This window comes from Canis aureus, chromosome 3, assembly GCF_053574225.1.
Source record: "Canis aureus isolate CA01 chromosome 3, VMU_Caureus_v.1.0, whole genome shotgun sequence".
Classification (NCBI taxonomy): domain Eukaryota; kingdom Metazoa; phylum Chordata; class Mammalia; order Carnivora; family Canidae; genus Canis; species Canis aureus.
In genome coordinates, this window is record NC_135613.1 from 25,058,548 (window position 1) to 25,329,153 (window position 270,606).

Here is a 270,606-nt window from a genome sequence, read left to right on the forward strand (position 1 = left end):
GGCGCGATCCTGGAGTCCCAGGATCGAGTCCTGTGTTGGGCTCCCAGAATGGAGCCTGCTTCTCCCTCCTCCTGTGTCTCTGCCTCTCTCTCTGTGTCTATCACAAATAGATAAATCTTTAAAATAAAATAAAAGGCTGAATAATATTCAATTTTCTGTATATCTTATTCATCTGTTGGTGGGCACTTTGGTGGCTTCCGCATCTTGGCTATTGAATATGTCACTGACTTCATTTCCTTTGATTAAATACCCAGAGATGGGGTTCTTACGGTATTTCTATAGATTTTTTGAGGACCCTCCATACTGTTCTCCATGGTGGCTGCACCGGTTTGCATTCCCACCAATAGTGCTTGAGAGTCCCGTTTCCCTAAAGCCTCAAAACTCTCATTATTTCTGGCCTTTTTTTTTTTTTTTTTTTTTAATGATGACCTATCTAACAGATGTGAAGTGGTATCTCACTGGTTTTGATTTGTATTTCCCTGTTGTCTGGTGATGCTGAGCATCTTTTCATAGGCCTGCTGGCCTTTCATAGATTCTCTTTGGAGGAATTTCTGTTCAGGTTCTTTGTCCATTTTTAAATTGCATTATTTGTTTTTGTTTGCTATTCAGTTATAGGAGTTCTTTATACATTCTGTACATTAACCCCTCACCAGATACATAGTTTGCAAATATTTTCTCCCTTCTGTATGTTGTTGTTTTCTGTTTTGTTAATTGATTCTTTCACTGTACAGAAGCTTTTTAGTTGAATGTGGGCCACTTTGTTTTTGCTTTTATTGCCTGGTCTTTTGATGTCAGATCCAAAGAATTGTTGCCAAGGCTGATACCAAGGAGCTTTTTTTTTTTCTTTAAAGATTTTCTTTATTTATTCATAAGAAACACACAGAGAGAGGCAGAGACATAGGCAGAGGGAGAAGCAGATTCCCTGTGTGGAGTCTGATGCGGAACTCGATTCCAGGACCCAGGGTTCATGACCTGAGCCAAAGGCAGAAGTTCAACCGCTGAGCTACCTGGGTGCCCCAGAGGGAGATTTTCTCCTCTGTTTTCTTCTGGGAATTCTGTGGTTTCAGGTCTTACATTTAAGTCTTTAATCTATTTTGAGTTAATTTTTGTATGCAGTGTGAGATGGGGGTCCAGTTTCATTCTTAAGCATGTGGCTGTTTGGTTTTCCCAACACTGTTTATGAAGAGACTGTCTTGTCCCCATTGTGCTCCCTCATCAAATATTAGCTGACTCCGTATACATGGGTTTATTTCTGGGCTCTTAATCCTGTTCCATTCATCTATGTGTCTGTCTTTATGCCGAATCACACAGTTGATGACTAGAGCTTTCTAGAGGAGTTTGAGATCAGGAAGTTGGATGCTGTCAGCTTAGTACTCCTTTCTTAGGGTTGCTTTGGCAATTCAGGACCTTTCCTGGTTCCATATGAATTTTAGGGTTGCTTTCTGTATGTGAAAAATATCTTTGGAATTTTGATAGGAACTGCGTTGAATCTGTAGATGGCTTGGGTAGGATGGACATTTGAACAGTATTAATTCTTCTTCTTCTTTTTTTTTAATAATAAATTTATTTTTTATTGGTGTTCAATTTGCCAACATATAGAATAACACCCAGTGCTCATCCCGTCAAGTGCCCCCCTGAGTGCCCATCACCCATTCACCCCCCCTGCCCTCCTCCCCTTCCACCACCCCTAGTTTGTTTCCCAGAGTTAGGAGTCTTTATGTTCTGTCTCCCTTTCTGATATTTCCTACCCATTTCTTTTCCCTTCCCTTCTATTCCCTTTCACTATTATTTATATTCCCCAAATGGATGAGAACATATAATGTTTGTCCTTCTCCAATTGCCTTATTTCACTCAGCATAATACCCTCCAGTTCCATCCACGTTGAAGCAAATGGTGGGTATTTGTCATTTCTAATGGCTGAGTAATATTCCATTGTATACAAAAACCACATCTGCTTTATCTATTCATCTTTCGATGGACACCGAGGCTCCTTCCACAGTTTGGCTATTGTGGACATTGCTGCTATAAACATCGGGGTGCAGGTGTCCCAGCGTTTCATTGCATCTGCATCTTTGGAGTAAATCCCCAGCAGTGTGCAATTGCTGGGTCGTAGGGCAGGTCTATTTTTAACTCTTTGAGGAACCTCCACACAGTTTTCCAGAGTGGCTGCACCAGTTCACATTCCCACCAACAGTGTAAGAGGGTTCCCTTTTCTCCGCATCCTCTCCAACATTTGTGGTTTCCTAAAGCACAAGATACCTAGGAATAAATCTAATCAAAGAGGTAAAGGATCTATACCCTAAAAACTATAGAACACTACTGAAAGAAATTGAGGAAGACACAAAGAGATGGAAAAATATTCCATGCTCATGGATTGGCAGAATTAATATTGTCAATGTTACCCAGGGCAATTTACACGTTTAATGCAATCCCTATCAAAATACCATGGACTTTCTTCAGAGAGTTAGAACAAATTATTTTAAGATTTGTGTGGAATCAGAAAAGACCCCGAATAGCCAGGGGAATTTTAAAAAAGAAAACCACAGCTGGGGGCATCACAAAGCCAGATTTCAGGTTGTACTACAAAGCTGTGGTCATCAAGACAGTGTGGTACTGGCACAAAAACAGACCCATAGATCAATGGAACAGAATAGAGAATCCAGAAGTGGACCCTCAACTTTATGGTCAACTAATATTCGATAAAGGAGGAAAGACTATCCACTGGAAGAAAGACAGTCTCTTCAATAAATGGTGCTGGGAAAATTGGACATCCACATGCAGAAGAATGAAACTAGACCACTCCCTTGCACCATACACAAAGATAAACTCAAAATGGATGAAAGATCTAAATGTGAGACAAGATTCCATCAAAATCCTAGAGGAGAACACAGGAAACACCCTTTTTGAACCCGGCCACAGTAACTCCTTGCAAGATACATCCACGAAGGCAAGAGAAACAAAAGCAAAAATGAACTATTGGGACTTCATCAAGATAAGAAGCTTTTGCACAGCAAAGGATACAGTCAACAAAACTCAAAGACAACCTACAGAATGGGAGAAGATATTTGCAAATGACGTATCAGATAAAGGGCTAGTTTCCAAGATCTATAAAGAACTTATTAAACTCAGCACCAAAGAAACAAACAATCCAATCATGAAATGGGCAAAAGACATGAACAGAAATCTCACAGAGGAAGACATAGACATGGTCAACACGCACATGAAAAAATGCTCCACATCACTTGCCATCAGGGAAATACAAATCAAAACCACAATGAGATACCACCTCACACCAGTGAGAATGGGGAAAATTAACAAGTATTAATTCTTCTAAACCATGAACATGGGATAGCTTTCCATTTCTTCATGTCTTCTATTACTTTCATCAACATCTCATAGTTTTGGGATGCCTGGGTGGCTCAGCGATTGAGCACCTACCTTCGGCCCAGGGCATGATCCTAGAGTCCCAGGATCGAGTCCCACATTGGGCTCCCTGCATGGAGCCAGCTTCTCCCTCTGCCTATGTCTCTGCCTCTCTCTCTCTCTCTCTCTCTCTGTGTCTCTCATGAATAAATAAATAAAATATTTAAAATAAAACATCTCATAGTTTTTGGTAGTAGCATGACACCCAGAGACGCCACCCCTAGTTCCCAGAACTTGTGAATAAATATATTACATTACATGCAACAAAGAGATCCAGGTGGGCCAGTCTAGTCATATAAGCCCTTACAAGAAAACTCTATCTGGAAGCACAAGGAGCTGAGTGAGATTCGAAGGATGAGAAGGAATGCATGCATGGTTCTGAACACGAAGGAGCAAGGTGACAAGGAGTACAGGTGTCTTTTGGGAGTGGGAGGCCCCTGAAATGGGAGCTCCCAAGAATCAGTCCCGCTGGCCCCACCTTGATTTCCATCTGTGAAGCCTGGAGCAGGGGGATCGGCCAGACTCCTCTCCAGAACCATGACCGAATACATTGCTATTTTCAGCTTCTATGGCTGTGGTCATTGGTGATGGCAGCTACAGAAAACTCATGCACATACCTTTAAAATCATTTTGATATATTTTTTTAAGGTAGGGTCCACGCCCAGTGCAGAATGTAACACAGGGCTTGAACTCACGACCCTGAGATCAAGCCCTGAGCTGAGATCAAGAGTTGAACATTTAACCGACTGAGCTGCCCAAGTGTCTCACAGTCATTTTGGTTTAATCCCTATGAATTTATTACTTATTCAAAACAAAAAGTGAGGGCAGCCCAGGTGGCTCAGCAGTTTAGCGCCGCCTTCAGCTCGGGGTGTGATCCTGGAGACCCAGGATTGAATCGCATGTCGGGCTCCCTGCATGGAGCCTGCTTCTCCCTCTGCCTGTGTCTCTACCTCTCTCTCTCCTCTCTGTGTTTCTCATGAATAAATGATAAATAAAATCTTTAAAAAAAAAAGTGAAACACAAACATCACAATTTAAGGAGAAATCCTTGGTGAGGGCTGCTACTCTGGGACCCAGCCTAGAGTTGAGACCTCCGCTCACCAGTTGGGACCACCCAGGCACATGGCTCAGCCCACTGCGGGGCGATGGCAACCTCTGGCAGGGGCCTTGCAGGTCATGTAGATGTTAAGGAGGCGATGGGGTTATAACGATGGTAGCAGGGCTGGGGAGGTAGTGTGCACTCTGTTGGCCACAGAAGAAAATAAAACCAGATAAGGTCTGGCCAGGAGCATTTGGAGACTAATGACAATAATGCATCACAGTATGTCTTCAGCTCTGAACTTTCTGCAGTTGGGTAATGGGAGGTTCTGGTTCCTTCCAGCGACTCTGCACCCACCGCAGCCTGGGAGGGCATCCTCCCCTCTCTGGAACCAGAAGCAGAGCCCAGCCAGCCTGGGAGAGGCTCTCTAGGGCATGAGCCAGAAGCACACTGGCTTCCCGCCTGGATGAAGGGGCAGGGCTTGGGTTTGGTGGCTTATCAGCTGTGTGACCTGGCACTGAACCTGGGCCTTAGTTATAAAGTGAAAGTAATAGTATTGTCTATCTCTGTTTGCCCCACTTTCCACAGTTTCTCTGTTTTTTTGTCCTCCTCCATTATTGTTTATTTTGTTATTTAAATGGATGGAGGTTTCCTGCTTCTTCATCTTCTTTTTTTTTTTTTTCCCTGCTTCTTTTCTTGTTCTAGTTTTACCACTCCAGGTTTGGAAATTTTATGTTTTTTTCCTTTTAATAGTTACTTCAGATATTTTATCATTAAGAATTCAATATGTATTCATATCCTAATTCCCATCCTGAACCACTAACACTTTACGATATTTTAACTCTGATCACCTCATTTTAATTTTTGTCAGGAATTCTAGTTGTCTTGTGGTCATTATTAGTATTATCTTATTCAGATAATCCATGTTTGGTTTATCACAACACTGTTTCTTTACTCACCATCCTTCCTGTACCTCAGACTTCTGGAGTCATTTTTCTAAGGGCCTTTTCCCAAAGGACATCCTCTAAAGTTTCTTTTACTAGGGCCCCTGGATGGTCAGTCCATTATACATCTGACTCATGATTTCAGCTCATGAGATCGAGCCCTGTGTTGGGCATCAGTCTCTGCCCTCAGCAGGGCACCTGCTTCAGATTCTTTCTCCCTCTCCTTCTGCACCTCCCCTCACTCTCTCTAAATAAATAATAAATATGTAAAAAAATCTTTAAAAAAATAAAACAAAATTTATTTTACTGAAGGTCTATTGATGGCAATTCTCAGTTTGTGTTTATCTGAAAAAACTTTATCATTAATATACCAATTTAATATTAATTAAAATATAACTGCCAGTAGCAGTTTCAGATCAGCATTTTCTCTGAACATTTTAGAGAGCCTTTTCCATTGTCCCTGGATTCCATGGTTGTGGCTGACAAGTCTGTCGCCAGCCCAGTGGTTCCTTCAGGGACAAACAGCCTGTGGATCTGTGGCTTTGTCTTTCATCTCCCTAGGATAGTCTCAGCGATTATCTCTTCAAAATTTTGCCTTTCTTCTATTCTATTATCTTCTTCTGGGATGCCTATTAAGTGGATGTTAGACCTCAGTCTAGCCTTTAATTTTCTTGACTTCTTCATAGCTGAGGTCTCCTTTAGATGGCTACTGCTCGTCATGACCCATATTATTTATTTCTCACATTTGAGGGCCTAGGATGGGCTCACTCATGTACATCCACCACTGGGCACTTGGTTATTATGAATAACCTGCTATGAATATAGATGTACAAATATCTCTTTGAGATCCTGCTTTAAAGCCTTTTGGATACATACTCAGAATTTCTGGGTCATAAAGTAGTTCTATGTTTAATTTTTTGAGGACCCTCTATTCAGTTTTTCATGGCAGCTGCACTATTTTACAATCCTGGTAGCAGTGCACAGGCTTCCAGTTTCTCCATATCCTCACCAACATTTGTTGTTTCCTGGAGATTTTTTTTTTTTTTTTTTTTTTTTTGGTAGTAGCCATCCTTATGGGTGTGAGATGATGTCTTATTGTGGTTATGATATATACATTTCCCTGTTGACTCCTTTTTTTTTTAAGATTTTATTTATTTATTCTCGAGAGACACAGAGAAGCAGAGACATAGGCAGAAGGAGGAGAAGCAGGCTCCATACAGGGAACCTGATGTGGAACTCGATACCGGGACTCCAGGATCATGCCCTGAACCAAAGGCAGATGCTCAACCACTGAGCCACTCAGGTGTCCCTCCCTGTTGACTCCTGATAGTATCTTTTCATGTGCTTATTGGCCATTTGTAGATTTTATTTGGAGGAATGTCTTTTCAGGTCCTTTTTCCATTTTAAAATCTGATAGGTTTTTCTTTTAAGTTTTTTTGTTGTTAAGGTTTAGGGGTTCTCTGTATGTGCTGGATATCCATTTCTTTCAGATCTGTGATTTGCAAATATTTTCTCCTCTTTGGGGGGGGGGCTGTGTTTAACCTGTTGTTAGCGTTTTCGATGCACAACTTTTTAAATTTTCATGAGTCCAGTTTTTCTTTTTTTAAAATATTTTATTTATTCATGAGAGACACAGAGAGACAAAGACATAGGCAGAGGGAGAAGCAGGCTCCCTGCAGGGAACCCAATGCAGGACTCGATCTCAGGATCATGCCCTGAGCCAAAGGCAGATGCTCAACAACTGAGCCACCCAGGTGTCCCAATCTTTGATCCATTTTGAGTTCATCTTTGTATATGGTGTTTGGAAAGGATCTAATTTCATTCTCTTTCATGTGGCTGTTTAATTTTTCCAGAACCATATATTGAAAAGACCATCCTTTTCCCTATTGAATGGTCTTGGCACATTTGACAAAAGTCATTTGACTACACGTGTGAGGGTTTACTTCTGGATTCTCAATTCTATTTCCTTGCTGTATGTGTCTGTCTTTATAAATAAGTTTTTTTTATATAAATAAGTTTTGAAGTCAAGAGGTGTGAGTTTTTTCTCCTTTCTCAAGGTTGTTTTAGCTACTTGAGATCCCTCAAGATTTCATATGAATTTTAGGATGAATTTTTCTATTCTACAAAAAAAATGTCATTGGGATCTTCGTAGGAATTGCATTGAATCTGTAGATCACTTTGGGTAGATCAGTGCTGACACTGAACAAATTAAGTCTTGCAATCCATGAATGTGGGACATATATCCATTGACCTAAGTCTCCTTAAGATTTCTTTTTTTTCAGCAATGTTTTGTAGTTTTCATTGTACAACTCTTATTGTTTTGGTTAAATGAATTCCTAAGTATTTTTATGCTATTGTAAATAAAATTATTTTTCTAACTTCCTTTTCAGATTTTTCCTTGTTAGTACATAGAAATATAACTGATTTTTGTGCATTGATGTTGTATCCCGCTACTTTGCTGAACTCATTTATTAGTTCTAAGAGCCAGAAATACATTTTCTCAACTTCCACTTGCCAGATCCAAGGGTTCAATTTTATCTAGTGTTCTCAATTACTGCAAAGTGGAGTGCAGGAGATCCATTCTCTTTGCTTGTCAAAATGCTTTCCCCACCTGTCTCTAGCTCCCTGACCTCCCCTAATCCTCCCTCAGGTTCTAGCTTTCTGCCTCCACCTCTTTGCCTCCCTCTCCCCAGCCCATTTCTCTGGCATTGGAGTCTTTGACTCTCTTTAGCTTTCTGGCACCATGTACTTGGCAACACCTGTACTATGATGACTTCCACATCTTTGTGATAATAAAAGCACCTCTCCTGGAAAAATATTTTTTTAAAAAAGCACCTCTCCTGTTGCTGCCTGGCTCTTTGCTAATTGCTACACATACTATCTCATTTAATCCATTCCTCAAACCGTGGGAAGAATATGTTCTTGGCACTACTTTCAAGAGAGGAAACTGACTCATAGGGTGAAAGTTCTGATCCAAGCTCTCACAGCTAGTAAATATTAAAGCTGAGGTTTGAACCCAGGCCTGGGTGACTCACAAGCTGTTTTTGCAATCACTCTGGTTTACTGCCTTTGAGCTGCGGCTCACAAGGCCACATTTCTATATATGCACATCCAACTGCCTAGTGGAGGCTTGTGTGTAGGCATTTCAAACTGATCTCCCAATCTGGTCTATAACAAAAATCATACAATACTTTGGATTTTGCCTTATATCCAATCTTCAAAATTGTGAATATTAATGTCTCTTGCTGCCTTTCACTCTATCCTCTCTTGATCCGGACACCACCTAGAGTATTGCCCCTTCAGGCAGATGCTGTTAGTCCCACCATTTTAGAGGTAAAGGGATGCAGGCAGAAAGCATTTATTGAAAATAATGTTACCCCAACCCTTGAGTCCACACCAGGACAACCAGGCAGCAGGCAGGGAGAGAGCCAACCAAGTAGAGAAAATAGCATGTGCCAAGGTCCTGAGGCAGGGGGTGGAAGTCTATTCAAGGACCTAAGAACAGGTCAAGAGGTGTGGTGCCTCTGGGATGAGGGCCACTCCCCTATAGTCTGTGGTGGGGCCTGAATTACAAGGGACATGGGACAGTGCCTCCAGAGGGCAAGAGGGTCTCTTCTGTCCAGGCCAAGAAAGAGAAGTGGGGCTTTAAATGTTTACACTCAGGGTGCCAGGTTGGTTCAGTCAGTAGAGCACCCGACTTTTGATCTCAGGGTCGTAAGTTCAAACCCCACATTGGGCATAGAGCCTACTTAAAAAGAAATATTTATGCTCAACATTGAACACGTCCCAAACACGAGATAATGTAATAGTGCCAATAAAAGTATTTCAGAAGCATTTATTGACATGGTCCACCAGGGGAGTGTTTGGTCAGAAGACTCTGCTGACAGGGATGAGGTGACCCATAGTCTTATGTCATGACCCCCAGAGCCAACAGCTCATCACAATCCTTCGGGGTGCTGCATGTCTAGGGTTCCTGAGTAGCCTCCACCATCAGTCCCGCCTCTGTACCCTCACACCCTCTAACCCCAGAGGGGAGGACAGGACCCCTGGACACCCTCTGAAACAGTCTAGCCCCCCTCTCAATCCTCCTCATCCTGCTTGGCTGCCCATCCCTGGAAAATTTGGCTTACTCATCAGGCTGGCATGGAAAGCCCCATCTGGAAACTTCTGGAGTTGAAGGTGGGTAGCTGGAATCAGGATGGATTTGGGGTCAAATGATAGAGAGAGTGCAGGGGAGCCTCCAAACACCCCTCCCCTTGTCCCCTGGGTATAGACTCTACTCTAGAGGACAGAAGGGACAGACCCCTGTGGATGAAACAAAAATGTTCTTTCTTGAGGATGATTCACTATGTAGTCCATCTGGATGCCCTTCTCAGCAAGGACAAGGTGTGGTCATTTCAGTAATGAATGGGTTTGATTGATTTCATAGCACACTTCCCTGTCACAAAAATACTGCCTCATGAGGTACTGGTGACGATCCAGCATGGTCATGGGAGGCGGTGGAGATAGGCTTGTGGGGCCCACTTCCCCTGGTGGTCTCAATAGAAGAGGGTGGCCATGTGCATACTATCCAAAAACCACAATTTTTTTTTTAAGAGAGAGAGCAAGTGAGAGAGCGCAGGGGTAGAGGTGGAGCAGGGGTGGAGTGACAGAGGGAGAAGGAATCTGAATTCTTTCAGCGTAGAGCCTGACATGGGGCTTCATTTCATGATCGTGAAATCATGACCTGAGCCGAAATCAAGAGTCAGATGCTTAACTGGCTGAGCCACCCAGGTGCCCCTGAAACTGTAATTTTTATATAAACCTAAAAATGTGGTTGTTGTGAATAGTGAGTATGGTAATATCCTTTCATAGTACAAAGAAATCAGTTTTAGGGGCGCCTGGTTGCCTCAGCAGGTAGAGCATGTGACTCTTGATCTTGAGGTTGTGGGTTCCAGCCCTACGTTGAGGGTAGAGTTCATTTAATAAACAAGCAAACAACCAAATGTACAGCTTTAAAAAATTAAAAACTAATCAGTTTTAGCAAGCTGCCTCCAGAGACGTTGCCCAGTGATAACCACTGTCACTGTGTGCGTGTGCTCCAGCTGGGCTGCGTTAGGCAGCCCCCGGCCCTTACCTTCCCTCCTCGTGCAATGGTGTGTGCATGAACAACGCCTGGAGGTTTTTGCACGTGAGCCTACAGAGAGCGTCCACATTTGTTTAATAGCATGAAGAATACCTGTAGGGTTTTTTTTTAATATTTATTTATTTGTTTATTCACGGAGACACACAGAGAGAGAGAGACAGAGAGAGGCAGAGACACAGGCAGAGGGAAAAGCAGGCTCCATGCTGGGAGCCTGATGCGGGACTCGATCCTCCGTCTCCAGGATCATGCCCTGGGCTGAAGGCGGCGCTAAACCGCTGAGCCACCCAGGCTGCCCTGTTGGGATTTTTTTTAACCACTCTCCTCTGGGTGGACGCTGGTTCTCTACACTCTTTTGCTGTTAAAATATGATAGGTTATTTCCAAAAGGAATTCAGAAAGTCACTACCCCCTCCCGTGTGCATGACACTCTTCCCCTATACCACAGCTGGCGTGTGACTCGGTTTGACCAACCGGATGTGACAGAAATAAGGCTGCGAGGCTCTAGCAGTTTCAGCCAGTGGCCTGCAGGAGCCTGCTGGGGGGAGGCCCAGCCAGGGCCTTGGTCGCCCAGCCACCCAGCTGAGGCTCGGGACAGAGGAGTGAAGGTGTCTGGGACATTCTAGCACCAGCCAAGCCCCAAAAGGCAGCCCCAGAAATGACCCAGCTGACACCCCAGGAGCAGGAGCGCTAGGCTGGGCCCAGTGGACACTTGGGCTCCTGAGGAACAGACTAGAGCGTCGGGGTGGTCTGTTAGATAACAAACAATGTTGCAGCGAATCTCCTCCTACAAACACCCTCTTGCATCTAGTCTTGTATGTATGTGCGGTGTAACATCTGCAGGACACGCTTCCCTATGTGGGGTGCTTGTTCAATGGGCAAACGCAACTTTGATTTCAATTAACCGTTGGGTTTTTGTCAATCATTTTGCAAGAGGAATGGTGTCCTGGCTTAATTTGCCTTTCCCTCATTCTGCATGAGGTCAAGCATTTTAATCAGCCGGCCAAGGGATTTTTTTTTCTGTCATCTTTCATTGGTATCCTTTGTCCATTTTTTAAAAATTTTATTTATTTATGATAGTCACACAGAGAGAGAGAGAGGCAGAGACATAAGCAGAGGGAGAAGCAGGCTCCATGCACCGGGAGCCCGACGTGGGATTCGATCCCGGGTCTCCAGGATCGCGCCCTGGGCCAAAGGCAGGCGCTAAACCGCATCGCCACCCAGGGATCCCCCTTTGTCCATATTTCTGTTGGACAGCTTCCTTTTTAAAAGTGATTCTAAGGGGCTCCATTGGCTGAGCCTTCAGCTCAGGTCGTGATCTCGGAGACCTGGGATCAAGTCTTGTGTCGGGCTCCCCACTCAGCGGGGAGCCTGCTTCTCCCTCTCCCCCTGCTCGTGCTCTCTCTCAAATGCATAAATAAAATCTTTAAAAAAATACTTTAAAGAAAGTGATTCTGAGAACTGCTTCTATACTAGCACTTTGTCTGCTGTGTGCGTTATTACAAATATATTTTCCAGGGGATCCCTGGATGGCTCAGCAGTTTAGCACCGCCTTCGGCCCAGGGCATGATCCTGGAGACCCGGGATCGAGTCCCCCATCGGGCTCCCGGTGCATGGAGCCTGCTTCTCCCTCTGCCTGTGTCTCTGCCTCTCTCTCTCTCTTTGTCTCTCATGAATAAATAAAATCTTTAAATATATATATATATTTTTTTTTTTTCCCCTAGTTTGTCACTGGTCTCTTATCTTCCTGAATGATGTTCTGGCCACTTAGTATTTTGTTCTACACAGGAAAATCTATTTTTCTCTAATGGCTTCTAGACAGTTATTCTGCATGTTCTTCTAGTACTTTCTGATTTTATTTCCATTATTCAAGTCATTGATCTACTCAGTGTTTGTAGAATATGAGGTACAAATTCCAACCTGGGGCAAGCCCCGGTGGCTCAGAGGTTTAGTACCGCCTTTGGCCCAGGGCGTGATCCTGGAGACCCGGGATCGAGTCCCACGTCAGGCTCCCTGCGTGGAGCCTGCTTCTCCCTCTGCCTGTGTCTCTGCCTCTCTCTCTCTCTGTGTGTCTCATGAATAAATAAAATCTTTTTTTTAAAGATTTATTTATTCATTCATTCAGAGAGAGTGAAGAGAGGTGAGGGGTGGGGGAGAGTGGGGGTGAGGTCATAGTAATGGGAGTTTGAGGGGATATGTGGTAAAGCAAGGAGGACTGCCTGGGGGTAGGGGACATCTAACTGAGGTTGAGAAGATGAGGATAAGTTGGATTCAGCCAAGTCAGGAGGCGGGAGGGAGTGCTGGGGACCCAGCAGGCTTCCACTCCACTCAGGCTGGATTGGGGGGTGCCTAATGGGGAAGAGCTGGAAATTAGCCTCTCCCACGCAAAAGAGAGAGAGAGAAAAAAAACACGAGCGGTGGGGTAGGGGCCGACAGGGAGAAGGGAGCTGAGTGCAGAGCCTGATGTGGGACTCGAACTCAGGACCCCGGGTTCCTGACCCCAGCCGAAGGCAGATGCTTTCCTGATGGAGCCACCAGGCGCCCCTGCCCCAGATTTTTTTTTTAAAGATTGTATTTATTTATTCATAGAGACACAGAGAGAGAGAGAGAGGCAGAGACACAGGCAGAGGGAGAAGCAGGCACCATGCAGAGAGCCTGACGTGGGACTCAATCAAGGATCACGCCCTGGGCAGCAGGCGGCACTAAACCGCTGGGCCACCGGGGCTGCCCTTGCCCCAGCTTTTAAATGTGGTAGCTTTTTTTTTTTTTAATTTTATTTATTTATTCATGAGAGACACAGAGAGAGAATGAGAGAGAGAGAGGCAGAGGGAGAAGCAGGCTCCATGCAGGGAGCCCGACGTGGGACTCGATCCTGGGTCTCCAGGATCACACCCTGGGCTGAAGGTGGCGCTAAACCGCTGAGCCACCCAGGCTGTCCTAAATGTGGTAGCTTTTAATAACATATTTTAGTCACACACTTCACATAAGCATGGATCATCTAACAGCTTTAGGCCAAAAAGTAGAGGGAGTGCATCTGAATTTCAATGTTTTCATTTCCATATTCTGTAGCTTCTAGCGCTGTCCTAAGGAATGGAACTGATAGAACAGCTTGTCTCTTTACCAAAGCAGACAGCAGTTGGAGCTCTTAGATCAGAGAACATTCAGACCAGAGGAAATGTCATTCTTTTTTTTCCTCTGGGCCTTTTGAGAAACTAGACCTAAATTATAAATGATCTAGGTTGCCGGCTAGCAGCTTCTCTCCGGTACCGTCTTGAGAAGCCAACAAGACCTCCGCGGCCCCTGGAGGGAGCGCGGACTCGGGGATCCTGAACAGCAGCTCAGAGTTTTCTTACACATCCTCATTGCCCTGCTTTTCGCCAACTCTTATGGCAAATTCATTGTGGGGGCCCTTCCTGCTTTTTGTTGGTTTCTACTTCCTCACTCACTGTCCCTACCTCATTCTCCCCGTGAACGCCATCCCCCTGCACAAGCCCAGTGTAGCGCCCCCCTCCCTCCCCCAGGTCTTCTCCCTGGTGCCCTAGTCATCACTGATTAAAATCCTTCCTGCACACTTTAACCAGTGTCTGGTTGTGTTTGTCTCTGAAATGTGCTTGGCTGGCAGGCTCTGCCATCTGCCTCTGTTTACTCAGGATTTCATCCAGCTGTTTTCATTTTAAGTGGGGCTGGAGGCAGGAAATGCAGCCGACATACATTCTCATTTTTCTCCAACAACCCCTCCTGCAGTGACCAAGCTGGGAAAGGCCCAGCCCCCAAGCTGGTGGTGAGGAAGCCAGGGGCTGCTCAGCACCCTCACTTAGAAGGGAGGAGGGAGGGCCCAGCCCAGTGCTGAGGTATTCTGGAGAAGCAGATATGTTCAGGAAGAATTATTGGGGACAAAAGGTCAAATTTGGCCCCAATGTCCTGGAACAGAATGAAAAGAAACAAACAAAATGTTCCCCAGATGAGCAGAGAGGGGAGGCAAGGCTTCTCTCCAGGTGGTCTGTCTGGGCAGCCTGGCTCTTTGCTCCAGGAGAGAGAGGCTCCTCCTCATCACCCCACACCCCCATCATGACCTCCTGGGCACGGGCTGGCTCACCCCTCTTCTGGGCTGCAGCCTCGGGGAGCGTGGAGAGCCCACTCTGACATGCTAGCATCCCCAACACATGTGCCCTCACTGAGCACCAGTTCCTGCACGTGGATATTCTTGAGGTCACTCCTGCCACTGGGTATCAGGTGTGGGAGTGACTCAGAGCCTCCCCTGTCAGGCCCACCCCTCGCGTTTCCCCACAGAGAGTGGGTCCCTGCCAGCACACGGGGGCGGGGGGGAGTGGACATTTGGGTGCGAGGCAGAGACTCTCATGCAGGCCTTTCTACCACTGAGGTATGTGAGACCTTCCGGTTCAGCCGCTCACCGGCCACCACTGACAGACCTGGAGCTGGGCACCCTGGCTGGAGCCCCCGCCTCCTGCCCGCAGGGCTGCTGACTCCCTCCCCCGGGCATCCTGCATCCTGGCCTCTGCTCTTCAGAGTCTACAGACTTGGTTTGATGGGAGGAGCGTGGGGTCTTGTCCCCAGATATGCCCAGGTGTTTCCTTGCCACAACTTAGTGACAGTTTTGGCCGATAGCATGGGCTCCTCCCAGGGGAACAGTCCATAGCCTGTGTGAGACCCTTCTTTGCCTCTGCCCCCCTCCCCTTCCCCACATCCAAAGAGGCAGCACGAGTACGGACCAGACCATCTTCCCCTTCCTGGGCAGAGGCCTGAGAGGACAGGAAGGTGGCTGGGGTGCGGCCTGTGCAGTAGGGAGGTCCCGAGGAGGGGCTGGCCCAGGCCACCAGAGCACCTGGCTGGAGACACGCCCACCTGAGGGGGGTCATTGAGGGTGCTGCTGCCCAGGATGGTGTTGTCCAGAGGGGAAGTGGCAAGAGCATCTCTTCTGCCCCTGGGCCCCACCCAGGCTCAGCAGGGCATGGCTGGGAGACAAGGGACCTCAGAAACAGACAGGATTCTAGAAGGTGGGAGAGCCGTGGTTGGCCCCATCATCTAGAGACAGCAAAAAACTTTGCCTGATGTAGAGTTCCTCCCTACACCCCCTCTTTGCGTCAAAGCCCCTCTGTGCTGTTCTTAGGATGAGGTCCAGGCCTGCCCAGGTTGGCAAGGCCCCTGCTGGCCTCTCCAGCCTGTGCTGCCTGACATCTCTCTGCCTCACATGTTCCGACCTACTCCTTCAGGATTCAGCTGACTGGCTTCTTCCTCCAGGAAGCCTTCCTGTCCTGGAATTCCACCTGCCGGAGAGCAGGGTCCCTGCCCTTCCCACTGTGGGAGTGTGCTTTCTTTCCATCAGGTGGAAAGGGTTTGTTGAATGAATGAATGAATAAATGAATGAATGAATGTCAAAGCAGCCCACATGTTAGGGTCCATTTTTGGCAGGATGACAAGGGTTGCTTGATTCTCCCAGAAATCTCAGAATGTTCTGCCCTCATGGGGCCAAACCAGATCTTCTTGCAAGGATAACTCACAAAATAGTCAAAATATACTCAGGGCATATTCTTTGTATCTAATGCGCAGACGTTTCCTCCACCTTATCTTGCCATTAGAGGTAAGGAAATATTCTGGAGCATCAAACCCACCCACGCTCTGAGCCCCGCCCCTGCCCGGGGCGTCTGGCTGGTCACTGGGGCCTCCTCCTCTTGGACTGAGCCCAGTCAGCAATGACCCTGAAGACCTCTGCCTTCCGCCTCCCTCTGTGTTCTGCTGGTAATGAGTGTCTCAGAGTTAATTTTATATCCAGCGAAATCATGTTTGAAAGATTATTTATTTTTCAAGGAGCTTGTATTACTTTTCCTTTTCTCATTCATTCTCCTCTTGTGCTCACTTCGGCAGCACATATACATTCTCCTCTTTCCGTGGGCATCACTGTCACAGACACTAGGAGGGACACACTTAAATTCTCTGTGTGCTCACAGCAGGAGCAGAGTCTGGACTCAGGGGACCGAGAGGGGACAGTTGGGTGGGAGCAGGGACATGCCAGGACCAGCTGGGGAGGACACTGCCTGGTGCCTGGGGAGCTTGCAAGTGTCCTCACTGATATGCAGTAGAGCTGTTTTCAGCGGGGAGAGGCGAACTTAATGCATGGGGTCTCCCCTGAGATTCAGAATTGTCATTGGCTGTGCCCAGCCCCGGGGAGGTCTGTGGTGTTTGATGTCATGGGCAGGAGGGGACATCTGCTGCCCCCTGACATGCACAGGTCTCCCAGGCATGCCTCTCTCTGGGCCTCAGCCCCCGTCTATACAAGGACTCCCCGATGAGTCCTGATGGATCCGAATGATGTGTCTAACTAGCACCCACTGGGAAGCAGGTTGCAGGCGTAGTTGCCAGAAGCTGCAGTGGGTGGCCTCTGACGGTGCAATGCAACGAGGGGCTTCCAGCTCCCGGGGGACAGGGCAGGCAGGGGAGGTCCAGATATTCTCCTCCTCTCACACTGTCCTGGGTGATGTCAAAACATGGAATAATGCACAAAGTGCAGCCCCAGAACCCTGTGGTCTGGGCGTGTGCTGTTTGTGCCTGTTTCCAGAGCTGGGAAAGAGGGCGGACAGCACCTGAACAGCCCTCCTGCAGCATTCCTGCAGCGCCCCCCACCCCCTACCCCCATCCCCCGCCCCGTGTCTGCAGGGCTCTCAGAAGTCACCTCCGGGCCACCCCTGCAGGAGCCCAGCCACCAGGGGGCAGCAGCGGAGGGGCAGTGGGGTGGTCAGTGGGGATGGCTGTCACTTGGGGCTCGCCACTCTAAGGAAAACTGGCAGCCCCTGGACTGACCCCTCACCCCTGGCCTGGACCCCGAGTGCCCCCCAGACTCAGCTCAAGCTTAGGGCTTTCGGACACAGAGGTCCCACACACGGTGCTCAAGAGTCCCCAGGCATTTCCACATGATCTTCCCCAAATCTCCAGTGTCATCATCCTGGGCACCATTGTCCTCACCCTACTGTCCAGGACACGAGGCCAGAGCTCCTGCCCAGCACAGTGACTTTTCCCGCCTCTGCACCTGCGTCCTCCTCTCTCCTCCCTGGGACTCCTGACCCTGCTGGGAGTCCAACCATGGACAAGATGGGGGTGCTCATCTACCCCCCATGGACGGAGGGCTCAGGGCGAGCTGGGGGCAGAGGCAGCGGGGACTCTAGGCCCCTCAGGTCACTGTGCAGAGTAGGAGACCTGCTTGACCCCTCGGCGGCCTCTTTTTTGTTTTAATTAATTTGATTTTTCCATTTTCATGTACATGCTAAAATTTTCAAACAGTACAAAAAGTAATAACTTAAAAGTAGAAATTTGTCTCCCTGCCCTGTACCTGGTTCTTCTCCTGAAGGTCAGTGACAGCAATAGATGGGGGCCTCCTGCCCTGTCCCTCACTGAGGGTCTTGCAAGAGGGTCGCCCTGGTGATGTCAGGGCCCCAGGGCAGGCCCAGAGGACACGCTCTGCCACCCAGTGTGGAGCTGGGGGGTGGTCCTCTAGGCAGGCACCTGCGTCTGCCCTTCCCCTGCTCCCCTCTGCCCTCCTGCTCTGCGATGCCCAGAGGACACTCAGCTCTGCCTCCGCCTTCCCTGGAGCACCCCTCCCTTGGACACCCTTGGCCTCTGTCACTGGTCCCCAGGTGGCCCTGCCAGCTCTGCCCCCAGCCTGGATCCCTAGCTCTGTCAGAACCCCTTGCCCAGCCCCCAGACCGCATCACCGAGGCATGTTCCTCTAGGTCTGGTACGAACCCTTCACTCAGGGCCTGACCAGGAGCTACTCCTGTTCAGAGACAGGTGACTGCGGCACAGCAGGGCAGAGGCGGGCAGGGGTAGGGCAGGGGGGCAGAGGGAGGGCCATCATGGGAAGGGTGGCTGTGCCCCCCATTGGGTCTCCATCCCAGGCTCTGGGCCCTGTCTAGCAGAGTTGTGTCCCTTGCCCCGTGGGGGTCAGGACAGCTTGCTACCTGCTGGGGGAGCCCCCCTGAAGGCATGTGCCCCTAACCCAGCCTCAGATTTCTGAATCCACTTGGTGAAGCCATTCCCCAGTTACCAGTTGGTCCCCAGAGAGATCTTCTTGATTTTGAAAGTCCCCGTGGCTCTGCCAGGAGACATTCTGATCCATGATTGCATGTGATCCTCTAGTAGCTGGAATGTGTGTGTGTGTGTGTGTGTGTGTGTGTGTGTGTGTGTAATCACCTGCCTCCCTGCCTCCCATTACACACATGAAACCCAGGGCCCCCAGCCTCTGGGCCAGACAAGGGCCAACCCTGTTCCTATGTCCGAGAGAGGGCATAGAAGGTCCTTCCCGACCCCAGGGCATGAGGGCAGTGGGCAGAGGTTGGGAACTGGAAGAAATGTCTGGGTGGGCATCCTTGGCCATTGGGTGACAGGCTGCCTTCTGCCTGGGGGCTGCTGAGCCTTTGGGGAGGGTCCCAGGTGAGGTCAATGAGCCTCCCGCTCCCTGCCCTCCTCCCTGGAGCTCAATGCTGCCCACCCACCTGACCTGTGAACACCCTGCATTACTGTCTGGGGGGTCCGCTCCAAGCAGATTCCCACTGCCCTGGGGCCTGGGGCCCAGCCTGTGGGACAGGAAACCCCCCACCCCTGGGACGGCCAAATGCACCAGCCCGACGGGCCTCCTGCGTGTCTGCACAAACCACAGCCAACTGACATGTGTAAGGCATTAAAGCCCCTGGGTCCCTCTCCTTGCCACGGGTACATTGTGAGGCCCCCGGGGGAATTTGTTTTTAAAGAGGTGGCTTTTTATGTGAGAGGGAAGCTGGCTGGAGAACTCAGGGGAGGGACCAACTTGGAGAAACAAACACAACCCCCCAGCCCTCAGGATCCGGGAGCCGACGCCATAGGCGCCGAGAGAGCACCCCAGCCTGTCCACGGTGAGTCCTGGGGAGACCGGGAACTGGGTCTGGGGCCAGGGCTCTAAGGCCCTAGGAGGCCTGTCTCCTTCCACCCCTGTTCGGCATCCGGATGAGGCTGAGTTCATTAGTAGGTGCCTGCTGTATGCCCAGGGAGCCTCGGAGTTTGACCTGGGGAGACAGAGGCAAGTTCAGTCATACCAAACAGATGAGTGTGTGAGGGAGAGGAGGAGGAAGGGTCCAGTGAGTGCATTGTGGAGGGGGAGGGGGAGGGGGCCCCAGTGAGTACATTGTGAGTGGGGTGAGCAAAGCCCAGCTGGCTGGGTTTTGGGATTCTTGGGGAATAGTTGGATACCAGCAGAGGAATAAAAAGGTCACTTCTGGGGGCACTGGGGTGGAGCAGTTGGTTAAACATCTGACTCTTGGGGCGCTTGGGTGGCTCAGCAGTTGAGAATCTGCCTTCGGCTCAGGGCATGATCCCGGGGTCCTGGGATCAAGTCTCGCATCAGGCTTCCCACAAGGATCTGCTTCTCCCTCTGCCTGTGTCTCTGCCTCTCTCTCTCTCTCTCTCTCTCTGTGTGTGTCTCTTATGAATAAATAAATAAAATCTTAAAGAAAAAAAAAGCATCTGACTCTTGATTTTGGCTCAGGTCGAAATCTCAGGGTCCTGGGTTCGAGTCCCACCTCATAGGTCATAGGGCTCCGTGTTCAGAGGGGAATACACTTGATGATTCTCTCTCTTCCTCTCCCTCTACCCTACCTCCTGCTCCCTCTCTCTCTCTCTCTCTCTCTCTGTCTCAAATAAAAAGGGTTCACTTCTGGAGTTGGGGAAGTGGTGAGACAAAGCGACAAGGCTGGAGCCCTCCCTTCCCAGCTGAGGCTAAGGGGCCAGCTCCTCATAGGAGCATCTTGGGGAAGTCCCTGAGGGAGGCCCACTGCCATATGGACAGTAGGTCATGAGGCTCAGAGCAGTGGAGGTGGCCAGCAGGGTTCTGTGGTCTCCCCTGGGGAGTAGGGGACAATGCAGGGCCAGGAAGGCTATGGAGAAGCCACCAGCCTGAACACAACTCCCAAAGGTTGGATGGACAAAGATGTTATCTGTGTAGACACTGGGAAGCGAGGCTTTCTGGGGGATAGAGGTCAGTGTGGTGGCCTCCTGGCTGGGCCTGGAAGGTTGAGGGGCTTGAGGACACTCCAGGGCCAGTGTAGCCTGGGAGAAAGGCTGGAGCTGCCCTTGCACCCTGAGTTCTCTCAGGAACACATCACCTGGCCCTGCTCCATCGTCTCTCCAGGCCCACTTGAGGCCATTGCATGCCAGGCTCCATCAGTGGTCACTGGGGCTAAGGGCTGTGCTGCAGGTGCTTGGGCGGGCTATGCGTGCATATGACAGGGCATATGTGCATGTGGTGTGTGATCACATGGATGTGCCTACGTCTGAGTGTGTGTGGGCTTACGAACGGTGTCTCTATGTTTGCACACATCTAGACAGCCGAGTGTGTGTTTGCTTATCACATGTGGAAAAGTATGCATGCGTGTGTCCATCAGTATGTACACATGTCTGCATGCTTGGGTTTGGGGTGTGTCCAGGCATTCTTGTCTGTGATGTTTGTGTCATGTGTGCAAGTGTGTGGGTCATGGGCCGGTGTGTCTGCATGTGTCCACTTGTGGAGATGCAAGGATATGTAGATGTGGATGTGGATGGGGTGTGCACATGCTTGTTACAGGGGCAGGGCATGTTTGCATGCATGTGATGTGTGCGTGTCACTGTGCAGGTATATATGGGATGTGTCACTCTGCTTTCACAGTGTGTGTGTGGGGTGTGAACGCACGCTCATGTGGGAGGTGTGTGGTGGGCTGTGTTGGCATGTTTCTTTTTTTTTTTTTTTATGATAGTCACAGAGAAAGAGGGAGAGACACAGGCAGAGGGAGAAACAGGCTCCATGCACCGGGAGCCCGACATGGGATTCGATCCCGGGTCTCCAGGATCGCGCCCTGGGCCAAAGGCAGGTGCTAAACCGCTGCGCCACCCAGGGATCCCCTGTTGGCATGTTTCTATGTGTGTGTATATCTCCGTATGTGCTTACTCGTGTACCACAGTGCATGTGTCCTTGAGGGATGCTGGGTCGTGGGTCTTGGGACCTCCATGCTGCTGTGAGCTGGTTGGAGGCACGAGGGCAGGAGAAACTGGTGGGAGGGGCTTCCTTGGGTCCCCTGCCATGATGCAGTTCTGGTGAGCTCCAGCTGGTAATTCATTCCCTGGTGCTGCTACGACAGGGCCTAGAGACTCTCGGCCCCCAAGGTAGCACCCCAGCTGCCTGTGCAGGGGGTTTGCAAGGAGGCTCTGCCCACCAGCTGGGCCATGACCTCTCCCAGGACAGGAAAGCTGTCGGTTTCTGTGTGCGACCTCCCTGTGGCTCAGGCTGAGATGTTCTGTTCCCACGTATTCCTTTTCACTGTGTTCCTTCTGTTTCTGATGCTGACTTCTCAACTAATAACACTCTTCCCTTTATTTAAATAAAAAGAGCTACAATTTAAAGCAAACTACTGAGTGGCTCCCCTGAAAGCAGGGCTTGAGACAAGGATTGGGTGGAGGCCACGTCCATGGGAAATGGCCAGGGGGCCAGGAGGAGAGAAGTGTATGAGAGGGGCCTGGTCAGGGTGGTCTCAGGATATCCTCCCAGGAACTGCTGGCAAGAGCACTGTCCCTGGCTTCCATCCCACGGGTTGAGGACCACCCACAGTCATTATCCAACATCATGTGAGTGAGACTGAGATGAGAAGTGGGCATGAGAGCTTTCTCTTCCCTGAAAGGAAGCAACCCTGGGGCACAGACAGAGTGGCACTCGTGAAGGGCTTCCCAGAGGTCCTATGAGGTTAGGATTCTTCATCCCCATTTCACTGACAAGAAAACAGAAGTCACTGGTCACAGGAAATGGCCAGTGTGTCAGTCCTCTATGCTGTGTAACAAATGATCCCAGGATGTAGCAGCTAGTGCATATGAGCGTGTTGGCACTCTTTTTTCCTGTGGGCTGAGATTTCATCAGCGGCCGGGGGTGGGAGGCAGCCAGTCTCTGACCTCTAGGGTCTGGGCCTCAGCTGGGATCACCTGAAGGCCTGTATCCAGGCTGTGCTAGGGGTGTTGGCAGGTTTCCAGGGGCGAACAGGACAGAGAGCACAGAAGTCATGCCTGCCACCACCTACCAGCTGGGAGAGCGAGGCAGGGAGGTCCCAGCAGAGGGGTCAGGGTTCACTGTGAGGACAGCCTACGGGCTGGGAGGCGTTGGTGCAGCTGTCTCTGAGAGATGCAATCTGCCACAGCCAGCGGTTTGAACACTGGACTGATTCTGAAGTGTGTGCTCTTCACGAAGCACTATTTCCACCTCCTTACCTGTCTCCTCATAGTGAGTCCTTAAAAATGAGGGGCCTGGACCAGGCGGGCCCCTGGCTTTCCCTGAAGCACTACGACATGAGGATGTAAAGATGTGTACTGGGTGTAGCCACCACAGCAAGTGGAGGGACTTGGAATGAGAAGAAAATGCTATGAGAAACCTTCATAAGTGCCACACTTGCATCCCCCAGAGATAATGGAAGAGAAGACAAGCATCCCTGTTCTCGTGCATTGGGTAAGAAGAGAATCCAAAAGAACTCACAACATCAGAGAGTGGAGAGCATCCAACAGCAGGCAGATTTCTATTCATTTCTGGGAATGAAAAATAGGATGGAAGAGCCCACCTAGGAAGCCGAGTGAGGAAGATCCATTGGGAATATTTACAGAGAGGGCTGCAGGGGACGGACGGGCAGCCCACCCAGCAGACACCCAAAAGGAACTCCACTCTCATGCTGCAGGGGTAGAGTGAGAAAGATGGCCCCAATCAGCATTGGCTGACTGCCCAACTCACACTCACCTAAACGCAGGATCCTAGAGCCAGGAGGGGCTTCTCTAAATGTTTGCTTATTTGTTCATTTGTTTGGAAATCAGGGAGGAGTTCTGGCATTGAGGGGTCCCCATCATCACGCTGGCCTCCCTCTGGCTCATTTTACACCAAACCTGAGTGAAGAGCCTGCCTGTTTACACAGCACACCCAGCTTTGGTGTCACTGCCTTCTTAAATGTGAGGTGAAAGAGATGGCCAGTTGGATTGAGGAAATCATGGAAAGGTCCAGATAAACTATGGGGGAAAATGAGTCAGAGGAAACAGATTATCTTCTGGTAAACAGAAGAAAACAGAACCTCTGCTATCAGGCATTGTTTCCATAACAAAAACAGGGTGCTGAGGGGAAGACATCAACAGCAAAAACCCAGGGGACCACTCTTGGGAGATTAAATATGTAATTCCTGAAAGAAAAGATTAAAAGTGCTCAAAGTCAAAACTGAGGCAATCTCTTAGCGCAGAGAATAAAAGCACAAGAAAACCTACAAGAGGAGACCTAAAGGATGGACGCAGGAGGTCCAGCGTTCCTGCGGAGAGCAGTGCCAGAAAGAGGAGAGCGAGCAGTGGTAGGGAAGGAGTGCTAGCGCGCCCCTCTACCACACGCAGACTCCTCACCAGTAGACCCCGATGCTGAGCTAGTGGGATGGAAAACAGCCTCAGAGTAAGACACCCCATGGAGAAACTGCAGAAGGCCCAGGATGAGGAGGTGACTCGGGCCCATTGTGGACAGAAAACACATCCCCTCCCCACAAAGACCCAAGGCTCAGACCTGCACAGGATACCCCATCAACAGCTCGGCACAGGCGGACCACAGCCCTCAAGTTCTGAGGGAAGGTGGTTTACCACCCATTAGTACATGTGCAGCAAAACTACTGGCTACTCTTTTCTTTTTTAAAAGGTTTTATTTATTTGAGAGAGAAAGGGAGGGAGCACAAGCAGAGGAAGAAGCAGACTCCCCTCGGAGCAGGGAGCCCGATGCTAGACTTGATCCCAGGACCCCGGGATCATGACTTGAGCCAAAGGCAGACATTTCACCAATAGGAGCCACCCAGATGCCCCTAGAATTTTTTTTTAAAGCTTTTCTTTTTTTTTTTTTTTTTTAAGATTTTATTTATTTATTTATTCATGAGAGACACACACAGGGAGAGAGAGACAGAGACACAGGCAGAGGGAGAAGCAGGCTCCTTGCAGGGAGCCTGATGTGGGACCCAATACCGGGTCTCCATCTCCAGGATTACACCCTGGGCTGCAGGCGGCACTAAACCGCTGCGCCAACCAGGCTGCCCAGAATTTATTTTTTTTGAAGATTTTATTTATTTATTCATGAGAGACACAGAGAGAGGCAGAGACACAGGCAGAGGGAGAAGCAGGCTCCATGCAGGGAGCCCAATGTGGGACTCGATGCCAGGACCTGGGATCACACCCTGAGCTGAAAGCAGACACTCAACCGCTGAGCCACCCAGGCTTCCCTAGAATTAAATTTCTTTAAAAATAATTAAAGCCAATGAATTCTGAATTTGAAAATGGAGAGAAGGTCAAAATCAAGGGTGAGGCAGGGTTCAAAGGACAAGCATAGAGTCACATGGGGAGGATAAAGGGATAGAGAATTTAACCCAGAGAGACCATGTACAGACAATGAAATCTGACCTGCGGGTGTCACGGTACTGGAAGGCAGACAAGAAAGGGTTGGGCCCATTATCCGTGTGAGTTCACAAGGATGCCACCGTTCTTGGAGAATGGTACGAGAAAGCACTGTAGACAAGTGAGAAATAAATTAGAATAAATACCTATCTAGAGAGGAGAAAATAAGGAACTTGCTATTGTGAGAGGAATTGAAATAACCTGAAAAATTTGGCAAATACAAGAAACAGGGGAGGAGCCTGGAGGTAGGACAAGAAACAGTGGACCCAGCACCACTGCCATTGCACTGGCTTGAACGATCATATTTAAAGACAAACATGTTGGGCAGCCCTGGTGGCTCAGCGGTTTAGCTCTGCCTTCAGCCCAGGACATGATCCTGGAGACCTGGGATCGAGTCCTGCGTCAGGCTCCTTGCATGGAGCCTGCTTCTCCCTCTGCCTGTGTCTCTGCCTCTCTCTCTCTGTGTGTCTCTCATGAATTAATAAATAAATAAATCTTAAAAAAAATAAAAATAAATAAAGAGAAACATGCTCAGATGAGGCTAATAAAATACAATTATGCGCTTTTAAGATCCAACTCTAGGGGCACCTGGGTGGCTCAGTGGTTGAGCATCTGCCTTTGGCTCAGGTCATGATCCTGGGGTCCTGGGATCGAGTCCTACATTGGGCTCCTCGCATGCCTTCTTCTCCCTCTGCCTAGGTCTCTGCCTCTCTGTGTCTCTCATGAATAAATAAATAAAATATATTTTTTTTAAAGATCCAACTCTGAAGCAAGAAGGAGAAGAAAATAAAGTTAGAAATAAATAGGAAAATAGGGGGTAGGCACATGTTCATAAAAACAGAGAACGGATTCCAGGAGAGGTTCCCAGAGAAGGGGAGTGGGCAGTGGAAAAGGCAGGTGTGCCGGCACGAGAGCCCGAAATGCCCACGAAGCAGCGTTCAGGTGTCGGGGAGACGGGTCATGGGGGTCGGAGGCAGGTGGCCGTAGAAGCTGTGTGCGTGTCTCCCGCGCAGGGACGTGTGGTTCCAACAGGTCATGCTTCGTCACAGCCCCCCGCCCCCGTGGTCTGCTGAGAGTGCTGGGTGGAGAAGGGCTGCCAACGCTGCACAGGGGCCTTCCTGCTGTCACTTCCACGGGGACAAATGGGCAGAAGTCCAGGCACGGACACACCACTAATGGTGGCAGAGCCAGGGCTGGGACACGACCTCCCTTCTCAGGTCTGTCCTCGGGGGTGCCGGGGACCCAGCGAGGGCTCTGCAGGGCTGGTCTGCTTGAGGGGCCAGTGCTGTCCAGAAGCTGGGGCGTCAAGAACCCAGGAGGGCACAGGGTCTGCGTGCCGCCCCATCCCTGAGAGGGCCCTGAGGACGCAGAGCAGCTGGGGTCTCCCTACAACACCCACACCCCTCACTAGCCTTCCTGGCCTGGTTCCCTCCCAGTCCTGCTGCCGCCTAGAACCCTGGATGGTGGCCCAGCCTGGGACCAGGATCCTCTGGTTCTGGCAGTGACCACGCACCAGGGGCCCTGAGTGGGCAGCAGGGCTGCAAAACGCTGACGCTCCAGATTTCTGGCCTAAACCCCCAGGTCCAGCCTGCTCTGCAGCCGGGGTCGGGGTGGCCGGGACGCTGAGGGCTGCAGGCCAGGAGCACTAGGTGAGGTGTGGTGGGAGCATCCGGGGCCACATGCCATCTTCCATGCTCACCTGAAGCTATTTTTACAGGCAAATAAAGGGGTGTGGTGACAGTAACAACACGACCACTGGTTGACCACTTACCCTGAGTGGCCTCTCCCAAGCTGCCCTTTCACCGGGGCTCTGGGTAGTCTCTTGGCATCAGCAGCCTCCTTTATGGCCCAACAGCTGCACCCAGCCCACAGGGTCCAGGGCTTTCCATCTGCACCCCCCGCCCCCTTCTCAGGGAAGTGTTGGTTACTGATTGAACACTGGGAGCCTTGAATGGGACGGCTCCTGGCAACAATCAGCCAGACTGAAGACCTCTGCTCTCTCTTCCAGCACACACAGCAGCTCCTTACGGCCTCCGCTGGACCTCGCCGTGCACAGGCCAGCCTGGTGGATTGTGTCATGTGGATCAGCTGGTGGCTCTGGCCCCTGGTGGCCATCTGTGCTGGAGACCTGTTCCGGGATGAGGCTGAGAGGATCATGCGGGGCACACCTGTCATCGACGGGTGAGTAGCCACATGTCCTGGGACTAGGGATCTGGGGCTGCAGGGGCAGGAGCTCATGTGCCCTTGACTTGACAGACCTATCTCTGCTGGGACTCAGTTTCCTTGTGGGGTCTGTTAGGGCTTTCCAAAGCTTCAGCAGGAGTGGAGCAGTTGCAAAGCCCCTGTGGCTCTCAGCAGCACCTGGGGTGTCCTACAACCTGAACCCCCTGTGCCCGTAGGTGCCAGATCCCAGCCTGGAGTGGGTGCTGGGGGTAGAAGATGGTGGCACCTGGCCCTGGGCATGCCTCCAACTAGCCACAAAATCCAAGGGGCCATACTTCCTCACTGGGCCTTTGCTGCTTCACCTGAAGCTGTGGGTAAGGGTGGTGTCTGCCACCAGCCCCCGGGAGGCCTTTCCTGGCCCTTGTGACCCTCCTCTGAGACGTATCCACCTGGGGGTGACTCACCAGGCAAGGGGCCCCTGGGTCACCTCTGTGCTGTCTGCCTAGCATGACCTCACTGGTGTGCTCCCTGACGCACCCACTCCTGCAGACCCCTTCCCATCTTGTTGTGCCTCTGGTGTCACAGCTGCCCCAGCAGAGCTTATGTCCTGCATCTGCACCCACCCTCTCTCCCTGCCCCCACTTCACCTCCACCTCCACCTCCACCGGGTCACCAGTGAGCCTCTGTCCTGGTTTCCGCCAGCCAAGGTCCAGGCTCAGAGCTGCAGCCAGGGGAGTGTGGGAGATATAAGTTCCAGGTCCTTCTGGCTCAAACCCTCCACTCGCTGCGTCTCCCACTGAGCTCAGAGTAGAGCCCAAGTCTGCTTTCAGCCCCCAAGACCCCCCCTGGCCATCCTCACACCCCCAGATGCTCCAGGCAGGTCCCACTGTCCCCGCTTGTCCTCACACCCATGCTCCCACTCTCTTCTCCTCCTGAGCTTTGCTCAGGCCACCTTTCCTGACCCCTGTGTGAAATGCCACCTGTGCACACACCACAGCCACTCCTGCTTCCCTTCTGCTGCGGTTCCCCTGCCAACCAGCAGACAGCAGGAACTGGACCCCTGTGTGTGCCGCCCAAGAGTGGCCTGTGGCATGCACTAGCACACCCTGGGTGCAGCACCGTTAGGAGGGCACCCGTGTGTGTCTCTGTCTGCTCCCAGCAACTGTTCGGTAAATGCTCCAGTTATTACTATTTGGCAGGTGTTCTGGGCTTTTTTGGACAAAAAACTAAGAAAATGGGCTATGTCATTCTATGGGAAGCCCAGGGAGCTGCGGTGGCCCAAGAGAAAGGAGGTCGTGCACCCCTCCCTCCCTGTAGCTCCTCCTTGGCCCCAGGGTCCCCTCATACATGCTCCGAGGAGGGTGAGGCCAAGTCTCCTCAGAGGCTGCTACCTGGGTACCCCTCCCGCCCTCCCAGGACGGAGCCACCGCTGTCTGGTCGGTGGCCAGCGAATGCGCAGATGCCAAAGGTGTGAGTCAGGGAAGCTGCTCTGCTCCCTGATTCTCAGGGCCAAGGGGTGGCTGGGCACAGAGTGGGGTTCCTGAGGCCCACATGACAGGTGAGTTGGATCCAAGGGCCCAGACAGCCAGGAATGCTCAGGGAACTGGAGTCTGGGGACCTGAGATAGTCCAGAGAGCTACAAAGTGAAGACGAGGCTGACAGGACCAAACCCAACGCTTGGGTATCAGCTACCTGCATTACTCTTGGGGCAAGAGACCCAAGTCGAGAGACATCCAGAAGGAGGCCCGGCGTGGTGTTTCATAATGGTCACGGGCTGCTATAAGCGGCCGTCTCCATCGGCATGCCAGCCAGCAGGAGTGAGCAGGGGACACGGAGGACACGGACTGAGCTACAGCTGTCTGTGAAGGAGAGCTTTCGGAAGCTCCCAAACGGCAGAACTTGTCACATGGCCATACCCGCCATACAGGGGCAAGAAAGTATCTCTATTTCTTTTTTTTTTTTAATTTTTATTTATTTATGATAGTTACAGAGAGAGAGAGAGGCAGAGACACAGGCAGGCAGAGGGAGAAGCAGGCTCCATGCACCGGGAACCCGACGTGGGACTCGATCCCGGGTCTCCAGGATCGCGCCCTGGTCCAAAGGCAGGCGCCAAACCGCTGCGCCACCCAGGGATCCCTATCTCTATTTCAAATGGCCAAAAATAGGGGTTTCTGTTACTAAGAAAAAGGTGGAGATAAGAAGCCACCAGTAATCTCTCCGACAATAGCTAGCTGTCATTCAAGGGCTGGGACTTGTCACCTGTCCCCTTGGAATGGGACAGGGTCCTCCTGTCACCTCTGAGGACGCTGCCCTGGCCTCACAGATAAGGAGGGTGGATCCAGCAGGGTCTAGAACAGCAGTGTTGACAGCAGGCCGAAGGTGGCCTCTGTTCCCTGCTGTGGGTTCCAGTGAAAGTGCCCCTCCCTTGGTTTCCAGGCTGACAGTTAGAGGGTGTGGCAACCTCGGAGGCGGGGACGGGGGGGGGGGGGGTAGGGCAAAGTCCTGTGCAAGGCCCTGCCCCGCCCTGCCCCCAGAGGCCCTGGTACTCTGAAGTTTACCTACCCCATCCACCACTCCACCAGCAAAGGCGTCCTGACCACCAGCCCACACCCTGTCCCATCAAAACACAGTTATGACAGGAGCCCCCCAAGAGAGCAGGGGGGGCTTCCAGGGTCTGGGCCCAACTTGCTTTGGAAAAGCTCCACCCAGGGGTGGCTGGCCTGAGGTCCTCATCTACCCTCCCATGTACTCTAAAGTACCAAAGCATCCCCATGTTCCAGGTGGAAAAACTGAGTTGAGAGGTGGGAGGAGGGGTTGGAGATGGGAACTAGATGGGGGGTGAGCCTGGGGCTGCTGGTCCTGGGAGGAGCGGTCTCAAAACCAGGAGTGGCCACCCACATAGGGCAGTGCCCCCTGGGATGGGGCTGGGAGGGCTGGCAAAGCTCCAGGACGAAGGCCCCTTGGCACTGTATTAGGGATCCAGCAGGAGCGCCTTCACAGGTGTCCTGAGTTCCAGACTTCGCTGATTCCAGCGCAGTTTCCAGCTGGCAGGTCTGAGATGGGCCCGAGACTCTGCATTTCCAACCAGCTCCCTGGCCCATGTCTCTTCCGTCTATGCAACCGAGGGAGACCAGGCATCCCAGAGGTCTCTCCTCCTTTGGGCAACTCCTGGTTCTTGGGTCCAGCCCTGTGGGTTCTGCCTTTGTAGCCCAGACCAGCTGCTGACATTCAGCCCCACTCCTTCCCCCTCCCTCCCCGCCCCAGCCTCCCTCCAAAGCACTAGCTCCTATGGCTCCTGGGAAGGCTCAGATGGGCCTCAGTGCTGTGCAAGCATAGAAGGCTGTGCTCGGAAATGGGGCGGGGCTGTCACAGAGCCCCTGATGCCCTGCTCCAGCAGTCACAGGAGGGTGGGGTGGGGTGGGGGAGCCAGGTCTCCAAAGGCAGGCCACACCCACATCCCCGCCCCCTCCCTGCGAGGGGAGGATTTCATCTTGTGCAAACTCTCAGCGTCCCACACCCAGCTACCCAGTGTCACAGACTGTTGGAATTCCTGCCCCTGCTCCTCCCTCTTCCCCAGGAAGGGTCCTCGCAGGGAAGACCTCCCAGAGGTTCTCTCAGCTCCGTTACCTGGCCTGGGTGTGGAGCACCGTGGAGCGGCTAATCTGTGCTTAGGTGTGTTCACACAAGGAGCAGTCTGTCACCCCAGTGGCTGGCTTTTGTTCGGAGGCTTGGAGGCCCCAGGTCCATGGGGCCATCCTGGCTGGCCTCTGAGCCTTTCTCTGGCCTTCCCCAGGCACAACGACCTGCCCTGGCAGCTGCTAACCAGGTTCAACAACCAGCTTCAGGTTGAGGCGGCCAACCTGACGAGTCTCACCCACACACACACCAACATCCCCAAGCTGAAGGCTGGTTTTGTGGGGGGCCAGGTATGGCTCAGCCCAGCCCTACATTTGCCTGTGCTGGGGTCCCTTCACCCCTCCTCTGTGTCCGGGCTATGGCGCAGGTCCTCCCTGGTGGCCGTGGACCTCCTAAGCCCCTTGAAGACACAGGTCTTTGGAAGGGACTTGGAGAGCCACACAGGCCATGGGAGGGCTTCCAAGATGGGAGGGGAGCCCGATGCCCACATGCCTGTGAGGGTGGGACCCAGAGCCTCCCTACTAGCACCTCTCCCCTGTGGCCCCTAGTTCTGGTCCGCATACACACCCTGTGACACCCAGAACAAAGACGCTGTGAAGAGGACACTGGAGCAGATCGATGTCATCCATCGCATGTGCCAGATGTACCCGGAGACCTTTGTGTGTGTCACCAACAGCACAGGTGGGTCCTGGTCCAGCCCCAGCCCTCAACAGAGCAGCTAGAGCTGCCCAGATATGCCTTATGTGGAGGCTCCAGGGACACTCCGCCGCAGTTGGCTCTCCCCACAGGCATCCGGCAGGCCTTCCAGGAGGGGAAGATAGCCAGTCTTGTTGGTGTGGAGGGGGGCCACTCCATAGACAGCAGCCTGGGCGTCCTGCGGACACTCTACCACCTGGGCATGCGGTACATGACTCTCACCCACAGCTGCAACACACCCTGGTAAGTGCGCACAGGAGGGCCCACGGGCCAAACGAGGGTCTGCCTCTCTCCGGCACCTTGCTGTCCTTCCGGGAGTCCTAGGTGTGGGAGGACCAGGATGACTGTTCTGCCCCTGGGATACCTGCTTTCTGCTCTCCCAGGGCTGACAACTGGCTGGTGGACACAGGAGAGGACAAGGGCGAGAGCCAAGGCCTGTCACCCTTTGGCCAGGTGAGGGAGGGCATTCAGCAAAGACCACTGTCACCCTCAGAGAAGTGACCAGGACACAGGGTCCTGTCTCTCAGGCCCTCAGTTCAGTCAGCTGGAGCTAGCAGGGGCTGTCTCAGGGTGGGTGTTCCCTGGAACCTGTGGGTCATCTCCTAGCCATTGAAGAGTTCATTAATACCTGGTCCAGCAAGGCCCTTGCCCAAATCCGCTCCTCCCCATGCCTGGCCTTGTCATGGGGGGCTTCAGTGAACCCTAGAAGGCTGGCCGCTGAGCCTTGTGTCCATGCAGCGTGTGGTGAAGGAGATGAACCGGCTGGGGGTCATCATTGACTTGGCCCACGTGTCTGTGAGCACCATGAAGGATGCCCTTAGTCTGTCCAAGGCTCCCGTCCTCTTCAGCCACTCCTCGGCCTACAGCCTGTGTCAGCACCGGCGCAACGTGCCTGATGATGTGCTTCAGCTGGTGGTGAGGGGCTAGGGGACAGGCTGGGGTTGGGGGCCGTCTGCCCTGTTCCCTGGACTGGTCCTGAGGTGCGGTGCTTGCTCTTGGCCCACTGCTCCACCCTTCTCCTAAGCAGAACCAGACAGGTAGCCTGGTGATGGTGAATTTCTACAATGACTACGTTTCCTGCAAAAAGGAGGCCACCCTGTCCCAAGTAGCAGGTAGGCAGATGTGAGTGGCCCCAGGAGCTGAGTAGGGGAGGGCTGCTCCCAGGACCCACACCTGTTGCCTTCTTTGGCAGACCATCTGGATCACATCAAGAAGGTGGCAGGAGCTGGAGCTGTGGGCTTTGGTGGGGACTTTGATGGTGTCTCCAGGTAAGGGGCAAGGCCAGTGTCCTGTGGATGAGATGGGTCATGCCTCCCATAAACATGTTATGAGAGTCTGAAGCTGGAAAGTGTGTAACTGTGACCAGGCAAAGTATGTCTCACTCTAGAAGCCACTCCATTGGGGCCCCCAAGGCCTTGGGATGGGAGCATGGGCAGCTCAGTGATTTGTGGGAAGGTGGACAGGCTTCTGAGGCCCTGACCCCTAGGATGCAGAGCTTGGTTCTCTCTGCCCTCACCTCAGGCTCCCCTTGGGGCTTGAAGACGTGTCCAAGTACCCAGACCTGGTGGCTGAGCTACTCAGGAGGCAGTGGACAGAAGCGGAGGTCAGGGGTGTCCTGGCCAACAACCTGCTCCGGGTTTTCGAGGCAGTGGAACGGGTGAGGAGGGGCAGCTGTGCTTACCCAGCTTTCTCTGCTGGGAGGGAGGGATGCAGGCAGGCAGGCAGGCAGGCAGCCCAACCTGTGTCTGTCCCCAGGTGAGTGATCACACACAAACTCCCGAGGAGGAGCCCATCTCCCTGGACAAGCTGCAGGATTCCTGCAGGACCAACTATGGCTACTCAGAGGCCCCCAGCTTCCACCACCAGCCAAGGGTCCTGCTGGCCTCCCTCACCACCGTCCTCCTCGGCCTGTGTCTCCTATGATGCTCTGGGGTCCGGACCTCCTGGGCTCCTACAGCTCTGGGGATACTGTGGCCCTCAGTGCAGAGAGATTCCAGGATGCTGCTCCCCATGCACAAAGCCTGGGCTCTCCTGAGCAGGTACCTGGGCTCACCTGAGGCAGTAGGGCGTGGGCACTTCCAGACTAACACACACTGTACTGTCAATAAAGGCCAACAACCCTTCTGAATCATGAGGATGTGTGTCCCTGGAGGGGGTTTCTGAGCATCCGAGGGCAAATCCTGTGCAAACGGTCCCAGGCTGGACCTGAAGGCACAGGAGTGCCTGCGTCCTGGAAGAGTAGGACCAGAAAGGGCTCAGCCTCTTTGAAAGTGCTCTGCATGGGCTCAAGTCTTTATAAACGCAGTCTAGGCTCCTGGTGCCCCCTTCCCAGGTACACACACACCTGCAGGAAGGCACACCTTTACATGTGTACACATGCATGTGTACAAAAGCCTATGCTTACGCATACACGTATGCAAACCCCTTCCACATCCTCATGCACACACATGTGCCCACATCCCTCCCCACATCCTCATGCACACACATGTGTTCACATCTGCCCCTTGGCCCTGCTACCCCCTTTCTAGACCAGAGCCTCTGGGAACACCCCATGTGGACAGGCACAGGCTTTAATAGTGAGGGAGGAGCTCCCCTGCCCAGATGCCCTGGGCCCAAAATGCCCGCAAAGGAAGAGCCAGCCCTGCACAGCCCCCACCTGAAACTGGACAGCCCCCCAGCCTCCGTGAGGGTCCCTGCCTCTCATTCCCAGGCTGATCTGACATGACCAGAAGGGACACTGCTGGGTATTTGCTGATCACTTTGGGTCAATTTAACATTCAAGGAAAAAATAGCAAGTAAAGGTTCCTCCCTGATTTGGCCCCATCAGCCACCAGAAAGCCTTCAGGCAGCCACAGGATTTTCTGGCGGAGACTGCTGGAAGGGGCCCTCTGGTGGGTTGCGGAGGTAGCACACCAAATTTGCTACGTGGAAGCATTTTTTCAAGGTTTGAAATAACCCTCATCACACCAGAGACAGGCCATAGCCGTGGTGCCACCCAGAAACCCATCTGGTCCCAGGCAGCTCTCTGCTATCTACTCTCCATTTGTCCTGCTACAGCTTATTTCCATTTCCGCTCAACCTTGTTCCAAGCTCGAGACCTTTCTTGAGTGAGGGAAACGGGGTGGGGGTGGGGGGATGGGCCACCCCTCCCCTGGCGGGATGCACACGCAGATGTGCGCAGGTGCAAGGGGCCTGGGTGGTGGGGCTGCCTGCCGTGGAGTCCAGGGAACCCTTCTCCAGCCAGTGGGCAAGTGGAGGCCGAGGGGTCCAAATCTAAGCCTCCATCACATTTCATACATTCAAACACCAAATCAAGGCCCAGCAAGATGGGGGCACCCACAATAGAAGAGCAGCAAATCATTGCACCAGGGGGACACAAGGATGTGGGAAGCAGTGTGGATGAGAATGGGAGGCCAAGGAAGGACCATGCATGGTGTCCTCTGCTCAGCTGGGGGCCAATAGCAGTTCCAAGAGCTTTGTGTAGAGACAAAGGGGCAGGGATTGGGGGGAGGGGGATTGAGGAGAGGCAGGTTCTGCTGCCAGTGAGGAGAGGGGTGGTGAGATTGAGCCTCTTTAGGGTAGACCTGCGTCTGGTCCACACAGAGCAGAAATACCCACAGGTCCGCTCTGACACAGATATAACACAGTAAGTGCAAAGAAGAAACTCTTCCTTCAAACAGAACCACAAATAGGAAATCACCACAAATACTGTTACCAGGAAGATTCACCAAGGAGCACAAGCATCAGGGCCGAGTACAACAGCCCTGTAGGTGACGCTGGCAGTCTTAAAATTGCTCCCCACAAGATACTCCACAGAGGAGGAAAACACAACGTCACAGGGGAGATGCCTGGCCCACACCACCCCCACCCCCACCCCCACCCGGGGAACAACCGGCAACACCATGCACCTAGCTTCGAGCATGGGGACGCTTGCCAATAGCTGTGACCTCAACGCTCTTGTGTGAAAATGTCACCACAGCCTGAGTGGAAAGGCAGGCTGCCAAATAACTGGCCAGCATGCCTCAAGGCCATCCATGTCAGGGGCCTGGGAGCCTCAAAAGTTTAGCGTCTGACTCTTCATCTCAGCTCTAGTCCTTATCTCAGGGTTGTGGATGGAGCCCCGTGTCAGTCTCTGCGCTGGATGTGGAGCCTGCTTGGGGTTCTCCCTTGCCCTCTCCTCTGCCCCACCTCTGCCTGGCTCACACACGCTCATTTTCTCTAACCCTTAAGAAAAAAGACCATCCAGGTGACAAAGACAAATGAGAAGGACTGTCCAGGCTGGAAGAACGGAGGCACTGCAAGTAAATAACGTCAGGGTGGTTTCCCGACTTAGCCAGTTACATACAATTAACTAGGAAATGCACGTGGAGGGTGCTGGTGTACACAAATACATAACTATAGAATCCACACAAGTTGCAACTTTTATGTATGTTTAAAATTATTTCAAGATAAAAACTTAAAAAGAAAACTTAAAACTTCAGATTCCAAATCTGTGGGGTGGGGCCTGAGAACATGCATACCTCATACCACCCACCCCACCTGCTCCTCTGCCAGGTACCACTCGTCGGCCTCTTGCACAGGGGTGGGAGAGCCATATGGAGGGTCCCACCTACAGCTCCCCACTCTACCCAAGGCCACTAAAGCAAAGCCAGACAAAGTTCTCAGGGATCAATGTGTTTACTCACAATAGCATTTTAGGAAAACGGGCAAACATGCCCACTGCTCTTTGATGAGCCACAGCCATGGAGCTTGGTGCCCAGTGGGCACCAGGGCAGTCGGGGTCTTCTCTGAACCCCCAGCATGTGGTGCCCTGAGCGACCACAGCCAGGGAGTAAGGCGAGGCCGGCATTGTGGAAGAAAAGCCAGACAGCACTCTGACCCTCCCTCTGGGGTCTCACATCACAGTCTAGAGTGTCAAGGCTGTTCAAACACAACTGACCACACAGGACACCCAGGGACAACCAAGTCCAGAAGAATCAAATGTAGCAAAGTCATGGTAAAGGTCTCCAACATCTCTGTTCACAAGCGTCACTGGTGTGAGGACAGACTGGGGAGTGGCAGGAAGCCTCTGAGAAGGGCTGGTCAGGCGGTCAGCTGTGCACGGAGCTGGGCCCAGCTCAGTACCAACCATGAAGTTCTCACCAGCTCACACCAATGAGGGGGCTGGGGCCCAGCGTTCCCCATCTGCTGTCTGCTCCTTCTATTTTGGCAATAAAACAAAAAACCCTGGAAGCTTCAAGAAAACAAAGTAAACTTCAAGAAATGAAAAACGGAAACGGCTGCCTGTCCCAGAAAATCACTGGGAGTTGCTGGCTGCTAGCGGCTCAGCTGTGGCTGCCACGGCTACTCCAAAGCTGGCCCTGCTGGGGGCACCTCTCCGAGATCTGGTGACCCCCTCTGGCTTCCAGATTAAACGGTGTGAGCCCACGAGGCAGGAGGGGAGACCAGTCGGGGGGAGGCACCCATTATCTACAGTATAGGGAGGATGAGACACAGACCCAGCACCCCCAGCAGGGGTGTAAGACCCCGTGCTCCTTGCTGGGAGGGACCTCAGTGCACACCCTGAGTTCCCAGAGGACACACAGCACATCCTGTGGGGCCCCAGGCCCTTCCAAGGCAGCGGTGGAACGAAGATGGGTCCCTGCGGGTGGGCCTGCCTGGATTGGAGCATGGCACCTGCTGCTGGGGATCCCTAGTAGGGCTCAGCCAGCTGGCCTCCAGGTGCTTCCTGGCTACCGGAAGCAGCGCTGACCCCACTGGCTGGCCACTAGCAGCACATCTGCCATTACACGGACTCTGAAGGCCCCCGTGGCACACATGGCATCCACTGGTCAGTCCCCGTCAATTTCTCAGAGGGTGGGGGAGAGAGGGGGGCCTGCAGAACCCCAAGCTGGTCAGCCCACAGTCCAGAAATAACCCACAGAAGTCAGAAGTGTGTGCAAACTCACCCACCAGGACACAGAGCCACCATCTACGCTAAGAGGGACAATCCCCAGGCGTGGAGGGAAGGGCCGCACGGCAGGGTGTGCGGAAAGGCAAGAGGCGTGGGGACAGAGATGGGGGCCTCCTCCCCGGCCCTTCCCACACGTCACGGCCAGGGAAGCAGGGCACTGAAGGAGGGCTCGGCTAGTTTCTCAGGGCGGCCAACCTGCAAATCAACGACACAACCCCTATGAGGGCGAGGGCAGAGGTGCCTCAGCACTGCTGTGCACTCCAGCACAAGATCTGGATTGGCATCTTGTACTGGAGACTACAACCCTGTCCTCTTTATCTCAGCTCTGCGAGGCTGTCCTGAGACAGCACAGGAGAAACCTGGGGAACAGCAGTAGAGCAAAGACTTCTTTTCCTACAGTGAACCAGCGACAAGTGTCTGAGTGCCATAGCTGACACATGACATAGACACTGGACAAGGAGCAAGGGAGAGAGGCCCTCAGACGGAGCCTGGACTGGGCCTCGGGCAGGCCCTCCTTGGAAGGAATGGCACCCCTGGGCCAGAGCCCCCCACACAAGCTCTCCTCTCGAGGCTGTATGCGCCTCCTTCCCCCACAACCACAGGGTCAGAGCCCAGGGTGAAGAGCCTAACGTCTGGGGCACTGAGCCCACCTCCGAGACAGCTGGTCCTCTTGGCTGCGCACGGAGCTCTCGCCCACAGCAGAGGCGCCCTCAGGCAGCTGGTTGAGCTGGTCCAGGACCTCCAGGCCGTTCTCCTCAGCGATCTGCATGATGAGGCTATCCACCTGTTCCTGCGGCGTGGTCAGCGTGGTGGCCGAGCTCATGGAGTCCTCCATCACCTGGGGGTCATGTTCTGGGCAGGTGGGTGCAGGCCCTGGGACACCACTGCAGCCACTGCAGTGGCCCCATTTCTGGCCACCCACTTCAACCATGCTTTGGGCTCACTCCCTCCACCCGCACCAGACCACCCCACTACTCTCTCTCAGGGCACTTTCTCCAGCGCTCAGGCCCCTGGGCCTCCCTCTTATCTGCTAGACCTCTGTGTGCTGGTCCAGACCCCACAAGCATCAGGCGCTCTGGAGGTGGCCCCCATAGGGAGACCAGTGGGGGAACGTGTGTGGGGCCAGCCACATAAGCCACCCAAGACCACAGGCCACGTACCGCTGTATGCACATCCAAGTTCTGAACCTGTTGCTCGAACCTGTCCATCACCGCAGAGACCTTCTGCAAGTCCATGGTGCTTAGCGCCCTGTCCAGGGCTTTGGTCACCTGGGCCATGTTCTTGGTCACCTGGCACAGGAGAAAGTGAAGAGATGTCCCCCACCGAAGATGGGCCCTCTGCACTCTCCAGGAAATGCTGTCTGCTAAACAACAGACAGAAGACCCATGCCTTGGCCAGTGAAGAAAAATCTGAGGATGCTTTGTTTTGTCCTTTGGTGCCGCCATTATGGTGTGGAGGGAATCTCCACTTTCACTACCACCGACAGGGTCCTGCACGGCTCCCCCTGCCTAGCCAGGCTCCTCCACTCCGCCATGTGACCCTGGGCACGAGCACTCACCCCCTTCATGGTCACGGCCGTCTGCACCTTGGAGGCCACTGCATCCACACGGGATGCCATACGGAGCCAGTTCACGCCTTCATTCTTCTTGCGGATGGCGTTCTCAGCGTACACACGGGCACATTCTACATTCTTCTGCTGGAGGGCCTGAAATTCAGAAGGAGCGCCAGTTGGGACAACATGGCTGTTTGTCCCACCTCCACCTGGCCCGTTCAGGGGCCTGGTCCTGGCTTTTCCTAGGGTGAGACCTGCTAGCTTCGTGCAAATGCAGAAATGCCAGGCCCCTGGCCTGTTCAGGAGCAAGGGTGTCCGGGCAGGGCACCAGACCAGCCATGCTGGGGGCTGCACAGAGAGCTGGCCATGGGACACCACCTCCTGCCCCCACCCCCCCAGGCCTGGCACTCCCTTCAGTCTCTTCAGCGCCTATACCACACGAGCTCACAAAAACCAGAGCAGCAAAGTGGGCAGGGCCGTGAGGACAAAGGAGCCAACTGGACACAGCTCTCTGGTTTTCCTTCTGCCCTGGGGTGAGAGGGTTACCAAACCCTAACCCCAAACCCCAGGAGCCAGTCCACCCATGCAACAGCCAGACGTTCCCACCTGCCTGAGGTATGGGCAGGGTCATTGCAGGGATGGCTGGAAGCCATGTCCCATACAGGTTCAGAACTTTGAAAGTGATTAAAGGCTCAGATGTTCAATGAAATAAGGAAAGGCAATGCATGGTCCTTTGGCTCCGGACGCCCTCAGTGGGCAAGGAGGAGCCACCATAGGCCCTAAGCAGGCTCCTGGGAGAACACCCACAGCCAGAGTCGTGGGGCATACCTCACACAAAAGGAAGATACCAGAACAATGCAAAAGAAGCAACAGAAACAAGGAACATGAGAACAGCACACGGCCTGGACATGGTGCAACCTCACCTTCTTCACCTTGGCCTGCTCTGCCTTGGAGTCCTTTTCTGCCTTCTTGGCCAGCTTCTCTAGCTGCTTTGCTGTGAACTGAGCAGAAGCAGGACACTCAAGTTAGATGCACGTGGCCTGCCCTTCAGCACCCTCCCTACCCTCCTCAGCACCCCCTGCCCCATACACAGAAGGTGCCCAGCCCGTCAGCATCCTCATGGCCTAGGGCTGCATGGAGGAGGCTCACTGGGTTTCTGAGGCTCAGGGGACAGGAGGGCTGTGAGGGTTTCCTAAAATGTCCTATCCCAGAGCACCATAATCCAAATTCTCCCCTAGAGTGGAAAGTTAAAAAGCCAACTCACACGGGGCACCTGGGTGGCTTAGATGGTTAAGCGTTGGTCTTTGGCTCAGGTTGTGATCTCAAGGTCGTGGGATCAAGCCCCTCCCTGGGCTCCCTGCTCAGTGGAGAGTCTGCTTCTCCCTCTGCCCCCTGCTCATGCTCTCTCTCTCTCTCGTGAATAAATAAAATCTTTTTTTGTAATTTTTTAATTTATTTATGATAGTCACACAGAGAGAGAGAGAGGCAGAGACACAGGCAGAGAGAGAAGCAGGTTCCATGCACCGGGAGCCCGACGTGGGATTCGATCCTGGGTCTCCAGGATTGCGCCCCGGGCCAAAGGCAAACCACTGCACCACCCAGGGAATCCCTAAATAAAATCTTTAAAAGAAAAGCTAACTCGGGACACCTGGGTGGCTCAGAGGTTGAGCATCTGCCTTACGCTCAGGGCGTGATCCTGAGGTCCCAGAATCAGGTCCTGCATTGGGCTCCCTGTGGGGAGCCTGCTTCTCCCTCTGCCTATGTCTGTCGTGAATAAATAAATAAAATCTAAAAAACAAAACAAAACAAAACAAAAAAAATTAACACAATCACTACTACTTCTGGATCTTCTTTCGTTAAAAGATTTATTTATCCATGAGAGACAGTGATGAGCACAGGAGAAGAACAGAGAGAATCTCAAGCAGACTCTCCACTGAACACAGAGTTGGATGCAAGGCTTGAACTCAGGACCATGGGATCACAATCTGTGCTGAAATCAAGAGTCAGACACTTAACTGACTGAGCCGCCCAGGTGCCTGTACTTACAGATTTTCATCTTTTGGGAAAAAACTCAACAATGTTTCAGGCTACCCCAAGCGGTAATACGGAATTCCCAATGAACATACACCTCAAAGTGTTCTCTTCACAGAACAGTGTGCCTGTGAGGAGCTGCTGGGCAGTGCATGCTCTCGGGCCTGGTCAGAGTGGCCCTGTAGCTCCCCAAAGAGGACTCATTTGATGACCAGGAAGCCCACAGGAGAGAATGCTCAGACAACCCAAGTGATGGGCTCCCTGCTCTGCTCCGCAGGGAGTCAGCCTCTCCCTCTGCTCAAATAAATGATAATAAATTAATTTAAAAAACAGAAAAAGGGGGATCCCTGGATGGCGCAGCGGTTTGGTGCCTGCCTTTGGCCCAGGGCGCGATCCTGGAGACCCGGGATCGAATCCCACGTCGGGCTCCCGGTGCATGGAGCCTGCTTCTCCCTCTGCCTGTGTCTCTGCCTCTCTCTCTCTCTGTGACTATCACAAATAAATAAATAAATACCTTAAAAAAAAAATTAAAAAAAATAAAAAATAAAAAACAGAAAAAGGGATCCCTGGGTGGCGCAGCGGTTTGGCGCCTGCCTTTGGCCCGGGGCGCGATCCTGGAGACCCGGGATCGAATCCCACATCAGGCTCCCGGTGCATGGAGCCTGCTTCTCCCTCTGCCTGTGTCTCTGCCCTCTCTCTCTCTCTCTGTGACTATCATAAATAAAAAAAAAAAAAAAAAAAAAAAAAAAACAGAAAAAAATAACTCATGGGTGTCTCAGTCGGTGAAGCATTTGCCTTCGGCTCAGGTCATGATCCCAGGGTGCCTGGACTGAGTCATGCACTCCAGCATAGAGTCTAGAATCCACCTCCCTGCTCAGCAGGGAGTCTGCTTCTCCCTCTGCCCCTCCCCCCTGCTCATGCATGTGCACATGCTCTCTCTCTCTCTCTCTGTCTCTCAAATTACAAAAAAGAAACAAACCCAAGTGAAAGAGAAACCTTCCAGAATCCCACATAGCTTTCCTGCCGAAACCTGCCTGCTTGGAGGATACCCCGCCCCCACCTAGGACTTTCTGTCACACAGAAGGTGCTTCTTGTCTGCCTACCTCACACTCCTACATTCCTTCAGGGAAAAACCCAGATTTTCCTGACCTGGGAATCTGGCCCTGAGCGCCTTCCACAAGGTGGAAGCTTGTTGAACAAAGTGCCTGGGGTGTCCTGGTGTTCCCCGCCCTTCCTCTCCACTGCAAAGCCAGGGTGATGAGCTACGGTTAGCAGCGTGGGCACATCACTCCTGCCCAGTCTTACAGAACTAACCAGGGACGGTTAACTACGGAGGCATTTGAGGGAAATGTGGCAGAAGCTTACCCTGGATTAATTATCAGAGGCATGCTCAGTTGCTCAGAATGCTCTCCTTCAACATGATTTTAACGAACTTAAAAGCACAGATTTAAATGCCTAGTGAAACGTCAAGGGATGCAGCGAACACCCAAGCTTTGTTTCCCAAAGACAGCATGCTCCCTCTCTCGTGGATGAGCCCACACGACCCGATTCTGCTTAGCCCAAGACAAGGAAAGGATTAATATGCCATCAAGCCAACTCAATGACCCCCTGTCTGTCATCAGACTGGAAGAGCACTGTGCAGAATCTTCCGATTTATAATCTGTCCCTCTGAGCACGACAGACACCATTTGTCCTCATTTGCTGACCACCAAGGCAGGATGGGGGTGAAAGGTCATTCATCACATACCTTCAACTGGAACAGGGTATCTGCAAAGAAAAGAAAGGGTTTGAGGATTTCAACTGTGACAGGTGGCATGTCTAACAAAAAGATAGGGCCACAAAGACCCTCCTAGACAGAAAGAGCTGGAACAGGACGCAGGCACGGATGGGGCCTTCAGGGAGGCAGGAGATGAACGAGGGCACCAGTTCTGCTCCCTTGTCAGCCAGACGGTTTGGGCAAATGTAGAGGCTCCCTAACATTCGACCCTATAGGTAATACCAGGGAGCACTAGCTGACCAAGGGTTAGTGTACAGACATGTGAGGTCATGGACACAGCACATGGCCCACAGTAAAAACCCGAGTGGGTGCTTTGTAATTAAGACAACTTCACAAAGGCCCTTAAGATTCTTTCCTCATGGGCAGCCCTGGTGGTGCAGCGGTTTAGCGCTGCCTGCAGCCCAGGGTGTGATCCTGGAGACCCTGGATCGAGTCCCACGTCAGGCTCTCTGTGTGGAGCCTGCTTCTCCCTCTGCTTCTCCCTCTGCCTGTATCTCTGCCTCTCTCTCTCTGTGTGTCTCTATGAATAAATAAATTAAATTAAAAAAAAAAGATTCTTTCCTCATTTAATAAAGTTCGGTAGTGGGCAATCTAAATTTTATATACTCTTTCTCCCCCAAAGTAAATGAGTTTAATTAGCAAGAAGATGACTCCTCTGATATCAAAGATGTGACCCACAGAGACCAACTTCCATGGCAGCTGGCATGTCTGAGCTTTCAAATCTGGCTTGGGTGCCTTCCTGTCCCTCATGGAAGATTCAAAGAGACTGGAGAGTATAGATAACTCTCCTGACAGCTACACTTGCTACTCACTCACCGAAACTCAAGAGGCAGGAAGATCCAGATTCACGTTTAAACCTCAATTTATTCAGATTTTTAAATGTGAAGAATATCTGAAAGGGTTTCACTAGCCCATAATGAAGAAACAAAATCCTGTATCCAGAGTCAGGGTGCAGAGCGCTCACAAATGCAAATCAAGGTCCCCAGCTGAGAGCCCACTATGGGTTTCAGGGATGGCCTGGTTGTGCCCTGGTCAAGGCCAAAGTCAGCTGTGCAATCTGCAAATCAGACCTAACCTGACACAGGTGGCAGGCAGAGTGCCTTCCACAGGGAAAACAAGGTGTGGCTCCAAGTCTCTAGCTGGCAGTGTGACATAATCACCGTCTCTCCCTGCCTCGGCTTTCTCATCTAGAGTGGCAGGAATAGACTGAATAGCAGAGAGCTGTTAAGACAAAACCTAACCCTCGAAAAAAGTGAAACCGCCAAAAGAAATTCACCCTCCCTCCCGCCCCCCAGAGAGCTGAGAAACTGTGGAGCAAAACCCAACATGTGTGGTGGGGGAGTGCAGGTGGAGTGTGGAGATGTGTGTGGAGGGGTGCAGACAGGTGTGGTGGGGGATGTGGCCTTGGGGGGAGTGCAGACATGTGTCTTCATGGGGTGCGAGGATGTGGACAGGTGTGGGGGTGCGGATATGTGCAGTGGGGGCTGTGGGCTTGGAGGGGTATGGACAGGTGTGGGGTGCAGGGGGTGTGGACAAGTGAGCTGGGGGGTGCAGGGGTGAGGATAGGTGTGCTGGGGATGTGGACATGTGCAGTGCGGGATGCAGGGGGTGCAGACGTGGGAGGGAGTACTTCATCTTGTCTGAGGCAAGGGATACAGGGTGTCTTTCCGGACAACGACGTGGTTGTACAGCTCTCTACACTTCCCAAAGGGATCTTCAGAACCTGTGCACCCCAGCAGTCCCCGATCATCCTAGCAAAGGTAGGTACCCGACCGTATGACGCCCCCTTCTGTTCCTGGTGTCCAGAGCGGGGCGGAGCGGGGCACAGGAGGTGCAGCAGGCGGTGGCGCCAACGCTGGGAGCCAGACCTCCAGCTGCGTCCCCGTGTGCAGGAGGGGACATCAAGCTCCCACCGCTAAGAGCTGCTGTCAGGGAGGCCTGGCACACGGCAGGTGCTTTCTGCCTGGGCTCTTCTTACTGTCGTGTAGTGGTATCCTGGGGACGGGGATGCCGTCTGACCTGACCCCCAGGGCCCCAAAGGCCGATGTCTGTCGTCGGTCCAGGAGCTGGGGGTGGGGCGGGGGCTGGACGCTGAGGAGCTTGGGGAAGGGGGTGAGGGTCCGGCATCGAGGGTGAGGATCGGGGTCCGGGGTCTCTGACCGAGGTCCGCGGGGCCCGCCCTCCCCCGACGGGCGGGGTCTCCTACCGTCCATGGCCGGTCCGGCAGCGGCAGGCCCCCCCGAAACGTACTAACAGACTCCCCCGGCAGCCGAATTGATCGCCCCGACCAGTTCCGCCCCGCGGGAACTTCCGGGGTCGTCCCCACTTCCGGCGCGCGCGGCTCTCGCGAGAGCACGTCGCTGGTCCCGCGGGCGGGAGGCGTTGCCGTGACGACCCGCGCCGCCCGGCTGCGGGAGCCTCTGTGAGTCACTCGGGCTGCGAGCCCGCGGAGGGGCGGAGGGGCGGAGGGGCGGAGGGGCGGAGGGGCGGGGGGCCGGGGGGCCAGGTTTGCCGGCTGGGGCAGTGGGCTCACTTATGGGACTTTCCAAAAGCAAACACAAATCTAGGAAAGGTAACGGAGCGCCGGCGCCTCCCCGCGTACTTGCCCCTGGAGACGCCCGCGCAGCCTCGGGGAGCCGGCAGGGCTGACTCCTCATCCGTGTGTTTCAGGGGAGAAGGGGCGCGGGTACTCCGTGGCGAAGGCTAGGGAGAGGTCGATGGACAGGCAATCTCAGGAACTCGAGAAACCTCCGGACAGCAGGCCTGCAGACAGCTTCCCAGGGAAGAGAGGGGCACCCAAGCGGCTGCGACCTTCCTCGTCCGAAGTGGAAGGTAGGCCGTGCGCGGCGGGGATAGGAGTGCCGGGGGTCGGGGTTAGCCCCGTGCACTGCTGTGGGCACGGCTGCTCCCTCCACGGCCCTTTCGCCGAAGCAGAAGCTCGGAAGGCCACTCGAGTCTGGAGCAGGCGTGTAAGAAGGGCTAGGAGCACCGTGCTGGGGCGCAGGGACCCTAGGGCTTCCACTAGGCGGACAGCCCCATGGCCGGACGCTCGTGGATGGGCAGGAGGGTGAGGCCACAGAAGCAGCGGAGTAGGAAGCCTTTCGTCTGTTTGGCACCTGCCTTGTGGAAATGGAACTGTTAAGTAATAGCAACAAGGGAGGTGTGATGGGGTTGGTGCCTTGGAAACGTTCTCCAGTAGAGGGGACCTGTGGTAGGCCCAATGCTGCCACCGAGGAGGAACTAATGAGGCCCTGGCAGCAGGAATCCCAAAAAGATCCAGGAGGTGGAACCAGCAGACCCTGACCGTGACAAGAATGGTCAGGAGGAATGTGGGCCTGGCGAGGAGAGGGGCAGGCTCAGAGTGAGGCACCTGTGAGCCCTCAAGGGCAGACACCCTTTCAAACGAGGCTCTTGGTCTTGGAAGCAAGGCCTGGACTTCAGATCCTGATGTGTCAACCCTTAAGAGTGGAAGGCTGCAGGAAGGGCCAGAGTCCTGGGGAGGAGATGTGGAGAATGCTAATGCTACCAGTCTGTTGGGAGCTTCTGGCTGCAAGCCACAAAACAGCTAACAAGATATGGTTTCCCTGCTGATGGGTTCAAGGTCTCCCAAATAAAGGATCAGAGAGGGACACTCAGGGTGGCTTGCTCAGCAGCAGGAAGTGATATCAAGGACTGTTTGGGTCTACGCTTTGCCACCCTCAGTATCCACAGTCCCCAGAGAGCTCTAGGTGTCCCATGCAGACATGAGATGCTGCTGTTCTTGCAAGGAAAACCTTCCCCTGCTAGGCCTCACTTGTCCAGCATTGCTAGGATGGACTCAGATGTGAAAATTCTGGTGCTGGACCTCTACCAGTGAGGGCAGGTGTGGGCAGGGAGGGTGCCTGCTGGAGAGGCACAGCATCTGTCACACCCTCATTCCAGAGGGTAGAGACAAGTTGGACTAGAGAAGAAAAATCAGAGAGCAAGAGAGAGGATGGACTTCCAAGAAAGAAGGTGAAGGGTGTGGTTCTTTCATAGAAGGGAACATCCCAGCAATAACAAAGAGCAAGCTACTGACATGCTGCATCATGAAGACGCCCCCAAATCAAGATACTCCAGTGAGAGAAGGCAGACATAAAGACCACAGCTATTAGTATTCCATTTATATGAAATGTCCAGAAAAAGCAAATTGATATAAAGGGAAGCCTAGACTAAGGGTGGCCACAGGGATTAGCCACAAATGGGCAGAAGAGGTCTTCTGAAGGTGACAGAAACGTTCTTAAAACTGGATCAATGGGTGCCCAACTCTGAAAGTTTACTAAAAATCATTGAATGCTATGCTTTAAACCAATGGTACATAAATTATAATGTAACAAAGCTGTTTAAAAAGGTAATAAACAATCTTAAAAAAAAAAGATAAAATAGTCAACAGTGTTTTTTTTTTTTAAGATTTATTTATTTATTCATGAGAAACACACACAGAGAGAGAGATAGGCAGAGACACAGGCAGAGGGAGAAGCAGAAGCAGGCTCCATGCAAGGAGCCCGACGTGGGACTCAATCCCGGGCCTCCAGGATCACACCCTGAGCTGCAGGCGGCGCTAAACCGCTGCGCCACCAGGGCTGCCCCAGTCAACAGTGTTAAATGTTGCAAAGAGATTGAGTAAACCCAATCTCTTTGCAACAATGGACGTTGAGGACTCCACTGAATAAGGCAAGCCACTGCTCTTGGTGGCCTTGCAGAGAGCACAATCCAGCAATCAGAAGTGAAGACATACACATGGTCTGCCAAGTAGAACATCTGAATTGGGCAAAAGCATCCCCTCTCACATTTGGGTTTTAAAGCTAAAGAATTTCCCTATTAGATTTGGAAGTTAAAGTTTCCTTCAATTAACCTAATACCATAAAAGTCTTAGAGAAATGGAGAGTCCTGATGAGTCAAACATTCCGTGCATTACATAATTAATAAAAGTAGGTCTTACTACTGTGGGATAGAAATCAGAAAGTTCTTGCTGAGGCTGGGGAGGGGGAGGCTAGCTGACTGGAGGACTCTGTAAGGTGATAGAAAGTTCTGCTGCTTGTTTGGGTGATTAAAAAGGTTCATACAATTGTGAACTCATCGAGCTGAACATTTTAAGAATTGTGCATTTTATCTTGTGTGAATTGTGCATCAAAAAGCATGGAATATACACAAGCTCTTGTCTCTTAGAACTGCACCCAAAATATTAAAGTACAAATCAATGTGATTAATGGAGGTGGTATCTGAGATTTGCTGTAAAGTGAACATGTATAGTGTGGATGAGGATATTTTCCAAAGACAGCCACAGCTCCTATCCCTCCTGTTCTACCGTGTGGCCTTGATGCTCCTCCCAGCTGGAGTCTCTACCCTCTCTCCTTAAATGGCTGCAAGTTTGACATTTTCTTGTAACCAATAGAATGTGGTGAAAGTGGTTTGAGGCAGGGCCATGGAAGGTGATGCCGTCCTGCCTTGCTCACTGGAACACAGGTTGGTGCTTGGAACCCTGAGCGGCATGCCACATCACGTCACGCTGTGAAGAAGCTCAGCCACCTGGGGAGGCCATGTGGAGGTGCTGCAGTCAGCAGTCCTGGTCTCTAAGCTCTTCCAGCCCGTGTCAGACTTGTGAGTGAACAAACCTTTAGGTGATTCTAGCCCCAGGCCTTTGAGTCTTCCCAGCTGAGCCACAAGACACCATGTAGCAGCAGCATTAGTGACAAGCCCTATGAGTGGCCGTCTCGCATGTCCAGCCTGGTGGAGCCTTCAGAGGACTGCAGCTCCAGACAACATCCAACGTAGCCACCTAGGGACCATAAGTGATAGCTGCCTAGTTAAGCCTATCCTGAATTCCTGACCCTTAAAATTGTGAGAAAATAAAAGCGTGGTTTTAAGCTCCTAGAGTTTGGGGTAAGTTGTTATACAGCAGTAATAACCAGAACAGAGGGTAAGTGCTAGGGCACAGATAAAATTTGATTATGGGTTTTAACTGTGGCCGCTGTGTGATGGGGTATATATATCATCTTGTCTCGATACTTATGTATAACTTAAATTTTTCATTACAAAATCCACATACACATTATAGAGATTAATACACCACAAATTTGCAATAAGCCAGTTCCAAAATGCTGGAAATCCTATTGAGAAAAATACTCCAACTTTTCTACAAATAAATGACAGGAGGGCACCTGGGTGGCTTAGTTAAGTGTCTGACTCTTGATTTAGGCTCAGGTCATGATCTCAGGGTTGTGAGATCAAACTCAGCATCAACAACAGACATTTAGGGAACCCTGGGTGGTGCAGCGGGTTTAGCGCCTGCCTTTGGCCCAGGGCGCGATCCTGGAGATCCAGGATCGAATCCCACGTCGGGCTCCCGGTGCATGGAGCCTGCTTCTTCCTCTGCCTATGTCTCTGCCTCTCTCTCTCTCTCTCTCTCTGTGACTATCATAAATAAATTAAAAAATAGAGTTTAAAAAAATATATATACTCTTAGCTCTAAAAAAAAATAAATTTAAAAAAAAAAAACAGACATTTATTTGTCATAATCCTAGAGGCTGAGGAGTCCTACAACCTGGGTGCCATGATTTGGTTCCTGTGAGGACCCATTCTTGGCTTGCAAAAAGCCATCTAATTGCTGTCTTCACATGGCTGAAGAAAGAGGTTTGTGGTCTCTTCTTCCTCCTGTAAGGGCACTGATCCCATCATGGGGGCTCTACTCTGATGATGTCAACCCAACCTGATCTCCCAAAGGCCTCACTTCCAAATACCATTTCATTGGGGATGAGGCCTTCAACACAAGACTTTTGGGTGGATTCAGCCTAGAGCAGAGAGGACTGTACAAAGTTTGAGGGACTAAATACACTGGGAGCCTGGGCTAAGTCATTCTTGAGATAACCAAATTGGATATTAGATAATAAGGAATCAATGGTAGCTTTCTTAGATGTGACAAGGCTATTGTGGTGATGCTAAAACAATCCTTGGTAGAGATTTGTATTGCATTATTTATGGGTAAAATTATATCTGAGATTTGCTTGAAAATACTCAGAAAAAAAACTGAGAAAGAACAAGGTGACAAAATATTGAAATATTGATTGAAGCTCAGTGATGCATATAGGGTACTCATTACACTATTCTATTTTCATGTGTGTCTGAATATTTCCATATTTTTTTGAAGGTAGAGTGTGTTTACTTGCAATAAGTTTTTGGGGAAAAAAAAGAAACTTAAGGAACATTTGTTTATCAGCTACTAAAAATATACTGAATGAAAAAAGCCAAGTTCAAAAGGTCCCATGCTGCATGATTCCATTTTTATAATGTTCTCCAAGTGACAAAATGATAGAGATGGGAGAACACAGCAGTCATTGCCAGGGGTCAGAGATGGCAGGGGAGTGGGGAGGTTGCAGGGGGAGAAAGGGGTGGCTATTGAGGTCTCTAGTGAGAAGGAGGTCTGTGGGGTGATGGGATAGTTCTGTATCTTGATCTTAGTGGTGTTTACATGGTACAAAATGACATAGAACACACATTGTGCCAAATCTAGGTCTTGGTGTTGTTATATTGTCCTGTACGTACAGAAAATGTTACCATTGGAACCATTGGGTGAAAATGGGTGAGGGTATATGGGACTTCTCTGTACTTTTGCAACTTTCTGTGAATTTATAACTTTAAAATTAAAAGTTCAAAAATGCATCAAATTGGGGTGCCTGGCTCAGTTGGTAGAGCATGTGACTCTTGATCTTGGGGTTGTTTTAACCTCACATTGGGTGTAGTGATTATTTAAAAATAAAATCTTTTTAAAAATGTATCAAAATGTATAATAATTAAAATAACATAGTTAACAGTACAATAGTAGATCAATGAGGGGCTTCTGGGTGGCTCAGTCAGTGAAGCATCTCCCTGAAGCATCTCCCTTCCGCTCAGGTCATGATCCCAGGGTCCTTGGATCAAGCCCCGCATCAGGCTCCCTGCTCAGCAGGAAGTCTGCTTCTCCATCTCCCTCTCCTCTTCTTCTACTCCTCACCCCTGCTTGTGCTCACTCTCAAAATAAAATCTTAAAGAAAATAGATCAATGAAATAGAAAATATGGACAAAAATAAATGCTTACTATGAGTGTATATATGCAATTAGTGTGTAAAAACCCTGCAGCAAATGTTAGTGGCAAAAGGAAGGATTATACAATAAATTATGCTAGGAAAATTGCTTAACATTTTGAGAGAAAGTTCAAGTTGAATTTTAACCTCCTGCCATATGCTCAAATTCCAGATGGGTAAGAATATAAGAAGTGACTACAGGGGCTCCTTGGTGGCTCAGTTGGGTAAGCGTCTGCCTTCACCTCAGGTCATGATCCCAGGGTCCTAGGATTGAGCCCTTTGTCCAGCTCCCTGCTCAGGAGGAGTCTGCTTCTTCTTCTCCCCCTACGCCTCCTGCATCTCATACTCTCTCTCTCTAAATAAAATCTTTAAAAAAAATGTTGGGGATCCCTGGGTGGCTCAGTGGTTTAGTGCCTGCCTCTGGTCCAAGGCGTGATCCTGGAGTCCCGGGATCGAGTCCCACATCAGGCTCCCTGCATGGAGCCTGCTTCTTCCTCTGCCTGTGTCTCTGCCCCCCCACCTCTCTCTGTGTCTCTCATGAATAAATAAATAAAATCTTAAAATAAAAAATTGTTTAAGAAGTTGTCGTGCTGTGAGAAGAGCTGGGAACAACCAACCCCCTGCTAATAGCCAGCAAGAAAATAGGGACTTCAGCCCTTCACCCATAAAGAAATGACTTCAGCCTAGCATCTGGAATGAGTTTGGAAGGCCACGGGTCCAGGTGAGGGTGCAGCCTGGCTGACAGCTGGAACATTGTCTGGACTCTGGACAGAAACTGAGATGATACATGTATATGCTATTCTAAGTTAGCCACTAAATTTGTGGTGGCTTTTTTTTTTTAAGATTTTATTTATTTATTCATGAGATACAGAAGAGAGAGAGATAGAGACAGAGACACAGGCAGAGGGAGAAGCAGACTCTATGCAGGGAGCCCAATGTGGGACTTGATCCCGGGTCCCCAGGATCACGCCCTGGGCTGAAGGCGGCGCTAAACCACTGGGCCACCGGGGTTGCACTGTGGTGACTTTTAAAGCAGTAACTGAAAAACTAGTACAGGTAGTAGATATCAAGAACCCTAAAAATGAAGTTTTAAAACTCTAAAGAAGTCTTTTTTTGAACTAGAAAACCTCAAAACTGTAAAGATGCTAATTCTCCCTTAATCTATGAAATCAGTGACCACAATCAAAACACCAGAGGTCTTTTTGGGAACTGAGCAAGTTATTCTAAAGTTCACCTAGGAAAATAAAAATGTAAACACAGTAGGTAACTGGAAAATCGAGGTGCAAGAGGGATTGAGCACTGACGTGAAAACATGCTGCTACAGTGTGAGCTGCGGAGGACACGCAGTGTCACACATTCGTGTGGGAGTTCATGATAAAGGCACCACGTGGAAGATGTGGAGCAACAAAGGGACATTCGTTCACTCAGTGGTGCTGGGACAACTGAATTGACAACTGAGAAAACAGTATTTTTGTCTCAATCCTTACTTGAATTCTTTATGAATCAAAAAATTAAACATAGAAAGTAAAACAGTTTTTATTGGTTTGGTGTGGAGAACACCCTTTTTCACTCTGACAGACTCTAAGAGCCATAAGGAAAAGACTGATGTGCCTATCTGTCCAAAAAGCAACAAAGAGAAACTGAAAAGCAAGGGGAACCATTTGCAATAAGATCACAAAGGTAAAATCTCCTAACTATACAAAAAGCTCTCACATACAAAAAAGGTCAAAGTACAAAATGAGGAAACAATATGACATGCATTCAAGGAAAATAAATACCACTGGATCATGAACAAGCAAAAGGAGGCTCAACCTCCCCAGGGAAGCTGATGTGACCAGTGGAGACAGGAGCCAATAGTTCCATTTTCATATAACATAGGGCAAGATTTAGCAAATTGACAAGAATTAGGGGAAGGTACAGAGAAGTGTCCTATTTACGGATTCTTAGTGGACATATATATTGATATAATCTTTATGATAAAGTGGCCACATTTACCAAAACCCTTCTAGTAACTTACCCAATAGATAAACCCTCATAAATGTGTAAATATATAAATGCAAGAATGTTAATTATGGCACCACTCGAAAAAGATTAAAATTGGAAGTAACCTACATTTATATTCATTAAAGGGAGCTGGTTATGTACTGGATGGGACCCCAGATAATGGACTACAGGCTGCCACCCCTGTTATGTGCAGATATGGATCTCAGCCATGACTAGTGTGATCCTAAATGCATCAAACTCCACATGCACATATGAAATGTCTGAAAGGAAAAGAATCCTTCCATAGGCAATTTTTAATTATGTATTATTTTTTAAATCAAATATTCATAGATTTTTAGTCAATATATAAAAAGTGTATTAAATTAATACCAAAAATGAACCCTCCAGGGGCACCTGGGTGGCTCAGTCAGTGAAGTGTCTGCCTCTGACTCAGGCCATGATCTTGGGGTCCTGGGATCAAGCCCTACGTCAGGCTCCCTGCTCAGCAGAAAGTCTGCCTCTCCTTTTCCCTCTGCCTCCTCCCCTCCCTGCTCTTTCTCTTTCAAATAAATAAATAAATAAATAAATAAATAATAACTAAATAAAAGTAAATTAAAAAAATTTTTAAAAAGAACCCCCAATTTAAATTAAATGCAAAATATGAAATGCAGTTTTTTACTTCATGACAAAAATACAAAGGACGCTTCCAGTCCTAGTGCAGGCCATGGGTCATTCATTGGTAGTTCAAACAATCAAAGCTGCAGATGCAGCAATGAAGATGGACAGAGCTCTGGGCCCCAGCATCTCCCTCTACTACTCGCCTTGAGCAAATGACCACTCTGTGCCTCAGTTCCTTCATCTGTAAACAGAGGTGATAAGAGGACCTACTTCAGAAAGTTCTGTGGCTTGGTATTCACCATCATTATTATTATAGGCTCAGAATGATGTCTGACACAGAAAGAGCAACTATTCACATGTCGCCAGGTAGCTGGGTTCATGAGGTATTTAAAGTAGGGAACAAAGAACACTGCAAAGCAATAGGACCACCTGCTAGCATTTTGTAACCAATATGTGACACTGATTATTCTAACTCTACCTGCATGCAAATGTGCACAGAGAGAGAAAGACCCCTCTCTGTAGTGCTTGAACAGAAGCCTGAAAGGATGTGCCTCCAACCTGGAACCCTGGGGAGCAGGCTGGGAGAGGCAGCAGTGAAAGCCATAAAGGCATTCTGCTTTTGTATTTTGTAACATTTGACAAACTTGGCATTTCACAAGTCCTATGCAATCCTTGCAACCTTAACAAGTTTAAGAAAATGCTGTGGCCAACATCAGAAATGTTCATTCTTGGGTGCCTGGCTGATTCAGTCTGTTGAGTGTCTGACTCTTGGTTTCACCTCAGGTCATGATCTCAGGGTCCTGGGATCCAGCCTCGTGTTGAGCTCCGTGCTCAGCGGGGAGTGTGCTTGAGGATTCTCTCTCCTTTGCCCTCTGCCCATCCCCCAGTTCGTATTCACTCTCTATAATAAATAAATCTTTTTTATTTTATTTTATTTTATTTTTTTCTAAATGTACAGATTCTTTTTTTTTTTTTTTAATTTTTTATTTATTTACTTATGATAGTCACAGAGAGAGAGAGAGAGGCAGAGACACAGGCAGAGGGAGAAGCAGGCTCCATGCACCGGGAGCCCGACGTGGGATTCGATCCCGGGTCTCCAGGATCGCGCCCTGGGCCAAAGGCAGGCGCCAAACCGCTGCGCCACCCAGGGATCCCTCTTTTTTTTTTTAAAAGAAGAAATGTTAATTCTTCAGCATTCTGATTGATAAAATTCTGTACAGAGAGGTTGTCTTTGTTTTGTTTTAGTAGATTTAGAATCCTTTGCAAATTGTGTATCTGAACCTTCAACCCTGAGGCAGACCATGTCTCCTCTTTTCTTTCTGTTCCCTTTTCTTCTATGTCTGTCATACAAGCTGGCTGGCAGCTCAGTCTCTCCACAGTGGATGGTGGAAGTGTGTCTCCCTTTTTCTTCCCTGAAAGAGGGTGTCGAGGATTCACCCCCCTCGTGGCTGAGCTGTCAATCAGTTAAAGCTCTAGAACATTCATGGACTGTTCTGACTGCTTTCAACCTTGCCCACTTCTGTTCCTGAACCACATCTAATTCTTTTGCTCTGGCCCTAACACAGGCATCGTCTGCCTTATAGAAGAGCTTTTCCACAGACATGTTAAATACCTGGATGTTTTCTTCCTTCTAGAGAAACCTGATGTAAAGGTAACGTCGAGCAAGAAGAAATTTGCCATTCCACAGATCATCATCACTAGAGCCTCTAAAGAGACTCTAGCCAGCTACAGTTCCATCGGAAGCGAAGAGCAGAGAACCATTCAGGAGCAGGTTGAATGGGGCCCCTACTACCGACATAGAAACCCCAGTACAGTAGATGCCTATGATTTACAAGAATAAACAAGCACCCCAAATAGTTGGTAATAGTTATTCACTGTGCTCTGAGTCTCAGCAATGATGGCGGAAGGGCCACCCTGCCCTGTGGGAAGCTGCATTTGCCCCTTTGGTAAATGAGGTCCCCGCAGTGGCCACCTTGGTCTTACCTTCCCCAGAGCTGCTGGCAGCTTGCAGAGGGCAAGAGTGACCCTGGCTCAGAGGGTGAACTTGGTGCATCTACCTCTGTTGTAACTGGCCATGCAAGTTGATGAGCCAGAGGCAGGCAGCATCTCTCTCTTGGTGGGCACTTCTGAAGGATTGTGGTGTCAGGACTTGGCAATTATACTGAATGAGATAGATGTCACTCACACTTGGGAAAAAGGCTGGACTCAGGACTTACCTTGAAGGTGTCATGCCCCAGAACAGGAAAGTGCACAAGTCACCCTGTGGGGATCACGGGCTCCTACCTTGATGTTACCTGACCCAGAGTCTTAGAGGATCCAGAAGAATGTAGAATTGGGGTAGGGGCCAGACATGGCACTTAGCACTGTGTCAGTGTCCATATCAGAGCTGCCATGGGAGGATGCCTTTCTGGCTATGGACGGCTCTTCCCTGCTGGCATCCAGTCTCACTGGCAGGCCCAGATCTGATTCTACTCGCTTACAGAATCACTGCAGGAAGGCTCTGTCCTGTCTGCTCTGAGGCCTTCAGTCTGGTAACAGTAAGTTGGTTTCTTTCATTCCCAGAACGGTCGGCAGGCTTTACATCTCTATTGATGAGAATCGTATTCTTTTAGTATTAAAGAGTAAAATTGACTTCCAGTTGTGGTATAACCCCAAAAGAATAATGGGTGTTTAATAACACACTATTAACATCATTACTTATATTTCTTTGTATTTATTCCATACATTTACACATCCTGACTCACAACTAAGTATTTACAAAGAAGTCAAGCCCGTACAAACGTGGATCTGAGCCCACTGGTTGAGCGCGACTACCGCCCCGAAAAATTTCCAGGAGCCATTCCATTTCTCTTATTGGACCTAGAGATGATGGCCCTCCTAGCCTTGCCCGGAGTCTTTCCAACGAATAACGTCAACACTACACGAACTCTCATTTCATTATTAGCTAGAAGCTTAGCTCATGAACGAACTGAAAAAGGGCTGGGATGAAGTGAGGAGGAGCCTGTGAACTCCACGTGGTTCATAAGGTGGGACTGACTTGACTTCACATCTCCGGCTGCCCCGGGCCTCCCGGCCTCCTGAGCGCGGCATCACTCACCTGGTCCGCCAGCCCGGGGCCCCCAGCACCTTGGGCTTGGGTCTCCTCCTGGTCCTCATCCGACCCCCAGCACCCCAGCCAGCTCAGGTGCCGGAGCTTAGAACGAAAACGAAGCCCGAAGCGCGGGAGTGCGGTGGGGGGGGGGGGGGAGGCCGCAGGAACGCAGGACCCCCCCGGCGTTTTGGACGGTTGCCCGGGGAACCGTTGCTAAGGTGGAGATGCCCAGGAAGTGAGCGAGGCGCCTGCGCGGAAGAACGTCGTCTGCGCCTGCGCACACAGGCAGCGAGGGGCTGTGAGGGGGTGCTCTGCGCTCGGCATGGGGGACACGGAGTCAGAGTCGGAGCAGATCCGTCTGAAATGTATCCGTAAGGACGGCTTCTTCACGGTGCCTCCGGAACACAGGGTGCGACGGGAGACCGCTCGGGGTAGTTCTGCCGTTGGCAGGGCGGAGCCGGAACGCCCGGGAGTCGCTTAGTGTCGCGCTAAATCATTGAGGTTTCCGACGCGGGTGGGAACGACAGTCCCAGAGTTCCTCACGGCCGGCGCGGAATCCGGCGGCGGGCGTCCCAGGGGGAGACTGCCCTGGGGGGCGGGCTGTCCTCCGAGGGGCTGCAGTTCTCCGCCGCTGTCCCGCAGCGCCCTCCGGAGGAGCAGGCTCCGGGGCGGGTGACCCGGGGGCCCCGCCTCTCGGGAGGGGATTTCCCTGGGGGAAGACTGGCTGGCGGGGTGCCCCCGGGTTGGGGTGGATCGGGCGGCGCCCCACCCGACAGCTTCCGTTGGCGTTGCTGGCGCGAGACCTTGCTTGTGTTACTGTCGTGGAGTCGTTCAGGGGCCCGTCAGAAAGATGGGGAAAGTGCAGCGGAGAGTGTGGGGACGGCAGCTAGGCATACGGTCCGGGCGCCCTGGGAGACCAGGAGGGATCAGGAAGGGACGGCGGCGGAGGGGGTGCCAAGGGCCCCCAAGCAGTCCCCTGGCCACCCTGATACCCAGCCGGTGCTCACCGTGCTCGGTGCGCTGCAGCCCCGGAGCCCAGGGCCCAGATGAGCGCAACCCAGGGGCATCTTCAGGCCAGCAACCTATCAGGATTTCAGAGGAAGAATTGTGTTCAGCTGAGGGAAATGTTTGTAAAGGATATTTGTAGAAAGGGTGGCATTTTTGCTGGGCTAGTAAGTGGGACTGGGATTTTGACACGCAGAGACAAGGAGGGGTGGCATGCCATAAATATGCAATGGCAGGAGTGTGAATAGGAAGCACCCAGAGGTTCCCCTGGAGAGAGAATGTGAGGAAGAACCGGTGGGAAGAGAAAGCTGAGGCCAGATCGTGGAAAGGCTCAGTGCAGAGGATTCTGACCTGCTTCCATGGGTGGTAGGAAGAGACCAGAGGCAGCAGGGCTGGAGAGCAGCTGTTAGACTTTGAATCAAGGAGACATGCTCATTCAGTGTACCCACAAATGTATTGCATTATTAAGATTTATTAGGGCATAGACTTTCAGCTAGAACTGAACCCCAAAATACAGTGGCTCAAGTACAGGATTTAGGGGCTCCTGGGTGGCTCAGTCAGTTAAGTGTCCAGCTCTTGATTGCAGCTCAGGTCATGACCTCAGGGTCCTGGGATGGAGCTCAGCACTGGGCTCTGGGCTGGACACGGAGCCTGATCAAAATTCTCTATCCCTCTCCCACTGCCTCTCCCTCTGGCCCTGTGCGTGCACATTTTCTCTCTCTCCAAAAAAAAAAAAAAAAAAAGGACTTTATTTCTCTCTTCCCTGACATTTCCAAGAGAGGCTGGGAATTTCCACAAGGTGAGGCCAGGCACTCAGGTTATCTGTCTTGTAGATCCACTTGTAGCTCGTTCAAATCCCACCCCGCTTCAGGAGCAAAAAGGAGCGGGCAGCAACATCTTCATTTGATCAGGAAGTCCTCTTTCTTGAAGCCCTTGTCCTTTCTGCTCACATCCTATTGGCCGAAATTTATTCAAATGGACATACCTAGCTGCAGGGAGTCTGGGAAATGCGGCCACCAGCTGAGTGGCCATGTGCCATTGGGTGGTGGTGTCTAATTCTAAGAAATACCATGTGGATGTTGGGACAGTCTCTGCCACAGAAGCGTTTCCACTGTGTTCGATGGAAGTTTTGTCTATTTTCAGGGCATAGTTTAGACTGGTGCTCCTCAGTAGTTTTCCTGTGATGGTGAAAATGTTTTCTTTCTCTGGACTCTTGATCTTGGAATTATGAGTTAAAGCTCTACGTTGGGTGTGGAATTTACTTAGAAGAAACAAAAAAGAAATGTTGCTTTTTGAGTCATCCAGTATGGTTACCATGAGCCCTGTGGACTTGTGGAGGGCTACACACGTGGCAGTTGAGGAAATGAAATTTTAATTTAATTTTAACCATATGTGGCCTGTGGTTATTGTTTTTAGACAGCATCCCTCTGGACCATGGGTTTGGAAGGGAAAAGGGTGTCTGTGAAATAGCATTGAGAGGGTCTGATGGCCCAGTAACATCGTCTCTCTTTTCTCCTCTGAAAAGCCCAAGTGTGTGGTTCTCTTTGGCGAGCAAAACATGAGTGAGCAACTTGGTACAAATTAAGTGTGAAATACTTATCTTTAGTTGTCCCTTTAGTTGCCCAATCCTTGCACTGCCAGCACTTCTGTCTTTCAGCTGGGACGGTGCCGGAGTGTGAAGGAGTTTGAGAAGCTGAACCGCATCGGGGAAGGCACCTATGGCATCGTGTGTGAGTGACTGAGATGGGAGCCCTGGGGCTCAGGGGACTGTCCCAGCAGTGGCTATGTCAGGACTGGAAGGGAGTTAACAGCTATTGCTTTAGGGCCAGGGCAAATGTTGTACAAGTGAACTCTCATCCATGGTGTACTTAAAAAATTTCACGCTGTGTTGTGTCAGATTGCCAGAGTAGTTGCAAGTGGAGATAATTGTTATAGCAAAACCTAGGACTTCCAAAAGCAGTCAGGGCTGCAGCTTGTAGTGGCTGTGACCTTGGTGTGCACTCATACCCATGAAGATTTGGAAGCTCTGTGCATTAGCACAGTGCTTCGAGGAGCCTCGTTTGCACAAAACAGGGTTTTTTCCTAACTAACGTATCTTACTTGGTATTAGAACATGGTAAACAGAGGGCAAAGCAGTGGCCTGTGTACTGACGCTAAGGAGGAGAACTTAGGGGGAGCTTGTTCTAACCAGCATCCTGTGCTCCCCAGAGAGCATGTGTCTGGTAGGGCTGGGAGTGCTGCTTGCCCTTATGTCCCTGGGCATCCAGTTATCAAAGAAGAAGAGAAAGGGGCCCTACAGAGTTCAGAATGAGGCCCCTACAAGGCACAGTGGTGTGTGATGCGGGCTTAAGTAAGATTCCATCATGGATGAGTTTTCCTTTCAGATCGGGCCCGGGACACCCTGACAGATGAGATTGTTGCCCTGAAGAAGGTACGGATGGACAAGGAGAAGGATGGTGAGCTCACAGTGGGAGGGGTGGAACGGTGCCAGTTTTCTAAGGCTTCCTCTAGCCTGAACCCCCAGTGCTGAGAGCATCTGTGTGAGGGTTAAGGGGGACCTGTTTCTGGGAGGCTCTAGCCTGGCCCTGCCTGTCGTGTCCTCCTGCCCCACGCTCTGGGTCTTAGCTCCTTTGTACCTTGTGCACTTGATCTTCTTTCTCCGGTGAGTGACCTGTTTTCTGTCTCAGCCCAGCCATCACCCCTCCACCCAGCCCTCCTTGCCTAATTGCACAGGGTGTGCCTCCACACACCCCTGATTTCTAGCCCTAGCACCTCCCTGGCTGTCCATGCAGGCAGGGCCTCACAGTGGACCCCCTGTCATACACAGTAGTCAGTACAGGGAGTCACTGCTTTGTATCATTGAACAAAGGAAGGGTTCAGGTGGGCAGGGCCCTGACAGTAGTAGGGGTCGGGCTCACTGAGCAGGCCAGCTGGCTGCAGGGTCCCTGTGTGCAGGGATGGAGGTTGCTGAGGCCATGTCTGCTTGCAGGGGTCCCCATCAGCAGCCTTCGAGAGATCACACTGCTCCTTCGCCTTCGCCATCCCAATATCGTGGAGCTGAAGGAAGTGGTTGTGGGAACCCACCTGGAGAGGTAGGCTGTCTGCTGGTCCTCTGCACAGGGCCCTACTGAGCCTGCCTTGCCTATCCAGCTCATCCTTCCTGCAACCCCAGGAGGTGCCTTTGGCCTACCTAGGGTGATGTGGAAGGTAGCATGTGTCTTCCCCTTCTCCTTCTAGCATCTTTCTGGTGATGGGTTACTGTGAGCAAGATCTGGCCAGCCTTCTGGAGAATATGCCGACACCCTTCTCTGAGGCCCAGGTACAAGGCTGGGGGCCCTGGAGCAAAGGCACCATCCCAGGTTCTTGTGTAGCTTGTTTGTGCTGTGCACATCTCACCCTAACTGACACTTCCTGCCTGGCATAGGTCAAATGTATTGTGCTACAAGTGCTCCGAGGCCTTCAGTACCTGCACCAGAACTTCATTATCCACAGGTAGGAGGCACCTCGAGACGCATGGGAAGAGTGACTGCCAGTACTGACTGCTGGAGAGGACCAGGCGTTAGTGCAAAACTGTCCCTTGGGGCAGGATCCAGGCCCACACAGCACCCACGTCCCCCCACCTTGCTGTTGAGGGGCTGGGAATGTGTGTGTAGTCAAGGCTATGAGAAGTCCTACAGTGGACAGTCCCTCCCGGAGGCAGACAGAGTGGGGGACCTTCCCGGCTCAGGGCAGGAGTGTGCAAGCCACGGCTTCTTGTGTCGTGGGGCAGCTGATGTAGCCCTGGGTGGCGAACAGGCATGGGACTGGAAGTTAGGCCTGGGCTTGAGGCCAGGCTCTGCCACTTCCTGAGAAAGGTACTGAGAGCTCTGGCACTGCCAACTGCGGCTTGGCCTTCTGATGCCTGTGATGGAGACAGCCTGGCTGCCCCATAGGGCTCGCGTCTTGGGAACTACTGATGTTCCCTTCCTGTCACAGGGACCTGAAGGTGTCCAACCTGCTCATGACTGATAAGGGCTGTGTGAAGACAGGTGGGTGTGGGGTGCCGCTCTGTGGGACGTGTCTCTGGGAGTGCCCCCTTGGGTGGGGGGTGGCTCAGGCCTTGCCAGCACCCTGGTGCCCACACAGCAGGCAAGGTGGCCGCCATTTGGTGACAGGCTGCCTCTCCTGCCCCTCTGCCTTTGTCACAGCGGATTTCGGCCTGGCCCGGGCCTACAGCATCCCCATGAAGCCAATGACCCCCAAGGTGGTCACACTCTGGTGAGTCCCTCGTGGGGGAGGAAGTTTGGGGGGTCGATTGTGTGGAAGCAGTGGAAGGACCCTGAGGCTCCTCATAGAGCCTGGATCTGAGACAGCTGCCTGAAACTTCAGGGCGCAAGAATGACAGCACGCATGGCCTGGGGGACCACCCTGCCTAAGGCAGCCAGATGCCCAGCCTACTTCCAAGCCCATCCCGGGAAGGGGAGGTCATGCCTCAGACTTTGGCAGGAGTGGGGTGGGGTATGCAGCTTTGTGTAATTATTTCTCACTTAGTTTTTTAAGGAGCAGAACAGGATTGTGGTTAAGAATAGGACATTGAGATCATTCATCTTCTGCTGTCCATCTACCAACCCCATCTGTAGGATGGGCTGACAGGAGACCCCCAGGAGCCACTCAGCAATGCTGAGAGGAAGAGGCGATCTGAGCTGGGCTTGGTGGTCCTGGAGCCCGGGCTATCTCAGGTGCTCAGGAAGGCTGATGGAGGCTCAGCTTACTGCAGGGTGCAAGAGGAAGTACTTCTCCTTGCAGGTACCGAGCCCCTGAACTGCTTTTGGGAACCAGCACGCAGACCACCAGCATCGACATGTGGTAAGAAGCGAACACAGTTCCCAGGGCCCAGGGGAAGGGCTGGGGTAGGTCCCATGGGGGCTGGCTGGAGCAGCAGCAGGGCTGGAGTCTTTGCCAGCCTCCCAGCCCCTGGGGGATGGGGAGTGGATGGGGGTTGGGCTGAAGCCTGGAATCCCAAGAGGAAGCATGAGAACATGGCTTCCACAGAAGAAAGGTCCTCTGGGACCGGGTCATGTCCCATCATGAGCTCCCAAGCTCCACCTTATCCTGACCCCAGCTCACGAGATGTGTGTTGGGCAGCACTTGCCCTCAGCTGAGGTGGCCATGGCGAGCAGGTGTGTGAGGTAAGGCCCGCTCTCCTCTGCAGGGCCATGGGCTGCATCCTGGCAGAGCTGCTGGCCCACAAGCCCCTTCTCCCCGGCACTTCCGAGATCCACCAGGTGGACCTGATAGTACAGCTGCTGGGGACGCCCAGTGAGAACATCTGGCCAGTGAGTGCTCGGTCTCTGCCCTCGTCCTGCCCCCTGCCTGGGCCAGCTCCTGCAGCTTCAAGTCTTGCTTCCTGCAGGGTTTCTCCAGGCTGCCGCTGGTGGGCCAGTACAGCCTGAGGAAGCAGCCCTACAACAACCTCAAACACAAATTCCCGTGGCTCTCAGAGGCCGGCCTGCGCCTGCTCAACTTCCTCTTCATGTATGACCCTAAGAAAAGGTGCTGTGACCTGGCCTGCAGGCAGGAGTGGGGACCCCTCTGACCTGAGCCCTTGAAAGAGATTTTCAGAACCCTGGCCACGCTGCTACAGACATGGGCACAGAGGACCAGGCACCCAGTCTGGGCGGTTCCTGCCTACCTGGCTCATGGAGCCCATTCTGAGTTTCCTGTCTGTTTCTGGGCCCCAGCCCCCTTCTTGCCACTCAGCATTTTTTGTCTGGAACCTTGAATCAGAGGCCACGGAGCTGGGTGGGTGTGAGGGTGACCAGCCTGGGTGGCACCTGCTGTCCTGCTCACGCTGAGGCCTCCTCTTCAGGGCCACAGCCAGAGATGGCTTGGACAGCTCATACTTCAAGGAGAAGCCACTGCGTGAGTCTCCCAGACAGCCCCCAACCCCACTCAGCTCTGCAGGGTGTTTGTCATGTCTTGCCTAGGGTGGGGGGTGGGGGCACAGTCTCACAGGACACCTCCAGCCCCTGTGGGGTGGTTTGGGGGGGCCCTAGGGAGGCAGGTGCTCATGGGCCACACACTGTTCTCTGAGGGGAGCGGAGGGAGATGCAACCTAAGGGCCCCTCATACATGCAGAGTGGGGTTCTCAGACCCAAAACACACTCCTCCCCCATCCCCCTGCCTGCCTAGTGCTGAATAGCTCCCTCCCTGCAGCTTGTGAGCCAGAGCTCATGCCCACCTTCCCCCACCACCGCAACAAGCGGGCCATCCTGGCCACATCTGAGGGCCAGAGCAAGCGCTGTAAGCCGTGACAAGTTGGCAGGAGGTCTGCGATGGACAGCCATGGACTGGGGACGCCTTTGTAATCCAGGCTTGCAGGGCTGCTGACATCTGCTCCTCCCTTGGTTGAGAGCCACCTGCTGCTCCTGCTGATTACACCCCTTCCCCAGAAGAGTGGGGAGGGGGACACCCTGAAGGGCTGGCACTCTCATACTGGGCACCTGCTGTCATGCCCTCAGCTGGTAACTCTAACCCTCACTTTCCAGGGGGAAATGCCCACTGGGCCCAGTTCAGTGAGCATTGCTAGCTTGGGATGGACAGACCCCCATGATCGCCTGTGCCCCTCCCACCCCCACCTCCGAGCACCAGGGTCTGTCCGGGTCAGCAAGAGGCTGTGGTGAACAGCCCCCTCAGACCCCAGGTAGGGCTGGCGGCACTCAGGATGGGAAGGAGAGATTGAGCGTGGGTCACATCCCACCTGATGGACTGGGGTCCAAGCCCTGCTGCCCCTGCACTCACACTGAGGCCCAGAGGGGAGAGGATGGGAGTCAGATAAAAAAGATTTTCTAACAGGCATAAGCAGGGTCTGCGTCCTTTAATGAACTTTAACGTCCTGATTTATGTGATATGATGGTGGTTCTCTAAGTCCTGGGGAGAACAGGAAGTGGACTAGATGGTCTAGGGCAGTGTGCCCAGTGAAGAGGGGCCAGCATAGAACATAGGCACCTGTCCCCTGTGGTCCAGGGGGTGAACAGTTCCAGGACCCCTTCCCCCCCAGAGAAAGGGGCTCCACCTGCCTTGGTCTTGAGAGTCTGCCTTAGGTGGCTGCCTACGAGCCTGGCTACTCTGCCTACGAGCCTGGCTACTTCTTTACTACTGGATCTGGGGGAGTCCTCTGGTGAAAAGCACGGCCTCCCACCCTGCCTTCCAGAGCCTATGCAGCAGAAAGCCAGCTCCAGGGTGGCTCCTGGGGTGCTGACTGCTCAGAAGCCTGACACTATCCGGAAGGGGAGTGACACAGCCCGTCCACTAAGCTGCCCACCTCCTACTTCCTGCTGCCTATTCTCTGGACTTCTTGGGAGCTTCCTCACTCTGCTTTGAGATCAGATCATGTCTTCTCTGTTTGTGGGCCAAACTTTCCGGTTCAGCTGTGAGCAGGGCATATGGGCTGGTTCCAAGCCAGACCTTGGCCTGTTCAGCCCTGGCTTAGGACACCCATAGGCAAGGGGCTAGGCCAGCTATGTACCTGGCAGGGCCTCCAGACTGGTCACACTGGTGCTCAGTGACCCAGAGTCACATGGAGGCCCCCAGGGACACCCCTATGAGGAGAATCTCCCCTGGACACTTGGAGGGAGGCAACACGTTCTGAAGCACAGCTGTAGGGATCGGGTCAAGAGTTCCAGGCTGAGTGCTGGGCCCCTAGAGTGGGATGGGAGGAGTGAAAAAAGAAGAGAGGGCTCTTCGTAGTACAGGCCTCGTGGGGAGACTCCTCCATCGAGCATGTCTGGATATGGGCCTGGATGCTAGGTGCAGGGGGTAGGGAGTTGGCCATCCTAAGGCAGGAGCTTTCTGTGGGAGGCTGGACCCCACTGAGCTGTGCCCAGGAGTCCCCAAGGGGCAGGGTGGCCAGAGGCTTAGGCCCGAGGAGTGATGAGGTCCAGAGAAGCACCACAGAAACTGTCTCTGGAAGGCCTTTGACTCAGGGCCTGGCTGGGCCTAAGGTTGGGCCCCGGTCCCGTCATAGAGCAAGGAGTCCACCTGTGCACGCTGTAGCCAAAGGCGCCGTTGTGTATCACTGAGCAGTGCACGAAGCGCGTGGCCTGGACGGCAGGTGGGCAGGCTGCCACAATGAGCAGCGTGCAGCTGGCGACAGGTGTCACAGCAGAGGGCAGGCAGGGCACCCGGAGCTAGGCAGCTGTGTGCCTGGTAGCCTAGGGCCTGGGGGCTGGGCCCATGCACCAGCTGGGGGCTGGCCCGCCCAGGGCTTCCTGGGGCTTTGGTAACAGCTGCAGCTCCAGGCTGACTTAGCAGCTCTCGTCGCAAGGAGAGGAAGGAGAAGGCGGAAGGCTCCCGCTCCAGCTCCAGCTCCTCCTCCATGGCCCCATAGGGTGGGCTGCTGGCCTGCGGCAGCACCTCAGCCTCCCCCAGAGGCTCCCAAGCCCCGCCCCTGGCACCCCACAGTTTGGCGCTCTGTTCCCAGAGCAGAGGTTGGCAGGCCAGCTCCGGGGGTGGTGAATCGGGGCCTGGGGAGGGCCCGCCGTACAGGCTGGCCTCCTCTGAGCCCTCATCCTCCTGCAGGTCCCGGTATAGGTCCAGCTGGGTCTGGTAGACCGTGGGGGAGCCCCGAGGGGGCAGAGGCGGTGGCTCTTCTTCCCGGGCCAGCCGCTGCTGCAGCCAGGCCACACAGGAGGCCACATCTGCGCTGGCCCGCCGTGCCTGCAGCAGCTCCTCAGCTGGCAGCACGCTGGTGCCCAGCTGTGCAAGCACCTCGCCCAGGATCTCACACTCCAGCCGAAGGGCAAAGCAGCCCAGAGCCACTTGAACCAGTTGGCAGGCAGGTGGTAGGGCAGCCATCATCAGGCGGTGGTTGTCCCTGGGCACATAACCCATCTTCTGGAAGCTCTGTATGAGGAGGTCCTCTGAGAGGGCACCCTTCAGCACGTGCACATAGCCTCCTGAAAAGGTCTGCAGAGGAGGGTCCTGGTCAGCAGCCCAGCTCCCGCAGACCTGACCCACACTCAGGCTCTGTCCTGGCGGTGGCCACGCCCCAGAACCAGGCTGTTCCAGGCTATGCTCACACTTCCTTCAGAAGGGCTTCTCAACAACCACGCTCAGAACCACCCCCCACCCCACCAGAGACCCATTTTTGTAGCTGGGGCAGGCCCAGTGAATAAATCAGAACAAAATAAAGAGCTCCTATGGTAAGAAATTTCACTTTCCCCACAGTGTCCTCCATCTCCTGTCACCCCTGGGGCTTGGCTGAGATTTGGTCAAACAAATAAGGGTGCTTATCTGCTTCAATCAGGTAGCTTCCCCAACAACGTTCTGAACTCCACCTTCCCACTTCCTGTTCTGGAGAGCTTTCCCCCATTGGGACAGAGGGTTAGCCGTTCATTTTTTCCAACTGTGTAGCATTCCATCACGTAGATGAAACATCCCATGTTTTTTTGGAGGCTCTAATGTGCATCTGGTTTGAGAGCCCAGGGATGCCAGAGGGGAAAGTGCTTTCTAGGCTGCAGTTGTGAGGAACTAGGAGGGTTTCAGGATGATGATCCTGTGTCTCCCCCCAGTTCTAAAATTCCGTAACTCTGGGATCCTGCCAGCATTCGTCTGCTTATAGCTGATGACGATACCTCCCACAGACTGACCACTACTGTGTGCAAGCACTATACTCAGGGTTTTGCCTTCACCCTCACTACAGACCTTGGACTGGACTCTTCTTGTGTCTGTTTCACAGACAAGGACGAGGCTTCAGAGAGATTAAGTAAGTAACTTGCACAAAGTCACACAGCCAAGAGGAAGCAGAACCAGATCCCCACCAACACTGAAGCCCATCAGCCTGTCTGTTCTGTTCTTGGCTTCCCATGGGGCTGGCCCTTTACGGTGCTTTTCTTGCCCTGTTATCTGAATGAAAAGTCCTAGAACCTCTGACAAGCAGGTATCCCCATGAGGCAGTAGGCTCCAGAGCACACCTCTTGAGACAGAGGAGTGGAGGAGAGGAGGGTGGGGGGAGAGGGAGAGAGGGAAGGAAGGAGAGAGGGAGAGGGGGAGGGAGGGAGAGAGAGAGAGAGAGAGAGAGAGACTGCTGCTGCCATGACAACCAGTGGAGGTGGACTCGCCCACGTGCCCAATGACATCAGCACCTTTCTACTCTTCCAAATTAGCTTTGAGGGCCAAATGCCTGCCCCCTCCTGCAGGCCAACAGCTCACCCACAGGGGAGACCCATCCAGACCCTGAGGGTCTGCAGAGTCTGCAGCCCTTACCGACTTCATAGGGAACACACCCACCTAACGCCCTTCTCTGTAAATGGGATTATGGAAGGATCGGTGACCATGGAACCTCTCATCCGCCCCATGCACCTGTCCTAGCAGTTCTGTGCCACAGGGGCTGTGAGGCCACTTTGAGGGAGGGCAGCGATTCAAGCTTTGAGGAGCAAGGGTCTCCTTGGGAGGCAGGCACCCAGGGTGGGTGGCTTCCACCCATACCATGTTTTCAGCTGCAGGAGTGCCCAGGGGGACCTTGGCCAAGAGCTGCCCCAAAGCACCCAGAACCCCCCCCACGCGGGCACGCTGCGCCCCGCGAGACCCACCGGCTCCGGGGACACCCGCAATGCCCGGTTGCCCACGGCAGCCTCTACCCCCTCGGGCCCGCGCCCTACCTTGATGGTGGTGAACTCCTTCCTCCAGGGCAACAGGTACAGATGCACAGCGGCCAGCTCCAGCAGCTCGAAGGCGCGGGCCAGGCCGCGCAGCGCGGGGGCCAGGTCGGCGCGGCCCCACAGCCCGTCGGAGAGCAGCGCCAGCGCGTCGTCCTGCAGTGCCCCGTGCAGGTCGAAGTCCTCCACCAGGATCTGCCACAGCACCGCGCGCAGCGACGGGTCCCCGCACACGCCCGCGCGCCCACGCCGCAGCTCGCGCTCCAGGCACAGACGGTAGTCCTCGGACAGCGAGCTGCTGCCCATGCTGGCGGGCGGGGGTCCGGCGTCAGGGAGCAGGGCCCGGGGCCCGCCGGCTGCGCGCCCCCCGGGGCCCCCGCCCCGCATCCACATGGCCCCCAGCAGCCGGGAGGCCTCGCAGCGGAGCCCCCCTCCCGGGGCCCGCCCCGCCAGCTGGGTGCCCCTCGGGGACGGGGACCCCCGCCTCGCCCGCCGGGTCGTGCGCCGGGCCTCGCGGAGGGGCCGCTCTACCTGTCGTCCCCGGCGGAGCCCCGTCCTCCCCCTCTCGGCTCGGACCTCCCGGCGGCCGTGCTCTTCCGCCTCCCGCGGCTCCGCCCATCGGTCTGGGCCGTGACGCTCGGGGACGGGGCTTGTGCCGGGCTCCGCCCCTCCGCTCAGGGGGCGGGGGCGGGGGCGGGGGCGGGGGCCGGGCGGGGCCTCCTCTGCCGCCGCCTCCCACGCCGGCCCGGCCGCCGCACCCGGGCAGCTCCTGGCGGGTCCTGGGCCCGGCCGCGGGCGGGCGCGCGGTGGGCGCTGGAGGAGCGGTGCGTGCCCGCAGCCCCTCCCTCCGAGCTGGGGCCTGGCCGCGCCGGCCACGGCGGAAGCGGGTACTGCTCGCGCGCACGGGAGGGGAACCCAGCAGCCTCAGGTGGGTGGAGCGGCCTCCGGGTCCTTCTGTGGGCTCAGCTTCCTGCTCCCTGACAACATCATCTGGGGGTCCCTGAGGCGGAAGGGGGGGCGGGGGAAAACCCTTCCTAACTAGGCCAGCCTCGCTTCCAGGTGCCTGACCCGTGCGCTAAGCCCACCTGGGTGGAGGATGGATGGGAGAGATTTAGTCCTTGGGGGGTCCTGCTCAAGGCAAGGAAGGTCGTCTTCTGAGACCTTCCTCCTTGGGCAGGCTCTGTTCCTTGATTTCTGGACCCCTAACCTCTCCAGGCCGCTCTATGGATATCGGACCTGTCTGGGCAGTGCCCTGCAGGTGCGTCTTAAGATATTTCAGATGGGACGTTTAGAAAAATATTGTGACCAAGCTGGTGATCTTGACACATGTTGCTGGCCTGCACTCAACGTGGAGGTATTTCACTTACTGTGTCCTGAACCCTGCCCTAGGGCCTCACCAACCCTGAGGACACAGTTAACCTCTGGTCCTCTTTTGCTTGTACGCAGAAGGGTTGAGCTTAACCTTCACCACTGAATTCGTGGTGGTCTTCAGATGCGAGGCCTCTGGAATTGATCATCTGAGGCCACAGCCCCCGCTCCCCCAACGAAGAGAACTGTTAACTGGTGCAGCTGCATTCTTGGTGCAGATTCTGGCAGAGCGTGCAAAATCGTGTCCTCAACTCTATGTAGCTGATGTTCTGCACTCAGTACGTGTTTACCATCTGTCTCTGTTGCCGCATGAGACTCTGGGAGATTGCTCCCAACTGTTGCTTCTACTCTAGGGCGTGTATGTGGCTCTTCCCGGTGTGACATGTGAACCTGGGCAGGTCTTTGCACCTGCTTCCACCTGTAAAATGAAGGTGACATTGTTTGGCTTCCCAGGATAAGTCATTAAAATACCTCGTTGAGATGTTTGCTCTGGGAATCTAGCCATCCTATTGGGGGAGAGCTGGAAGCCACATGGAGAGACCTTGCACTAGACTAAATAATGTCCCCCCAAGTCCATGTCCCCCTAGATCCTGGGAATATGAGCTTATTTAGAAAAAGGTTTTTTGTAGATATAATCAAGTTGAAGTCATGCTGAATTAAGATGGGCCCTAAATCCAATACCTCTGGTGGTGTTATGAGAGTTTAGGGGAGAAGGTCTGTGGTGATGGAGGCAGAGATTGGGGGCCTGCCTACAGTTACCAGCAAGGATTGCAAGGGCCAGGAAGCTGGATGAGGGAAGCAAGGTTTCTGCTCTAGTACTTTGAGGGAGTATGGTCCCATCAGCATCTTGAATTCAGACTTCTGGGTTATAGAACTTTAATAAATTTCTCTGGTTTTATGTGACACAGTTTGTGGCATTGTGTTATGGCAGCCAGAGGAAACTAATGCAGGCCTCACATTCTGTCCTAGAATGTAGTTCTGAGTCCTGAGTCTTGACTGAGGTCCTAGGTGACAAGCATCTACTGTAGACATGTGGACAAAGCTCTAGAGGATTCCAACTCCTGATGTGGGGTCACCCAACCTGGAAGCTGACCCAGCTGATGCTGGGATGCAGAGATAGGCTGTCCCCACTGAATCCTGCCCAAATGGAAGTTTCACAAGCAAAGTAAATGACTGCTGTTGTGGTTAAGCCAGTGTGTGTGAGGGGGCGGTGGTCTGTTACACAGCAATCCATGTGGGACCATGTGCATTTACCTTCCCCTCCACCTTCCTGGGAATGGATGCCACACTGCCTGATCCCATCTGTGTACGTGTCCTCTTATGACCTTGGGCTACAACCAGGAACAGGCCCGCTAGGTCAGAGGGTCAGTTGGTATTTGCCTTGGCCCAGGACTGCACCTAGTTCTTGAATCTGCTGCCCAGTACACGGCACACTGTGTGCATAGTTTTCAGCTCCTGCACCCCACCTTGCTCGGCTTCACCCAGCTTTTGGGTTTTACCAGTCTAGTGCACGTGAAATTCTACCTTGTTATTGTGTTAATTTGCCTTTCTTGATTTGTAAGGTTTTGAACACTTGTTATGCTAATTATCTTTTTAAAACTTCTTCCTATGGAGGCACATAGGTGGTGCATTCAGTTGGTGTCTGACTCTTGACTTTGGCTCAGGTCATGATCTCGAGTTGTGAGATCAAGTCTCTCAATGGGCTTCACACTCAGCATGGAGTCTGCTTGAGGATTCTCTTTCTTTCCCTTTGCTCCTCCCCCTCCCCATGCTTGCCTGCTCTCTCTCCCTCTTGCTCTCAAATATTCAAACAAACAAACAAACAAACAAACAAAAACCTTCCTCCTTGATAGACTGTTCGTAGCCTTTGCTATTTTTCTTTTTCGGACTGCTGCCTTTTTCTTGTTGATTTGCAGGATTCCCAGGGGGAAGAGTGAATTATTCATACATTTTATGGAGGAGTCATGGGTTCAGAGAGGCTAAAGGACTGTCCCAAAGTCACACAGTAAAAAGCAGCCTAAGCACAGCCTGACAGCAGCGTCTAAAAGAGGGTGCCAAGGAGACAGCTCATCCCCAAAGGTGCAGTCCCCAGTGCAAAGCCAACAGGTACCTCCAACTGTCAGGCTTAGCTGAAGACACTTTCATCCTCCATCTGCTCTATGAAGGGCCCTTTAAAATCCCACCCCTGAGATGTCAGTGCCAAGGCCTGATGCATGGATGTCACCCCCTCTTCCCAGAGTTCTGTGGTTGGCTGGGATTCTCATCCAAGCCTGGGGTAGTCAGAACTCTACACTTAACAGGAACATACCCAGAATGTCAGGGAGCGAAGGGCAGGGCAAGGGTAGGAGACAAAGGCCACACAAGTGTATGTATGGGTGCTGGCTTGTCTGTTCCTGGGGCACTGGTGGGCAGGGGGCCCCAGGCCACAAGAGCACCTGACACATGACAGCTGCCCCAGCCCACTGGGGTCTTGACGACAGGTGTCCATGGCCTCTTGAGTTGGTTTGCTGAGCTCAAACCCAGCTCTGCCATCATGAGGTGCAGCCTAGAGAAGTCACTTCCCCTGTCCATACCTCAGTTCCTCATGGAATTCCTGTGAGGACAGACCTCAGAGGACTTGGAATACTGCTTCATAAGAGCACCCAATAAACACCAACTGCGGGCTGTTTCCTCAGAGCCCTTCCCCAGGGAACCTGCACACCACTCCCCTAACTGGCCCCTGGCATGGCTGGGCCCAAACCACCTGCCTCAGTGGCAACTCAGGTTTGCCAGAGATCCCTCCTTCCCTGGCAGATGCTGCTGCAGCTGGGGCTGGGCTGCTGGCTTTCTCCTCTCTAGGGGAAACACGTATCACGACCCAGGGCACCCCCATGTGTTTCCCACCTAGAGAACGAAGATGCTCTCTGAGCCCTTTGGGTCAAGAGGCCCAGTCACAGGTCCTGCCCAAACTACTAGGCCCTGCAGAGCATGTATTATCTTCAAGGATGCAGCCCTAGGGGGGTCCCTCTCCTGTTCAGGGGGTGCCTGGGGAGATGGGTTTTGTCCGGGGGTAGACCTTAATGATCTCAGGGACAGTCTGGCTCTGGCTGGTCAGCAGGGGAAGTAGTTGTGCTACTTGTGCCTCCACGTAGCCAATGGAATGGTGAGCAAGAGAGCTATGCAGAATGAGACATCAGTGACCTCTTTATTTTTGGCTGTGTCAATGGCTGCCCGGGGCACGTAACAGTCAGAGTGGACACTGGGCTGTAGGCAGGCACTGATCCTTAGGCTCACACTGACCCAGAAGGGGACATGCGGGGGTGGGAATCAGCCAGGGGTCCAGGAAGGCCAATGCCTACTGCCGAGGTGGGAATGGCTCAGAGGCTCCAGACGTGAGTGGGTACCCTGGGGATGCCTGGGCTCCAGAGGAGAATGGAGTGGTCAATACCCAGTAAGTAAACAGTACAGAAAAAAAAAAAAAAAAAAAAAAAACCGGTATAGTTTCAAGCCACCTGGGCCCCAGGCCTTGGGGTGGGGGCAGGGGATGGGGAGAGGCTCTCATCTTGACTCCACCAAGAAAAGGGATGACACCAGAAGCCAACTATCACCAGAGATGGAAAGGGAGAGAAACCAGACCTGCCCTCTGCCAGGCCCATGGCCCCCTCCCTACTGTGGGGTTGATGGGACTGTGAGGACATGTGCACAGGCCCCAGGGAGCCCACAGCTCTGGTGTTCCTGCTGAGACAAGAAAGGCTCAGGCTGAGACAAGAAAGAGACAGGCCTCGTTCCTAGGAGCTGCTTCAGCTCAGCTCTACTCTCTGAGCAAATGAGGTGCCTCCTCGAGTCCCTGGGGGCGGATGTCAGGGCAGGTGCAGAGCTGCAGAGCCCCAACCCTGCCAGAGCAGGTGCCTTCTGGATGGTCCTCCACTACTTGCCCAGAGCCCCCCGGGGCAGCAGCTCCACGTAGCTCAGGGCACTCTGTAGTGACGTCAGGCAGTAGCCCTCCTCTCCGATCAGGTATCTGAGGTAGGCAGAGGTGGCATCTGTCACCTCCAGGTGAGGCAAGGAGGCCCCTGGCACTTTGGAAGGGGTGTCTGCACTTGTCGGGCAGGACCTGGACACTGAGGCCCCACAGGGATCTGTCAGGGAGGCTGGGCTGGGGGACAGCCCTCTCCTCAGGCAGATGCTGCTCAAGGGATGGGCCCCGGTTCCCGTACACAGTATGCTGAGCAAGGGGTGGTGGGAAAGGGCTGGAAGCACGTGCCCCATACCCCACAAGTGCCTGACTCGGGTGGGGGCTCCTACCCCTCATGGATGAACTCCTCCAAGGCTGCACACTCTGACACCAACTGGGGGAGACCACTTCTCAGCACCACGAAGGACAAGATGGGCAGGAGATCATCGGCACCACTGTTGGGCAGAGGCATGGCTGGCCAGTAGGCTCTGGGGGCCAGTACAGCTGCTCAATCCCCAAAGCCCTGCAGCCCCCAGCTCGGCCTCTAGAGTGCCAGCTGCTCTCCCTGTGCCCCTCCTGCCCACCTGTGTGGGGGTAGTTGGGAGTGGGCTCAGGTCAGCGGCACTGGCAGCCACTACAGGCAGCAAGCCTGTCCCTAAATGGGGACCCTGTGCTGCAAAGCCTGTGGCTGGACAAGGGGAGGCCCCCACAGTGGACATGTGGGGGTGGCCTCAACCTCACAAGCTTGCCCCACAAGCGTGCCCACATCTGGGGAGCAGGGTAAAGGAGGGGATGGCCCATGTCCCAGGCACTCTGCTGACACCTGGCATACTGCACAAGAGGCATCTAGGAAAACTAAAAAGGTACCAAGGGAGGCCCTGCAGGACACGCAGAGCCCTGGTCTGAGGGCTCACAGGGTGGTGGTCTCTGGGAAGAGCACGGGAGCAAAGACTGTGGCTCGAGTATGTTTACCAACCAGGAAGGCCTCACACACTGGGCTCCTCCTCGTGGCCCTGCCCCCACTAACCTGGGTACTAATACCTGCAGAGACATAAAGCTATGTGCAACACCATTCTCCCTGCCTCCTTAGACACACAGAGGAGAGAGGAAGTGTGAGACTGCAGCTGGGACTCAGAAACACTGGCTAACCTACAACTCTTACACCTATAGCTACTCACCCAGAAACCACATGTAAACTGGTGAAGGGGTCCCTCCACCCCACCCTGCAGCTGAGGCCTTATTTCCTGGCCCTGAGGTTGGTGGGGGTGGAGCTCTTCCCTGCTGATCTCACACTCAACTCTGATTTCCACCTGCCTGTTACCTTCAGGCCCTTGGGTGTAGGTAGCTACAATGTTCAAATGACAGGTGTCTTCACTGTAATGCTGGCCCCTGAGGCAGGGTGGCAGTGAGCAGAGCCGCTACAGCTGCTAGGGGGCTACGGGTCTCAAGGGGGGCCAGGACAGGAGGGTACAGGTGACACAGATAGGACCAGGCATCAGAGATCAGGCAGAGAAGACCCCTGCCTCACCTCAGGAGACTGGGACAGGGATAACTCAGGAACCCCAGGCCTGGGGGGTGGGGGTGGGTACGCTGTTCACTGAGGCCAGGGCTATTTCCCCGAAGTGTGTACTGAGGCACCAGGCACGTGCTCCTGGGACAAGCAACCCTAAATTTCCCCAAATTATCCAGGTGGTACCTGATGCCTAAGCAGCCCTGCCCAGAGGGGTGGGAATGCATCGGCCATGAGGGCTGGAGCTGCACCCCTCTCCTGGACGATAAGCCCTGCAAAGCTCACTGCAGCTGGGGCCCAGGGGCCTGAATCTAGGTGGGAACCTGCGGCCCCGGTGCTTGGGGCAGGATGGAGGGTTCTCTTTTCCTCCAGGCCTCTGTCTCCCACTTGCTCAGGGCCCACTCACATGGCTGCAGCACCAAGCTGGGGTCTGGCCTCAGGTGCAGCCTCCTGGGCCCGGTAGTAGTCCTCGGCACAGGCGCAGATGACCCGCAGGACCCGCACTGTGGCACAGAAGTGAAACTTCACGAGAGGGCTAAGTGGAGCCAGTCCCAGGACAGCCCTGGGGCCAGGCACCGCCTCCCCCGCCAACTCACCCCCCGCCCCACCCCATCACTTGGAGCTAGGCGGAGCTGAGAAGCTCTCTCAGGAAGGTAATGCCCTCGAACCACGGATGTCCCATGAGACACAGCCCCCATCTGCTAGGAGTAAGGTCTGCAGCTCAGAGGCAGAGACTCTAGGTCACCCTCTGGGATGGCACCTTATCTGAGCTTGTTTTCTTTCCCTCCTGTCCTCCCAAACTGCGACCCCCTCACCAATGCACTCCAGCTTCTTCTGGGGGCAGCTCTCCAGAACCAGCAAGCCTAGCTCTTGGGCTGCAGCACAGTAGGGGTAGGCACCAGCTCCTGTGGCCTCCAGGTCCCGGGGGAGAAGCTTCGAGGGTATGCCTATGGCTGCTGGGGGTGCATTCCTGTAGAGTTCCATGCTCCTGCTCAGGGCAGCCTCCCGGAGGCGGTGCACACTCCTGGGGCAGAGACAGGCCAGGCTCAGCTGCCCAGGGGACTCTGCCCCAGAGATGGAGGCAGGGTTAGGGAAAGCAAGCTGTATCCCCTGTATCCCCGAGTCACAGGAGGTGGCTGTGGCACCACCTGAGAACCAGAAGCATATGAGGATGGCCAGCAAAGGGTGGGGAGCAAGGGGAAGGCCCTGTGAGGGGCGGTGCTGGGATCATACCTGTAGAGTGCCAGCAGCAAGGGCCACAGAGGAGAGAAGAAGGGTTCCTCGATGCAGGCTAGGCACCGGTCCTTGGAGGCAGCCGCACTCAGGCCTTCGAAAGCCAGGAGGGTCAGCGAGAGCAGCCTGTCTGCCGGGAGCAGAGCCGGCACAATGGCACTGTGGGGACGGCTGGGCCCTCCAGCCCCAGGCCGGCAGCCCCTGGAGGTCATCCCCAGCCAGCCTGGAGTGTCTGAGGGGGGCCCCATACCTGTCCCCTCCTCTCCCACCCACTGAGAGCCAGGCTCGGTGTGGACAGCACCAGTGTTCTGGCTTGGTGGGGAGTGGCTCTGCCTGAATCTCTCCCCTTCAAGTCCCCACTCCTGTATCCATGGGATCTGGGGCCAGAACACTCTAGAGCTCAAGGATCATGCCTAGCCCCCCTGAGGAGCTAATCAGACAGGCTGGCAAAGGACAGCCTCTTTCTGAGGGTTTGTACTCCATGCTGCGGGGGTAGGAGCTTTAGAAGCACATTTACAACAAGACCTTCAGCCCAGGGACTTGGGAGACCCATTGGGGGATTTTGGAAGGCATGGACCTTGAGAACCAAGGCTCCTCAACTGCTGGGACTCCCTCACTGCTTCTTAGAAAACCCTGGAAGCCTTCTTCCTTGGAAGGTCTTGGGGGTCACCAGCTACCCCAAGTGCCAACCTTTAGCGAATCCACACACTATTCTCAAAATGGAAAAGGCCACTGTCAGCACTAAGCTGGTTGGGAATGACCTGAGTCCAGCCCTGTGGGCCAGCCTGGACCACCTGGTGGCCAGAGGATCTTCCCCAAACAGAAGGCTGGGATGGGGCAGGCCATGCTTCCCCCATGCAGCCCAGTGAGCAGACAACCTGGGATCGGAGACCTCGGGGCCCCTGCCAGCCCCACCTGCTCTCAGAGCAGGGTATGTTCCTGTCTGCTAAACATGGAGTTCTCCTCAGAGAACGGTGGACAGAGAGGGTTCTGCAGATCAAGCCTGGCTGGCCGCCGAGAAGAAGGCCTGCCCTCCCCAGGGCCTATCCTAGGCCTGTGAAAAGCATTTCACTGGGCACAGGCTTCAGAGTGGGAGCAGCTCCCTTCACCCACCCACCCGTCCTGCAGGCACGCTGGCCCTCACCGATAGCGTTGTGTATGTCCTTCACAGCACTCTTCAGCTGCTCCAGCAGCGGCTCCTTCTTCACCCCTGTTGTTTGGGGCTCAGGTGGCCTCCCATGCCCCCGGCCCCACCCCTCAGAAGTAGCCAAGAAGTGTTCGAGGTCTTCAAAGGAGCTGTCTTTGCCCTGTACAGCCGTGAAGCTGTGCGCCAGGGGTGAGGGAGGCCCCACAGGGCTGCTGTCCAGCCCTCTTTCGGGGGGGCCAGTGTGGGGAGGGGGTGTAGGGGGACTGGCATGGGTGCCATCTGGGGGCCGCGGGGCTGGGCTGGGATCTGCAGGGGATAGCATGCAGTAGAGGCTCTGTGAGGGCCGGAGCCGCCGGCTTCCAGGAGCCAGCAGCCCGTCGGCGTCCGGGGGCAAGGAGCAGCAGCCAGGGGCAGAGGCGGCACCAACAGCGCCCCTGCTCACGATGGGGTACAGCGCCCGGTACACCGCACACTGGAGCTTCTTCAAGAGCTGTGAGATGGGGTGGTCGGGAATGCTGCGAGCACAGGAAGAGGTGTGGGGGCACAGCGCTGTGGCCACGCCCTCACCTACCATCCACCCACCTACAACATGTCCCCACAGGACTTGTGTCGAAGGACCGAGTCTTGCATTGTTTCCTTGTGAGTGAATGTGGCAGATAAAGTCTGACCCACCCTCTGAGAAGATAGAAGAGAGCTGCTGAACGACCGTGAGGAAAGCTGGATGGGACATCTGTCACCCCAGACCATCTGAGGGAGCCCATGTACGCCCTGTATGGCCACCCCTGATCTCCTTTGTCTCTCTCCTTTCTGACCCTTTTGTTTGTCATCAGGGCCAGCAAGGTAGGGGGTCTGAAGGCCCCTGGTACCTGAGTAGGTGGGAGACCAGGCTGGTCACTAGCGACAGGTCCCCTGGGCTCTTCTTGAGCTGGGCCCTCCAGTGCTTGGGCCAGTCCTGCAGGGCAGAAGACTCTGGAGAACATGGCCGGGTCCCTGCGTCCTTCCCAGCCACGGCTGCACCCGGGGAGACCAGTGCCACATGGTCTGTGCCCTCTCTGGGGTGTAGGGAAGACCCAATGGCAACAGGCCCCCGAAACAGCAAACCCACCCCCAGCTCCCAGGACTCACATGGTCTTGCTCGTACTCGAGGATAGCAGCATAGAGGGCCCGCTGCTCCCGCTCCTCCGGGGTCAGGGCAACTTGACTGCAGAACCTCCTGGGGAGAGAGACGAGGCTAGGAGCTTCAGGCTGGGTGGCAGGTGCAGAAGTCCCCACAGTCCTCTCGGCTGTCCCCAGACCAATGGGAGCAAACATACCTGTTGGCTGCCTCCTGGAGCCGTAGCCGGCGCTCCTCCATCTTTCTCTGCAGCTGGGACAGCAGTCAAGGAGGTGTCTGGTGAGGCAGCCCCTACTCACCTGTATGGAATCTCTGGGCGTCCAGGAGATACGGTCAGGAGAGGAGCCCCTGGGTAGTAAGAGGGATCGGATGGACTGTGCAGAGACAGGCAGGACAGGAGCACACGTCTTTCAAGCACACGCCTCTCTGAAGCTGGACGAATTCTGTCCCCACCCCACCCCACCCCACCCCCTTCTCCCTCAGCTCAGGACACCAGGTATGGAGGGAAAGGATACTGTCTCCTCCCGAGCTTTGGCGATCACGAGGTTCTCCATCATCTGCCGCTGCAGGGACAGAGTCTAGGAAGGGAAGGAGATAAGGACTGTTCCTCTTCTTCTTCTTCTTCTTCTTTTTTTTTTTTAAGATTTTATTTATTCATGAGAGACATAGAGAGGCAGAGACATAAGCAGAGGGAGAAGCAGCCTCCATGCAGGGAGCCCAATGTGGGACTCGATCCCAGGACCCCAGGATCACGACCTGAGCCAAAGGCAGATGCTCAACCACTAAGCCACCCAGACGTCCCGCCTGTTCCTCTTCTACCACCAACCCAGACCCTCCCAGGGGCCCGCTCACCAGGGATGTCTTCTGCATGGCCTGGCTGGGGTCCAGGCGGGCCATCCGTGCCTCATAGGCCGCCTTCAACTTCTGATTCTGCAGAGAAGCCTCCTCCAGAGGTGTCAGCTCCCTGCAATAGTGACAAGCTGCTGTCCAGGCTCTAGGAAGCCCTGGAATACCTGGAAGCTCTGGTGACCTGAGGACCCTCCCTGACAGTGCCCTGAGACCAGAAGATGAGCAGGTGGTGGTGGGGGCAGGCAGGAAGTGAAAAGGAGGGAGGAGGTCTGGGGTGGACTGGAGACCCGTGCCCTGCTCACCCAGACCAGCAATTGCCAAGACCTCTGATTTTTCAAGAGAAGCTGGACATTGCGCTTTTTTGCAGATTGGTTATACATGTTTGGGAACAATATGAAACTTCTTAAAGGCATCATGTGAGCTAAACAGCTAGATGAGTTTGCCACCATTAAAAAGAGAACCATGTCTACTTTGTAGAAACAACCACCAAAAGTACAGCCCCCTGCTCAAAAAAAAAAACTTTTGTCCTCACATATCTTCATGCTTTCCTGGTGGGAGAGGGTCAGTTGTGAGGACCCCAGCTGAGGAGGGAGTTTGTCCTGGGTTGGAAGTCTTGTGCCTGGCCCTGCCCCCAAACTGCACAGGCAAAAGTGAGGTGCCGGGACCCTCTCAGTGGCAGCGGCCCCCAAGGCTTGTCAGCAGGTGGGCCAGGAGGAGCCAGTCCTTTCTTTCCTAGTGAGGATTCTCGTATCCATGTCTGCGTGTGTTTATCAGTTCTAGAAACTAATACCCTGGGGCGCCCGGGTGGCTCAGTCAGTTGGATGTCTGACTTCGGCTCAGGTCATGATTGGCCCAGGGTCCTGGGATTGAGCTCTGCCTCTGCTCCCTGCTCTGCGGGAGCCTACTTCTCCCTCTCCCTCTGCCTGCCACTCCCCTGCTTGTGCTGCATGCTCTCTCTGTCAAATAGATAAAATCTTTAAAACAGAAAGGAAAAAAAAAAAAAGGAACTTATATCCTGTTAGGTCTTCAAATAATGCCTCTCCCATTTTGTTTGCTTTTTTCCAGAACTCCGATATTCCTGTGTTAGATCTTCTCTCTCTCTTTTTTTCCTCCCCTTCTGAGTCATTCTCGGTACCTACTGACCTTTTAACCAATTCACTCATTCTTTCAGCAACTATGTCTACTCTGTTGTTATAAAATCGACCACTCATTTCCTATGCAAGTGTGGACTTTCACTGGAAGATGTAATTTGTTGTTATTGTTTTCTCTTAGTTTTTTAAGATTTTATTTATTCATGAGGGACACAGAGAGAGAGAGGCAGGGACACAGGCAGAGGGAGAAGCAGGCTCCATGCAGGGAGCCTGATGTGGGACTCGACCCTGGGTCTCCAGGATCATGCCCTGGGCTGAAGGCAGCGCTAAACCACTGGGCCACCCAGGGATCCCCTTCTTTTAGTCTTTAAAACAATGTTGGCATTATATTTTTCATTTTGTTTTTACTTGGTTCTTCATTTGCTGGGTCAGATTTTATGCGTTTTTGTTCCCTGGAGCTGTTTTCAAACTTCTTTTTTACTTCTGCAAACACAAGGAGTGTGATAGTTTCATGATAACCACACCTGAATACTTCCAAGTCTGTGTCTGCGATTACTCTGTAACTTTCTCATTTCTCCTTCTGTTTATCTCTGTGTGTCATTCATGCACATGCTTTTGTGCAAAGGGGATTTACATTTGTTTTTGTCAAGCAGGTGGCTATTTCCATTCCGCAACCCATTTTAACTACAATCAATCATCATGGTTAGCTCACTTTTCCTGGAATTCAAACCTAGGCTCAGCCCACCTTCCATTTTGCCCCCTCTTACTTCTTAGAACTTTGTGACTCTACCACCTGAAGCTTCTGGAAGATCTCAGGCGGCAGAAACGGAGATAGTTTCCCCCCTTCGTCTGAGTACACCCGGCGATGTCGGCTGGTAGATGGGGGGACAGGAGCAGCCACAGGCATAGCTGGCTTCAGGTGTGTTTTCCCTGAAAGACATATGTCAGCAAGGGGCAGCATGGAGTCCAATGTTCCACACAGATGCAGACTTGCAGGGGGATGCCCCATGAAGATCTGCTGGAGACCCACCAAGCTTGGCGGCTGTGGACTGGGCCCTCTCCAGACACTGCTCAGCCAGTTTCAGCATCTTTGAGGTGTCCGGAGCCACAATTTCTCCACCTTCTGGGGATCAAGAGACAATAAAGTTGGTCATTATCACCTTTATTACTCAGTAGATTCTTGCTGAGATAAAAACAAGGACAAGCCTATCTCCCTCCTCATCTCTGACCTCTAGGTCACCATCCCCTCCTTTCTGATTATCTGCCCTGGGTTTACCTCCTGAAGTTGTGTGGGCTCTGCGCTTGGCCTGCCTAACATCTGGCTGTCCTGTTGTCCCAGCGGGACCATCAGAGCCCCCTCTCTCCCTAACCAGGCCTTTTCTCAACAATGGCTTTCCTTGTACTTACAGCCCCTCCAGGTGGGCCTTGCAGTGACCACAGACCATTTCACAGAGATGACTTTGTCACCTGTCTCCTGTCCTCTAGCTCTGCTTGACCCCAGCCCTGGCACATCCGCAGGTCTTCTGTTCTGCATTCCCCTCTCTGGCGATCACTTCTGTCATGTTGAAGGAACTGGACCCCACCAGCCTTAGTTTCCAACCGAAGTAATGTTCCCTTTATAGCCAGCCTCTCACCACATCCTATTTCAGTCATTTGACTCCCAATGAAACTCCCCTCACTCATACCCTCATGTCGAGCCCTTCTCTGAGGGCTCCTTGACCTCTCCAGAACACCCTCCTGGGTACGGCACTGTGCTCTCCTGCGAGGCCTGTCTTGGAGTGCCCAGAGCTCTACTAAGCTCCCTGGCTCCTCACGACCCCGCAGCCCACCCCCCTAAACAACGTGGCCCTATATCCACCAAGGTGCTCAGCACTTCAAGCACAATATGCTCATGCTGGAGCTCTCTCTTCATCCCACACAAGTCGGCTCCTGCCACTCTCTGGGTCACCAATCTGTACCTCACTGTTTCCCCCCAGCAGTTCAACTCCCCCATCCCACCAGCCAGTGGCTCACCCTCCCCCCTGCAAATCTGTGAGGTCCACCTTTATGTTTATCCTTTTCTAAAAAAAATATGTATTTATTTATTTACTCACGAGAGATACACAGAGAGAGGCAGAGACACAAGCAGAGGGAGAAGCAGGCTCCCGGCAAGGAGCCCGATGTGGGACTCGATCCTGGGATCACACCCAGAGCCAAAGGCAGATGCTCAACTGCTGGACCACCCAGGCGCCCCTATTTTTATCCAATTTTATTTTTTTTTATTTACTCATGAGAGACACAGTGAGGGGCAGAGACACAGGCAGAGAGAAAAGCAGGCCCCCTGTGGGGATCCCAATGCAGGAGTTGATCCCAGGACCCCAGGGTCACACTCAGAGCCAAAGACACTCAAGCACTGAGCCACATAGGTGTCCCAATCAGGTCCACCTTTAAAGAACATCCTCAAGCCCTACACTCCTTCCATCTCCAAGTGGTTCTACCACTACTGTCCTCACTGTAGTAGCCTCTGGAGGCTCTGCTTCCATGCTGGCCTCTCTCCCACAAAGCCTCTACAAGTTTCCCCTTACACCAGAATGACCCCAATTCCACCCAAGGCCATGACAGCCCCAACTCACCTACTCTTCCTTGTACCCAGTATCCACTCTCATCTCAGGGCCTTTGCACATCCCTCTGCTAAGAGTGTTGCCAGCAGCCCCTGACCTTTCCACAGCTCCCTCCTTCCTGAGCTGGGATTTGATGTCCAGTCTCTGCTTAGGTCCCATCCCTTCCTGCTTCCACATCACACAATGGCAGCTCATGCTTACTTTATGCTCACTCATTCACCTTCTGCTAATGACCAGCAGGTAGGACACAGGACACCCTCAAGCCTGAGACCCACCAAGGGCTAAGCTATTTGTAATTTGTTCAGCACAGGAAAGTCCTGAGGCTGGGAGCTGTACCTTTGGTGGTTTCCACTTCTTCCAGCAGCACCTGGGAGATATAATGGATGCTCCTCAGGTATTCTGTATATGCCTCCTGGGCCCAGAGAAGAGAAATGCCAGGGGTCAGGCCAGTACTGGCAAACGGTTCCAACAGACCTGCCTCATGCCCTTGCGGGAAACAGAGACATGGTGTCTGCTCATCTCTTGAGTTTCACCTGAGCCATCTAGCCTGGGGTTGTTTGCTGCTAGTTCCTGCAGGTCTAGGTCATGCACAAAGAGCACCCCTCTTCTGTTGACCTGAAGGGCACCTATCTCTGCATTCAGGGCCTCTCCCCGGCACAAGAGGCACGGAGATTCTCCTTCAGTGCACCAGGAGAAGCTGCCCTAACCATTGCTATTGTTTTTCACTCTGCAACAAGTTCCCTTCCCATGCAAGTCAGGGGCTCTTAGGGCTTAAATAAAAAATAAAAAATTTCCAGAGAGGTTACTGAGGGAGATGTTGCAAATCTTAGAAATCGCTATGTGGCTTCAGTTGTGGGCAGTCCCTTTCCTGAGCACGCCACCATCCCCCACATGAGACTGCTGCCAGTCTGAACATTTAACATGCCAGGGATCTGAACATTTTCAGGGCCTGAGTCCGAGCCTGGTGTCCGGTGGTGGCACCAGTGCCTTCAGGAGCCCCATCTAGGGCTACACCGCCCAGTAGGGGAAATGGGTTCCAGAAAGGACTTCTGACCCATGTGGGCACCTATGGTCCTAGAACACTGGCTCAGAGCAAGCAGCAGGCTGAAGACCTGCTGGGGCTGTGCACAAGGGCTGTCCTCTGGGGCTGTGCATGAGGGTTGTCCTCTGGGGCTGTGCACGGGGCCTGTCCACTGGGGCCGTGCATGAGGGCTGTCTTCTGGGGCTGTCCACTGGGGCTGTGCATGAGGGCTGTCCTCTGGGGCTGTGCATAGGGGCTGTCCACGGAGGCTGTCCTCTGGGGCTGTCTATGGGGGCTGTCATCTGGGACTGTGCGCGGGGGCTGTCCTCCGGGGCTGTCCTCCGGGGCTGTCCACTGGGGCTGTGCATGGGGACCCGGCCTGCTGCTCCACCCCGACAGTGACCCGCCAGTCACAGGCCCACTGCCCGGCCCGCGTCCCCTCCGAACCGGTTCTGCGGGAGACGCGTCGCGGAGCAGCCCAGCGTAGCCTCCCCACGATGCCGTCCCTTGGGGTCTTCCCGGGAAAGCACACATCGCTCAGGAAATCGCTTGCCAAACACATTTCGCAGGGCTGCCTCCAAGCCCCTCGCGAAGCCCCTCGCGAAGCCCCTCTAACCCCCGGCGCTGGGAGCTGTCCAAGGTCACGTCCGCCGCCCACGCCCAGCGCCCCCGAGACCGCGACGGGAGGGGGTCCGAGACGCGCCCACCTCCACCCGGCCCCGGCCCCGGCCCCGCCCCCGCCCCCGCCGCAGGCCCTGCTCCCCTTCCCCTGCCGCCGCCCCCTCCCGCGGCCCTGCCCCGCCTGCCCCGCCCTCGGCCGCCGCCCCCGCCTCGCTTTGTGTCGCCTCACCCGGGGCCGGTTGCCGGTGTCCAGTTCGATGGCCCCGTTGGCCAGCTTCATGGCGCACTGCAGCGGCTTCACCGCGCCGTCCCCGGCCGCAGCGGCCATGGCGCCGGGCGGGGGAAGCCGTGGCTGTGGACGGCTGCGGCGGCGGGGCCGCGGCAGCGGCGGAGCGCCGGACGGGCGGCCGCGAGCCCGGAACACAGTCTGCGCGGGAGCCGGCGCCGCCCGAGCCCTGGACCGCCGGAAGGGGCGGGGCCTGCGCGGCAGCCCTTCCGGCGGCCCGGGTCCGGCCGCTGCTCGCGCGGATCTCCCGGGGCTGGAAGGGTGGCGGCGCTCGCAAGTAGCCTCACGTCGTAGCTGCGAGCGAGTAAGTGTACCAGTCGGCACCTGCACTCCACGTCTGTGACATGCCAAACGCGTGGGCCCTACCGTGCCGCCCCTGCCCCCTCTCCTGGCCTTTCCCCTCGCTGCCCCGCCCCTCCCTCATCGCTCCGCCCCGCTTCCTGGGGGCCGAACGGGGCCGAACGGCGGAGTCGAGCGGAAACGAACGAGCACAGTCCAGCTGAGCTGACGCGCGAGGCTCTGGGCCGAGCAGGACTTAACCCGGTGGAGAGGCCGGGCCCAGCCCACACAGCGGGGCCGAGCTGATCCGAGTGGAGCCGAGCCGGATCGAATAGGGCCGAGCGGAGCCGAGCCGGGGCCGAGCCGAGCCGAGCCGAGCCGAGCGGGGCCGAGCCGAGCGGAGCCGAGCCGGGCCGAGCACCGGGGCCCGGCTGCAGCCTCGGCCGCCGCCATGAAGCGGGACCGGCTGGGTCGCTTCCTGTCGCCTGGGGCGGCGGGGCAGCGCGGGGGCTCCGGCGGCGGTGGCAGCGGCCGGACTCGAGGCCGGCCGGCCCGCAGCGGGCCGAGCGTGGACGAGGCTGCGGCCTTGGTGGCGGCGCGGCTGGGCTGGGGCCTGGCGCGGGCCCGCGGGGACCCGGGCGAGGACGGCGCCGACGAGGCAGGTGGGTCCGGCCGGGCGCTGGCGGGGCGGGGGTCCGTCGGCGGGGACGCGCTGCCCGGGCGCCGTCTGGCCCGGCCGCTGACCCTTTCGTGCCCGCTGTGCGCTCACCGAGGGGTTTGCGCGTAGGGGTGCTGGCTTTGCTGTGCGCTGTGCAGCCTGAGGTCCGCGCCCAACCGGTCTGGGCCTCCGTGGCCTCTTCCTTAGAGCAGAACGGAGCGGGTCGGGTGCCGGAGGCCCTCGCCCGGTAGGTGATGCCCCCGCCCCGGGGACCCTGCTTGCCCGGGGGCCGGGGGTGGCGGCGGGGGCAGCGTCTGCAGACGAGAGGCCGGGGTCGAACCTGGACGGGTCAAGGTCCCCGGCTGCCGGCGCCTTGCTTGGGGCGGACGGCCTGTGCTGCTGCAGTGTCAGGAGCCCGAGAAGGCGCCGATGAACGAATGTGGTGCCTCAGCCGGGCACTGGGCCCGCGCGGGCTGTCTGACCCGGGTCAGCGCGCAGGGCGGTTCGGTTCTCGTGGTGACAGCGTAGCCGCTTCCAGAGCCGTCACCGGGCCTGGTTTTCTGACCGCTCCTCTGCCCCCGCCCCCCTCCGCCCACAGCTTCTCGGTTCTCCGTGACGTGGTGTCATCTTTTCTAATGTCAGACATGTAAGTGAGGTCATGTGGTGTTTGTCTTTTTCTGTCTGACTTCCCTTGGGGCCATACCTCGGCGGTCTATCCGTGTGGTCACACGGGCAGGATTTCCTTCTTTTTTAGGGCTGAGTAGTACTCCGTTGTGCGGGGGCACTCGCACCCATCCCACTTTTTTTTTTTTGGTCCATTCGTTAACCTATGGACTTCCCTTATTTCCACACCTTGGCTGTCGAAAATGATGTTGCAATGAAAATAGGAGAAAACACTAACTCAAAAGTTTCCTTTGGGTAAATACCCAGAAGTAGAATTGTTGGGTCAAATCGTAGGGTTTTTTTTTTTTTAGATTTATTTGTTTATTTTAGAAAGAGGGTGAGTGTGCTCATGAGAGACAGTGAGGGAGCAAGGGGAGGGGCAGAGGCGGAGGCAGAGGGGAAGCTCCCCGCTAAGCAGGCAGTGGACGCTAGGCCCCGGGCAGTGACTGAGATGGTGACCTGAGCTGAAAGAGGCACTTAGGCTACTGCACCACCCAGGTACCCCTGGTAGCTTTATTTTTAATTTTATAAGGGTCCTCCAGCCTGTTTTCAAAGAGACTGTATCAATTGATACAAATTTGCATTCTCACCAAGAGTGCCTAAGGGTTCCCTTTTCTCCATGTCCTCAGACTCACTATTTGTCATCTTTTTGAGAATAGCCATCCTAACAGGTGTGAGGTAATAGCTCATTGTGGTTTTGCATTTCCCTGATGAGCACGTATGCACTTGTACTTGTTAGCCATCTGTATGTATGTCTTCTCCTGAAAAATGGCGATTTAGATCTGATGCCTGTTTTTGTTTTGATTTTATTTATTTGAGAGAGAGCAAGCAGAGGGAGAGGGAGACAAGCACACTCCTCACTGAGTGTGGACCCCCACATGGGGCTTGATCCCGGGGCTTGATCCCATGGTCCTGAGATCAGGACCTGAGCTAAAACCAGGAGTTGGAGACATAGTCAACTGAGCCACCCAGGTACCCCTGCTGCCTATTTTTTAATTGGATTATGCTTTTGAATTGTATTAGTTCTTTATTTTAGATATTAATCCTTTATCAGATAAATGAGTGGCAAATACTTTTCCAAAATCAGTCGGTTGCCTTTTCATTTTGTTGATGGTTTTCTCTGTAGTGCAGAAGCATTTTACTTTCATGTAGTCCCACTTGTTTATTTTTTGCTTTTGTTGCCTTTGTTTTCAATGTCGAATCCAAAAAAATCATTACTGAGACTGAGGAGAAGGAATATACTTCCAGTGTTTTCTCCTATATACTTCCAGTGTTTTCTCCTAGGAGTTTGTGATTTTAGGTCTCACATTTACATCTTTAATCCACTTGGAGTTTATTTTTATGATTTAAGTTGGGGGCCTCGTTTCATTCTTCTGTTTGTGGCTGTCCAGTTTCCCAACATCATTTATTGAAAAGACTTACCATTTCCCCACAGTATATTCTTGCCTCCTTTGTCATAAATTAATTGACTACACATATGCATGGGTTTATATCTGGGCTCTCTATTCTGTGTCTGTTTTTATGTCAGTACTATACTCTCTTGGTTACTTTAGTTTTGTAATATAGTTCAAAATCAAGAACTGTGATGCTTCTGGCTTTATTCTTCTTTCTCGAGATTGCTTTGGCTGTTTGGAGTCTTTTGTGGTTCTGTATAAATTTTAAGATTGTTCTGTTTCTGTGAAAAATGCCACTGGAATTTGGTCAGAATTGCACTGAATCTGTAGATGACTTAGGGTAGCATGAACATTTTAAGAGTACTCTTCTAATCCACGAACGCAGAATATTCATTTATTTGTGTCAATTTCTTTTGTCACTGTCTTATAGTTGATTTTATATAGGTTTTTCATCTCTTTGGTTAAATTTATTCATAGGTACTTTATTCTTTTTGATGCAGTTGTAAGTGGGATTATTTTCTTAGTTCCTTTTCTCTGGTACTTCATTACTGATTTTATATCCTGCAACGTTACTGAATTTGTTCATTCCTAGAGTCTTTTGGGGAAGTCTTTAGAGTTTTCCATATGTAATACCGTATTGTCTGCACATAGGGATAGTTTTTTTACTTCTTTTTTTTTTTTTTTTCCTATTTGGATATTTCTTATTTTTCTAGCCTGATTGCTCTGGCTAGGACTTCCAATAGTATATTGAGTAAAAGTGGTGAGAGTGAGCATCCTTATTTTTTAATCTTAGGGAAAGCTTTCTGCTTTGTACTTGTGTGTATAATGTTAGCTATGACATTTATCATGCTGAGGTACATTCTCTCTCTACCCACTTAGTTCAGAGTTTTTATTATGATGAGCATTGAATTTTGTCAGAAACTTTTCTGCATTTATTGAGCTGTTCCTATGATTTGAATCCTTCGTTTTGTTAATATGTATCACATTGATTGGTTTGTGGATGTTGGACCATCGCATCCCTGGAATAAATCCCACTGGATCCTGGTATATGAGTCTTTTAGTGTATTGTTGAATTTGGTTTGCTAATGTTTTCATGAGGGTTTTGCAACTGTATTTGTCAGGGTTATTGGCCTGTAATTTTCATTTCTTGTGGTGTCCTTGTCCTGTTTTGTTATCAGGATAATTGTGGCCTTGTTGTAGAAGCACTTAAAATTCTCTGAAAAGTTTTCTGGACCAGAAGGGCCTACACTGACCACACCTCCCAAAGGCTGTATGTTCAGCTGGGAGATCAGAGCCAGAGCCCTGCCTTTGGCCCAGATGTGGGTTTGTGTTGAAGAGGTGTATGTGGGGAAGCTCCCTGGAGGGTCTTCTCCACTTGGGGAGCTGGGAGGATAGCAGAGCATGGGCCTCACCTCCCCTGGGCCGTTGCTCGCTTCCTAGGAGCTTGTGTTTTCCTTGCCCTGTGCAACGAGCAGCCTCGCCTGCTGACTTAATGTCCCTGTGCTTGCCCAGGAACAGGCCGGGCTCTTGCCATGGGGCACTGTCGCCTCTGCCATGGGAAGTTCTCCTCACGGAGTCTCCGCAGCATTTCTGGCAGGGCACCTGGGGACAGTTCAGGCAGACCACCTCCAGGGGAGCGAGTTTTCACCAGGGACTTCCAGCATCTGCTGGGGGTGGCCGTCCACCAGGACCCAGCTCTGTCTCAGTTCGTCTGCAAGAACTGCCATGCCCAGTTCTACCAGTGCCATGGCCTCCTCAAGTCCTTCCTGCAGAGAGTCAACGTCTCCCCGACGGGCCACCGGAAGACTTGCACAAAGTAAGCATTCCTCCTCCATTCATTTGGTGGGCTTTCAGGGATCGAGCACCCTGCGTGCTGGGGCTGTTCTAGGCCCCCAGAGTGTGGGGTGGGGGGTGTGTGTCTCTGCAATGGGGAGATACCTCCTGCCTGGAGCAGCAGCCATGTGTGAGCACCAGTGTGACTGGTGTGAGGGAGGTGGACAGACGTGCATGAGGATGGTAAGGTCCTCAAAGGGCCCTGAGATGAAGACAGCTCTTGCAAGAGAAGTTTCAGACAGCATGTGGGAGAGGTGGCCTGTGAGAGGGGTCTGGTGAGCCCGGGTCTTGTTCATTGCTAGCCCAACTCACAGCCATCCTGATCCTTTGCAGGGTTGGTGCCCAGCCCCCACCAGGGGCAGAGGAGGGAGCGTGTCTGGGTGAGTGTGCCCCTGGTGTGTGGTGTGTGGGTAGGCTCCAGGTGGGCTGGATGCTGACTGGCCATGGGTATGGCGTCTCTGTGCCTTTCCTCAGTGGACCTGATCACTTCGAGCCCCCAGGGCCTGCGCGACTTGGTGGCATGGGTGCATGGACACGCAGCCAGCTGTGGGGCCCTGCCTAACCTCCAGAGGACACTGTCCTCCGAGTACTGCGGTGTAATCCAAGCTGTGTGGGGCTGTGACCAGGGCCACGACTATACCATGGATGCCGACTCCAGCTGCGGGGCCCTCTTGCTGGACAGTGCATTGGCAGTCAAGTGGACATGGGACAAGGAGATGGCCCCATGGCTCACCCAGCATCGGGGCTCCAACCCCACTGGGGCTGCCCCTCAGAGCTCCCAAGGCAGAGCGACCACAGCTCCAGCCGAGACCGAGACACTGCCCAGCACGGACCTGGCCCAGCCTTCTTCAGATGTCAACCCTGTAGGGCCTGGGCTGGGCCCCCCATCTCAGCCAAGCTTCCCCTCAAGTGGGGCCCCAGGTAGGAAGCTCTTCTGGGCTGTAAGACCAGGATTCCTAGTCTTGAGCCAGGCAGGGCCCTCAGCAGGAAGTGGATGTCGTTATTGTTGTGGGCAGTGGTCATAGTGTTGTATGCAGAGGTTCTGGGACAAATGATGAGGAGTTCCTCCTGGGCATCTGACAGCAGGGAGGAGTTGAGGACCCTATTCCAGCAGTTTCTGTAAAGGCATGCTTGTCTGCCATCTGGTCTTCCTTGCTAAGCCTGCTTGGGGCCAGGGGGCTGAGGGAGGCAGAAGAATGGGGTCCTTGTTGTGGGACATAGGGGAAGAGGGCAGCTGGTACATCTGAGGCTGTTTTGGGCCGGCTGCAGGTCATTCCCTGGGTCTCAGCCAGTGTCCCAGTAACATCCCAGTGGGACTCATGTAGACAGGTTCCTCTGCCAACTGGCCAAGAGGAAACACAGGGCCCTTGTTGGGGACCTGATCCCACATTACTGTGGTTAGGGTGTAGCTGTTGATGACTTTATGCTAGGGTGGCTGGGGTGGCTTCCCCCTGGCTTCTCTCAGCCTCCATTTGTGCAACTGTGTGTGCGCGGTACTTGGCTGTTCCTATGTTCAAGCTCTTGGTGGCACTTTTTAAAAATGCATCTACAGAGATGGTTCAGAGAGATAGAGGTACACAAATGCTGGGAAGGGAGAAGGGAATTGTGTCAGAGGGTTCTTAGAACTGCTTGGCCTATTAAACTGTGCGCATGCAATTTTGATAACAATGACTTTTTAAATATCTTGGAACATGCACAAAGCACAGGTCGTCCGTCCTACCCTGAAACGACAGGATCTGAATCTCTAGGAAGGGCTGGGTTTGCTGATGTGGACTGTCGGCTAGAGTTTCTGATGTCTGGTGCTGCCCATGCCTGTGCTAGACATGAGGGTAGCCTGTCTGGCTGTGCAGAGACCTTATGGGGGATGGGACTGGGAGGTGGCTGGGATTTCAGGTGGGAGGACCCCAGGCTCCCAACGGGGAAGGCTCCGTTGTCAGACAGGTACACGCCTCCTTGCCTGCACTCTGTGTTGGTAATAGGAGCCTTGTTCTTTGTTTCTCAGGGCGGTTGGGTGAGAAGCAGGTTCCATCTTCAACCTCGGATGATCGGGTAAAAGACGAGTTCAGTGACCTTTCTGAGGGGTGAGAGAAGAGTGGGTTTAAATAGCCTAAAATTCCTCCTTGGAAAACCAAACTCCGCCAACTTGTGCACTCCCTGCCCGTATCCTGGCCAGGACCCTCTCCTTCTCTCAGTGGGAAGGAGATGAGTGGCCGAGGGTGCTTCCAGGGTTCTTGTTCCTGATGGGGGCCTCCTGGGTCTAGAGGGCCTCTCAGACCTAAGGCATCTGCGAGGGAAACAGGACCAGGGTGGTGTGGAAATTAGAGTCCCATGCTCGCCCCTTTGCTGTTGCTGGCCCGTGTCCTCCAAGGCTGTATGTAGTTTGTACCAGCTGTAGATGATTCTGAAACAGGAAGTCAATCTCTGGTCCTTTGTCATGATATGATCATCACTTGGGTCAGAGGTTCTGCGCAGGAGGACAAATTGCCCAGGAAAGGGCATTACCAGGGACTGTGTTCCTGGGGCCACCTCCTGCTTTTCGGCTGAGAGCCACTAATGGTGGCAGCTACACGCCAGCTGGCCTTCACACCCTTTCCCCATAAGCTGTGGCTGGACTATACATGTACCCTCCTCCACACAAATCGGAGGACAGTATGGTTTTTGGTACAACTCCAGTGGGGTATCTGTGATAAATGACTGAGGTGCCTGGAAGAACCCAAGTGGATGTGCTAAAAACACTCCCAGGACCAGGAGTGGTCACAGGCTGTTCCATAGGCTACTAGCCAGCCTTAGTCTTTCCTGTCCAGACAGGTGGCCACCTGTAAGGGAAGGCCATACATAGGGTACTAGCTTGTCTCTGCTTCCCTATAGAGACTGAATAGTTACTCATGTTTTAGGGTAAAGGTTACAGATACGCAGATCATTTTTTGGCCTTTGTGATCTTTGCAATGGCTGATAGCTGACCTGTCAGCTGGATAGGTGTTCACACAGTTCTGGGTATAGGTGACCCCTAGTCTGAAAGTCCACTTCCTCAGAAGCCCACCTCCTTGAGGTCTTGGCGCGCTACCTGGGGCCCCATAGAGTGGTCCTTCCAAAGTTCAGGGTTCTAATGTGAGGGGATTGCGGCTTCTGGGGGATGGTCCAATTTGCTGGACTTCAGTGACTCTGGCCTGACCTTTCTGTTAGGAACCTAGTTCAGAGATTTGGGGATTTTAGGTTTCTGAGACCTTTTTGAGAGAGCTAAAATATGGAGTATGGAGATTTGATGGTGTTTTTAGTTAGGAAGTATCATTGCATCTGTCATGCACCCTAGGCCTTTGCTAAAGGTTCTCTCTTCTTCCCAAGGGACATCCTGAGTGAAGACGAAAATGACAAGAAGCAGAATACCCAGTCCTCAGATGAATCCTTTGAGCCTTACCCAGAAAAGAAGTAAGGGGGGGCAGTCTTGTTGCATGTCCATGGGGTCTGGGAATGGCATCACTGGGTAACCTGGAAACCTATGTCTGCCTGGTAGGGTCACCGGGTAGGAGTAGTGGGGATAGGGAATGGAGGCTCCTGCTTCCCGGGCTGCCCTGTCTCAGCACATGTTTTCTGCTTCTCTTTGGCCTGACCACCCTAGTCCAATGCAGTTTGGCTTCTGAGTGAGCTGGGAGGCGTTTCCTAGTTCAGTGCTGGGACCTGGTCTCAGTCATGTGAGAGTGTGCAGGGTGCCTGTGGATATGATTCAGCCTCATTCTGGGAGCTCCCTGCTTTCCCTTCTGCCAGCCCTGCTCTGCATTGTGGTGGAGTAGTGTCTACCGTCTTAGCCTCTGACTTCCTGCAGGAACCTCTACCCCGTTGTTCTTTCTCTTTCTGTGCCAAGGTCTCTGGAGGCTCAGGGACCCAGCCCTGCGGTTGCTCTGGCACAGATTTCGACACCACCCTCTAGTAGATCTGCTTCTGTGGGCTTGTCTCAACCTTCTGTTTTCACAGATTTGTGTTTTCTCTTAGTTAGGATATATGGTCCTGGCAGGGAAGGCTGAGATGTACTTGTGTCTCTTTCTTCCCAGCCTTGTGCCCAGGAACACCCAGAACATCTGCGGTTAGTCACTGTCCCACTTGGGTATTCTTGGGCATTTCACAGTAGAATGAAAACACAGGAGCACCACACCATCAGCCAAGAAAACACAGCAGAAAGATTAAAAAGCAAACCTGACTTCCTTTTTACTTTTGGGTTTTGACATGGCTGTGGAGAGAGAAACAGAAGCCAGGCCCTGTGAAAGGTGACCCACAGGGCCCAGGAGGCAGTGGGCTGGCCACAGCTCTGGGTTCAGCCTTGTGCCCACAGAAACACTCAGACATGGTGGCCGCATGGTTCCTTGGGTGCCACAGTGTGAGTCATACCTGGAGACCTAGGACAGGGGCTCTGAGCAGCCCTGCTCCATGTGACTTTGTTTTAGCAGACATGCCTGTGTGGGCCCTCACCTGGGGGCAGACAAGAAGACACTTAGCAATGTGTGGATTAGGGCACCATGGCTCCAGGAAGAAATGAGAGTCAGGAGCCTGAGTGATCGAGGGGAAGGAAAAGAAACCAAAAAGCAGGGAGTCAGGTGTTGCCAGCATAGCCCTCTGGTGTCTGCGGGGATTTGAACCCCACACCCTTGAGGGACTCACCCAGTGGGGAACCTGCTTTTCCCTCTCCTTCTGCCTGCTGCTTCTTCTGCTTGTGCACTTGTGCTTGCGTGCTGTCAAATAAAATATTTTAAAAAGGAGAGATGTGTAATCTGGTGTGGGAGGGATATGGTGAATCACTGGTCACAGGGTGGTTCTGGGGTGCCTGAGGGTGGAGGCCAGTGAGAAGAGGACACACGGCCAGATATCAAAGAAAAACTGTTAGACAAGGAGAGGAGGAGAAGCCTGAACAGTCCCCGGAAAGGTTCTTTTTAATATACTCTTTAAGGAGGACAACAATTATTTATAATCTGTGTTGTTTTAAGATTTTATTTGTTTGAGAGAGTGCATGTGTGCACAAGCGGAGGCAAAGGCAGAGGAGGGAGAAGCAAACTCCCCCACTGAGCAGGGAGTCTAACTCAGGGCTAGATACCTCAGGTCATGACCTGAGCCGGAGGCAGACGCTTCACCAACTGCGCCATCCAGGAGCTCCTATAATCTGTTTTTTTTTTTAAATTGTGGTAAAATAAAAAAAAATAAAAATAAAAAAAAATAAATTGTGGTAAAATATATATATAAAATTTTACCGTTTTATCATTTTTTAAAAGATTTACATTATTTTTTAGAGAGGGAGCATATGTGAGCAGGCGGAGGGTCAGAGTGAGAGAATCTCGAGCAGACTCCCCACTCAGTGTGGAGCCCAGTACAGGGGCTCTGTCACTCAATCCTGAGACTGCGACCTGCGACAAAATCAAAAGTCTGACATTTGACCGACTGAGCCACCCAGGTGCCCCCATGTTATCATGTTTAGATGTGTAGTTAATTCAGTGGCATTAAGTACATTCATAGTGTTGTGTAACCGTCATCACTGTTTCTAAACTTTTCCTCATCCTAAGCAGTAATGAATCCCCGCCCCCCCCCCCCCCCCCCCCGGGCTCTGGCAGCCACTAATCTAATTTCAGGGTACCTCATTCAAGTGGAAATATGTATTTGTTCTTTTTGATAGGCTTCTTTCAGTTAACATAATGTTTTTTAGATTCATATGTGTTGTAACATGTCTCAGAATTTGGTTCCTTCTATGGCTGAATATATTCTGTTGTATGGATAGACCACAGTTTGTTGATGCATTCATCTGTCATTTCGGGTTGCTTCTGCCTTTTGGCTGTTGGGAATAATGTTATAAGTACTGGCCAACAAATATATGTCGGAGAGGCCCCTGGTGACTCGGTTAAGCACCCAATTCTGGATCTCAGGGTCGGAAGTTTAAGTCCTGCATTGGGCTCTAGGCCCAGTGTAGAGTTTACTTAAAAAAAAAAAAACAAAAAAACAAAAAAAAAATTATCTGTTTGAGTCTCTGTTTCAGTTCTTTGGGTGTCCCCCGAAGTAGAATTGTTGGGTCATATGGTAGTTCCATGTTTAACTTTTTTTTTTTTTTCCATGTTTAACTTTTTGAGAAACTGCCTTATAGTTTTCCATAGCAGCTGCATCATTTTACATTCAACAATGTACAAGGGTTCCAATTTCTCCAAATCTTCAACATTGTTTATTTTCTTTGTTTTTAATTTTGACATGATTTTATTTTGTTTTTTAAAGATTTTACTTACCTGAGAAAGAGCAAGTAAGAGAAAGAGCACAAGTGGTGGGGGGGTGGTGTAGAGGGAGAGGTGAGAAGCAGGCCCCCGCTGACCAGAGACCCTGAAGCAGAGCTCCATCCCAGGACCCCAGGATCATGACGTGAGCCAAAGGTAGATGCTTAACTGACTGAGCCACCCAGGTGGCCCTGTGTTTTTGGTTTTGGGGTTGTTTTTTTGTTTTTTGTTTTTTTGGTTCTTTTTTTTTTAGAGAACGCTTCAGGGGGGCATGTAGAGAGAGAGGAAAGAGAACCTTAAGCAGGCTCCAAGCCCAGTATAGAGCCCTACATAGCCCAGTATAGAGCCCTACCCTGAGACAAAATCAAAGGTCAGATGGTTAACAACCAACTGAGCCTCCCAGGCACCCCATTATTTTGCTTATTTTTAAAGTGAAGTATACTTGACATATGGTGTTAGGTCCAATCATGTTGTGACAAATGGTAAGATCTCATTCTTTTTATGACTGAATTATGTTCTGTTATATACATACCACATCGTCTTTATCCGTTCATCTTGGAGCCCTTGGGTTCCTTCCATGTCCTGGCTATTATAAACAGTGCTGCCATAAACATGGGGGCATGTGTCTTTTTGAATTAGTGTTTTCTTTTTGTTTGGGTAAATACCCAATAGTGGAATTACTGGATCATATTCTATTTCTATTTTAAATTTTATATGAAGTTTTTTATTGTAATTCCAGGATAGTTAACATACAGTGTCTATTAGTTTCATGTGTATATATTTTTAATTTTTTGTGGAATATCCATACTGCTTTCCATAGTAGCCATTTCCTTTTTTCTAATTTTTAGTATAGTTAAACAGTGTTACCTTAGTTTCAGGCATATGACATAGTGATTCAAACCTGATTTCCTTTTCAGTCGTCATCCTCGGGGTGAAGTGGTATCCCATTGTCATTTTGGTTTTATGTTTATTTGTTTTTAAAGGTTTTATTTATTTATTCATGAGAGACTCAGAGAGGCAGAGACAGGCAGAGGGAGAAGCAGGCTCCGTGGAGAGCCTGATGGGGGGGACTCTATCCCAGGACCCTAGAACCCCAGGACTCTGGGATCACTACCTGAGCCTAAGGCAGACACTCAACCACTGAGCCACCCCATTGTCATGTTGATTTGCAATTCTTTAATGATTAGTGATGATGAGCATCTTTTAACATCTTACTATGTTGAATAGTGGTAGTGAAGAAATGTCTATTTAACTCCTTTGCCCTTTTTTAATTTATTATTTATTATTTATTTATTATTTTTATTCTTTTTAAAAGATTTTATTTATTTATTCATGAGAGACACACAGAGAGAGAGAGAAAGGCAGAGACACAGGCAGAGGGAGAAGCAGGCTCCATGCAGGGAGCCTGACATGGGACTTGATCCCCTTCTTCAGCATCAGGCCCTGGACTGAAGGTGGCACTAAACTGCTGAGCCACCCGGGCTGCCCTCCTTTGCCCTTTTTAAAAAAATATTAAATGATTTTTTTCTTTACTTTATTTGTGTTAGCCCATTTTTAAATTGGCTTGTTTCGTCTTTATGCTATTGAGTTGTAGGGCACATTTTTCTCCTATTCGGTTATCTTTTTCATTCCCTTGATATTTTCCTTTGATGCACATGCAAAAAAAAAATTAAGATTTTGTTAATTTATTTATTTATTTTTAAATTTTTATTTATTTATTCATGAGAGACACACAAAGAGGCAGAGACATAGGAAGAGGGAAAAGCAGGCTACATATAGGGATCCCAAAGGACGATGCCCGATGTAGGACTCGATCCTGGGACCCTGGGATCATGCCCTGAGCCGAAGGCAGATGCTCAACTGCTGAGCCACCCAGTTGTCCCTCATTTACTTATTTGAAAGAGAGACATAGCAAGAGATACATAGCGAAAGAGACCACAAGTAGAGGGGGCAGGGAGGAGAAGCAGGCTCCCCACCGAGCAGGGAGCCCTACATGAGGCTTGATCCCAGGACCTCAGGATCATGATCTGAGCCAAAGGCAGTCATTCAACTCACTGAGCCACCCACGTGCCCTAGCGCACAAAAATTTTTAATTTTTAGTCCAATTTACTTATGTTGCTTTGCCTTTTTTCTTTTTCTTTTTTTTAAGATTTATTTATTTATTCATTCATTCATTCATGAGAGACACACACAGAGAGAGAGAGAGGCAGAGACACAGTCAGAGGGAGAAGCAGGCTCCACGCAGGGAGCCCGTCGTGGGACTCGATCCCCGGTCTCCAGAATCACACCCTGGGCTGCAGGTGGCGCTAAACCGCTGTGCCCACCAAATCTCTATGCCCAACATGGGGCTCAAATTCACAACCCTGAGATCAGGAGTCGCATGCTCTGCTGACTGAGCCCAGCATGCTCTGCTGACTGAGCCCACCAGGCACCCTATGTTCCTTTGCCTTTGATGTCATATTCAAGAAACTGTTGCCAAACACAAGGTCATGTTTTCTTCCAAGAGTTTGATAGTTTTAACTCTTAGGTCTTTGATTCATTTGAGTTAATTTTTATATAGAGAATAAAGTAGGGATCCAGATTCATTCTTTGGCATGTGAACATCCAGGTTTCCCAGCACCATTTGTTGAAGAGATTGTCCTTTCTCCATTGAGTGATCTCGGCACCCTTGTCAAAAATCAATTGATTGTTCTTGTAAGGGTTTATTTTTGGTCTCTCAGTTTTATTGTTAGTCTCTATGTCGGTTTCTGTGTCAGTACCATACTATTTTGATTATTGTAGCTTTATGAGAAATCTTGGAATCAGAAATATGAGTCCTCCAGCTTTGTTTTTCAGACTTATTTAGCTATTTATTATACCTTGAAATTCCATGTGAAGCTTAGGATTGCTTTTTCTGCCAAAAACACCACTGGGATTTTGATAGGGATGGAGTCTGTAGATTGCTTTGGGAGAAATATTGCCATCTTAACAATATTAATCCTGTAACCCATAAACCTGGGATGTTTTCCCACTTATTTAGGTCTTTAATTTGTTTCAGCAGTGTGTTATAGTCTTCAGTATATAAGTCTTTCACTTTCTTGGTTAACTTTATTCCTAAGTATTTTATTCTTCTTGATGCTATTGCAAATGAATTGTTTTTTACTTTTTCTTTTTGCATTGTTCATTGTTAGTGTGTAGAACTGGTTTTTGTGTGTTAATTACATACCCTGCAACTTTGCTGAATTTATTTCTGTGTGTGGATTTTTCAGGGTTTTCTACATATAAGATCATGTCATTTGTGCATAGAGGTGATTTTCTCTTTAATATAGATTATTATATTTTTCTTTTTCTTGCCTAGTTGCTGTGGCTAGAACTTCTAATACTATGTTGAATAGTGGTGGTGAAAACGGACATCTTTGTCTTGTTCCTTATCTTAGGGGAATACCTTCAGTCTTTTACTGTTGAGAAAGATGTTAGCTGTAGACTTGTCCTATAATGCCCTTCTGTATTTGACAGTTTTCCTTAAATGTCTGGATCTAAAAAGGGCATTTCTCTTTATTTTTTAAGATTTTATTTATTTGAGAGATAGCATGAGCAGGGGGCAGAGGCAGGGAGAGAAGCAGATTCCTTGCTGAGTTTGGAGCCCAACACAGGGCTCTGTCCCAGGATCCTGGGATTCTGACCTGAGCGGAAGGGGCAGATACTTCACCAATGCAGCCACCCAGGCACCCCATGTCTCTTTAAATGTTCAGGAGACAGCACAGGGGAGGTTGGTCCTTTGGGGACCTGTCAGACTGAATAAAAGGTCCCCACTGCCCCACCTGGCTCCAGCAGCAGGACTAAGGAGCAGGGATGACAGCTGGCAGAGCACAGAGCTCTATCCCAAAACTACACATCTCCCTTTGAGCCCCTGCGTCGTTGCCATGCACCTCCCATCAGATTCCAGAATTGTGATTCTGATTTTTTTCCCTAGTCTAGTGGTTGGAAGGACTGACCCCTAGGGCTTCCCCACTCCACCATTTAACAGGATGTCTCCAAATAGTGTTTGGTTTTGATGTTTAGGGAGTGAAGTTTGAGTCCTGAAAACCCACTACTGTGGCCAGTGTGGTCCCTGTCCCAGCACCTTGCCTTCCCAAGGTGGTTGTACCAACCACCTTTCCAGGGGGTTGAGTTCTGCTGGTTAAGGGTCAATTTGGAGGCCAACCAGTGAGAATTGGGACTGGGGCAGGTTACCACTGAAGCCTGAGGAAAACCCCCAACTCTTCTGTTTGAGGAGAAAAGTGAGAAACACATATGCAGCAGAGATCACAAACATTGCTGAATCTGATTACATATACCTCCCCCTTTTTTTCCCCCTTACAGAGTCTCTGGTAAAAAGAGTGAAAGCAAAGAAGCCAAGAAGTCTGAAGAACCAAAAATTCGAAAGAAACCTGGACCCAAGCCAGGCTGGAAGAACAAGCTCCGCTGTGAGAGGTGAGGGCCTGGGGAGAGGGCTGCCCTGCCTGCTGGGGCAGTGGCTCCATGTGTGCTCTGCATTGCAGGGAGGAGCTGCCCACCATCTACAAGTGCCCTTATCAGGGCTGCACGGCCGTGTACCGAGGGGCTGATGGCATGAAGGTGAGAAGGAGCAGTGCCCCGTGTGTGGCTGACGGGAGGACCAGATGTTTCTATAGAGCTAGGTGTAGAGTTGTACCCAAGGGCTCATGTAAGCCTGGGCAAATAGAGAACTGAGCGGCCACAGGCCAAGAAGTGAGCCAGCACCCACCTGTTGAGTGAAGAATGGTTGGATCTCTCCCTTTGAGAGTGATCAGGGTACTTGTCCTGGCCAAGGCACTCAGGGTTTTGCTGTCCCTTCCGCAGAAGCACATAAAGGAACACCACGAAGAAGTCCGGGAGAGACCCTGCCCCCACCCTGGCTGCAACAAAGTGTTCATGATTGATCGCTACCTGCAGCGCCACGTGAAGCTCATCCACACAGGTATGTGCCCTGCTCTCCCACTCTCATCTGTACAGTCCCCTTGGGTGGCTGATGGGGACTGGACACCCTTCGGAAAGGCCCAGGGCTGCATCTTGGTGCATCAGTGGTTTGAAATGGACCGTGAAGAAATCCCAGTGCCTTTCTGCAAGTTTATTGTGGTGAGGTTGTTTTTATCATTACTTTTAAAACTGTCCTGGAGAGTAGCGTCCCCCTGTTGCCCAGGGCCCAGCATTTCAGGGGGGAGGAGGGAGTCCAGGGTGTGTTGGGTGTGCTCTGCTGTATCCTTCAGACCAGTCTGCAGCAGCTCTCTGCCTGGGAGGGCCGTGTGTGGTCCGAATGTGGTGCATTTTCACTGGCCCTACTCTGGTCTGCTTGTGAAATGACACCTATTGCCATAGCCTTGCCGAACCCCCAGGAAGGGGAACATGGTGTGAGCAGGGGTTTGGGCCTGTCTTCTGAGGGAGGAGGCCTGCTGTGCTGGGATGGGGTATGGGGTACCAGGCTTGGTGTAAGCAAGTTAGGAAGGGAGTGTGGTCCGTACCCTGCTGGTTCCTATGGGTGACCCCGTGCTTATGCTGAGGGGCGGGGGAAGGAAAGGGCACCTGCCAGCTCCTTTGCTCCTGGAGGGGCCTCGCCCTGAGTGTGTTGGCGCTCTGGGATGCCCTCTGTGATGAGGCACTGGGAGTGTCCACGGGCTGTTCACCCACCTTCTCTCCAAGACCTTCTCTCTGGGCCCTCTGGGCCCTCCCTGAGCCAAACCCACTGACCTTTATTTAGACTCCAGGTGTCAAGCCCCCTGGTTACAGGAACTCAGGAAACTCGGCCTCTCGGTCCCTCTGGCGTTCTAGGCCAGTTGCCGTGGGGACTTGTTTTCCCTGTGAGCTGCCATGTGCTGGTCTGTCTCTTGCTCTCCTCCACCAGGGGGGCTCCTTCCTCCTCTCGATCTTCAACTCCAAACTTCACAAACAACTTGGAGTTTGTTGACAGTCTTGAGGGGACCTCTGGGGCATTTGGATGATTTGAGTTATCTAGATAGGTTTGTGGGACGAGGCGAGCCTAGGGCCCTCCTCCTCCGCATACAGACCACAACCCTGAGCTCGTGTGTTCATCACAGTTTTGATTCTCCTCTGATTTTGACATAGTCTATATTACATGTGTTAGAAACACAGGTACTACACCTGTCCCTGACCTACATGGCTGCTGCTCTCCTGAATTGCCATCACCCCCTTTAAAAGATCGATGTATTGCATATGTATTTATCCCTCAATAATAATTTGCTTATTTTTGAACTTTGTAAAAATAACTTGTGATTTTTTTTCACCCAGATTTGTCCATTTTTATTGTTGAATCCTATTTGTTGGCTTCACAATGAAACCATTTTCCTATGTCTTTTGCTCTGAGCTTTCTTGGACATGGCCTGACACAGTTCCCTCAAATTGGGTATTAGAGCTGTGTGTCTCAGTCTGGACGCCAGTGGTCAGAACCATTAGCAATTTTTTAAATTTTTTATTTAAATTCAATTTGCCGGGCAGCCCTGGTGGCTCAGTGGTTTGGCGCTGCCTTCAGCCTGGGACGTGATCCTGGAGACCCAGGGTCGAGTCCCACGTCGGGCTCCCTGCATGGAGCCTGCTTCTCCCTCTGCCTGTGTCTCTGCCTCTCTCTGTGTCTCTTGTGAATAAAATCTTAAAAAAAAAAATTGAATTTGCCAAAATTCATTAGCAATTTTTTTGAAACACCAAAGAAGATATACTATCAACTATGAGGGTTCATTGTACTTCGTAGGGGTGAAGCCAGGCTCTGTGGGTATTTGTGGATAAGCAGGTGGGACTTGAAGTGGCAGGGAGGAAGAAGCTCATGGCCACCATGCCAGGTGCATGTCCAGTAGAACTGACTGTTCAGTTTTTGTTCAAGAATATAAGAAATTTACTTCCCAAGTGGATATGCCCCTCCCCTACCTTGGACCCAATATGGGGATCATTTCTAGAGCAGTAGTAATCTATGAAGCATTATTGATTAGGCTTCCTCTAAGGATTTTTGCTCCAGTAAATAGATGTAAAGTTTCTCTTTCAGAAAACAAGCTTCAAATGTACACAGTTAATGAAACCCCAGCCAGGTGACATTTTTAAGCAGTTTGGAGCACTTTATTCACAAAAAGTTTTTTTTAATCTCTGAATAAAATGAGGTTTGCTCAGGCCCCTTCATTGGGCCCTGAGTGTAAGGAAACACTATGTCAGGGCACTGTGCTCTACGGGAGTCCTGGGCTTTCCTCGTGCCTGTGCTCACTCCATCTCTGGTCCACAGAGGTGCGGAACTATATCTGTGATGAGTGTGGACAGACCTTCAAGCAGCGGAAGCACCTTCTAGTCCATCAGATGCGCCACTCAGGAGCCAAACCTCTGCAGTAAGTGTGGGTCTGGGCACCTTCTCATGGCCACACTGGTGCCCATGCCCTTGCTCACCTGACCCTGTCCCCCAGGTGTGAAGTCTGTGGGTTCCAGTGCCGGCAGCGGGCATCCCTCAAGTACCACATGACTAAACACAAGGCTGAGACCGAGCTGGACTTTGCCTGTGACCAGTGTGGCCGGCGGTTCGAGAAGGCCCACAACCTCAATGTGCACATGTCCATGGTCCACCCTCTGACGCAGACCCAGGACAAGGCCCTGACCCTGGAGCCAGCACCAGGGCCTGTGGAAGGCCAGGCCGTGAAGCCCGAGCCCACCTGAGTGGAGGTGGTGAACAGGGTGACGACAGTTTCAGTAGTTCCTCATATGCGAACTGATGGCACAGCTTTGCTCGCTCGCTCCCCTGGAGCCCCCATGCTGTACACTCCCCCCACCCCACCCCCCCACCCTGTGTGTCAGGAGGGCATTGATCTGCAGTATGGGGAAGGCGGGCTCAGTATGCAACTCATGTTGCCTTTCTAGCCTCCACTCTGGGACCAGCATTTTCCTACGAATACTGAGTGACTTGGGGCCAGATGGATTTTAAATAACTGATTCCTGTTCCCCACTAAAACAATCAAGGAGATTTGTAATCCACTTTTTAGTGCAAGAGCTCCATGTTATGCTTGTAATAAATTATTTACAAAGGAGCTGGGCTGTGCACTGCGCAGGGTCCAGTCAGAAGAGATGGGGCTCCTGGTAGAGGTCGTCGTCGGATACTGCTTGATGTCTGCTCAGGAGGGCTGCACTCACCTCTGGGTCACAATGTCCACTAGTGGCCAGCAGCTGCAAGAAAATAACTGTCCTCAGCCTAGTGCGGCCCCAGGACACCCAGGGCCAGCAGAGAAGCTGGCAACCATGGCCCTGCAGGTGAGTGGCCACAATGCAAGTGTCTTCAGCACTCTTAATGTTTAAACAGTGATTTGGACTTAAAAGTACACATGCAACTGAGGATCTGGGTGTTACCTCTGCCATGTTTGCAAAGCTCTTTTCTGGGCACCTAGGTATTGATTGCAGCAGAAAGTGACGAGCTTTTATTATCAAGCCTACAGGGTCACCCTAGAGATAAGACAGGCAGAGCCACAGGTCAGGGGGTATACTGTGAGGGGTCATGATGCACCCCCACCTGCTCACTGTACCACGAGAGTTGGCTGCATGGGTATGTGAGTGGTGTCACCTGCCTGGCCCTGGAGCTCCTGGCTCCTGCCAGCTAGAGCTGAGACTGCACTTGTCTCCCCAGTCACGAAGAGACAGATCAGCTTTAGGTACATGTCGACAGCAACGCGCAGGAAGGCATCTTCCCTGATGAAGGCGTCTTCATCAAAGTAGGAGAGAAGGCTGAAGGTAAGAGAAGAGAACACAGGTCTCTTAAGATCATACAGAAGTGAGTGGCAGCACAGAGCAGCTACTCATCTGAGGAACGAGGTTACAGGCATCTTTCCCATGTGAAGGGACACTCAAAATGGTCCCACAGGATTGGGGAAGGAGTGACACCCTTTCTCTGACCACACAACCGCCTGGGTGTGAACTCCTTCACTGAGAGAGAGAGATGGTATTAAGTCACCGACCAGAGGAGCAGGGGCACTTACCTGTAGAAGGCAAACGGTAGCAGCCTGATGTATGGATCTGGGGCCAGGCGGAGGAGGACTTGCCCCAGACCACCATCTGCAACCAAAGGAGGAGGTGGGCTCAGGGGACCTCAGGTGCCTGCCTGTGACGAGTGTTGTCCTCATGCCAGGGCGAAGAGGCAGGGAGGCAGATCCCCATAGGACGGCCTAGTGGCACCCTGGGACCCCCCTGTACTCCACTCAACTCTTCTGTGATTTAAAGGAATTTGTACTGCATTTATCCTAGTGGTTTACATACTTGGTGTGAAGATAGACTTCCAAAGAGGAGTTAGTGAACTAAGGCCCAAGGATGAATACTTAACCCTTGAAAGTTTCTGAAGGAGGACTAAATAAAAGTGGGGACCACAGCCTGCCTCTACTGGGTCACCCATGTTGCTGGTAACTAGGACCTACTCAGGCCAGCCCCTGCTACCAAGTCTCAGGGGCTTCTCACCAGTGTCTGTCAACTGAAAGAGCACCAGCCAGGAGACCTTCCTCTTGTCCAAGCACCTCAGGATCTCAGCACAGATGTCCACAGCCTTCAGGAAGTCAACAGCCTATGGCCCACAGAAGAGACAGGCTGACTATCTGTAGACAGGCTTGCCCTGGGAAGGGGTGTGGCCTCCAGCCCAGAAGGGAACCTCTGCTCACTTTGTTGAGTCTTGAGTTGTGACTGAGGAATAGGCCAGGGACCCAGGGGTTCTTGCTTCTGCAAGCAGAGGACTCCCAACAAGCCCTTCCAAAGGTTTCAGGGCCTTCCTCCTCCCAGAGACCCTGCCTTACCCAATGGGGTCTTACATGTGGGGTGAGATGTGATGAAAGCAGGTCCATTAAGGAAAAGAAAAACAGGACAACCAGCAGCTGCAAATAAAATCAGTACATTTACAACATGAAAATCAGCTAGGCTGTACCCTCAAAGAGTAATTCTAAGTAAGGAATGTCGACATTGTTCTTTGACCGAACATTTATAGGCAGAGGGCATAAATCTTACCCCTAAGTGGATCTTCTCAGGAAGGAAAATTTTCAAGTGATAATTTGAGGATATCTTACTGACTGGGTCATTTTCTATGTGCCTTAAACACAGTTTGAAAGGGGCTGCAAGGGAAAACTGTGCGAGCCATCCCCGGCCCGGCCCAGCCCTGCTCCTGGGCTTCTTGTCCGGAACGGTGTCTAAGATCCCAAGAGATAAATGCACAGGTCCCATGCTGATTTGAGGCCAGAGTCCACCTCCTCCCACCTTCCCTGGAGCGCACCCAGGTTGGCTGGGGTCTCTCTGGATACTTCCCCTCAGCACACACAGGCCTGAGAGGCTTGGAGCCATTGAAATTACCAAAACCTAAAGCAGGCATGTATGTCTGGAGTGACAGGTTGACTTTCTAGTTTACAAATGGTTTAGTTCAGGGAGCGGTGAGGGAAATAAGGCTGTGGGAGAACAGAGAAGGTCCCTGGGGCAGCTGACAGCCCCAGCCTGGGTTGTGGGGAAGATAAAAACAAGCAGAATCAAAAGTTAAACATGTAAAAAAAAAAAAAAAAAAAAAGGTTAAACATGTATTCCTTCTACCAGTAAACTTGAGAGTCAAATGATACACCACCTATAAACCTGGCAAGTTTTAATTCCTAATAAAAAGTCACAAGAATGCCATACTTCCTATCTGTCCTTGGAAAAGCATGGTTCACTAGACGCACCTCAAGAAACACAGCTGATCTCAACACTGATTAAAAACAAACCTGCTAGAAAGAAGTGAGGGATGCCTGGGTGGCTCTGGTTGAGCATCTGTCTTTGGCTCAGGTCATGATCCTGGGGTTCTGGGATTGAGTTCTGCATCAGGCTCCCTGTGAGGAGCCTGTTTCTCTCTCTGCCTATGTCTCTGCCTCTCTCTCGTCTCTCATGAATAAATAAATAAAATCTTAAAAAAAAAAAAGGTGAAAGAATTTCATTTCTTGCCTCCTCGCTTTGGCAGTTGAGCTTCTCCAGCTGGCTCTTGATTCTGGTTTCCTCGGCTTGCTGGATGGCAAAGTGTAGTGCAGCAGCAGAGACCCAGGCTGGGCCAGGCGGCGGGGATGCCAAGTCAGAGGAGAGGCAGCTAGGAGAGAGGGGTCAGCATAGGAGCTCCCAGTCCTTCCTCCTGAAGCTGTCAGGAAGCCAGCCCTATCCAACTTCAGGGGGCAGCAGAAGCAAAGTCTAGGTCCCCAGCTCCCCCTGGCTTCGCAAAGGGACCTACATAGGACCTCTACATACGACCTGTGTCAGCTTCATTGTCGGTTTAGGGTCGTCTCCCGGTTCCCTAACATGCTTCCATGCTATGGATGTGAGGAGGGGGTAGGGTCTGACCCAGACACCTGGTCGTTGGACACAGGACTTTCACCTGGTGTCCATCCACCACTCAGCCCCTGGGCTTCTGGGTACAATCCTCCTACTCAGTCCCTGCTGTGACTGCAGTGATGCTCAGAAAGTTTCCCCAGCACGTTAAAAACAGGGCCAAAAATTAGTGGAATGTAGTGTATTTTGGGTTTCCTTATTTTCTGGGATTCTGAGCACTCGGGACCCTGCACAGGGATAGGAGGAGGCGGGGTGGGACCAGCTCCTCCTGACTACCTCTAAGGACACGGCTCTCCACTCATCCAGCAGATGCCAGAGACCACCAGCTGGGCAGGCTGGGACCTGCCCCTCAGACACATCCCCATGATGCTGCCACTGCCAGGCCTGTGTGGACCTGAGAGGAGACAAGGGGCAGGTGGGCTGGAGAGCTGGGTGGAGACTTCCTCTTTCACGTGCATCTTGCTCAGCCTGCCCCTAAGGCTTCTGTGTTGCATCGCAGGGGTTCATGGAGGTAACCTAGAGCAGGCCCTACAGAACATCTGTGCTTCCTCCCCTTGTCCCACGTACCTCTTGCCAAACAGCTGGGCCTCCCACAGCCTCTGCAGCTCTTGGGGCAGTGGGCCCTGGAAGCATCTCCTCCACCGGGTATGAAGTTCAGGCTCCAGGCGTGGCCACCATAACTTCCAGAGAGAAAGATCACCAGTGAGCACGTCAGGGGAGGCTAGACTTGGACCCGTCTTCAGTCCTGACAGCCGAGATACAGAACCTCTGAGGGACCACTGGAGACCTGCCTGAGGCTGGCTAACCCCACCAGCTCTGCTCATGTTCGTCTCAAGTACTTGCTTTACAGTTCAGGGCAATCCCACAAGGTACTATCCTCCTCTGTAGAGGACATGATGTTTTACACAATAGCTTTTGCAGTGAATTCCACCCAAATGAACCACAGACTTCAGTGTAAAGCCAAACTGATCAGGGGCTACAGCAGCTCAAGTCCAACTGCTGCTGGGGCTGGAATTCTATATAACACAACTAGGAGAGCTGTGTGCTATCAGGACTTCCAAAAAAGCCAGCAATGCACCCATGGTAACCTCACACCCTCCATGTGAGTATGTCAGGCCAGCAGGGGACTGGGCCTCCTCACTTCTCAAGTCCTGACAGTTGTCTGTCAGGAAACAGGCGTAACCTGAGTTGAGTGCATCTTCAGCCAACGTAGACCCAGAGATACACTCCTTTCCAGCGGGCAAGGCCAGGGAAGTCCGTCTTCCTACCTTCTGGTGGATTCTCTGGACCCCCTGCCCCCGTTCCTCATTTTCTCCTAAACAACAAGAACCAGGATGCTGCCCCGGATGCGCCGTGAGAAAGCAGCTACACCTACCAGAGCAGAGGTCACAACTATGGGGCACTCAGTCTGGCATGTGGTCAGGATCAGGTTGGCTGTCAGGGAGGGGTCTCTGCTTTGTGAACAGGTGTTGAGGAGCCCCTGCAGGAGAGAACATGCCAGAAGTTCAGCAGCATATCTGTCCCTGAAAGGCACCACGGCTTCAAAGCACCACTGGGTATGAGGGTCAAGCCCAAGGGGACTGAGCAGGTCATCTGGGAGGTGCAGAGGGCAACAAATTACCCTGAAGAAGTGGACAGTGATGTCGTGGGTCAGGGCACTTCCATGGCAGAAGTTTCTCTGCAAAACAGCACAGACCAGTGAGAAAAGAGCCAACGGGACTGGGGGTGGGGGTGAGGGCAGCATGTGCCGAGAGGCTTTCGCAATGTTCATGGCACCACTGCTGACCACGGATGTGGTTCCTTTGTGCAGCCAGACAGACCCCCCACCAGCCTGCCACAGGCTGGGAGGCATGGGCGGCACTCCCTGATGGCACTGTTGCTGGGATGGCAACTTGCCTCGCCACCTCTGGGTTCTCCATTCTGCCAGCCTGCACAGCCCCTTCTGAGAACTCTGAGGAAGACGGCCTCTGCTGAGAACTGAAAGCTCCTCTCTGCTTTCTGAGTCACCTTGTAAAGCTCTGTGTGACTGAATGGAACCTTACTTCCACCTCTAGTCATATTTGTGCATTTTTTAGAACTGGAAAAACATCTTCAGGGGTAGAAGCTGTTGTGAAGCATGTAGAAGCTGTGCTTATTCCTGGTGACCTCAGTGACCCTGACTGGATGCATGTAGGCTTTCATTTTTCTGTGTAAGATCATGGAGCACCTGACACTGAACAGGGTGTACAATGGAAGAAAGCAGGGCCGACTGGTGGGAATGGCTGTCCTCTCAGCATCACTGGCTTTTGTGTTCCTGAAATGTCAAAACTGCAAAGAAATGGAGATTCTTGGTCTAAAATACTTTTTGGATCTTGATGGCTGAACACTGGGGAAAGCTCCAGGAAAGGACTGAAGCTTTGGGACACCTAGGTGGCTCAGCGGTTGAGCGTCTGCCTTTGGCTCAGGGTGTGATCCCAGTCTGGGGATCGAGTCCCACATCGGGCTCTCTGCATGGAGCCTGCTTCTCCCTCTGCCTGTGTTTCTGCCTCTCTCTGTCCCTCTTATGAATAAATAAAATCTTAAAAAGGGGGGAGGGGGGGCTGAAGCTTTGGAGGAAGGGAGTTACAGCTGATCTCTGTACCTCACTGGTGGTCACTCTCTTCGCTCCTGGAGCAGGACGCCCGTTCTTTCCCTCAGCAATCTGCTGGTCTGCACACACACTGAAGCAGTGGGCTCCAAGTGACCACAGATGCACCCGTGAATTTTCAAGAGCCAGCCCTCAGTGGTAGACCAACCCCATCCCTGCGTCCTGAGGTTGCTGCCCCACACCTACCAGCTCAGAGTTGACCAAGTGGAAGAATTCAGTGCAGTCAGGGGTGGCCGGCTGTTTGTTCTGGGGGCTGCCGACGAGAATAGATGGGGGCAGACCGAGGAGGATCCTTGCAAAGAGGAGCGCATCAGTGGTGGATGGCACAGCCTAACTTCACTCCCAGAGAGCTCAGACTCAGATCTGTAACAACCCTCCCTGCTTACTCTGGGAACCAGAGTCCCCGCCTGGGGCTGCGTGCTGAGCACTCATGCCTGCAGGGCCCCCTGTCAGCATTCACAGCATCAACTCTAAGAGCCATTCTTAAGTTGCACCTAGGGAGGGTGCACCACAGACTAACATAGCTATGCACCTAGGGAGTTGCACCTAGGGAGGCAAAAGGGTGCACCATAGACTAACATAGCTATGCCCAAGAACTAGGGGATTACATGATCTCACACTCATAAATAAGGAGTAACTGTAACCACACACGGTTTTCCTTATTTCGACATGAATTCTTTAGGCTACGTCTTTCAACAATTAATCTCCAGGGTCTGAAGAGGCAGGCATTAATCCAAAGCTTCAGACCCTGCTCTCTCCATGGGAGCCCCAAGGAGAAGATGCAGTCACAGCCTGGGGGTAGGGGCCAGAAACAAATGACCAATGGAAAAGAAAACTCGTGACAAAAGAGACACTCCACACAGCGCCATGGTACCATCTGTACACAAGCAGCTCCTGCTGTCTCTGAAGGCGGGCAGCCACATCCCACCCGCTGGCCAGGGCCTGGAGCCGTCTGCGGAAAACTCTGAAAAGGAAGTGCCCCTGAGAAGGAGAGCACCTCTGGGGTGCTACTGGGCCCTGCTCCAGGTCAGCAGCCATCTCCTGGAAAAAACAAGACCAAAACATTCACATACTTTAATTGCTGGTCCCAGGGGCTTATCCCCAGATGTGAAGCCAGAAAGTCCTCAGAGCTTACTGTCTGCCCCAATCAGGACTCTGAAATGGGGTTGACTGGCTTGGGAGAAAGGTTTCCCAAGAGCTGGGCATGAGTGGGCCAAGCCTTTTAACTTGGAAATCACTGAAAATTTGCAAAAAGAGAGTAAGAATAGGACAAAGAACACCTTTACCAGATTTCCCAAAGCTAATAGTTTATCATTTATCATCTGCTTTTACTAACACGCACAGGTGAATTTCAGACGTAAGGCATATACACAGCAGGCACTCAGTAAATGCAGAGGCAGAACAAGCCAAACGCCTGCACTGCAACATCACCTCTGCTGCACTGTCTGCCCTCCCCACTCGCTCTTCCTGCCATAGCCAGGTAGGATGAATGTGAAGGACCAGAGGTCAAGATGAGGGGTTGTGGGGCTGGGAAGTCTCTAGTGGGATGTGTTATTCACTTGTAGGTAAAATTTCCCCAGTGCCCCAGGCCACACCTTCCATGGTCTTGTCACTCCCCACATTCTCTCAATTCAAGCACTTGCAGAACATCAGCAGAAACACCAGCAGGAAGCGTCAAATCCACACACACAATCCTGTCAACGTGGGGCCTCACGTAACGCTTCCAAAGGTAGATTCCCAAGACACACTGTGGACACGGAAACCTAAGGGAGCCGTGGTCTGCCCTATGACCTCAGAGCCTGCTCTCAGGGTCTGACCTTTATGGCCCTGACTAGACCTGAGGCACTCTGGCTGAAAACTGCACTTTTCACCTCAAAACGACAGCCCCATTTCCACACCCTCTTAAATGCACTTGCTTTGGTGAAGAGAACCCGCCAGCCTGTGGAGGTGCCAGGTGACCCTGTGAAAGAACAGTAACTTAGCCTTCCTTTGCCAAGTAGAGGGCTATTTACGTTATTTCTCAGAGCCTAATATCCACATAGAATAGCCAAGAGCTACAAAAACACAGCAAGCTGTGGATAGCAACCATTTTACTACCAAAGTTGGTATCTTCTCAATTTCCTCTGCTTTCAAATTTTAAATGTCCCTAAGCCTGGAGATGGTCTGGCAACACAGCTTTTGTATCTTGGGGACAGTCACGGGTGAGGTGAACACACTGTCACTCTGGGTCTGGTATATCATATGTATGATGTGACTTTTCATTCTATTGAGCTGCCTTAAGATATTCAATAATAAATATCTTAATAGCAGATGACACAAATGCCATGAAACAGTGAGTTTTATATCTTCTAACTCACCTGCAATCTGGAAAAAATATCCCGATTTCCTGTGCAGCTGAGAACCAAATCAGAATTCTCCAAGCAGTTGTAACTCCTCAAACTGAAACAAAAACACAATAAAAGCCTCCTAAGTATCTCCTGATGTGCAGGGCGTTCCTATTTCTCCTGGCTCCAGAGTGGAGTATTGTCATAGAGCCAGGAGGTCCCAGGGGACCAAATGACACCCAGTCATCAATAAAAAACAAACAAACAAAAAACCCTTCTACAACAATACAGTAGCAACCCCAATCTAGTGACATCTATAAACAATTATGTACCACAACCAAGTGGGATTTATTCTAAGAATGCAAGGTTGGTTCAAAACCCTAAAGTCAACACACCTATCAATAGAATAAAAAAAAAAACATGTAAACATCTCAATAAACAGATATTAGACAAAATTTAATACCCTTTCATGATAAAAACACTCAACAAATTTGGAGTAGAAAGAACTTCCTTAATCTGATAAAGGCCATCTATGAAAAACCCGCAGCTTACATCATACTTAATGATGAAAGCTTCCCTCCTAAGATCAGAAATAAAACAAAGTTCTTCTCTTTCACCACTTCCATTCAATACCACTGGAAGTAGTAGCCACAACAGTTTAGCCAGAAAAAGAAATAAAAGGTATCCAGATTGGAAAGGAAAAAGTCAAACCATTTCTATTCACAGATGATATGATCTTGTATACAGAATACCGTAAAGAATCCACAATTAAAAACTATTAAAGCAAACAATTTCACAAAGTAGCAGGACATGCCATCAATATACAAAGATCAGTTGTATTTCTCTATACTAGCAATGGACAAATAATCCAAGCATGGAATTAAGATATTAATTACATTTACAATGGTGTTAGAAAGAATAAAATACCTAAGGATAAATTTAACCAAGAAAGTGCAAGACTTGTACACTGAAAACTATAAAACACTGTTGAAAAAATTATAGAAGACCTAAATAAATGGAAAGATATCCCATGTTCATGGATATAAGATTTGGTATTGTTAAAGTGGTAAAAACTACCTGTAATTATCTACAGATACAATGCAATCACTATCAGATTCCCAACTGTTATGTTGAAACTGACAAATTGACCTTGAAATTCAGATGGAATTGCAAAGGACCCAGAATACCCAAAATGATCTTGGGTGGGGGGAGGGGGGGAGAAGAAGATTCATTTCCCAATTTAAAACTTCCTACAAATCTACAGTAATCAAAATATTGATATTGGCAATAAGAATAGATGTGTACACCAAAATGAAGAGAGTCCAACAACAAATCTTCACAGGTAGGATTAACTGATTTTTGGCAAAGGTGCCAAGATCATTTAATGGGGAAGGACCATGTCTTCAACAAAACATGCTGGGACAACTGGATATCCACATGCAAAAGAGTGAAGGTCGATCCTTAACTTATTCCATAAAAATTAAATCAAATGGAGCTAAAACAAAAAAATAGATGAACTGAACTTCATCAAAATTTAACATTTTGTGCATCAAAGGACTCCAACAAAGGAGGAAGTGAAAAGATGACTCCTAAAATGGAAGAAAATGTTTCCTTCTCTTATCTGTTAAAGATCTGGGATCCAGAGGGCACTGACGACCCGGGTCTCGCCGGGCCGCGCCTCCTCGGTGGGAGCTCGCCCTGAGCTGCAGAGCGCGTGCGCGCGCGGCCCCACGCCGCGGTGCATCCCGCCCGCTCCGCGGCGCACACTCGCAGTCAGTGGGTGAGCCGGGAGCCACAGAGGTCACCGCGGGGAGGCGGAGCGGGGGCAGCATGGCAGCCTCCTTACGGCTCTGTGCAGCGGCCTCCGGCCTCCGGTATTGGAGCCGCAGGCAGCGCCCGGCCGCGGCCAGCCTTGCAGCGGTATGTTCTAGGTCAATGGCTTCCAAGACTCCAGTTGGATTCATTGGACTGGGCAACATGGGGAATCCAATGGCAAAAAACCTCATGAAACATGGCTATCCACTCATTATTTATGATGTGTTCCCTGATGTATGTAAAGAGTTTCAAGATGCAGGTGAACAGGTAGTGTCTTCCCCAGCAGATGTAGCTGAAAAAGCTGACAGAATTATTACAATGTTGCCCACCAGTATCAATGCAATAGAAGCTTATTCTGGAGCAAATGGAATTCTAAAAAAAGTGAAGAAAGGCTCACTATTAATAGACTCCAGTACTATTGATCCTGCAGTTTCAAAAGAATTGGCCAAAGAAGTCAAGAAAATGGGAGCAGTTTTCATGGATGCCCCTGTTTCTGGTGGTGTGGGAGCTGCTCGGTCTGGGAACCTCACATTTATGGTGGGAGGAGCCGAAGATGAATTTGCTGCTGCCCAGGAGTTGCTGGGGTGCATGGGCTCCAATGTGGTGTATTGTGGAGCTGTTGGGACCGGGCAGGCTGCAAAGATCTGCAACAACATGCTGTTAGCCATTAGTATGATTGGAACTGCTGAAGCTATGAATCTTGGAATCAGGTTAGGGCTTGACCCAAAACTGTTGGCGAAAATCCTAAATATGAGCTCAGGACGGTGTTGGTCCAGTGACACTTACAATCCCGTACCTGGGGTGATGGATGGAGTTCCATCAGCTAATAACTATCAGGGTGGATTTGGAGCAACGCTCATGGCTAAGGATCTGGGGTTAGCACAAGACTCTGCCACCAGCACGAAGAGCCCAATCCTTCTGGGTAGTCAAGCCCATCAGATCTACAGGATGATGTGTGCAAAGGGTTACTCAAAGAAAGACTTCTCGTCAGTCTTCCAGTTTCTACGAGAGGAAGAGACCTTCTGAGTTTGCCCTTTGGCCGTGCACACTGTTGGAAACTAAACTTTCTGGAGCCTCTGTATAGCTCACTCCACAAGTAAATGGGTTTAATCAAAGGTCACCTGTCTGCTTTTGATTGTCTAGGTCCCAGTAAACCCTAGGATTTTTCACCCATTTTTAACTGCTTATTCTTTTCATCTATTTAGCAAACATGTGTTATCTGAATTTTTTTTTTTCCTGTAAGCCACTGATGGTCTCTGCTAACTAGCTGATTAACCTTTTTCAGAAGTTTGATCCCTGAGCACCTTCAACTAAATCGTAGCATACTTCAATCAGGATATTATTTACTCCACTTTACAGATAAAGCCAAGTATTTTTTTAGCAGGATGAAACCTATCTGAAAGAAAAGAAATTGGTGTCGGGGAAAGAGGTAGAAAAAGGGGAAGTATAATGAATTACTACCTGTGTCCCTCAGGAAGTCAGTCCGGTTAACCAAGTGGTGGTATTCTTGCAGTACTGAGGTTACTGATTTTCCAGGAAGTTGATAAAGCCAGAGAACTCTTTGCTGCATGTATTATAATTTGGACTCTGTTACATTATCTTAGTGTGTCCTTGTTACAACTCCCAATACTCAGCAAACTTGTTTTTTATATTTTTGCTTCCTTATACATTCTTACTACATATTTTTTGACTTCAAAAGAATGACATCTTTAGAACTGTTTCAGAGCCAATGATGATATTTGCTTTAGATAATTATTATGTTATTCTAAATATAACCATATTATTTTGAATTAAAATAAATTTCTATGCTGATAAAAAAAAAAAGATCTGGGGATCCAGAATACATAAAGAATTCTTAAAAATCAATAAAAGAACCCAATTATAAAATGGGCAAAAGATGTGACAGTTCTCGAAGAAGATAACACAAATTGTCAACAAGCAATTGAAAAGATGCTCAACATCATTAGCCAGCAGAGAAAAACAAATCAAAACCATAATGGAAAAAAAATTTAAAAACCATAATGAATTATACCACGGCATATCCATTAGGATGGGTATTATCAAAAGAAAACAATAAATATATTTGTGATAATGTGGAAAAATTGGAACCCTCTGATACTGCTGATGAGAATGTAAAATGGCTCAGTTTTGGAAAACAGCCTGGTAATCCCTAAAAAAAGTTATGACACAGCAATCCCATGATTAGGTATATGCCCCCCAAAAATGAAAACACGGGACTACGGAAAAGTCTATACACAAATGTTTATAGCAGGGGCACCTGGGTGGCTCAGATGGTTAAGCGTCTGCCTTTGGCTCAGGTCATAATCCTGGGGTCCTAGGATTGAACCCCATGTCAGGCTCCTTCCTCAGCGGGGAGTCTGCTTCTCCCTCTCCCTCTGCACCCCCACTCATGTTCTTGGTCTCAAATAAACAAAATCCTTAAAACCCACAAATGTTTGTAGCAGAATTATTCATAATTAATAAGTGAAAACCCAAATGTCCATCAGTTAATAAACACAATGTGCTCCATCCTTCAATGGAATACTATTCAGTAATACAAAGAATGAAGTTCTGATATATGCTACAAGGTAGACTAACCTTGAAAACGTTATCCTGAGTGAGCCTGATATAATGGACCACCACATGTTTGTCTAATTCCATTTATATGAAATGTCTAGGATTGACAACTCCACAGAAAGTAGATTCAGGGTTACCAGGGTTGGAGGGGAATGGAAGGAATGCAGCACACATACTCATTTCTCCCTCCCAAGAGAAAAACAAAGGACAAGAGGACCAGCCCCAACTTCAGCTTGACTGGTACTGTATGTGTTGCTCCCAGCCACTAAGCACTGCAAGTAAAAAGCCCAGTGCTACTAGTTGTACTGCAATGTAATGTGACTTCTAAGAGTTTTGCAAACTAGGCGGTGTTTACAGATCCTTGTGGAGAACGGAGGGACAGTGGGAAACATAAAGGCACCTGTCCTGCACTGTCTTCAGTAACCACTTGCACAGGCTATGTTTCTTAGGGGGTAACAAGATTTGTTTTCTATGATTTAATATATTACCTAAAATGTGGAAAATGGAATGGATTTTATTCACCATTTTGACACAACAATCATGAAGACAAGGACACTAATACAGACTTGCTCAGCAGGAACACAAACACAGGGAACTCTGCCTCCATGGCAGCCGGCCCACATCCGTGTTTCAGGCACGCTCAATGCCTGCCACCTGCCAGCCCACTTGTTCCCACCCTGATGCCAGGTGACAAAGCAGAAAGACTGGCACTGCCAAATCTATACACAAAGAAAACACATCCGAGAAGCTTACCTTTACTTCGAATAGACTCAGACTTGCTATCAGGATATGTTTAATTGTGTTTTGTATAACACAAAGTAGACAGAGATAAAAACTTTCTGAGAACTAACAAAATTAAAAGTATGATGCTTTCCGGCATCAGCATTCCTAACCTTTGGCAGAAGTCTATCAGCACGTCGACAAGAACTGTGCACGCTGTCTGCATGTCCCCATCGCAGCCCCCAGCCTCGGAGGGCTTGAGGAGGAAGTGCTCATGGATTGCCCACTGGTGGAAGTCCCACCTGCAACAGCAAATACCAGGACATGTGCTGAGAAGACCTGCAAACCAGTGCTTCCTGTGGACAAAAATGAGCCCAGAGCCAGGAGCACAACAATGGCAGGGGGTTAGATCTGAGGGTTTGCAGGTATAGGAAGGCCCTCTACCACAATCCAGGCCCCCTCAGGGGCCACCTCCCTGGGTCATTATCCCAAGGTCCACCAGCAAAAATGTCCAGAAGATCCTGATGATGTACTAAGTGAAAGCCTCAGCCAGAGAACCACTGACAGAAGGAGCCAAGCCCAAGGAAGATGTTCCATATACCCAGGAGTGGGCAAGGAACAGGTGATAAAGGGCTGGTGCTACACCCACACCGTCTATACTTGTACGCAACGCATTGGACTGTGACTTGTGCAATTAGAAAAGAAAAGGTCTAAGCACAATTCAACATACAGTGAGCTGGGGGTAAGAAATGCTTCTTATGGATCCTCATACTAGAAATGAATTCCTTCTTTTCCTACTGAAAATAGAACAGGAGGAGAAGGGAAGATAGGGAAGACCCCAGGGCACGCAAACCCTTGCAGAAAGCACTCACGCTGGCACAGACCCGAGGAGGAGGCAAATCTCCATCTTGGAAAAGCAGTGTTTTTTATTTCTACTGGCTCCTTCTACAACCTGACACCACGAGATAGCATCCCACACATGTGAGACGCATCTCTGGCCACACAGGGACAGTGGCTCAGGGCAACTCACGCTGACTCCTGCCCTTGGCTACCCCCTGGGGCTCCTGTGCCACATCAGCTCCCTTCTATCTACAGCACATTCCCTCCCTGACCTCTGCACCACCACGCCCAGGGGCCTGTCAACACCCCACTCTTACGCCCAGAACAGCACATCCCACCTCCTGATGGTCTGAACAGTTGGTGGCAGGACCCACAGGGGCTCAGACTTTGATTTACCACTTGCCAGCCCTCTGCCTGCCCAGCTGGCCACTGTGCTCTTCCCATGCACAAGAGGGAAGCAGGCCAGCCACACCAGCTGGGAACCCTCTCAAGCTCCCCCAGCAGGACCCCGCGGCAGCCCCTTACCACACTTGGCCTTCCCTGCTCTTCTCCCACCCAGGGGATGCACATTTGCTGTTCCTGCAATCCCCACCCTGGGACCGGTTCTCACAGCCCTGTCAGGGGTCCTGAGTGTTCATCCCTATCTCTAACCCATTTTAACTATCTATCTATCTTTGTCCTCAGGCCCACTCAGGTGCATACTTGTGTACAGCTGCTTGGCAACAGGGCCCAGGGTGTCAAGGCAGAGGTGCACCGCACTGAGCTTCTATGTACACAAAGGTGCCAAAAAGGCAGGCAAACTGTTTTGTCACAATGCACCTCCAGTTTCAAGAACATTCTAGAAGTGCCTGACAAACAGTAGAAACTCAATGTTTCTTGAATTAAGGAATAAAAGAATGAAACTGCTCATAAGTTGTACGTTAAACTGAACACGGAGAACGTAAGACTCAGACTTTAAGACAATGTAGAAAACCTTACAGCATTTCGAAGGGCAGATCCGGCCCCCCGCCCCCGCCACACACACACACACCACTATTTTAAGATTTTATCTATTTGAGAGAGAGAGAACGTGAGCACAGGGAGTAGGGAGAGTAGGAGACAAGAGGGAGAGGTAGACTCCACACTGAGCGCAGAGCTTGACAGGGCGCAGTCCCATGACCCTGAGATCACAACCTAAGCTGTGATCACAATCAAGAGTCAGATGCTCAACCCACGGAGCCACCCAGGCGCCCCAAGGCAGATCCTTTCAACACTTACCTTTCCATATCTGAAAGAGAATCAAACTCAGGTTGAATTTCTAGTTCCAGCTGTAACCAGTCTCTGTAAGTTAACTGAGAGAAAAGGACCAAATGAACACCATGGTCAGGATGGGACACAGAAATCACAGGTCAGCTTGGTAACTGCTGTCTGTTCTGCTGCTGTCAGACATGACAGCCGAGAGCCACATAGCAAGGCAGGTGTGTCTATACTGCTCTCTATTCTCATGCCGCTTCCTGTTGTCAGACTGGCTGGCACCAAGCCTGACAAAGAATTTGGATATTGCTTTAACACAACCCTGAACGAAGCTAACAAAAACTGTTCAAATGGGTATTTTTAAATTGAATCCTCCAGGAACACCTGGATGGCTCACAGTTGAGCATCTGCCTCTGGCTCAGGGCATGATCCTGGGGTCCTGGGATGAAGTCCTGCATCAGGCTCTCTGCAGGGAGCCTGCTTCTCCCTCTGCCTGTGTGTCGCTCATGAATAAATAAATAAATAAAATCTTCTAAAAAAATAAAAAATAAAAAATAAAAAATAAATTGAATCCTCCAGCACTTGGCCAGGTTCTAAATTAACCTGCGGCATCTGCAAACCGTACCACAGCACATAATTTTCTAGTTCACTTGAGTTGGGCAAAGTAACTGAAAAATACACTTGATTTAATAACAAGCTTCAAATATTCAGGATAGCATATTTCTTATTTTTAAATTGTTGGAACGGGGATCCCTGAGTGGCTCAGTGGTTTGGCGCCTGCCTTTGGCCCTGGGCGTGATCCCGGAGTCCCGGGATCGAGTCCCACGTGGGGCTCCCGGCATGGAGCCTGCTTCTTCCTCTGCCTGTGTCTCTGCCTCTCTCTCTCTCGAATAAATAAATAAAATATTTTTTAAAAATAAATAAAATAAAATTGTTGGAACAATTTCACTCATCAACATGGAGTTCTCAAAACCTCCCACTGTCTGTAAAAAAGCACATCACAGAAAGAAGTGTGCAGCATGTACCCTATTTGTAAAGACCAAAGCCAGGCACTATGGAGCAGTTCTTTGGTCAGGAACACACCCATGTATAAGCAAGAGAAACATGTCCGTGATTTCCCAAAGACAGAGGGACAGCAGCCCTCTGAGACACCTAGGCTGCAAGGGTCAGCAAGTTCCCTATAGCATTACTTGTTATGTTAAAGACTGTCACACCTACTCTGGTATAACTGATTAATAAAAGAACTGAATATATAATAAAACAATTGAAAATGTTTTTTCTTTAAAGACAAAAAAAAATAAGCAAACATTCAAGGAATAAATGAAAAGTTATGAAAAAGTAGCAGAGTGGTAACAGAGGCATGTTTGGCTGGAGCAGGCCAAGGCTCCCAGAGACTATGCTCAGAAAAGCCCAACCCCACACTGGAGCCTGGCAGATATGTTAAAATATGCTTTTATTTACCCTTAAAATCTCCCACAAAATGTTAGTGCTGGGGGAAACTGGGCCGAGTAGGAACAATCCTTCCATCTTACTTCTTACAACTATGCATGAATCTGCAGTGATCCCAGTAATGATTTCAATCAGAGCCACTTCTGTGCTGCCGTACTGGTCCAGCATCATCCAGTCAGGCCCACCTGCCTGCCCAACATGTCCTCAGGAAACCCCATGTCTACCTACAAATCCCTATGAGTTAGGACCAGGCGAGGGATAAGGGGCAGTTGGACCTACGTGAAATTCTTTCTCCTGCAACAGTTCCTGGAAGGTTCTCTGTTTCCACAGACAGAGGGCGGCTCTCTGCCAGTCTGCAGAGGGCAGGCACAAGAGCTTCCAGGGAGGGCCGGCTGTGTCCTCCTGAGACAGGGGTCCTCGGGCTTCTGACAGCAGTCTGAATAAAATGAACTGAAACTGAAGAGACAATAAACTGGCTGTGTATGGCAGGGCAGCCTGCAGACCCTATGGGCACCCAGCATTCAGTCACAGAAGGCATTTCTGTGACCAGCCCTGGCTGGAAATCTCAGGGGCCATCTAACTGTGCCAGGGGACTCAACACTGGGAGGTAGAATTGCCAGTTCTGACCTGCCCTCCATGGGACAGTGTGGCCACATACAGTCCTCCAGCAGTCAATGGAATTGCTGGCATCAGTGTTTCCAGTAAAAAGAAAAAACGATGCCAACTGGGTAAGCAAAATCCTGTTGCCACTGGGAGCTGAGACTTTCCCCCATGTTTACTGAGCCACGCACTGCTTGAAGGGGCCTGAAGAGGGCACTGGGACACCCTTCAGAATCAGGCAAGGGGGGACCGGAGGCGTCCCCATGTGGACCACCTCTCATCTCTGTTCCATGCTTCATAATGTTGGCACCTGGGATAAGTTCCTCAACACCTATGATGAGAGCACAGGTATGCCCAAAACCCACTTATCCCATGGGCACAGCCAGGACTTCTGTGGATTCTAACGTGGAGCCTGGAATGAGATCTGCATTTGAACTTCACAAGATGTCCCTTAAAACTCCACCAAAGGAATAACACTGGTTTCCTTTCTAACTTCAACTTCACTTTTGCCACTGAAGGCTTCTGACACACGTCTTTAAACTTCTCTGGTCTTAGGGTGCCTAGGTAGTTCAGTGAGTTAAATATCCAACTCTAAATTTTGGCTCAGGTCACGATCTCAGGGTTGTCATATCCAGACCCACTTCGGGCTCCATGCTCAGTTCAGATCTGCTTTAAGGGGCACCTGGGTGGCTCAGCGGTTGAGTGTCTGCCTTCGGCCCAGGGCGTGATGCTGGAGTCCCGGGATCAAGTCCCATATTGGGCTCCCTGCATGGAGCCTGCTTCTCTCTCTGCTTATGTCTCTGCCTCTCTGTGTCTCTCATGAATAAATAAATAAAATCTTAAAAAAAAGAATAAGAATCTGCTTTAAGACTCTCCCTCTGCCCCTCCCCCCACTCATGCTCTCTTTCTCTCTCTCTCTCTCTCTCAATTAAATAAAATCTTTAAATTTCACTGTTGATGGGACGCCTGGGTGGCTCAGTGGTTGAGCATCTGCCTTTGGCTCAGGGCATGATCCCAGAGTCCCGCGATTAAGTCCTGCATCGGGCTCCCTGCATGGAGCCTGTTTCTCCTCCCTCTGCCTGTGTCTCTGCCTCTCTGTGTGTCTCTCACAAGTAAATAAATAAAATCTTTAAGAAAAAATAAAAATAAAAAAATAAATTTCTCTGGTGATGAGGGGAGTCTTTCAAGAAAATTCAGAATGATTCTTTAAATAGAAATATATTTTCCATGAATATTTATCTTCTAATACACCTACTTTTATTTTTTTATTTTTTGAAAAGGAGGGACATTTGTAGTTTTTGTTATTTTACACCCCTTCATCCTAACTCTGGGAACAGAAGGAAAGGCATGTTCAGCCCAAGCAGACAGCTAAGGTGGCTCCCAAGACACAGTGTGATAAACAGAGCACAGCTGTCCACAGACACAAGTGAGGAGAGAGCAGAAGGCTGGAGCTTCAGTGGGAAGCCTGTCTGAAACTGGAGACTCGCAGAATGTAGACAAGGAACTGGACAGACCTACCTTTTTCATGAGGGCTGGAGATAAGCAGCTGCACAAAATATCTTTTGACTGGGAAGAAGACTTACATAAGGAGTAAGAAATTGCTGCTGTACAAAATCTGAAAGTAGGAAGCAAAAACAATGTAGAAATGTGATCCATGCAAAATACGGGATGAAATAAAAACAAGTATGAATTTCACAAAAGGACTGCATCCTAAACCAGAGGGTCTGAGGGTTGGTCTCCTGGCCCCCCAGGAACTGGCCCATGTGTCACATGTGTGAGTCTGAGCTCTGTCCACATTCACAACACAGACACAGAAAACACACCAATGGACAGACTGTGCAAGTGAGGGCTTACTTTCACCGCATATGAAGAGCAGTCACAGCCAGAACACAAGGAATTAAGTTAGATGTGACTGGAGCATTACTGATGCATCATCTGAGAGGGTTTCCACTCACTCAAGTCTTAGCAAATCATTCCCTGTTCCTTCTTGAAAGAAGTCCAGAACAGGACAGAAGCAGCCCCAATTTCAAACTCCGCCTCGGGAGGAGCCTCTGCCCACCAAGAACACCCCAATGGGAAGAGGCTGTACCTAGGGCCCAGGAGCGTCAGGAAAGTGTGAGGAAGGAAATGGGACCCACCTTCAGGACTGGATGCCAGTGGTGACTACTGATGTTGACAAAAGCTCCCAGGCTGGGCCACTCTGCCTCCCACTGTGGGGGGCACAAGTGGACCACGGCAAGCACCCTGGTGCTTGTGTCTGCCCACTCGTTACCACCCCTTAAGCTTTCTGTGAGTTGCTCACAAACCGCAATCCCAGGCCCAGCAAACAATTCTCACTGGAGCTTCCTGGCTTCTAGCCTGACCCTCCATCTACTCACCCTGGGACTGCGTAAATCTAGACTCCCAGGGCCCTGCCCACCCTGGGATGCACAGCTGCTCTTGCCCTCACCAGCCCACCTCTCTCCCAGCACCGACCACCCCCATGTGCCATGCTATCAACTTCCCAGCTGCCCCCACACAGAAGGGCAGCACTGGGGCTCCCCCCAGGTGGGTCTGGCCCACAGTGGTGGAAAGAGAACTGTGGGGGTGTATATTGGCACAAACTTATAGGATGAAGGGTCTCAAAACCCCTTCAGATGAGTTTCTTTGGACAGTGCAGCTCCATGGGCAGGAACTCACCCCCTAGAAACCCAGCAGCCTCACCAGGGGCACGGATCCGACCAAATGCCAGGAGCTCCCGAGACAAAACCAATAACGCTCACCACAACCCCTGAAGATGGCCCAACAGCATGGAGGGAGGCCTATGGTCTGTTAACGTCTTAGAAAGCAGGTTTTAGGGTAATAGGATCTCATTTATGTAAACAAAGAAACACACACACACACACACACACACACACACACACACACAAATACAACTTAAGACTCTGGAAAGACATATGCCAAATATTAAAGAGTGATTATCTGTGGAGTGTGTTTTTGCCAATGTTACGTGATCAGAATGTTACTTCTGTGGAGTGGAGAGGCACTGCGGAGGGACGGGAGGAACAGCTCACTTGAGACAGAAGAGTGAGGCTTCTGCGGTCCTAAGCGTCAGGAGGCTACTCAAGAACTCTGGAAGGGGGAGGCTCTTCACGGGGGCGGGAGAAGCCACGTGCACCTCAGGGACTGCAGGCCTGCACTCGCCCAGGTGGATGACCAGGGCAGCAAGGCCCAGTACGTGGGAGGCACTCAGGCCTGGGCCCTAAAACGGGAAACAATAATCGTACAGGGAGGAGGGCAAAGCCCACTTCCCAGCTGGATGGAGGCAGCAGCCCTACCTGGTGACGGAGCAGCTGGCAAAGCCTGGTAAGCACAATGGGTAGAAGCCGGCGTCCACACAGGCTTGTCACGAAGTGAGCAGCCCAGGGGCCCTGCCTGCAGGGGGAGCCACCAAGACCAGCAGTCTGACCAGCCCTGGCCCTGCCCAGCCTTCCCGTGGGGAATGAGCAGGAGGCACAGGGGAGGCCTTGGGAACCGGGCTGTTCCCTAAACAGCAGGGTCTCCTGAACTGATGCCTGACGTCTGCCAGGTGTCCACCTGATAAACATCAGCACTGCCCCTCGCTACCTGGGACCCCCAACCAGGACACAAGTCAGAAGGCAGGACCCAGGGCCTGGGGTCAGAGCTGGACTAGGATGGGTGGCCATGCCCCTCATCATGCAGAACAGGGAGAAGCCCCAGTCCATGAGGGAGACCTGTGCAGAGCACCCAGGCTGCCCAAGCACAGCTCCACACCACCCAGTCGAAACCCCAGGCCTCTACCTGTCTGGAGGGGTGAAGCCATTGGCTGCAATCAGGTTCTGACAAAAAGATGTCAACAGGAGATCCGCGACCTGACAAGAGACAGATGGTCAGAGGGCACAGAGCAACATGCGTGAGCCTGTTTACACCACGGACACAGCAAAGCAGGAGTGTATCTGTGGAAGAAACCACCACACTGACTGGCACAGAACCCCAGTCCCAAATCCTGCAAGACCTCAGGCCAAGTGTCCCACAGTCCCAGCCATCAAACTTATTGGACAACAGCACCACCACACCTCGTCTATAGGACCAAAGAAGAAATCGTTTGAGGCTTTGGTGCTGCAAATGGCCTCTGCTGCATGTTCTTTAGAAATTTAAAGAGTTTGTCCACAAATAGGCTGGGGCCAAGCAGGCCCAGCACAAGGGTGTCTCCACATACACAGTTCACCTGGCAAGACCCGGGGCTGGAAAAGAGGCTTGTCTGCATCCTGCACTTACCTGTTGGTCCTGCGGCTCCAATTCTGGAGAGAAGATATTGACCTGAACCTGTGATTCCTCAAAGCTGCCATCCTCCTCGCCCAGGCCCAGGGCAGAACTGAGTCGCTCAGAAACCACCGCCATCTGAGCAGAAAAAACTACAAATGGAGAAACGTGTTTAGATGAACAGGAAAATGCAGGTGATGGCGGCGGACAGGAAAGCCCAATGCGCATCCTTGACGTCCACCTCCCCCCCACATGTAGGGCTGGCTCGGCAGAAGCAGATGGCTGTGGTCAGGCTTAACTACCACACTCTGCCACTGAGCTCTGGCCACAGCTGGCTCAGCCCACGAACATCCATTGCCTATAGCCCTGCCCACAGCAACGTCCTCACCATCATACTGGGTGGGGTCTGTCATCGTGGTTCTGAGCTCTCTTAGCGCAGCTGCAAGCAGTCCCAGGGGTTCTACACAGATGGCTTCCGTCTTTGTTCCCAGGGCAGCATCTGGGGGATAACAGGACACACACACAACTGGACATGGCTTCTCTGTGAAAAGGGCAGACAGAGGCGCCAGGACTCTACAAGGAGCTCACTGCTGCACACTATCCATATCAGAAACTTGTTTACAGGGTGCCTGGGTGGCCTCAATGGTTGAGCACCTGGTTTCAGCTCAGGTCATGATCCTGGGATCCAGCCCTGAGTTAGGCTCCGTGCTGGGCATGGAGTCAGCTTGAGATTCTCTCCCTCCCCCTCCCTCTGCCCCTTCCCACTACTTGCATGTGCTCTAAGGTAAAAAAAAAAAAAAAAAAAAGAAAGAAAGAAAGAAAAGAAAAATGTTTCTTCAAACGCAATTTTTCTTTTTTTTTTTCCTTTTTTTAATGTTAAGCTCTATATACAACATGAGGCTTGAACTTACAACCCTGAGATCAAGTTGCGTGTTCCAATGACTGAGCCAGCCAGGCTCCCCAAACATACAGTTTTCATTACAAAAAGGAAGACACACTATGTATGTTTTAAAAACAAAACAAGGGGATCCCTGGGTAGCTCAGTAGTTTAGCGCCTGCCTTTGGCCCAGGGTGTGGTCCTGGAGTCCCAGGATTGAGTCCCACATCAAGCTCCCTGCATAGAGCCTGCTTCTCCCTCTGTGTCTCTGCCTGTCTCTCTCTGTCTCTCTCATGAATAAATAAAATCTTTTAAAAAAATAAAATAAAATAAAATAAAATAAAATAAAATAAAATAAAATAAAATAAAATAAAATAAAATAAAATAAAATAAAAACAAGTTTGAGGTGTGGTATCACTGGAGAAGACACTGGGTATATGCAGTGAGCCTCACAAGACAAACACCAAGACAAAACCAGAAATCATAAGGCTTTCTGCCAGAAAAAGTAAAGAAAATGTTCTCGAGGCCTCCAGGGCAGGCCAGAGGGCTGAGTTGGTGGGGAGCATGCCTCTCACACAGTGGACACAGCCCTACAGCCTCCCTGGCACCCCTAGCACAGTGGGGAGCTGTGTCAACACTGGTGCAAACAAGTGTGAAACCAGGGACCTTCATTCTTTGCCCTCTCAAGTTTTCTGAGTCTCTGTGCTATGAGAAATTATCCAAGCACATAAAAGGAAGGTTTTTGGCAGACAGAACTACAAAACACCCCCTCATTCAGCCTAGCAGACTCTGCACAAGTCAAAGGACTTAAACCAGCAAACAAACACTACTGTTCACCAAGTGGAGGACAGGCCCTCTTACCATCGCCCTGTTAGCGAAGAGAACGGGAAAGGCAGGAACAGGCCAGCAAGTCTGCACAGTGGCTCCAAGCACCGCTGTATCATGCATGCTGGCACAGACTGGACCTAGGTCTATACCACCGATCCCTAGGAGGTGAGTGATCCCCAACCCAGTATGGAACAATTCAACCATTCAAACAAGCTATCGCAGACCACCCACTACACCCTGCTTCAGAATCAACTCTCTAGGCCTCAAAGCCTGGCCACCTGGTCATCTGAATCAGGACAGCAAACAGAAACCATATCATAGGCTTAAGCAGCACATCAGGGACATGGCCTGTCAGTTAACTTCTCAGGGCGCCTGTGAGCCTGTGACCTGACAAGTGAGGTGGGTCCCTCCTGACATAGCGAGACCAGCACTGGCTGAGGGATCCCCTGCACACCTCCTGACCAGAGAAGCAGAAAGGTACTCATCTCAGGGACAGGGAGACCTATTAACCTTACTTTCCGGCTTCTTCTCTGCGGCACTGGAGCAGGCTTGGCAGTAGGTAGAGTACAGAGACGGGGGTATTTTATCTGCTCTGGATCAGGAGAAAACATGAAAACCACATCAACTATGACTCAAATTAGTTCTCAGGGTTACAATTCCAATAACGATCAAAAAACAAAATGCATGACATAATCTACTACCCATACCTTATAGTATAACCCCATTTTTAGAAAGAAAATAAATTACATGCATGTAATCCAATGGTTCTTACTGTTTCATAATTTGTCATATATAAATACCTGCCAACTGTGGTTGTCACAGGAGAGTGAGATCATAAATGATTTTTTTTAATTTTTAAAATATTTTTTAAATGTATTCATGAGAGACGGAGAGAGAGAGAGAGAGAGGCAGAGACACAAGCAGAGAGAGAAGCAGGCTCCATGCAGGGAGCCTGACGTGGGACTCGATCCTGGGACTCCAGTACCATGCGCTGGACTGAAGGCAGGCGCTAAACTGCTGAGCCACCCAGGGATCCCCTCATAAATGATTTTTACTTCTCTCACTGAAGTTTGGTAATTTTCAAACTTTTAAAATGAACTTCTATTACTTTTAATGAGTAATAATGAGAAAAACACCAATTAATGTCATTAAAAATACACAGAGTTATAGAACAAAGTCCTAAGATAAGGACTCTGCAGGGCATGGACCCCTGGCCAGCACATTCTCATGACACACGGACAAGCCCAGGGACCGGAGCTGTAGAGTCACCTTCAGAGGAGCAGGAGCCACACATGACAGCCCAGGCATGGGACAAAGGCAAGGTGTGGCCTAGAGGACACACAGTCTAGAAACAAGCAATGAGGCGAGAGGCCAGCCCACCCGATGGTGCTGCAAACCCTGACAAGCCAGGAAAGGAGATGATGTGTCCCAGGGTAGGGGTCCCATTGCAGCCCACAGCCAGGCAGAGGACAGCACAACCATAGCCCTAGGACTGGAGAGTCAAAAGTCCTCAGTTTAAGGATTAGAAACCAATGCAAATGAAAAGAGCAAATCTGAGGAAATGGGAGAAATTCACAGAAAAGAGCATTTCAGACATCGCTCATCCTCAGGGAGCTAAAACAATGAAAGAAGGGTCGGGCAGGTAAAGTGGAAGAAATGCCCCAGAAAAAATAACACCCAAACCCCCAAATATGCAAAACATGACTGAGAACAAGTCAGAAGACAATCCTGGCGAAGTGGTAGCAGCAAGAGGAAATCACACAGAAAAAGACCTGCCAGGAAACAAGTTAATAACAGCGTCTGTGTCTGGGCTTTGCTTCGTTGGGGGTACAGAGGCCTGTGAGCATGACATAAACACTATTCTACTTTTATCTCTTCAATTTTTCATAACAAAAGATTTAAAAGTATCTGAGAAAATGTCTTAGTGCTGAAGGACGAGTTTTCAGGTCAGAGGGCCCATCTGCAAGGCTGGTCCAACACAGTGAGGAAGGGGAGCCCTCAGCTCCATCTGCCCAGGAATTCATCTAATACTTCTGAACTCACCTGAGATCTAAGAAAAGAGTAGCTGCAACTCTAAAAACACAGTGACCACTTTTTGCAAGGCAGAAGTGAATCAGAGGCCATCTATTGGAAGACAGACCACAGGAAGAGAGCCTCTGGCAGTGGGTTAACTGATGGAGCAGCAGAGCACAACATCAGAACAGTTAGAAGTCCGCTCCCATGTGAGATGTCCCTGCCTGGAAGATGCTCAGTGGCTCAGCAGGGTGGAATCCTGGGTGTGACAAGGGTGGTCTCAGGATCCCTGCGATCATGGGAAGACAGGGGTGTGAATGTGGCACAGTTCCCGGGTTTTGGGGTGGGGAAGTAGGCTGCAATCACTGAGCCCAGGAGCCGGCTCTCAGCTCGGGGTGGCCAGAGACTGAGAACAGAGGGAAGGTTGGCCACGGCTCCTCGAGCAGGAGCCCAGCAATGAGGAGAACCGCCAGGAGACTTTCCTCCCTCCCCCAGGTGGAGCCGCATGGGTATACACCACAGGAGCGTGCAGGGTTTGGAGACTCCAGACAGGGTAGTGTGCCTGAGACAGAAACACTCGGTCCCAGGCTGAGTGAGCAGAGTGCGGACAGGGATTGGGGAGATGAGAGGGATGAACTGCTTTTCCCTGGGGGCCCTGAGCTTGCACTCCAGGGTTGGAGAGTGGGGGCCCACCATTTTCACTTCCCCTCTAGAGCAGCTTGGAAAGCCTTTGGGGAACAAAATCCACCTAGAGCAATTTGGAGCAGGTAAGTTAGCCTGGCAAGGGCAGTGCGATTCCACCCAGAGCAAGGACATCTGAGAATCAAGGCCACAGGCCCCTCCCCAGAAGATAAGCCAGACCCTACAGCCAAGATGGAGTTTACAGATCATAGAGAACTGCTAAACGCCACCACTAGGGAAAAATATTATATAGAATTCATGAGTTCTTTCCCACGATGCTTTAGCCTTTCAATTTTAACCTTTTTTTTTCTTTCCTTTTTCTTTTTTTTTTTTTTTTTTTTAAAGATTTTATTTATTTATTCATAGAGACACAGCTAGAGAGAGAGAGAGGCAGAGACACAGGCAGAGGGAGAAGCAGGCACCATGCAGGGAGCCTGATGTGGGACTCGATCCCGGGTCTCCAGGATCACACCCCGGGCTGCAGGCGGCACCAAACCGCTACGCCACTGGGGCTGCCCTCTTTCCTTTTTCAATGAATTTCTTTTACCAACTTTTTTTTCACCTTTTAAAATTTTCATTAAAAAGAAAAAAAAAAAAAGAAAAAAAGAAAAAAAGAAAATAAAATAAAATTTTCATTTTTACAGTTACATTATATCCTTTCATAGTATTTTATTTTTGTGTATATATGTTGTTCTTTCTTTTACAATTTTGGGATACAGTTTGTTCTATTTTTTTTTAAAGATTTTATTTATTTATTTGAGAAAGAGAGAGTACAATGAGCCCCCAATAAGGGGTTCAATCCCTGGACCCCGAGATCTAGACCTGAGCCAAAGCCATCCAAGTTCCCCAGCTCCAATATACCTTCTGTCCCTACCTTTTCTCTTCTTGGATCCCAATCATTCTAGTATTGTTTTGCTTTATGGCATCACTTATCTCTTGACTCCTGCCCTGGTGATCCAGTAGCTGTTTATCTCTCTTTCTCAACTTCTTTATTCTCCATTATTTTGTCTTCTAGATCACTAATTCTGTCTTCTGCCTCATTTATCCTAGTAGTCAGAGCCTCCATTTTTTATTGCATCTCATTTAATGGCCTTTTTGATTTCGACTTGATTAGATTTTAGGCTTTTTTCCTCCAGAAAGGGATTCTTCTGGTGTCACACCCAGGATTCCTGGTCTTTTTTTTCAAGTCCAACCTGTATCTTTATAATTGTTATTCTGAACTCTAGTTCCCACATCTTACTTATATCCATACTGAATAGGTTCCTGACAGTATCACCTCTTGTTTTCTTTTTTGAGGTGAATTTTTCCATCTTGTTATTCTGTCCAGAGAATAGATGAATGAGAAAAGAAAATACTAAAATGGCAACAATGACCCTAGAAAAATATACGCTAAACAAATCAGAAGAAACCCAAAACAAAACAAACAAAAAATAGAATCAGACAGATGGACAGAAAGAGCAGTACACTGGATCCTTCATGTATTTTAGTCTGTTAGAAAACTGGATCCTAAAATTGTAAAGAAAGAAAAATACGGGATCCCTGGGTGGCGCAGCGGTTTGGCGCCTGCCTTTGGCCCGGGGTGCGATCCTGGAGACCCGGGATCGAATCCCAAGTCGGGCTCCCGGTGCATGGAGCCTGCTTCTCCCTCTGCCTGTGTCTCTGCCTCTCTCTCTCTCTCTCTGACTGTCATAAATAAATAAAAAAAATATTTAAAAAAAAAGAAAAAAATAAATATGTACAAAAACAAAATTAAGTACAATGAAAGGATAGAATGTAACTAAAAATGAAAATTGAAAGAAAAAAAAAAACACAATCAGGTGAACAGAATAGAGCAATACACTATATCCTGAGTATATTTTGGTCAGTTTGTTAGAAAAACTACATCTCAAAATTATTAAGAATGAAAAACATATATATATATAAATTAAATACATTGAAAGGATAGAATGTACTTGTAAAGATGAAATTTAAAAAGACTAACACAGGCAGCCCGGGTGGCTCAGCGGTTTAGTGCCTGCCTTTAGCCCAGGGCGTGATCCTGGAGACCTGGGATGGAGTCCCACGTCAGGCTCCCTGCATGGAGCTTGCTTCTCCCTCTGCCTGTGTCTCTGCCTCTCTCTCTCTCTCTCTCTCTGTGACTCTCATGAATAAATAAATAAAATCTTTATAAAAAAAAAAAAAAAAAAGGGATCCCTGGGTGGCGCAGCGGTTTGGCGCCTGCCTTTGGCCCAGGGCGCGATCCTGGAGACCTAGGATCGAATCCCATGTCGGGCTCCCGGTTCATGGAGCCTGCTTCTCCCTCTGCCTGTGTCTCTGCCTCTCTCTCTCTCTCTCTCTGTGACTATCATTAATAAAAAAAATCTCTTAAAAAAAAAAAAAAAAAAAAGACTAGCAAAAAATAATATGATCAGATAGACAAAGAGAACAGAGTCATACACTAGATTCTTGGTGTATTTTGGTCTGTTTGTTAGAGTAAATTGTATTGGCACCCCTGGGTGGCTCAGTCGGTGAAGTGTCTGCCTTCAGCTCAGGTCATGATCTCAGGGTTCTGGGATTGAGTCCCAAGACGGGCTCCCACTTAGTGGGGAGTCTGCTTCTCCCTCTGCCCACCACCCTGCTTGTGCTCTCTCAAATAAAGAAATAAATAAAATATTTTTTTAAAAAAGGAAGGTATATTGGTGCAAATTATAGCTGAGAACTTCCCTAATATGGGGATTGAAAAAGGCAAAATGAATAAATAGGTCAACACCACTGACATATAATAGTGAAATTTACAAATCTCAGAGACAGAATCCTGAACACAGCTTGGACAAGAGGTCTGTAACCTACAAAGGTAGAAACATTAGACTGACAGCACACCTGTCTGAAGAGACCCGGCAGGCTGGAACGGACTGGCATAATACATTCAGGGTGCTAAATGAGAAAAACATGAAGCCAAGAATACTTAATCCAGCAAGGCTGTCATTCAGAATGAAAGGAGAGACAAAGAGCTTCCACGACAAATAGAAAGTAAAAGAATATGTGATTACTAAACTAGCTTGGCAAGAAATAGTAAAATGGAAACTTTAAGCAAAGAGGGAGCCCAAAAGTAACACAGACCCAGAAAGAAACAATCTACAGAAACAGTGACTTTACTGGTAATACAATGGCACTAAATTAATCTTTCAATAATTACTCTGAATGTAAATGCTCCCATCAAAAGGCACAAAGGGGCAGCCCCGGTGGCGCAGCGGTTTGGCGCCGCCTGCAGTCCAGGGTGTGATCCTGGAGACCCGGGATCGAGTCCCACATCGGGCTCCTTGCATGGAGGCTGCTTCTCCCTCTGCCTGTGTCTCTGCCTCTCTCTCTCTCTCTCTCTCTCTGTGTCTCTCATGAATGAATAAATAAATAGAATCTTAAAAAAAAAAAAAAAAGGCACAAGGTATCAGATTGGATAAAAAAGCATTGATATGCTGTTGGCAAGAGACTCATTTTAGACCCAAGGAGACCTCCACATTGAAAGTGTGGGGGTGGAAAACCATTCATCATGCTAACGGACATCAAAAGAAAGCTGGGATGGCAATCCTCATTTTCAGACAAATTAGATACTAAACCAAAGACTGTAATAAGAGATGAAGAAGGACAGTATATCATAACTAAAAGGTCTACCCAACAAGATCTAAACATTGTAAATATTTATCCCCTTAACATGGGAGCAGCCTATTACATAAACCAATTTATAAGAAAATTAAAGAAACCCATCGATAATAATACAGTAATAGTAAAGAACTAAAATACCCCATTCATGGCAAATGACAGATCATCTAAGCAGAAGATCAACAAGGAAACAAGGGCTTTGAATGACACACTGGATCAGATGGACTTCACAGATATGTTCAGAGCATTTCATCCTAAAGCAACAGAATATACATTCTTCTTGGGTGCACACGGAACATTCTCATGTGCACAATAGAATACATACTTGTTCACAAATCAGGTCTCAACTGGTACCTAAAGACTGTGATCATTCCCTGCATATTCTCAGACCACAATGCTTTGAAATTGGAACTCAATCACAAGAGGAAATTTGGAAAGAACTCAAATACATGGAGGCTAAGGAGCATCCTACTAAAGAATGAATGGGTCACCTGGGACATTAGAGAATTTAAAACATTCAGGGAAACAAGTGAAAATAAAACACAACTGTTCAAAACCACTGGGGACACAGCAAAGGTGATCCTAAGAGGGATGTATATAGCAATACAAGCCCTTCTCAAGAAACAAGAAAAGTCTCATATACACAAGTTAACCTTACACCTTAAACAGCTGGAAAAAGAACAGCAAATAAAGCCTAAACCCAGCAAGAGAAGAGAAATAATAAAGAGAAGAGTAAAAATCAATGAAACAGAAACCAAAAGAACAGATGAATGAAATGAGGAGCTCCTGGTTCTTTGAAAGAATTAGTAAGATTGATAAATCCCTGGCCAGACTTATCAAAAAGAAAAGAGAAAGGACCCAAATAAATAAAATCATGAACAAAAGAGGAGAGCTCACAACCAACACCAAACAATACAAACAATTATAAGAACATATTATGATCAACTATATGCCAACAAATTAGGCAATCTGAAAGAAATGGATGCATTTCTAGAGACATATAAATTACCAAAATGGAAACAGGAGAAACAGAAACCCTGAACAGACTCATAACCAGTAAGGAAATTGAATCGGTCATCAAAAAGTCTTCCAACAAGTAGGAGTCCAGGCCCAGATGGCATCCCAGGGGAATTCCACCAAACATTTAAGGAAGAAATACCTATTTTTCTGAAGCTGTTTCCAAACATAGAAATAGAAAACTTCCAAACTCTATGAGGACAGCATTACCTTGATGCCAAAACCAGACAAAGACCCATCAAAGAGGAGAATTATAGACCAATATCCCTGATGAATATGGAGGCAAAAATTCTCACCAAGATACTAGCTAATAATAGGATACAGCAGAACATTAAAAGGGTTATTCACCAGAACCAAGTGGAATTTATTCGTGGGCGGCAAGGGTGCTTTAACATCCAGAAATCAACCCATATGATACAGCACATTAATAAAAAAGGACAAGAATAGTATGATTCTCTCAATAGATATAGAAAAAGCATTTGACAAAGTATAGTATCTTTTATTGATTTAAATTCTTCCAGTGTAGGGATAGAGGGAACATACATCAATATTATAAGAGCCATATAAGAAAAGCCCAGAGCGGGAGTACCTGGGTGGCTCAGTGGTTGAGCTTCTGTCTTTGGCTCAGGGTGTGATCCTGGGGTCCTGGGATCGAGTCCTGCACTGGGCTCCCTTCCCTGTATGAAGCCTGCTTCTCCCTCCACCTATGTCTCTGCCTCTCTCTCTGTGGCTCTCATGAATAAATAAAATCTTATAACACACACACACGTACACACAAGAAGGATAATAAAACACTGAGTTAACAACCAGTTTAAGAACTTATTAGGCACCTGGGTGGCTCAGTCAGTTAAGCATCTGCCTTTGGCTCAAGTCATGATCTCAGGGTCCTGGGATCGAGTCCTGAATCAAACTCTCTGCTCCGTGGAGAGCCTGCCTCATCCTCTCCCTCTCCCCTTCCACTTGCTTGTGCTCTCTCTCATACATGATCTCTCTCTCTCAAAAATAAATAAATAAAATCTTTAAAAAAAAAAAGAAAAAGAAAAGGGCAGAATTAACACTAGCAGGAATTACAAAAAAAGCGAAGGGCAGCTGCGTTTCTCAATCAGTTAAGTGTTCAACTCTTGATCTGAGCTCAGGTCTTGATCTCAGGGTTGTGAGTCGGGTGTGGAGCCTGGTTAAAACATATATACATATATATGTATGCACACACACACACATATGTGATAAACAATACTATGTCAATAAATTTGAAAATTTAGATGAAATAGATGGTTTTGTAGAAACATATACAACTAACTCAAGAATAAATAAAACACACGACTAAACCAATAACCATTCAAATAAACTAAGTCAGCTGTTAAGAGTCTGCCTCTAGGGGATCCCTGGGTAGCTCAGCAGTTTGGAGCCTGCCTTCGGCCCAGGGAATAATCCCAGCAGTCCTGGGATCGAGTCCTGCATCGGGCTTCCTGCATGGAGCCTGCTTCTCACTCTGCCTGTGTCTCTGCCTCTCTCTTTCTCTCTGTGTGTCTCTCATGAATAAATAAATAAAATCTTAAAAAAAAAAAAAAAAAAAAAAACAGACACTAGGAACAGATGACTTTATAGCCAACCTTCACCAAACTAAAAGGTACACAGAATCCTTGCATTACATAGACTGTTTCAGGAGACAGGAAAGAGGTAAGGCTTATAACCTTGAAGTCAAAGCAGCCACGATGAGTAAAAAAATATGAGTCACAGATGCAAAAATCCTATACAAAGGATCAGTAAACCAAATACAACAGTCTATATAATATAAGACATCATTACCAAGCAGACCCTGGGTAGCTCAGCGATTGAGCACCTGCCTTCAGCTCAGGGCGTGATCCTGGAGTCCCAGGACTGAGTCCCACATTGGGCTCCCTGCATGGAGCCTGCCTCTCTCTCTCTCTCTCTCTCTGTCTCTCATGAATAAATAAATAAAATCTTAAAAGAGATTCAATGAAAGTATAAATTCATGCTAAAAGTCTTTAGCAAATTCACATAGAGGGAACTTTCCTAATATGGTAAAAAGCATATGAAAATATAAAAAGACTACAGCAAATAGAAGTATAGGTAAAACTTTATTTTTTTTAATTTTTTACTTTTAAAGATTTATTTATTTATTCATGAGACACACACACACACACACACACACACAGAGGCAGAGACACAGGCAGAGGGAGATGCAGGCTCCGTGCAGAGAGCCCGATGCGGAACTTGATCCCGGGACTCCGGGATCACACCCTAAGCCGAAGGTAGACGCTCAACCATGGAGCCAGCCAGGCGTCCCTAGGTAAAACTTGAGAAGCATTCCAATTTCAGTCAGGAACAAGACAAGATGCTAACTTCTAATCCCTACAATTTCATATTATACCTAAAAAGCCTATCCAACACAATGAGACAAAAATGAGGTATAAAGATCAAAAAGGAAAAGACAAACTGTTATTCTTATAGACAATGCAATTATCTACAAAGAAAATTACCAAGCACCTATTAGAAATAAGTTAAACAGGGTTATTAGATACAGGAGCACCTATACCTCAGCAATAACAATAAATAAATAAATAAATAAATAAATAAATAAATAAATAAATAAATAAGAAAGAAAGAAAGAAAGAAAGAAAGAAAATGATACACTTTTAACAACAAAATCTAAGGACCTAGCAGTATAATGAAAAAAAATTTACAAGATAGAAAAATCTATTACTGAAAGGTTTAAATAGATATACTATGTTCATGGAAGGAAAACATTGTTACCATAACAAAGTCAACTATACACAAATTAATCTAGGGGATCCCTGAGTGGCGCAGCGGTTTAGCACCTGCCTTTGGCCCAGGGCGCTATCCTGGAGACCCGGGATCGAATCCCATGTTGGGCTCCCAGTGCATGGAGCCTGCTTCTCCCTCTGCCTATGTCTCTGCCTCTCTCTCTCTCTCCGTGTGACTATCATAAATAAATAAAAATTTTAAAAAAAATTGTTTTTAATTAATCTATAAAATTAAGGAAAACCACTAAAAATTCTGAGTTTTCATGGAGATACATGCAAGGCTGCTCACTGAAGCACTATTAATACATTATATTTCAGGTAACCTGAGAGCTGTTACAGGGATAGATAAGTTAATCAAGGCAGGTATTCTGCAGGCCATGAGGACCTCACTTTCTGCAACAAGGAATTGTAGCCACAGAACAGAACTCAACTCTTTGGTTCAGTGGTGACCCAGAGCCCACAGCCACCAGGGTGAGTGGAAATGCCAACCACAGAGTGACATAGTGTGATGTGTCCATATATACACATATATTTTTGTAGCTATAAATGTGTAATAAAAAAGCTAAAAATAGGGGATCCTGGTTGGCTCAGTGGCTAAGCATCTGGCTTCGCCTCAGGGAATGAACCAGGTCCTGGGATCGAGTCCCACATCAGGCTCCCTGCGAGGAGCCTGCTTCTCCCTCTGCCTGTGTCTCTGCCTCTCTCTCTCTGTGTCTCTCATGAATAAATAAATAAAATCTTAAAAAAAAAAAGAAAAATGATATTCAGAATTAAAGAAATTTTCTTTTTAATATCTTCATAAATTTTGAGCCAATATTTTATCAATAAAAACATATGTGATAAAACACTTTTCTCTACAAAAAAAACACAATTTTTTGCATTTGTCCAAAGCCCTTCTGGAAACACGTGTCCTTGCATACCTCCTCAGGGACTCTATCAAGGCCGCTCTGGAGTCAGGGGTTCTTGGGAGCTGTGGGAGAAGATGTGATGCAAGTCAGACATCTGCTCTCTGCCAACTGGGCACCAAGTCCACGAGCACATGTACTGACCACTCGAGGTGTGAGCAGGGCAGGGAGAAAGTGCGACATGTAGTAGGGTCTCCTGAAGATACTGCAACACAGAAGAGCACGTTTAGAGGCATCACATACTCGGTCAGATGACAGAAACATTAGAACGTCTTCCTGAAAACTATGAGAACATCCATTTCCACAGACAGTCACTGCCATTCACAGGGAGGCACCACATGGGTTGTTTCATTTGTGTCATATGGCTGTGATATTATACCAGGGTTGTTTTGTTTTTGTTTTTTAAAGATTTATTTATTGAGGGCAGCCCCAATGGCCCAGCAGTTTGGCGCTCCCTTCAGCCTGGGGTATGATCCTGGAGAGCTCGGATCAAGTCCCATGTCGGGCTCCCTGCATAGAGCCTACTTCTCCCTCTGCCTGTGTCTCTGCCTCTCTTTCTCTCTGTGGTTGTCTTGAATAAATAAATAAAATCTTAAAAAAAAAATTTATTGATTGATTTCAGAGAAAGAGAAAGAGAACAGAGTACACGCATGTGCTGGCAAGCCAGTGAATGGAGGGGGGAGGGCAAAGGGAGATAGAATCTTCAGCAGACTCCCTGCTGAGCATGAAGCCCAACACGGGGCTTGATTCCAGGACCCCAAGATCATGACCTGAGCCAAAACCTAAGAGTTGGACATTCACTGACAGAGCCACCCAGGTGCCCCATACCACAGTTTTTCATTGTTTTGGGACATTTCATGCAAAGGGAAACAACGGGCCTGCATCCCAGGGATCTTGAAGACACTGTGTGAGACACAGCCATGCAACCTGAGTAATTTCAGAAATCCTGGGAGCTAGACTCAGTTCACATTTCTGAAAAGCAATACCTTCAAAAACCTTGCCCACACTGGTAGAACCCAGAGTTCAAGATGTCTCCGGATCACACCAAATTCAACAAAATTCTGCTATTCAGTTTAGTCCTGGCTCCACACTGGTCACCCATGGAGCACTGATGAAAAATCATTATTAAACCATGGGCTCATCTCATCCTTCTGTCTTGGCTCTACTCAACAATATCCATTGGTTTTACCTCAAGAAAATGAATTTTAAAGCAAGGGCTCTTTGAGGTACCACCTCACTACAGGACTTGTGCTGGAACACCTACCCTCAGTCATCCACAAATACAACAGCCACCCTGCTCCCCGCGGCTGAGAATAGACGGGACAGCTCCAGGAAGCATGGCCCTACCTGGCCTCCATGACGGCAACAGGGACTTTCCCCGTGTGTTCAAACACTGCGATGGCCTTCTCCACATCCTGGTGTGCTTGGCTGTGGGGCTGGTTCCACACAGGGAAGATGGGAAAGAACAAAAGATGCGAAAGAAAAGAGACTGAGCAGAGAAGGGTGCCATCAGCCTACCCTGCAGCACAAAGACAACCCTGCCATTTCAAGGTGGACAATATGGTCGCTGCCAACACAGCAAGGGGATATTGCCACAAACCAATAACGAGTCCACAGAAAGGGACCGACTGCTGCTTCAAGGTCTCAGAAAGATCACACCTCAAAAGAGTCACCCCAGGGACCAGTCAACACCTCTGGGAACCTCTGTCACCCCCTGGGCTTGCCCTAGGACAATACAGGGTTCCAAAGAAAAACTCTGAAGTGGGAAGGGGAAGGAACTTAATTTTTGAGAGTTAAAAAAATTATGAAATGACAACATATGAACATATGTTGACAGCAATGTTAATAGACACCAACATTAAATACTTAGAATATTCACCTAATACTTTAATGGCAGCCGTAAGGGCTCTCCAGCCACTCACAACCTTTAAGTAAGAGAGTCTTAAAATGGGCAGCCCAGGTGGCTCAGCAGTCTAGCACCGCCTACGGCCAGGGTATGATCCTGGACACCCAGGATCAAGTCCCATGTCAGGCTCCCTGCATGGAGCCTGCTTCTCTCTCTGCCTGTGTCTGTCCCCCCCCCCCCCCCATGTGTCTTTCATGAATAAATAAAATCTTAAAAAAAAAAAAGTCTTAGAATAACATATACACACACTATACCACCATCTGACATTTGGCTTATGTAAATATAGTTAACATTTTTTTTCTGTAATTCTCAGAAATACAGGATCTTTCTCCTGTCCCATTTTAAAGACAGCCTCTGTAATGCAAATCCACATGAATGAAGATCTAAAAGACAGAACTTCCTGCACACACTAAGTTGCTTTGCTCCTGTTCTGAAAATTTAACTCACATCCTCCAGCTATACTAGGAAGAAAAGGCTGAGAGTCCCAGGAAATGAGCCTGTGCTTGGTGAGCACAGGCAAGAGGCCACAGGTGATAGCAGAACCGAGGTGACATTACCTCTGTGACATCCTTGGCTGAAGACAGATCTTCATAGAGGCCCATGTTTTCCACTGAAACCTGCAGAGGAGATGTGGTCAGGAGCATAAGGCCCTGGCCTCTGTGGGGAGAGGCTGAGGAAGCCACTGCTGCAGGGGAGTAGAACGGCAGGGAGGCCAAGACTCACCTTCAGGTCAGCCAGGCGCGTCTTAGCCAGTGTGACATAGTCTGTGAGGAGAGAGCGGTACTTGCTCGGCACCAGCGGTGGGTAGAGAATGTGCACCTGTGGGCAGAGCAGGGTTATGTCAGCCCATGACCTATGGGTGACTTTCTTGGGAAACAGCAACAGCTTGCTTTGGATACTTGTACTCCTGTGGATGGCAGGAGAGTCAAGGATTAACCAAAGTCCACAGGGGGCTAACGCTAGAGATAAAACAGACAAAAATCACAGCTGAGGGTCTCCAAGTGTACCTGTGCACATTCCTTCAGAAGCGGGCCAGGCAGGCCCCTCCCTGACCCTGGCACCACCTCCCAACCCCACTCCCCTGCCCTCCTCACCCTCCCAAACCCCCCACCCTGTCTCCTACAGCACAAACACAGTGGTGCCCCAGGGAGATGAAGGGTCTAGCCCTCAGGGCAGGCTGGAAGTTTTGAGCTTCACTCAGTGATGATACAGTCTCTAGTCTATGTCCCTTAGGTCACATGTATTCTTTGGAATGTAATACAAATTTCTTAATTACAAAAAGAAGAATCAGTTTCCAGTGTCCTACACCCCATAGAATGCTGGGCATCATTATCTAATTAAAAAAGAAAGCTTGCAATAAGGCATCTTTAACCATGAGATTCATACAGCTTTGTTATAAAAAATGCAAATTCTATACAAGGGTGTAATGTTTTCCACCTCTGGAAGGAAATGGCCACAGGCACTTTGGGGTATATTCTGTTGATTCTCCTTCAATATAAAAATACAACATTTTATATGTTAACTAACTGGAATTTAAGTAAAAACTTGAACCTACAAGGGAGGGAGGGAGGGAAAGAAAATATCCATCATTTTAAGAAAACGAACATGGGGCTGTGCCATACGCATATATGCTCCTCCCACCAAGTGGGTGCCAAAGACATCCTTCTATGCCAGCACATAGAACTGTCTCATCCTTGTGGGGGGCTGTGTGTTGTCACCCTCCACTCGACACCAGTGCTCACCAACCACCTCTTAGGGATGGACAAGCGGCTGGTTCCTGGGCACTTTACCATCATAAACATGGTTTCCATGCCGAGTGCACAATCACATCCCTAGCTGGCACGTGTGCATCAGGGAAAACCAGCAGGATGGTGGGCGGTGAGACTGCCCCTGCCTGAGGCACCTTGGGTGGCTGCTCACCTGCATGTACCTTGGAGCCTCAAAGGGAACGAGGTCTGACAGGAACTTGAAGAGAAAGACCAGTGTCTTCTTGCTGCCACTGTGGAAGCCCCTTGTGCTCCCAAAAGAGGCCTGGAGGGAGAGGCGGGCATGAGGCCAGGTGGCTGGCTCCACAAGGGGCAGCGCCACCCACCCAGGTACATATCACAGAACGGCAGAAACAGAGGCTCAACTGCATCCAAAGGGAAACAGCTGCTTGGCCTCCTGTAATCTCACAATGCCACAGCTCTGCATGCCTCACAACATGGGCTGAAAGTTCATTTAAAACAAAAATAAAGAGACACCTGGGTGGCTCACAGTCAGTGAAGTGTCTGCTTTCAGCTCAAGTCATGACCCCAGCGTCCTAGGATCGAGTCCTGTTTTGGACTCCCTGCTCCATGGAAGCCTGCTTCTCCCTCTCCCTCTTGCCTGCTCGTGCCCGCTCTCTCTCTCAAATAAAGAAAGTTTTTTAATTAAAAATATATTCCTGGGATCCCTGGGTGGCGCAGCGGTTTGGCGCCTGCCTTTGGCCCAGGGCACGATCCTGGAGACCCGGGATCGAATCCCACGTTGGGCTCCCGGTGCATGGAGCCTGCTTCTCCCTCTGCCTGTGTCTCTGCCTCTCTCTCCCTCTCTCTGTGTGACTATCATAAATAAATAAAAATTAAAAAAAAAAAAATATTCCTATACAAAACAGTAACTGTGTTATTTTTTTGTGACTCTCAGGAGCACAATGTATTAGCAGCCCTGAAAAGGCCTCTTTCCTAAACAAACACATTCTATACGATGAAGCCACTTCTGAACACATGGTATCACCCAGATCACCCAGACTCTTCTGTGAGGGGACAAGGTCACTGCAGGAGTGGCCAAGAAGGGTCACCCCTCACAACACTGCAGAGAGCCAGGAACTGAGGGTGCCCAGGGAGTGCTAGTAATTTCGGAACGGGTATCAGCCCTGCAGTGCCACTATGAGCCTTTGCCAAGACGACTGAACCCCTAGCCACACACAGCCCTGCCCTGGCCCAGCTCACCAGCAGAGCCACCGCCACTGCATCTGAGGCCCTCAGCACTTGTGCCAAAGTGCACGACATAATTCTTCTAAGAGGTGGTGGTGCAGACACAAAAAGCAACCAGGTAGAGGAGGATAGCAGCTGAGCAGGACCCTAGGCTCACTTCATCCCATGAACACAACTAGATAACTATCAAATTAACCCAAATGCCCCAGAAATCGACCTGAAGACTAGCAGAACAAACTCCACAACACTATAAACCTAGAAATCAACCACAAGAAAAGACGTGGAAAGACCACAAATACATGAGGTAAAACAGGCTACTAAATAATCAGTGGGTCAACCAAGAAGTCAAAGAAGAAAAAAAAAGTTCACAGAAACAAATGAAAATGAAAACACAACAGCCCAAAATCTCCGGGATGTGGAAAAGTGGTTTGAAGTACAAAGTTTATACCAATAAAGGCCCACCTTAAGAAGAAAGGAAAAAAAAAAAAAAAAGGAAAACCTCAAACAATACAATTTTACTCGCAGAAGAGCTAGAAAAGGAACAACAAACAAAACCTAAAACCAGCAGAAGGAAGGAAATAATAAAGATTAGAGAAGAGGGGCTCCTAGGTGGCTCAGCAGTTGAGCATCTGCTGTCAGCTCAGGGCATGAGCTTGGAGTTCCAGGATCAAGTCCCATGTCGGGCTCCCTGCATGGAGCCTGCTTCTCCCTCTGCCTATGTCTCTGCCTCTCTCTCTGTGTCTGTCTCTCATGAATAAATAAAATCTTTTAATAAATAAATAAGTTGTACTTAAAAAAATTAGAGAAGAAATAAACAATATAGAAACTAAAACAAAAAAGATCAATGAAACCAGGAGCTGGTTCTTTGAAGAAAAAAAAAAAAAAAGGCAATAAAAATGATTACATCTGTAGCCAGACTTATGAAGAAAAAAAGATAAAGGACCCAAATAAAATCACGAATGAGAGAGAAGTGACAACCAACCACCCCAGAAATACAAACAATTTTAAGACATTATTATGAAAAACTACATGCCAACAAACTGGACAACCTGGAAGAAATGGATAAATTCCTAGGAACACATAACCTGCCAAAACTGAAACAGGAATAAACAGGAAACTTCAACAGACACATAACCAGCAAAGAAATTGAATCAGTCATCAAAAATCTCCCAACAAACAAAAGTCCAGGCCAGATGGCTTCACAAGGGAACTCTACCAAACACTTAAAAAGAGTTAATACCTATTCTTTTCAAACTATTCCAAAAAGATTGAAGGAAAACTTCCAAATTCATTCTATGAAGCCAGCATTACCCTGATACCAAAACTAGATAAAGACTCCACTAAAAAAGAATTATAGGCCAACAGCCCTGATCAACATGGATGCAAAAATCCTCAACAAATACTACCAAACCGAATCTAACAATACATTAAAAAAACCATTCACCACGATCAAGTGGAATTTATTCTGCAGCTGCAAAGGTGGTTCAATATTCACAAATCAATGTGACACATCACATCAATGAGAGAAAGGATAAAAATCACATGACATTTCAATAGATGCAGAAAAAAACATTCGACAAAGCATAGCACCATTCATGACAAAAACCCTCAGCAAAATTAAGTTTAGAGGGAACATACCTCAACATAATAAAGGCTGAAAAACTCACAGCTTACATCATCCTAAAAGGGAAAAGTTGAGAGTCTTTCCCCCTAACACCAGGAACAAGATAAGGATTTCCACTCTCACCATTTTTATTCAACATAGTACTTAGGAAATCAGACCACAAACAGATATGAAAGATATCCAAATCAGTAAGAAAGAAGTAAAACTTTCATTATCTGCAGATGACATACTATATATACAAAACCCAAAAAACTTCACCAAAAAACTACTAGAAGTGATAAATTCAGTAAAGTCACAGGATATGAAATCAACATCCATATTTTTTTAATATTTCTATGCATTAATAATGATGCAGCAGAAAAGGAAATTAAGAAAACAACCCCTTTACAACTGTACCAAAAAACATTAAGATTCCTAGGAATAAACCTAACCAAAGAGGTGAAAGACCTATACCCTGAAAACTATACAACACTAATGAAGGAAACTGAAAAGAACACAAAGAAATGGAAACACATCCCATGAGAATGGACTGGAAGAACAAATATTGTTAAAATACTTAACTATACTACCCAAGGTAATCTACAGATTTAGTGCAATCCCTATCAAAACACTATCAGCATTTTTCACAGAACAAACAATCCTAAAATTTGTATGGAACCTCTAAAGACCCCAAACAGCCAAGGCAACCTTGAACAAAGAACAAAGCTGGAGGCATCATAATTCTGGCCTTCCAAGTTATATTACAAAGCTATAACAATCATGGGATTGTAGGTTCAAACCCCATGTTGGGTCTAAAAATTACTTAAAAATTTAAAAGTAAAATAAAATCAATTTTAAAAATCTTACAAAGCTGTAGTGATCAAGACAATATGGTACAGGCACAAAAGCAGACAGACAGATGAAGAAAATAGAATAGAAAACCCAGAAATGAGCCCAGAACTCTATGATCAATTTATCTTCAACAAAGCAGGAAAGATTATCCAATGGGAAAAAGAATGTCTCTTCAACAAATGGTATTGGGGAAACTGGACAGCTAAAAGAATGAACCTAGACCACTTTCTTACACCAAACGCAAAAACAAATTCAAAATGGATTAAAGATCTAAATGTCAGATCTTGGGGCAACCCAGGTGGCTCAGCGGTTTAGTGCCACCTTCGGCCCAGGGCCTGATCCTGGAGACCCGGGATCAATGCCCACATCAGGCTCCCTGCATGGAGCCTGCTTCTCCCTCTGCCTGTGTCTCTGCCTCTCTCTCTCTCTTTCTCTCATGAATAAATAAATAAAATCTTTAAAAAATAAATAAATAAATGTGAGATCTTAACCAAGAAAAAAAAAAAAAAATCCTAGAAGTGAGCACAAGCAGCAATTTCTCTGACATTGACTGTAGCAACATTTTTCTAGATAAGTCTCCTGAGGTAAGGGAAACAAAAGTAAAAATAAACTACTGGGAATTCATCAAAATAAAAAGCCTCTATAGAGCAAAGTGAACAATCAATACAACTAAAAGGCAACCTACAGAACAAGAGAAGATATGTGTAAATGACATATCCAATAAAGGGCTAGTATCCAAAATACATAAAGAAATTACACAACTCAATACTCCCCCCCAAAAAAGAGAATCCAATTAAAAAATGGGTAGAAGACATGAATAGACATTTCTCCGAAGACGACATACAAATGGTCAACACACATGAAAAGATGCTCAACATCATTCATCATCAGGAGATACAAGCCAAAACCACAATGAGATACTACCTCACACCTGTCAAAAAAGTTAAAATCAGTCACAAGAAACAACAGGTGTTGCCGAGAATGTCAGAGGCGAGGGAGATGGGGGGATGGGGGAAGAGGCGTTCGGGATTAAGAAGTGTACTTGTCCTGGGCAGCCCAGGTGGCTCAGCAGTTTAGCGCTGCCTTCAGTCCAGAGCCTGATCCTGCAGTCCAGGGATCGAGTCCCACGTCAGGTTCCCTGCATGGAGTCTGCTTCTCTCTCTGCCTGTGTCTCTGCCTCTCTCTCTCTCTCTCTCTCTCTCTGTGTGTCTCTCATGAATAAATAAATAAAATCTTAGGGGATCCCTGGGCAGCGCAGCGGTTTAGCGCCTGCCTTTGGCCCAGGGCGCGATCCTGGAGATCCGGGATCGAATCCCACGTCGGGCTCCAGGTGCACGGAGCCTGCTTCTCCCTCTGCCTGTGTCTCTGCCTCTGTGTGTGTGTGTGTGTGACTATCATAATTAAATAAAAAATCTTAAAAAGATAAATAAATAAATAAAAAATAAAATAAAAATAAATAAATAAAATCATAAAAAAAAAAAAAATAGATGGGGATCCCTGGGTGGCGCAGCGGTTTGGCGCCTGCCTTTGGCCCAGGGCGCGATCCTGGAGACCCGGGATTGAATCCCACATCAGGCTCCCAGTGCATGGAGCCTGCTTCTCCCTCTGCCTGTGTCTCTGCCTCTCTCTCTCTCTCTGTGACTATCATAAATAAATGAATAAATGAATTAATTAATTAATTTAAAAAAAAATGAAAAGAAGTGTACTTGTCCTCAGTGCCAGATGATTAAAATAAAAACTAAAAAACAAAAAAACAACAAAGGCCACCAGATGACAAGAAAACCGCCCCACATCACCATTTCAGCTCCCACTCAAGTACAAGGGCAGCATTTCCCTCCCTCTAATCTGTCTACATGGAAGGATTAGTGATTCATTGTAACATCCACTCAAGAGGGAGCCTTGAGCATCCCAGGTGGCTCAGCAGTTTAGGGCCATCTTCAGCCCAGGGCGTGATCCTGGAGACCCGGAATAGAGTCCAACGTCGGGCTCCCTGCATGGAGCCTGCTTCTCCCTCTGCCTGTCTCTGCCTCTGTCTCTCATGAATAAATAAATAAATAAATCTTAAAAAGAAAAAAAGTGGGAGCCTCAATGACATCCTGGAAACAGGAATACAAACAAGCTCCTAGGGGGGATGCACAGTTTATTTGAAGTATTTACATCAATAATCTAAAGTAACAGACAGATTCCCCAGATCTGCAACAGCCTTTAGTGTCACTCCAGGAAAAAGACAGTTATTTTCATTAGAAAAATTACATCTAAGCACACCGTGACGAGCTAAGAACCATAATTCATGACCCCAAGGGGCTCAAATTTAAAATCATGTTGGTCTATTTACATTAATATTCTTAAAAATAAAGATTAAAACAATCTTCAAATACTAAACATCTATCAAACTCACCCAACCATTCACTTAACTTGGGTGCATTTTCTATAAATTATATTTCAATAAAGTTAATTTAAAAGGTAAAAGAAAAAACAAAATAAAAAACCCCATCACCAACAGCACTTCTGAAGCACTCCTGTCCTTATGTCACCCAGGGAACTGAGCAAAAAAAAACCAGGACTGGGGTACACCTTGCTTATGACCAAATCACCTAGGCACACAGCTCTTGGCAGACACAGGAAATAGGCCAGCTCTGTGTGACCGCCAAGGGTACCCAGGCTGTGGACATGTGTGTCCAGCAGGGGCCCCTGGGCCCATTGCTGGGGGAACACAGGGCTGAGAAGCAGCAGCTCCACAGAATAAAGGAATAAAGAAAGAACACCACGACCACCTGTCCTGTACCGATGGCCCAGCAGGCAGAGGCTGGGCCAGGGCAGGCTACCACACTGGCGGTACAGGTGCAGCCACCCTCAGAACTAGAATAAGGTTGGCTCCCCACAAAGAAGCAATAACTACACCTCCCTGGTGGTGTGGCAGGAAAACCCAAAACCTGTACAGAGAATTAGACAACTTTTTCCACGACATATTTATATACACCCAACGTTCCAAGTTGATGTCTAGAAGACACCAGCTCAGAAGTGGGACTGCAGTGGGTCTGTGAACATCTGCACAAACGTCCCAAGAACATGGATATGGCAGAAACAGAGAGGAGACCCCAGGAAGCTGAGGAGCACTCCCCGGGGACGCAATACATGGTGCAGGCAGTAGCAGTCACATTTGTTCTCACACTTTCCTGACGGCACTCGCTGCCTCAGAGACCTGATGGCGTGGGCAATGTGTTAATGAGGGGAGCAGCCAGACCCTGGACAAGGTAGCACAGAGCCCCAGGGGGAGGCTGAGAGGAATAGCCCTGACCCACAGAATGCATTTGTAGCAAGGATGGCAATCAGGGTCCTGGCAATGACTGCCAAGAGGTAGCTCACCTGGAACCAGTCTGCATAGGATGGGAACACAGAGGGGCCCTCCAGTGCAGCCTGACGCACAACCAGGAACGCAGTGACCATGCTGTCCAGGTCGCAGCTCTCGAATGCACGGGCCAATAATCGAGTGACCCAATCTAGGAGGGAATCTCTGGTCATGGCTGGCAGACCATGACATGCAGTAAAATAAAATGCATACATTCTGCTGGAGGTAGAGCGTGCCAGTTAGGAGGATATACATGCCCCCTGCCACATGCAAGAGACTGGATAATAAGTAACCAGAACAGCCAAATGCCAACTACATGAGGCTCTGGCAAGCAGTGCTGGCACCACAGGTGGATGACGGGCCCAGATGAGGAGACATGGGGCTCCCAACCAAGTGTACCTTGAACCAACTGCTGTGCTTCAGGTGAGCAGATCACCAGCGTAGACACACAGGAGAGTACGTGCTGCCAGTTCACTTCATGTGTTCCCAGAACTTCTTCTAAGTGTCCAATCAACTCCTCTGGACTAAGCATCACAAAGAGCTGAAACAAAAGTTCCCCAACCTGGCTGTCAAAACAAGCCACTCAACAGGCAGTTGGCTCCCCGCATCCACCCCACTTTGCAGCAGACACAACACAGAGTCCAAACCGTGACACTTCTGCCCTTGTCAGTGTGGGCAAGGAGGGATTCTCCTCTCAAGGAGAAGATGTTTTGTAAGTTCAGTCTGGGACCCCAGGGGTCCAGGTGTGGATGGCTGTGTCTGAGGAGCCTCCTGGCTTTTCTCTCCCCAGACTGGGAGCCACAGAGCCCCGTGGAAACAGTGCCACTCAGCACAGGAGCAGCAGGTCTTAACACTGCACAACACCCACCCTGCGGTACAGACTGCTGAGCAGAGGGTGTGTCTTTGCAAAGCTCCAATCTCTCTGCAATCGAACAGCATCAGAAACTTCATTCAGGAATAAAAACAGACAAAAATGCTAAGTCAGTAATCATGAAAAACTAGGCTATGTTTCAATGTCAAAAAAACTACCTTGTTTTAATGTGCATTCCCCCCACCCACCCAGTTATTAGCAAACATCTGTTTGTGAACCATCTTCTGTTACCAAGTATGTTTTTGGCCAATTCCTTGCTGCTAATCCTTTACCATATTTGCTCTATTTTCTAATCCATCAATTAGTTTAATTTTGCTGCTTTTAAACTTTAGCTGTCGATAAGCAATCAGCAATGACGCTGCAAAGCCTGTGTGTGGTTGGAGTGGGCACTGACACCTACCCAAGCCCCTCAGGAGGTGCAATACAGCACCTGCCAAAAGCTTCCATGTGGGCTGCCTGAGGACCCTGCCTGGGCCACCATGCTGCACACACACAAAGCCTAGTAGGTAAGGTGTTCATTTCAGCTCCTGAGCAATTGTGAGCATGTGCCATCAACCCAAGGACACTCACTGGGATCCAACATGGCATCAACCACTCCTGAGAAGAGCCTGCAACTATGGTGGACCCTTGAACAGTGTGGGTCCACTTACATGCAGTGTTTTCCTGATACATACAGGACAGCTATGTAAATGTATTCTCTTCCTTATCATGTCTGAATGTTATTTTCTTTTGTCCAGCTGACTCATTCTAAGAACACAGTACACATACATGTTGCATACAAAATATGTATGTTCGCCGAGTGCTGTCACCAGGAGGGCTATTAGTAGTTAGGTTATGGAAAGTCAAAGCTATATGCAGATTTTCAACTGCACCAGAGGTCAGGGTCCCCCACCCACACATCATCCAGGGACAAACTGTACATAAGAAAATGTTTATGGGGCAGCCCCGGTGGCTCAGCGGTTTGGCGCCGCCTTCAGCCCAGGGTGTGATCCTGGAGACCCGGGATCGAGTCCCGCGCCGGGCTCCCTGCATGGAGCCTGCTTCTCCCACTGCCTGTGTCTCTGCTTCTCTCTCCTCTCTGTGTATTCCCATGAACAAATAAATAAAATCTTTAAAAATAAACTTTAAAAAAAAAAAGAAAATGTTTGTGATACAGAATTTATTCTAACAACCTAGGAATTCAGTCTAATACCTAGATTTTCAACATCTATTGAGAAAATACCACAAGAAAGGTCACACGTTAAATATATTCCTATTTTAATGAAGATATGGCTAACAGTTCTCCTTCCCATACTTCTTTAATTCTGAGTGTTCTTTATGAGAATGTGTACTTTCAAATGGAAGGGTATCTGATGGTAGTGGGTCCTCGATGATCTCAGCTGTGTCTGGGGCCCACGCTCCCATGAGGGTCCCCAGAACCCACCTTTCAGCACAGGCTTATGGGTTAGCACCTGAGTCAGAGTATGACTGAAGAATCTCTTTGGACAATCTGTTGACATCATTCTGCCAAACGTGTGTCCACAAAACATGCCAAACCTGCAAACACAGCATTGAGAGGTGCTCAGGGAGAGAGACCCTCCAGGATCCCAGCAGCACTGACAGTGTCACACACACACACACACACTATCAACAACTCCTCAAAGACTACTGTCCAGCAAGGCGGTACAGACCTCAAGGCCCCTAACTCTCAGCTAAAGGGATGCACAGGCTTGCCCAACATGCCACAGACTTCAAGACCAATAAGAACGGAGTTGCCAAAAAAAAAAAAAAAAAAAAAGAAAGAAAGAAAGGAGTTGCCCATGGATTAGAGAAGCCGGAAAGGGAAGGCTGGGCCAGTCCACAGCAACCTCTAAACCTCACAAAGCCTCAGTCTCCCCATCTGTGAAATGGGTATCAGTGGCAGCAGGGCAACACCCATGCTTGCACAAAGCACCTGGCACACAGAGGCACTCAGATGTCAGTGACATCCCGTGACACGATAAGGAAGGAAGGACAATGGGCAGGTCATCACTGATGGGTCAGGAGGGACACAGGGTGTCAGGGCTTCTTGACAGTGGGGTGCCGAGGGCACTTCTGTGTGCCAGAGTCAGAGTCACCAACAGTTCAACCCATTCCTCAGGAAGAAAACCCCAGGGAGAAGAATAGCCCAGTCACATGAGCCATGAGGAGACACCAGGCAGGAGGAGTGCTGCTGGCCCTCCTTGGGGACAGAACCAGGATGAAAACCCCCATGTGCCAGGAGGGCAGCCACCCAGACCAGTCTGGTTTTATTGTAAATACTGACAAATAAGCAACTTAAAAAGAGGGGCTCTAGGGTGGCACAGTCAGCTAGGTGTGTGACTAGTTTTGGCCCAGGTCATGAGATGCAGCCCTGCGTTGGGCTCCGTGCTCAGTGGAAACTCTGCTTGGAACTCTCTCCCTCTTCCTCTGCCCGTCCCCACCGTGCTCACTCACTCTCTCAAATAGATAAATCATTTTTATTTATTTATTTATTTTTATTTATGATAGTCACACAGAGAGAGAGAGAGAGGCAGAGACATAGGCAGAGGGAGAAGCAGGCTCCATGCACCGGGAGCCCGACGTGGGATTCGATCCCGGGTCGCCAGGATCGCGCCCTGGGCCAAAGGCAGGCGCCAAACCGCTGCGCCACCCAGGGATACCTTAAAAAAGGAAACTTAAAAAGGAAAAAACATATCGAGTCATGATCTGACTCTCAGGACATAAGCTCGAGCAATGCAGTCAGGCGTGTTACAAAAACACAGAAAATTTAGGAAACAAAGCAGTATTGCATCAACAGTTGCAGTGAAGTACAGAATTGGACAGTATGTCTAGGATCACTAGAGTACTGACAGGAGCAAAGCCACGTTTGCAAGGCCTGAGGATGCTAGAAAACTTCCCCGGTTTCCCCGGCCAGTCTCATCCCACATCACTGTGAAGCAAACCCAATACCCCAACGACCAGTCCCAGCATGTACCTCCAAGAGCCACAGAGAGAGAAAGCTAACATAGTGAGTATAAGTGCCGACCTTGGGGGGCACAGAAGACTCAGTGGGGAGAGAGGGCATGGGGGGCAGGCACGAGGAGAGAGCCCACACAGGGACAAGGTCGCTTCCAGGGAGCCATGGGTAGAACAAGGGGCACATCACAACCCGTAGGAATCTGGGCTCAGACCAGAAGTGCAGACCCCGAGGTGAGAGAGGATTCACACAGAAAGGAGGCCTGCCTCCTGCCTCATCTTCAGAGGGAACAGGCAGACCACAGGGCTTCTAGGGCTTTCCAGCGATCATTCTCACAGGATGTCGTCACTATGGCAGAACGTATGTTCAGGAATCAGCCACTGATACTTCAGGAGTGTTTCAAATACATAGGACCTTTAAGACAGTAGGCACCACCCCATAAACATGACTAGCAGGCCTGCCCCCAGGACATACCAGCACTTCACCGCCTTGTACACTGGGGATTCATCCTGCAGGCCAGTGGCCAAAGCCTCGAGAGCAACTGAGGACAGATGGTGGGAAGAGAAAACACATCAGCTCAGCATCAAAGTCCATCAAAAATGATCCCTGACCAAGTATCACCAGACAAATCAGGTAATGATTTCCAAATAACAGACCTTGTAGCCCTTCTAAGCGCCCCAAAGGTACAAGTCCTCCAAGCATCCTAAAGGTACCAAAGACTCAAGCCTTTTAAAGCAATGGAAACACAGAGACAGTAAACCACTTCCCTAATTCACCGTTAAACTGGTTATCATTTACAGCTCTGGAGATTAAATGCATAGCCACCAAGAACTAAAACCCAGGAGAAGCAGTAGAGGCTAAGTTCAGGTGAATACTTGAAGTGGAAAGGCAGGAAACCCTGAGAATCCCTAATAAGCAAACTAGCTCTTGCCCAGTCTGGAGAATACAGCACATGACTCACAGATCAGCATCCTCCGAAGCACCGCAATGGCGAGCTGTCAAAATAGAACACAAGAGTCACTGTCACTCACCTCCGTGCATCACCCAAGCAAACCAGCGGTCACCCCACGGGAAAATGAGAAAGTGCCTCCACACGGTACCCCGAACTAGGGAGACTCTGCCAGTGAAAAGGCAGACTTTCTGGAAGAATCCACTGCGATCCCCAGGACCTCTCTCAGCATGGCCCAGGGCCCTGACCACACAGTGCTGGCCTCCCACAGCCCCTGGTTCACGGGGTTGGTGCAGAAGTTCTGCTGCTAAAAAGCTCTCTTCTCTCTTCCCTCAGATTCTGGGCTGTGGTAAACGCCTTCACCCTTAAGAACCATGCAAACTAGAACACGGCAGGGGATGCTTCTGCTTTGTTCCACTTCCTCACACCCGCCAGACGCGGGGAATGACAGTACTCATGAAGCACCCCAGGAAAGTAACAGAACAAATTTCCTATCAAACCTTATAGACTGAAATGTGGGGCCAATGGTCCAGGAACTTCCACTTCTGTAATGAGCCAATTCCAGACTCTTCATTTACTTTTCCTCATACCTGCGCCATCCGTTCAGGCTCCATGTTTCTTCTTGGATCTGAGCTTTTCTGAAATCCTCTCAAAACAAACAATTGCACAAAATCTGAAAACCACAAAACCCAATTATTCAGATGCACTGTGGTCTCCAAACAGTTGTGGATCATGCTGACTACCTGCTTCCCAACAACTGGAAGGGTGAGGACCCATATCAGCCCATCCCACTCCACATCCCACACACAAAGCGAACCAACCCAAACCCTGCCTGGACCACACTCGGCTTCTTGCCACTCTATGTGAAAGGGAAATACTTATAATCAATCAAGTTTATGGGAAGGATTTTTCTCTTAAAACAAAGTACTATCTGGGGCACCTAGCTGCCACTGTTGGAAACATGTGACTCTTGATCTTGGAGTTAAGTCTGAACCCCACGGTGCCTGGGTAAACCATCTGCCTTCAGCTCAGGTCATGATCCCAGGGTCCTGGGATCGAGTCCCCATTGGGCTCCCTGCTCAGTGGGGAGTCTGCTTCTCCCTCTTCCACTCCCCCTCCTTGTGCTGTCAAATAAATAAATGAAATCTTAAAAAAAAAAAAAAAGTCTAATCCCCATGGTGGATATAGAAATTATTTTTATTTATTTTAAAGATTTTATTTATTTATTCATGAGAGACACAGAGAGATGCAGAGAGAGAGGCAGAGACACAGGCAGAGGAAGAAGCAGGCTCCATGCAGGGAGCCCAACATGGGTCTCGATCCTGGGCCTCCAGGATCAGGCCCTGGGCTGAAGGTGGCGCTAAACCGCTGAGCCACCAGGGTTGCCCTAGAGATTACTTTAAACAAACATTATATGTTCTCATTCATTTGGGGAATATAAATAATAGTGAAAGGGAATATAAGGGAAGGGAGAAGAAATGTGTGGGAAATATCAGAAAGGGAGACAGAACGTAAAGACTGCTAACTCTGGGAAACGAACTAGGGGTGGTAGAAGGGGAGGAGGGCGGGGGGTGGGAGTGAATGGGTGACGGGCACTGGGTGTTATTCTGTATGTTAGTAAATTGAACACCAATAAAAAATAAAAAAAAAAAAAAAAGGAGCAAGTGGTTTGGCACCTGCCTTTGGCCCAGGGCGGGATCCTGGAGTCCCGGGATTGAGTCCCGCATCAGGCTCCCAGCATGGAGCCTGCTTCTACCTCTGCCTGTGTCTCTGCCTCTCTCTCTGTCTATCATGAATAAATAAAATCTTAAAAAAATAAATAAAAATAAAATAAACAAAAAGAAGCATCTAGGGCAGCCCCGGTGGCTTAATGGTTTAGCGCCACCTTCAGCCCAGGGCGGGATCCTGGAGACCCGGGATCAAGTCCACGTCGGGCTCCCTGCATGGAGCCTACTTCTCCCTCTGCCTGTGTCTCTGCCTCTATGTCTCTCATGAATAAATAAATAAAATCTACAAAAAAAAAAAAAAGGAGCATCTAAGGTCCTCACACGGATTGTCTCTCAGCCAATCTCCTAAACAATGTAAGGGCTGTTGTACAAGGACCCAGAAACATATTCTGGGGAACAAGGCAGGAAACTATCTGAGCCCATACTACAGGATTCAGGAACCGTAAGGAACTCATATTCATCACCAAGAAAGTTGTAGGAAAAAGGAACACATCTTTTGCAACGTAAAAAAATTCATTAAAAAGATAAAATAAAAAATAAGTGAAAAGATTCATAAGCTAACTGTAATGAACATTCCACTTCTCATCTAATATTTTATTTGTAGATTTCATTCTTGAGGTATTACTGGCAATGGCAAGAATCTGCTGGCTCAGAGAAGAGCCAGCGACAAGGCCCACTCTAAGGGAGGCACCCAGAAAAACGCAAGTGGGACAAAAGGATAGTCACTCTGAGCTGCTGCCCAAGATGGCATGGCGCTTCTGCCCTCTCCCTGAATCTGACGTTTAGATCAAGCCGTGAGCTCGGCACACTTGCCAGGTAATACTTTCCTTCTCCTGGGCACCTTTTAAAATAACCACTTAGAGCTTGAGCTCACAAAAGGTCCGTGACCTCAGGCGCGACCACCTTCTAAGGAACAGGTGCTTGCTGTCTATCTCCCACTTGCTTGTGAGCTTTCCTGCTCATTTTACCCCCCCTTTTCTGGGATCTGAAAGTAACAAATTCCTATGACTTGATTTCCTTTCCCCGAGTGGACTGAAGCTGCACATCCAATCAACATGGCTCTAGAGGTTTTCACTTCCCCAGAGTGGGAGCTCAGATGCTGCAGAAGCTACCTGCCAACCCCATGTGGGTAGCTTGTGCCTCCCAATTCAGCAGGTCATAGTCTGCATATTTTAAACATACCAGCTATAGGCCCCAAACACAGTGGGTCAACAGACTGACTTTATTAAAGCGTGCACATTGTTCAAGCGCAAGCTGATACAGGCACCAGGTCCAGATTGGGCTGGTTTTGTTCCAAGTTCCCACATGAGTGATGTGGGGCTGTCCTGTTTCTCAGACTGTCACAGCAAAAAGTATTCCCACAGATCTACACTTTGCCCGTGAACCTGTCCCTGGTGTGAACTTACCAGAAAGCATAGCCTGGGCAATGTCCGTGTCCTGCGTGGACACTTCCATCTGCTCACACAGAAGGCACAGGTCCCTGAAGAGCCACGCCACTATGGCCTGTGTGTCAGCATGACTAGGGACAAAGCACACTGCTCACCATCACTCCATCATCTATCAGGCCCTTTTCTTCCACGTTCATTTCACTAGAAAGCCTGAGCACTGAGAACCAGCTGGCAGCCATCTGAGCCATTCCCAGAAGTCACAACAGGGCCTGCTGACACATGAGCGGTGTCAGGGAGACCACTACTGACATTAAAAATAATCATCATCAAAAAGCTTATTTGGAGTAGCTAACTACTACTCAAGGGGGGTGGGGGGGAAGTTCAGTAAGAGTAAAATAACAAAATAGCAGCAGTTTCAGGACACCTGGGTGACTCAGAAGGTGAGCATCTGCGTTTCGCTCAGGTCATGAACCCACAGTCCTGGAACAGAGTTCCTCTCCCACTGCCTCTCCCCACTGCTCATGCTCTCTCAAATAAAATCTTTTAAGAAAACCTTTTTCGGGGATCCGTGGGTGGCTCAGCAGTTTAGCACCTGCCTTTGACCCAGGGTATGATCCTGGAGTCCCAGGATCGAGTCCCACTTCGGGCTCCCTGCATGGAGCCTGCTTCTCCCTCTGCCTGTGTCTCTGCCTCTCTCTGTCTCTCATGAATAAATAAATAAAATCTTAAAAAAAAATTTTTTCCTAGAAAGTTTATTTTTATTTTTGTTTTTTTTTTGTAAACTCTATACCCGACATTGGGCTTGAACTCACAACCCTGAAATCAAGAGTTCATGCTCTTCCAACTGAGCCAGGCAGGTGCCCCTTTTCTAAATTTTTTTTCTTAATTTTGTTTTTAAGATTTTATTTATTTATTCATGAGAAACACAGAGAGAGAGAGGCAGAGACACAGGCAGAGGGAGAAGCAGGCTCCAAGCAAGGAGCCTGATATGGGACTCAAACCTGGGAATCCGGGATCACACCCCGAGCCAAAGGCAGGTGCTCAACCACTGAGCCACTCAGGCATCCCTAATTATTTTTTTTTAATTTTATTGATTGAGAGAGAGACAGAAATAGCACAAGCGGAGGGCGAGGCAAAGAGAGAGAGAAGCAGACTCTCTGCTGAGCAGAGGAGCCTGACCTGGGGCTCAATCTTAAGACCCTCAGACCATGACCCAACCCGAAGTTAGACACTTAATCGACTAAACCACCCAGGTGCCTAATTTTTAAAAATATTTTATCATAGGGGCACGTGGCTGGCTCAGGTAGTATGAGCCAGCATATGACTCTTGATCTCAGGACTGTGAGTTCAAGTCCCAACTGGGTGTAGAGATTACTTAAAAATAAAATCTTTAAAAAAAAAAAATTTATCCCATAATATCTTATACAAAGAAAATATTTCAAGTTTGTGCATGACAAAGACTTGGATCATAATAATGTTCTCTTCAAATAATGAAGTAAGAGGGATGTCTGGGTGGCTCAGCGGTTGAGCATCTGCCTTCGGCTCAGGGTGTGATCCTGGAGTCCCGGGATCAAGTCCCACATCGGGCTCCCTGCATGGAGCCTCCTTCTCTCTCTGCCTATGTCTCTGCCTCTCTCTCTCTCTCTGTCTCTCATAAATAAAAATCTTAAAAATCTTTAAAAAGGAAGGAAGGAAGGAAGGAAGGGAGAGAAGGGAGAGAGAGAGAGAGAGAGAGAGAGAGAGAAAGAAAGAAAGAAAGAAAGAAAGAAAGAAAGAAAGAAAGAGAGAGAAAGAGAAAGAGAAAGAGAAAGAGAAAGAGAAAGAGAAAGAGAAAGAGAAAGAGAAAGGAAAGGAAAGGAAAGGAAAGGAAAGGAGGAGGGAGGGAGGGAAGGAGGGAGGAAGAAGAAAGAACAAAGAAGAAAGAAGAAAGAAGAAAAGAAAAGAAAAAAGAAAAAAGAAAAGGAAGGGGAAGGGGAAGGGGAAGAAAGAAAAGAAAAGAAAAGAAAGAAAAGAAAAGAAAAGAAAAGAAAAGAAAAGAAAAGAAAAGAAAAAAGAAAAGAAAAGAAAAAAGAAAAGAAAAAAAGAAAAGAAAAGAAAAAAGAAAAGAAAAGAAAAGAAAAGAAAAGAAAAGAAAAAAGAAAAGAGAAAAGAAAAGGAAGGGGAAGGGGAAGAGGAAGGGGAAGAAAGAAAAAAGAAAGAAAAGAAAAGAAAAGAAAAGAAAAGAAAAGAAAAGAAAAGAAAAGAAAAGAAAAGAAAAATCTTAAAAAAAAAAAAAAGGGGGATGCCTGGGTAGCTCAGCAGTTGGGCGCTGTCTTCAGCTCAGGTCATGATCCTGGGATCTGGGATCGAGTCCCACATCGGGCTCCCTGTGAGGAGCCTGCTTCTCCCTCTGCCTGTGTCTCTGCCTCTCTCTCTGTGTCTTTCATGAATAAATAAATAAATCTTTAAAAAAAAAAAAGAAAAAGAAGGAAGATAATCTCTCAGTTATTTTTGGCTTTGATATATAAATAAGTCATAATACACTAGATTACGAAAAAGAAGTCATATATTACTAAGGTAATGTTAAATTCTCAACGATACACTACCTTTCCAACAACAGCTCCTGGAGGCTCACAATGTTTTGTACGTGAAGATGCCACACAGCTTCAAGCAACAAAAAATTCTGAAGAAAAAAATAGTACTATGAGTCCTTCATGCACACATTTTCCTACAAAATGTGTAGCCTGTACACTATTAAAAATTAAGTGGAGTAGGGGGATCCCTGGGTGGCTCAGTGGTTTAGTGCCTGCCATTGGCTCAGGGCGTGATCCTGGAGTCCCGGGATCAAATCCCACGTCGGGCTCCCTGCATGGAGCCTGCTCTCCCTCTGCCTGTCTGTCTGTCTGTCTCTCTCTCTCTCTGTCTCTCATGAATAAATAGATAAATAAAATCTTTAAAAAAAAAATTAAGTGAGTAACAAGCACAACCTAAGACACATACTCAATCGCTTTGACTAAAAACTCACCAAGTCTTCAGACACTCATTAGCATCTTTCATCTCTCCACCTGCCAGCATCCTGCCCAGGCTCTAAGTTAACCTGCTTCTAGGACTTTCTCCACTGTGGCCGAAATGAGATTCCAAAATGTAAACTGGACATGTCAATCTCTTCTCTGGAACTCCGTGGTGGCTTTTGGCAGTTTCCAGAACAAGTTCAGACTCTTGGACTCAGCACAGGAGCATTGTAACCATGTTTGTGTCTCTCTTATTCTCCTACCCCAGCGAGGTCCTCCCTTTGGAAGCTCGGACACCCTTGCCCCCAGGACATCTTGCTCAAGTCAGCTCTATGCCCCAATGCCTACTTTGTCCTGTTCTTCACCCAATATGGCACTCTTCCTTCACATGCCATGCGCCTGCCAGTACTCTTAAAAAGCCTCTTGTAGGACCCTCCGACCCCCTGCTCTTGCCTGGACACCTGTGGACCTTAAGTTCTTTCAACTATTCAAATATCTATAAACCTACTGAATTCAAAATGCTTCATAGAAGAATAAAAATAATTTTTCATATTATAATTTTCTAGAGTACTACCATGGAAAATTATTCATAATTATACATAAGAAGAAAGAACGTGGGCCGCCTTGGTGGCGCAGAGGTTTAGCGCCGCCTGCAGCCCAGGGTGTGATCCTGGAGACCCAAGATCGAGTCCCACGTCAGGCTCCATGCATGGAGCCTGCTTCTCCCTCTGCCTGTGTCTCTGCCTCTCTCTCTCTGTGTCTCTCATGAATAAATAAACAAAATCTTAAAAAAAAAAAAAAAAAAAAAAGAAGAAGAAGAAGAGAAGAACATGTTTCTGTGGTACATTCTAACAAATACTACTAATGATGGGTGAATATTGGCAAATATGGTAATTAAAGGTACTTCTTTACCACCCATAGAGGCATTTGCTAAATGCTTTTTCCCCCCCGACTCTGTGATTAATGAGATGCTTAAGAATCCCTAAGATCTCCCTCTGCCTGTGTCTCTGCCTCTCTCTCTGTGTCTCTCATGAATGAATAAAATCTTAAAAAAAAAAAAATTCTTAAGAACACATCGGGACCCTACTGTCTTTTCAAATCAACAGAACACGGCTTGAGAAACCTCTAGAGTCAGAATTACAATGTCAAATTTACCTGTACTTCCCGTAGTTCTTGACAGAAGGAGAAACGAGAGAACATACTATGTGCTAATAAATACTGAGCCACCTCCAACACAGAAGACAGTTTCTTCTGAAAAGAGAGATTAAATCATTAAAAAAAAAAAAAAAAAGCAAATACCTGAAACAACATTATAGAAATGTCCTATTTTCCCAAATAGCTTAAAGTAATGAGTAAGCACAGTTAGTTAATCACCGTGTCTTACCCTTTGCTCTGCGTTCAGCAGAACCCTGTGGGTGGGTTCACCATTAGAACTACAGATCTGCATGATGCTGGAGGCAACTGTCTGGCTGGACAGCACGGCCACTGGGACACCCAGTCTCGAGGCTTGATCTCGTAAAGCAGAGCCTTAAAGACAGAATAGACATTTTCCTTAAGAAGACATCCAGATGGGGATCCCTGGGTGGCACAGTGGTTTGGCGCCTGCCTTTGGCCCAGGGCGCAATCCTGGAAACCCCGGATGGAATCCCACGTCAGGCTCCCGGTGCATGGAGCCTGCTTCTCCCTCTGCCTATGTCTCTGCCTCTCTCTCTCTCTCTCTCTATGTGACTATCATAAATAAATAAAATTAAAAAAAAAAAAAAAATTTAAAAAAAAAAAAGAAGACATCCAGATGGCCGACATAGGTAAATATGCTCAACACCATTCATTCATCATCAGTGAAGTGCTATTCAAAGCACAAGGAGATGTCACCTCACAGCTTTCACAATGGCTAGTCTCAAAAACATACAAAGCAAACTGTTGGCAAGGATGTGGAAAAAAAGAACCCTTGTGTGATGTTGGTGGGAATGAAAACTGATGCAGCCACTGTGGAAAACAGTATGGAAGTTTCTCAAAAATTACGGGTGCCTGGGTGGCTCCATGGTGGAGCGTCTGCCTTCAGCTCAGGGCGTAATCCCGGGGTCCTGGGATCGAGCCCCACATCAAGTTCCCTTCATGGAGCCTGCTTCTCCCTCTGCCTGTGCCTCTGCCTCTCCCTCTCTGTGTGTCTCTCATGAATAAATAAAATATTTAATAAATAAATAAATAAATAAAATCTTTAAAAAAATTAAAACCAGAATTATTATATGATCCAGTAATTCTACTACCCAAAGAAAACACCTTTAACGGGGATCCCTGGGTGGCGCAGCGGTTTGGCGCCTGCCTTTGGTCCAGGGCGCAATCCTGGAGACCCGGGATCGAATCCCACGTCGGGCTCCCGGAGCATGGAGCCTGCTTCTCCCTCTGCCTATGTCTCTGCCTCTCTCTCTCTGTGACTATCATAAATAAATAAAAATTAAAAAAAAAAATAGTTCAAAAACATGTATACACTCTAATATTTATGGCAGCATTACTTTTTTTTTTTTTTAAGGATTTTATTTATTTATTCATGAGAAACACAGAGAGAGAGAACGGCAGAGACACAAGCAGAGGGAGAAGCAGGCCCCATGCAGGAAGCCTGATGTGGGACTTGATCCCCGGTCTCCAGGATCAGGCCCTGGGCTGAAGGCGGCGCTAAACCACTAAGCCACCCGGGCTGCCCTTATGAGATATTTTAAACAAATTAATGGGGATCCCTGGGCGGCGCAGCGGTTTGGCGCCTGCCTTTGGCCCAGGGCACGATCCTGGAGACCCGGGATCGAATCCCACATCGGGCTCCCGGTGCATGGAGCCTGCTTCTCCCTCTGCCTGTGTCTCTGCCTCTCTCTCTCTCTCTCTCTCTCTGTGACTATCATAAATAAATAAAAATTAAAAAAAAATTAAAAAAAAAAAAAAAAACAAATTAATGAATTAGTTGATATGTTTCTGAAATGATAGTCATTTCGTAATAAAAATGTGAATGGCCAGAAAATAACTTATTTTTTTGTTATCCCCAAAAAACTTCCCCAATCTCATATCCTCACAATGAAATATCCTGAAATATTCTTAAACCTAGAAATATCCTTCTGTCAATGAGGTACTTGTTATGTCCCATGTTTTTCCAAGGGACACTTTGGTTCCTCCTGCTTCTCAGTCCTACGTTGAGTCAAATATTGTTTGAGTCAAACACTGTTTTTAAATAACAACTTCAGGGATCCCTGGGTGGCGCAGCGGTTTGGCGCCTGCTTTTGGCCCAGGGCGCGATCCTGGAGACCCGGGATCAAATCCCACATTGGGCTCCCGGTGCATGGAGCCTGCTTCTCCCTCTGCCTGTGTCTCTGCCTCTCTCTCTCTCTCTCTCTCTCTGTGACTGACTGACTAAATAAATAAATAAATAAATAAATACTTCAGGGGCAGCCCAGGTGGCGCAGCGGTTTAGCGTTGCCTGCAGCCCGGGGTGTGATCCTGGAGACCCAGGATCGAGTCCCACATCAGGCTTCCTGCATGGAGCCTGCTTCTCCCTCTGCCTGTGTCTCTGCCTCTCTCTTTGCTCTCTCTGAATGAATAGATAAATAAATCTTTAAAAATAAATAAATAAATAGATAACAACTTCATAACACCCCAATCAAGTCATAAAAACATGACTTGCAATTCATAACTTGACACGGAGGTGGCAAGCCATGACCTGAGGCATGTAACTTTTTGCTTATTAAAAACAAATCGGGACGCCTGGGTAGCTCAGAGGTTGAGCATCTGCCTTTGGCCCAGGTCATGATCCTGCAGTCCCAGGATCCAGGCCCACATCGGGCTCCCCGCCTGGAGCCTGCTTCTCCCTCTGCCTGTGTCTCTGCCTCTCTCTCTCTCTCTCTCTGTGCCTCTCATGAATAAATAAGTAAAACCTTTGAAAAAAGTAAAATTGGGCAGCCCGGGTGGCCCAGCGGTTTAGCGCCACCTTCAGCCCAGGGCGAGATCCTGGAGACCTGGGATCAAGTCCCACATCAGGCTTCCTGCATGGAGCCTGCTTCTCCCTCTGCCTGTGTCTCTGCCTCTCTCTCTCTCTCTCTCTCCTCTCTGTGTAATAAAATAAATAAAATCTTTTAAAAAAATGTAAATTAATAAAAATAAAAAAGTAAAATAAAATAAAAGCAAATCAAGGTCACCTTACATAAGGCTCCTCCATAACTCCATTTATTAGGGAAAATGAGCTCTTACCTATGAATGAACTAGAAAGATTAGCAGAGGCCTCGGGATCACCCAACTGATTGAGACACAGTGTTTTACATGCTGGACCTTCTACCTGGAAACCAAACACAAAGAACTCTCTTTGTAAAACTCAAGCTGTGTGAGCATAGAAACAATCTGTGTATAGAACACTTGCTCACTGCACTATTCTCAAATATTTTGAGGTAGACATTTTTAAAGTGAAAGCTACCAAAGTTTTTTTGAGAAAAACTAAATTCACTCTGAACTTACTGATCTCTCCAAAGAGAAATAAATGCTCCCCATCTCTTTCCTGCCCTGCCCTGCCAACATTTAACGGATGCTCCTACCAGATACTCCTGAGGCTTTTCTCAGGCGTCTCCACGAAGATGACGCTGTGGCAGGGGGGGCAAAACCCCCAACTGAAATCTGCTTTCAGAGGCCAAACCGGTGCCCTCTTACCTCAAGCAGAAGGTCGTCCAGGTTCAGGTGGCGTCTCAGGAGGTGCACGGCCGAGTCCTGCAGCCTGTGCCCCCTCCCGGGGCCGCGCAGCTGCCTCTCGACCCGTCCCGCTGGGGGGAAAGCAGTTCACAATAGGACAGCAGCCCTGAGGAGCCCTGTGCAGGGACGCGGCCACGTTCCCGCCCCGAGGTCATGCACCAGGGGACGCGTGAACCCGGAAAGCCCCACCCCACCCCCACCTGAGGCGCAGCTCATGGAACGACGGACCTGCAGGTCCCCAGGGTCCAGCTAAGGAGAGACGGAGGCACTGTCAACGGGACAGAGCACACTGGCCCGTGGGGGTCCGGGGCAGGAAAGGGCACGTGGGGGGAAGCTGGGGACACCCAAGTGCGCTCTGGGTCAGCGAGCAGCGCCGCACGAACGCCAGGAATCCCGGGGGCCCAGCTGTCGTCCCTGGGTGTCGCTCCTGGACGCCTGGGCTCCACTCTCACGTGCCCACCTCTCCTACCGCCCCCGGCGTCCGCTGCGCCCTGCCGGGCCCCGCAGCTGGGGAGAGCCCGAGACCGCGGGACCAGGGGCCTGGCGCCCGGCGGCGGAGGCTGGGGCGGCGCGGGATCTCAGGGCCCGGCCCCGGCGCCCTCTTACCCAGCAGCTCGGCCCACGTCCTCCTGCGGCTTCCCGAACTGGAGCCCGACGCGGCATCCTGCGTCCGCAAGTCCGACATGGCGGGAACTCAGCATTCCCTCAGCTGCTCGAGGCAACCGGCCCGCGCTGCCTCCCCGTTGGCTGCGGCCCGCGCGGCCTCCCCATTGGCTGGCGCCTCCCAGGTCCCACCCCCTTGGGCTGGAGGCCTCGCGCCGCGGCCATCTTGGGGGTGGCGTGTGGCGCCATGTTGGTGGTGGCAAAAGCCCGGGAGGAAGGTGTGGGAGTCCTGCACAAAGGACAAGATTGCGGTTGGCGGTGTGGATGCAGAGTGGCGTCGAGTGCCAGAAAACCGGAATCCTTGTGCATTATTCCTGCGTATAAGGACTGAGAGTTGGTCATGAAGAAACAAGCCTACAAAGCTAGAACCGGGAAGACGCTAAAACGCGCGGGCCGGGCCTGGTTCGTCTGTTGGGAGTCGGTTCGGTCCCCGCGGGGACTGCGGCAGGATGACCCTCCGCCCCTGCGGACACAGGCCGCGGCCAGCGACACTGACTTTAACTAAGTGTAAACGGTTGCAGGTGCCTCCCGAGAGCCGCCCACCTGCCCAGGTGTCCCAGGTGTTGAGACTCCAGGCGGCGGGCCCTCTGCGGAGGTGGTGTCTTTTGTGGTGTCTTTCCCTCGATGCTGTGCCTGTAAGATTCATCCACGTTGTGCTGCGCTGCAGTTGGTTTGTTTTCATGGCTGTGTACTATTCCACTGGAACATAAACATATGCACATAAGTGATAACTTACAAAACCTATTTTCTGTGCATTATGATGTTTTCACATCTTAAAAAGCCTTTCTGGCTGGGGAGAGACTCGCTGACTTTAGAGATGACGAAAGGCCCACAGGAGCATGCCCTCTAGAAGACTACCCGCCCCAGAGCCAGAGCTCCTCCATCTGGCTCCAATCCCAGGAGGCAGTATTCTTCTGCCTAATCATCCATGGCCAGGTGCCAGGCAACTGAGGACCACTCCTGTAGCCCAGAGCCCACCCAAATTGTTCAGACTACCCTCTCCGAGCTGTTTACACTGCCTAGCCTAGCCTTCCCTGAGAAAACCACAATAAAGACCTTGATGGAAAGCTTGCTGTCCCTCCTGCCTTATTTCCTGTGTCTAAGACTGGCGGACATAATAAACTTTGTGTGTGTGTGGGGGGGGGGGGTTGGTCTGTTTTTTAAAGATTTTATTTATTTATTCATGAGAGACAGAGAGGCAAGAGACACAGGCAGACGGAGAAGCAGGCTCCCTGCAAGGAGCCCAATATGGGACTCGATCCTGAATCCCAAGATCACGCCCTTATCCGAAAGCAGATGCTCAACTGCTAAGCTACCCAGGTGTCCCAATAAACTTGGTTTTTAACTGAGTCTCTCTGTGTCTTCTCTTGTGACCATCTCACAAGATTTTTTTTTTTTCAAAAAAAAAAAAAAAAGATTTTTTTTTTTCCCAGCTAAGGCTAGGGCAACTTAAGGTTAGGATTGATACCTCCAAGCCTGGTTGACACAGCATGGGGCTGGGGAGCCAGCAGTGGACAGAGGGCTGTAGGGTTTTCACATTGGTGAACCATGGGGTGGGGTGAGTAGACTAATGCTGGCTCATTCCTGTTGATAATGAATTGTAGAAAGCCAATCAAATAATGACTCAAGGCTTTCTTGTCACCTCAAATTGAAAGAACACATCTAGATTTGTTTCAACAGACTTTACCATATATCATGTTTATTCATATATGAAAAAACATAAGTGAGAAATGCATTGAAGGTATCCTGAGCTCTAACTTCAGAAGAAGGGTGAATAAGAAAATCTGCTCAGTTATCCTGAGTAGAAAAACCCAGTTCTTCCTTCCTATGTGAACCTTACCCCTGAGTATGTCTTCTGCCTCTGGTCCCCAAATGCGTGGGGATTTTAACCTCAAGCAATTCTCTGTGACACCAGCTGGGTGTACTACAACTGAACTCAGTTCTGGTTTTTTTTGTTTTTGTTTTTGTTTTTAAGATTTATTTATTTATTTATGAAAAACACAGAGAGAAGGAGAGAGAGAGGCAGAGACACAGGAGGAGGGAGAAGCAGGCTCCATGCTGGGAGCCCAACGTAGCACTCAATCCTGGGTCTCCAGGATCGTGCCCTGGGCCAAAGGCAGGTGCCAAACCACTGAGCCACCCAGGGATCCCCCTGAACTCAGTTCTGACACTATTTATTGGGAGACAGTGTCAGATCCCATAGGTAAAGGACTCAGTTTTGGCAGTCAGCCCCCCACTTCAGATGCCAGTTCCAAATAGTTGGTCCTCAGATCACCAACAATGTCTGTCAACAAATCAGGGGTTTCCAGGGGCTCTCACGACCCCCTCCTCAGATTTCATTAATTTGCCAGAGTAGCTCACAGAAGTCAGGGAAACACATTACCAGATTATTTTTTTTATAATTTTAGCTTTTTTTAAAAAAGATTTTATATATTTATTCATGAGATACAGAGAGAGAGAGAGAGGCAGAGACACAGGCAGAGGGAGAAGCAGGCTCCATGCAGGGAGCCTGACGTGGGACTCGATCCTGGATCTCCAGGATCACGCCCTGGGCTGAAGGTGGCGTTAAACCGCTGGGCCACTGGGCTGCCCCATTTACCAGATTATTAAAGGCTGTGAAAGGGGCACCTGGGGGTTCAGTCAGTGAAGCATCTGCCTTCGACTCATGGCCTTGATCCTGGTGTCCTGGGATCCAGCCCCATATTGAGCTCCCTACTCAGCAGGGAGTCTGCTTCTCCCTTTCCCTTGGACCCTAACTTGTGCTCACTCACTCTCTCAAATAAAATCTCTTAAGAAAAAAAAAAAAAAAGCTGTAATAAAGGATACAGGTAAGCAGCCAGATGAAGAGATACACAGGGTGAGGCCCAGGGGAATTCTAAGCACAGGCTATCTGCCTTCATGGAATTGGGGCGCATCATCCTCCAGGTATTCTGTTTGCCAGCCTGGAAACTCTCTGAACACTCGACTTTTGGGATTTTACAGAGGCTTCATGACAAAGGCGTGATTGATCATTAGCTCCATTTCCAGCCCCTCTTCCCTCTCTGGAGGACAGGGACAGAGCCAAAAAATCCAAGCTTCTAATCATTACTTGGTCTTTCTGGTGACCAGCCAAGCCACCCGGGGACCCACACAGAGTCACCTCATTAGAATCAAAGATGCTCCTCGTGTTCTTTTTTTTTTTTTTTTAAGATTTTATTTATTTATTCATGAGAGACACAGAGAGAGGCAGAGACAGAGGCAGAGGGAGAAGCAGGCTCCTTGAGGGGAGCCAGATGTGGAACTCGATCCCCAGACCCCAGGATCACAACCTGAGCCAGAGGGAGACACTCAACCACTGAGCCACCCAGGCATCCCACTCCTAGTGTTCTTATCACTTAGGAATGTACAAGGATTTCAGGAGCTCTGACCTGGGACCAGGGAGCAGAGCCCAATATGTATTTTGTATCAACTCACAGAGGGTTAGAAGAGCTGAATCATCATTCAGCTGAGTCTCAACATCCAGATTTTCACAGAATATCATCCTGTCAGCCATAATTTGTGATGCCGGAGGCCCTCAAAGAGCGCCCACTGACAATTCCTGGATTGTCTTCCAAACCACTGGAAACCACCTACATTCACATTTGTGTGCAGGCTACAACCACCCTGCAGAACTATTGCCAGGCCCAACCCAGACCCGGAGCTGTTCAATTTGGGATCAATGCCCACAAGACCCCATGGAGGGTGATAAAAGCTGGGCAACATGTGACTTGTGCTGTGGGTTGCAAGACATGACCACAAATTCTCCTTCACCATCAAGAGGTGGGGTCTAGGGCAGCCCAGGGGCTCAGCGGTTTAACGTCACCATCAGCCCAGGGCGTGATCCTGGAGACCCAGAATCGAGTCCCACATCAGGCTCCCTGCATGGATCCTGCTTCTCCCTCTGCTTGTGTCTCTGTGTCTCTCATGAATAAATAAACAGCATCTTAAAATAATAATAGTAATAATAATACTGAATATTGCCTCAGGTCCTGCATGGAGGATGGCGACCCTCCCCCACCCCCTCCCTTCTCAGGAGTGATACCCAGGAAAACAGGAAGATCTGAGTGGGAGTCATGCTCACTCACTATAGCCCAGGGGTGGAACCCTCCCCACTTCTCAACATAAATCCAAACCCCTAACATTGCAAGCATCAGAGCAGGTGTCCACTCACCACTTCTCAGGAACAGCAGAGGAAGGAGATGCATGATCTTCGTTGTTTCTTTTTTTTTTTTTTTAAGATTTTATTTATTGGGGGATCCCTGGGTGGCGCAGCGGTTTGGCGCCTGCCTTTGGCCCAGGGCCTGATCCTGGAGACCCGGGATCGAGTCCCACATCGGGTTCCTGGTGCATGGAGCCTGCTTCTCCCTCTGCCTATGTCTCTGAGCCTCTCTCTCTCTCTCTGTGTGTGACTATCATAAATAAATAAAAATTTAAAAAAAAAAAGATTTTATTTATTGGGACGCCTGGGTGGCTCAGCGGTTGACCATCCATCCGCCTTTGGCCCAGGGCGTGATACTGGAGTCCTGGGATCAAGTCCCACATCGGGCTCCCTGCATGGAACCTGTTTCTCCTCCCTCTTCCTGTGTCTCTGCCTGTCTCTTTGTGTGCGTGTGTGTCTCATGAGAGGCAGAGACACAGGAAGAGGGAGGATAAGCAGGCTCTATGCAAAGAGCCCGATGTGGGACTTGATCCCGGGACTCCAGGATTAACCCCTGAGCCCAGGATCATGCCCTGAGCCAAAGGCGGACACTCAACCGCTGAGCCACCCAGGTGCCCTGATCTTCGTTGTTTCAAACATGGAAAGGACGTTCCCCCACAATTACAAACGTAGTGAGCACATGCTCACTGATGAATGACACTAAAGGAGCAGAGGAACACTGACCCGTCCACAGTCACACCCTGGGACAGTCACCGTGAATGTTTTACTGCACAGCTTTGAAGAAAGCTTTCTGCCTTGCAAATACTTTTTTTTTTTTTAACAGCTGCTTTATACTCTTTTTTTTTTTTTTTTTTGTCCACAGTAACTCATGGACATCTCTGTCAACGGAGCTATCACCCCCTCTTAAATCCTTTTGCTTCACAGTGTTGTGTTGTGGTGCCCTCACTGATTGCTGAGTAGGTGAGTCTTTCCCCTGGCCCCTTTGAGGACTACAGGTTTGTTTTTATTGCCTTAGGATAAAATGCCACATAGCAAACTTTCTGGGTCAAGACCACACATACATTGTTACTTGCTTTTTACTTTGTGACCATATAAGGTCCTTACTGAGTGAAAATTCAGGTGTGCAATAGAAATACTGTGTTCCAAATCCAGCGACTTTGTTGCAGGGTTCCTGACTCAGATGCCTGCAAGCACCCTCAGGAAATCCTGGGATTCCAGGATACAGAATATTAAAAATGTTTATTTGACAGACTAGAGTCTGTCAAGGTTTGATAAAATCCTTTTTTATTACCTTACTCAGGAAATTCTTTTTTCATTAAAGGTTTTATTTATTTATTCATGAGAGACGCTGAGAGAGAGGCAGAGACAGGCAGAGGGAGAAGCAGGCTACCTGAGGAGCCCGATGTGGGACTTGATCCCAGGACCCCGGGATCATGACCTGAGCCGAAGGCAGATGCTCAACTGCTGAGCCACCTAGGCACCCCACTCAGGAAATTCTTTACAAAAACTGGCCTTTCTTTCCTCCCTCCCTATTTTTCTTTCACTTTGAGTACATGATGCTACAGGTTGCTGCTGTTCGGTGGCACAGCCTTGCTCCATGCTAAGGCACGAGCATATCCCACCCTACCCCCCTATACAGTGAAGTAAGTGGCCCTAGAAAGATCTGTCCATGTTCTAACTGGCTTTCTGTGAAGATGACTAACCTTACTGGGAATTGGGTCTTTGTAGATCTTTAGTTAAGGATCCTGAGATGAGCTTGTCCTGGATTATCGAGGTGGGTCCTAACCCACTGAGAGCAGTCCCTCCATCACTGACATGGCCCTATATGTCAGGACACTGTCTAGCACTTAGAAATGGATCCATAGGAATGCCTGGGTGGCTCAGCAGTTGAGCATCTGCCTTTGGCTCAGGGTGTGATCCCTAAGTCCTGGAACTGAGTCCCACATTGGGCTCCCTACATGGAGCCTGCTTCTCTCTCTGCCTCTCTCTCTCTGTGTTTCTCATGAATAAAGAAATGAAATCTTAAAAAAAAAAAAAAAAGAGGGATGCCTGGGTGGCTCAATGGTTGGACGCCTCCGTTCAGACCAGGGCCCAGTGCGTGATCCTGGAGTCCCGGAATCAAGTCCTGCATCGGGCTTCCTGCATGGAGCCTGCTTCTCCCTCTGCCTATGTCTCTGCCTCTCTCTCTCTCTCTGTGTCTCTCATGAATAAATAAGTAGAATCTTTTTTATAAAAGGATCCATAAACACTTGTTTAATTGAGTAATTTTTGTTTAAAGAATCTGTTGTTCGGGCAGCCCCGGTGGCCCAGAGGTTTAGCGCCACCTTCGGTCTAGGGTGTGATCCTGGAGACCCTGGATCGAGTCCCATGTCAGGCTCCCTGCATGGAGCCTGCTTCTCCCTCTGCCTGTGTCTCTGCCTCTCTCTCTCTCTCCGTCTCTCTGTCTCTCATGAATAAATAAAATCTTTAAAAAAAAAAAAAAAGGAATCTGTTGTTCCAATTTTACCCTAACAAGAGAAATGGAAGTTAGGCCACTCTTCACCCATCAGAGATTCAAAAGTTTAATCATATGCTGATGCTGTGAGCGTAGGGAAATAGATACATTAGCATTACCACTGGGAAAGTAAACTGGCACAGCCTCTGTGAGGGCTGCTTGAATAATACTTATCAAAATACTGAGTTTATATATCCTTCAACCCAGCAAGTCTGTTTCCTAGGATTTATACTGAACATGCGTAAAAGTGTGAATGTCAACTATATGTCCACAGAGTCCAAGGTACTTGGGACAGCAGCAGTTCAACCAACGATATCTTCACCATCACAAGCCTGTGCTAAGTATGAGGTTATTCAGTCAAGAGTGGAACAACCTACATGCCCAGCAGATGGGGATCTTATGGTGCCCCACTAAGGGACATTCTGTAGTAAAGAAGGACACAGACACCCTGCACGCTGGTTTCCCTCACTGGTGAGTGAAAAAGCATAGCACAGGACAGGGTGTAAAATAAGTCTTTCTGTGTGAGAAGGAGATGATATATTTGTAATAAGACTGTATGCGGGGTCAGCATGTAGTGGAAGATTTCTCAATTTATAACTTTGCATACCTTTGAACATCAAACCAGTCAAATTAGCCAACACCAATTTGCACAGTTATTTCTGTGTTCTTACAAATTTCAGGGCCCACACAGCCCTTTGAAGCTCATCCCACCAGCAAGATCACTTGTCAGCTGTGATGTAAAACTTCCTTTACTCCAGGCTGTGAGGAAGACAGGATACCAGAAAAAGGATCATACAGCAGCTAGTGTCTGAGTAATACATTTGGAAAGTCATGGATTCATTTTTAACCATCCTGTATTACCTGTTCAAACATGAATCAATTCAAACTTTGTAAAGGACTTCAAATGTCTTCAATAGGAAGCAAATAGTGTCCTCAAGTACGTCCCTACTCTTGATATCCTCTCCTTGTCCTATGTCACACAGAACAGCCCTGCCTGCTGTCCTCTCCACTTTCCATGACCTTCTAGGGTTCCCTCTTGTTCCCTTGGCAGGGCTCTGGAACTTCAGTATCCCGTCCCATGCTGTGGATTTCCTCCTTCCACCCTCTCCCCCTGTTCAGACTCAACTATGTGTAACCGCAGTGTCTTGAAGAATGCCCAGTCTCAGGGCCCTTCCTTGGACCTGTCCTGTGCTCCATTTCAGAGATCAACCATGGCCTGGCTCTATCTGGCATCCCTTGGGATACATAGCCTTTATCATTATCCCAAAATAAACCTAATGTACAAAACCATGGCCTCTTGAATTTCAGCTTTTCCTCTTGGACCCTTAAGCCCTGCCTGGCTGCAAGGAGCATGACAAAGAGGGCATTCAGGGGCCTCTGAATCATGGCAACAGGGGGCCTGGATGCTCACTGCCCTCAATGTGCATGGGTCCCTTGAGAGAAGCTGACCTGCTTTTTAATCTGAAGTAGAATGAATAAGGTGGGGGCAGAGAAAACCTTTGCATTCCATCACCACAGGTGAAGTGGTTCTGCTTGTGCCTGGGGGAGTACACTGGTCTCTAATCTCAAATTGTCTTTATTATTAAACCAAATTGCCCATGTACCTGACTTGCTCTGAACTTTGTCTCAAAACACTCAGAGCATTCTTATGACGTCATCTTGGGCCCTGGAGCCCTGAACTGCTCTCCTGGAATGATGTAACTGTAGTCCACAGCCCACCAGTGAATCCAGCACTGAATTATGTTTTTGAACCCCATCAGGAGCCTAAAATTAGGACCCTATAGCTTTTGTGTCTGCAAAGATGCTCAGAGGTATAATTTCTAGAGCTTTTTAATCTATGGCCATCTGCAGTTATGAGCCACCCACCCCTCTGATTGCATTTGCCATGGTATGGGCATGATCTACACATGGTTTCCTCAAAGCATCCAACACAGACTACGGGAAAAAACAACATAATTGGTGGGGCTCCTGGCTCACATAAAGCACTGTAGCTCCTACCCACCTACAGAGACTGTGTTTCTTTGTGTGCTGTTTCCACTGAGAAGGGGTGGGGAGGGATCTGGGTGGATTTTCCACTAGTCCCTCCCAAGCAGAAGGCATCAATGCCCAGTGCTCACCAAATATGTGTGAACAAACAGCTTGCACCACAAGATGAATATTTGGGAGCATCTTTGCTAATGTGATAAAGTCATGAAGTAATTCTCTAATTCCAATTGGTGGTTAGTCAATATACTCAACCTTTCTATCCTGTCCTAAAGCACAGCAGCCTATAGTGACTGACGATGTCCCTTCCCCAAGATTCTACATCTACTGGAAATGAAGAATAAAGAATGTGTTTTTAGGAGTAGGCTACAGGTGATCCCTTAACTATCAAAATTACCTTCATCCAAAGCTTTCCAAGTTGAGTTAATGATCGACCACAATCAATTTCTATTGTTCTCAGTTGAAACTCTTTTTAAATAGCTGGAAATATGTGGCTTTATTTAAATTTATTTATTTAAATCCAAGTGGCAAGTTCCAGTTATGGAAGGGCTAACATTTCTTTGATTCTGATGTTCTGTGGACAGATAGCTAAATGTTTTAACTCTGGAGCCACTTTCACCTCAAATAAACCCCAGTTCCCATCTTAACCAGGAGCTGCTCAGCTTATGGTAAAAAGCAGGTATATGTTCTTTCCCTTGGTGCATGTAGCCCAGATGAGGATCAGTTTACCCACGAGTTCATTCTGAAGTCATGAGCCCTCCGTGGGACTTAAAATATGCATTAGACTTTTTTTAAAAAAGATTTTATTTATTTATTCATGATGCATTAGACTTTTTTTTAACTTTTTAAAAAAATTATTTATTTATTTTTATTGATAGTCACACACAGAGAGAGAGAGAGAGGCAGAGATATAGGCAGAGGGAGAAGCAGGCTCCATGCACCGGGAGCCCGACGTGGGATTCGATCCCGGGTCTCCAGGACCGCACCCTGGGCCAAAGGCAGGCGCTAAACCACTGCGCCACCCAGGGATCCCCTGCATTAGACTTTTTAATCAAAAGTATGAGTTGGAAAAAAAAAAAAAAAGTAGGAGTTGGGCTTGGTACTCTTCCACAGGAAGGAAATGAGGAAATAGTTATCTTGACTTTGACTTGTGACTAAGAGGTAGAACTTGTCACTGTACCTAGAGTTCCCACCAACCAGGTCAGAAGCTAGTTGCATCTAGTTGCCTAGAGTCCTGGGAAAATTTGATCAGGTTTCTCTTCTAGTGGATTCATGCATCATTTTTTTTTTATTTTATTTATTCATGAGAGACACACGGAGAGAGGCAGAGACACAGGCAGAGGGAGAAGCAGGCTCCTCGTAAGGAGCCCAATGTGGGACTTGATCATGGGACCGGGATCATGCCCTGAGCCAAAGGCAGATGCTCAACTGCTGAGCCACTCAGGCGTCCTCATGCATCATTTCTGATTCTAAGCTTAAAAGTGGCTCTTAGGCTCCCAGTCTACAATGTTGGAATCCCTCTCACTGCAACCACCACCCTTACACCATGTGGGGCTTCCTCCACACTGTAGGCCCATTTCTATGTCTCATCTGGTACTTTCTGCGGGATGGGGTGGTGGTGGTGGTAAATGACCTAAGAGGAGAACAGGTACAGTTTCTTTCTTTTTCTTTTACGTTTTTAAAAATTTAAATTCAATTTGCCTACATGTAGACAGTACAGTTTCTACGAACATCTAGAGAGCTGAAGAATGCTTCTGCTTCCTCATTTTGGTCATGGGGACAAATTTTCAGATGTCAGGAGGTAAGTACTCTTTTGGTGTATCGATTAGGTTTACTTTCCATTATGCTATTTTGAATAATCAAAGCTTTGTAAATCTTATAATTTAAAAATAAATTACTTAAGAACAAAAAAAAAAGGAACACAAATGAAATAAGTAGACCTAACTTTTATAATTTTCAGTAAAATCTCCATGTTCTGAATCTTGCTGGCTAATGTCTTGGAAGGTACATGGGGAAATCCCTGAAAAAGTTATTAATCCCAGATCAGAAAGGATATTGTACTCTTACGTGGGTGAACTCAAGGGCCACTGGTCAGCCAGGTGTGAGTCATCATCTCCATGAGCCCCCTCACCAAGGCCCATGCTCGTTGAATGAGATCCTAAAACCGTGTGGTCAATTAGGGAAATGTGAGGTCCTTTGAAGAATAGGGAAGGAACTTCTTGCTACCACCCAAGCAGCTTCCAATTATGGTGATTATCACCTTCTGCTCTGCTCAGTTGCATGGAAGGGTGCCCCTCCTAAGAATGCTCCAACTATGCAGGACAGCAGGGGTGAACCAGCCTACAGTAGAAGCAATGACTCTGGTTTCTGAGGAACTGGTGATGAGACTTACATGACCTGAGGTGTTCTGAATGGAAGTCTTTATTCTCCTGGAATCTGAAAGCAGAAACCACCCCTGTGTGGGCCCATCAGGAGCCTCACTGCACTGGGGGAGGACAGTTCTCAGAGCACATACACCTGGCGTTGTGTGACTGAGGAACTTTCCTAAACCACCGTATAGATGCTATTACTTCTCCACAGATAAGACTCTTCACAGGTTTCTTACTGCTGTCCTAAGGTAGACTTTGAAATTTTTCACTTACCTCTATTAATCACCACCGGGGTGGGGGTGGGGGTGGGGGTGGGGGTGGGGGTAAGAAGTAAAGATCTGACAGGGAAGATTAACCTGAGTCCTAGGTTCTTTGCACAATTTATACAGCAGATACCCTACCTCCCCCACCTCCTGGTCTCTGTTTCCTCCCACAAAGCACCAAATGCTGTTATTTTGACTGTGTAACGCTTGGAGAACTGAAAGTTGCCCAGCTATTGAATATAAAGACTTTGGCACAATTTGTCTTTATCAAATTCCTGTTTGAAGATTAACAATCCGGATGGGACCATCTGACAGTAGGGCCCCAGGTGACAGCCTATGCCCTATGCCAAGTCCTCATCCCCTTTCCTCAAGGTGAAATGGCCACCTGGTTTCTATATTCCGTTGCTTGGCATCACCAGGGAACTTGGAAAGACCTGCCACGGAATCTCCTGCTCCTCCTCCCCACCCCCTTCCCAGGGATCCAGGTTTGGGACCAACTGCCTCACTGCCATTTATCTTCCAGGCGCATTCTGGCTCTGCTATTCTGATCCGATACAACTATGGCTCAAAAGGTCTTGGGATCTGCCTGAATAAAGTTACCCATATGCTTGGCTGCCTGGAATGAAGGCACACATTCAAAAGGGGAGTGTTGCATGACACTGGTGAATGATGCTGCCGTTTACTTTCCACAGAGAGCTCGAGCATTTAATTCAGACACGGGTCTCCTGCTGGACAGGGTCCTTCATCAAGTGCTTCACAGCGCTGGGTCTCCCTGGCTCACATTACCCGAGAGTAAGTGACCTCCTGAGGTCACCTTGCCAGCGGCCCATCGCACCCCCCCCCCCTCCCCGCGCGCCACTACAGGTATCTGCCTGTGAGCTGGGGGTGGGGGTGGAGGGGTCCGCAGGCCTCTGGACTCCCTCCAGCAGCCCAGCAACAAACGTGCCCCAGGCCCCGCAATCACTGCAGTGTCTTCGGCGGGGTGCGGGTTACACCCGCTGAGAGAGCCTCGGGAGCGCGCCTCCCTTCGGCCGGGATCCCAGCCTCCCCCCAGCCTGCCTCTCCCCTACCCCGCGCCTCTCCCCCCTCCGCCCCGCCCGGCGCCCTCCCAGCTTCCCTCCGCTCGGCGTCCGCAGCGCAGACCCGCTCCACTCCCTCCGGTCCCTCCTTTCCCCTCCCCCCTCCCCTCCCCTCCCCTCCCCTCCCCTCCCCTCCCCCTCCCGCCCCGCCCTCACCTGCGGCCGCTCGCAGGGGCGGGGCCGCCCGAGGATGACAAAGCAGCGGCCGGCGGCGCGGGACCCGCCCCCCTGCGCTGGGCGGGTGCGTCGGCCGCCCCGGCGCGGCTGTTATGGAAACGGGCAGGGCGCGCAGGAGGCGATAATGGGGCGGCCATGGCCGGGGCCGGCAGGTGCAGCACGGACGCTGCCGGGGCGCCGGGGGCCGGGGGCGCCGGGCGGCCGGAGCCGGGGGAGCTGTCCCTGGAGGAGGTGCTGAAGGCCTACGAGCAGCCCATCAACGAGGAGCAGGCGTGGGCCGTGTGCTTCCAGGGCTGCCGCGGGCTGCGGGGCGCGCCGGGTGGAGGGCGGCGCATCCGGGACACGGCGGACATCCTCCTGCGGCGGGACGGCTCGGTCAGCGCGCGGCGGGAGCCGGGAGCCGCGGGTGAGGCCGGCGGGGGTGTGCGGTGTAGGGTGCGCGGGCCGCGACCCTCCGCTCCGCTCCCCTACCTTCTGTCCCAGCCCTCCGCTACCCTCCCCTTCCCTCCCCTCCCCTGTCCCTGCCCTCCTCGGCCTTCCCCCTGCTCTCCCGACCCTCCCCTCCGGCCCCTCCCCTCCGCTCCCCTCTTCTCTCCCCCTCTCCCTCTGCTGGGCCTGGAGTGGAGCCCCCATTCTGCGCCCTCCTCCCATCCTGGAACCGGCAGCCCTTCCACACCCTCCCTATCCTGAACCTGGAAGTCCCATGCTTCTCCCCATCCTTCTCTTTCTCACCCGGTCTAGGATACCCCCTCCCTTTTCTGGAACCCTTCCCTAACCATCCATCTCTTAATGTCTGCTGTCACTTGGGCATGTTTTCCTCAAGGGAGAAGGATTTTGGTTTTTGATGGCTGAGTACCTTCAGCAGACCCAATTCTGCCTCTCTTATCCCCAGTTCTCCCCACCTGGGGCTAGTTCCTTCTGCTTTGGGGGTGTGTAGCTCTAGTCTTTTTAATCCAGTGATTCATGATGTGGAATGCTCATTGCATTGATAACTGCAGATGCCTTAGGCTGCAAAGGAACAAGTGTCCTCTTGAAGCTTTTTTTCGTGGGAATGAGAGTGGGAAGAGGGGGCTGTGTCTCCCTTGGAATCCCTGCAAATTCACCAGTTGCCTGGGTTTAATAGCAAGAAGAATGTGTAAGATTTGGGGGACAGCCTGCTTGATCTTCTATGCTTAATCACCAACAAGAACAAATAATCCTTTGAAAGATATTTGAAGTCTACTCAAAATAGTGAGTTTAAGTGATTTTATCCTCTTTCTTAGAAAAAAAGAAAGTATTTTCTTTCCTGGAGAACTGGAGTGCTAGTCTGGAGCATATGCTGATATTAACCCTGTGGGGAAGCACAAAGGCTCTGTGTACTGGCAGAGAGCGGGGCCTTCTCCAGCCCTGAGAACGGTGGTTCGCAGAGGTCCTTACAGGCTGGTTTCCATCCCTGCTGTGGTGACAGGGAGGCCCTGTCAGGGCCCTGCTTTGCTCTGGGACATTTGCACGTTTCTGCATTTCACACAAAAAGCTCCAACATATTTGACAGATGAATAAGAGTTGGTACAGACATAGTATTATTCCGATTTTATACTCCGTGAAGCTGAGACTCACGCTTTCTCAGAGTTACACAGCAAGAGGATTTCGATTCAGCCTCAGATTCTTGCTGCCTGTGTGCAAGGTCTTCACAGGTGGGATGGGAGCATCTCCCCGGGGGGGCCTAGATGCTGCATATTTACAAAGAGCTTGTTTCCTGCAGCTGTATTTTCCTGTCTGTGCCACTCCGTATCCCTGGAGATGACAATATAACCCAAGATCTGGCTCCTGGCACCACGTAGTGGGATAGGACTGTAGGGACCTGCCTGATCTGGCCCTCTGATTTTAAAGATGGGAAAACTGAGGCACAGAGGGCTAGCTGGTTAAGACTCATGGCCCTGCATCTCTCTAACTGGGGTGTGTGTGGCAAGCCATGTTTACTTTCTTTCTTTCTTTTTTTAAGATTTCATTTATTTATTTGACAGAGGGATAGAGTCCGCACAAGTGGGGGTGCTGAGAGAGGGAGAAGCAGGCTCCATCTCAGGACCTTGAGGTCATGACCTAAGCCAAAGGCAGATTCTTCACCTGCTGACAGGCGCCCCGTCAAGCTGTGTTTCTTACTGGTACTCTTTTTTTTTTTTTTTTTTTAAGATTTTATTTATTTATTCATGATAGTCACAGAGAGAGAGAGGCAGAGACACAGGCAGAGGGAGAAGCAGGCTCCATGCACCGGGAGCCCGACGTGGGATTCGATCCCGGGTCTCCAGGATCGCGCCCTGGGCCAAAGGCAGGCGCCAAACCGCTGCGCCACCCAGGGATCCCTCTTACTGGTACTCTTAACAAGCACCTTGAGGGCTGTCCAAAGTATTGGTGGTCAGTGGGTCTTCTCTAGTCCCCAGGAGACTCTGCTTCTTGCTGCCTCCACACCCACAGCCTGACCGGAAGTCTGTGTTGGGCTTTAAAGCTAACACGTGGCCACTCCATGACTCCATGGTGACTTACAAGCCCGGGACGTCAGGGAGCCCAATTTCATTTTCCATTCAGTATGATCTTTGGTTTCTGTTCATAAACACGTCTCATAAAGGTGGATGAGGTTTATGACTTGCTACCTCTTTAAAGATTAAGAAAAATAGGCACCTGGTGGCTCAGTGGGTTAGGTGACTCTTACTCTCAGCTCAGGTCTTGATCTTGGGTTGGTGAGTTCAAGCTCCATATTTGGGTTCCATGCAAGTCATGGAACCTACTTAAAAAAAAAAAAGATTAAGAAAAATATATTACCCTGAACTCTCTCTTCACTTCTGTTGAGCTTTCATGAATCAGCTGAAACATTAGTCCCTCAAAGTGTCTCCCCCAGCATTTCTCCAGGACTCAAATGAGTGGTAAATTCTTGAAGGATGTATATTTATTTCTTGCCATGAATAGCAATTGGGAAAATCAGGATCATTTAACCTTGCCTCTCCTGGGCTCTCAGGACAAAGTTCTGGTAAACCTAGCATCAAGTAAATTTTAAAATAAGTGTATAGAAATCAACAAAACTAAGCCACATTTGGGGGAATGACTAATATCCTAGCATACCAGGTGTAGTATGTCTCTCCTTTTCCAGCTAAGTGCAGAAAAAGTCCTCGCCTCCATTCTGAAGACGTATAACTACTTGGAAGCCCACTCTTTTTTTTTTTTTTTAAGTGGGGAAAATGTGTTAATATGTGAAGTTATTTTTGAGAGGCCATTATTAAAACCTTTTCATGGGGAAGGGTTACTTTTTTTTTTTTTAATTGAGGTGAGAAACTCAGTCAGGCATCACAGTGAATGCCTGTACACAGCCGTTGCCTGAGGCAAAGCTAATTCCCTAAATACAGCGTGGTCAACGATCGATCCATCTATTGATCGGGTGACCCTGCAATGCTTTTAGGACATTGTCCTCTTGGTGCCCTCCTGGGCAGTTCACCCCAGGAGACTGCTTCTCAGTGCCGTGTTTGGCTGTCCCCTTGACGGAAAGACCACCTGCCCTTCTGCTGGTGAAACATTTCTCCAGGCACCAGCGCTACAGATGACCAAGGAAACCCCCTTGGGCAGGCAGCAGCTAGACATTAGTGTTGACAAAAGTGTGTCCGAGATGAGGGTGAGCTCATTATCTCCCACCTTTCCCATCCTGCTTGTGCTGATTTACACACTGTCCTACTTTTTTTTTTTTATGCCGTAACTTTTCACAGACCCTACTCTTCAGCTTGGGTACCTCATGTGAGCTGTCCACCAGACCCCACCTGCCCCTCTAGCCCCTCCAGCCTCTTCCTGTTCCTTCTCTGTAGGGTTCAGAAGCCAGGTGCCCCCATGGCCCCCAAAGCACTGGCACCTGTCCGCAGGCTAAGCCTCTTCAAGTGGCTCACCGCTGCACAGACCCAAGGCCTTCTCAACTCAACTCATTTTCAGCCCTGAGTTTCAAGCACAGAAATGACTGGTAGTCTGTCCTGCATTGGATGGCGGTGTCCTGTGTCATGAGTTCCATGGGGCCCAGAATTCTTTTTTTCACCTCAGCCCAGTGACTAGAGAAATAGCATTGCTAAGGAGCAGGCTTTGGCATCTCACCAGTGGCCCGGTCCTCCTCCATAAACTGGGATGATGGTAGCATGTGCCTGAGGAGGGGTGAAGACCAGTGAGGGAGCATCAGTACAGAGCCCTGGGCCCAGGAAGTATGTATGTGCACAGACACAACACCCACACGCACACAGATGCCCACACAGACATACAGATGCACACAGACACACACGCACACATGCCCACATAGACATACAGATGCACACAAACATGCATGCACACAGATGCCCACACAGACATACAGATGCACACACACATGCACATGTACATGGGTCTACCTGCCCCATTGTAGATGTTCTCTCAGGTCCCCTGGCCCTGTGTACCCTCTCCCAGGAACTGAATGGGGTCCATGGCCACCAGGAATGGCTGTGGGCCATTGGTGTTCTAGGAGGCCCTGTTAGTCCTGTGGCCCCAGCTGGTGAAGCTGAACTTGCTGGGTCTCAGTGGGAGGTCCCCTTTTCAGTGACTGAGGACTGCCTTTTTAGCTTGCCTGTAGTTTTGTTGATGGCTCTCCACACAGATGAACTTGCAGATGAATGTTGATGGGCACTGTCCAGCGATGGTGTCCCCCTGACATGCTAGGGAGAAGTGAGAGCTGCTTGGAAGGATGAAATCCTGCTTCTGGAGCAGAGAATATTCCCCTCTTGGCAAATCTCACAGAATATTTCTGGTTGAAATATTTTCTTTCAGTCAGGTCCTGCTCATATAACTTTTATTCTGGGTTCTTGACTCCTCACCAATGCTGCCCCAGCAAGAATGACACCCATCCTTGCTGTCACGTGGGATCCTTGGCGCTCTGGGGCTTTTTTTTTTTTTTTTTTTGCTTTTGTGGCATCTTGGGAGGGTCACCCAGTCAAGACGTAGCATAGAGATGAAGCCAAGCCACCCAGGGAACTGGAGGGCACTTTGCTTTACAATCCAGGGTGACAGCAGCTGATGTTTTCAGGCCCTTGCAAGGATGTGCTGGGGGCAGTAATGGGCTTACTCTTGTTTACAGCCTTGACACTGTTAGGATCCCCATTGTGCAGATGAGAAGACTGAGGTTCCCAGAGCAAGGATCCAATGGGGGACCAGCTGGGCTCCAGCCCTGTGCTCCCCCCTCCCGCCCCCCCCCCCCCCCCCGGCATGGGGCAGCATTGGGTACCACAGGAATGGCAACAGTCTCCTGCTCCAGGGGGCACCTCACCCAGACCTACCTTTGGAAGCAGCACCTTCAGGGTTACATGCATGGGTGCTCACAGAATTTTTGGCTGCAGTCCTAGGAACAGGAAGGAGTTCTGCTGGGTGCACTTGCCTAGGGTCCCTGTGTACATTTCTTGATGATGTAAAACCTCATCCACAGAAACATCCACATACTTCCTTGTATGTGGAGTAGGGGCCAGTGGGCATGGTGAGGTTCCTGGTTCTGCTTGCAAGGGGAGGGTGTGGGCCCTGGGAGGATGCCCTTCTGGGTGTGACTGTGTGAGGCAGATAGCATTCCTGATTTCTTTTCACCTCTGAGCAGAGATTATCTCCAGGCATTCCCCAAAAAGACATCTGTGAGATGCTACAGCCTGGGGTTGGCTGCCACAGATGACCAGGATAAGCTTAGCCTGTGTGGCTGCTTTGGCCCAATACCCACCCAGCTGTTTGCAGGTTCTGCCCTGTGCTTTCAGGAGAGGCTGCAACTCTCAAGAAGGTGTCCTTGGGGTCCCTGTGCACCTGCAGATTGGCTCGTGAGGGATAGAGCCCCAGTGTCTCTGCTACCTTCAGGGCCCTGATCACCCCCACCATGGAGGTCTTCACAAAGAAGGGGTTCTCTGTCTCCTGTGATGGAATCAATTGTCTTTTCAGTTGGGCACCAGGGGGTGACCTGTGGGGGCAGAAAGTATTTGAGTGGCTCCCACAAAGGAAGCATTGTGACACTGGTTGGTCTGGTCCTGGGATGTGGCCATTTAAACAAATATGCCAGTGAGTATCAGCTGCAGGAAGGCTCTAGAGTTTCTCATTCATCCTGTTCGATTCCTCAGAGGGAGTTTGGCCTCCAGTAAGGACCCAGTCAAGGAGGAAGCCTGCCTGGAAGTGGCAACCTGGGGATGAGGCCGATCAGCATGGGCAGAGTTCCGGGTACCTGTCCTTGTCTTTAGCTCTGCCTGCAATCACCACTTGTTCAGTGTTCACATTTGGGTGTACTCAAAGAGACAAAGTGGTACTCCTGAAACCAATATTGCACTGTATGTTAACTAACTAGAATCTAAGTAAAAATTTGGAAAGAAAAAGATGCAAGGCATAAGAGTTTAGAAGCAGGGTGTAAGAGTTTCCTTTGGCTACAGTAAACAATTTACACAAAGTCACTACTTAAAACAACACACATTTATTTTGTTACAGTCAGAATGGTCAAAATCCAGGATAATCTCTTTGCCTTAAGGTCAGCTGGTGAGCAAGTTTACTTCCATCTGCTATCCCAGTTCCCCTTCCAAGAGTAGGTAGGCCCTATGAAAAGTTTTGGTATCAAAACTTTTGAGGTAACATAACATGTCCACAGGTCCTGGCAATTGGAACATGGACAGTTTGGGGGCCATTGTTCTGCCCATAATGGAGGGGAAAGAGTTACATGGGTAGAATGAACACTCTTCCTACCACCTGGATTCTTCCTATCAACAATATCAGAACATGGACTCTGGAGTTAAAGTTCTACCTAATGCTTTACTGGGGCTCTTCTCACCCTGGAGTCCACTGGTGGGCATGTTAAATACAGGTTCTTGGATTGCTGGGTCCCATCCTGATAAGCCTGATTCTGCCCAGGTCTGGGGTGGCCCTAAGAATCTGCGATTCTGACAAGTTCCTAGTAATGCTAATGCTGCTGGTTCCAGAACCACTCTGACCACCAATCTACTGTCTGTGGATTCTACACACCACACCCTAAGAAGAGGTCACCCACCTCTTATTGGAAACACCTCCAGGGCCAGGACCCATTCCATCTTCAGGTGACTAGAATGGCCCCAGTGAAGGGAAGAACTATTGGTCCCGGTGTTGGCTCCAGAGCAAGGCTATATGGATTGGATCTCAGCCAGGTGACTTTGGGCTAAGTTTCTCACCCTCTCTGGGCTGCTTTTAGAGCCAATGGTGGGGACTACATGAGATGGGCCCCCAAAAGTACTCAGGAGGTTCAAGTGAGTCATCCTTAGCCAGGGGGGAGGAGTCCTCAGAAGGGAATGCGTCCTTTCAAGCCTGCTACCTGTCTGCCATGACTATCGGTGGGGGCTTTCCGGGGTAATCTCCAGGATACCCTAGCAGACGCTGGGTGTAAAAGTTCTGTAGGAGCAGAGGAGCACTGACCTTTCCCTTACTAGAACTTGGTGAAAATGCAGAAGGTTGACAGTATTATTGCTTGGAGTGTGGGGAGTCTCTGACGCATTTCCTGGTCTTGGGTCTCCCCTGGAATTGATTCAAGTCATGGCGGTCCTAGATTCTTGCTGCAGGGGAGGAAATCACACCCTGTGGGTGGTGTGTGAGTGGATGGAGAAGCAGCCTGATGTCAGCCATGGCTGTGGAGATGAGCAGTTCTGGAAGCGAGATCCAGGAGGAAGAGCCTGCCACCAACTTCTGAAGGCATCTGCCCCACTGAGCTCTCCCCTTGTTTGCTGAACACACACACAACTTCCCGGATTTGAGTAGGCGCTTTCCCCTTAGCTTGGGTTTGCTACCAGCTCACTTCTAGAAGCCAATGCTTGATCTCAGACATTACTTAAGTTTTAAAGTTGTTTCTTGACAGTGAAACAAGCATTTATTGAAGCATTTACTAGATGCCAGACACTACATGGTTTTTGTTTTGTTTTGTTTTTTAAGAATTTATTTGTAAGTAATCTCTATGCCTTACAGTGTGAGGCTCAGACTCAACCCTGAAACCAAGAGTCACATGTTCTTCCAGTGGAGCCGGCTGGGTGCCCCTGGTTTTGTTTAATCTTTACAACAACCTGTGTGGTAGGTGATACCCGTCCTGTATAAAGACTCTGAGGAACCTATTGTGTCACTTTTGGGTCCATGTTTGCTCCAGACCATGAGCTCCTGCCCTGGATTGTGGGAGAACAAGGCGGACACTGCACTCTTGCTCATTCTCACACTTGCACAAAAATTAATTTCTTGATGCCATAGCACATGTTCCAAATTCAGCAAGTGTAAAGGGAAACTGTTGGAGTCTCCTGCCAGCCTTCTCATAACAGGAGCAGACTTAGTGGACGTGTTTTATGTCTATACCAGCGTGCAGGTTCATACAGCTCCTTCTCAATACGGGGGCTGCCCTCTGCTCTTCCCCTTAATAGGGAGCTCAGTTTGTCTCATTACAAAGGATACCTCCTCCTTTTTAGGGGCTGCCTGGTGCCCCCTCCTGCAATGTCCCCACATATCTTCTGTGGATATCTGTGTGTCCAGTGGTTCACTGGTACGAAGGGCATTCCTGTGAGTGACGGGCTCAGTTACCCTGCCATGTGGGACAGACCGGCTTACTCAAGGCAAACAGGGATGAAGTTCTGAGAGATGTTGCAGGTTGCCTTCCTTGGGATTGTTGCCATTCCCCACCAGCACTGAGGGGGGCCCTGCAGGGGCCTTGGACTGTCCACCCTGCCTCTTAGCCACAGAGGTGTTCCTGAGAACTCAGCCAGAGGAGCAGAGACAGGAGCTACCTGGGCTCAAGCTAGAACCCCTACCCCTTTGTCATCTGTGTGCATTGTTGGTAATTAAGAACCCTATGGTGCCCGCAGCCTGTGGGGGGCCTAGTGGAACCAGTGCTGTAGCCTCCCCACACCCCTGCACGTGTGTGGTCTCCTCGGGGGTTGAAGAGGGGAATCCCTGGCTCCCCCATGACTGTTCCCTGTCCTGGCACCAAGCCTAAAGAAAGTCACAGGCAGGGTGACTGTGGGCTGAGCCTGGTCGGGAGGTCTGATGGCCCCATGGATGATATCATCATGGTGATCACAGCTGTCCACATCTTCACAGGATACTGTGTCCTAGGAGGTATCTGCGTCTGCTCCCCCACGTGTCTGTTGAGGTAACCTTGTGAGTTAGGTTGGGCAGGTATTGTCTCCATCTGTGGGTGAGGAAAGGAGGTCAGAGAGGCGAAACCCTCAAGGTCGTGACCACACATAGGTAGGGGTCTGGCCTAAACTGCACTTCTCCTTCCCTATGCTCCCCACCCAGGCACAGAGGGGTGAGGCTGTCAGACCACTGTCCTCCTACCACCTACCCCACCTGCTGGGTAGGGGGAAGCACTTCCTCTGGGAGCTTCCACTACAAAGTCCAAATCATCTTTCATCTTATACTAGCGGGGCATGTCCTCATTTCCTTTTTATTTTATTTATTTATTTTTTTTTATGTCATCATTTCCAAGAAAACTCCCTAGTGTCTTGATTTCTCCTCATTTGTTATTTTTTTAATTTTTTAAAAATTTAAAAAAATTTTTTTATTTATGATAGTCACACACACACACACAGAGAGGCAGAAACACAGGCAGAGGGAGAAGCAGGCTCCATGCACCGGGAGCCCGACGTGGGACTCGATCCCGGGTCTCCAGGATCGCGCCCTGGGCCAAAGGCAGGCGCTAAACCGCTGCGCCACCCAGGGTTCCCTCATTTGTTATTTTATACACAAGACATCACAGTGGCTTTTCTTTCCCAGTACATCTTGGCAATGATGTTCTTCCTTACAGGGGGAGAGAAGCACCCAGTGGAGGGGCAGCCCCCCATCAATGTGATCTTTTTTTCTTTTTTTAAATTTTTTTTTTTTTTAGGTATTTATTCATTTATTTATGATAGTCACACAGAGAGAGAGAGGCAGAGACACAGGCAGAGGGAGAAGCAGGCCCCATGCACCGGGAGCCTGACGTGGGATTCGATCCCGGGTCTCCAGGATCGCGCCCTGGGCCAAAGGCAGGCGCCAAACCGCTGCGCCATCCAGGGATCCCTTTTTTTTCTTTTTTTAAAGATATATTTATTTATTTATTCATGAGAGATACAGAGAGAGAGAGAGAGAGAGGCAGAGACACAGGCAGAGGGAGAAGCAGGCTCCATGCAGGAAGCCCGATGTGGGACCTGATCCCGGGTCTCCAGGATCACGCCCTGAGCCAAAGGCAGACGCTCAACCCCTGAGCCACCCAGGTGTCCCCCATCAATGTGATCTTGATGGACCAGTGAGAATGCTTCCATCCTACCTGCCTCCATCTACTTCTGTCTGGGTCTCTCTACTTTCCCTCTAAGACTTTTTTATCTTTTTTTAATTTTTATTTTATTTTTAAGATTTATTTAGTTATGAGAGACACAGAGAGAGGCAGAGACACAGGCAGAGGGAGAAGCAGTCTGCACCTAGGGAGCCCGATGCGGAACTCGATCCCGGGTCCCCAGGGTCACATCCTGGGCCCAAGGCAGACGCCAAACCGCTGAGCCACCCTAGGATCCCCTAAAACTGTTTTAAAAAAGCAGAAAGTTGTTTGCATAATCCCGTGTGACCATCCTGGCAACAAAGTTACTGTAGCTCAAGTTAGGACTCTGCACTTTGGGGTCTGGCATTGCTTGCTGGGGGCTCCGCCTCTGTCGTTTATTGGCTCAATGGTTTTGTGTGACATTCTGCACTGCCTGAGCCTCGGTTTCTTTGCCTGTGAAGAGGGAGTCATGGTACCAACCTGCATAAGGTCATTGTGAATTGAACCCATTATAAGTCATGTATTACTTTTGTAGCAAAGAGCTGGGCACAATCTCTGCCCTTAAGGGGTAGCTTGCTCCTCAAAACCCAAAGACCCCCAAGTCCTTGCAACTTGAAATATAGGTAGATTAACGAACACTTATTTTTGTTAACATATAGACTGTTTAAACCAGGGACATATGCGTTAAAATTATTCCAACCAGAAGGCTTCCTGTTGACCAGAGGACTGTGCGGTACTTAGTACGTAAAGGGTATTGAGAGGCTGTCTGACTCCCTCCCTTTCTTGGTCCTCAGGATAACTCAGGACACTGGCTGCTTCCAGGGAGTATCTTTGTTCTGAGTCTGATTTCTTCCACTTTCCATTGTCTTGATCTAGTCACAGCTACGGACTTGCATTGAATGCTCAAACATGGGCCACAGTATACTGCTTGCTGCTCACTTTCAACTTCCCTTATGTTCGGAGTAGATTGTTTTCCATTATTTTAATGGATCAGCCCAACACAAACTCCCTTTATCTTTGGCAATCTCCCTAGCTCTTAATGGCATTTTGAAAATATTTGCAGAGTTAGTAGGTTCATTTAGCAGAGATTTCATGGTTTATGTTTTTTTTTTTTTATGCCCTACCTCATTCCAAAAAGAAGGCGACTCAGGTTCACCCCTTAGCACAGGTTCTAGTTGGATGCTTAATTCAAGGAAGGCTGTAGAAGTAGGTGGGTTTTCTGTGTCTCATCCAGCCTGGCATCTTGGGAGACCCCGGCGGTGGTGTGAGGGAGCAGCTGAAGCAGATTTTAGGGTTCCATGGTATATGGCCTCTTCTGGGACCACCACTTACTAGCTGTGATACTTTAGGGCAAATTAGCTTACCTTTCTGAGCCTCTTTCTTCATCTGTGAAATGGGTAACAAAACCACCTATCTCCTAGGTGGTATATGGGTTACAATGAGTGAGCACTTTTAAACATGTTAATTCAGTGCCCTGTTTAATAATAAACATGATAAAATGCATAGTGCCTAATGTATATTCAACCCAGAGATTCTGACTCTCTGATGGAGGCACCGACAGTTTGGGGGCAGATCTCCCAGTCTACAGATGGTGGCCAGATGCTGACTCCACTCAGCTCTTAGGAACTCCAGAGCAAAATCTGTTATTTCCCGGGTCTCTCATTTGACTCTGCTGTGATTTGGGGGCACATGGGTTCAGATTGTGAATTTTAGAGCATGAGGTCTTTCATCAAACAAGACTTAACTGACCTGCTTTCTCCTCATTCCCTCCTCACTCTAGCACCAACCATGCTTCCCCAGGGGAGAGTTGGCTGCTCCACTCTGAGGGGTCACTTTGGGGTGTGACTGGTATGTGGGGTGTAGGCAGGGGCTGTATCATTCTCCTGGCCACTGTACCTGGATGTCCAGCCCAAAGATGGATCCTCAAGTATCTTCTCAAATGACTGGCAGCTTGGCTTGTTTAAGCTTTCTGGTGTTCCACTGGAGCCTCTGGGGGCTACACTGTGTGTTCCTCAGAGGGAAGGTGGGTGGGTGGCCCTATTCGTCAGGGCTTGGGGATGCTGAGGCATGTCTTGACTGCCTGTTATCTCCTCTTGCAGAGTCCACAATGATGGTGTTGTCACCAGCCAGCTCAGAAGCCCAGGTACCTTTAAAATAATTTTTAAATTTACTTAATACACATTAAAAGTAACATATGTCATATAATGTAAATTAAAAAGCATGCAAAGTTACATAATTGTTTCCACGTGGTAGGACACAGATAAAATACTCAAAGGGCTTCATTGAAGGGACATGATGAAGAGAGTGGGCAGGTGAGGATGCCCACTGGGGTGGTGTAGAATCTGACATGCCCTGGAGGGCCTGAAGCGGGGGTGGGGGTGACGGGACCCCACCTCACTCTCCCCTTCCACCCCCAAGCTCCTGGCATTGTCTCCCACTGAGCAGAGGGAGGGAGCACAGGTGATGTGGTCTGTGGGGTTGGCCTGCTGCGCACACAGTGTCAGTCAGAGGGTGGGTCTGGGGGGCCAAACAGGAAAACCAGCTTGTGACCAATGTCCAGGAACCCCCATCCCACCCACAATTAAAATCTCACCAATGTCTCCCTGTCCCATCCACCTGCCCCCAGGAATTTGTTCTGAATTTAATGTTTATCATTCCACTGCCTTTAAGAAAGCTTTATGCAAATATGTATTTATATATCGAACATAGTGTTACACCAGGGTAGCAGGGTGGTCACAGGCCAAAAAAGGCCATATAGTCTGTTGTGGAGAATTTTATCTTATTTTTTTATTTTTATTTTTAAAAATATTTTATTAATTTATTCATGATAGACATAGAGAGAGGCAGAGACAGGCAGAGGGAGAAGCAGGCTCCATGTGGGGAGCCTGACTTGGGACTTGACCCCAGGTCTCCAGGATCGCGCCCTGGGGCCAAAGGCAGGCGCTAAACCACTGAGCCACCCAGGGATCCCTGTTGTGGAGAATTTTAAAACAATAATAAAATCATCCCAGAGTTTTCCTGCTTTTCCTTATTACTACATGCTGGCAGTTAATAATGTTGATGATAAGACACCCTTCCCAGCAGCATACTGCCTAAGACTGTCCAGAGCTCTATGAAGTGGTACTGTTGCTCTAGGTTGCTTTCTGTAATTCACTTCAGGGAAAAAAAAAAAAAAAAAAATGTTTTCAAGACTCCTCTCCATTTCTGACCTGCCTTTCTTTGCCCACTGAGAGTATTCTGGATACTTTTGTTTACCCAAAGCCCGGGAACATTCCCTTGCCTTTCAGACAGTGCTCCCAGGGCTGTCCCTCTTGCCCAGAGTGGAATGTGCATCTACCATCTACCACTCCAAAGGAGACCTGTTATCAATTTTGAAAGTATTTATAAGGAACTTTGTGTGGGGGGGGTCCAATCTGGACTCTTGTGCTCGGAGGCCCCCACAAATTAACCTGAGAGCCTCACCCCAGGAACTATGGCAGGAGGCCACTTGTCATATTAACCTAGATTCTTGCTACTGGCACCCAGCTAAAACTGTAAAACTATCCTGCAGCTTCAGCCGCTTCTCTCTGTGAGGCTTTCAGTTTGCAGGCTGCTCAGTTCTTGCAACACTATGGGCAGGGAGGGGTTGGAGGTTCTGAGATTCTGGCTGGCTGCCCAGATTTTTCCTTATGGGAAAGAACAGGCTCTTTGCCTTTCAGGGAGAGTTTCCAGTGTCTGCTGGAGCACAGAGAAGCTTTTAACCGTGCAGTTATCAGATAAGAGGCTCATGTTGGAGTTAACCCTTTAACTGTTGTGGTGCTAGTTCAGGCCAGCTACCAGAAGAAAGGAAGAGGCACGGGTGGGTTTGGGTGCTGCTCTGTGATGCGCTAGAGCAGGGGGTTTCCTGCGTGGCCTGTCTGTCCTGTTCCATGTGCAGCCTCCAATGGAGAGACCAGGACAGAGCTGCCCCTGGGTCAGCAGGGCCTGTGGAGTAGAGAGGGGGCATGATTGCTCCCACCATCTCCTTCCTGGCATCTACCTCTGGGCCAGGGAAGAATTCACTGGGAATTTGTGTGAACCATGGTTCTTGCCAGCCCAGCAGTCCTGATGTCTATGTGGGTCCTCTCTGGAGATCCTACTGCCCCAGGAGACTCCACCGGGCACTGGCCTTATGCCCTCTGACTCATGATTTGGGGTTGTGACCCTTGCCTGCCTAAAGCAGAGATAAAACCGCCTCCAAGGGTGGACTGGGGTTTTGTTGACTTTAGGCTGGAACTTTGCTCTATTGGAGTCCTTGCTCTTTGTAAGCAGGTCCACCCCTCTGCCGGTGTGGCCCCTCCAGGCTCAAGCATTTCTGCAAGATAGAGAAGGCTGTCTTGTGCCTATCCCCTGCTTAACACTGATTTTCTCCATATTGTCTTTCAGCTCTGCTCAGGCTAGTCCCCCCACCCCCACCCCGGGGTTGTTTTTTTTTACATACAAGGCTTCAAGTGGTGGCAATGTAGGAAATGAGAGGAGAGGCCAGAGGCCTCTAAGATCCACCAGGCTGGGGGTGGAAGGTGAGGGCGTGGCTCTGTTTGCCACAAAGCAGCCTCCCACCTTGCAATAGGCTTAGAGCACAGGCTGCGGGCAGAGTGGAGTCCCAAGTCCAGCTCTGCCAGCTGCTAGCTGTGGTCAGGTAACCTGAGGTTCGGTGCCTTCCTCCTCTACCTGCAAACCAGAGGTTATCTCTTGGGTTGTCCTATACTTAAGCAGCAAAAGGGTCCCAGTAGTTAATGAGATGAAGCGTGCTATTGTCATTTTGTATCATTGTCATAAAGGGGAAATGTCAAAATATGAAAGCCAAGCAAACTGGAAGCAGATCCTAGGGAGTTATCCATATTTCCTCTGTGTTCAGCTGCACGTGCCTCTTCCCTGTGTGAGCAGATTGGACCTTTCCAGGACTGTATTGCTGTGAGGGAATGTTAGGTGCAGATGGCAGGTGAACAGATAATGAGTAGAGTGGCGGTATTTTGCAGATGTTCTCTAGAGAACGCAGATTCCCAGTTAATGGTAGTCCATGAAACTAGTGTTTTCTACCAAGTAAAATTGAGAAAATGCTGAGTTAAAAGGTCTCTCTCTCACAAAACTCAAAGGTTTTTTAACGTGGCTAATATACTTTCAAAAGAAATAATAATGGAGAACTTCAAGCCTATGTAAAGTAAATAACAGCATAGTGGACCTCACACCTGGCTGGGTACCAACAGCTACCCTTAGACTTGTCCCTGGGTAGCACCACCTGCTCCCTGCCCCCACTCAGGTGCCATCACTTTTTTATTTTCTTCTTTTTCGGGTTAAATTTACATACATTGAATGTACATGGAGTTTAAAATATTTTTAAGTGAGAGAATGTCATTTTTTTAGTTCAAGTGTCTGTACTTTATCATGTGTAGCTAACAATTCCAGCATGCTAGTCTTTCTCCTCTGACTTAAAATAAACAATTATGTTACTTTAAAAGCTAATGTTTAATTCAGTTGACTGTCCTTTGAAATCACATTTATTGGGGTATGCTTTATATTCAGTGAGCTTCTGTGTTCCTTCCAATCTCTATCTCAACCCTTGGCTTGGAACCACTGATCTGCCTTTCATGGCTATAGCTTAGACTTATCTTGCCTAGAGTTTTGTATAAATGAAAACATGCAGCAAGGAGACTTTGGCTTCATCACTCTGTGTTCACTGTGTGTTTAAGATGAGTGCATGCAGTTTGATCCTTTGCACTGCTGCCTGGTATCCCACTGTAAGGATGGGTCACCTTTGTTTATCATCTACCAGTTGAAGACATTTGGACATGTCAGGTTTGTCCTGTGGGCATTCCAGGAGAAGTCATGGGTGGGATGTATGTATGTCTTTCCTTTTTCTTGGTTAGATATCCGGGAGAGGAGTTTACCACTTCATGTGGTAAAACCATGTTTGACCATAAGAACTTGCTGAGCTGTTTTCCACAGTGGCTGTGCTGTTTAGGGAGCATCGTGTGCATTCTGTGATGTGTCTGGTTGGCTCACAGTATATACCCTCTGGATGGGGAGCAAGCTGTTGGCATCTGACAGAAGCCGTGTGCTGTACTTTCATCTCAGGAAGTTCTCTTGTTTTGTTGTTGTTGTTTTTTTTAAAGATTTTATTTATTTATTCATGAGAGACAGAGACAGAGACACAGGCAGAGGGAGAAGCAGGCTTCATGCAGGGAGCCCAATGTGGGACTGGATCCTGGGTCTCCAGGATCACACCCTGGGCCAAAGGCAGGCGCTAAACTGCTGAGCGACCCAGGGATCCCCAGCAAGTTCTCTTGTAATTGGTGGGGCTGCTGTCCCTCTCCGGGCTGGATCCTTTGCAGGCTACTCCCTACCCCCCATGACACTCTGGCTCCTGGTCCCACAGATGGTGCAGTCACTGGGCTTTGCCATCTACCGCGCACTGGACTGGGGTCTGGACGACAGTGAGGAGCGAGAGCTCAGCCCACAGCTGGAGCAGCTCATCGACCTCATGGCCAACAATGACTGTGAGGACAGCAGCTGTGGGGCTGCCGATGAGGGCTATGGGGGCCCGGAGGAGGAAGAAGAGGCCGATGGTGGCCCCCGTGCCGTGCGCACCTTTGCCCAGGCCATGCGGCTGTGTGCGGCACGCCTGACAGACCCCCGCGGTGCACAGGCCCACTACCAGGCGGTGTGCCGGGCGCTCTTTGTGGAGACGCTGGAGCTGCGGGCCTTCCTCGCCAGGGTCCGTGAGGCCAAGGAGGTGAGTGCACAGGGATGTGCAGGGGGGAGGGGGTGAGTACATTGAGGGCTCCCTGGAGGCCAAGCAGGGCAGGCATGGGCCAGGTGGAGCATGTGGAAGGGGAGCAGGGCACTGGGTGTGGTATGAGCAGTTGGGAGGGACCACAGGTAAAGAGGACTTGGCATCTGTCCTGCCCCATCCCCCCACTTCCCCATGTGTTGGTACCTCTGTCTCCAATAGGAAGTGGAAATCCTCAGCTCAGGACTGGGAGTAGCCTAGGCTTGCTGTCTGCACTCTTTGTGGGCACTGCTCCAAATGCTTTGCAGGTTTTACCTTAACCCTGAGCCTACTTCTTAGCCCATTTGCCCAGGAAGGAGCTGAAGTTCATGGACATTAAGTTACAGGCTCTCAGCCTCTTGGCCCCAGGACCCCCCAGGTCCCCATGTTTACATCTCCAGCAAGGCCTGGGTGTCCTTTCCCCACTGGTTCCTTCTGGACACAGGAGCTAAAGGCTCCTTGCTGTAGGTCCATGCCCACAGGTTCTCACTGTGCTTGGAGTTTTGGGGAGGTAGGAAATGCAGTGACAGGATCGCTCCACCACTCTTTTTACAGATAAGCAAAGACAGGTTCTGAAAGGTGTCCCTTGCCCCAAGTGTGAGTTAGTATAGGCAGACTGCAGTCTTCCCAGGGCTGTCCTGTCTCTTCATGGTCCCAGAATTACTAGCTGGAAGTCTTTCTTCAATCTCCCATCTTCTCCCTTGGAGGGGGCTGGCATACTTCCTTGAAGCAAGGGGTCTTGGAACAGGGACTTCTGCCTCCCATCCGCAGCCACAGATGACAAAATGCAGACTTTGTAGAGGGCCAGGGAATCTGCTTCACCCATTCTTGGTTAAATGGAAGAAGGTGTTTTTTGGAATTGGCTGATGCTGGTCCCTGGTTCTACCCTGACCAGCTTCCCTGAACCTGTGGGTCTGAGTAGACTCTCAGGATTGTTCTGATTGATAGAGCCTGTGACCCAGCACAGGATAAGTCAGTGACACTGCTTGAGCCATTGAGCCCTCATCTACAACCCCAAGGGAGGTGTGGTTGCTCTGCCCATTCCTTGTTTCCCCTTCCCACTTCTTGGCATCTTGGAGATGTTCTTCTAATGTTCTAATTAGTGGATGGTCTTAATTCTTTTGTTTTTCTTGCTCTGAAGTCATCTGTTCTGTTACTGAGATCAATTCCTTATCCAGACAATGGAAGCTCTTTCTTTAGCAGGAGCAAACCATTCTAGACTTCCAAGTAATTGACCCAGGAGATGTCCAGGGAATGGGTAGTGACAGGGAGTGAGAAGAGGGTCTGTCAGCGACACACTTCTGGGCTGGCATTTTAGGAAGAGACACTGTGCTCAAGGACAGGTATAGAAACTCCAGGAGGGGTGAGAGACCCACCCTTCATGCCCTTTGCCCACAGGAACTGCCAGATCACACACAGGTCTATTTTTAGAATCAGCCAGATCACACCCCATGTGCTGCTCCAAGACTTGGCAGCATTTTCTAGAGCATCCCAAAGCAGTTTAGCAAGTAACTTGGGGTGAAACCAGGGTAACCGGTTCTGTCCTAGGTAATGGGGGTGGGGGGAGGTGGTGAAGTGGGAGCTGTGTGCTAAAGGTTAGATGCTTCTCCAGGGTAGGGGACTTGATGGGAACAGAGTCTCCAGCTGCTGTCATGATCCAGGACAATAAAGGCAATGAATCTAGCAGCCTCTTGCCAAATTCTCAGCAAAGAACAGTTACCTAACAATCCTTGGTGTTCTCCTTTGGCCCTCACCATGATGACAGCATTTTCTCTCCTTCAAGAAATACAAACCTGTGTCTATTTCCCAGGACTTGCCGTGTAACTCATCCATCTACCCATCCACCCACCCATGCATTCATTCATTTATTCATCCATTCAACCATTGTTTGAGACCTAGCATCTGTCATGTTGTGCTAGAAGCCAGGAGTACTCAAGTGAGAAAAAAACAGAAACATATACGTGGTTCTGGCTTCATGGAGCCAGTAGTCCAGACAATAATCAGAGAAGCAGATAAATGTAAAACTGCCATGGGGATCATGTGTCAAGAAGCAAGCATGGGTATTCTAAGAGGGTGGGTGTGCATGTGCCTGGGCAAAGAGGCTGAGGTATTCCTGAGGAAGCACCTGGAGAGCTGGGTCTGAAGAAAGACTGGGAGCTCTTCACAGATGACAGAGGGCTTCCCCCTGTATCCCCTCTCTGGGTTGTGTAAGTCATCTGAGAGAAGGGTACAGGAGGTTCTGTATGGGTGCTAGGTGGGTGTCACGCTCTCACCCCTGCCCTTGACCAGGAGGAGCTGCCAGATACTTGATGGGACACAAAGTATCCCACATGGTTCCAAGACTAATGGAGTTGTTTCCTTAGATCTTTCTGAGCCCAAGCCTTGGCCAGAAATGCCCACTCATCCCTTTTTAGCTGGTGGAATAGTAGCCAATGTGTTGAGGAAATGTCCCCAGATGGACAGACCAGCAGGGACCCATTTCCCCATGACTCCCATTCTCTTACCTTCTCCTGGACCAACAGATGCTGCAGAAGCTCCGGGAGGATGAGCTGCAAGCAGAGAAGCCCCTGGCAGAGCTTGACAACCTAGGACACACAGACTGGGTAAGACATGGCTTCTCTCCTAACCTGGGACACAGGGTGCAGCCCCCCAACCTGGGGTTTGTGCCAGGGCCTTTGGGAACCCTGCTGGGTCTAAGGGCCTTTTTTGTCTTCTTGGGGGCCCAGGCCCGACTCTGGGTCCAGCTCATGAGGGAGCTCCGCCATGGAGTGAAGCTCAAGAAAGTTCAGGAGCAGGAATTTAACCCCTTGCCCACCGAGTTCCAGCTCACCCCTTTCGAGATGCTGATGCAGGACATCCGTGCCCGGAACTACAAGCTACGCAAGGTCATGGTGAGCTGGGAGGGAGAGGAGCCTGCCTCCGAGCCTTCTGCTCACCGGTGGTTCTGGAGCCCCCGCTCTGTGTGTGGCCACTGAGCTGGGTTTTCAGATGTGCACAGGCAGATATGGCCCTGATTTACCTGGCTCACTTGACACAGTGTGACATGAAGGACATGGTATGACATGAGGGACAAGATGTGACACCAGGAATGGAGTGTGACATGAGGGATGCAGTGTGACACCAGGGATGCAGCATGACATCAGGGACGTGGTGTGACATGAAGGGCGGGGTGTGACACCAGGGACGTGGTGTGACATCAGGGATGCAGTGTGACAAGGGCAGACAGAAGAGATGTGTGGAGGATTCTGGAGGACCAGTAGCAGGAGCTGAAATTGTGGGATTGTCTCATTTTATGCTCACATAGGCCTTCTGTGTACTGGCTTCACTTTGCAAATGTTAAATGTGTGAGTTCATTTTGTTCTTAGAACAAGTGAGTGAGAGGAGTGCCACTGACCTTCATTTCCACAGGAAGGACCTGAGATGTAGGGAAGCTAGCAGTTGTGTCATAGCTGCCTTGTCCCTGCCATGCAGCCTCTGCAGGGAAGGATGGTGTGAGGACCAGCCCAGCTCCTGCCCTCAGCCTTAGCTGCCTCCCATCCTCCCCTACAGGTCGATGGAGACATCCCTCCCAGGGTGAAGAAGGATGCCCATGAACTCATCCTGGACTTCATCCGCTCCCGCCCTCCACTGAAACAGGTACCAGCTATGTGGGGCCCCTACTCTTGGTCTTCCCTCCCCAAGGGCAGAGTGGCATCTCTACCAGTGGAAGTGGCTGGAAGGTAGATTCTGAGATGGACCTGGGGGCCCCGGGAGTACACAGGTCACCTTCTAGTCTGCCCCCTAGTGTGCCAGCTCCTGACAGGCCTGGCTGTGCCAGCAGGGTTCCTCCCCACTCCAGTGTGTCCATGGCACAGCCCCACTGCCCTTCCTTCCTGGAGCTGCCATACTCCCTCCAGGTCTCAGAGAGAAGGCTTCGCCCCTTACCTCAAAAGCAGAGGACCCTGCATGAGAAGATCCTGGAGGAGATCAAGCAGGAGCGGAGGCTGCGCCCAGTGGGAGGCCAATGCTGGGGTGGCCGGGGTGAGCATAGAACCCCTCCCCCTGCCCACCTTCCCTCCATCACTTCTCCCTTCCTGCTCCGTCCCCACCTCCTCACTTTCCTATCCTGCCCCACCTCTCTGCCTCCACCAGGGTTTGGCTCTCTGCCCTGCATCCTCAATGCCTGTTCTGGGGATTCCAAATCCACTTCCTGCATCAACCTGTCCATCACGGATGCCGGGAACAACAGTCAGCGCCCACGGCCCCGGGTCTTGCTCAAGGCGCCTACCTTGGCTGAGATGGAGGAGATGAACACATCTGAGGTCAGAGCCCATGGGTTCCTGGAAAGAGGCCAGGGAGGAGGAGGAGGGGCAAGTGAGAAGGGCTGAGTAAAGCCAGTGTGTAGCATTCAGCTGTGGACATCCATTGCTCAGGGCTGAGGGCAGCACTCTTCTTTGGAGCTGGTGTTCTGCTGTGGGGCTGGGTCTGCCCTGAGACCAAACATGGTGGGACTTGGGAACACTTCCCCATTTGGTGGCTCAGACAGGTGACTGTAACAGTGACCTTGGGCCACCTATTCCCATAGCACAAAAAGGGCTGGAATGTACATGCTCCATCATTGGACTTGGGAAGCTAAGCAGCCCCCTGGCTTATGTGAAAAGCCAATGTGTCTCAGTGTGATTCCACCCCCCCCCCCCCCGCCCTCCAATCATGTCATCACTGCACTTAGAGCCCAGGGAAACCAGGGGTGGTAGCTATCTCAGTGGGCTACACCTGACACCAGACCTGTCATCTCTAGGACTTTCCACAGGCCTCAGGGAAGGGTTTGGTTTCTGAGGTCCTTGCCTTCCACTGTCTAGAGGATAGTCAGGCTGGGCAGTGAGTGGAGGATGGCCCCATGGTGTCAGTGGGCCCAGCAGCAGCCCCCTGCCAGTCCAGGGACAGACAGGAGGTGCTGGCATGCTGGGTGATCAGGGCTGAGTCTGGTGTGTCCACAGGAGGAAGAATCTCCATGTGGGGAGGTGACACTGAAACGGGACCGCTCTTTCTCAGAGCATGACCTGGTCCAGCTACGGAGTGAAGTGGCCTCTAGCCTGCAGCCAGCCACTCAGCCCCAAGGAGGGTTGGAATCATCCCGGCCCCGTGCAGGCAGTGTGCATTCCTGGAGGCCAAGCACCCAGGAACAAGGCAAGTGATGCCTCTCACCCCCTCCTCCCTTGACTGTGTCATGTGTGGGCACCATGTCCTGTCTTCCTGAGCAGGTAGCTCCCAGAAGGCACAGGGAGCTCACGTCTGCATGAAGGATGTTTAAAGGTCAAACCCAGACTTATCTTATTGCCTCAGGCAGGCATCCTCCACTTTTTTTTTTTAAAGATTTATTTATTTATTCATGATAGACAGAGAGATAGAGAGAGAGGCAGAGACACAGGAAGACGGAGAAGCAGGCTCCATGCCGGGAGCCTGACGCGGGACTCGATCCCGGGTCTCCAGGACCACGCCCTGGACCAAAGGCAGGCGCTAAACCACTGAGCCACCCAGGGATCCCCAGCATCCTCCACTTTTTACACTTTAAAACATTCTTATTAAATTAGTAATCCACATTTTTGTAAAATACTTTTTAAAAACTTCAGATTCGGGATCCCTGGGTGGCGCAGCGGTTTGGCGCCTGCCTTTGGCCCAGGGCGCGATCCTGGAGACCCGGGATCGAATCCCACATCGGGCTCCCTGCATGGAGCCTGCTTCTCCCTCTGCCTATGTCTCTGCCTCTCTCTCTCTCTCTGTGTGACTATCATGAATAAATAAATAAAATCTTTAAAAAAAAAAAAAAAAACTTCAGATTCTAGTATTGAGAGATAATTACTATTAATATATTGGATATGAAAAGAAAAATGGGCAGATGGAGGACGGATTGACGGATGATGGGTATATAGATGGATGGATGGTGGATGGATGATAGAAGGATAGATGAATGGATGGATAGGTGGATTATAGATGGATTATGGGTGGATAGATGAATGATAGAAGGACAGATGACTGATGGATGGATAATGGGTGGATGTCAGATGGGTGATGGGTGGATGGATGGATGGATGAATAGATAGATGATGAGTAGATGGATGGTTGGATGATGGGTGGATAAGCAGGTGGATAAACAAATAGATGGATGGGTAAGGTGATTGACAGATCTTTCTAGTGTTTTTTTTTCCCCTGTCAATTAAAACATGTCTGCAATGAACCAGATGAACTATGCAGCACTTACCACTCTAGAACCTGACTTGTCATCAGCTGCTTTCCCTGTTGTTCAGCACAAAGGTCAAAACAACTGGCCATATGGCATGCATTAGTCCCACTGCTGTAAGGGCTGTGCTCCCCAGGTGCTGACAGGACATGGGGTTGTCATCTGCCCCCTCCCCTACCACTTCCTATCAGACATGGCCAGACCACCCTCTCTGCCCTCAGGGCTACCTTGAGCCATGCTTTCTTGCCACTTTCAGCGAGGTCCCATTCAGTAGCTGACTCACTTTCTGGAGTGAAGAGGTCCAGACAGGCCAGGCCAGTTCCATACCTCACTGTCCCCCTACAACTCTCCTTAGACTCAGATCCCCTGTGGTGGAAATGAATCTGCCTCTTTCTCCTCCGTCCCTTTCTGCTGAAGGGCATTGAGTGATTCTTAAGAAGGATGCAGTCTTCCTGGGAGACAGGCACCATCTGCTTTCACTGTTGGCTGCTATGGGACTCCCAGCATTGGCCTATTAACAGGGATCAAATATGGGGCCCACCGCACATACCTGCCCCTTGTGTGGTTGACATGCTGTCTACCTGTCCTGCTTCCCCACTGCCGGGCCAGCCTTTCCATCACTCCTGGACACAGCCCTCCCACACCACAGTTTCTGCTGAGTTGTCTTCATAGGGCTTCTGTGCTTTTGCCTCAGCTTCCTTCCCTGTGAGAGTCCAAGCCCAGCCTGACTCCAGCTCCCTACCACCCAGTGACCTAGACTCAGCAGAGGACAAGCCAGCAGCTTCTGCGGCCCCAGACACCAATCACCTGTGGCTGGTGAGTGACAGAGGCCTTGTTGTCCATGGTGACTGGATGGGGCATCTCCCCGGGACAAGGCCTAGCAGGATTGGGGCAGCTCCTTTAGACAGTGTGGCTAGGTCTGCTCTAGAGCCACCAAATCTGGGGCAGTGGTACTGTTACCTTTTGGGCCTTCTGAACACTGCAGCCCCCAGTCAAAACCGGACCTTCCTAAGGGGACAGAGGGCATGGGAAGTTCTTGCTTCTGTCTCTGAGGGTTAAGGCCGATGAGAAGCTGGAGCCCCCCCCCCCCAAAAAAAAAAAAAAAAAAAAGAAGCTGGAGCCCCGCGTCTGAAGGCAGTGAGCTGTGACAGAGCACCTTATAGGGCCAAGACCTCGACTCTGCTCCTGCATTGCTTACCTTCCTCAGCTGTGAGTTTTGTTGTCTGAAGTGGAATTGTGAAGGGCTGACAGCTGCTGGTATTGGATCTGAGCCTTGGGGTATGATGTCATCAAAGGGATGACAGTGGTGCATCCGGAGGTCACTGGTGGTATCATCGCCCTTTCCTTGAAATTTGTCAAGAGGCTCAAATGAGAACAGATGTTAAAATGCTTTGAAAAGTGCTATGTAAATGTAAGGCAGTATTAGTAATGATATTCCCACTAAATCATGTGTTAGCTATTGCTGCATTAAAAATTATCCCAAAACTTAAAAGTGCAAAAAACAAATTTTTATTATCTCACAGTTTGAGGGTCAGGAATCCAGAGGTGGCTCAGGCCTCCTTGGGGGTTACACTGGAACGTGGCCTCTCACATGGACTGCCCCAGGGCTCTTGAGTGTTCTTAGGAAGTGGCATCAGGCTCCCCCAGGGCTCATGGTCTGAGAGACACCAAGTCTCAGAAGTGACTCCTTGTTATTTCCACTTTAATCTGTTCATTACAATTGAGTCACTAAGTACATTCTCAGGGGAGGAGAACTAAGGCGCCCCCCTCCACTTTGGTGAGGAACCAGAACCAAATTTTTTACTTCTTTTCTTGCGTTTGAAGTATTCCTCGATGACATCTTCAGCCTCTTTGTCCTAGCCCTTAACCACCACACACAACCAACCACTTTATGGGGTTTTCCCTGTCAGTTTTATAGAGGCCCCCCCATCTCCCTAATTTCTCATTGTCATCAACCTATTAATTAGGTTGACTTTGTGATCAGCACAAAGCACCCCCACCAACTTAACATGCAGGCTCATCATAGTTGAGTGATACAAGTGCACAGTGTTGGGTTTGGCTAGTGTCTAAGGCTGTGGCAGCTTCACAAATTCCACGTGCTGAGCCATTGTGGATGAGGGTGGTCCCCAGCCCCTTTTGGGAGGCAGTATTAATGTCCATAACACCTCCAGCAGCAATACCTTCCTTGGCCATAGTGCTGGAATGTGGGTGAAGCTGAATTTTGGGTGTATGTGAGCCTCCACGTAACTCAGGGGCAACTGGGAAAGAGGAAGGCTCACTTCTGCTGCTGCTGCTTCTTTTTTTTTTTTTTTTTTTTTTTTAAGATTTTGTTTATTTATTCATGAGAGACACAGAGAAAGAGGCAGAGACACAGGCAGAGGGAGAAGCAGGCTCCATGCAGGGAGCCTAATGCGGGACTCGATCCTGGGACTCCAGGATCAGGCCCTGGGCTGAAGGCGGTGCTAAACCACTGAGCCATCCAGGCTACCCCAAGCTAACATTTTAAATTTGGGGTGTTGGGCATTGCGCTAAGGGCTTTATGTGTTATCTCAATGGAGCTGGAATACAACTCCACATTCTAGGAGAGGAGCTGGATTTGAGAGGTCGAGCTCCACACTAACCTCCATGGAAGGAAAGGCAGAACAAGGTATACTCACCATGGCGGCCTAAAGAGGTAGGCGGTTGTGGAGGTAGGACACATGCCACCTAGAGATGGGCCGACGCAGGCAGGAGGTGCCTAGGGCCTTCCGCTGCCAGGGAGGAGAGACCTTTGTGAAGGGTTCCAAGAAGAGAAGATGTGGGGCAGGAGACCCTGGCTGATTCTGATTGGCTGTGGTATTGTGTGCAGGTGAGGGACAAGGTTGGAGTCTGGAGAGCACTGTGAACACTGCTGGGGTAGCTGGAGGGGATGTGGTCATCCATGGGCTGGGGCCAGGTCCCGAGAAACCTTGCTTGCTGTTGTAGGAATCCATGGGAGAAGTCATGAGAAGCTTATGTGGCTCCCAGGGATAGAGGAGCTGAAGAATGGGGTGTTTTAGGAGGTTGCTAGGCTTGGGTAGTCTGAGGCCATGGACTCCAGAGTCCTCAGAAAAGAGAGAAGCTTGTGGATAGACTCCCAAGTAGCCTCATTCCTTAAGGCCTGAGGAGCACCCACCTCTTGACCCTTCCGTCCCCAGGAGTTCAGCCACCCTGTGGAGAGCCTTGCTCTGACTGTGGAGGAGGTGATGGATGTACGCCGCGTGCTAGTGAAGGCTGAGATGGAGAAGTTCCTGCAGGACAAGGAGCTTGTCAGCAGTCTGAAGAAGGGGAAGGTAAGCTGGCCTGAATCCCAGCTGGCTTCTTCACCATGCAGAACTAACTAATCTGGGTCTTTTCTTACAGATTTGCTGCTGCTGCCGAACCAAGTTCCCGCTGTTCTCTTGGCCACCCACCTGTCTCTTTTGCAAGAGGTGAGCCTCTGTAAGCACCCTGGCTGTGAATTAACATGGGAGGAGGAGGTAAGAGTCTCTGAGCCAGCACTGTCCAGTAGAACTTCCTGTGCTTGTGGGGATGTTCTATCATGTGTCATGGCCTAGTGCAACTATGGAACATGATTTTAATTTTTTATTTAGTTTTAATAGCTAAGGGGCTCCCACTTTCAGCAAAGATGGGGTAACAGGCATGTCAAAAAGCAAGAAAACACAATCCATGGCAGAAATATCTATCAAAATCACCCAGAACTGACACAGATGTTAGAATTAGTAGATACAGACATTACAAGGTTTGAACTGCATTTTTTTTTAAGTTTTTTTTATTAATTCATAAGAGACACAGAGAGACAGAGAGAGGCAGAGACACAGGCAGAGGGAGAAGCAGGCTTCCCACAAGGAGCCTGATATATGGGACTCAATCCCGGGTCCCGGGATCACGCCCTGAGCCAAAGGCAGTTGCTCAACCACTGAGCCACCCAGGCATCCCTTGAACTGCATTTCATATGTTCAAAAAGTTACAGGCAAGAAAGATTTGGAGAAGACACAAACTTCTAGACATGAAAACCACGATATTTGGATGAATATTTGGAATTACAGTGGATGAGATTATCGGCAGATTGAACATTCAGAATAATGTGTGGAAGAAAAAAATTAGTGGACTCAGAGACAAAGCAATAGAAACTATCTAAAGTGAAAACACTGAGAGAAAAAATAACTTAAAAAATGAAATGGTGTCAGTGAGCTGTCAGATAATGTTAAGTCTAATACAGATGTAATTAAAGCTTCCCAAGGAAAAGGAGAGGGGACAGAAAAAGTATTATAGTTAAAAATGTGTTTCAAATTTGATGAAAAATATACACTCATAAGAAACTCAATCTCAAACAAAAGGAATCTGAGTACAATTATACCAAGGCACCTATTAATCAAATTGATCAAAACCATTACAAAGAGAAATTCTTTTTTCTTTTAAGATTTTATTTATTTATTTGACAGAGAGCAAGGGGAAGAGCAGAAGGAGAGGGACAAGCAGGCTCCCTGCTGAGCATGGACCCCAGCGTGGGGCTCGATCCCATGACCCTGAGACCATGGCCTGAGCCAAAATCAAGAGTTAGATGTTGGGGCACCTGGGTGGCTCAATGGTTGAGCATCTGCCTTCGGCTCAGGGCATGATCCTGGGGTCCTGGGATCAAATCCCATAGCAGGCTCCTTGCAGGGAGCCTGTTTCTCCCTCTGCCTTCGTCTCTGCCTCTTTCTCTGTGTCTCTCATGAATAAATATATCTTTAAAAAAAAAAAGAAGAAAGAGAGATAGAGAGACTAGATGCTTAACGTACTGCACCATGCAGGTGCCCCAAGAGAAATTCTTAAAATCAGCCAGCAAATAAAGACATATAGACGACAGACAAGAGTGGTTGCAGGCTTCTCACTGAAATAACGTGAACAAGAAGAGCATTTTTGAAGGACTGAAAAACTGTCAATCTAGAATCCAATACCCAGCAAGAATATGCTTCAAAAACAAAGACAAAAAGTAAAAACATCTCCAGAAATACAAAAACCAAAAGAATTCTTCACAGTAGACCCACACTAAAACAAATGTTCAATGAGGTCCTTCACATAGAAGGAAAATGAGTCCAGCTGGAAACCTGAATCTATGCAAAGAAATAGCACCAGAAGTAGCAACTACTAACGTAAAAGGTTATTTTCTTATAACTCTTTCTAAGGTAAATCAAGATCCAGTACCAACAGGGTGAAATTCAGTGTCTGGTATCCAATAAATGATTACTAGGCAGGCCAAAAATTTAACAGCAGTGTATTAGAGGATTTATAACATAACTATAAGTAAAAGCTATCATAACAATGGCATTGCATTCAGGCCAAGGATGGGATCCGAAGTGTGCTGTTGGAGGTTTCTTAAACTCTACCTGAAGACTGTAGGCTATGATGTTACAGAAGTACAGTATAAGTCTGAAAGCAACCACTATAATAACAAAGCAGAGGAATAGCATGCAATCATAAAAAAAAAAGTTGATTAATACAGAAGGCAGAAAAAGGAAAAGGGAACAAAGAACACATAGGGCAAAAAGAAAACAAAAAGCAGAATGACAGTCCTCAACCCTGCCGTGTCATAGTTACCTTAACTGTAAAAGGCCTGAACAAGAGGACTAGAAGGTAGTGTCCCAGGCTGAATTATGAAAGCAAGACTATCTGCTGCCTGCAACACATGTACTTGACATAAAGAGACACTGATTGGTTAGGAGAATGGAGAAGATATGCCATGCCAATACTAGTCAAAAGATAGATGATGTATTAATTTCAATGTAGATGGCAAAGAATATGACCAGAGATAGAGGCATTTCTGTCATAACATTAATGGAGGAAAGTAACTTCTAAACACTTGACATACCTAACAACAGAAGTAAAAAATACAAGGAGTAAGAATCTGATATAGTTGTAAAGAAAAATAGATAAATCCATTGTTATAATTACAGAGTCAATAGTTTTCTCTCAACAACTGATAAAACTTGTAGACAGAAAAATATTAAGGATATAGAAGACTTGAACACTACCAACCAATTTGATCTGACATTCATAGAACACTACACCCAGCCTCAGCATTAAGTACTCCTTCTCAAGTACACACAGAACATTTCTAATATAGACCATATTCTGGGTCATTAAACAAGTCTCATAAATGTAGAAGGACTCAAGTCATGGAAAGTAAGTTCCCTGACCACAGTGAAATAAAATTAACCCAGACGTTTCTAGATGGCAAACCAAGTATAAAAATATCCTTGCAAGGGCAGCCTGGCTGGCTCAGCGGTTTAGCGCCACCTTCAGCCCAGGGTGTGATCCTGGAGACCCAGGATCCCTGCATGGAGCCTGTTTCTCCCTCTGCCTGTGTCTCTGCCTCTCTCTGTGTGTCTTTCATGAATAAATAAATAAAATCTGGGATCCCTGGGTGGCACAGCGGTTTAGCGCCTGCCTTTGGCCCAGGGCACGATCCTGGAGACCTGGGATCGAGTCCCACATCGGGCTCCCTGCATGGAGCCTGCTTCTCCCTCTGCCTGTGACTCTGCCTTTCTCTCTCTCTCTGTGTGACTATCATAAATAAAAATAAATAAATAAAAATAAAATAAAACAAAATCTTTAAAAAATAAAATAAAATGAAATGTTCATGCAAGATGACATTGTCCCTTGTTTTAAAAAATGGATTTGGACAATTTGTCCCCTGACAGATTTACCTTTACTTTTACCTTTACAGAATAGTACATATCATACCCCATTTCATTTATTTTTATTTTATGTGTAAATGTGTGTCTTTGTCAGTCACACTTAGAGAGATCTGGAGGTGGGAAACGGGTCTGCAGGGATTGCCTCTGAGGATGGGCTTTACACGGCAGGACTCTTGGGTCTCTATTGCAGTTTTCTTAATATCAGGGTTTTTACAAGAACGTGTTCATTTTTGAAATCAGGAATGGAGAATAAAAAGATGTTAATCACTGCTTAAAACAGAGTGGCCCCTCTGGCTCTGATGGGGCTTCTGTGGTTGGGAGTGTTGGGCTCACACAGGTATAGAGGGCATGAAACTCCCCAGACTAAATGGTCCACAGAAAGAGCTGTGAGGGGCAGAAATACTTGAGATGTACAGCTAATTAAAAAGAAAAGCAAGATTTGGGGATAAAATAAATACTGAAGTAACTGGGGATCAAGCAGAGGGCAAGGACAGTTTGACTGGCAGGACCTGTTCCTCTGTGGCCTCTTCCCAGCTGACCCTACTGCCCTTCCTCTTTCCCTTCCAGGGCTGTCTGCACTTCCTGTAGCATAAAGGTAAGGATCATCTGGGGTCTGAGGTGTCCTGTGGCTGATCTGGCTTGTCAGGAGGGGCAGCTGGGGAGCTGAGGGGGGACAGAGGTTCTGTCTCCTACAAGCTGGTCACACACAGATGAGCCACCTTGTCCATCTCCTTCCTCCACAAGCAACCCATTCCTATACTTTCTAAGACTGTATAGTTTTTATTTTTATTATTATTTTTTACAGTGGGAGAGAGAGGATTTTAAGCAGACAACCCACTAAGCACAGAGTGGGATGTGGGGCTTGATCCCACAATCCTGAGATCATGACCTGAGCCAAAATCAAGAGTCAGGCCCTTAACCAACTGAGCCACCCAGGCGCTCCAAGACTATATGGTTTTTAAAGACCCTTGTAGGTGTTTGTGTTTTTTTAATGTTTTTTTAACATTCCATGTTAGCAGGCTGAAAAGAAAACCCTTCACTTCTCCTCTAAAAGTCCTATATTCTGACACAATTTCCTTGAATGTTTTTGGAAAGGTTCTTGTGGTGTCTGTGTACATGCAGGTGTATAGATACAGAAACATAATCACATTTGGAACTGTATCATCCTGTTACACCTCAGCCTAGAAACAAGGGCCTGCTGCAGAGGAAGAGTGACCACTATGATCTTCACTCCTTTTTATTGTTTCACCGCTGAGAAACCTCTACCTCTTTGACATGAAGAATTTACTGCATATAGGACATGATGCTAGACTGTGTGTGGTGCAAGTACCTGTCTAGATGGGCAGAAGTTGTGGTTGGGTTAGGGTAACAAGCAGGGGTGGGCACATGCCTTCAGGGAGCCCACATCAGACATTGCCAGGGTGTCATGCAGGCCCAGAGCATGCGGCTGTTGATGGGTGTGTCTGTCGGGGGGGTCCACCTCTCCCTCTGTGTGTTGTAGATGAAGATGCCTTCTAAGAAGTTTGCACACATTCCCGTCTACACGCTGGGCTTTGAGAGTCCTCGGAGGGTGTCAACTACCAAACCTACACCAAGCCAGAGAAGAGATGCCTTCCAGTGTGTTCCTTTACCCTTTGCTGATGTGGTCAGGCGTTGACAGTAATACAAAAGCTGGGGTGGGTGGGATGGTTTGCTAGGACACTCCCAGGACACGGAAATCCAAAGCACTTGTCTAGAAAGAGATACCTCAGGGGGGTCTTGGGGACTAAGTAGTAGGAGATGGGAATTGAACTCCTAGCAGACCCCAGGATTCCAGCTAACTCTTGAGGAAAAGCTTTTGCTGTGGGGAAATATGGCAGGTGGGACTTCCCTGATGGCTCTGTCCTGTTTCAGATCCCTGCAGGGGCCCCAGTGGCAGAGTGTGGAGGAGGCGTTCCCACACATCTATACCCACGGCTGTATCCGCAAGGATGTTTGCAGCGACTGCACCAGCTTTGTGGCAGACGTGGTGCGCTCTAGCCGCAAGAGTGTGGATGCACTCAACACCACGCCTCGCCGTACCCGCCAGACGCAGTCCCTCTACATCCCTAACACCTGGACTCTCAACTTCAAGTGATGGCTCTCAGCCTTACTGGACCACCCAGCCAGAGACATTTCAAGGAGGCCAGACGTCTGGGGAGGAGCCAGGCTAGGCCTGGACATGGCTGAGAAACTCCCCATTCTGGGGCATAGCCGCTAGCCTGCCCTCCTGAGTGTGCATGTACATATATATACATATATAGATACATTTATATAATATATACACACAGCCTATATATTTATATACATGTCTCCTGGCCCCAGAGTTTATTTAGGGTCAGGCTCACTCCAGGACCCTCCCTGGGGGAGGCAATTTCCTTTTGGGAGTCCTTGGGTGGGGTACAGGATGTGGCAGGAATGGGTTTTCTCAGGAAGGACAGCAGTGGATTCTAGATAATAGGGCTCTGAAAGACCCTACCCCTGTATTTGTTCTCTTCTCCATCCCAAGGATGAGAACACAGCAGCTTCCCCTCCCTAGGTGGATGTCCAGACTGGGACAGGACACCTTGGTCCCCAGGTAGGCAGGAGCACTCTGCTGGCCTCTGTGCTCTGAGCAGAACCTGGCCTGCAGACACAGCCAGGAAGACCGTCAGTGGATAGATACTCTCTTAGCACCATCTCACCCTTCCAATTGGAAGGTCCAAGGCCAAGCTCACTCCTTGCCCCCTACCCAGCATCCATTCCCCAGCCATCTGCCACATCTGGCTGGTATTGCTGTCCTCACAGACTCAGAGGTCCAGAGATGGTGCTGGTTCCGGGGCCCTGGTGATGCTGGTGGTCCTGGTCCAGGGAGAAACTCTGTAAATTTGTACACACGGCTGTTCTTGGCCTAATAAAGGTGGTCTTACAGCCTTCTGTCTGGGATGTGGACTGAGGACTATTGAGCCACAGTGGTGGGCACATTCTCAGAAGCTGGGCTCTGAGGGGTCACCTGCCCTCTGGTGCACATTCAGGATGCCCACCATGACAGGAGGGTGCTCAGGCCCACTCCTGTCCATGATGCCCAACTTCATCATCTGGCCATCTTGGTCTCACGGCTGGCAGGGCTCCATGTGGCTCAGCCTGATGCCTACAAATTGCCAGCCTGGCCCTTTGGCCTCCTCCCCAGATTCCTATTCCTATTCTCTGGGGAGATGATTCCCTTAGGGTTTGCAGGGTAGGGGCAACTCTGCTCTTCAGGAGACTGGATGGAAAAGCACCTACATGCTCTGCCTGCCACATGCATCTGGGAGGTGGCTTCTGTTGTCATCTCACAGGTAAGGAAATCGAGTTCAAGAGAGGAAGGAATTTGGCCAAAGATACATAGCTCACATGGGACTTCAATGCAGGTCTATCAGATGCCAGGCTCTAACTCCCTGCCATATGGACAGGGGCCTGGAGGAGGCCCTGAGGGACCGGACTTGTAACAGATGGGCCTGCAGGAGAGGGTCCTTCATCAGCTGGGGTCCATGACATTCAATTATACCAAATTACAATAGCCAATAAAAACAGCCAGCTTCCAACACTTTTGGGCACTTCATGGGCAAGGAATATTTTTACTCTTATTTAAAAATGAGAAGCAAAGTGGCGCCTGGATGGCTCAGTCAGTTAAGTGTCTGACTCTTGATTACAGCTCAGGTTATGATCTCAGAGTCAGGAGATGGAACCCTGAATTGGGCTCCCTGCTTAGGGTTCTCTCTCCTTCTGCTCCCCTCTCCCTCTCTTAAAAGAAAGAGAGAAAGCAGACACAGAAAGCGTAAAGATTTGTTCCTGGTCACACAGCCAGCAATGTGTGACCCACCATGGGCATGTGCTTCTGGGAGGTGAACACTGTTGTCGTTGTTTTAATTACATGGGTGAGGAAGTCGGGTGGGCCTGCCAATAGGATCAGGCCCACATTCCCAACAGTGAGAAACCAGTGTTCTATTCCACATAGGAATACTTGGAAATTAAAAACCCATCCTGGGGGTAGCCCCAGTGGCGCAGCGGCTTAGCGCCACCTGCAGCCCGGGGTCTGATCCTGGAGACTGGGGATCGAGTCCCACATCGGGCTCCCTGCATGGAGCCTGCTTCTCCCTCTGCCTGTGTCTCCGCCTCTTTCTCTCTTTCTATGTGTGTCTCTCATGAATAAATAAATAAAATCTTTAAAAAAAATAAACCTATCCTGGGACAGCTGGGTGGAGCTGCGAAGGGCCCACATAAAAGCTTGAAGGTGATGTTGGAAGGGTGCTTCCACTTTGTCTCGGGGTTCGCCTTCTGCTGACCCTAAGTACTGAAAGCTATGCAGTCAGCCCAGTGAACCAAGCCTACCCTAATTTACATTGTGACAAATGGAGATCACTTTGTTTAGAACTGAATGGTTTACAACCAAACTCCTGAGGGCCACGCCGGTTACAACCAAACTCCTAAGGGCCACGCTGGCCTTCAGTGGTACAGGGAGAACTTCAAGTGGGCCTGATGTTGCATCTCTCAGCATCACATGACTGCTCTCTTGTGGAAGGCAAAGGAGGCAACTCCAGGTTGAGACTCCCCAAGTTTTCATCCACAGGTGAGGCAAGAAATCTGCATAAATTGGTCACACACTTTAGGGGTGACACCAAATCTATTTAACAACTAGCCCGGCCTTGGACAAATAGAATGGACAAGAGAGCGGCGTCCTGGGGGGTTCCACCTGTGCTGAGCATAGCTCTTTAACAGGATTATGGGAGGTAGGGAGGGTAAATTCCAGGGGACTACAAGGGTATGGCTGGAGAGGATGAGGCATGTGGGGAACTAGAGACAGCAGCTACGTCAGGCGATGTGAAGTAATGCAAGAGCCTGATGACCAGTACAGGCCGACAGACCAGCCAGGCACACCTGTGTGCACACACCCTCTCCCTGTGTCTGGAGACTCAGTTCCCAATTGGGGTGGGCATACCTACTTCCCAGGATAGAAGGATTAGTACAGTGCCAGCCCCACACTCAAGGCTGCCCTCTCCTCTATTCTAGCACACACCAGAGCCTCTCCCTCCTGCATTTGGGCCTCTGCGGTGTAGGCCTGCATATTTTAATCCTCTAAATAAAGAGTTTTTAAGAAATATCAATGCCTGACCCCATCTCAGAATTTCTAGGGATGGGTCCTTGATCTTTATTGTACAAATCTCCCCAGGAGGTTTTGAAACACAGGGAGGGTGGCGAGCCTCCACCTCAGACCACGGATTCCCATACCCCGGAGATGGGGAGAGTCACCTGGGACGCATTCACGACGACAAAAGGCAAACTCCCAGTCCGGCCCCTAACACTGGAAGATTTCCAGAAATCTGCAGCTTTGGGAGGGTCCTGGGTTTTGACGTGTTTACTCTCAGGAAGGAGAGAAGGTCCCCCAGGCAGCCACGGAGGCGGGCTCCGTGCCGCCCAGCTGTCACCTGCGCACCGCCACAGGTGCACCGTGCCCTGCGCGCATCCCCTCCTCACGGAGCCCCAGCTGAGCTTCCTCCCGCCCGGCGAGCCCGCTCTCGGACAGCAGGGTCTAGGTCCCGGTGTAGACGGCTCGGAGTCCCTGTGGCCCCGACATCCGTCGCGGACACGCCTTAGGAAGGCCAGCTGTGGGTACCCAGCGCGGCCGCCGCGGGAGGGATGGCCGCGTGGTGGCGCCCACCTCGCGCGAGACTTCGTCTGGACAAGCCCGCACCTTCTTTGATGCCCCCGGTGACGGAGAGGAAGTTCCGGAGAACCTCAACGCGCAGACGTGACACGCCAGCCTCGCGCCAGCGCGCCGTAAGTGCGCAGGCGCGCCAGCCGTCCTCTTTTCTGCTCTTCCTTCTCCCGGTCTCCAGACGTCAGCGGCCGTTGGGTCCTATGTCGCGCCGGGCCCTCCGGAGGCTGAGGGGGGAACAGCGCGGCCAGGAGCCCCTCGGGCCCGGCGCCCTGCAGTTTGTCCTCCACGATGACGATGATGCGGAAGAAGAAGGTCCAAAGCGGGGTCCAGGTGGCCGGCGCTCCCGGGGCGCAGGCAAGGAGGGCGTCTGCGTCAACAACCGGTTCGAGCTGGTGAGGAACCGGGCTGCCGGGGGTGGGGGCGGTGGGAGGGGGCGGTGGGAGGGGCGGGGCCCTGATGTCACGGGGGCGGGGCGACTCGTGGTCTGGGCTGCAGCTGGGCGGGGCCACATCGGCGGGTGGGGCGGAGCTACGTTGGTTCGGGCTGCAGCGTGGAGGCCGGGCGTTGCGTGTCTGGGCTGCCGCGGAGTGGGCGTGGTCGTGACGCCTTGGGGGCGGGTCCGCAACCTGTGGTCGGGGTCTCAGGTCTCAGGCTTTGGGGGGCGTTCGCTTTAGCTTAGGGTGGGGCGCTGCGTCCAGGGAGCACTTGGGGGTCCGGGCCCCTATAGACCATCTCGTCCCCTGCTCGCGCCCCGGGGCTGAGTGTTCTGCTTGCTTCTCGCTGCGTCCCCTGAGCAGGTAGATGGTGGATGTGAAGTGAAGGAGTAAACGCCCCCTGGGGATTCTTCAGCTGGCCACAGTCAGTATCTGGGCTTGTGCGTGCATCGTTTTCGTCTGGCTTTTCTGACCTCCCTGTGCGGGCAGAGTGTCCACGGTGTGCCCGACTGGTTGAACAAGCAGCAGGAGGTCTGCAGGTGATGGGGAAACCAGCGACTCTTCTTTAGCTCGTTCTTGGTCTTGGATTGCACCCAACTTTAGGTAAAGTTGACAAGTTAGGAGCCTTTCATAGATGACAGAGAATGTGGGTGGGCTTCCAGTTCTGGAGTTTGGTTCTGAGATTATCGACCTCCCCTCCAAGGTGAGAGACGGCCTTGCGGTGGAGTCTGGGGTGGAGGTGGGACCAGGCCCTTTCTTCAGATTCCCTGCAGTCTCCTTTTTCCTGTTCTGATCCTGAAACCAGAAGCAACTTCCTCCTTTCTACCCTGTTTATTGTCATGCTTCCTTTCTTTTTTGACATTTTTATCATAAAAAGATTCAAACATGTACAAAAACAAGAGTAGTATTAACCTTCCTGTGCTTATCTCTCAACTCCCACAATTGAACACACAGCAGGCTGTCTCCCCAGTATTCCTATCACATCCTGTGTTCTTAAATTTGCCAGTCATTTTTCTGATTTCTCTCAAAACACCCAAGTCTTCTCCCCCATCTCACTTGTTCTTATCAGTTTGTGCTGTATTCGGCCATCTCCAAGGACGTTTGATTGTGTTGTGCTTCCTCTTTCCCATATGCCCCACATTTGTCATCTTTAACAGCCATAGCTTTTCTTTGGAGGACATTTACACATTCCAGGCACTGCTGTTGTACCACAGGATTCTCGTAGTCTGGGAAGGAGGTCATATTGTCCTTGTGAAACGAGGTAGTAAGTGACACCTGCAGAGTAAATCCAGGCTTTCTGACTTAAAACTTGTACTCTTGACTATGTTTTTTTTTTTTTTTTTTTTAAGATTTTTATTTTATTTATTCATGAGAGACACAGAGATAGAGAAAGAGAGAGGCAGAGACACAGGCAGAGGGAGAAGTAGGCTCCATGCAGGGAGCCTGATGTGGGACTTGATCCCTGGTCTCCAGGATCAGGCCCTGGGCTAAAGGCAGCACTAAACCTCTGAGCCACCCGGGCTGCCCTACTCTTGACTATGTTATGGTTTTTGTCTCCAAAGCAATTTTTTTTTTAAGATTTTATTTATTTATTCATGAGAGACACACAGAGGCAGAGACACAGGCAGAGGGAGAAGCAGGCTCCATGCAGGGAGCCCACTGCAGGACTCGATCCCAGGATCAAGGGATCATGCCCTGAGCCAAAGGCAGATGCTCAACCGTTGAGCCACCCAGGTGTCCCTGAAGCAAATGTTTTTAATGTTCCTGTTGAAGAAGAAAAGAGAGTAAATGGACAGGGGGGTGGGCAGAGTGTTTGCAAGAAGTGGAAAAAGTGTGAAGAGAGGGGTTACATGTGAAGGGAAAGAAAGAATACTGATGTGGACCTCCCCATGAGATCATGTCAGTGGGACTCACGGTCTGTACCTGTTCAGGATTCTGCTGTCTGTGTGTTCCCCTGTCACCAGCTCAGGTGTCCTGGTCTCGGGATTCATACATCCAGCTCAACATTTGTCCCTTTTTAGACCTTTCACAGATCTGTCAAACCCAGAGTGTCCAAATGTTAACTGCCTTTGCTGCCTCCTCCAGCTTTCCCTGTCTTGGTAGAGGGCATTTCCATTTTGCCTCTTGTCCATGCTGCAATGTGAAGGCATCCCTGAACTGCTTTTTTTCTCTCACAATCTACACAAACCTGGGCCACCCTGTGGCAGTTCCAGGTGCAGCCTGTGGTTCGAATCATCACCGTCCTTATACTCAGTCCTGCTGCTCCTCTTGTTCCTTTGCAGTCTGAACACAGCAAGCACAGTGACCCTGTTCGGCATGTGTCTGTCCTCAACCCTCCTTTCTTTATAACCCCCCCAACGGTCCCATGAGCTCTTCTACCTCGTTCCTTTATATTCTTGCTTACTGTGCTCTGGCCATGGTGATCTGTCCTCCTTGCCATCTCCTCTGCCTTTAACACCTGTATTTAGGTGTCATGTGGCTCACTCCTTCTTCCTCAAGTTTTGGTCAGATACCACTTTCTCAGTCTTGCTTCCCCTTCCTACCTGCTTTAATTTTTTTTTTTAAATAAATATTTTTTGGGGGATTCCTGGGTGGCTCAGCGGTTTGGCGCCTGCCTTTGGTCCAGGGCATGATCCTGGAGTCCCGGGATCAAGTTCCGCGTCGGGCTCCCGGCATGGAGCCTGCTTCTCCCTCCTCCTGTGTCTCTGCCTCTCTCCCTCTCCCTCTCCCTCTCTCTCTCTCTCTCTCTCTCTCTCTCTGTCTGTCTGTCATAAATAAACAAATCTTTAAAAAAAATAAAGATTTTATTTATCTGTTCATGGGAGACACACACAGAGAGAGGCAGAGACACAGGTAGAGGGAGAAGCAGACTCCATGCAGGGAGCCCAATGTGGGACTCATTCCTAGGTCTCCAGGATCACACCCTGAGCCGAAGGCAGCACTAAACCGCTGAACCACCCAGCCTGCACCCTACCTGCTTTAAAAATACTCTTACCTTACCTCAGGGCACCTATGTCAGGTGGCTGCAGGTGGCTCAGTCCGGTAAGCATCTTACTTTTGATCTCAACTCAGATCCTGATCTCAGGGTCACGAGATTGAGCCCCATGTCCTCAGACTCTGTGCTCTGCAGAGAGTCTGCCTGAAGATTTTTTTTCTCCCTCTGCCTCTTTCTCTGCACTCACTCTCTAAAATAAATATATCCTTAAAAAAAAAAAAAAGTACAGTTACCCCCTTATTCCCATTCCCCTTCTCTTCTTTCTCATTTTTCCCTCCTCCCTACTGAAGTATAAGCTTCTTGGGAGTAGAGATTTTGCTATTGCCTATCGTGTTTCCGCCACCCTGTGTCTGGCACCCAGATATGCAGAAAAGTTACTGCATGAGTCAGCATTTCCTCTAAGAGGACCAGCAGGTATTGTCTCCAGCCAGAATGTTTGCATACAGGCTTTGGAGTCAGAAGGACCCAGATTTGAATCCTGGCTCCATCTCTTCAGAGCTGTAAGGATGTAGATAAGATACGGTCTTACTTCATGGGGTTGTCATGAGTGATACATGAATTAACATGTATAGCCTTTAGCCCAAGCTGGGCATATAGTCAACACTCAGCAAATACAGATACTAAAAGCCAAGTGAAGGGTGCAATAGAACTTAAGTAGAAACGTGACCCTAAGTTGTTTACTTAGAAACATTTCCAGGGACCAGCAATGCTATCCTACGGAGAAGAAAGAGCAGAGAGAAGCTCTCCTTTGTTAGTTTATGAATTTATTCTCATGACAGGCTCTTGGGTGAGTTTTTTTGGCCTTAGAATAGAAGTTTTTCCTATTTCATTCAGAGTAGTTTTTAAAAACCAGCTTTATTGAAGTGTAATTTGTACATGATAAATGCATCTGTTTTAAATGTATAGTTCAGGTTTTGCAGCATAACATACTGTGCAGCCTTTGAAGATGATGTAGAATAGAATTCAGTATTTGGGGAGTCAAGAACTACTTTGACTATCTGTTAAAAACCCATAAACACACTTTTAAAAGATTAAAAAAAAAAAAGATCAGATTTTAAAGCACTGAGAAATTTTCCCTCTAAATGAGGAAGATCAGTATTTTATAAAGAATTGCATTTAGGAGATCCCTGGGTGGCTCAGCGGTTTGGCGTCTGCCTTCGGCCCAGGGCATGATCCTGGAGTGCCAGGATCGAGTCCTGCGTCAGGCTCCTTGCATGGAGCCTGCTTCTCCCTCTGCCTGTGTCTCTGCCTCTCTCTCTCTCTCTCTCTCTCTCTCTCTCTCTCTCATGAATGAATAAATAAAATCTTAAAAAAAAAAAAAAAAGAATTACATTTAGCCTGTAAGCAACTCTAGGGCTGGGGACACTCAACCCCATGCAGTTGAAAATCTGCACATAACTTTTCATTCCCCCGAGCTTAACTGCTAATAGCTATTTATTGGAAGCCTTATTGATAACATAGAAATCTATTAACATGTATTTTGTATGTTATATATATTATATACTCTTTAAGCTGCAGAAAAAATGTTATTAAGAAAATCATATGGGGGAGCACCTGGGTGGCTCAGTCAGTTAAGCGTTCGACTTGATTTTGGCTCAAGTCATGATCTCAGGGTCGTGGGATCGAGCCCTCCACCAGACTCTGTGCTGGGCATGGATCCTGCTTACGATTCTCTTTTCCTTTGCCTCGTGCTAACCTCCGGTGGGGTCGGGGGTAAGAAAATCATAAGAAAGAAGATACATTTACAATACTGTGCTGTATTTATTTTTTAAAAAATTTATACGTAAATTCACATGCATAGTTCAAACCTCTTGTTCAAGGGTCAACTGTATGTGCATATGTCTGTCTGTTTTTAGGTACAATATAATGGCCATTCTCTGAAAACAATTGCAATAAATCTGAATTGTAAAATTATTAGTTTTTTAAATATTTTATTTTTTATTTTTATTTTGAAAGATTTTATTTATTCATCAGAGACACAGAGAGAGAGAGAGAGAGAGAGAGAGAGGCAGAGACATAGGCAGAGGGAAAAGCAGGCTTCGTGCAAGGAGCCCGACTCAGGACTCCATCCCAGGACTCCAGGATCATGCCCTGGGCCGAAGGCAGGCGCCAAACCACTGGGCCACCCAGGGATCCCTGAATTGTAAAATTAAATAAACCAAACTTCATCCAGAATAAGTCTCAGTGATTAGGATGCTTGTTTTTTTGTTAGTTTTTAGAGATTTTATTTATTTATGAGAGACAGAGAGAGAGAGAGGCAGAGACACAGGCAGAAGGAGAAGCAGGCTCTCTGCAAGGAGCCCAATGTGGGACTTGATCCCACATCCCAGGAGCACACCCTGAGCCGAAGGCAGAAGCTCAACCACTGAGCCACCCAGGCATCCCCAGGATTCTCTTGTTTGGCTGGAATAAGGACTTGAAATTGTACAGTGACCTTTGACTTGGCAGCATGTGTGTCATCTTTGCTTTCCAGTTTATTTGGACCCTTTGTTTTAATGGCAGCAAGCGTAGAAATCTTGGATTCACATTCACAAAAACATTTAATAACAGATGGTGTTAGAACTCTAGTAGCTTTTTTTTTTTTTTTACCGGTCATGGGCACATTTGGTCAAGTATTAACCATAATTTTCTAAGATTCTTTTTTTTTTTTTTAAGATTTTATTTATTCATGAGAGACACACACACACACAGAGAGGAGCAGAGACACAGGCAGAGGGAGAAGCAGGCTCCATGCAGGGAGCCAGATGCGGGACTCAATCCTGGGTCTCCAGGATCACACCCCGAGCCAATGGCAGGCACTAAACCACTGAGCCACCCAGGCATCCCTTTCTAAGATTCTTCAAATTAAAGTTATGTTACATCATTTCTTTTGTCCTCACATCTGTAAGATTATCTTTAGCAAAATTAGTATCTCTTAATGCTGCTGTGAGTGAGGAAAGAATTAAGAATCCATATTCCAACTATGTAATTATTTGAACAGTAGAAAAAAAGTTTGCGGTGGTTCTAGATATCTGCTGGATGTATAGACAGATGCATAAGGCTTTTGAAAAGCCCGAAGCAGGATGAACATAAGGAAAACCACAGCAAGGCAAATCATGATCAAATTGTTGAAGCCAGTGGTGAATTAAAATCATAAAAGTAGTTGGAAAAGAGACACATTATCTACAGTGAAATAGTGATATGAATGATCCTGACTTACTAGATACAGAGCAAACCAGAAGGCAATGGAGCAACATTTCTGCAGTGCTAATAGAAAAAATGTAACCTGGCATTCTATTCCCAGTGAAATATTTTTCAAACATGAGCGTGAAATTAAAAAAACGATAACTGGGTAGCCCCGGTGGCTCAGCGGTTTAGCGCCGCCTTCAGCCCAGGGCATGATCCTGGAGATCCAGGATCAAGTCCCACATCAGGTTCCCTGCATGGAGCTTGCCTCTCCCTCTGCCTGGGTCTCTGCCCCCCTCTCTCCCTCCTCTCTCTCTCTCTGTCTCTTGTCAATAAATAAATAAAATTAAAAACAAAAACAACAATAACCATGAATGTGAAGTAAAGATACTTTCATTTTTTTTTAATTTTTATTTATTTATGATAGAGAGAGAGAGGCAGAGACATAGGCAGAGGGAGAAGCAGGCTCCATGCACCAGGAGCCCGACGTGGGACTCGATCCCAGGTCTCCAGGATCGCGCCCTGAGCCAAAGGCAGGCGCTAAACCGCTGCGCCACCCAGGGATCCCGTAAAGATATTTTCAAATAGACAAAGGTTAAGAAAATTCATTGCCAGAGTCATACTAAAGAAATATTAGGGCAGCCCTGGTGGCTCAGTGGTTTAGCACCTTCAGCCCGGGGTGTGTTCCTGGAGACCTGGAATCGAGTCCCACGTCGGGTTCCCTGCATGGAGCCTGCTTTTCCCTCTGCCTGTGTCTCTGCCTCTCTCTCTCTCTCTCTGTGTGTCTCTCATGAATAAATGGATAAAATATTTATTTTTTTTAAAGATTTATTTATTTATTTATGATAGACAGAGAGAGAGAGGCAGAGACACAGGCAGAGGGAGAAGCAGGCTCCATGCCGGGAGCCCGACGCAGAACTCCATCCTGGGACTCCAGCATCGCGCCCTGGGCCAAAGGCAGGTGCCAAACTGCTGAGCCACCCAAGGATCCCCGGATAAAATCTTTAAAAGAAAAAGAAAGAAATATTAAAGGAAATTCTTCATTCTGAAAGAATATAGTGCCAGGTGGAAATATGGATGAATGTGAAGGAGTGAGGAGTGCTGGAAATGTTAAATATTAGGGTAAATATATAATGTTCCCTAGTTTTTAAATTTCTTTAGAAGAAGTTTGGCTCTTTAAAGCGAAAGTAATAGTGTGTTATTGGGTTTACAACACACCAAAGTAGAATGTATGGCAGTAATTGTCCTAAGAATGGAGGGCAATGTAAGCATGCTGCTGTAAAGGTCTTATATTTTTATATGAAATAACACGAGATGCATAAAAGATGCTTATTGTAAGCTTACAGCAAGTACTGAAAATAGAAAGACACAGTCGGAGGTTGGCATAAATGTAGACAAATAGATCAACACAACAGAATCAAGAATTCAGAAACGGGTTTATGCTTATATAGTCAATTGATTTTTTTTTCTTTCAAAAGCAATTCCATGAGGAAGGTAAAATCTCTGTAACAAATGATGCTACAATAACTGTATGGAAAAAAATGAACTTCAATCCATACAGTCCCCTCACACAAAGCATACTCAAAATGGACCTTGGATCTCCACATTAAAGCTATAATGCTTTTAGAATAAAGTGTTGGAAAATATCCATATGACGGAGGTAGGCCAAGACTTCTTAGACTAGGTCCAGGAAGCACTAATTAATCCTAAGAAGATTGAGAAAGTAGACTTCATCAAAACTTAAAACTTTCATGCCCATCAGAAGATGTAGCTAAAAATATGAATAGGCAAGCCACACACTGGGAGGAAAAGATCACAAGACATCTATGACAAAGGATTTGTATCCAGAACATGTCTGAACAGCTCTTATAAGTCAGTAAGAAGTCAGCCCAATTTTTCATTGTGCAGAAGATTGGAACAGGCACTTCACAAAGGGCTGGCTGATACACACTTGAAAGAATATTCAACAATAGTCAAAAGGTAAATGTAAATTAAAATTTATAAAACTGTGCCATTGTATACTCACTAGAGTGGCCATATTAGAAATACTGATAATGCCAAAAGAGGCACCTGGATAGCTCAATTGGTTAAGCATCTGACTTCTGCTCAGGTCATGATCCTAGTGTCCTGGGATCAAGTCTCAAGTCCAGCTCTCCTCACTGGGGAATCTGCTGCTCCCTCTGCTCCTGCCCCCACTCATTCTATCTCCATCTCTTTCGCTCTCTCAAATAAACTCTTCCAAAAAAAAAAAAAGGAGGGACACCTGGTGGCTTAGCGGTTGAGCGTCTGCCTTTGGATCAGGGCATGATCCCGGGTTTCCAGGGATCTCGTCCCTCATTAGGCTCCCTGCAAAGAGCCTGCTTCTCCCTCTGCCTGTGTCTCTGCCTCTCTGTGTCTCATGAATAAATGAAATAAAATATTTTTTTAAAAGATTTTTATTTGCTTATTCATCAGAGACACACAGAGACAGGAGAAGCAGGCTCTATGCAAGGAGCCCGTTATGGGACTCAATCCCGGGACTCCAGGGTCACACCCTGAGCCGAAGGCAACTGCTCAACTGCTGAGCCACCCAAGCGTACCAAAATCTTAAAAAAAAAAAATTTTTTTTAAGGAAATACTGATAATGCCAAATGGTGAGCACATGGAGCAAGCAGAGCTCTCTGGGAGCAATATAAAGTTGTACAACCACTTTGGAAATAGATCTGACAATTCAGCATAAACCTTATACTTTATAACCCAGTTACTCAACTTCTATATACTTATCCCTGAAACTTCTACATAAATGTTCAAAAGCAGCTTTCATTCAAACAGCCCCAAATGGAAAGCCACTTAAATGACTTCTGCCAGACAGTTAAGCTAATGTAGCATATCCATACAAAGGCATACTGATGACCAGTAGTACAGGTACCAACAGGATAGGCCTCAGAACAGTGTTTTGTGTGAATGAAGCTAAACATGAAAGAAGACATGTTCTGGTTCTTTCTGCATGAAGCTCTAGGACAGGCATAAGCCAACTATGGTGGAAGAAATCTTAGCACCTGAAGTCAGCAGAAAATAATAATTGGGGGTGTTACTGTGGTATATGTTTCGGGGGTAATGGAAGTATATTATATCTTGGTAAGAGTATGGGTTACACACCTATGCATATGCCAAAACTCATATTGTATCTCCATTTAAATTTTAGATTTAAATTATACCTTGGTTCCTCCTCTCCTCCAAAAAATGGTAAAACTCATGCCCAGTGTTTATTGTTCCTCAAGACTTGTCTTGTAGAATAGCAGAGAATGTATGTGTAGTGAACAAAAACCCCTTGAAATTCTTACCCATTTGAGAACTTGAAACTGATGAAAATGACAGCTTTTGGATAGCAAATAAGATTTTACTGGGACTATTGGATAGAGTCTTTGAGTGCTTTTGCGTGCTGATAGAGATAGCAATGAAGCATGCACTATCAGCAACTCTTAAAAGGCACAAAGCTAAGTATGTCATCAGAGGGCTCCATGTGTGGGTGCACAGAGCCAGAACATTGCAGGTGAAGTGTAGCTTGGCATAGAGCTTATGAATTTGAATTTCTCTAAACACCTCAAGCTTCCAAAAGGGACTCAAGAAATAAGATCGTATGGGACAGCTGGCCTAGTTGGTGGAGCATGTGACTCTTGATCTAGAGGTCTTGAGTTCCAGCTCCACGCTGGGTGTAGAAATTACTTAAGAAGGAAAGTAGACATGACTTAATAAAGTAAACCAGCAGGGAACCTGGGTGGCTTAGTTAAGCATCTGCTTTCGGCTTAGGTCAAGATCCCAGTATCCTGGGATTGAGTCGAGTCTTGCATCTGGTGCCCTGCTCTGCAGAGAGCCTGCTTCTCCCTCTGCCTCTGCCTCTGCCTGTTGTTCCTCCTGCTTGTGCTCTCTGTCAAGTAAATAAATAAAATCTTTCAGAAATATCTTTTTTTACTTTTTTAAAAGATTTTAATTTTTTTATTCACGACAGACACACAGAAAGAGGGGCAGAGACACAGGAGAGGGAGAAGCAGGCTCCATACAGGGAGCCTGACGTGGGACTTGATCCTGGGTCTCTAGGATCATACCCAGGGCTGAAGGCGGTGCTAAACCACTGGGCCACCAGGGCTGCCCTCAGAAATCTCTCTCTTTTTTTTTTTTTTTTTGATTAAAAAAATAAAAGTAAACCAGTAGGGTACCTGGCTGGCTCAGTCAGTTAAACATCCGACTCTTAATTTTGGCTCAGGTTGTGATCTCAGGGTCATGAAATTGAGCCTTGAGTTGGGCTGTGTGACTACTGGAGAGTCTGCCTGAGAGTCTCTCTCCTTCTTCCTCTGCTCCTCCCCCCTAGCATGCACTTGCTCACCCTCTAATAAATCGTTTTAAAAAAAAAAAAGTAAACCAGCACTCAGCTTCGTTGGAGGCATTGGAGGTATCATTTGGTTGCATGCTGGAGAAAGTATGGGTGCCAATTCTCTCATAAACCCCCATTGTTTAGAGGAAATGTCCCAGGAGGCCTCATTCCAGCTTCCCCCCTTTGCTCCTGAATCTAAACTACCCAGACCACAGCTGAGCCCCTGGCTTTACAATGGTGCTACTCAAAAGAAAGCATCCACAATAGGAATTGCCATAGTTATTAGTCAGGTTGGGACAGATGCTATTTTGGTAGAATTCCAGCATTTTTGAATCGGATATGGATTTATAGATAGACAAGCATGACATACTCCTGAGTTGTGTCCTTGCCACATGGAGATCTCCATCGGTGAAGAAAGAAAGCAAAAGAAAGGGATCCCTGGGTGGCGCAGCGGTTTGGCGCCTGCCTTTGGCCCAGGGCGCGATCCTGGAGACCCGGGATCGAGTCCCACGTCGGGCTTCCGGTGCATGGAGCCTGCTTCTCCCTCTGCCTGTGTCTCTGCCTCTCTCTCTCTCTCACTGTGTGCCTATCATAAATAAATAAAAAAAATTAAAAAAAAAAAAAAGTGCTAACATTAAAAAAAAAAAAAAAAGAAAGCAAAAGAAAGGATGCAAAAACTTGTTCCTTTCTTTTCTTTGATACTTTCCAATTCTTTGATACTTTCCAAACTGAGACAGTAGGTCCAAAGAGAATCTGAAAAATCACCAGATAGAGTATGATCTTAGTTTAAAAAAAAAAAAAAAAAACAAAAAAACTTAGGGTTTTGGGGGTAAAAGTAGATCTTGTTTTTATTTTACAGCTTTTTATTTTTCAGATGTCCTAAATTGAACATACAGTTTTATTTATTTTTGGACCTCAGTGCACTAGATGGGGTCCTTCCTGTCTGGTTTATGAAACATAGTTGTTTTTATTCCGTGTTGGACTCTTTTGTTTACTTTTTCATGGACTGGGTGAAGGGCCAGAAACGTGACCTGTACTCACCCCTGCCCCTCTCTCACTTCCAGAGTGTGTGTGCATGCCCGTGCACCATTCATTCCTTTTCACTGCTATATCAGGTTCTGTTGTGTGAGTTACTTTTATTAGGGAAGAGTTTCTCAGTAAGTCACTTCTTAGGTACCTTTTCTTCTCCTCAGTCCTTTTGCTGTCGGTTACTGTAGATGAGCTGAGCTAGAGTTCCCAGTGGCTAAATAGATAGTTGTATTTACAAATCTTTGCCCTGGGGCAGTGTTCAGGAAGGGAGGTGAGTTGTAATGTTTGGGAACTCTTATGAAGTCAGCTCTTAAGACAGAGACACCATGGAGCCACACAGTGCCTCCGTGTTTTCTGGGGTTCACTGACTAAAATGACCCTGAACGTGTCTCCCTGCCACACCTCTGCCCTGCTTTCCATCTCTGATGTAGTTCAGTATCACCATTTAATATGTGGCCAGGATACACCGAACATCCTTTTGTCTCTCATGTGTTCTTCCAGATAAACATCGAAGACCTTGAGGAGGGACCTGTGCTGAATGGGGAGAGATCCGATTGTCTGCTTACAGATGCTGTGGTGTCAGGGAACAAAAGGAGATCTCAGAGTGGAAGTGCAGACACCAAGAAAGCTGGTGAAGCAGCTGACAAAGCAGTGCCCCCAGAGCAGGTAGGTATGGGGACCAGGAGGTGCCCACCACACACGTGCACACACACACACACACACACCCTCTGCTGTCACTTTCTGAGTTCCAGTTACCCCCAAATTCTCTTGGGACCTCAGATAAGATTTGCAGGAAATCCTCGAGATTGGTTGTGGGCATCAAGGGGACCACATACAGGGTCCCCTAGACAAGTTTCCTTGACACATGACTTGCCTCCACACTTTGGGAGGGTCTTCTTCTATTCCACAGGGTGTCTGTTCTTTGTGATTGTGTGTCTGGAGCTCTGGTCAGGTGGACAGGCCTTTGGGTGGGCATGCCTTGAAGAAATGTTAGTGAATGTTAGTGAAATGTTAGTCAAGTTAGTTTTGGGTTATGGCTGGGGTGCATGCTTGTTTACTCAGCAAGTACTTCTTACAAACTTTCTGGGTTCTAGAGACAGGTCTGCCTTCCAGGGGCCTCTGGTTGGGAGTGTGACAAGTGGGTGGACACGTGCATAGGGGCACCTGACTGAGCTTGAGGTGGTGGAGGCATTACACTGCAAGGAAGGAAAGCACTAGGTGAAGGCACAAGAGATTGAGGCAGAGGCATCATGTGTGTTGGGGGGTGGGGACAGTGCAGTACAAGGGGCCCTGGTCCCCCAGGTAGCTAAGTGTGCCGGGAAGAGTGGTTGGCAAAGTGAAAGATGAGAGCAGAGGGCAGGTGGGTGCCCTCTTAGGCCCTCTTGAGGTCGTGGGAAGCCCTGGGTCCTGTCTAGAAGTAGGGGAGAAAGTCGGAGGGAGGACCAGAGATGCAGGCCAGTGAGAGGTACTTGTTGGAGAAATAGGTGAGTTCACAGGACATTCAGGGTGGGAGGGAGGGGATGCCAAGCCTGGGTTCCCATGTCCCTCTCTAGCTTGTTGCTTTAGTTGTCACACTGAAGATTTTATTGTCTCTTTCCCTTGACTAAAATGTGCTTCTTTTTTTAGTCTAATATAAGTGGTAAACTCCGAAAGAAGAAAAAGAAACAGAAAAATAAGAAAAACACTACAGGAGAAATTTTGGTATGTGCTTTCGGCTGTTTCTCAAGATGAAGTTAGAACCAATTCATTTTTATTTGATATTTTGATTCCTTACCATTAGGATATAATTCAGAGGTTGGGGAAAGTCACTTGACAAATTTTGCTTATGTTTGTTCATGTTGTTTCATGAGGGTTAGACCTCACTCTGCTTTCCATTTTCTGGCAACCATCTGAAATGACGTCCTTTGGACAGCACAGTCCTTTCTGCCCCTGTGCCCTGACCTTTTTCTAGTGCTGATGGGCTAATTTGATGTTGACATGTAAGCATCCAGATATAGCCTGTGTCAGAAAATCTGTTTCTTTCTTTTTTTTTTTTTTTATTTTTTAAAATTTATTTATTTATGATAGTCACAGAGAGAGAGAGAGAGAGGCAGAGACACAGGCAGAGGGAGAAGCAGGCTCCATGCACCGGGAGCCCGATGTGGGACTCTATCCCGGGTCTCCAGGATCGCGCCCTGGGCCAAAGGCAGGCGCCAAACCGCTGCGCCACCCAGGGATCCCAGAAAATCTGTTTCATTGATGATTCACTGTCTGGTTCTGTGTGTCCTGTCACTGGTAGTTACAGTCATGAGTTCCACCTGAAGAAGTGAGGTGAGCAGTATAGGCATGTAACTTGTTATTTCAAGAGTTCTTCTGGTTCTGCAATCACGCTAATTCTGAACTTCCTCTAATGAAGCATTTCTTCTTTTTTTCTGAATATATGTGCAGTATGTAGTGTTTGGATTATGAACTGTCAGGAAGTAAATACAGTATAATGCTAGTTCTCTGTAAAAATCATTTTGTTAAAAAAATCATTTAGTTGTTGATTGTTATGATGTTTAAAGTCAGTGTAGTTATTAATATGTTGTTCTGGGGCTTTTAGGAAAATGGACTGGAAGATATTGACCGCATCTTGGAGAGGATTGAGGACAGCAGTGGTTTAAACCGCCCAGGCCCGCCTCCCCTGAGCTCGAAGAAGCATGTCTTGTATGTGGAGCACAGGTACAGCCCCTCTCCCTCCTGGCTGAGACTTTGTGAGAGGAAAAATCATACTAAAAGAAAGAAGAAAGCTTACTGTATTTAAAAGTGATGTAGGTTTATGGCCAAACATTTAGGCAATAGGAGCAAGGAAAAAGAAGTAAAAGAGAAATCCAAGGACCTGTCACCTAGGTTTATGTATCTGGGACTGTTTTTTTCTTGAACGATATTGAAGAAAGATGTCACTCTGTGATAAACGATTCCTCTCTTGTCCTAGTAGATGCTTCTTCCTGAGTCACACCTTGATCTAGTTTATGGGTCTGAGACTGCTCTGACTTGGCCCCAGCACTGGCCGCCTATGCTTCCGGCCAATGTGGTTTGGGAGAACGTGGGCCAGCCAGTTGTCTTTCATGTCAGAATAGCTGTTCTCCCTGGTGGGTTTTATGTGACCTTTCAGAATTCCCAGAATCATTATAGAAGAACTCAATTTCATTTTTCTTTGTAAAATTTTCAATTCTCTAGACACTTGAATCCAGACACAGAACTGAAAAGGTATTTTGGTGCTCGAGCTGTCCTGGGGGAACAAAGGTAAGATCAACACTGGCTGTGTTCTCAGAGAAGGGAGGGTGCATTCCCAAGGCCAGTTAAACCCCTGGGGAGGGATGAGGAGGATAGGTAAGGCGCTTTGCCAAATGAAAGCCTGAGGATTTCTGGTTCTGAGGAATCTCAGGGGTCAGGGAGAAGTTGACATTTGACCTTTTCAGTGACTGTTGGGCTCTCACCCTCACACTGCCTCTCCTAGCATGTGACTCATAATTTTACAAAGATTCTGTAAGTCCTAAAGTTTTGAGCTGAAATCTTGACCAAGTTAATTTTTTTCTCAATCAGCAGCAAAACCAACATGGGGTTTAGATTCTGGGATAAGTTTGATCTTTGTCAGTTTAACAGTTTTTTTTGTTTTGTTTTGTTTTTTAATTTTTATTTATTTATGATAGTCACAGAGAGAGAGAGAGAGGCGCAGAGACACAGGCAGAGGGAGAAGCAGGCTCCATGCACCGGGAGCCCGATGTGGGATTCGATCCCGGGTCTCCAGGATCGCGCCCTGGGCCAAAGGCAGGCGCCAAACCGCTCCGCCACCCAGGGATCCCCAGTTTAACAGTTTTTAATGGTTGGCACCATGTGGTCAACACAATGAGAATGCTCTGAGCATGAGGATCTATTTGCAGGATTTTCTGTAGGAGTTGGGGGTGTTTAGCTGTCTGGAACTCCAGCATGGAGTCCCAGTTGTGACCAGGAGCTTCCACACTAGCAGAAGCTTTGTCTTTTCTGGATGTATAATTAAATGCTTGTTATGAAAAAAAAAAGATGAGGTAAGGGGCACCTGGGTGACTCATTTGGTAGGGCACCTGACTCTTATTTTCAGCTCAGGTCATGATCTTTGGGGTCCTGGGATCGGGCCCCACACTAGGCTCTGCATTCATTGGGGAGTCTTCTTGTCCTTCTGTCCCTTCCTCCTCACCTGTGCATGCTCTTTCCCTCTCAAAATCTTTTTAAAAAAAAAAGGCTATTTATTTTTAAAGATTTTATTTATTTATTAATGAAAGACCCAGAGAGAGACAGAGACATAGGCAGAGGGAGGAAAAGCAGGCTCCATGCAGGAGCCCGAAGCGGGACTAGATCCCGGAACTCCGGGACCACGTCCTGAGCCCAAGGTAGATGCCCAACCGCTGAGCCACCCAGGCATCCCAAAATTGAGGCAATTTAGAAGGAGAATTGTCTCCTTTGACACCTCCGCCTGCCAAAGATAACCATTCAGGACAGCTTGCTGCACCTGTGTGGGGTCCTCTGCACACACATCTTGTTCCCCGGCACCACAGAGTTTTGCTGGCGTGTCACACCACCCAGTTCTGCATGGCTAGGTTCTAGGCACCATTTTCCACACCCTGGTATACAAGGGGAATGCGCTTACCCTAGGGGACAGGTGTTGGCTGTAGTCTCCCTGCATCTGTGTGGTCATTTCTAGTGAAATTGCGTGGCAGCAGGTATTCCCATTTGCATTACCTCCAAGTTGTTCCACTGCCCTCCAAGCACCTATGTGCCTCAATCCACCAGCCATCTGTTTCTTCTTCTTTGAGCTGTCGTAGAGTTAGGAGTTCTAGATTCTGTCTAACGTGTAGATGGAGGACTTTTTTTCTTTGCGAATGGTTTTTGCTTTTATCTTTGGTGTTAAGTTATTCAGGACACAGGGTTTTGGACTTTATGTCTTCTTTTGGAATATTGATGAAAAACATTTTCACATTTAAAACATTCCTCTGGGTCACCTGGACTATCTTGGGCTGGATGTTGTGCCTGTCCTCACCAGCTCCACTTGTTTGCTTCTGCTTGGCCCACCTTTGCCATCGCTTCACACTTCTGCCTTGTCTTGTTTCTGTGCAAATCATAGTTCATAGTAATTATATTTGTTTTTCTAGTACTATTTTACTTCTAGAATATTGATTTCCTTAAAACTAAGTCCCACCGGGACACCTGGGTGGCTCAGCGGTTGAGTGAGTGTCTGTCTTCAGCTCAGGGCCTGGTCCCGGTTCAGGGATTGAGTCCCACATCCGGCTCCCCGCAGGGAGCCTGCTTCTCCCCCTCTACCTGTGTCTCTGCCTCTCTCTGTTTCTCTCACGAATAAATAAATAAAATCTTAAAAAAAAAAAAAAAAAAACTAAGTCCCACCAAAGGCTTCCCTGAGAAGCCACGGTTCCCTGTCTCCTTCATTCCTTAGCCTGCACGAAGATAGACTTAGTGTGTTTCTGGTTGTCCTTCCTGGTGGCTGCTTCAGAATCTGCAGATGTCATGTGCTCGGCTTTCTCTGACAGTCTCCATGACACAAATACTGGGCATGCTCATCCTCCCGCTGCTCTGCTCATCTCTGCCCTCCTCAGTGCCTCCTCCCGCCACCTCCCTGTATTCTGTATGTTCTTTACGGACAGCTTATTGCAGGGCTGGGCTAGCCCTGGAGTTCCTTAGATCACACAAGTCTGAACATCCAATTTTCCTTTTTATACACTACCAAGCTCCCGGTCAGAACTGGACTCTGTACTGGAGCGTCCAGAAAGCTTGAACACCCCCACCTCCTACAGAAAGTCCTGCAAACAGACTCTCATGCTCTGAGCATTTCTCACTGTGTCTACCATGTGGTGCTAACCATTAAGAACTGTTAAACTGACAAAGATCAAACTTATCCCAGAATCTAAACCTTATGTTGGTTTTGTTTTGCTGATTGAGAAGCAAAAATCTGGCTAAAGTTTCAGGGCTAGCAGCTCAAACTTGAAGAGGGAAAAATGAGTTTTCTTCAGATTTTGGCCATGGTTTTCAGGTACCATGTGTTTTCTTTTTTTTTTTTTTTAACCATGTGTTTTCTCCTGCAGTTTTGCCTTCTTGTTGGAAAAGAAATACACTTTTTTATCCTGTTCCTAAAACAGGCCAGAGTCTTACTCAAGTTTTCTTTCTTTTTCTTTTTTTTAAGATTTAATTTATTTATTCATGAGAAACACAGAGAGAGAGGCAGAGACATAGGCAGAGGGAGAAGCAGGCTCCCTGTTGGGGAGCCTGATGTGGGTGGGACTCCATCTCAGGACCCCAGGATCATGACCTGAGCCAGCCACTCAATCACCGAGACTCCTAGGCATCCCAAATATTTTTTCTTAATGAAGTGGTTCAGATTATCAAGAAAGTATAAAGAAGAATGTACACATGTTCACATGTCTGTTGCTCAGCTTAAGAAACAAAGCATCAGTGATGGCACAGAAACCCTTCTTTGCAACTACAGCTTTCAGGGGGTGATGTGGCACCTGTGGAAGAGACTCCTGGATCACAGAGGTGGAGCACATGGCTGAGGGGAAAGAGCAGTTCATGCACAGCATCTCAGGAGATGGACCTCCCTCCTCTGCTGCCCACTTGTGCCTCTGTCTTGCTAGTTATCACTCAGAAGTGTGTTGACGTCAGTGTACTGATAGACCCTGCCAGTTCTCTTCATGGTTACCGTTATTCCCTTTTCAAAATGTATTGTTAAATTGGTGGTGTCTTGAGATAGGGGAGAGGACCCACCTTATGACAGACCTGCCCTTCATCCTCTTTGCTCAGCTGGCATCACATTTGTGCAGCCTGGCCCACAGGGAAGCCAGCTCACTTGAGTCCGCCGGGTCCCTACATATTTGCTTTCCTCCTGGTCTTTATTTTTAGTTTTCAATTTTTGTTTCCTTTTTATCTGTATTTCCTGCCATTTTGCTGGACTGTAAATTTGCTGGGTTTTTTTTTCTTTCTCTGGTGGTTTGGTTATTTAGATTATACAGTTTCTAGTTTTGTCTGGCAATGGTTCCTTTTTTTTTTTTTTTTTTTTCTGGCAATGCTTCTGTTGTGTTGTTGACACCATTTGCTTTCTGTCCTGGTCACGCTGGTGGAAGTACCACCACTCTTCCCCTCCCTTCTCTTCCCCACAGTTTTGTTTCCATAGTCCCTGCAGAGATCAAGCAGTGAAGGTGAAGCTGTGACCATGTCTTTTCTTCCTAGGCCAAGGCAGAGGCAGCGTGTGTACCCCAAGTGTACATGGCTGACGACCCCTAAGAGCACCTGGCCACGGTACACCAAACCAGGTGAGGGGCTGCGTGGTTTATGCAGAGCCAATGTACCGGGGAGGACAGAGGACCCCCCTCTCCCGCCCCCCACACCAGCTGCATGTTTTCTCAAGTACGTTTTCATGCAGCTTTTTTCTTTTTTCCTGTGGATACTGTCTCATAGGAAGCAACCAACTTCATTTTTCAAGTGTGATATTTTATATTTTGTTGCCAATTAGTAAGTACAAATAATTTACAGAAAAACAGCAACAGTGCAGAAAGGTTTGGGGTGTGGAGTAAATGCCCCATTAGAGGCACTTGGCATCTGAGAACCCTTGGATCGTGGGGCCCGACTGGGGTGGGACCAAGGGTAGAGGCAGGGGCCCCCACCATGACGGAAGCATGTGACGGCCCCGCCCTGCCCCCGTGTTTGTGGGGTTCTGTGTGGTTCCCTCGTGCTGGTAGTGAGGACATGGGAAGCCCTAGGTTCTGGTGGGTGTCTTGTTTCCGCTGTCTTTCACCCCCGCTTTGCTTCCCAGAGGCCCCTGAGCCAGGGCAGATGAGGGCCCCTCAGCTCTGTAGTGCTGCAGGCCTTGGCCTTTGGTGGGGCCGTCAGGAGGGTAGCCTGGAACCACTCACTTATTTCATGAAGCTCCTGAAGGTTCCTCAGAAGAATCTGGTACAAAGAGAAAAGACTTTCACTCGTGGTTATAGATCACCATCACCATGGATGCCTGGCTGCAGCCCTGCATGATCTCCCATGCCCATCTGGGTCTGGGCTCTGCCCAGTGTTTAAGCCTAGCTAGATGAGAGGCGGATGGCTCCATGTGTGTCCTCACCTCTATTGTCCTGGGATGATGATGATCCAGGCACACCCATGGGGGAAGAAACACCTTCATAGGAAAAATGTAGGCAGAATGTGGTGCTCATGTGGACCAAGCCACGAGCAGTCAGCCCCAGGCACCCTGGAAAAGGAGACACTGATGGGGACTCATGTCTAATATGCACAGAGACTCCTCATCAGGAACACTGATGCTGCACTCTCCTCAGGTCTGTCAATGCGCCTGCTGGAGTCCAAGAAAGGCCTCTCCTCCTTTGCATTTGAGCATAGTGAGGAGTACCAGCAGACTCAGCACAAGTTCCTGGCTGCCGTGGAGTCCATGGAGCCCAACAACATTGTGGTGCGTGTGTCCCCTAGAGAGTTCTCACCAGCCTGCACCCTCTCCTCAGTTATCCAGGCTGCCCCGGGCCTGCATCCCAGCCTGTGGTCGCTCAACCCAAAGTTGTCCTTGTCCTTTCTTTCTGTTCCTCTGACCCTCACTGTGTGCCTGGGTCACGGGGGCTGGGGGCCATGGCAAGGTGCTTCTCAGGACTTGCCACCTCTCCCAAGGGCTGTTTAGGGGAGTGGTGGTAGAGGGTGAAGGTGGAGATCCCACCACAGGGGTGGTCAGTGACTCATCTGAGCAGTGGTGATGAGCTTAGTTTGAGGTGAAGGTATTGTGGGTATCACCCTTTGTGACATTTTCCCAAGGTTTAAATGACTGAAGGAAAGCCCTGCCTAGGGCTGGTACTTTGCTGCCTGCTGTCCAGGGGTCTCCACGTACAGCCCCATCCATTGTCCCTCTTTCCTCCCAGGTTCTGCTCCAGACTAGCCCATACCACGTTGACTCACTTCTGCAGCTCAGCGATGCCTGCCGCTTTCAGGAGGATCAGGAGATGGCCCGAGACCTCGTAGGTAAGAGCCTCCATGGGCCCGCCGCCCTGCTGTGCCTCGGAACCCACGCACAGCTCTGCTGGAGGAGGATAGGTGCTGCCTTGTAAGGTGACAGCAGGTACACAGGGGTTTGCCAGGACTTTTTTTTTTTTTTTTTTTTTTTTGAGAGGAAAGGGGAGAGAGAGGTGGGGGGAGGGGCAGAGGAAAAAAGAGAATCTCAAGTAGGCTCTGTACTGGGCCCACTCGGGGCTCAATCTCATGACCCTGACTGAGATCATGACCTGAGCTAAAACCAAGAGTCTGATGCTTAGGTTCCCCTTTTGGATACGATTCATATACTATATAACTTTGCTGTTAAGAGCATACAATTGATTCATTGGTGTTTAGTTTATTGTCAGAGTTGTACAGTTCCATCACCACCAAATCTGGGAAAATTATGTTAACTTACAAAAGAATCCCTGCCCATAACCAGACCACCCTACCTCCAGCCCCTGGCAACCCCAAGTCTGCTTCCTGTTTCTGTGCATTTGCCTGTTACGGACATTTCCTGTGAGTGGATTCCTGTGACATGTCTACCTGGCTTCTGTAATTTACCACAATGTCTTCAAGGGTCACTCCTTTCACGGCTACCTGATGCTCCTTAGTGTGGACAGACCATATTTTGTTTATCTACAAGCACTTGGGGGACACTTAGGTGGTTTCCACATCTTGGATCAAGTGAATGAGCTGCTATGGACGTGTGTATGTGGGTTTTGTGAGGCCATGTGTTTGTGGCACTTTCAAAATCCTTGCTGTGTTACCTTCTTCCTTTGAGAGCTTTCTTTGTGAGCCGTAGGGGGATAGGGTTGCATCCACAGTGGCCATGACACCTTCCCCTGGTGTTTGTGTGGCCCTCAGAGAGAGCGCTGTACAGCATGGAGTGTGCCTTCCACCCCTTGTTCAGCCTCACCAGCGGGACCTGCCGGCTGGATTACCGCAGACCTGAGAACAGGTGGGTTTCATGGATGACAGGTGTGTCAAGGTGTGTCCAAGGTGTCACACTATGTGAGTGCCTTTATAGGTGTCATTGAAGCAGGTGGCAGGGGACTGTCCCCGATATGTCCTGCCCACTAGCTCACACAAGGGCATCTTGTGTTGTGTTTACAACTTGAATGCAGGAGGGCTGAGTTCAAGGACAGATGGATGGGGCAAGCCTGGTGTTCCCTTTGTCCTTGTTAGAAGTGAGTCTGACAAGCCACTTCATTATGATAGGGTCTGTAGTTGTGTTTACTTGTACGCATGGACAAAAGGATCTGTGCCCTGTGAGTTTAGAATACTCTGGAACGCTTTGTGGGAGCCAAACATGCCAATTCCTAAATCATTGAGCTACTTGAACTCAGCCTGATCCTGTTCCCTGCACCTGCACTGAGCGGTCATACTTGCTTGATGTTCTGTTCTCACAGATGCACCTCCTGCCCCAGAGCCCCACTCTGGCACCAGCCCTCACTAATGGAGGCCTGAACAGTCTTACCCACTGGATTCCTGCCCTCAGCCTGGCCTTCAAGGCCCCCCCGGGCGGTGGGGCGGCATCCTTGGTCCCGGTGCCCTGCTCACCCTCTTCTGGCCTCAAGCGTCCTTGGTCATCTCCAGCACTGGATGTTCTCCACACCTTGTCAGTCAGCCTGGAACCCAGGACTTGCTGACCATCACCCCCCACTCGCACCCAGCACAGATTGTCTGGGTTTTTTTGTGTTTGTTTTGTCTCTCCAATTAAATTTTTCATTCTTGGAGATAGGTTATAAAATACCAGCATCTGTAGGCACTAGCAGAGTTGGTGGTCATTGATAAAAAGAATAGTCCACCAGGATGATTCAAGTCACAAACTTGATGCATCCAGCTGCAGTGCCACTGGCAGCTACTGAGATTTGAGGGTAAATTCAGATGGTAATTACAGTAGGAGATGTGGACTCTGTTCTCTGAAATTATAAACAGTAAAGGAAGAAAGCTAAGTTTGTTTTTCTCTACATGGATACACATATAACTGCAAACAACAAGCAGAGCATCGCCTTCTCTGCAGACACAGGGGGACACTCGCGAACATTCACGGTGATTAGGCCACACAGGAAGTGCCGGCGCAGCCAGTGAGCAGAGGGTGGACTCGGTGCTGGACGAGGCTTCCAGGCAGTGCGGCTCTGTGCCTGCTGCTGCTCTCATTCACGAGGAACTGTCTTGGATCTAGGAGCTTCTACCTGGCCCTCTACAAGCAGATGAGCTTCCTGGAGAAGCGAGGCTGCCCACGCACTGCGCTGGAGTTCTGCAAGCTCATCTTGAGGTAAGCGCCCATCGCTGCCACCTGTGTGTCGTCTGCGGCCTCAAGCTAGCGGATGTCCACACCAGCCCACTCTGCACTTTGTCTCCCTCTGCCTGTTTGCTGCCTCTGGAAGCCTGGAGCCTGATGAGGACCCCCTGTGCATGCTGCTGCTCATCGATCACCTGGCCTTACGGGCACGCAACTACGAGTACCTGATCCGCCTCTTCCAGGAATGGGAGGTGGGTGTGAACATGATGTCACATGGGGCCGAGTCTCCCTCTCTTGTCTTAGGCCAGAGTCTGTGCACTCCAGGGCAGTCCTGCAACACCATGGAGAGGGTCTGGGCAGATCCATATGCTCCTTCCTTGCTCCCTGCTCATATGTGCGCACACCAGCTGCTGGGGGTGGGGATGGGGGTGGGCCATAGGGAATGACGCACATTCGGGAGCTTGTGTGCTGGGTGGGTTCATGTGGACACATGCAGGTGGGGTCTGCCTCCAGCCTGATACTGAGGCTTAGACTAGGCATAGAAAAGAGTCATTAGTGATTTTCATAATGCTTGCCTTTGAAGTGATGCTATTTTAGTTATTTGGGTTAAATGTAACAGTAGTAACATTTGTTTTATCTGTTTTCTTTTTAATTGAGCTGCTAGGAAATGTGTGTTCCTGTTAGATGGCTCTTGAGTGTGTGTGAGCCTGACTACCTCCAGTGGGGTGGGGGTGGTGGGTAGAGAAATAGCAACTTGTTATCTTTTTGTGTAATTGAGAAATGAAAGAAGTCAAACCACATGGAGAGGTCACCTACATAAATCATTTTGGACTGTCACTTGGCTGATTTGCTGAGGAGTCCTGCTTCTGGGACCTAGTTTACAGAAGTTCCTGGAGCCTTCAGAATGCAGCTGCAGGGAGCACCCCCTCCCTCCACAGTGGGTCTGCAGAAGAATGTTTGTGGTAGCCTGTAAGGTTCCATAACTGTGTAGGCCACAGTTCCACTTCAGTGGAGAAAACATGGCATGTCGTTTGTTACATACACACAGAGAAAGGCAAGCTGAGTGCTCGGCCATGTCAGCTGATGTTGATGAGGTCCTGGCAAGAGCAGGGATGGTCCTCATTGCCAACCAGACTTTCTGAGTTCTCCAGTGTGACACTGCAGCCTGAGGTTGGGTGCTTTTCTGTGACCCCACCCAACTTCGCCTGCCCCAGGTCCTTCCACTCTTCCCTGTCAATTCTCTACAACCCCCTACCCCCAAACCCTGCTCCAGGGCCTTTTGACTTGTCTCCTGCCAATAGAAAGCCTCCAGATGCAACATGAAGTGATTTTTATGCCAACAGAACACTTGTGTGCTCATCACAGGGGCTCCTTGGGTGACTTCAGAGTGTCTGTGAATTGTGCATCTTTTGTCTTTGCTGTGTCAAAACTCCAGATTTTGTTTCTCCATCTCTGAAGGCTCATCGGAACCTGTCTCAGCTCCCAAATTTTGCCTTCTCTGTGCCATTGGCCTATTTCCTGCTGAGTCAGCAAGCAGACCTCCCTGAGCAGGAGCTCAACTCTGCAAGGGAGCAGGCCTCTCTCCTGATCCGACAGGCACTCACTATGTTCCCTGGAGGTTGGTACATCCTAGCAGCCCCTGCAGACATGGTTGGGCCCCCGCACACACACGTAGTCATGGTTTGAAAGCTGAAAATGAGTCAGAACTGACTTTGGTGTCCAAGTGTCTCAGGGTTTTAGGATAATAAAAGGTGTTTTGATATTGACTGTTTAAGAAAAACTTTCTCTCTGAAGATGGAGTGTTTTCTAGAAAGAGGGACATGAGCTGCTAGATGTTAGCAGAACTGTGCAGAAGGGGCCCAGTCTGCAAATTAGGCATTATATTCTCATCCTCAAATCCTATTTCTTACTGAGTTGAAGAACTTAGAGGCCAGGTTGTCCTGGGATTGCACAGAGGCCCTTCCAAGCATCCCTGTGCTCCCTGGAGGCTGGTGTCCTCGTGGAGATGGAGTCCTGTGGGCTGATCTCAGTGCTAACGAGATCAGAGAAGAGCCTGCTGGTACATCAGGGAACTGGTGGACTTGGGTCCTCTTACCACTTGCAGTTTCACAGAGGATTATGTGCCTGGGATAGGCTATGTGGCTCATGTACACCATCCTCACCCTCATGAGCCTGTTGCATCCCTGGCCAGGCAGAGGAGGCAGCCAAGATCCCCACTTTTAGGGCTCACATCCTAGGGCAGGGAGGCAGACCAGGGAATGAGATGAGAAGGACCGTAGATGAGGTGGTGCTAAGTGCTAGGGAGAAAACAGAGCTGAGCATGTAGACAAGGGTGGTGGAGGTCTGAGGAGGCAGCCAGGGCAGGGCTGAGGCCGGTGTCACTCAGGGTTCCCACCCTACAGCGTGCTCAGTATCTGCTGGTACATCTGGGCTTGACCCCCATTCTGTGCACACACAGAGCTGCCTGTGGTGTTTTCATACGACCTGGGGTGGTCCTCCTGCACACTGAGCTGCCCTGGAAAGTCCCTCAGACGATAGGGTTCTCCGGGTGCTATGACTGTGGGGAAGCCGCAGCTGCTCAGAGCCTGTCTCTGCCCAAGGCCTGAACCCCGTGAGCCTGTAGGTGGAATGCGTGTGATCTCAGTGGTTGGAACGCCTTGTGCACGTGCTTGGGGGGGGTCATGGGTGCGACCCTTCAGATGCAGATGGGGCTGCTGGGAGGCAGCAGTACAGACAACCCCCTCCAAGGTGGCAGAGGCCCCTTGGGGGCTGGCGTGGGTACCCTGGCCTCACCCTGGTGTCACCCTGCCTTTGGGGGCCCCTGCTTCCTCCTGCAGTCCTCCTACCTTTGCTTGAGTACTGCAGCGTGCGGCCAGATGCCGCTGTCGCCACTCACCGCTTCTTTGGACCGGATGCTGAGATAAGGTAAAGACTGGGATGGGCCCCAAGAGAACAGTGCCCGCCCACGTGTGGGTCATGGGGGTGCCCCTAGGAGCAGAGCCCGGGAACCATTTTCATGAGGTTGGCTGTCACTGCTCTCTCCTCCCACCAGGAGGGTCTTGCCAGGTGCTCTCTACAGGTGACCTTTGTGGCCAGACTCTTCTCCCACTGAGGAGGGCTGTGTGCCATGTCTACATGGGGCATTGCCTCCTGGTTAGACACCGAGCTGGCCAGCGTGTAAGCAGCCCACAGCCCAAAGCACCAACCTTCCTGAGGGGAGTGGACAGGGTGTGGGGCCCACTGTGCTGGCACCTGCAGGCTGGAATTAGCATCGGTACAGTCATTAGTGTGGTTCACACGTCTGTATGTGCACGGACTACCTTACCAGGTGTCTTACAAAAAATAAAGGAAAACATGCAGTGTGGGAACCAGCCGCCTTCAGACCCTGTTCGTAAACCATCATGGTTCCTGCCTATTTTTGTGTGTGAGCAGACGTGCATGTTGTTTTTCCATGTTCTGTTTCTATTGAAGACCTCATATTTATTAAAATACATGTCTTTCTATGGAAGCAAATGCTAAAGTGTCCCACCACTGGGCACTGGCACATCCCAGTTTGGCAGCCCCTCTGCGCCACCTCCTCTGGCCCCAGGCTGCTGGACAGGCCCGCACGCTCCCCACAGGTGCAGGTGGGTGCATGGAGGCCGTGCCCTAGCGGGCTCTGCTTACAGGCCCCACTCTCCCACAGCCAACCCCCTGCCCTGAGCCAGCTGGTGAGCCTGTACCTCGGAAGGTCACACTTCCTCTGGAAGGAGCCCGCCACCATGAGCTGGCTGGAGGAGAACGTTCGCGAGGTTCTGCAGGCGGTGGACTCTGGAGACCCTGCGGTGGAAGCGTGTGAGAGCAGGTGGGCTGGAGGTGACAGGGCAGCGGTTAGCCTGATGCCCATCTGCTCGGGGGTGGCTGTCTCACATGTGGCATCAGGGCCGGGGTGGCTCTCGTCCATATGCTGCCCCTTTTCTCTGTGGGCTCTAGACGGAAGGTGCTCTACCAGCGTGCACCCAGAAATATCCACCGCCACGTGGTCCTGTCCGAGGTCAAGGAAGCTGTTGCTGCCCTCCCCCCGGTAAGGGAGCTTTGTAACATTTGGGGCCCCTCCCCTCACACCTGGAGTTTTGAGCGGTGGGATTGTGCTCCTGACTGGCCCAGCCGCTGTGGGGGCCTTGGAGCCAGCGGCCTAGAGCACTGACGTGTGAGATGCTGGCACAGGAGATCACGAAGTTCTCTTCCTTCCCTACTGCACATGGGCCATCTGAGTGGGGCAGAGTGAGTGTCCTGGTGGAAGAAAGGCTGTCCCCCACTCCTTCACCCAGTTTCTCAGTACAGTAGACACAGCCTCGCAACCAAGGACCACTTCTATCAGACTGACGGGACTCCTTGCAGAAAAGCCAGTCCAGGCTGGAATCGCCTGAAAGTCTGCTGGGGGAAGGCCAGGACTCACGACGGTTCTGTTTCCCTTTCTGAAGGATGTGACCACGCAGTCTGTGATGGGGTTCGACCCTCTGCCTCCTTTGGACACCATCTACTCCTACGTGAGACCAGAGAGGTACCTCTCCATCTCCCGCTTTGTGCCTTTGCTTGTATAGCTCTGAGTCAGTGCTTGAGGGCTCACTGGGACTCCCGGCCTTCTGCAGACACAAGCCCTCCAAGGACATTGTGCTTTGGGGTGTCATGGGTAGGCTTTTCTTGGCTATGTTCTGCGCTTACGCGATGTAGGAGCCTTTTTCGATCAGATTGTAGAGCAGATGTTGGAGGTAACACTGTGAAGTGAGAGTAAGACACCACCTCTACCCTCATGGAATATGCAGTACAGTGGGGAGATATATTCATTATAGAATCTAGAAATTAATGTAAGATCAAAACTGCATTAAGAAACCGCTGGTACTTTAAAAAAAGAAAGAAAGAAACTGCCGGTACATATGATTCTCAGAGGAAGCCATGGTCAGTGAAATATGAAGGAATAATATATCTTTGCCAAGGAAAGAGGGAGAGAATGCTGGTATTCCAGAAGAGTCAGCATGTGCAAAGGCCCTGTATAAGAAACACAGCACAAGGAGAGCGTATTCCAAGAGCTGAAAGGAGCCCATGTGGCCAAGCCAGAAGAGCTATAGTAAGGGCACAGCAGAGCCAAGTCTGCAGCGGATTTGTGGATGGCGTTTAGCCTTGGATCATGGGAAAGCTGCTTTTTTTCTTTTCTTCTAGCCTTAAAAGCTAAGCGATTGCCTTACCATGAGGCTGTTAGCACCGCACTGTAGATCTGAAAGTCACAGGCAGATTTTCCCATTTCAGAAAGTGTGCTTTTCAGACCTCTCAGACACATTATGTAGGATAAAGGAGTTTTTCTTAACTGAATTACATTCTAAAAGTTGGACTGTGTGCTTCTGGGGAACCAGTGCCCAGTTAAATTCTCAGAATGATTGAGGGGACACGAATTTTTAATGTTGTTAGGTTCACACAAAAAGCTAACTTGCTGGACATTTAGCCCTGAGGAGTGGTTAAAGGGCCGTGCCAACCTGAGGCCATCTGTCCTTAAATGTCCAATGGAGGGCAGCCCAGGTGGCTCAGTGGTTTAGCGCCACCTTCGGCCCAGGGCATGATCCTGGAGATTCAGGATCGAGTCCCACGTTGGCCTCTCTGCATGGAGCCTGCTTCTCCCTCTGCCTGTGTCTCTGCCTCTCTCTCATTCTATCTCTCTCATGAATTAAAAAAAAAAAAAAAAAAAAAATCTTAAAAGAAAAAGAAAAAAAAAATGTCCAGTGGAGCTGGGCTGCAGCACCAAGTCCTACCAGGAGGGTCCTCCCCAGCACACGCATCTTCTCTTCACATAACCCCTTTGCACCCGTGCATGGCTTTTCTCAAAAGCAAGCCACCTGTGCCATGGCAGGTGACCCTCTGCTGTCTGCTCAGCTCAGCCGGCCAGGTCTGCAAGGACCCGCCCCCTCTGGAAGGCCTTCCCTGAGGCCTGAGCTGGTGCCCAGCTGCTGCTTGGGTTGCGGTGGTGTGTATATCCCCGCTGCCAAGGGCAGAGTGTACTGTGTGCTTCCTGACTTTCCTCCCTCCTTTTTCAGGCTGAGTCCCGTCAGCCATGGAAACACAATTGCACTCTTCTTCCGGTCCCTGTTGCCTAATTACACTATGGAGGTATGTGAGCATGTCTTGGCCCCTCTCTGCCACATGGGTTCAGGGAGGGCTGTGGGCTGTGCATGTCTAGAGGCTTTACTGACTCCAGCAGCCTGCTCAGGAGACTGGGACATGCCTACCTGAGACTGTAGCCGCCACCTTGGCCCTGCTCTGGGGCCTGGCCTTGTCAGTCACATGTTTGGGTTAGGAGCTTCTTCCTGACAGGGTCCTAGGCCAGCTGGGTTGGGAGCAGTGGGCCTCAGAGCCCAGGACAACCCCTGCTCATACGAGTCTCATTGCTGCAGGGGGAGAGGCTGGAGGATGGAGGGGCTGGGGGTCTGAACCACAACCAAGGCTTGAACAGGCTGATGCTGGCCGTACGAGACATGATGGCCAACTTCCACTTCCACGACGTGGAGGCAGCTCGCGAGGACAACCCCGAGGGGGATGGGGAGTGGGACTGAGCCCGCGTAGATGCCACGCCCCAATGCTGTACAATTATGTTCCTGATTGCTGTTCTGGTCGGAATTGACCAGTACCCTGGAGTAGAAATGCTGTGTTGTCCGCTTGCCTCCTTTGTGTCTCCTATAAATGTGAATGGGTTACGCTCCGTGCAGCATGAGCTCTTCTTTCCTGGGGCTGGAGTTCCTGCCCAATGTGAGGCAGGTGGGTGCTAGATCTGCATAGCCCCTGAGCTGTCCCAGGAGAGGACATGACCCACCCTCACACACAGCCAAGCCCAAGCCGCATGTGAACTCTCTCCATGGCCACCCTGCCCCCCATATTTTGGGGCACAGAGTAGAGAAGGCCCCACTGGTTTCCAGTGCAACATCTCTGCTGAGACCACAGAGACATGCTTCCATTGGGAACTTGGAACAGGCTGGCCAGGGGCAGGGGGTGCTGACACTGGAGTCCTTGGCCGGGGCATTACACCAATGCAGAATCCCAGTGATTTTATCGGGAAACTTCAGGGCAGGAGTTGGAGGGAGATGGAGGGAGGCTGAGAGGTGGACCTTGGAAAGGATGTCCTGCCAGCTCTGGGGAGTGTGTGTAGCAGGGGTTAGGGTACATTTGATGGGGGAGGGGGAGAGCAATGAGGTGAATAGAGCATGGAGGAGGGCTCATCACCTGGGGCAAGTCCTGGCCTACTTGACAGCTCAGTACCACACAACCCTGCCAGTCTGTCGGATGCCCTCCCTGCCCTGCCCTCCATCCCTATAGGTAGCCCACAGCTGGGAGAGAGGGAGGGAGCACATGCTGCTTACATGCTCTGGGCCAAGATCAGGTCTGCTGAGCATTGGTATAGAGGCCCTTCTCCCAGGAGGTCCCACACAGCATTCTAGACAGTGACATGGAATCACCTGTTGGGGGAGATCTGTTAAGTTATCCTGTCCGAAGTTCCCAGCTAGGGAACTCCCAGCATCTGGGAGTTAACAGAAGCCTCTGCTCTGAACGCCCATGGTAAGAACGGTGCCCTGCAGATATGTTGATGTTGGTCAGTTACTACCCATGCTTAATTCCTTGTCACCATAACTGGATTTGCTGGGTGGGATTGGGTATGATTGAGATAATCCCAGACTATCCTAGATCTACATGTCTCCCACTAGGGTATCCTGCGATAAGCTTCAGCCAACAGGATAGGAGTCTACTGGGTTCCCCCAGAAAGGGGTTGGTCCTCTGATAATGACAGGCAAGCAAGAAGAACTTGGTACTCTGCATCATCTAGCCTTAAATACAACCAGATGGGATTGTGATATCCGGAGCTGCAGCAGCCATTTTACGATCAGGAGTTGCTGACCCTCAAAATGAAGAGCCAGTGTCCTAGAGATAGGCAAAGAGAGGCTGGGCCCAAACTGGTGAAACTGCTCACTTCTGGGCCTGCTGTCCCAAGAGATTATTAAATCATCAGTGCTCAGCTAAACTTCTTGGGTTAGGTCATTACTTGTAGCTCTGTTTCCATGGAGATGAAAAGACAGCCACCTTTTTCAAATCTGAACATCTGCTCTGAAGGCTTGCCTTGCCACCCAGTGTCCAGGCAAAGGTGAATTGGCTCTTCCCAGGCCTCCTGCTGCCCGTGGACAGATTGCTAATAGTTTATGCTCTTTCCCACCAAGTCAGGCCCTACCTCAGGGTCTTTAGGGCAGACACCACAGGTAGGGCACACAAGGTGTTCCCTTCACTGAGTTCAAAGACTTCATGGTGACTCAGCTCTGGGCTGGGTCTTCCTGAGATCCCACGATGACAAGATCCAGGAGGAGCGAGCTGTATACCCCACATGGCTGCTGGGGGGGGTGGAGGGTAGGAGGGCTGCTGTGTCTCCTGACTGGCCCTGGGAGGACCTCCATGAAGGAAGCAGGGCCTCCTGGTGTGGCCATGGCTAGACACTGATCTCACTGGTCTCTGCAGTGAGAGGCCATTTACACTTCAGCTCCCACATGAAGGTCATTTACACATTGAATGCTCCCATGTTGCGGGCCTCGTGTGCAACTGGCACTCAACTGTTCTTGGTACTGGAGACAGCCACTGAGCGACTCTTGTTCTCTCAGCCTCCTCACAGATGGGTCAGGCCCATCCTCTCATGTTGATACCCTCTCATGTCCACCACCTGTCTCCTGGCCCTTCTCCGTGTCTCCCAGGAGCACTAGAGATCAAGTTGATAGAATTGGCCTTCAGATGATCTGTGATTTCATTTAGACATTTCCCTCATAACCATAACTAATCACGAAGTTGAGTGTCTTCTTCCCAAGAAGTCCCCAACGGGCACATCAGAACCAGATGGGGAGTCTCGAGGCCTCACCAGGAAGAGGTTATCCAGTTCTCACGCTCTTTGAAGTCTCATGCGGGGGCGGGGGGGGGGGCACATCCGTCTCAAAGGCCTCATTTATGGAGCTGGAAATACCGTCCCTGCAGTGTGCTGACACAGGAGCTGGGGGCGAGGTGCCCCCTCTAGAGGGAAGGTGGTCCTTGGTGATGGACAGCTGTGGTGCTAGTCCCAGGACCCTTTGCTCCCTCTGGGGTTCTCCCATCAGGACAACAGAATGGGAAGATGCCAAGTCCACAAAAGGCAAAAAGCTGGAAGGGGAAGCTCAGTGTGTGGGCCTATCCTGTGGCTGGTGCCTGTGGGTGTGGGTTGTCTTCATCTCCTATAGGGGGAGGCGGGGGTGGTGCTCGTGTCCTGTCAGCAACAGAGGAACAAGTCCACTCCATGTCACCATGTGGACACACTTGGCCTATGTCCACCATAAGATGGGACAGGAACAGCCAGCAAGTACTGTCTGTAACAGACGGGAGATTCCCAGTGTGGTCTGTATTCTTGAAGACCGCTACACACACCACAAGGATATCTGAGTGCAAAGAAAGGCACAACCTGAATTCTAAAATAGGTAAAATGAGCAGCCCTGGTGGCTTAGCAGTTTAGCGCCGCCTTCAGCCCAGGGTGTGATCCTGGAGACCCGAGATCGAGTCCCACGTTGGGCTCCCGGCATGGAGCCTGTTTCTCCCTCTGCCTGTGTCTCTGCCTCTCTCTCTCTCTCCCTCTCTCCCTCTCTCTCTGATGAATAAATAAATAAAATCTTAAAAAAATTTTTTTTAAAGTTTTTTAAAAATTAAAAAAATAAAATAGGTAAAATGAACCAGTGGTCAGGGAATGACTCCCAGGGTGAGCGGATGCCCTAGGTGTTCTCGGGTAATTCACATTTTATTTTTTGGTCTGGATGCTGCTTTCCTGGCTGTTAAGGTTGGGACATCCACTAACCTGCATATTTACAGTTCGTGTACTTTTATGTATGATGTACTTCAATAAGAAGCACCGTCCAAGGGGGGGAAGCCGCCTTGCTGAGCGATGCAGATGTAAGGGATGATATTTATGAGTGGTTATGACTGTGTGATCACACATGTGGGTGTGCTGGCATCAGTGGATGAGAGAGTGGGCTTGAACAGGAATGTCACAGATGACACTGCAGACACTGCAACCACCCTCCCAGCTTCCTCTTACGTCTCCTGCACCACCACCACCACCTCTACCCCCGCCACCTCCATCACCTCCACCACCTTCACCTCTATCTCCGCCACCACCAAGCCAGTCCCTTGCCTTTCTTGTTGCCTCAGGTTTTCTCCACCTACCAACAAATAGATCTCCGCCCACCCCCACCCCCGCCAGCCTCCACAGAGGAGAAATCACAAAATCACAGTCTTTAGTGAGAAAGTGCTGGGAGTAGGTGCCCACAGGCCACTCTTAGCTTCCCTGTGGCTTGCTCAGTACACCATGTGGCTGGAGACCCGAGGTTTGCCCTTGAAGTGGTTTCTTATGCAGAGGAAGTGGTGGCTGTCGGGGTCCTCCCCCTCCCCCACTGTAGGATGAGGCAGAGCAAGGGCCTGACCCTGACGTGACCAGGATGCCCTCCAGCAGGGCTCAGTGAAGGGGGTGGGGGTCCTCAGGAGCAGGGGCTGCCCTTAGTGTCTAACATGAGGTAGGGAGTTAGGGGTTCAAGCTGGGGATGAGTGGTCAGCAGCCAGTGACTGTATCTAGGCAGGGTGGCATCAGGTGGGTGGTCAGAGATCAGACAGTTCCCAAGAGGAGGTGCTGTTTGCAGTATATTTAGGGAACCCCACATAGGCAGACACTGGGAGCGGAGCCAGGTGAGGGGGCACACATCCAGTTGAGCCCCAGCGTCCAACGTCCTTGGAGCCAGGATAGCCCTGGGTGCCATTTGTGCTGCCTGGAGGGTGCAGTGGGTTCTCTCCGATGCATGCATCCCGGGTGCACGCCCATCACGTGGCCACCTCAGGAGGAGGGGCTCCGGAGCCTTTAAAGATGTGGAGAAAGGCTTCATTCTTTCTGGAGTGGGACCTCAGCCCCCTCCAGGCCTGGGAAAGCGGGAGCCCTGAGCCGCCATGAGGCAGCAAGAAGATAGAAACGTACGTCTGAACCTGAGCAACTGCCCCTCCATGGAAGAGGTGGGGAGGTGGGCTGAGGGTCGAGGGGTCCAAAGAGACTAGAGGGTTGGGGTCCGGGCTGGGAAGCGACTGCTCTGTCAGGAAGCTGGACTCTCTCTGGCTGGGTCATTGCTGAGCTGACACTTGTACAGACCGGGAGAGGGCAAATGTGAGGGCGGCCCTGGAGGACAGACAGGCCCTGCTGGTGGCACCATGAGCTGAGCGAGACACCTGAGAGCGAGGACCCTGCTCTGCTCCCTGCTGGGACCATGTCTGGGCAGGGCCCCCAGAGAAGGCTGCTGGGCTCTCTCAATGGCACCTCCCCAGCCACCCCTCACTTCGAGCTGGCTGCCAACCAGACCGGGCCCCGGTGCCTGGAGGTGTCCATTCCCGACGGGCTGTTCCTCAGCCTGGGGCTGGTGAGCGTTGTGGAAAATGTGCTGGTGGTGGCCGCCATTGCCAAGAACCGCAACCTGCACTCGCCCATGTATTACTTCATCGGTTGCCTGGCTGTGTCCGACCTGCTGGTGAGCGTGAGCAATGTGCTGGAGACGGCCGTCATGCTGCTGGTGGCGGCAGGCGCCTTGGCTGCTCAGGCTGCTGTGGTGCAGCAGCTGGACGACATCATTGACGTGCTCATCTGTGGTTCCATGGTATCCAGCCTCTGCTTCCTGGGCGCCATTGCCGTGGACCGCTACCTCTCCATCTTCTACGCGCTGCGATACCACAGCATCGTCACACTCTCGCGGGCGTGGCGGGCCATCTCCGCTATCTGGGTGGCTAGCGTCCTCTCCAGCACGCTCTTCATTGCCTACTACAATCACACGGCCGTCCTGCTTTGTCTTGTCAGCTTCTTTGTAGCCATGCTGGTGCTCATGGCAGTGCTGTACGTCCACATGCTTGCCCGCGCCTGCCAGCACGCCCGAGGTATTGCCCGGCTCCATAAGAGGCAGCACTTCATCCCCCAGGGCTTTGGCCTCAAGGGCGCTGCCACACTCACTATCCTGCTGGGCATTTTCTTTCTCTGCTGGGGCCCCTTCTTCTTGCACCTCTCACTCATGGTCCTCTGCCCTCAACACCCCATCTGTGGCTGCGTCTTTCAGAACTTCAACCTCTTCCTCACCCTCATCATCTGCAACTCCATCATTGACCCCTTCATCTACGCCTTCCGCAGCCAGGAGCTCCGAAAGACTCTCCAAGAGGTAGTGCTATGTTCCTGGTGAGGCTGCAGGCTTGAGGCCAGGGTGCTGGGCAGAGGGGGGTGGTGATTGATACCCATGTGACTGGGGCAGTCACTTGCAGAAAAGGACAGATGAGCTGATCTGTGGTGTGGTGGATGCATGGACCCTCTGGGGCCAGAGAAAGGAATAAACAAAAATCTCCAGGAGTTGCTGTGGAGAATGGAGCAGGCTGGGGAGATGGTGGGGCCACAGACACGAGAGCCAGGTCCGGGACTACTGGACAGCATCTCTGGCTGCTCCTGGAGAGTTCCTTCTCCACCCAGGGACCAGGCAAGGTCTGCACACACACACCTTTGCTGCCAGGTCTGGAGATTTGGGCCCCTGCCCGTTGGGATGTGAAGTCTCAGTGTTGGTAGCATGACAAGTACTGCTCTCGGGAAGGCCTCCAGGAAAAGGACTTTGTGACCAGCCAGTCCTCACAGGACTGCTTCGGGAAGAAGTGAGCTCCTGTTGCAGGCACAGGGACTGTCTACAGGAGCTGCAGTGGAGGGTAGGGCTGATCTAAAGTCCACTGGTAACCAGAGAGCTGGTGACCCAACTGTGTGCACATGCACCGCATGTACCCGCCAGACAGTGTTGGTCAGTGCCTGCTCAGGCCAAGGCAGAGGTCGTCAGCCCGAATCAGTGACTGGTGCCCAGGGTCTCAGGGCTGGGAAGCTGGGAAGCAGTCTGGTAATAAATGCTGTGTCTGGTGCAGACACATCACCATCCGCTTTGCGTCCTTTGGGAAATTGCTTGCAACTGGAGGGGCGGGGGTGGGGGGGCAAGGGCGGGGTTGAGGGTGATGAACAGGGAGCTGTGAATCCCAGAAACCAAGGTGGGTCTGCCTAGCTGAAGAAGCCACAGCCCCAGAGCACCTGAATGCCTGAGCCCCTGCCCAAGGAGAGAGTGTAGGGGTCCCCTGATCACACCCACTCTGGGCCTGTGTCTTAGTTTTCTCTTCCTGGTGTAAACCCCAGCTCAGAACAACCAGAGTCAGAAGCAGCAGGAATGGTATCCCTGGGTGGCTCAGCGGTTTAGCACCTGCCTTTGGCCCAGGGTGATCCTGGACCCACATCGGGATCCTGCAGGGAGCCTGTTTCTCCCTCTGCCTATGTCTCTGCCTCTCTCTCTGTCTCTCTGTCTCTCTCTCTCTCTCTATCATGAATAAATAAAGAATCTTAAAAAAAGAAAAAAACAGGAACAGCAGCTGCCCCCACCCCACCCCCGCCCCCAGTCACCTCCAAGGTGACATGACTCAGCACTGTCCAGGCTGCCCTTGATGGCAGCAGAAGCAGGACCACCATGACCCATATGTGACCTCCATGTCTGTTCTGAGGAACACAGCAGGGCACCCAGGGTGTGCCAGGGGTTGGGGGCTGCTTTCCCCCACGACTGCCCTCCTGGGAGAGGGAGGTCAGTCCTCAGCCAGCTCTGGGAAGTGTTCGAGGCGAGGCCTCCCAGAATGGAGTGGGACTGTCCAAGTCCAAGCCGTGAAGGAGTGCACGTCGGGTAAATTGTGCTGCCTGTTGCCGGAAGCCCTTGGGTCCTCCTTCTGTGACAAACCTGGGTTTCTCATGGAAGAGCCCACCTGGTTTCCTCCACAGATACTGAGTGTACAGTCGACCCCCTTCCTGATACAGGTTCGGCAGTGGCAAGGGTGATGGTATCAGCCAATTTGAAGGCAGGTCTAGTAATGCCTAAAGTCTTCTGCAGCCTCTGGCCAACCACCCCCAGCACTGCCCCAGCCAGCCTCCACCTACGCTGGCAGCTTCAGCCCAGACTGCTGGCCTCAATGCCAGGAGCTGGTTCCCGGCAGGGCCAGCCTTTGCTGGGAGACAAGACAGTGAGTCAGCCTTGAACCTGGCACCAGAGCCCTCTGGGGATGGAGAGAGAACTGGCCTGGCTCACTGCCATCACGCAGGGAGGCAGGGCATGTGGGTAATGGGTCTTGGATGCTGCAAAGCTTCTTCCTTTGCTCAGACGGGGAGGTGCAGCCAGCTCCGGGGAAGAGCCAAATGCTCACCAAGGACCCCCTGAATGGGGACAGGGAGTGGCCCCAGGCAGTGGAAGCCAACCACAGAAAGCCACATCATGGACACATTGTGGGGGAGGGGTGTCTCTTGAGAACAAAAGACCCATTTCTAGACTAGCCAAACTGGAGAGATTGGGGGACGGGGGAAGAGGGGCTTGTGCACGACCACACCCTGTCAACGCACTCTTGAGGAGCCCAGACACAGACACATCACAGGCCTATTCAGCCAACAGCTTGTGGAACACCCATGCACTCTGAGACCCTTCCTGGGAGAATTTCTTACTCAACTATCAGAAGGACCTTGTTATAAGGTCATTTCACTACAGAGTCTGGCCCCAGAAGAATAGTAAGCCAGTGGTATATGTATGTGTAACATAACATCTGTACTGCATGTCCACTTCATCCCCTTTCTCTTCTGACCAGTGGACTCCCTTTCCCAGTTTTTTTCTCCAAGAATCCCCCCCATCTCTGCCTTATGCACACACCATCTCACTACATAGCCCCTACCACCAATGTTGTGTTGGCCTCACTTGGACCAAAAGTCCAGGAGTACAGGTGACATCAGGAAGTGAATCAGACAGAAACCACTGCCCACCATCCCACACCCTGCCAGTCCCTCACCTGGCTTGTGTCCTTCCGATAATTCCTGACATCAATATTCACTGAGCAGCGGTTACACACCAGGCACTGTGCCTCGCTGGGGTACAAAGCCTCCCCCTGCGCAAGGTCCATTTGGAATCTCATGAAAGCCCCTGAGGGAGGAGGGGCAGGTGGCATCCCCCCACTGCAGGGAAGGACGGGGAAGTTCACAGCTGCCATTGTAATCGACCGTCCTTCTGACTCCGCGTTTCTGAGCCCTGCTCCATGCTTTCTTCTGGAGGGTTCAGTGTCTGCTGCAGCCTCTTCCTGCCTCTCCCACCCCTAAGGGACCCAGCAAAGCTCAGGGTACCTCGTTCGTCCCTTTATGCCACAAGACAGGGAGCTGAGAGGGAGAGGCGTCCTTTTGGGATGGAACATGGGGTTGGTCCCTGAGCGGGTGTGGGGAAGAAAGACTGTCTGCAAAGCCGCGGGGTGGGGCTGCCGCAGCGGTGGGACCCGGGAGGGAAGTCTGGGCGGGGTCCGAGAGCCAAGAGGGGCTTCTATTGTCCTCCCAGGAGCCCGCCAGCCCCTCCCCTCGGTGTGCGGGGTGGGGCCCAGACTCCCGCCCCCCACGGGCCCCCCGGACCCGGGTGGCGGCGGGAGGAGGCGCCGCATCGCGCTGCCGGGCGGGGATGCGCGGTGCTGATGCTGCAGGCCGGTGCCGCATTCTGCGGCGGCGTCCCCCGATTGGCCGCGCGCGGTGACGCCAGGCCGGGCGCTGCGGGGGGGCCCAGCCTATAAGAGCGGGCGGCGGGGGCGGCCGACCCTCCGCAGCCAGCCCCGACCCGTCCGCGCGTGTCCCGCAGCCGCCCGCCACACGCACCGAGCATGAGGGAGATCGTGCACATCCAGGCCGGCCAGTGCGGCAACCAGATCGGAGCCAAGGTGAGGACGCGCGCCGCCTCCATCCCCTCCCCCGCCCCAGGCTCGGTCCCCGACACCGGCACGCGACCCGCGTCCCCACCCAGAGCCGCGCTTACCACCGCGAAGCCGAGAACAAAGGGACGAGCCGGGGTGATCCCGGCCCTGCCACGTCCACACCGCCTGCCCTCTGTTCCTGCTCGGGTTAGCTCAGGCCTGCAGGAGCGCAGCCCAAGTCGGCGACTAAGCTCCATCCACAGCGGCTGCAGCTGCGGGGACGGTTTGGGCGTGGCCCTCTTCTTGGGGTCGCAACTCAGCCTTGAGCGAGATGGGTGGGGTGGGCAGGTGTGGGTGGGACACCCCCTTCAAAGCCGAAATGATTCCATCTGCCCTGCTCCCGCTCCCCCCACCAACAGGATGCCCTCCAAGTGGCCAGAACCCCCCCCCCCAAAGGCCCCCAAACATACAGTTTGGAACCTCAGCTTCCTGACCCCACCCTGTTCCTTTGTTGGGGGAGGGGTTGGGCCCAGACTCGGGGTGACCTTGGCCCAGGACTGGACTCTCCCTCTGCTCAGCCCCGCCTGGACAAACGCCCGGTGGGGTTGGACAGCGCCCACTCAGGGACCATGGAGTCAGGGTGGGTTGTGGGAACAAAGCTGGGCTCTGGAATGGAGAGCTGCATCACCCTGCGGCTCCTCCCCTCCATTGTTAGCCTTCCTCGGAGACCTTGGGACTAAGGGGATGAGAAGGTGGTATCATTCCCCACTGGAACCTAGGAGACAGTTGTCACGTCCCCAAGTCCAAGGAGATTATTTCTTGCCCAAGGTCACACAGCAAGTGTGACCAAAGAGCCATGCTATCTTCCAGAGCTCTCGTCCCTGCAGACGTCCAGCCCAGGGCTCAGGCTGGGTGGGTGGGGCCTGCTGCCCACTGGGACACTCCACAGAACAAAATGGGGGACCCCAGGGGTGGCTTTGTCAGGACCAAGGCCAGGGACCCAGGGTGCAGTGGTGCAGGGCGAGTTTCCCAAAGGAGGCAGTGGGAGGAGACAAGTCTTGGAGGGGAAGGGGCCAAGGAAGGGATTCCTCTGGAGGCTGTTGCCATGGAAACCAGGCAAGAACAAAAAGCTAATTACAACCCGGCTGGGGCAGCCTCGTGGCTGATATGTAAATTGCAACTTCTCTAGGGTGGAGGCGACTTGGATGGGGTGGAGGGGTGGTACCAGGGAGACTCCCTAATCACCCGAAGAAACAGCTGTGCCTGCCCCAGAAAGGGGGCTGGGAGAGGGGGAGGCCGGGGGGGATGATGGCCTCAAATCAAATCAGGGCTCCTGGGGCAGTCACTGACAGCTGCCCTGGCCAGGTGGGAGGGGCGGGGGGCTCATTAATGTGGTCACAGGGGCCAGGCCTGCCCTGAACATCTGCTCCTCAGAGGGTCAGGGGTCACTGGGGGAGGGAGGGCAGCCAGCCCTGAGTTCAGCCTGAGCCTAGCGGAGTCATGATCTGTTTATACACCCATCCTTTCTGTGGCCCGGACAGACACATATCAAGCAAAGGCAAGTCCACGCCCGGAGCTGTAGCTGGGCTAGGGCTAGGGGTAGGGGTAGTGGGAGGGAGGTGGCAAGAGGAGGAGGGAAGAGGGCAGGGGCCATAGCCTGAATGCTGGACATGTGTCCTCAGCTGAGATTTTTTTTCCTCCTTCTTAGAGTTGTGGCCTCATGGGTTTGCTAATTATTTTTATTCCTTTTGGGTTGATTTTCTTATTTTATGTTGTTTTAAAAATTAATGTCTGATCCTTTCTAACAATGAAACCAGAGAGAGGTGGATTTTGTGGGGGGAGGAATTGTTTCTTTCTTTTCCACCTCTGCCTTTTTTGGCCGACCAATGACAGCAGTTGAGCTTTTTCCTTCTGGACTCCTTGTCCTGGAAAGTCTTCAGAGACCAAACTCAAAGAAAATGCTGAAAGCTGGGGCCAGGCCCAGCAGATGCTGACATCTGCCCTGTGGAGGGGCAGTTCATTAACCATTTCTGTTTACTGATCCCATATTGGCTGTGGGCTTTCTGGTGAGGGGAGAGAGCAAACCTTGACATCCCATCACCAGCAGCAGCTGACAGGGGTGAGGGTGGGGGTGGGGTGGGGGTGGGGCTGCTGCTCTGCTTGCTGGACCTGGAGCGGTGCCTGGCACAGTTGCGCCTGCTCTAGCGAGGGCCCTGGCTGTGGAAGGATGGAGAGAGGTCAGGGCGAGAACACACCTCTCCTGAGAGGCAGTTTGACATCGATCGCTACTGATTGAGCACTGTGCCAGATGCTTTAGGCGCCATCACCTCACCGGGAGGCAGCGAGAGGAGGTATCGCCCTTCCCCCAGGGGTCGTTCCGGGAAGTGGAGGCACCGCCCAGCAAGGACAGGGCAGGAGTCTGAGTCTAGGTCTGCACGGATACATCAGGATGGGCGGGGCCTCCCACCCCCTACCCGCCACCCGCCACCCGCCACCTCACCGTCGCCACCAAACTGGCGGATGAACCCGGGGACCTCGGCCTTCCCCTCTGGGTGCAGGACCTTCCAGGAGCCTTTGTCTGCGCCCCCTTCTCTCGGCCGCTGGGCGGAGCTTCGGAGGGGCGGGCCCTGGCGCTGACCGCCAATGCGGGGAGGGATTTCCTGATTTCCTTGCACCCGCCTCCTAACTGGGTCAGAGTAGCGCTGGTTGTGCTCGGGGCGGGGAGAGACATCAAGGTCCTGAAAGGGTCCAACGGCCATGAGTTAGCAAGCCCTCAACTTGCCTTGGCAGACGCCTCCGTGGCCCCCGAGCAGGGACGCGGCAAAGGATCAGCACTGCGGACAGCGCCGGGGGGGCGCGTGGGTCGGTCATAGCAGCGGAGCTCAGACCCGGTAGTTTTCTCAACTGTAGTGGTGGTCATAGTTGTTTCTTATTTAATCTACAAAATTGTATTCTTTATTTATTATTACGTAATATATTTTACTAATAAGATAATTGATTAATTAAAAAAAAAGATTTTATTTATTTATTTATTCATGAGAGACACAGAGAGAGGCAGAGACACAGACAGAGAAGCAGGCTCTTTGCAGGGAGCCTGATGCGGGACTCCATCCCAGGATGTAGGATCACGCCCTGAGCCAAAGGCAGACGCTCAAACACTGAGCCACCCAGGCGTCCCAAGATAATTATTTTATTTTATTTTATTTTATTTTAAGATTTTATTTATTTATTCATGAGACACACACACACACACACACACACATACACACAGAGGCAGAGACACAGGCAGAGGGAGAAGCAGGCTCCCTGCGGGGAGCCTGATGTGGGACTCGATCAGATCCAGGGTCTCCAGGATCACTTCCTGGGCCAAAGGCAGGCGCTAAACCACTGAGCCACCATGGATCCCCCAAGATATTTTTACTAGTTTTAACTACAAAAGCAATTATTAATATATTCTTCTAAAAAGTTGCAGATAAAGTCAAAGTGCCCATTTAGCCACCATATGCCTCTAGGTCCTGCTCTCCTAGGGGACAATTTTGCTTTCCATTCTTCCAAGCTGTTTTCTGTGCATGTGCACCTATACATCTTTATACAAAAATATAAAATCTTTTTGAGGTCCCCTGTTTTACTTTACATATCATTATCCAATGTGCCTTTCCCTCAAGGATGTGTCTTGGGGGTGTGCTCATATCATATTTTACTGCACCACAGTATCCCAAAATATATTGACTTTTCAAAACTTTTATTTTTGGGACGCCTGGGTAGTTCAGTGGTTGAGCATCTGCCCTCAGCTCAGGTTGCGATCTTGGAGTACTGGGATCAAGTCCCACATCAGGCTCCCTTCATGGAGCCTGCTTCTCCATCTATGTCTCTGCCTCTTTCTCTCTGTGTCTCTCATGAATAAGTAAAATCTTTTTAAAAATAAAACTTATTTTTGTTATCTGTGCATATGGCTTTACAGATTTAAATAGCATCTAACCTTTTAACTCAATGAAGCCAACATTTGCTGAATGCATTGAGACTTGTGCTAACCCCTTAATGTGGGTACTATTATCATGTCCACTTTACAGATGAGAAAACTGAGGTCCCAGGAGGTAGAGTCACTGGCACACATCAACTGGTGCTGGGATCTGGTCCATCACCTCCTGGAAGACCATGCCTTCCATAGATGCATTTTCTTTCTTTCTTTTTTTTTTTTTCCATAGATGCATTTTCAATAACTTTCTGTAGATCTGTTGATGGTAGGGTAACTGAATCACTCTCTCCTGGCCCTATACTTGCTGTCTTGAACTCATCACTCCTCTACACGGGCTACGGTGTCCCTGAAACCAGAGATTTGTGGGTGTCCCAGAGCTCTGGGGACCAAGCCCCTGGCTCCCATGCAGGCCTTAGGCTGAGGAGGCCATAGGGATCCAAGTAGTGGTAGGAAGCTCTGATCAGGCCCTGAATGCCTCAGTGATATTTCTGTGTGTTTATTTTTCCTAATTACAAAATTATCACACACTGTGTAAAAAGAACAGTTAACAATGACAAAACAGAGAATAAATCCAGCCCCTCCCTTCACTGAAATGACCTCTGATAACAGCCTCTCTGGATGAATTGCCAAGACTTTTCTATGCATTTTATAATAATAACAATACCTGCCCATATCAGAATTTTAATTTTTTACTTATTAAAAATTTTTTTCTTAATTCATTTGAGAGAGACAGAAAGAGTGAGCGAGAGCACCAGCAGAAGGAGGGTCAGAGGGAGAGGGAGAAGCAGACTCCCCACTGAGCAGGGGGCCCAACTTGGGAATCAATCCCAGGACCCCTGGATCACGACCTGAGCCAAAGGCAAAGACTTAACCGATTGGGCCACCCAGATGTCCCTATCAGAGTTTTTAAACATATTTTTAGGTAATCTCTTTGTTTAGAAATTAACATTTGACAGGGGTGCGTGGGTGGCTCAGTCAGTTGGCAGTCTGCCTAAAGCTCAGGTCATGATCCAGGGGTCTTGTGATTGAGCCCCACATCCGGCTCCCTGCTCAATGAGGAGCCTGCTTCTCCCTCTCCCTCTGCCGTTCCCCCCACTCCTGCTCTCTGGTTCTCTCTATTTCTCTGTCAAGTAAATAAAGTCTTAAAAAAAAGAAATTAACGTGACAATTCCAAAAGAGTCAAAGGGTATATAGTGAAAAGAACTTTCCCCCAACCCAGACCCACATTCCAAGGCCCAGGTCCCTGGAACAGATCTCTGTGTGCCTGTTAGAGACATCTATATTTAGATAAATATGTGCAAACTGGGTTCTAATTGCTTTTTTCACTCAGCTGTCTTTTTGCCAGCACATGACTCACATGTAAAGGCTTGTTATTTCTTGAGGCCTTCATATCATTCATCTTTTGAAAGTCACTCCAACCCTGAGGAACAAAGAGGAGGGGCACTGGAAAGTCACACAGCGTGTGACTCCTGACTCTCCTTGTATGGGCCCACTGTGCTTCACAACGGTTTGGCAATGCCCTTTGGGTGAAGGCCGAGCTCTGTGAAGCCTTCCCTTCACCCAGGGGGTACGTCTTTACATATATGCACACGTTCACATGCTTCCTGCTAAGACTTGTTCTCACTATCAGGCCTATTGAACAGATGAGGACACAGAGTGCCTCCAGGACCCACTCAGGGTCCGACAGCTGGAAAGAGGTGGTCCAGCTCCTGTAGGGTGAGTGGTAGCAGGTAGTAGAGAGAGTAAGCCCTGGGAGTCAGGGCTATGCCAGGTCTTTGCAGGCAGGCTGGGGGGCCCCAGGCAAGTCATTCCCCATGCAGGCCCCTGTGATTCCCGCTGGCTGAGGCTGATGAGGTACTGAACACTGCCAGACCCTGTTTCTAGACATCCCATGCCCTGACACTGAGGGACATGTGTATCCTGGACTCTCTCTGTCCCTTGCCTTCTGTGTACCTCCATTCCTTCATCTGAAAAGAGAGAATAAAGAAAACCACCCCAAGAGAGTGTTTATTACTAACCCCTCATGGAGGAGTGGACCAAAGGCCCCTGGTTAGCAAAGGCAGAGCTGAGTCTGGAGGAACCAGGTCCATGTCAGCTGAGCCCTGAACCACACTGAGAGCTCCAGGCACCATGAACATGCAGACAGTGGATGCATATTGACTATCACAATTTTCTGAGAGATGACAGAGCTTGGGGGTTACTCAAAGGGGCTAGTGCAAACTTTGAGTCCAGGCCCCTGATTTTACACTCAGGGCTGAGTTCATGGGAGGGAAAGGGCCTGGCGGGGGTCATGAGCACTTGCTGACCCTTCCTTTCCCCCCTGCAGTTCTGGGAAGTCATCAGTGATGAGCACGGTATAGACCCCAGTGGCAACTATGTGGGCGACTCAGACCTGCAGCTGGAACGCATCAGCGTCTACTACAACGAGGCCTCTTGTGAGCTCCCACCTTACCCCCATGCTTCCTCTGGGAGGAGGGGGGAGGGCTTCTTGACTGTGGGGTCTCAGCATCTCTGCCCTCCTCACAAAACAAAGATGAAGAACCCTAGAAACTGCCATTGGAGTGAGAGTCAAATTTGTATAATGCTCAGCAGAGTCCAGGAGGCCCCTTAGGAAGCCCGGGGAGGGTCTAGAGTAGGGACCATTTAGCAATTAGTATAAAACAATGTCCATAGTGAACTGGAGAAATATTCACCTGCCCACATGGATGTAGGATGTGGTCCCCATTTCATGCATGGTTCCAGCCTCTCTGACCCCAGAGAGTCTGAGTGCTTATGGTGACAGCATGACTCTGGCAGGCTGGGCAGGATTTAGAGGGCAAGAGAATTGCGACTGCCTGCAGGCCCCTGACCTTCTGTGACCCACATAACCCACCCTTTCCCTCTAGCTCATAAATATGTGCCTCGGGCCATTCTGGTGGACCTTGAGCCCGGAACCATGGACAGCGTCCGGTCTGGGGCCTTTGGGCATCTTTTCAGGCCTGACAACTTCATCTTTGGTAAGTCTCCCCTGTCCCACACTCTGATGCAGACCCCATCACAGGCAGATCCAAAACAGCAGAAACAGCAGGGCAAAGTCACTCCTTAGCAAGACAAAAGTGACCTTTCCAGTTTGCATTTGGCAACAGAGGCTCCAAGAAAGGGTTCTGTGCAGGGAATATAAACCACTTGTATTTCATTGTGTAAAACAGAGAATTAAGTTTATAGGACTGTTACAGAACTTTCAGGACAGGAGTCAGTCTCCAGAGGACTCAAATTCATGGGCATGCAACACTGCTGTGATCAAGATGGCCTCACCCCATTTCTGTCTCCCAGAGCTCAACACCCCAAGTGATGGGCAAAAATCCCCATTCACACTCCAAGCTGCAAGGGATTCTGGGGGTCATAGTTTACACTCCCAGCACGGCTAGCCAGAGGGTGGGTGGGCTGGAGGGGAGGGCTGACAGACTCATCCAGGAGCCCCTAGGGAGGCAGAGCAGGAGCTACCTACCACTCCAGGTTCTCAATTTCTGTGTAGAGCCCTTAACATTGGGCATCCCCATGTCACGGAGCTTCCACAGTTGCTCTCTTTGATGGCATGTTCAGGCAGGCACTATAGGTCCCCCTCCTGCTTCCCCCTAACCTGTCCTCACCTACAGGTCAGAGTGGGGCTGGCAACAATTGGGCCAAAGGTCACTACACGGAGGGCGCAGAGCTGGTGGACTCAGTCCTGGATGTGGTGCGGAAGGAGTGTGAGAATTGCGACTGCCTGCAGGGCTTCCAGCTGACCCACTCGCTCGGCGGGGGCACAGGGTCCGGGATGGGCACACTGCTCATCAGCAAGGTGCGCGAGGAGTACCCCGACCGCATCATGAACACCTTCAGTGTGGTGCCCTCCCCCAAGGTGTCGGACACAGTGGTGGAGCCCTACAACGCCACGCTGTCCATCCACCAGCTGGTGGAGAACACGGACGAGACCTACTGCATCGACAATGAGGCTTTGTACGACATCTGCTTCCGCACTCTCAAGCTGGCCACGCCCACCTACGGTGACCTCAACCATCTGGTGTCGGCCACCATGAGCGGCGTCACTACTTCTCTCCGCTTCCCCGGCCAGCTCAATGCTGACCTGCGCAAGCTGGCCGTGAATATGGTGCCCTTCCCCCGCCTGCACTTCTTCATGCCCGGCTTTGCCCCACTCACCGCGAGGGGCAGCCAGCAGTACCGCGCGCTCACGGTGCCCGAGCTCACTCAGCAGATGTTCGACGCCAAGAACATGATGGCTGCCTGTGACCCCCGCCACGGCCGCTACCTGACCGTGGCCACCGTCTTCCGCGGGCGCATGTCCATGAAGGAGGTGGACGAGCAGATGCTGGCCATCCAGAGCAAGAACAGCAGCTACTTCGTCGAGTGGATCCCCAACAACGTGAAGGTGGCCGTGTGTGACATCCCACCCCGGGGGCTCAAGATGTCCTCCACCTTCATCGGCAACAGCACGGCCATCCAGGAGCTGTTCAAGCGCATCTCGGAGCAGTTCACAGCCATGTTCCGGCGCAAGGCCTTCCTGCACTGGTACACGGGCGAGGGCATGGACGAGATGGAGTTCACTGAGGCCGAGAGCAACATGAACGACCTGGTGTCCGAGTACCAGCAGTACCAGGACGCCACGGCCGAGGAGGAGGGCGAGATGTACGAAGATGACGAGGAGGAGTCCGAGGCTCAGGGCCCCAAGTGAAGCGGGAGGGGCAGAGCCAGGCTGTCGCTGTGGCCCAGAGGCCTGTCCCCCAGAGCCACGTCGCCACTGACACCGCCCCGAGCCTTGCCCCCACCAGCTCTGGCCACAGCGCCCTAGGGCTCCCGAGTGTTTGTCCTCCAGTATTTACGGCATCCCCACCCCACGTGAGTCCTGTTTTCCCACCATAGGTCAGCTCCATCGTGTCTGCTTTATTTGTCAGCTCCAGGCCTGTTTTATGGTTTGTTTTGTTTTTTGTTTTTACTGGTTTGTGTTTATATTTTGGGGGGGAATACTTAATAAATTTATTGCTGTCAGATATCCCTGCCTGGTCCTGGAGATTTCTTTTTATTCTGGAAAGTTGGGTCTAGAGGGGTCAGCAGGGGCAGATAGGGAGGCCCAGGCTGGGGAACGGTCATTGTCTCCTAGGCTGGTCGCCGACGCAGGCCTGTGTGTACAGCCTGCGGGTTCTGAAGGCACAGCTGCTGTGGAGCTTCCGGAAGTGGGGTCCTGGACACGGGCCATGAGTGGATGAAGCCTCATTCTAGAACCACAGGTGTAGCTTGCTCTTGACTTGAAAACTATCCCTAGTCTCCCATAGGGAGACACACACTCCAGAGCATTCCTCTGGTTTATCTGTATGCTGCACGTTAGAGGAAGGCAGTGGAGACTCAAATGGGAGGTTGGAAGGGAGGACCCTGAACACTCCCTAGAAAAAAATGTGGTGTGTTGTAGAGTTGGGTTTTGGGCCCTGGGAAGGGGCTGGAGGGGGTCAGTAAGCTGTGGCCACAACACAGGCAAACCCCAGCACACCCCGGGTAGGAAGCCATGTGAGGGCTCCATACGTCCCCTGGTGACATTCCTGTGGCTGTAGGGCTCCCAGTGTGGGACTGCAGGGGTGGGCTCCTGGAAGGGACCCACCATTACTGTGTATAGAATTGGACTTCTCCATTCAGCCTTCCCACACCCCATTCTTCAAAGCTAGGGGTTTCATCAATCCTAGCTCCACCTGGAACATAAAAGGGGCTTCAGTGCAGGCAGCAGCACCCTGGCTCCTGGCTCTTTTATCTAGATATTTGTGCAGAAGAAAGCCAAAGAGACCACTGGCCCCTGATGTAGGCTAGGGAACTAAAGCCCCCAAAAGGGTCCAAGTCTCAGGCTTTTGCCCTGACACAGGCTGGGCTTTGAAGTCTCTGGGGTCCCCTGAGCAGCAGAGAAGCACAGTCTAAGAGCCAATGCTTCTGGGCACCTGCTGTGCTTGGTCAGCTCCAAGCATTTCACATTTGGAAATGTGTGTCTCCTTAAGAGCTGTGTGTCTCCATCCCACACATGCAGTGGCTGGGTCACAGTGTATAGGACTGATGAGGCCACATGGTGAGTGGGAATTTGCGCCCTGCTCTGGGTCACAGCAGCTGGGTCCTCATCACCAAGAAAGGGTTAGATTGCAGGAGAGTCTCCTCCATCACATCCCAGGGCTACACAGGGCTGTAGGCCTCCACACTGTGGTAGGGAGTGGTGCCCACAGCTCACATTCTCAAGGCTTCTGGACCCAAAAAGGGTTGAGACACCTGCCCAGTGTTGACAAGAGCCCCTGCAGCTCCTGACATTCACAGATGCTCCTTCTGGGTCCCAGATCCACTGTCTTAACTGGGTTTTCTCCTGAGGGCTCAATACATATACCTCATTTAACCTTCACAGTGATGCTGCGAGGTACACATCATTATCATCCACATCCTACAGGCAAAGAAATGGAGGCTGAGAGAAGTGAGGGCATTTGCCAGTTGGCAAGTGGCAGAGCCAGGTGTCCAGCCCAAGGTTGTACACCTCTCCATTTGGCTTAAAATAGTCAAAAATTTTACTTCCCTCCCAAGCACTGGCACCCACCAATACATCATCTTTGCTCATGTCACTCAGATGAGGCTGGCCTTCCTGGGCCACTCTGCCTTTGTGGAGTTGACTGTGGGGCCAATCCCCTTGATCCTTCTCCCAAGGTCCACAATCCAACTTAGTATGAATGTGTGGTGTACATTTTGGTGGGGACTATATTGGTGGGGATGTGAGGAGGTGGAAGGGTGGCAGCCCAGCACCTCTAGCCCCCTAGCCCATTTCTGCTGCCCCCCAGAGTCCATCTCTGCTTCCCCCCAGAGTCCGTCTCTGCTTCCCCCCCAGAGCCCATCTCTACTCCCCCCCCAGAGTCCATCTCTACTGCCCCCCAGAGTCCATCTCTGCTGCCCCCCAGAGTCCGTCTCTGCTTCCCCCCCAGAGTCCATCTCTGCTCCCCCCCAGAGCCCATCTCTACTCCCCCCCAGAATCCATCTCTGCTGGCCCCCAGAGTCCATCTCTTGCCCCCCAGAGTTCTGTAGTAGGGACCTCATGCTTTCTTTCCCAGCCCACTCTTCTCTCCTCCAGCTGGTTCTCCCCTGAGCCTCCAGCTTTACTTTCTTATGAGGAGTAACATAGGTCTCTGCTGTTTTGCACCATTGTATCTTCACTTCTCATTGCCTCCATTTCAGAAATTGTGGGACAGACCTCAAGTCAGTCCTGTGTGCTACATGAGTTCCTGACCCACAATATCCCTAAGCATAATGAAATTGCTGCTTTATGGCACTGAACTTCAGAGTGGTTTGTTATATAGCAACTGAAAATAGGAACACACATGGGGAGTGGCTAGAACAGCATGTGACCCATAATAAAGGCCATGAATGTTTGCTCTTAAATGTATCCATTATTATTAGCAAAGGGAATTTGTTTACAGAGATGCATGGGCATGAGGGTGCAGGTAAGCTCAGCTCAGTGACTGCTGAGTCCTGCTTGAACCTTCTAACAGGGCTCTGACTGGCCCAGCACCAGCACTATCCAGTGTGGATGACACCTTTGGCTGGCATTCGGGACAGCCACTTCATTGGCTGCTTCGCCCTCAGCTCCATCTGTCCATTTCAGCCTAGGTGAAGGGCCAAGGGTGTCCAGACCTGGGCACACTCCCAGCTTTCATGAGGGAGAAGCCTCAACCCTTCCTGAACCTCTGCCTGGTCCCCTGCAGGGAGTGTTCAGGGGCAAGGAGATGACTTTAGACTGCCAGAGCAAATACAAGATGCCCAGTTGAATTGGAAGTTTAGATAAATGACAAATAATGTTCCACTTGGGAGCATGATTATAGGAAGCAATTATGCCTCAGTTGCTAAATCCAGGAATCTTAGCCTAGATCCTGCCAGCAGCCCTGCAGCTAAGCCTTACCTGGGGGCCAGGTGGCCTTGAGCTCTTCACCCACTCACTTGCTCTTCGTGTGACCCTATGAAGCAGGTGCTTACAGATGGAGAAAGTGAGGCAGGAGACAAGTGAAACTGCTCCAGAGCATCCAGATGCCAGTGGCAGGACCACAATTTGAATGGAGGAGGTTGGGGCTGAGTCGTCACCATCCACCCACCCTGGGGACAGCACAGCAGCCTGAGAAGGGCATGGTGGGAGGGACAAAAAAAAGTGGCCTTCACCACTGCCCTGCTCCTTGTGGCCAGGTCACTTCCCCTCTGAAGAAGAGCACTTTTCCCAGCTGCAAAGATCAAGTCCATGCTTGCCTTGCTTAGATAATAACAAATGAGAGTGTACACATACTGGAAGCTGATGAAGTCCACCTTTAGAAATTAGCAGATGCAGCTGTCGTTGCCACTGGGAGTGTGGAGTGGAACGGGGCAGGGGTTTGCCCAAATAAGGGATGAACCAGGCTTATATGGGATTCGGAGTGAGGTAGAGCTGAATGGAAGCCAAGTCACAGTGGCTGAGTGTGAAGATATCCAATTCTGACCAAGACATCGAACTTGACCAGAATCCTGTTTCCGGGGGAAGTACAGAGTTACAGTAGATATGGGGTATTGGTATGGCAGCTCATACTGAGGCTTCTCTGAGTCATACTCCAGGCAGGAGCTGGACACCGTTGCCATTAGTTGATTGCAAACACTGTTTCTCACAGTCTGTGAGTTTCAAAAACAAGGTTTCTCAACATTGTACCTGCTATGGAATCAATGTTTGTGTCCTGTCCCCCATATTCATATGTTGAGTTTCTAATCCTTAATATGATGGTATTAGAAGGTGGGGCCTTTGGGAGGTGATTAGGTCATGAGGGTAGAGGGTCATGCATGGGATTAGTGCCCTAATAAAAGAGACCATAGAGGGGATCCCTGGGTGGCGCAGCGGTTTGGCGCCTGCCTTTGGCCCAGGGCGCGATCCTGGAGACCCGAGATCGAATCCCACGTCGGGCTCCCGGTGCATGGAGCCTGCTTCTCCCTCTGCCTGTGTCTCTGCCTCTCTCTCTCTCTCTCTGTGACTATCATGAATAAATAAATAAAATCTTTAAAAAAAAAAAAAAAGAGACCATAGAGATCTCCATCATCCCTCCCACTATGTGAGGACACCTGGAGAAAATGTCATCTGCAGCCCACGAGAGCACCCGAGCATGTACCCTGGTTGCATCTCACCAGCACCCAGCGATGCTGACAGTGTCCTGGACTTCCAGCCTCCAGAACTGTGAGAAATGACTTTCTGTTTTTCATAAGTCACTCAGCTTGTGGTACTTTGTTATAGCAGCTTGAACAAACTTAGAGCACCCTTAATGATAATTTATAAAAGCCATTTTTACAGGTTCACCACGCTTGATCTGTGGTAAGTGCTCAATGAGATGATGCCACTTACCGCTCCTGGCAGCATCATAATTTCATACTCACTCTCCATCTGAGTGAACTGAGGCTCTCTGAGCTTACTGGCCAGCAAGCTCATCACCGGGGGCCCCAAGGATTATGGGCATCACACAGCAGGACTCTGTTGGCAACATTCCAGACTCTGAATTTGGAGATTCCAACACAGCAAGGCTGCTGCTACTCCACTGAAGCCAAACATGAGTGGTCAGATATGGAGTAGGACTTCCTGGTCCTGGAGACAATATGGAATGCTTCCATGCATTTTCTATCTCCTCTGATTGTGTTTGGAGGAGGACTGGACTCTTATCCAGCAAGAACCATTTGTAAGGTCAACCTTAGAGTTTCTCTCCAGGATTCCTCCACTTTCCAGTGCCCATGATATATTTAACATCTTTCCAGTAGCCCTGGGGAACACTTCAGTTTTCCAGTATGGCATGATTGTCATAGGAAAATCATAGAACAAAAATTAACAAAAAGAGAAAATGCTAGAGTCACCCATGGTTGTGGTAACACTGGCTACTGGTCAGCATTCCACAGAGAGAGGGGGAATGTCCAGACGTATGGCCCTGGACTGGTCTCTGGCTGTGCTCCTGGCTGCAGAGTGTTGGGGGTGAGGCAACAGGAGATTTCTTATGTGGCCTTTACTATGTTGAGCTAATTTCTATCTATTCCTATTTTTTGGAGTTTCTATTTTTTTTACTTTAAAATTTTTTTATTTATTTCAGAGATAGTGAGACACACACACACACACACACACACACACACACACAGAGAGAGCACATGAGCATGTGGAGGGGTAGAAGCAGAAGCAGACTCCCTGCTGAGCAGGAAGCCCATTGTTGGGCTGGATCCCAGGACTCTGAGATCATAACCTGAGCTGAAAGTAGACACTTAATCAACTGAGCTACCCAGGTGCTCCTGGAGTTTTTAATATGATGGGGTATTGAATTTTATCAATACTTTTTCTATATCTATTGAGATGATCCTGTGATTTTTATCTTTAACAAGTAGTGTTGGGAAATTGGATATCTATATTCAAATTATTAAAATTGGACGCTTATCTTACACCATACACACTGAAAAGATTAAAAACTTAAATATAAGACCTGAAACTATAAAACTCTTAGAAGATAACATAAGGGAGAATCTTCATGACATTGGCCTTGGCAATGATTTCATGGATGTGACTCCAAATGCACAGGCAACAAAAGCAAAAAGAGACAAGTTTTCATTAAACCAGAAAGCTTCTGCCTCTGCCTAGCAAAAGAAATAACAGAGTGGAAAGTTAATCTATGCAACTGAAGGAAATATTTGCAAAGCATTTATTAGGTAAGTGGTTAATTTCCAAAATATATAAGGAATTTTGACAACTCAATAGCAAAAAACAACTTGATGAAAAAATAGAGGACTTGAATATACCAGTTCTCATTAAGGAGATGTACAAATTGCCACGGTGTATACAAAAAGCTGGCCAGCTTAGTTGGAAGGGCATGCTACTCTTGATCTTGGAGTTTTGAGTTTGAGCCCCACATTGGGTGCAGAGATTACATACATACATACATACATACATACATACATACATAAAATTTTTAAAAAGGATGCTCAATGTTACCAATCATGAGGGAAATGCAAATCAAAACCACAACAAAATACCATTTCATACCTGTTAGAATGGCTATTAGCAGAAAAATAAAAGACAAGTGTCAAAGCTGGAATCTTTGCACATTGTTTATGGGAATGCAAAATGGTGCCACTCTGGAGAACAGTATGGGGGCTACTCAATAAAATGAAAAATAGAGCTGGGATCCCTGGGTGGCTTGGCGGCAAAAGCGTCTGCCTTCAGCTCAGGGCATGATCCTGGAGTCCTGGGATCGAGTCCCACATCAGGCTCCCTGCATTGGAGCCTGCTTCTCCCTTTGCCTATGTCTCTGCCTCTCTCTGTGTGTCTCTCATGAATAAATAAATAAAATCTTAAAAAAAAAAGAAAAATAGAGCTATCATATGATCCAGCAATCCCCCTTCTGGGTATTTATCTAAAATAATTGACATGGGGATCTCAAAGAGATATTAGTACTCCCACGTTAGTACTCCCACGTTCCTTGCAGCACTAGTCACAATAGCCAAGATATGGAAACAAAGTAAATGTTGGTTGACAGATGAATGGATAAAGAATATTTGATAGATACATCCAACAGAATACTGTCAGCCTCATAAAAGAAGGAAATCTTACAATATGCAACAACATGGGTGAACCTTAAGGACATTATGCTAAATGAAATAAGCCAGACTTGGAAAGACAAACTGCGTAATACCACTCATGTGAGTTACCCAAATTGTCAAAACTCACAGAAGCAAAGAGCAGGATGGTGGTTTCCAGGGACAGGGGGAAGGGAGGGACTCTAGTCAATGAGTACAGTTTCAGTTATGTGAAATTAATAAGTTCTAGAGATCTACTATACAAAATTGTGCCTATAGTTAGCAATCCTCTATGGTATACTTAAAAATCTGTTGGGGAATCCCCGGGTGGCTCAGCAGTTTAGCGTCTGCCTTTGGCCCAGAGTGTGATCCTGGAGTCCCGGGATCGAGTCCCGTGTCAGGCTCCTGGCATGAAGCCTGCTTCTCCTTCTGCCTGTGTCTCTGCCTCTCTCTCTCTATCATGAATAATAAAAAAAAATTTTAAAAATCTGTTAAGTGTGTAGATCTCATGTTAAGTGTACTTACCACAATAAAATAAGATTTAAAATTAAAAAAAAATTGTGATGCCTGGGTGGCTCAATAGTTGAACGTCTGCCTTTGGCTCAGGCTGTGATCCCGGAGTCCAGGATCAAGTCCTGCATCAGGCTCCCCTGGCTTATCCCTCTGCCTATGGCTCTGCCTCTCTCTGTGTGTGTCTCTCATGAATAAGTAAATAAAATCTTAAAAAAAATAATGCCACTACTTTGCTCAAAATCCTCTATGGAGAGACTGACTGCTGACATCAAATGTTTGTGATGATATGGAGGGACCAGAATGTTCACACCAATGGGAGTGTGAAACAAGCACAACTACCATGGGAAAAAGTTTTACAGGTTCCTAGAAAGTTAAACAAACACTGACCATATGATCTAGCCATTTCACGCATAAGTATTTACCAAGGAGAAATTAAAGCACATTTCCACACAGACTTGTACACAAATGTTTATAGTAGCTTCTTCATAATAGCAAACAGTGAAAACAGCACAGATGTTCATCAACAGGTGAATGGATAAACCAACTGTGGTCCATCCACACCATGGGATCCTATTAGCAATGAGAATAAACTGACACCTGACACCTGCTACAATATGGATGAGCCTCAAAATATTATGCTGAGGGCAGCCCGGGTGGCTCGGTGGTTTAGCGCCGCCTCAAGCCCATGGCCTGGTCCTGGAGATCCGGGATCAAGTCCCACGTCGGGTTCCCTGCATGGAGCCTGCTTCTCCCTCTGCCTGTGTTTCTGCCTCTCTCTGTCTCTCATGAGTAAATAAAATCTTTAAAAAAATAAAAAAAATTTTAAAAATATATTTTTTTAAATTTAAAAAATATTATGCTGAGTAAAAGAAGCCAAACAAAAGAAGAGTACATATGATAAGATACCATCTCTGTAAAATTCTGGAATGTAATGCAATGCAGTGACCAAAAACAGATCAGTGGTTGCCTGGGGATAGAGGTGGGGATAGGGAGGGAAGATTGCATTAGGGGATGAGGAAACACTGGAGGATGATGGATAGGTTTATTATCTTAGTTACAGTCACAGTTTCTTAGGTGTATGCATATGTCAAAACTTACCGGATTGTATATTTATACATGTGCAGTTTAGTGTATGTCCATTTATTGAAGTACTTCAATAAAGCTTCTAATGGCTCCCACCTTGGCATAAATCAAAGTCAATGTGTTTATAAATGCTACAGCTTTGCCTCTCACTTCACCTTTTACCAGGCTCCCACTTTTACCAAGCTCAGCCACCAAGACCTGCTTTCTGTTCTACAGGCACACTGGGCTCTTTCAGTTCCTCAAGGGTTTGCCCTTGTGGTTTTCCTCTGGATGCTTTCCCACAGCTCTTCTGCGGTTCTCACCTTCTTTACCCTTTGGGTCTTAAACTGAGCATGGTGTCCTTCTCCCCTGATTTTATCCACTACCTTATCACCTTCTTTCTTTCTTTCTTTCTTTCTTTCTTTCTTTCTTTCTTTCTTTCTTTCTTTCTTTCTTTCTTTCTTCTTTCTTTCTTCTTTTTAAAATATTTTATTTATTTATTCATGAGAGACACACACAGAGAGAGGCAGAGACATAGACAGAGGAAAAAAGTAGGCTCCATGCGGGAAGCCTGATGTGGAACTCCATCCCGGGACTCCAGGCCAAAATCGGCGCTAAACCGCTGAGCCATTGGGGCTGCCCTATTTCTTTTTTTCTTATACCTCATCACATCTTATTAACTTGCATCTTTCCATATAGTCAGTCTGGCTCCTTGA

The 270,606-nt window shown here is 49.9% G+C and overlaps 11 protein-coding genes, 3 long non-coding RNA genes and 2 pseudogenes across 32 annotated transcripts; 9 read left to right on the forward strand and 7 right to left on the reverse strand.

Moving 5' to 3' along the window:
* Positions 1-19,295: 19,295 nt before the first annotated feature.
* Positions 19,296-33,600, forward strand: DPEP1 (dipeptidase 1). Its single transcript, XM_077891191.1, has 11 exons — positions 19,296-19,426; positions 26,986-27,158; positions 30,934-31,066; positions 31,325-31,457; positions 31,565-31,715; positions 31,856-31,925; positions 32,211-32,387; positions 32,500-32,584; positions 32,665-32,740; positions 32,994-33,129; positions 33,228-33,600. Exons 2-11 carry the CDS (start codon positions 27,055-27,057, stop codon positions 33,393-33,395), a joined length of 1,233 nt encoding a protein of 410 aa, XP_077747317.1. The 5' UTR covers positions 19,296-19,426; positions 26,986-27,054; the 3' UTR covers positions 33,396-33,600.
* Positions 33,601-36,130: 2,530 nt separating this feature from the next.
* Positions 36,131-45,130, reverse strand: CHMP1A (charged multivesicular body protein 1A). The gene is made up of 7 exons (XM_077891192.1): positions 44,992-45,130; positions 42,756-42,775; positions 39,901-39,978; positions 38,984-39,130; positions 38,586-38,714; positions 38,076-38,263; positions 36,131-37,620 (listed from the first exon to the last, which is right to left on the reverse strand). Exons 1-7 carry the CDS (start codon positions 44,996-44,998, stop codon positions 37,599-37,601), a joined length of 591 nt encoding a protein of 196 aa, XP_077747318.1. The 5' UTR covers positions 44,999-45,130; the 3' UTR covers positions 36,131-37,598.
* Positions 45,106-64,400, forward strand: CDK10 (cyclin dependent kinase 10). 9 transcript variants are annotated; one of them, XM_077891182.1, is made up of 15 exons: positions 45,106-45,207; positions 45,456-45,617; positions 55,099-55,235; positions 59,218-59,290; positions 59,945-60,016; positions 60,550-60,652; positions 60,798-60,879; positions 60,985-61,052; positions 61,536-61,588; positions 61,748-61,817; positions 62,346-62,405; positions 62,752-62,875; positions 62,953-63,092; positions 63,409-63,461; positions 63,756-64,400. In XM_077891182.1, the coding sequence occupies exons 2-15, from the start codon at positions 45,503-45,505 to the stop codon at positions 63,851-63,853; spliced, it is 1,248 nt and encodes a 415-aa protein (XP_077747308.1). In that variant the 5' UTR covers positions 45,106-45,207; positions 45,456-45,502; the 3' UTR covers positions 63,854-64,400. The 9 variants fall into 9 exon arrangements, with proteins under 9 accessions (XP_077747308.1, XP_077747315.1, XP_077747307.1 ...); XM_077891181.1 differs by lacking the exon at positions 45,106-45,207 and adding an exon at positions 45,262-45,357; XM_077891189.1 differs by lacking the exon at positions 55,099-55,235 and having other exon boundaries at positions 45,112-45,207.
* Positions 64,401-64,672: 272 nt separating this feature from the next.
* On the reverse strand, positions 64,673-68,886 carry SPATA2L (spermatogenesis associated 2 like). The gene is made up of 3 exons (XM_077891190.1): positions 68,729-68,886; positions 68,201-68,504; positions 64,673-66,506 (listed from the first exon to the last, which is right to left on the reverse strand). The coding sequence occupies exons 2-3, from the start codon at positions 68,501-68,503 to the stop codon at positions 65,538-65,540; spliced, it is 1,272 nt and encodes a 423-aa protein (XP_077747316.1). The 5' UTR covers position 68,504; positions 68,729-68,886; the 3' UTR covers positions 64,673-65,537.
* Positions 68,887-69,132: 246 nt separating this feature from the next.
* Positions 69,133-74,834, forward strand: LOC144310365 (uncharacterized). Its single transcript, XR_013376064.1, has 2 exons — positions 69,133-69,551; positions 69,644-74,834. It is a non-coding gene; the product is annotated as an uncharacterized LOC144310365 (long non-coding RNA).
* VPS9D1 (VPS9 domain containing 1) lies at positions 72,731-85,078 on the reverse strand. 5 transcript variants are annotated; one of them, XM_077891197.1, is made up of 15 exons: positions 84,915-85,078; positions 83,380-83,455; positions 81,474-81,566; positions 81,211-81,373; positions 79,356-79,467; positions 79,019-79,081; positions 78,703-78,755; positions 78,515-78,620; positions 78,256-78,341; positions 77,387-77,904; positions 76,243-76,372; positions 75,825-76,033; positions 75,416-75,512; positions 73,850-73,954; positions 72,731-73,565 (listed from the first exon to the last, which is right to left on the reverse strand). In XM_077891197.1, exons 1-15 carry the CDS (start codon positions 85,011-85,013, stop codon positions 73,472-73,474), a joined length of 2,004 nt encoding a protein of 667 aa, XP_077747323.1. In that variant the 5' UTR covers positions 85,014-85,078; the 3' UTR covers positions 72,731-73,471. The 5 variants fall into 5 exon arrangements, with proteins under 5 accessions (XP_077747323.1, XP_077747325.1, XP_077747322.1 ...); XM_077891199.1 differs by having other exon boundaries at positions 78,515-78,602; positions 84,915-85,077; XM_077891196.1 differs by lacking the exon at positions 84,915-85,078 and adding an exon at positions 84,512-84,732 and having other exon boundaries at positions 78,515-78,602; positions 83,380-83,529.
* Positions 85,079-85,153: 75 nt separating this feature from the next.
* Positions 85,154-104,082, forward strand: ZNF276 (zinc finger protein 276). Of its 3 annotated transcripts, none has more exons than XM_077891203.1 (11): positions 85,154-85,275; positions 89,478-89,781; positions 90,132-90,178; positions 90,273-90,719; positions 91,801-91,879; positions 93,141-93,224; positions 100,376-100,486; positions 100,555-100,630; positions 100,874-100,991; positions 103,293-103,392; positions 103,468-104,082. In XM_077891203.1, exons 2-11 carry the CDS (start codon positions 89,498-89,500, stop codon positions 103,712-103,714), a joined length of 1,593 nt encoding a protein of 530 aa, XP_077747329.1. In that variant the 5' UTR covers positions 85,154-85,275; positions 89,478-89,497; the 3' UTR covers positions 103,715-104,082. The 3 variants fall into 3 exon arrangements, with proteins under 3 accessions (XP_077747329.1, XP_077747327.1, XP_077747330.1); XM_077891201.1 differs by lacking the exon at positions 85,154-85,275 and adding an exon at positions 85,282-85,912; XM_077891204.1 differs by lacking the exon at positions 85,154-85,275 and adding an exon at positions 86,313-86,554.
* FANCA (FA complementation group A) lies at positions 102,483-165,576 on the reverse strand. 2 transcript variants are annotated; one of them, XM_077891195.1, is made up of 43 exons: positions 165,420-165,576; positions 164,775-164,884; positions 164,325-164,409; positions 161,479-161,621; positions 161,250-161,345; positions 159,690-159,766; positions 157,123-157,235; positions 154,580-154,662; positions 154,002-154,035; positions 153,515-153,581; positions 151,508-151,620; positions 150,082-150,158; positions 149,613-149,754; positions 149,231-149,364; positions 142,376-142,486; positions 141,179-141,274; positions 141,013-141,072; positions 139,897-139,985; positions 138,694-138,754; positions 138,565-138,614; positions 128,027-128,103; positions 126,195-126,305; positions 125,822-125,958; positions 125,345-125,415; positions 124,861-124,957; positions 124,597-124,784; positions 123,062-123,158; positions 121,223-121,399; positions 119,519-119,592; positions 117,595-117,723; positions 112,343-112,424; positions 110,860-111,026; positions 110,172-110,277; positions 108,981-109,037; positions 108,735-108,839; positions 107,927-108,039; positions 106,985-107,123; positions 105,838-105,900; positions 105,494-105,596; positions 105,022-105,097; positions 104,614-104,770; positions 104,399-104,491; positions 103,115-104,218 (listed from the first exon to the last, which is right to left on the reverse strand). In XM_077891195.1, exons 1-43 carry the CDS (start codon positions 165,496-165,498, stop codon positions 104,111-104,113), a joined length of 4,347 nt encoding a protein of 1,448 aa, XP_077747321.1. In that variant the 5' UTR covers positions 165,499-165,576; the 3' UTR covers positions 103,115-104,110. The 2 variants fall into 2 exon arrangements, with proteins under 2 accessions (XP_077747320.1, XP_077747321.1); XM_077891194.1 differs by lacking the exons at positions 159,690-159,766; positions 161,250-161,345; positions 161,479-161,621; ... (1 more) ...; positions 164,775-164,884; positions 165,420-165,576 and adding an exon at positions 102,483-102,673 and having other exon boundaries at positions 104,077-104,218; positions 157,123-157,380.
* LOC144310364 (3-hydroxyisobutyrate dehydrogenase, mitochondrial pseudogene) lies at positions 114,075-115,948 on the forward strand (annotated as a pseudogene).
* Positions 165,577-178,099: 12,523 nt separating the features above from the next.
* Positions 178,100-210,939, forward strand: SPIRE2 (spire type actin nucleation factor 2). 2 transcript variants are annotated; one of them, XM_077891207.1, is made up of 15 exons: positions 178,100-178,424; positions 190,400-190,443; positions 194,695-195,051; positions 197,610-197,690; positions 197,814-197,978; positions 198,637-198,723; positions 198,984-199,107; positions 199,219-199,388; positions 200,064-200,253; positions 201,999-202,120; positions 204,481-204,615; positions 204,686-204,753; positions 208,573-208,600; positions 209,507-209,622; positions 209,899-210,939. In XM_077891207.1, the coding sequence occupies exons 1-15, from the start codon at positions 178,154-178,156 to the stop codon at positions 210,119-210,121; spliced, it is 2,181 nt and encodes a 726-aa protein (XP_077747333.1). In that variant the 5' UTR covers positions 178,100-178,153; the 3' UTR covers positions 210,122-210,939. The 2 variants fall into 2 exon arrangements, with proteins under 2 accessions (XP_077747333.1, XP_077747334.1); XM_077891208.1 differs by lacking the exon at positions 178,100-178,424 and adding an exon at positions 178,755-179,248.
* On the reverse strand, positions 184,466-207,983 carry LOC144310375 (small ribosomal subunit protein eS12 pseudogene; annotated as a pseudogene). The gene is made up of 6 exons (XR_013376069.1): positions 204,459-207,983; positions 202,826-204,054; positions 202,503-202,648; positions 197,592-199,406; positions 190,197-190,447; positions 184,466-187,193 (listed from the first exon to the last, which is right to left on the reverse strand). The product of XR_013376069.1 is annotated as a small ribosomal subunit protein eS12 pseudogene (transcript).
* Positions 210,940-213,789: 2,850 nt separating the features above from the next.
* Positions 213,790-244,981, forward strand: TCF25 (TCF25 ribosome quality control complex subunit). 2 transcript variants are annotated; one of them, XM_077891206.1, is made up of 18 exons: positions 213,790-214,092; positions 226,176-226,340; positions 227,301-227,375; positions 228,256-228,374; positions 228,873-228,938; positions 232,908-232,990; positions 234,002-234,132; positions 234,587-234,686; positions 235,563-235,656; positions 236,884-236,976; positions 237,089-237,194; positions 238,402-238,561; positions 239,781-239,868; positions 240,629-240,787; positions 240,916-241,006; positions 241,407-241,486; positions 243,009-243,081; positions 244,668-244,981. In XM_077891206.1, exons 1-18 carry the CDS (start codon positions 213,901-213,903, stop codon positions 244,680-244,682), a joined length of 1,890 nt encoding a protein of 629 aa, XP_077747332.1. In that variant the 5' UTR covers positions 213,790-213,900; the 3' UTR covers positions 244,683-244,981. The 2 variants fall into 2 exon arrangements, with proteins under 2 accessions (XP_077747332.1, XP_077747331.1); XM_077891205.1 differs by lacking the exon at positions 244,668-244,981 and adding an exon at positions 243,366-243,670.
* On the reverse strand, positions 229,969-234,429 carry LOC144310376 (uncharacterized). The gene is made up of 4 exons (XR_013376070.1): positions 234,161-234,429; positions 233,791-233,916; positions 232,446-233,627; positions 229,969-230,778 (listed from the first exon to the last, which is right to left on the reverse strand). It is a non-coding gene; the product is annotated as an uncharacterized LOC144310376 (long non-coding RNA).
* A 1,706-nt stretch (positions 244,982-246,687) lies between the features above and the next one.
* MC1R (melanocortin 1 receptor) lies at positions 246,688-249,946 on the forward strand. The gene has a single exon (XM_077891249.1). It carries the CDS (start codon positions 248,265-248,267, stop codon positions 249,216-249,218), a length of 954 nt encoding a protein of 317 aa, XP_077747375.1. The 5' UTR covers positions 246,688-248,264; the 3' UTR covers positions 249,219-249,946.
* Positions 249,947-252,616: 2,670 nt separating this feature from the next.
* On the forward strand, positions 252,617-261,752 carry TUBB3 (tubulin beta 3 class III). Its single transcript, XM_077891248.1, has 4 exons — positions 252,617-252,774; positions 259,050-259,158; positions 259,609-259,719; positions 260,359-261,752. The coding sequence occupies exons 1-4, from the start codon at positions 252,718-252,720 to the stop codon at positions 261,432-261,434; spliced, it is 1,353 nt and encodes a 450-aa protein (XP_077747374.1). The 5' UTR covers positions 252,617-252,717; the 3' UTR covers positions 261,435-261,752.
* Positions 259,868-265,108, reverse strand: LOC144310378 (uncharacterized). Its single transcript, XR_013376077.1, has 2 exons — positions 264,666-265,108; positions 259,868-263,165 (listed from the first exon to the last, which is right to left on the reverse strand). It is a non-coding gene; the product is annotated as an uncharacterized LOC144310378 (long non-coding RNA).
* Between the last annotated feature and the right edge of the window lie 5,498 nt (positions 265,109-270,606).

What these genes read in the sequence shown, in the direction of transcription:
- SPATA2L (XM_077891190.1), bottom strand. Translation starts at nt 68,503, where the DNA reads ATGGGCAGCAGCTCGCTGTCCGAGGACTACCGTCTGTGCCTGGAGCGC. An exon ending in AGGAGTTCACCACCATCAAG is followed by an intron (nt 66,507 to 68,200) that starts GTAGGGCGCGGG and finishes CCTCCTCTGCAG; the next exon opens with ACCTTTTCAGGAGGCTATGT.
- VPS9D1 (XM_077891196.1), bottom strand. Translation starts at nt 84,626, where the DNA reads ATGTGTTTGGCAAGCGATTTCCTGAGCGATGTGTGCTTTCCCGGGAAG. An exon ending in GTCCACAGCCGCCAAGCTTG is followed by an intron (nt 81,374 to 81,473) that starts GTGGGTCTCCAG and finishes TATGTCTTTCAG; the next exon opens with GGAAAACACACCTGAAGCCA. An exon ending in GAAGAAGCTGGAGTGCATTG is followed by an intron (nt 75,513 to 75,824) that starts GTGAGGGGGTCG and finishes TCTGTGCCACAG; the next exon opens with TGCGGGTCCTGCGGGTCATC.
- TCF25 (XM_077891205.1), top strand. Translation starts at nt 213,901, where the DNA reads ATGTCGCGCCGGGCCCTCCGGAGGCTGAGGGGGGAACAGCGCGGCCAG. An exon ending in ACACTACAGGAGAAATTTTG is followed by an intron (nt 227,376 to 228,255) that starts GTATGTGCTTTC and finishes TGGGGCTTTTAG; the next exon opens with GAAAATGGACTGGAAGATAT. An exon ending in GCCTCTTCCAGGAATGGGAG is followed by an intron (nt 237,195 to 238,401) that starts GTGGGTGTGAAC and finishes CCATCTCTGAAG; the next exon opens with GCTCATCGGAACCTGTCTCA.
- FANCA (XM_077891195.1), bottom strand. Translation starts at nt 165,498, where the DNA reads ATGTCGGACTTGCGGACGCAGGATGCCGCGTCGGGCTCCAGTTCGGGA. An exon ending in GCTTCGGAGGATGCTGATCT is followed by an intron (nt 153,582 to 154,001) that starts GTGAGTCATGTG and finishes ATCTGTCCTCAG; the next exon opens with TTGCTCTCGAGGCTTTGGCC. An exon ending in TCAGCAGTCTGTACCGCAGG is followed by an intron (nt 149,755 to 150,081) that starts GTGGGTGTTGTG and finishes CTTTTGTTTCAG; the next exon opens with CTCTTTGTGATGCTTAGTCC.
- ZNF276 (XM_077891201.1), top strand. Translation starts at nt 85,702, where the DNA reads ATGAAGCGGGACCGGCTGGGTCGCTTCCTGTCGCCTGGGGCGGCGGGG. An exon ending in GAGCCTTACCCAGAAAAGAA is followed by an intron (nt 93,225 to 100,375) that starts GTAAGGGGGGGC and finishes TCCCCCTTACAG; the next exon opens with AGTCTCTGGTAAAAAGAGTG. An exon ending in GAGGGGCTGATGGCATGAAG is followed by an intron (nt 100,631 to 100,873) that starts GTGAGAAGGAGC and finishes TCCCTTCCGCAG; the next exon opens with AAGCACATAAAGGAACACCA.
- CDK10 (XM_077891181.1), top strand. Translation starts at nt 45,321, where the DNA reads ATGGGACTTTCCAAAAGCAAACACAAATCTAGGAAAG. An exon ending in GTGGGAACCCACCTGGAGAG is followed by an intron (nt 60,653 to 60,797) that starts GTAGGCTGTCTG and finishes TTCTCCTTCTAG; the next exon opens with CATCTTTCTGGTGATGGGTT. An exon ending in TAAGGGCTGTGTGAAGACAG is followed by an intron (nt 61,589 to 61,747) that starts GTGGGTGTGGGG and finishes CCTTTGTCACAG; the next exon opens with CGGATTTCGGCCTGGCCCGG.
- SPIRE2 (XM_077891207.1), top strand. Translation starts at nt 178,154, where the DNA reads ATGGCCGGGGCCGGCAGGTGCAGCACGGACGCTGCCGGGGCGCCGGGG. An exon ending in GCGGGAGCCGGGAGCCGCGG is followed by an intron (nt 178,425 to 190,399) that starts GTGAGGCCGGCG and finishes CTCCTCTTGCAG; the next exon opens with AGTCCACAATGATGGTGTTG. An exon ending in ACCTGTCTCTTTTGCAAGAG is followed by an intron (nt 204,754 to 208,572) that starts GTGAGCCTCTGT and finishes TTTCCCTTCCAG; the next exon opens with GGCTGTCTGCACTTCCTGTA.
- MC1R (XM_077891249.1), top strand. Translation starts at nt 248,265, where the DNA reads ATGTCTGGGCAGGGCCCCCAGAGAAGGCTGCTGGGCTCTCTCAATGGC.
- TUBB3 (XM_077891248.1), top strand. Translation starts at nt 252,718, where the DNA reads ATGAGGGAGATCGTGCACATCCAGGCCGGCCAGTGCGGCAACCAGATC. An exon ending in GCAACCAGATCGGAGCCAAG is followed by an intron (nt 252,775 to 259,049) that starts GTGAGGACGCGC and finishes TCCCCCCTGCAG; the next exon opens with TTCTGGGAAGTCATCAGTGA. An exon ending in CTACTACAACGAGGCCTCTT is followed by an intron (nt 259,159 to 259,608) that starts GTGAGCTCCCAC and finishes CTTTCCCTCTAG; the next exon opens with CTCATAAATATGTGCCTCGG.
- CHMP1A (XM_077891192.1), bottom strand. An exon ending in AGCAGGCCAAGGTGAAGAAG is followed by an intron (nt 39,131 to 39,900) that starts GTGAGGTTGCAC and finishes TCTGAATTTCAG; the next exon opens with GCCCTCCAGCAGAAGAATGT. An exon ending in CGGCCGTGACCATGAAGGGG is followed by an intron (nt 38,715 to 38,983) that starts GTGAGTGCTCGT and finishes CTCCTGTGCCAG; the next exon opens with GTGACCAAGAACATGGCCCA.
- DPEP1 (XM_077891191.1), top strand. Translation starts at nt 27,055, where the DNA reads ATGTGGATCAGCTGGTGGCTCTGGCCCCTGGTGGCCATCTGTGCTGGA. An exon ending in GCCTGTCACCCTTTGGCCAG is followed by an intron (nt 31,926 to 32,210) that starts GTGAGGGAGGGC and finishes GTGTCCATGCAG; the next exon opens with CGTGTGGTGAAGGAGATGAA. An exon ending in CACCCTGTCCCAAGTAGCAG is followed by an intron (nt 32,585 to 32,664) that starts GTAGGCAGATGT and finishes CTTCTTTGGCAG; the next exon opens with ACCATCTGGATCACATCAAG.